Below are 254003 nucleotides of genomic sequence, written 5' to 3' on the forward strand. Positions count from 1 at the left end.
TGGCCTCATACACAGGACCGCATTACCGAAGGTCAGGCTAGGGACCATCACCCCTTTCCAGATCCCTCTTACCACTTCATACCTATTGTAATTCCACAGTGCCCTATTTTTGATGACAGCTGCATTCCTACTAGCTTTATTCATTACATATTTTTCATGCTCTGTCAGATACTCAGCACTAGCTTTATTTATCCACACCCCAAGATACTTGTACTCATTCACTACTTTTAGCACGAACTCCTGTATTCTATGCTCGCCGCCCTCTTCATTAAACATCATGACTGCAGATTTTTCCTTACTATACTTGAAGCCTAATCTATCTCCCTCTGTACTGCATATGTCTAACAACTTCTGCAAGTCTTCCTTGTTGTCAGCCACTATAACTATATCGTCCGCGTATATTAGTCCCGGTAATGTCTGTTTAATCCATTCCCCTTGCTTGAAAAAAGAGAGGTTGCTTGGTCTCCAACCATTGCAGGTACAACATGAACAACGAAGGGGACAGAGGACATCCTTGCCTAAGCCCCCGCTGTATCTCTACAGGCCCTGATACATTTTTTTCCCCATTTTATGAGCACTCTGTTACCTCTATATATATCTTTTAAAAGATTAATTACTCCATTTTCCACATCCAATGTGCCTAGTATGTCCCACAAATGCTCCTGAGTAACGTTATCATAGGCTCCCCTAATATCCAGAAATGCTAGCCATAGGGGCCTGTGTTCCTTTTCCGCAATTTCTATACACTGCGTCAATGAAAATAGATTGTTCTCCAATCTCCTTTGTTTCCGGAAACCATTTTGTAGGTCCCCTAACACCCCCTCGTTCTCCACCCGGCTTGCAGTCTATCCTTTATAATCTGCATCACCACCCTGTAAACCACAGATGTCACTGTTATGGGACGATAGTTACTTACGTCTGCTTTGTCCCCCTTTCCCTTATACATCATGTTCATTCTACTTGATCGCCATTCATCGGGGACTTTCCCCGATGAATTTGCCAAAGGTAGCTAGCGCCACCTCCTGGTAGCAGCCTGCAACTGACGGGAGGGCGCTCAAACGGGAGCGCTCTTGTAAGGGCGGGGCGCGTTGTTTTGATGCTGGTTGTGCAGGTGCTGTTGACGCGCTTAAGCCACGTTGTTTTACCCGGTGTTGTGCCCGAGTGACATATACCCTGTAATGACTACCGCAATTCTGCTCGAAGACGTCCATGAAGGCCTCGAGTTGCCTTCACAAGCAGAGCGCGTCGCGTGCGTGAAAGGGAAGTACGCGTACTACCACTACGGCTGTGACTGCGTTGACGACAGGGTACGTCGCGAATGTGACGGTCGAATCGGGTTGAATCGGAGCGGGGTTGAGTCAGTGGTGACTGGTTGAGCGTTGCTTTGAATGTGGATATTTTGCGACAGCATGATCAACACAATGGCTGGTCGCTGTGTAGCTGCGAAAAAGGGCCCGAATTCTGCGATGACTTTTGCGAACAGACATACGCGAACTACACTGAGCTTATTTTATTTTGTGCTTCAGTCTATCATTAAACTCCACAGATTGCTCGGGCGCCTATAGTCATATTTCACTCGCAAATCGGATGCACATTCTAACTTCTTGACGTGAGGTTTCGGTTGTACAACGACCCTCCCATTACATTTTCACGGCGCTTGCCACTTTTCTAGATGGTCGTTTTCAGCTGTGAACGGCCATGTATCAAATGCGACTAGTGCGTAGAAAACGACCCGGAAATGGGTTCACACAGCTAGGACAATCCCTGCCGCTTCGGTTCAAGCGCTTGTCTTTGAGTCATAAACACCACTTTGAGACTGCGATCGCTTTTATTGTTGTTGCTGCAAGCGTAAATAGTATAGAATACTGCACAGTTCTACAAAGTATACCATGAATACGGAATTCAGTGCAGTCCTGTTGTATTTCCTAAGAGCCCCCTTTTCAGGGGATTTTACAGCAAGGATGCAACCGGAACAATTGTCTTACAGTTAAAATTTTGATACCGATTTTCATATCTGACATCTTCCCGTAAGCGGTCCTTGTAGTGTGAAATCCCCCTGCAGTGAGTGCTTGGAGGCCGTTATTGTGCACAAGTGAGCTGCGTTTCACATGTTTTTTGTTGCCGCCAACAGCCTTGTTCTGCACACTTCCGGTTCCTGGCTATGGACGGTTGATATGATCCACTCTGCCTGTGGGCTGGCTATGCAGGGTTGGGGCTGCGGCTACAGGACCCTGCAGACCCTGTGTTCCTGGGTGGTGAACCAGAGGCACGGGAAAGGGGTGAGCATGGACACTGACCCACTTGACACTCTCATGACATCATTAGCAGCAGCAGCACAGCTGCGCCCATAGCAGCACAAAGCACAATCTCTCCAATTAACCCAGTGCGGTGCCAACTGCAGCCACTTTATCCCCACAGACTTCCTAATAATCTCATCTCCCCACCTTACTTCCTGCCGCCCCTGCAGTTCTTGAAGCAATTTGTAGTTTCAGTGTAAATTTTTTTTTATATGTTGAAAGGACGACGGTGCAAATGTGTACCACATTTGAGGTCTTATTATGAAGTCAAGTGGTGCTAATGTGTACCACTTTGTTTTAAAGAACAAGTGGTCAAAATGCTGACAATAAAATTTCATGCCTCACTTAGGGCATGCCATTTATTATTTTGTGATTGCATTTTATTCTAAACACACACCTGTCTTACATGAACTTGAACCACTGTGATTGGACTTCACTCTCATGATAGCCATTGAGACTGGCATACAGTTAAGGGTTATGCTTTCTTTTAGATCGCATGCCCATATTTACTGATGATATCATATCCTGGAGTAATACTGACATATGAGCTAGTTGGTACAGCATCTTGAAAAAAAAAAAACAGCGCAAAATGACATATAAAGCACGAACACCCCAAGTGTTTGTGGTGTCTGTTCTTTTATGTCTGTTGTCTTTTTGCACAATTTTTTACAAGGTGACATCATATCCCTACTTCAAGAAGGTTTTGCTACCTTGTTTTTGCACAAAGCTGGTCACAAAGGAAGAATTTTCAGCATTCCTAATTCCTCCTGTAACAAAAAATGGCCTCGTCACTCAACCAACGCTTTCAACGGATAGATGGAGAGCATCACTCGCATGGACAGTATTTCTGCCCCAGTGTCAGGTGCACTGCTAGTGCATTGCTTGGAAGGGGAGAGAGGCAAAACCAGGCATCCAATAGATGTAGTTTGTTGCCTTCGTGCCTCAATCTGAAAGTGTTGAGCAGATGCTGACGGCCAATTGTTAGTATAAATGTTTATGCTGTCATGTTGGCTTTGCAATGTTCCTACGGTCTGCGCTGGTATGAGAACAGCAATGATGGCCTACAAACCATGTGACTGCTGAGTGCCCCTCGTGTGACACTCGACATTCCCCTAAGCAGTGGCAGAGGAGATTATCTGCGCACTGGGTGTGTTTGTACAGGGGCAATGGAAAGAAATGCAAACAGCAGCGCCTACGCGCACCGCCATTCGCATTTCTTTTCATCACGCTTTACTTCAGTGTTAGCTAAAAGACACTAGGCTCGTCCTTAATACATTCCAGGATGACTCTGGAGTCTTTTTTTGCCAAACATGTAAAAGCGCGATGAAAAGAAATTAGAACGATGGAGCGCATAGGCGCCACTCTGTTCACACTTCTTTAAATCGCGATAGTGTAGATGGGATGGCTCCTGAAAGGGGGACGCGGGATTCAAAGGTGAAATTTTTAAATTGTGGCTTAGAGCAATGAAATTTGGCATGGTTATTGGGAATTGCACGAAATGAATACAAATTTTTCACTCTTACATCTTCAGTAGTTTTGATGTTATTAATTTTTTCGTGCTTCATTGTTACACCAAGCTTGCAGAAAGCCTGGCATGACAACAAAACAAGATAGGAGCCTGCAGTCACATTTAAGTTTTGCCCAAAGGAATGGTTAATGCAGTGGCATTTTCCAAGTATATTTAGCAGCCTGATTATTAATGCGAAAGCATTAGATGGCCATGTCACTTAAGCGAAAGCTTCTCCGCATGATTGTGTCCTTGTACAACGATAAATGTGAAAAAGTTTGATTGTGTTAGATAGTGCGCTATGAGATCTTGCTGCGGGGAAGATTTGGTTGATGAATCTTAAATAGTTAATTCATTAAGCACAAAAATTACGCTTGGATGACACAATAGCCATGCACGTCGACATAGTACCTGACTATCAAAACTACAATAAGTAAAATAAAATACAAAATTGAAAAATAAAAATTAATAGAACATGTACTTATGTCATGGGAAAAACCTGCGTTCTAGAAAGTTCCATGATGTCGCATGCACTGACGCCACTGCGTGTCTATACATAGAAGCAACGCAACGCTTTTTCAGTTCTCCAAGGCGGGTTGCCGCAGTGATCTCAAAGTTCTCTTTTTACATAGAATGTTATATGCATGCTTGCATCATGCACTCATTATTGTCTTGTCTAGTTAGTGCCAGTGTGAAAAAATGAGGAAGTAATTCAGAAATATAGGAACTTCACTGCATGAAGAATTTATCAAGGAACAGAATGCAACAAACCGCATGAAAATCAGAAAAGCCATCGTCATGCTGTGGTTTCTGCGGGCAGGGCAGTCGGGTTAAAAAAAAAACGCTTTTGAGAAAACTGGCATTTTTACGAAGGCTTCAGCCAGCTTTTTGTGACTTTAGGTAGCGCATAGCTTATAGCCGGCCTTGAATATTCTTTGCAGGAAGAGGCGAGGGCCGTGCCAACTATAGCCGAGGTCCAGGCTGCCCTGGTGGCAATGGAGGACAAGGAGGCCCGGTTCCAGGGCTCTCGTGACTGGATCGGTAGCACCGAAGTGTTCCTCTGCCTCGATCACTTCTACCAGGTCAGCAGAGGAAAGCCTCGGCTATTCCATTCTTTTGGGGTAAATGTTCAAGCAGTTTGTGCATCGGATTGGGAAAGAATCATAGCTAAGTACTGCCAACAAAATTACGATGGCCCGTAGCTGGGATATTACTGGAAATACCCACTAATGCCATTGCAGTTGATGACTTGGCATCCCAGAACATAGCATATGGACAAAAGTGTGTGTTCTAAAGTTCTCTTGCCACTGTCTTCGGCTGTGGTGCTGCTTAACTGTGGATTAGCACCAGGTCACCTAGTCTGCCATTTTCGTTTGCTAGGAAATGGAAAGCTCTGCAAGCATCCTTTGCTTATTTGTTTTTAAGGAAAACCACACCAGCCTGGTTGTAAAAAAACAAAGGCAGACACAAAGAGGTGAATAGATGGATGATGCACTTGCTCACAGCTGATTTTATTGCTCAAAAAAGGGGTCTTTTTTGTACAGAAGCTGAGGCATGGTGACTATTTGTTAAATATAGAGTGATGAGGAGCACTAAAAAAACTCAAGAAAAGTTGTCTTTTCGATGTAACATTACATTTCTGTGTCTACTAAAAGTCAGCACGGCTGCTGATTCAGAGTACCTGGGTTCGAACCCGAACCGCGGCGGCTGCGTTTCGATGAAGGTGAAACACTAAGGCGCCCCTGTGCTGTGGGATGTCAGCGCATGTTAAGATCCCCAGGTGGTCGAAATTGTTCCGAAGATGTTCACTACCCTTTTTTCTTAGCCCCTCCTTTATCACTAGGTGCCTGCCAATATGTGAGACAGATACTACGCCATTTCCTGTCCCCAAAAAAAACAATTTACTTAAGCTTCAGTGCAACAAGATCATTTCCCACAAAATAAAATGAGCTGCGAGTACATGTATCATCCTTATTCTTTTCTGCCTGCCCTCATTTTCGCACAGCCAGTTTTGGGCGGTGTTCCTCAAAAGTAAACAACCAACTCTCCTCCAGCTTTTGCCATGTTGGTTAATCATTTAAACTCTTGTACCCTAACAGCACTATGATGATGCGTGTATTAAAAAAAAAAGCACCGAGTGCAAATGGAATGAAGAAAGCCTGAAGGCAAGCTAATTGGCATGATGAAGGAACAGCAGGGTTTTGCCCAGGCTTTGTTCTTGAGGGCGCTCTTCAGTGAAATGCACACACTGCAAGAGCAGATTGGCTCAGAACAATAATACAAGCAACAAGGAGGAAGGTTTATTATCTCGCTTAGAAATGTGTTACAGGAAAACTGCTTCTCCAAAAGGCGGTTGCATGGAGAGCAGAAATAGTCTTCCTATCTCATTCCACAGCTTAGAAGGCACTTCTCCACAGTGACAGGAGAGCACATGTAGATGTGCACCTCGGTGTTTGGCCTTCTCTCTTGCCTTGCGTTGAAGGGAGGGGAGGTGGTCGCCATGTATTGGTTTGAAGGTGCAGACTGCTGCTGCTGATGATGACAAGAGGGAGGAATGCACACCTCCGGTGCTTAGGTGGCAATGACTGATGTTCATTTTGAGGCGTCAGGTATGTCAAACAGTGTCGTACATGTGCAGTCCAACTGCGTATAGCAGAGTAAGTGTGTAACTAATACTTCATATAGCCACTGATATGCAGTCCAAAGGCATAATGCAGCAGCTGAAAGAAAGTGCATAATCAAACACACTGCTAAGTCACGAATGCAATAAAATGGAAATAAGCAAAAGTATAACTTAGCTTTCCAAACCTGTTACTGGCGTCAACTTTCCTTACCACACCTAGGTATTCAAATTGTTCAGTTTGAATGGTGGTACAAAATGGCCCGTCCTGGGCAGTCCGACGGCTTCTGGACAGGTTGCAAAGGAACTGTACTTCAGGTTTTGATATGGGTTTTTTTGTCAGCCATATGAGGGAGTATTTTTAAGCTTCCAGCAAAACCTGTTAGCGCAGAGCAATCACTGCGAGCATGGCATCCAAGGTGGTGTAGTCACCTTGCACTGATGCTGCTCAGCAATGGCAGTGTTCCCTTGAATCTGCAGCATCAACACTTAACCCATCATGGCATCGCATCATACTCTTAAGGCAGAGATAAGCGTCCCCCCCCCCCCCCCCCCGCCCACCTCCAATTTTTTATCTCATATCAAATAAAATAAGTATTTGTTGGGTGCATGAGGGGTGAGTACATCAGCTTTGCACATTATCTTGCACTAGACGAGACCATGCTGGAACCAGTATCAATTGGCCTTTGTCTATGTTGTTGTACGTACAGTTTTACCATAACAAACCATGGTTGACATCTTGTGGTTGCTTAACCGCAGAAAGCTGGCAACTAGAGCTGCACAAGACTTTCAAAAAGGGCCCTGAATTCTCAATCGCTTCACACACTGCTGTGAACATCTGTAATAAGACAGTAATTACCAATTAGCATCAACTCAAGTGTAGCCAAATGGCTACAAAGCTGCACAGCTTTCAGGTAACTTGGTAGCTTAAGAGAAATTTGACCTGTTTTACGGATATAACCGGGGACCACTGCCCCTCTGGGGTAGTCGCTCTAACTGTACTGCATCACACTTTGTTGCAACACACTGCATACATGCAGGACACTACAGCTGCTGCTTTGCTTGCCCAGGCTTCTGTGTAATCCGCCAGAATGTTTGCTTCTTGGCAACTTGTACGTGGGTGGTTTTCAATGACACGTCTCCCACAATTTCAAAAATAACCCAGAAGTGGCTCCTCATGTGAGGCTCGGGTAATGGCTCCTATTATTTTCGTTTCATTAAAACGCATCCCAAGACCTTTGGGGAGCAGATCTGTGCTTTAAGCAAGCGGAGCTCATTCCTGTGGTTTAATGAATTCACCTATCTTCCAGCAGAAGCCATGAAGCATTGTTCTATCGGGGACAAAAGTCTACAGGACGCATGGGAAAAGGTCTATGCACATGGGTACCATGTTATCAGATGGCTACGTCATATTGGACCCGGTGGGGCCATGCCTTATCCTATCGCTTCTTTCCCACATCCCTGTTTCTTTGCGCATTTAAAATATGCATTCCAATTAGAGCCACCACCTAGCCTGCCTGTCTGTGATAGCTGTGATTACTTCATTTAACTGCAGCACACATTGTCACATGACTCCGTCTGTCACATTCCCAGTGTACTCTTGAACCACCTGCTGATGACAGGGCTATTGCATTCGTGACAGAGTGTCTTGGAGTCAGTTGTCCTCTGCAGTACATGTGGAACTGTGGCAGGCACATGCAATGCCACCCAGTTCCCAACAGACAATGCACAAGCAGTTTTAGAAGGTTGGAGCATGTTCTGTGCACTCACATCTGCACCTCTGTGTGGTAACTGCTTGCATGCTCTTTCAACCTAAGAGGAAGGGCTGCAGAACAAGCTTTTTCTGACCAGCTCTGTTGGCTCAGTGGCTTTGACTTTCAGCTGCTGATCCCAAGGTCAGGGGATTGAATCCTGGCTGCTGTGGTTGCATTTGATGGAGGTGAAACACATAAGGCGTCCATGTTCTGTGCGGTGTCAGGTGGTCTGAAATTAATCTGAAGCCCCTCACTGCAGCGTTCCCCTATGTTGGTTTGGGTGGTTTGGGACGTTGAATTTCATACATTGTACCTGTGATAGCGTCAAGTGCATGACGCGTCACTTTGCCATGACGCGCACTGATAGCAGCAGCGGATAAGCAACCGCTGCGTATAAAAGAAGCGTCAGACAAATAAACGCTGATTCCTTGTCCTGCACCGGTCTTCGCTGGTTCTTTGGTGCGGCCGCTCGGCAGCCGCACGCTACAACATTACACTGGCGACGAGGATGGGATCGAGGCGGCTGGCTGCTTTCTTCGGTTGCTGCTGAAGACTACTGCCTGGCGGATGCTGCAATGGCGAAGGTGGGAAAAATTGATACTTTTGACGAAAGGAGCGACAGCTTCGAGTCCTACTTGGAAAGATTTGAGCTTTACGTCTTGGCAAATGATGTGGCTGAAGGCAAGAAGCTAGCCGTATTCCTGACTGTAGTAGGACCTCGAGTGTATGAAGTATTGAAGAACCTGCTAGTTACGAATTCCCCTGCCAGCAAAACGTATGACGAGGTCACGGCGCTACTGAAAACACACTACAGTCCCCGAAAGGCCGTGATTGCGGAAAGGTGCCGATTTAACCGAAGATTGCAACTTGAGCAAGAGACTGTAGCCGAATTCATTGTGCAGCTGAAGCACCTGGCCAGAACTTGCGAGTTTGGCAAGTTTCTCGACGAAGCGCTTAGAGACAGGCTAGTCGCCGGGCTACGCTGCGTCGACACTCAGCGTGAGCTGGTTGCCGCTGAAAAGCTGACGTTCGAAGAGGCGTGCAAAATTGCGTTAAATCGTGAACTAGCCACCACCCAGACTCAACAAGTAAAGCTAGAAGAGCTGAAAAGTATACCACAAAGGCGCTCAGGACTAGAAGTTGATGTTCTGAGTCAAGGCTACCGTGCTAATGACAATTATCGAAGCAAGACTGAGCCCGTAGAGTGCTTCCGTTGCGGTAAACGCCATGCGGCCAATAATTGCCGATATCGCAAGTACAAGTGTCATAACTGCGGAGAGCAAGGTCACTTGAAATCAAAGTGCAGGCAGCGCACAGGCAAACCGAACGCGCTGAATGCGATCGATAACTCGGCCGATGAGTCTGACGAAGAGCAAGAAATATACAGTATGACAACAAATAAGTCTGCATAATATGTCACAGTTCTGGTGGAAGGACAGGCCTTAAGGATGCAAATCGACACAGGGGCGTCCGTCACCGTCATGCCGAAGTCAGTTTTTCTTCGTAAGTTTCCCCATCTGACAGTAACGACGGCTACGGTTCCTTTACGAACGTACACAGGAGAACTAGTGCCGGTCGTAGGGTCGGCTGATGTGCGTGTTGAGCACGCTAATCAAACTGACGTTCTACCTGTTCTGATAGTAGATGACGGTGGGAAAGTGTTGCCGTGTCTGCTCGGCCGCAACTGGCTGAGGAAGCTGAAATTAAACTGGCAGGAAGTCCATGCTATACAGCAAGACGACGCCGTGGAGGAACTTAAGAAGAAGTTTCAGGCTTTGTTTTCACCGCAGATGGGGCTGATAACGGGCTACAAAGCACAGGTCCTCTTGAAGCCAGACAGCAAGCCAGTATTTTGCAAGGCCCGTCCCGTGCCTTTTGCATTGAAGCAAGCTGTGTCCGAAGAGCTAGACGCCTTGGAACGGGCGGGGGTACTGAAAAGGGTCACCAGAAGCGATTGGGCGACTCCGCTGGTAGTGGTACCGAAAGACGGAGGAGCAAAAGTGCGGTTGTGCGGTGACTACAAGGTCACGGTGAACCCTGTGCTGCTGACTGAGCACTACCCTCTTCCCTTGCCAGAAGATTTGTTCACAACATTGGCAGGCTCAAAAGTATTCTGCGTCCTAGACCTTGCTGCCGCTTACCAGCAAGTAGAACTTGCCGACGATGCAAAGGCGATTTTAACTATAAACACCCACCAAGGCCTTTACCAGTACCAGCGGCTCCCTTACGGCATTGCCAGTGCTCCTGCCATATTCCAGTCGCTCATGGACGGGCTTCTCAAGGGTATCCCTCAAGTAGGGTGTTATATTGATGATGTCATCATAGGAGGTTCAAGTGAGAATGAATGTCGGAAAAGGCTGGAAGAAGTTTTGACACGATTGCAGGAGCACAATGTGACGCTGCGCATGGAAAAATGCAAGCTCTTTTGCAGTGAAGTCCGCTATCTGGGCCACATAATTTCAGCGGATGGAATAAAACCACTGGAATCGAAAACAAGGGCAATAGAGCGTGCACCGGAGCCTACAAATGGTACTGAACCGAAGTCTTTCCTGGGAATGGTAACATTCTACTCCAAGTTCCTGTCGAACTTGGCGACTGTGGCTGCGCCGCTCTACGAGCTCCTGAAGAAGGGCACGCGTTGGAAATGGACAAGCGAGTGTTCTCGCGCGTTTCGAAAAACAAAGAACTTGCTCACGACCAGTTCGGTACTTGCTTACTACAATCCGAAGCAACCCTTGGCTCTAAGCTGTGATGCGTCGCAGTATGGGCTCGGCGCGGTTCTTTTTCACATACTTCCCAGTGGGCAAGAAAAGCCTGTCGCTTTTGCTTCCAGGACGTTACCGCAAGCTGAGCGCGGCTATGCCCAGATCGAGCGAGAAGCGCTGGCAATAATCTTTGCTCTCAAGAAGTTTCATCGTTACCTATATGGAAGGGCATTCACGTTGTTCATGGATCATCAACCATTACTAGGCATCTTAGGGCCACGGAAGCAGGTCCCATCTTTGGCGGCTGCTCGAATGCAACGGTGGGCGTTAATCCTGGCTTCTTATCGCTACGACTTGAGATATCGGAAAGGATCTCAAATGGAAGTGGCGGACGCGCTGTCCAGACTGCCTGTTGCAACCGAAAACAGCGTTGATGAGACACATACGCTCGCTGTTTTTGAAACTACGCCACTGACGGCTAAAGATGTTGCCAAAGCTAGCAAGTATGACGGCATTCTCAGCAAAGTCTACAGATATACGCTTGAAGGATGGCCAGCACAAATCAAAGATGCTCAACTTGTACCGTACTATAACAGACGTGCGGAGCTGTCGCTGGAAGCGGGATGCGTCACATGGGGCAGTCGTGTTGTTGTGCCAACAAAGATGAGAAATGCAGTGTTGAGTCTGTTGCACACGGAACACCCCGGTGCATCACGCATGAAGATGCTTGCACGTAGCTTGCTCTGGTGGCCAGGGCTAGACGCAGAGATAGAAAACACGGTAAAAACGTGTAGCATTTGCCAACAAATGCAAAATAGCGCTCCCCGTTCTCCACTCGAGCCATGGCCGGTTCCCGCCCGCTGCTGGCAGCGAGTGCATGTGGACTTTTTGACTTTGAAAAAACGACATTTCTTTTGTGCGTGGACTCGTTTTCAAAGTGGATCGAAGTGTTTCCTATGCGCTCTACTACAGCCGCGAAAACTATTGAGCGCTTGCGAAGTTTGTTTGCTGCTTACGGATACCCTGAACAACTGGTTTCTGATAACGGCCCCCAGTTTTCAGCACAGGAGTTCCAGGACTTCCTCGATGCCTGTGGCATCCGACGCACGTACAGCCCGCCATACCATCCGCAGTCCAACGGGGCTGCCGAAAGGTCGGTGCAAACTGTAAAAAGGAGTCTTCGTAAGCAGCTTCTGCACGACAACAAGGGAGGTAACAACAGATCGATGCGGGAGAGACTGGACGACTTCCTGCTGGCGTATAGGACAACCCCTAACACGGCAACTGGCAAGTGTCCGGCTGAACTGTTTCTGAAACGAACTCCACGCACTAAACTGTCATCACTAAGACCATCATTTCGGGATGACATGCAGAGTAGGCAAGAAGGGCTAAAGCAGCAGCATGACCAACGGAGATCAACTTTCCGTTCGTTTAAGGAAGGAGACTGGGTGTACGTGAAGACTGTCCGGCAAGAGAAGGTGTCATGGACGGAAGGGCGTATAGTGCGGCTAGTCAGCCCTGTGACCTATCTCGTAGAGACTCAGAACACAGTTCGGTACGTTCATGTTGATCATTTGCGATCGCGCAGCTCTTTCCAGTATGCAGGACTGGACACCGGGGCGGAAGTCCCGAGACGACCCGACACCGACGACCTTGAGCGTCATCAGGAGACGCTCCCCTCCCCACCACAAGAGGCGCAGCATGACGCGGACGCGGCAGTACCCCCTCTTCGCGATGATGCACCAACCCCGACCCCGCCACCACAAGACGGGCAAGAATTGCAGCTGCCAGCTGCTCACAACGCACATCCTGAGGTGCAAGCTGAAGCGCCTTCCGACTCTCCACCAACAACACTGCGCAGAAGCCAGCGCGCCCGGAAACCACCAGACCGATATACCTCCCACGATTTCCGCCACTGCAGCTAATGAGTGGAGGCGAAGATCTTGGAGGGAAGGAATGTGATAGCGTCAAGTGCATGACGCGTCACTTTGCCATGACGCGCACTGATAGCAGCAGCGGATAAGCAACCGCTGCGTATAAAAGAAGCGTCAGACAAATAAACGCTGATTCCTTGTCCTGCACCGGTCTTCGCTGGTTTTTTGGTGCGGCCGCTTGGCTGCCGCACGCTACAACATTACAGTACCGTACCGTACCGTAACATAAACTGTTCCTTAGAAGCATGGTGCATATGGAGATGAGGAGACATACGAGCTTGCGCAAGGCAGACATTTTCTGCAGCTAGTTGAACGATACAGCCCAAGGTTGGCTGCACATTTTTTCCTGGATTGTGTTGGCTTCAAGCAAGAAGTGCACGAGGCACTTTGTTTTCACCTCCAGTGGCTGGCAGTTCCTTCACTCTGTCTTCATTCATTGCGGCCCTGGAGCATTTTGCATCATAATGCAACATACACAGTGCCGTGCCTGTTTGCATGTGCACAGCTGGCCAGTTTTTTAACAGTATCACGCAAGTGTCATACAAATGGTATTGCAGTGCTGTAGGACACAATAGAGCAGCAAAACAGATGAGAATATGTGAGTGCACACAAAATGGATGCTGTTTCCAACCTATACTTGCCACCCAGCCTTGCCACATGGTGCTGTACAGTCATCCTTTGGAGGCTTGTTTAGTACTGTTGAATATAGTAGACCGGATGTACTTCATCCATTCTTGCTGTGATCGCTAGCAAGTGGCTTGCAGCATTGTACGTTAAATGAATAAAATAAACGTTTGTCCTCCTTTCATGGCCATCCCAGGTGCCCTGCCGCATCCTGCACGCCAGCAGTGGTGGGGAAGTGGCCGGCCACGTGGACACCCTGCTCACACATTTCGAACAGCAGGGCTCACCTGTCATGATGGGTGAGTGCAACGTGGCTGCTCCACAGAATGACATGGATAGGTGTGCCAGCTCTGTAGAAAAGGGGAGGTGGTCGGTGAATCGTCATCCTGGCCTCCAAGCTGCACTGCACTCGGCAGATAAGCATCGCGAGGGAAGGAAGCCTATTCTCTCATCATGGCAGCTGCTCTTGTGCTTGTGATGTGTGTACTGGAACATGCTAAAGCACTAAAGGATATTACATCTGTACCTGGAGTAGATCACTGTTGAGCAGAATGGCTATTCCGACTGTAAAAGCATATTGGGTCAGAAGGAGCTTTGCTGTGATTCTTCCAGTCTTCTAAGGCTATTCTGCTGCCTGGAATGTGTACACTTGGAAACTTGAGGCATTAGTAACATGGCTGGTTTATCTCTTTCAAAGGTCCCAGAAGTGCCGCCACGTCTTCTTTCATTTTCAAGCTTTCCCTCTCCTCTTAGTGTGGCTGTAAGCTATGCGGCCCATCCAGTACAGAGTATGCACTGCCATCTAGCTTGGTAGGTGAGCCACAGCCCTGACACTGAGCCAGTCACCCGGCAAACACCGCATCCTTCATTTGCGCCATCTGCGCATATACCCTATGCATGGTGTTCTCCTTTGCCCTCCAGCAGTGATGCTGGCCTGTGCTGTGTATCATAGATTGCCCGTGAAAAAAGTGTGCTACCTAGGTAATAAAAAAATGGTGAGGGTTTGTGTATAACGATAAAGCAATTGCAACGAGCATGGGGACCCTTTGTCACCATTTTGATTTGACGCCTTTTATTCATTGCAATTCTCACGCATATTTTTGTTTCCGCCAGTTTCCTTCCTCCTCCAATTTTTGCCTTGCGTTGAATTGGTTAGGAGAAGTGGCCACATGAGGTTCTGTATTCAGCACATTAAAGGAAGTGCAAACACCAAATTTCGATTCTATGTTTTAATCCTCACTGTTACTTGTAGTCAATCAGGGAACAAACTTCTTGACCCAGTTGCTATTAAAATAATCGTTTTTAATTATAATTTTTGCTTTTGCCTGCCTGTTACCACCGATGTATTGTTTGCACCGATTGGCCTTTTTGAATGTTTCTTGATGGTTTTCTTACATTTCTTACATTTGCGGGCTAAAACCCATGTGACATTGAGTGATGCTCATGCGCCATCTCCTGTTATATAATGCCCTTTGAGCCTTTAAACGTACAATGAATGATGACAATTATAAATGTGTACTATACATAGATGATCGCACGTAATTCAGCTAAGCCCTATGAATAATTTATAACTGAGTTTCTTTTCTCATGTGCTGTTTCAGGTTTTTTTTGAACAGCTCATTGGTGACTAGACCGCTTCATGAGGCACAAGAAAGACTGCAAAATAATGACTGCTTTGTCAATTTAGTAACTCCAACTTATTCGCCAGCGTGCTCCAAGAGCTGGAATGGTGAGAACAGAACAAGCAGTTATAACAGTACACTTTACTTATGCCTCACATGATCTGAAGTCCAAATTGTCATCACAGCCGCCGTTTGGCTGTTGAAACCAAAGCTGAAGCCGCATGATAGAAGGAATTCAAAGATAAATTATTTTCCAGGCCTATGCAAATTCTGTGCGAAGGGCTGTATATACAGTCAACTCCCGTTAATACGAAGTTCGCGGGGACTGCAAAAAACTTCGAATTAAACGAACTTCCAATTAAGCAAAAAACACAAAAACAGCACTTTATTAGCAGCGAAATCGAGTATTTTCTCTAAGAAAAATAGTCAGTCATCTTCTTCTGCTTCTTCTTGCCGAATCGCGCTGCTGAAAGCAAGTTCTGCAGGCTGTAGATGTGGCGGAACGCTTCTTCCGCGTCGCCTTCAGCGGCAAAGAAGTGCTCCGCGAGAGCAAGGCCCGCAGCTGCATCGGCAGCCTTAGGTTGCGGCTCGTCTTCAACGTCATCGTCGCTTTCCTGGGTCGCTTCCAGGGGCCGAATAATCTCCACAATCTCGTTATCTGTCAGTGCACCGCACGTTTCGACCGCCTTGTCTACGGCGACGTAATCTTCAAAATTGACGTCCCCGAGAGCATCACCAAAATCAGTGCCGTCAAGCTCGCTTGTTGACGCTTCCTCCGATGAGATTGCACAGGCATCCTCCGCAAAAGCTGCCACAAAACCGCAAGTCCTGAAGCAGTTTGCGATCGTTTCTTGCTTCACACGATCCCATGCTCGCGCTAACATGTGGATGGCACTGCGCAGGCTCACCTCGTATTTTGTGGAGTTGTCCATACAAAAAATCATGCGCTCTAGGAGGTGCCGCCTGTACAGGACCTTAACATTTTTGATAATACCTTGGTCCATTGGCTGCAAAACAGGTGTGGTGTTTGCAGGCAAAAATGCGAGGCGTATTGCACTCAAGGCTGGCATATCCACGTGAGCACTGCAGTGATCCACAAGGAACAACACCTTGCGGTTCGAGGAAGCAAACTTGCAGTCCAATTTGGTTATCCAGCTCTTGAAGATTTCGGTCGTCATCCACGCTTTCTTGTTCAACTCATAGTCCACAGGCAGCGTCTTTACACCTTTAAAGCATCTCGGCTTGGCTACTTTCCCGATGACAAGTAAGCGACATCGTTCCGTGCCAGTCATGTTAGCCGCGATCAGCACCGACACCCTCTCCTTGCTGCGTTTGCCCCCAGCACAGTCGTCATCCTTGAATGTCAGGGTCTTCTCTGGTAGAAGCTGATAGAAGAGTGCAGTCTCATCTGCATTGAAGATGTCTTCTGGCTTGTATTCACTGAGATATTCACACTGCTTTTCGTCCTTCCACGTGGCGCATGTTTCTTGGTTAACAGACGCTTTTTCACCACACACGCTCTTAAAAACGAGGTCATGGCGATGTTTGAAGCGCGTCAGCCATCCATCTTACGAAACGAAGTCATCGATCCCCAACATTGCTGCAAGCGTTCGGGCTTTCATCGCAACGATGTCTCCGCTGAGAGGAAGTTTGCTGCTCCGGGCCTCCCTAATCCAAACCAGCAGAGCCTTCTCCAACTCTGGGTAAGCGCCGGTGCGCATTCGCTTCCGCGACGTCTTGAACTTGTCGTTCTCAAATGCATCCATTATTGTGCGCTTGTTCTTGATGAAGTTTGAGAGCGTGTTCGGCTTGATTCCGTACTTCCGCACAATGTCTTGTTTGGCGGCACCTCCCTTCTCAACTTCCTTCAAAACCTCGACTTTTGTTGCCATGTCGAGCGTGCGATAAGAGCCACGGTTTGTCATGGCTATCAACGGTGTGACTACGTACAATCAATTCGGAAGCGCAGGATGACCCGCGGAACAACCTACCGTAAAAACCGGACTATAGGTCGGACCGGAATATAGGTCGACCCCCTAACTAACCAATTCTAAAAATGAAAAATCTTTTTCAATGGGAAAATTACCGAAAGACATCCTTACTTTGAAACAAATGCGACTCGAGAGGTTGCACAATGGTGACAGTGTTTAATTTCATTTAAATGCTGCTTGTATGTACACCCGACAAATTTTTTAACAATATCGCGCACCAATCGGCCCGCGTGTTTGTTTCTGGCACAGGCAAGTACGGCGCCGTAGAGCAAAGCCCTCCTCTTCATGAATCGCCGCAACCAGGATGGCGAGCCTTTGAATTGCGCCCTCGTGAGTTTAGAGGCACGCGCGATCTCTGCCGCTTTCACGCGGATGCATTCGGCAGTCACAGGCAGCGATCTTGCTCGCAGCGCAACGTTTCCTTCCTATTCTTGATACACTACGGTCTGCCCACGAAATGATGTTTTCTTCTGGTTGCTGCAAGTTGTAATACGCAGCTTCTGCCTCCGCCAGTACTGAATGCTCTTTTAGGATACTCCAAATTCGCGCTGTTCCACCAGGTTACTGTGAGCTTCCTCGTACTCAATCGTGTTTTTCTTGAAGGCGACGGTAAATTGCCGTTAGCTTCCGCTTTGCATCTACTGAAACGCAAAATGGCCGCACTGCTGCTGATGGCGATGGTGATGGAGGCTGTTGACTTCAGCCACCCATTGTTGCAAGACTTCCGTATTTTTTCCGCCAATGGCCGGTATATAAGACGGGGGTCGACTTTTCACCATGGTTTTTTGAAAAAAAGTTCGACCTATATTCCGGTTTTTACGGTAGCCAACAAGCTGCCCGCACAATGCAACAAAGGTGCTCGACTAACACACGCCTAGACATACGCTGCGCACGCTGCAAGCCTAATCTCACACAATCTCGCCACTGCCAGTATTCAGTGCTGCGTGCACCTATGACTCCCGCGTGCCCTCTGCGATCAGCTCCGGTCACGCGCGGCAGCCGCTTCGCCTCCTGCCGGAGCTGATCACGGAGACCATGGCAGCCGTAACATGAATAATCGCGCCGCTCCAAGAATAGCGGTGCTGCGGACGGCTGCGATGCCGATGACACCAACGCGGAGCACGAAGCTATTGTAGCACTTGAAGAATTGCACATTCTACCAAAGAATGACGGCCATCTCGAGGATCCCGGCTGAAAATTAACTTCCAATTAACAATAATACTGGATGAGGACTTCGAATTATCGAGCGATTTCTTCCATAGGATTACATGCAAAACTGACAGGACCAGCTCTTCACTTCTAATTAACCGAAATTTCCAATTAAGCGGCTTCGAATTATCGGGAGGCAACTGTACTAGTAATGTATTCGAGTTGTTTAGAACACAAGAACACACCACTGAAATTTGCTGCCTGTAGCCCCATAGCATTGGGCAAGCAGTATAATATTAATGTCTGACTCTCACAGAGGAGTGTATAGGTGGCCTGGTACCAGCTTGCTCACACTGAAATTACGTAATAAGCGCTGCTATCGAGTGAGGGTGCACTCTTCACACAGCAGATGTTCGTCTTAGCTGGCGTTCCCTGGAGGAAGCATCCTGCATTCAGCCAACTCTTGTCTTGAGGCATTGTGCCTAGCTTCCCTTTCTTGGTGCATCGCCGTCCCTGTTCCCAGGTGGAGACACGGATGCTTCGTCAAAGGGCATTCTGGGAGCATGCCGAACGGCGGCTGGAAGATCCTACCTGCTGGTGCTGGTGAGTGATGGCTGCACTCTGGTGGGGGAAGCTTTGTTCAGCCTTAGGAGTGGGTAGTAATGTGCTGGTGAACTCTATGAGACTGTATTGCCCAACAGCATGACAAATGGGGACGTCGCTGCCTTTTATAAAATTTAAACTAGCACTGTTGCCTGAACATGTGACATTTGCAGTTCACCTTCCTCTTTGCCAGAGCTCTTTGATCTGACTAACCGATTTCAGAAACTTGGGCTATAAAACGTGGCTGTTGCGTCAGCACATTGATGAGAGCTAGGAGGTGGTTGCACTAGGTCCAGAAGCTGTGCACAGTGTTGACGTGGTTGCTTTGTTCAAAGTGCCGTCTTTTGGGCACAGCCGTGGCGCAAAGGCTTCACGGTAAACATTGTCCGCAGAAATCTGCCTGGCTAGCGAGAACTCAATGGGAGTGAAGGAAACCGTTGCTGGTCTTTTATATTGAGGGAGCCCCAGTGTTCTCAGACAGGTTCAGTCGCTTCTTTAGGAGTGACTGTTGTGGACTGCAGCAGCAGCCTTCATGCACATCGGTCGGTTGGTCGAGTGGCACAGCCCACGGATGAACACAGGTGGTGGGACCCCATGCTAGGACTTTCTGGGAGCGGTCAGCTAGACTCACTTCCACCTCTATTGAGTATTATCTAGCCAAGCAGATTTGTGCTGAAAATGTTTTTAACGCATTAGCATTAGAGGTCTCCACAATTTATTCACAATACCACCTGCCTGTGGCTCCCCCTGGGCCATGTATGTATATATACACCTACTGAATAAAGAGGCAGGGAATTGTTTGCTTGGGAATCCCACTCCTGTCCTCGCGACACGGGCCGTTCCCCTGCCTCATGACAGTTGTCGGCCTTGCCCCCTCCCCCATCTTCAGAGCATCGGCCACATCTTGGTTGCTAGGTAAGCCCATCGTAAGCCGATTGCAGGGGCCATAAGCTCTAGTTTGCGGCAACGTCGTTCGCTCACGTGGCAAACATAGCTCCCGTCTCAAGATTGACCGTGTCTCACCGACATGAAGGTGTGTGGGAGCATGCTGTTCCACAATGAGGTAACCAAGCAGCTTGCAGTTGTGCTCGCTCTATGCTGTCCTCCTCATGATGAGCGCCCTTGCTGTAATGTTCTGTCAATTGCTAGTCCATAATATGCGGTCATCCTGCCTTTTTCTCTGTGCTGCACGGCGAAATTCTGGCCCACTGGGTCTGGTACGTTATAGTGTCGAAAGAGTTGCTAGCTACCACTCATGCTGTTCATTTCTCTTCCCAGGTCCTGTTCCTGTCGTGGTTCTTTTTACCCTTTAACATCTTCTCTGTGTTTTGTGTTTTGAGCGCAATGAAATATGGCTGTGCCATTCTTCCCAGCTTTCAACATTGCAACTGTAGGTAACAGTTGGGAACTGTCAGTTTGTTTTTTCTCGCATTTGGAATAGCGGCCCAAGACAAATAATGCACTGTGAATCATCGTGGCAAGAGCTGGTGGAAGTCAACAGTGTAGTTCCGTCTCTCCCATACAGGATCCACACTGGCACAGGAATGACGCGAAGCAGGGTCTGCTGGAAGGAGCCAAGCAGCGACTGCAGGAGAACGGGTGGGTTGCGTGGCGCCCCCTGGATTCCCTCATGGAGAGCTCCTTTTACAACCTTTGCCTGCCCCTGCTGCACACTCGACCATCCAGGGGGAGCTCATGACCATCGTAAGCCTAGCTGGAAAATAATCAGCAGCAGCCACATGCACTCTGCTGCACAGCACCTACAGGCCGCTGCTAGTGGAAGCTTCTGGCATATAATGCTGCTTGCTGTGCCAGCGCTTGACTTTCTTCATGGAAAAGCATCAGTAGTGTGACTGTTGGCAGCTGATGGCTGCTTTGTGTTCGTGATACATAACTTGCTGCAGTGCCACCCACTGAACTGCCAAGCTGAACTGCCAAGTGTTGCACCTACAGCGGATGTAAAGTGACAGAACACTTTCCCTGTCTTTTGGAAGTGAACCGAGTTACTTCTCCCATGCATCACCTCCGAGATCACTTGTGCAGTGTGCGATGTGTTGGCACTCTCAGAGGTCCTGTTTGATCTGTTTGACTTGTTTCCACTCCCACAGGTGGCACCAGTAGTCCATGAGGAAAGTGTGTTTCTCTTATTGCATCAGCCATTATAGCCAGACTGGTGGCTAGCAGGGAAGGTGGGAGCATCGCTCGCTGCAGAGTGTAGCAACAGATCATGCAGGCAGCGGCGGCGCTGTTGTCACTTTTTAGATCGGTCGGCCACAGCGGGCGCCCTGCGGCCATGCCGCCCAGGCACGTCGCGGCAGTTCCAAACAGTTTGCAGAGCTTCCAAACAGCTTGTTATAAGAGGAACCCAGCAGTGCGTCTAGCTAGCTATGGGGTGCTGTACACGGAGATATAAGCACAGAATGTAGCGTGGCCATTGACCTATCTCTAGTGTCATGCAAACCATAAATTGTCTATCTGACACTTAGGTCCTTTTTCGAAAACCCATGCTGGTATCTGCTGTGACCTCATCACAGTCTACCATTTCACCAAGCGGTCGAAGCCAAGGCCTCCCCCAATGCTTCAGCAAGCTACGCAGTTCCATTTCTTGGACAATGCTTGCTTTTGCACCATGACGTTGCCTCAGGTGGCACACGTCATCCTCCCAGATTCTTTTCTATTATACATCTAGGTATGTTATTTTCACATGGCAGTTCTGTGAAAAGTGACAAACTATACCTCACACTTTTTGTGTGCACATGAAAACTGTGAGATATAGCTGTCGCTTGTTGCACATGTGGTTCCAAAAAAAATGCTTGAGCATTTTGTGCAACAAATGTTTTTTTTTATTTGAAATATACAGTTCTGCCTCCTTACAATGTGCTTACTCTAGACCACCGGGAACATGACGCCTGTGGTGACGCAAGGCATCTCGAGACACACCAAGAGCACCTTGCATTGTCTTTACTCCACCAGCAAGTTGATAATTCGTCGAGGATATGCGTTGGGACTCCTTCAGAATTTCTCTCTACCGGTCACACGGCTGCAATCGTGCAGTGCTGCTGAACGACTCAGCCGCTGAGGCTGTCCAGCACCCGTGACGCTGGGAAGACTCCTTTCTCAGTGATGATGCCTCCGGTGATGAGCTCGGTTGGGGTGACATCAAAGGCCGGGTTCCAACACTCAATGCCTGCAAGTGCGACAAACACACCAGTGCTGTGTTTCGTCCTGGCGGAGTTTACGTTCTACAGTCATCTATAACAAAGCGTTTTTTGTTACTGTTAGCCATTTTGCATAATGGTATACTGTCAAAAACAATAAAATAATATACATGCTACAACTGGCAAATACAAAACGATGCTTCTAGAATCGGCACTAGTAATGGCATAGATCTGGGTGTATCGCAAATGGTGCAATGACGGCATCGAAGCTGCTGCAGTGTTTTGGAACTAGCAAATGCCTGACATAAGATGTCTAATCCTGTTACCAGTACACTATAAATAGAATAATCGCTCGTTAAAATTAAGGTACAATTGAGTCTGATCTTATTTCCGAATTTAGACAATATACACAATTCTCTCTGGACAGGGCTAAAAGATGACACACGAGGTCACCTGACTATGCCCTAGTGCCGGTGCTTGGTCACTGCAGCACCTGCTGAGCATTGCCAATGGGCACACGAAAAGGAACACTGGAGAGGTTTCTGCAATGCCTTTGGCAGCGATGTAATATAATAATAATAATAAGTTTACTTCCCTCAGATCAAATACAATTTGATGGAGGAGGGGAGAAAAAAAGTGGCATTCCGCTTGACAGAGTTCTCACCTCCTGTTCAGGCGGCAGTGACAGGGATGAGAAACAATTTTTTTAGCATAACAGTCAGCTGCAATGTACAATAGTATACAGTCAAGAAAATAAACACCATAGTGTGCGCATTCAAACAGAAATACAAGGAATTATAAGGAACGAAATAGAATAGGCGGCTAAGCATCAAACAAAAAATAAAAGTAGAAGGTCTATCATACAAAACGGTTGAGGTAATAGTGGTAACTGAGATGAACTAGAATATTTCGCAGAGAGGAGAGAGTAATATCAGGAAAGCTAACGTTAGCTTCAATTAGATTGTTTAGTGCGAGCGGTAACTGATAATTAACCATTTGACGGCCATAGTTGGTTCATGTAAATGGTAAAACTTGCTGTTGTTTATGGCGGTGCGGATAGGGCGAATCAGACTGATGCAAACGGGCCAGAGATAAATTGGTGTCGATAGGTCGTTTTTGCTCAACTTTATATAGGCGCAACAGTCTATAAGCATAAGGATTTAGTATTGTAATGATACCGAGGGTAGTTATGAGATTCTGGGTTGTGTGTCTGCTGGGTAAGTCAGACTATACGAACGATTTTTTTTTTGAAGCACCAATATCCTTTGTAAATTAGAATATGTTGTTTTTGCCCAAACTAATGTACTGTAATTTAGGTGGGAGCAGAATAAAGAATTATATAAGGCAAGTTTGACTTTTTCCGGTAAAATGTTTGTGGCGCAATAGAAAGCCTACAACCTTAGATGCCTTCAGCAGGACGTAATTAACATGGTCATCCCTTGCATGTTTTTTTGAAGATAAACACCCAACGATTTAACTGATTTTACTGTTTCAATTAATTGATTTGTAAAACAAGGGTTTTTCTGTACTGCAAGTTTTATTCTTTGGACGGAAAGCTACAGCTTTAGATTTTGTCATGTTTACTGAAAGGGAATTCATGTCTGACCATTCTGCTAGTTTGTCGAGAATGTGATTAGCATGCATGCTTAGATCAATGGAAGTATCACCAGGTATACACAAACACACAGTGCAGAGAGTCGAAAGATTGCATGTTTACTTTTGTACATCACAAATCCCGTACAACAAGCAGTTCTAAATCACAATCAGAGGAAAGCATAAGTCCAGGCATATTCATGTAACGTGACCAAGCTTCAAATAGCGCATTCGTTGCCGCTTACCCTCCCGTGCCTTGTTTTCAGCTTTTACTATGAAATGCAGCCTTGTCATCACATAAAACTTGATGAGGCTGTTGGTTACATCTGTCGAGTGTTGTTTGCAGCCAACATGATTCAGTCGATTTCTTGCCAGTGCAGAAATCAGGTCCATTATGCTATTTGCTTGCAGTTTGCTGAAACTGAAGCAGTATGTGAACGAGTCTTTCATCTTTGCTATGAAGGTCTGCAGTTCATAAGATGGGTAAAGCAGTCTTCCCGTGTCTATTTCTTTGACTAAACAGGCATCTGCAGGCATTTCAGAATCACGTGGATGAATGAGCGCTTTTGCACATTCATCACATTTAGTTTTTTTTATCATCCATTTTGCAACATATCCTGTGATGTAATAAATTACTCGGGAGTCACTTTTGGCTGAAACCATTGCGCTGTGATCCAATGAAATTCCAGATGACGTACTTCATGCATTTCGTTGAGACAGCCAATGTCCATGAGCTCGGCAAGCTTCTTCTGGACCTCTCCTTGGTCCTTGCATGTCCCATGTATGAGGCTCTTCATCATTGATGGCGACACATTTCTATTTGCAGGTGCCTTTACCAAACTGCAGAACGTGAGACAGCTTGCTGAAAGTAGAAACTGTGTCGGCGTCGGATGATCATTGCTTCCTGACATTTGCCTCAAGATTTCGAACACATTCTTTAGAGGATCCTGGCTTAGTCATGAAGTTAACAAGTACCTATAGCCAAATTTCCCTGTTAGATATTCGAGAATGGACACGGTGCTTACCAGATCGCGAATCCCTTCTGTGGTACCCTGGCTGAGGAAACCTAGCTTTCCAACTTCTTCCTCCCAGGCATCTAAATATGCAATAAAGTCTTTCACTTCACCCAAGACTTGTGAGCTTGGGCGCATAGCATCACAGCTACAGCGAGAAGTCATGGCTGCAAGCAGCTTAGCCATTCTTCTGATAAAGCATGTAGTTACTTTGCTGGAGCTTGTGCCACATATTGTCTATCTCTTCTCTATATGCATACAAGCCTCTGATTATCTCGTCACTGAAAAAAGTGAAAGCATAGTTTACTTTGCTTTTTTTCAAACCCATTCGGTTCGATGACAGCTCTTGTTACACGAGGCATTGCTTTGAGTCGCACAATATCCCTATTGTCACACTTCCACGCCTCTTTCATGATGTTTATCCTGACCCTTCCTTCAGGCACACTTCACGAGATGCGGAAAATGTGATAAGAAGCGCAGGCATCTGCTTTGATCTGCAAAGTGGTTTACTTTGCAGACAATTAATTTTGAAGTTCCTTGGATGCCGAACTGTCGCCACATACTTCTATTCCAGGATGCGCAATCTGTGGTCACAAAATCCACATAAAGGCCAGACTTCTCAGCAGCTAGTGTCACATTGACTATGATCTTCGCAATCACATCTGCCTTAACGTTTCCATCGGACCCATAGACTCCCAGGATCTGCTGAAAGTTGCCTGAAAATGGCTGGTACAGCACTACAAGACCGTGATCACATGTTTGCGTGCTTTGGTCCAGAGAAGTGTATTTGCCCAAATCAACAAAGCCTTCAATAAATCCACTGCTTGTCACTTGAAGGCCCTCTGAAAGCTTCATCTCATCAATCAAGAGACCTCCGTGCCTCTGAAACTCATCCATAGTTTTGGATTTTTCTGTGATGGCAGCAAGGGCATTTTCATTGAACCCAAAGTTGCTCTTGTAGTTACATATTTGTTCAAACAGCTCTTGATGGGCAGAACCATTAGTTTGTGCTTTCGGATATGCTGGACTTTTCATCCTCATTTTAATGCAGCCTAGAAGCTACTCACCACTGTACTTCATTCCCTGTGTACCTTTCCTTTTTGATGCTTCAAAGCATGTTTGTACTTGCTGCCACTGCTTCTCGGGCAGCTCAGACAGACATTTCTGTAGGTTTGACTCGGGGAGGGTAGAATTAACATCCTTCATCTTCGCAAGCAATGTTTCTGGTTGATCAACTTTTGCCTTTTCCCGTCTCAGCTGTCTTCCCTGCTTAATCAGTTTCTTCGTAGTACGCAAACCAGTGGCCACTCCCGCTTTTCTCTTCCTGTAGGACGCTCGGTTCAAAAGCTGCGTCCTTGGATATCTCCAGTGGATACAGGGCCTTTGATCCTAAGAAATTCCTGAGCAGTTTTTGCTGTGCAATTTATTTCCGTGCACTCTGTGCTTTGATTAAGTGGAGCTCTGGCGTTGCTCCGGAGGAATAGTGCTTTGCTCAAACCCGGAGCACACATTTATCTCATTGACAGAATGGAGCAGGAGCAGGCTCTCTACAGATTTCGCATCAAATATGTCTACTTTCTTCAGTAACCAGTAACTCCTTGTACAAACACAGCACAGTGGTAACAAGTAACATCTGCCGAACAGAACACAAGTTTCTTAAAGCACAAACTTTCATCGCCTAGCGCACAAACAGTAAATACGATAGCCTCCGGGGCGTCCGCAAGTAAGCGCCTAGACCAGTATTTGCTAGCAAGCTTCTCGCCTTTCAAGTGATCCAGCCTTTCCACGCTACACGCGCCGGGAACAGATGCACCGTCCGCTGTCACATCCAAAGGGCTGTCGTTCTCCATCAAAGATGGTTCATTCTCATCGTTGGTTTTTCTTTTCTTGCCAAGCACTTCTCCTCGCGATGTTCTGGGCTGCCGCTTCTGAGGAAGTTTTTTCTAGAGATAACACGGCGGGTTCGGGAAGATCGTCGGTATTGCGTCCTCGGTAAGGCATGGGCGGCCACGAGGAATCTTCACTTCTCATTCACGATGTGTGTGTAATCTCTCACAATGAACCGTTGTTCGAAGTGCAATTCACACAGAACTGAAGTCCGATCGAGAAGCTTGTCTTTACGTGGAACGGCCCGCTGCCATGCTTTCAGCCGGTCCTCGTGATTCGGCACTGCAAAAACAGACTTTTTGACATCTGTCTTTCTGGCTGAAACGTACTCGGTCGAGCATCCGGGTGCGAAACAGTATGTCTGACGCTTCACAGGTTTATCCATCATTATTTACGCCATGAGAACACTTCACAATTTTACCGAGGACAACACGATTGCAGCAGTGGAGGCGTACGTGCTGCGCTTCTGCTCGAAGAGAGATTTAAAAAACGACGCGCGCGCCACCTCTCTTTGGCATGAACAAGTGCTACACGCTCCGCTGTTCGCTGCAGGCTGCGAAGTGCTCACCTCCCCTTCTAGCCACCACAGGCAGACCTTACACCCCCACAAGACCTGATGGATGGTTACCTGAATCCATGATTAGTAGCAAAATAACGGGCACAAACAGGAGACACAAAATAAGTTGACAGGACAACTAGCTGTTGCACTGCTGTTTTGTGTCCTGTCTGCATGTTTTTTTGCTAGTAATCGTAAATTCAGGAAGCCAGTACCAGCTAGTCTTCTAAGCTCTAATGATTACTCATGGGTGTTGTCCACATGAAGTGCCATCACCATGACTAGTGGGTGACCTATCAGGCATCCTTACACATACATGAGTCCCTTAAAATGCGATGCTGAAGCTGGGGTCACATTGTGTGTGTGAAAGCCTCCAACTTTTTTCCCACTGCAGAAGAAGGCCACTTTCCATCCCCTGTGGTGTCCTGAAGTGAGAGGTTAGTACTTCAAATTGGGGCTGAAATTTGACCAAGTGGAGTAGATGGCAGCATACATGATGTCCAGGGCAGTAAAGCAGCATTGAGCAGCACTGAACAGTTCATGGGCGGGGGCAGGGCATGTAATGTAAAGCCAAGATAATCGATGGTTCTTAAGGGTAGCAGGATAGATTCCAAGGGAAGGGGAAGCATAGCAGGGGCCGGCAGAAAGTTACGTGGGCGGACAAGATTAAGAAGTTTTTTGCAGGGATGTGGTGGCCGCAGCTGGTACACGATAAGGTTATTTGGGCGAAATGGGGAGTCGGCCCACTGCACGGCAAAGGCCCTGCAGTGATGATGATGATAATTAACACAGTTCATGTGCATGCCACCTGTGGCACAAAAGTCTGCTGGCCTCACAGTTTTGGAATAGTCCGAGCAACAGTTTTCAATGCAACAGCGCTGCGGAGAGTTTTGCAACCATGAAGATCCAACAACTCTGAGCTGACAAAATGTCACGGCAGGATTACTGTTCCATCATTTCCTGGTGTTTGCTTTAATGGTGCAGATTGCCAGTGCTGACATTTCTTGGTGTCTTGAGAAAAAAAAGCCCCCGAGAGAAGAAAGGTTGGCTGAAGGAATGGGCCTCTGACCTGCTGCCTCTCATCAGGGCAAATTGAAGGAAAGGAGGAGGCAGGGAGTACATGGCAAGTGATAGTGTCATAATAAGATGAGTAGCATTTAGGGCTAACTTGCGATAGGTATTATTTTTGATGATTGTGGGCTCACAGTGCACTGTAATTTTTCATACATTGTACCGGATTGTGTCAACATGTTCTACAACTCTTTGTGGAAAAGAACTTCGGAGCAGCCACACCTCTCTGAGTGTTGGATCTGACTGTAGCGATGTTTTGTCCTATGGCTGCATAACAGATGGCACGAGCTGCCAAAGCTACTGACAACTTTACATGAGCAGCCTGTTTCCTGGACACTGTTCACTTGGATCAGATTGAATTGGACAAAAATGATCATACCATACTCCTCCCCAATGACTTTTTCTGGCAATGGAGCAGAGGCTACGGAGCACAAACATGCCTTCTTTTCCTACACAGCAGTATGTAGTCCCTACTTGAAGTTATCAGTTCTCTCTTAAAATGCAGTGTACTATTCATTATTTAAGCCACAACTGCCAACTTTCAACTCGAACTTTCTTTGATTACGACGACGCCTTGTTATCAGAAGCTTCCATAGATGGCGCCAGGCAGCCAGGAATGCCATCGTGCGCTATTTTGTGTAACGACGTTTTGTTATAAGAAGCTTCTATAGATGGCACCAGGCAGCCAGTAATGCCATCGTGCACTATATTGTGTAACGACGTCTTGTTAGAAGCTTCCATAGATGGCGCCAGGCAGCCAGGAATGCCATCGTGCACTATTTTGTGTAACGACGTTTTGTTATAAGCTTCTATAGATGGCACCAGGCAGCCAGGAATGCCATCGTGCACTATTTTGTGTAACGACGTTTTGTTATAAGAAGCTTCTATAGATGGCACCAGGCAGCCAGGAATGCCATCGTGCACTATTTTGTGTAACGATGTCTTGTTATAAGAAGCTTCCATAGATGGCGCCAGGCAGCCAGGAATGCTAGGGTGCCTCGATGCCAGCGCTGCGCCGTACAGGGTGGAGACACGACCTTCGTGGGCGCCAACTTGAGGCAAGCGCTGAAATGCGGGGCTACGGAGCGTCGGCCGGTATCCTTCTTTAGAACGCGCTTTCGCTAGCAGGCTGAGCTGTATAAGGTTTCTGCATATATGCTCACAGTTCTGAGCACTTTTTGCTTAGTGATATAAATGAAAAAAGAGCTAGCGTTTGCTTGCAAGCGCAGCTTTTAGAGCAAATGACCACTGTGCAGCTAGGACAGCACTTACTTTTTGGCCGTCTCAGATGCTCAAAGCGGTTATTTTAACTGAAGTGACTGTTTTATAGAGCAATGCCTTTTGTACTGCCAGAACATGACGGAGTTTATAAGTTGCATGACATGCAAAAGGCTTTAACTGCGTCTGTTGATGCAGATGAACAACTAGTTGATGTTTTAGTCAGCCGCGCATATCAAAAATATTTTGCATCGCAGTCGTCTATTGTAGACAGTAAAATAGACACAGCAGAAAAAGATTATCCGTGATGAGTAGACCAAACTTTGACTCCTGCCACACGATGATGTACACAGCATTTTATTTCAAAATAATCATCAACCGCTCGAAGCTGCCTCTGGCTGCATGCCTAGGAGGAGACATCTCTTAAACAGTTTATTCAAGGTTTGTGCCAGCGACAGTTTTGCTGCCGTACCCATCATCCGATTCTTCTGGCTGGCTTAGCCAACGCAAGTACCGTAAAAACCGGACTATAGGTTGGACCGGAATATAGGTCGACCCCCTAACTAACCAGATCTAAAAATGAAAAATATCTTTTTCAATGGGAAAAGTACCGAAAGACATCCTTACTTTGAAACAAATACGACTCGAGAGGTTGCACAATGGTGACAGTATTTAATTTCATTTAAATGCTGCTTGTATGTACACCCGGCAAATTTTTTAACAATATCGCGCACCAATCGGCCCGCGTGTTTGTTTCTGGCACAGGCAAGTACGGCGCCGTAGAGCAAAGCCCTCCTCTTCATGAATCGCCGCAACCAGGATGGCGAGCCTTTGAATTGCGCCCTCGTGAGTCTAGAGGCACGCGCGATCTCAGCCGCTTTCACGCGGATGCATTCGGCAGTCACAGGCAGCGATCTTGCTCGCAGCGCAACGTTTCCTTCCTATTCTCGACACACTACGGTCTGCCCACGAAATGATGTTTTCTTCTGGTTGCTACAAGTTGTAATACGCAGCTTCTGCCTCCGCCAGTACTGAATGCTCTTTTCGGAAACTCCAAATTCGCGCTGTGCCGCCAGGTTCCCGTGAGCTTCCTCGTACTCAATCGTGTTTTTCTTGAAGGCGACGGTAAATTGCCGTTAGCTTCCGCTTTGCATCTACTGAAACGCAAAATGGCGGCACTGCTGCTGATGGCGATGGTGATGGAGGCTGCTGACTTCATCCACCCATTGTTGCAAGACTTCCATATTTTTTCCGCCAATGACCGGTATATAAGACGGGGGTCGACTTTTCACCATGGTTTTTTGAAAAAAAGTTCGACCTACATTCCGGTTTTTACGGTAAATGCGCAGGCGCATCGTCACAAACCGCTCTAACAGTCTGTTCATAAGATTTGGGTGTTCCGCGCAATCAACCGCCGGAATGGGAACGGTTTGTTCGATAAGGCGTTTAATGGTCTTCATTGGACTCTTCAAACGACAGATGTCTTTTTGTTCCGATAGGTTTTTAAAGGGACTTTTGCACGAAGAAACAAAGTCAAGAACTTGCTCGCTCACATATACAAGGTTACGGGCTCCAGCATTATATTCTTTCAACTGCACTAGGGTATGCTCCTCTCGTACCTCTTCAGAAAGAAGCATTCGTGTGCACGGGGCGCAGGACCTTGCGGAAAGCGCAAGGGGCCTTACCAAGAACCCGGCCAGGTGAGCGACGATGTCGATTTCAGCTCTTGTCAATGACTCTATTGCTTCAATTTCATCACATGCTGAAAGTCCTTCGTGCACTTCAGCTTCGTGCTGAACTTCTTTGATTTCGGCCGAAAAAAAATCAACCAGGTAAGTGTTGTCATCGATGTCGTAGCCTGAAGTTTTCGGAACTTTGAGGAACTGGCTGACAGTTACAATCTTGAGTGCATTTTTTAGGTCGTATGAGCTCGGCACAGGTGAAATCATTCTGATGACCGAAAAAAGGTTTTCCAAACAATCTTGGACCATCCTCCCAGTCAAAACAAAACTGTACCGGCGTTCTTTCAGCAGAAAGATGTGCAGCTGCAGGACTACTGTTGTTGACATGAGCACCCCTGCCTGGCTTGGCTTCCACACTTTTCTTACTCCTATTCCCAAGCCTTCGATGACTTCCATTGTGAGTTTGAGATGTGCAATGGCTTCCTCATATTTACTCTCATTCTTCAAACTGAGAGCGACAGAGGCATGGCGAGCAGTCATTATTGTGAACCATTTAAAAATTACTCCAAAAAACCACGCAGTTGTTTCTGCTTCAGGTGACAGCTTCCCGATTTCGATGTAATATCTAATCGCTGCTGGGGCTTCACGAAACAGCTGAACCGCTAGCCCTACCTTCATTTTTGTAAAATGACCGTTAGATATGTGGATGTTGCTCAAGTTCGATGCGACCTGCAACTGGTCTGTGTCGAGTTTTAGAACAGCCTCCACATGCGCGATCGACACTTCATTGCTGGGCAACTTGAACCTTGCGACGATGGCATCGTTAAGATGCATCACATCTTTTCGCACCAAATGCCCTCTCAAATTTTTTAGCACATGCGCAGGGTCTGGCATGAAATACAAAACATTTTCGCTGTCACATGGATGTGGCACAGAACAAACAGTTACAGAACTGCGAGAACTCGACAGGTTCAGTGACCTCCACATGGAACGATTTGAACTACCCATGTCGCAAGTGACACATACCACGCGCAGTGATATCTGGGTGCACAACTGTATTAAATGAAAGACAAAGTCTTTGAGCTTATCTCCACTGACAAACGCACCTGTGTAGTGGTAGGCTATTACTTGCTTCCATCTGGTATTCAAACCACCTACCATGAAAACAAGGGCATGGTTGGCAGGCTGGTCACTTTCGGGGAGCGTGATCTTGCCAAGAAAGCAGTCACTGCTACGGTCCAGCTCCACACCTCTCCGAATTTCCAGCTCATCTAGGAAAAGGACGCAGTCCCTTTCAATCTCGGACATTGCAGCCACTTTGGTTTCCATTAAAGTTAGAATTTCTGTTAGCACACCAGGTAGGAAGGTTAAGTGTTGCAGTCTCCGGCACAGAGTCCTTCTAGATGGAAGCGGCTGCCCTTGTTCCAATAAAAGGTCGTAGCCGGCCGAACCACATGCAAACTTAAGCTGTAGCGCCTTCTTGATCGTGTTGGCACCCCAGGAGCAATTCTTCCGGTTTTTCTTTTCCAAGGCAGCCTTTTGGTCCTGGTTTAGGAAGCTCAAATTTGCCGTCATCGTTGTAAGGTTTTCTTCGAGCTGCTTTGTTCTTTTTGCAGCTTTTTTCAGCTTTTTGTTTGCCTGCAACAAACTTTCTTCTAACTGGCTGCGTTTTCTTTTTTCGTCTTGCAGCTCTTTTCGCAGCTCACTTGTGGACAGCGAGAAAATGTCGATTTGTTCTCCTGAATCTTCACGTGTGTTTTCAGGCATCGCTAGGGTCTCTTCCTGGTCAGGTGTCGTCTCAGGGGTTGGCGAAGAGCCTTTTGTAGCGTCAGGTGTAGAACTACCAGGAAAAAGCCGCGGTGCAGGCGGCTTTCTTCACTTCGGCTCAGCTGTTCGCGCAAGAAAGAAATTAATTCATCAGTACCTAACATATGCGAGGCTCTAGTGCTCCTCAGATTATCTGATGCGGATACTAGGCTAGCAAACCGAATGGGGGCAAACACTTACGTATAAAATCAAACAACGTCGGGACAGCCGTTGACTTGAGGAGCCGCCGTCCATCCATTCTGTTGCCCTCAAACTGATCTTCCTCGAAGTGGCGCTAAAATGAGAGAGACGATGAAACTGTCATTTCGCGCCTCTGGTCGTGTGCACGCAAACAAATGAGATAATAAAAAAGCGTTAAGGAAGCGGTGCGATATTACAAGCACAGGATCACGAAGTATTTCTGTGGACGCCAACCAAGCGACAGCACTAATTCGGGTGTTGGACGGGGAAATTTAACTTCACTTAAATTTGGCTTAACCTCGGACCTGTATTTGCGCGTTTGACAATGGTGCACTTCGCCTCGCGATGTGTCATTACATGGAGAAGAAAGAGCTGTATTCGGGATGAACTTCTGTACTGCGCAGGCACCTTGCTTCCTCGCGACCGCTTTCTTAAAGCGACGGACAGTTCACAATAGAAGTTTCTTCGCGACTAGTCGAATTGCCAGCCATATACTGTAAACGACTTAATTTTCGCGAGGGCCTAACTTTGGGTTCGTTGCGAATCGCAAATACCTCGAAAAATTATTCCCGTGAATAATTTGAGAAAAGGAAGGTGAAGGGGCCTATTATTTGTGCTGCGCAGAATTTAGCACTTGCGAAAAGACCACTTGCAAAATTCCAGAACGGCTGACTCGTAGGTAGGTTTTTGCAACCGAAACTGCCTGTTCATAGACTGCATTTTCACTTCCTACTCTGGCCACAAAAGTGGGTAGGTAGCACGTGGGAGGTTCACCCGTCAGCCTCTATTATATTCTTTTTTTAAAAGGAGAGAAGGGAATGCTCCTTAATCTGCGTGAACCGGAAGCCTCGACGGGTGCTACCAGCTTTCAAGATCGAGTGTAAAGGGCAGCTGTTGAAAAAGTACAATGGCGCATTCCTTTGACAAATACCGGGGTCCACCTGCTTCACGTGTTTTCACCGCGGCTCTGAACAAAAAAAAATGTGCGATCGCGAGAGAGTAAAGATCATCGTGAGACACTCCGTGAATGATACGGAAGTTCAGTGTAGCTCACTGAAAGTGAAAAGACGCAATGATTCATATATTTAGCTTGTAAGCCTTCACATAACTGGTAATTCAAAATGCTCGGCCTCAAGAACAAAGCGCGCTACTTCCAATGCCAGGCAATGCGATGCAACACGTGCTGTACTCACGTTTCTAACTAGGCTTCGAGCTGCAGCTTTGAAGGCACACAAAAATTCCTGTTGCGCACAGTGCGAGATTGGTGAACAAGGCAAAAACATATATTCAAACCGCACAAAGTCAGTGCTTACGAGCGGATGGGCGAAGCGGTGTGGTATAATGTTATTCCTACTGAAAGCACATAACTGTGAGCGACATTTAGACAAAGATCTAAAAGCTTTAGCGCAGACAACGACCACGAGAAAGACGGCACACAAACACAAGCGCTTGTGTGTGTGTGTGTGTGTGTGTGTCTCATCTTCCTCGTGGTCTGTGTCTGTTCGCGCTAAATTTTTTTACATTATCTATATGAACAAACTAGCCAAAAAAAGAAGTTTTAATGATGCATAAAAAGAGCACAGACATTGTGGCTTACCTCGCAGATCTTCGCGTTGTCATTCGCCTTCCAGTTCTCACGCTTCACTTTCGCCTCCCATATATTTCTCCGTCCCTCATCCCGTGGAAAACGAAAACATCGCGCTCCTTTCTTCGCCGAGCCGGCACACAATGGAACACAACACCCTGGCATGCTATTTTTCATGAATTAAAGCAGTTCATCAGCTCAGAATCCAGCGCAAAACACGGCTTCGAACCCTCCACAGCAGTGGCACGAAAAGCGACTTGCCCCAAGATGGCGAGCGCGGAGAAGACGGCGGCGCGGCGCATGCCAAAGCGTGTCACCACCCTGGACAGCGGCGCTGGCATCGAGGCACCCTAAGGAATGCCATCGTGCACTATTTTGTGTAGCGACGTTTTGTTATAAGAAGCTTCTATAGATGGCACCAGGCAGCCAAGAATGCCATCGTGCACTATTTTGTGTAACGATGTCTTGTTATAAGAAGCTTCCATAGATGGCACCAGGCAGCCAGGAATGCCATCGTGCACTATTTTGTGTAACGACGTTTTGTTATAAGAAGCTTCTATAGATGGCACCAGGCAGCCAGGAATGCCATCGTGCACTATTTTGTGTAACGATGTCTTGTTATAAGAAGCTTCCATAGATGGCGCCAGGCAGCCAGGAATGCCATCGTGCACTATTTTGTGTAACGACGTCTTGTTATAAGAAGCTTCTATAGATGGCACCAGGCAGCCAAGAATGCCATCGTGCACTATTTCGTGTAATGACATCTTGTTATAAGAAGCTTCCATAGATGGCGCCAGGCAGCCAGGAATGCCATCGTGCACTATTTTGTGTAACGACGTTTTGTTATAAGAAGCTTCTATAGATGGCACCAGGCAGCCAGGAATGCCATCGTGCACTATTTTGTGTAACGATGTTTCGTTATAAGAAAGTTCTATAGATGGCACCAGGCAGCCAGGAATGCCATCGTGCACTATTATGTGTAACGACGTCTTCCATAGATGGCGCCAGGAATGCCATCGTGCAATATTTTGTGTAACGACGTTTTGTTATAAGAAGCTTCTATAGATGGCACCAGGCAGCCAGGAATGCCATCGTGCACTATTTTGTGTAACGATGTCTTGTTATAAGAAGCTTCCATAGATGGCGCCAGGCAGCCAGGAATGCCATCGTGCACTATTTTGTGTAACGACGTTTTGTTATAAGAAGCTTCTACAGATGGCACCAGGCAGCCAAGAATGCCATCGTGCACTATTTTGTGTAACGATGTCTTGTTATAAGAAGCTTCCATAGATGGCGCCAGGCAGCCAGGAATGCCATCGTGCACTATTTTGTGTAACGACGTTTTGTTATAAGAAGCTTCTATAGATGGCACAAGGCAGCCAGTAATGCCATCGTGCACTATTTTGTGTAACGATGTCTTGTTATCAGAAGCTTCCATAGATGGCGCCAGGCAGCCAGGAATGCCATCGTGCACTATTTTGTGTAACGACGTCTTGTTATAAGAAGCTTCTATAGATGGCACCAGGCAGCCAAGAATGCCATCGTGCACTATTTCGTGTAATGACATCTTGTTATAAGAAGCTTCCATAGATGGCGCCAGGCAGCCAGGAATGCCATCGTGCACTATTTTGTGTAACGACGTTTTGTTATAAGAAGCTTCTATAGATGGCACCAGGCAGCCAGGAATGCCATCGTGCACTATTTTGTGTAACGATGTTTCGTTATAAGAAAGTTCTATAGATGGCACCAGGCAGCCAGGAATGCCATCGTGCACTATTATGTGTAACGACGTCTTCCATAGATGGCGCCAGGCAGCCAGGAATGCCATCGTGCAATATTTTGTGTAACGACGTTTTGTTATAAGAAGCTTCTATAGATGGCACCAGGCAGCCAGGAATGCCATCGTGCACTATTTTGTGTAACGACGTCTTGTTATAAGAAGCTTCCATAGATGGCACCAGGCAGCCAGGAATGCCATCGTGCACTATTTTGTGGAATGACGCACTTATGGACACTCCTCTCCTGTAGCCTACCCTTCATTGCCAAGAAAAGCTGTCACCAAGTGTATTGCGGGTGCAGGCGATATGTGATATGCTACCTGCATTACAATGGCGTTAATGAATATAGTGTGCATTTTCATATTGATACATTTCATACATACTGCTTGTTACTGTTTTGAATATAGCGTCCGGTGCTGTTCACTACGTCATAGCAGGTGTGATATTTTGTTGATGAAGTGGGATTGGTCAAACTGCAGCAGAATGCACTGCTTTGTGGTAGTTGTTGAACTTTGTTTTCTCTGAGATTAAATGTGGTTAACGCACTTTATGTTGCTGCTTTAAGTCTCCAGTCTGTATTCAAAGGTTGAGGAATTTTCAAGCTGCTTGCTGTTTACAGGACATGAAATAAACATGCTTATCAAATTAAGATTTGATTCTGTGCAATGCTTAAAGGGACACTGAGGAGAAATTGAAGTTGGCTTGTATCGTTAGAATACCAGCTCCTGATCACAAAAACGCCGCTCTTACTGAAAACAAAGCTCTTGTAAGGTAGAAAATAGCAAGAACCAAAATACAGGTATCGCCGCCACAGGCCAATCTCGCAAGTACAAGCGTGGTGACGCCATAGGACAAGAGACGCCACCTTGTAGGAATTTTCCATCCTACTTGGTTTCGCGAATCTCTGAGGCTGACAGAGGTAGGTTGCGCAGATCAATATTGAACTAAGTTTTGTTTTAAAACCAATAGTGCACCTTTATCACACAAGGAAGGAAGGCAAAAGACAACCTGAATGTTGGAAGCAAAGAAAACGGATGCTTGGCGGCGCCACAGGCGGCCAGGAGAGAGTCGATTTGTTATGGCGCTTCGCGTCTATGAGCTTTGCGTCCCCCTTGGTTTTGTTTTTGACGCGCTTCGATTTGCAAGCGCTGAACAGCAGAGGAACTCAAGTGCCGCTTCAAGTGCTAGTTAACCTTTGAAGGAGCCTGTTAAGGCTTGTCAGATGATCGCCACTGTCGATGAAAAGCTATGATGGCACGATGGTCGGTGATCGTACAAGGCAGCACTTGTGTATTCGCACGCTTGCCCGGCGAAACATTCCCGGCTGTGCCAGTCAACTTCAAGCTACTTAACGAAAATCGTTTATTAGGGACGGGAGACAAGGTACAAGGCAGTTCAGAAAAATTGCTGATGGCCTAGCTCTGTTAGGCCAGAATATACCTAGCGAAAGCGCGGAGATTTCTGCATCAGAAGAGTGCATTCACTAGATGCGCCTTTATTGACAACTGTAACTTGAGCCGTCATGGCGGAGCGGTAGCGCTTCTGCCTCAAACGCCGAAGGCCCTGGTTCGATTCCGAACCTCGGTACAGGAGTTCTTTTTATTCAGTGAGTGGGCGGGGGGTTTCAGTGGCTCCCATAGATGCCGCCCCCGAATACGTTGGTCAGCGTTTAAGCGCAGGCAATGTTAAGGCGCGTTTATGCTGCGGCGAGGCGCGCGCGCGCGCTGCACGGCGAAGTTACGTCGGTTAAAGCGAGACCCTTTATACTCTAATTGCGCTTGACCACCGACGCGTTCGGCGGCTTCGGCGCACTCTGACCGCACTGGCTTGGAGCATGTCTCTATTTCGCGCCGAGTGCGCCAGCCGCCGGCAGCCCGGCCAGACTGATTTGGCTCCGCGGCGGGGTGCACGTTTTGACGTAATTCAATAGCTTCGGCATTTGGGCGGAGCTGTTCTGTTCGAGCTCGTCTAATTTAATCCATTCACAGTACATATCTGAAGGTACATGCAAGTGGGCGAGAGAGCCCGATCCAGTGGACCCGTTGGATCTAGCGGAAGCCGTTGAAGCACCGTGCACCAGCTTTAGTTTCAAGCCGCCAACTTTAAACCCGACCGCCCTTGAGCACCCATCCGTTTTTTGTGGCAAAAAAAAATAAATAAATAACTTGGCCCTTGCAACCGTGGGAGACCTCGACGCCGCCTGCTGCGCCGTGCAACCGCACCGTTCAAGGAATCACAATCCGTTGGCCCCAAAGCCCCGGCCAGCCTCCGATGGGCGCAAGGTGCCAACCTTGTCCTGGCCCCTCGCGACTCCCCGCACTGGGGTTAAGACATTTAGTCTGCAACGGCTGCTCAATGAGGAAGGGGGAAATGACCCGCCGGCGCCTAACCTAACCGTGCTCCCTCAAAAACATCGCACGCTCTGTGGGGCGGAGGTCGCTGAAATGCAGGCAGTAGTCTTTGCGAAACTACGTCGTCGGGTTCGGGAACGGGATCCATCATAACGCTGGCAAGACGCCGGTGCAAATCTAAACGAAGCGACGGTAGCGACCCCCGATAGATGCATTCAAAGTGCGGCGGCGGTACCTTTCATTTCGGCAGCTGCTAGACCGCATCGCTAGCCGCCAGAAATCACGGAGTCTCCGTTTACGTCACGTTTCACGTCTCTCCGTCCTGTGGCGTCATAAGAGTCCTCCGTGTCGTCATAAGAGTTCTCGAGTTTGAATCGGAGCGGCGGGAAAAACTTTTTCAACTTCGAATCCAAATTTTTTTTAAATAAATGCATCTTTCGCTCCCGGACAAGCGGCAACAAAGCCATGAAATGCCGAACTATCAGATTTTGCTAACAAAAAAAATTTGATAGGGTTCTCCTCAGTGTCCCTTTTTAAGGCCTTGAGGTTCGGTACAATATAAATTGTTTCAATGCAACTTCACGCTGAATTTTGCAAAAACAGGTTCAGTAACATTAGCTTTAATTGCATAAAGAACTGCAGAATCGTAATGACATCATTACAAGCTGTAGGTGTATGTGTCACAAGTCAGAGTGATGGAAATAGGGAAGAAGAATGGGACACAAACCTTAGTGGTCCAACAGCCAAGCCACCGGTGCAGCCCTTTGAGTCGCCTCCATCTCCACTTGAAACTGTCGGTCTCAACGACGTTGGTCCTTTTCCGAAAACCCTGGCTGGCATCTGCTGTGACCTCATCACAGTCTACCTTTTCACCAAGCGGGTTGAAGCCATGCAGTTGCATTCCATGCACACTGCCTGCTTTCACACCATGACGCTCCCTCAGGTACATCCACTTCCCATCACTTTGTTCAAATTCCATTACTAAACACAAGAGCTGCCACATACCAAAATTTTAATCTACCTCCATGTCAGAAGATGTATGGGAAAAGGCTCTTAGAATTTAATGGCGTGCTGCATTTATTTTGTATCCTATGTTGATTCATCTGCTGAGGCTGTCCAGCACCCGTGATGCTGGGAACACTCCGTTTTCAGTGACGATGCCTCCGGTGATGAGCTCGGCCGGGGTGACGTCAAAGGCCGGGTTCCAACACTTGATGTCTGCAAGTGCGACAAACACACCAGTGCTGTTTTGTCCTGGTGGAATTTACGTTCTACGGTCATGTATAACAAAGCATTTTTTGTTAGCCATTTTGGACAATAGTATACTGTTAAAGACTACAATAAATAATATACGCACTACAACTGGCAAACAAATACAAAACGATGCTTCTAGAATCGGCACTAGTAATGGCATAGATCTGGGTGTATCGCAAATGGTGCAATGACGGCATCCAAGCTGCTGCAGACAGTGTTTCTGATCTAGCAAATGCCTGACATAAGATGTCTAATCCTGTTACCAGTACACTATAAATAGAATAATCGCTCGTTAAAATTAAGGCACAATTGAGTCTGATCTTATTTCAGAATTTAGACAGTATACACAATTCTCTCTGGACAGGGCTAAAACATGACACACGAGGTCACCTGACTATGCCCTAGTGCCGGTGCTTGGTCACTGCAGCACCTGCTGAGCATTGCCAATGGGCACACGAAAAGGAACACTGGAGAGGTTTCTGCAATGCCTTTGGCAGCGATGTACTATTCTAGGCAAAAGTAAGAGACCCCCCCCCCCCACTCTCCAGGTTCCGACCTCTGCCTCTGTGTGTGTGGCCGCCACCTGACAATGCACTTCTGGTTTTGAGAAGAGCCCACTGCGCTGGTCTCGACCCCAGAAGTGCTTTGCAGGTGGCGCCCACACACACAGAGGCAGAGGTTGGAACCTGGAGAGAGGGGGGGGGGTCTGTTACTTTTGACTATGGTAGTATGCTCTACCTGCCACTAGGCTTTAGTTAGTTGGGTTGGCTTCTCCGCATGATGGCGATGTGGTGTGGAAAATCGGTACGAGAGACCGGAGGTCACCCTCAAGCATACCCCAAGTTCACCTCGTCACACAATTCCACAGCGCAAGCACTGCCAGCATGCAGATGCTAAGGCTGCGCAGCTGACCTGTCTCTGCATGCGGAAAGTGATCGAAGAGTGCCATTGGGAAAAGCGCCACTTGCAGGTGCACGGCACACAGTTCAACATATCAAACAACCGGCGAAATTGCAGTTCGATATATAGCGCAACTTCTGTCTACATTCACGAGTTTTCAAGGGGATAATCTGTGCGTGTGATATACAGTTAAACCTCGATTTAGCGAAGTCGGTAACAACGCACTCGTCTCGAGTTTTGGTTTTTCGGTCATGATCCTCTTGTAAGTGCCCCAAGCACACTGCAGATACGTCGCGTTCCGCCGCTGTCAGCACTGCCATGCCATCGGCCCCCTCCCTCCCTCGCATTTCCCTTAATCTTGTGTCATTCTTCGTGTCGGCGAGAATGAGGAGAGTGTCCTCCAATCACCAACCAATGAAATGAAATCAGGCCAACCCCGCTCCTTATTTTCTGCCGTAAGCGTGAGTGTGTGTCTTTTTGCACATACGCGCATCGTCTGAGTTGGAAGCGAGGGACGGGATTCACAGCTGACGGGATGGCACTGACCTTCCAGTCCTTTTACCAAGTTTTGCGCATCCGTAAACGTGATCAACACGCTGTGCTGACTTCGAGCACAGGCAGCGCGTCATGTTGCATGAGGCAACTAAACTGCTCCACCGACCTTTGGGAGCCAGCTCGACGCCTTGTATGGCGGTCATCTCCCTTGCGGGCCTCTCCTCGATGGGGATCTCCTTGCCGGTGGGCAGGCTGGCGTCCACAGTGGTGGTGGGTGATGCCACGTAGAATGGCACGCCATGGTGCTTGGCGCAGATGGCCAGCTGGTAGGTGCCTGCAAAGAGGGGAGCAGTGTCACTTAGCACGGCCAGCTTGCAGAATGAGTGTGAAAGGCACAGGTGACACAATACAAGTGGCACCCATAAATACACACTCGCTTTAGCAGTAAAAGAGGCTTCTGAAGCAGCCCAACCCTACAGGATGTATCGTCCATGGAGGTACTGGACTTGGTACTCCTCTCCAATCCCATCTCTCCGCCTGACTTTCAGCCAGCACCCAAATATCTTTTCCTTCCTTTTGAATTGCACAAAGAAACAAGCAAAACAAAAAACCCACCTAAACAACCCTAGCATTGAATAAGCCCGTGTGTCACTCCACTGTATGCAGTCAAGCTGTCAAGAGCCTGTTTTCCCAATTGCAATGGGCACGTAAGGAGCAATTTACACACATCTGCCCTGATTTCTCAATGTTAAAGGCTTCCAAATCTTCACAGCAACGTTGTCTTTGCCCTGAAGAATTGGGGAACCACACTTAATTATTTCAATTTGTGCACTAGCATATCGTACTTCCAAATTGGCACTAGTTCTTGATGCCAGTAAAATTATGCCCAGGCTGTGTATGTCCACTGGTCGCTTAATCCCTGGAACAATGAGATCTCTCCATTAAACTTATTTCTTACAGAAACTACTAATGCACAATGATTTTATGTATTTTGTTGTGTTTACAGTACATTGCTCCCATTTCTTCATGTTACTACAACCTTCACATATACACTATGTTACCATTTTACATTCATTCTTGTGCTCTGCCATAATTCATGTCAATTCCGTTTTTACTTTTTGTTGTTTCGGCATTAAGTTTACTGATGATCTGCTTACCCATTCCTGGAATAGCCCCACATAGGGGCTGTAGTATGAGTAAATAAATAAAATCACTGCCTTTGTGCACATTGTTTAAGGGGTCATCACCATCAGCCTAACCATGTACACTGCAGCACAAAGGCCTCTCCCATATCCCTCTAATTAACCCTGTCCAGTGCCAGCTGTGGCCACCGTATCCCTGCAAACTTTTCTATCTCATCGGCCCACCTGTCTCTCTGACACCCCCTGCTGTGCTTGCCCGCTCTCGGAATCCAGTCCGTTGTCCTAATGGTATCTTGACTAGTCGCTTTCGAGTGCTCTAGAGCGCTATGAAAAGAGATGTTGCACTCGGCTGGTCGATGCCAAGCGCCCTTCTGTGTTCGGCCGGTTCCTTCGAAGTGTCGGCCTCCAGCGTGGCGCTCTCATGCGCCCGAAGAATTCCAAGCGACCAGATGCTACGGATCACGTGGATACTTCTCACTAATCCGAGCATAGTGTCAGCTAGCCGGCAATGCATGATGCCATGGTCACAAGTTGCGGGCAGTGAAGTGGCTTTGTGAGAGCATTTCAATGTTGTAGTACCCAAGTCCTGCACTAGCTTTAAGCCAGCAAAGTTCATCAGTATGTGCCAGAATTTTCTAATGTTTCTACATTGTGCGTAGCAGCAGTGGTCACTGCGATGTCAATGACTGCGCCAGTGGTATTTGCAAGTACAGAAAAGGCTTAGCATGAGGTACCCTGTGCGGCGCATTTACACCTGCATTTTACGCGACAGCATATGCAGCTCATTCGGTTGAAAAGCTGTCGGCATCGTAGTAGTTGAAGTAGTAGTTGTATTTGTCGGCACTGCGCATTGGAAATATTGGGGGCTGCGTAAAAGTCAGAGGGCATGCACACTCAATGAATAAAAAAACCGTGACCTAGGCCAGGAATCGCAAAAAAATTGAGCAATCTTTTCACAAAAAAATCGAGCAACTACTGTCTCCTGCAGCTACCGAGCCCACAGTGCTGCCTTTCCATTGTCCTTAGTGTGCTGGTGTCATGCGTACCCTGTTGCTCTTGGCTGGCGATGTTGAATCAAACCCAGGCCCCGAAAAGGTACTAGAGGAACTGAAGAAACTGTCTGATGGCCAGTCACAATTAATCGTCGAGGTCCAAAGTCTTCGAAATCAACTTACGACTACAGTACAAGCTATTTCTGATATTAGTAGCAGGTTATCCGCCCTGGAAAATCATTATCAAGATGTTGTAACCCTATGCACCAACATGGATACAATCTGCACTAACACTACCCAAACAGCCAATTGGATTGGATTGGAGCAAACTTTATTTGTGCCTGCAGTTGGGCGGTCGCGCGCCCCGACGAGGGCCTATGTCGTCTACGAGGTCCAAAGAAACCCGAGGTATAGAAGCTTGTTTGGATGACGCCGAAAATCGCTCGCGACTTAACAATTTAATTTTTTACAACATTAAAGATCAGAATGCATCCGAAACATACCCCCAATTTGAAGAAACAGCCCTCCGCCTCTGCCGTGATCACTTAGACATATCCATTGACCCAAAAGAAATTGAAAGGGCTCACCGTCTCGGGCACCATTCTCCTGACCGCATTCGACCCATAGTAGTCAAATTTACATTTTTTAAAACCAAGGAGCTGATTCTTTCAGACGGCCGTACGTTAAAAGGCACGGATTACAGCATAGGGGAGGAATTTTCACGCCCTGTCCGAGAAGCGCGAATGCACCTTGTGAAATTTGCCAAGGCTACTACCACTAAATTTTCCTTGCGCTACAAAACCTTGTGCATCAGTTCTAAACGCTATGCCTTCGACGAGTCATCACAATCAGTACATGAAATCTCGTAGCATACGACTTATCGTCGCGCTACTAATCTTCCTTGTTAAAGCCTTCGCGGTAAACTGCCAAATCTTTCTTTTTCTATTATCTTTACCAACATACGTAGTTTCCTCCGAAAGCGTGAACACATTTGTAATATTGTGTCATCATCTGCCAGCAATATACTACTCGTACTAACAGAACGTGGCTATCAGACGATGTCACTGATTCGGAAGTTTTAGCTGATTTACCGAATTTTAACGTTTTTCACAAGGATTGCAAGGGCTCACGAGGAGGAGGTGTTCTTATTGCCACTAACCAGCTGTTGCCTTGTTCTGTTATTAACATCCAATCGGAGCTTGAATTACTGTGGGTAATCTGTCGTTCTGTACCACAAATCGTCATACTAGACGTCTGCTACAGACCCCCTCCAGTAGTCCAATCTTTTCTTCACAGTTAAACGATAGTCTAAATCAAATAACTGGCAAATATCCCAATGCGCGCATTCTTCTTTTTGGTGATTTTAATTACCCATCAATCGACTGGCTGAACCTAACATGAACAGGCAACACCGAAATGACGAACTTTGTTGACGTTTGAATTTCAATCTCACCCAGTTAGTAACTGAACCCACACACGTCACACATGAATCCTTCAACATCCTGGACCTTATTCTAACTAATCATCCAAAAAGTTTATCATCGCTTACTTACCTCCGCGAAATTAGTGACCACAAAGTTTTACACGCTACTTTCACTGTCATCCCGGAATCGGGCCAAAAATTTCATAAAACAATTTGCCTTTATGACAGAGGGAATTACGAAGTAATTAATAATCATTTGATGGCGTTCTTTCCCAACTTTGATACGTGTTTCGATGATCGATCACTTGAGGAAAGCTGGCTTACTTTCAAAACTTTTCAAAACTAAAATTGCTGAACTCACCACGAAGTTCATTCCCACCATCACATTTCGTGCCAGTCACAACAAACCATGGTTTTCAAAGCTCTTGAAAACACTCGAAAACAAAAAAAGAGACTTTTTCGTGCAGCAAAACGCAACCCGAGCGCATGCGCCTGGAACAAATATTACACAGCCGAATCCACATACCTGCAATCTATCCGTAATGCCAAACGCGATTTTTTAAAAATTGACCTGCCCAAGATCCTAACAAATAATCCGAGGAAGTTCTGGAAAGTTCTAAATCCTCAACAGGGTCTGGTCATCACATTAGCTAACCCACTTGGCGAGATGACCAGTGGCATGGAATGTGCAAATATTTTTAACACCGCTTTCTCATCCGTCTTCACACACGAAACTGATATGCCACCTTCTACCGCAACTGCAACTGCCAACCCGAGTTTGCATATGCCTTCAATCATGTTTTCTGTGCACGGCATTATATGTATTATTGAAAATATCAAGATGTCATCTTCTGCGGGTGCTGATAAAATCACCCCCAAGTTTCTCAAAAATACTCGCCATGCTTCCACAGCGTATCTATCCAAACTTTTTGCACAATCACTTTCCTCAGGTAGCATACCCAGCGATTGGAAGGTGGGGAAGGTTGTTCCGGTCTTCAAATCAGGTAACAAAGAATTGCCCCTTAACTACTGCCCCATCTCTTTAACAAGTGTGCCATGTAAAATCACGGAACCTGTCATTTATTCCCACATAATGATTTTTCTTGACTCTATTAATTTCTTTCATCCTGCCCAACATGGCTTCCGTAACGACCCATCCTGCGATACACAATTGCCTATTTTCATCCATGACTTGCATGTGAACCTTGACTAACCTACAAATTGAGGCAATATTCCTGGACTTCGCGAAAGCTTTTGACAAAGTACCTCACAAACGCTTGCTATTAAAACTTTCATGGTTGAACCTTCATCCTAACATATTAAAGTGGATAAGCGAATTCCTGGCTAACCGCACCCAGTATGTTTAGGTTAATAACCAAGCTTCTAGTTCTCTTCCCGTAACATCAGGTGTCCCGCAAGGATCAGTCCTTGGCCTGCTATTATTTTCAATATACATTAATGACCTACCAACGCATGTCTCTTGGAACATCCGTATTTTTGCCGATGACTGCGTCATCTATCGCACAATAACACCTCTGATCAGTTCGCCCTCCAGAATGACTTAATCAGCATACAGGACTGGTGTAACCAATGGCTCACAGAACTAAACCCCAATAAATGTAAACTCGTGTCATTTAACCGAAAGCGTAATCCTCTCCTCTTCTCGTATAAAATCTCGCATGTCACGGTAGAATTAACTCAGACTTATAAATACCTCAGCGTAACATTGTCCAACGATCTAACCTGGAACGCGCATGTTACAAAAGTCATATCATCCGCTAACAGAAGCCTTGGATTCTTAAAACGTCATCTACGCCATGCGCCACAAAACGTAAGTTACTTGCACACAAATCACTTGTCCGTTCTAAATTAGAATATGCCTCTGCTCTTTGCAGCCCTAACCACAATTATCTAACAAATTCCCTAGAATCAGTGCAAAGTCGAGCCACAAGATTCATATATTTGTGCTATTCATATAATGTTAGTATATCGTCATTAAAAGCAGAGGCAGGCTTAACATCTCTAGCTTGTAGATGTCGTATCACTAGTATGTGCTTGTTTCATAGATTTTATTACAGCTCACTTCGTTACCCGCCCTACATCAATCCGCCGGCACGCATTTCCCCCCGCATTGGTCATCCCCTTCAAGTTGCCCGGCCTCGTATGTGCACTACTACATTTGCATCGTAATTCTTTCCACATTCAGCCACGGACTGGAACAGCCTTCCACACGACATCACCGCAATCACCTGTCCATCAACATTTGTGAATTGTTTAGAGACCATATTTAATAGCAAATAATTTATGTACCTTACGTGTTTTCTTTGTTTATTAAATCTGATTTATACATGTAACCCACCCCTTCTGTAACACCCCCAATCCCAGGGGCCTTTAAGGTAATAAAGTGAAGTGAAGTGAACAAGGGCCTTTGGCGTTTCGAGACGGGGACGCTTCCACTTCACCATGACGGCTCGACATTTGAACATGAATAAAGGCGCACCTAGTGAATGCACGGGTTTCTTAGAACCGTATCTTCGAGATCTGTACTGAGGCGTAAATGAGTAATTATGAGCATGTAAACTACAGATGTCGGAATTAAGGAAGTACCATGCGTTTCTGATACATTTCCTCCATGCTTGGCGTGCAGTCGTAGCGCCATCGTGTGGCAACCACTGCAAACCCCTTCGCCATGCATGGCGCTGGCCCGGCAGATGGTATGCATGTAGGTGACCTTTCTGCGTCAGAGTAGCATCATTCATTTCCGACAGATATGATGGAACCGCAGCCATCTACGAGCACTAGTGTGGAGCAGCATCTGTATTTTGAGACTCCGAGCGTTTTGTTCAATGGGCAAGGCCTCACGCCGAATGGGCAATAGTGTTCCGTGGACTCCTTGGCAATGCTGCAACGCACTGTTGTGCCTCACTCTTAAAGATGAAGCATAAGGGTCCTCCAATTTTTTAGACAACACATCTTCACAGCTCTATTTTCTGTTGTACAAATGTAGTGGAGGTCTTCATTAGTGTCATCATCAGTGTACACACTGCAGAAAATCTGTGTGTGCATGGCGGAAGCAGTAGTATGTTTTTGTGGCTCATGGCAGCAGTGTCAGCTGGTGCAATTATTGGGTAATGATTGCGCTAACCAAGCTCAAAAGTCATGTTGTGGTGCTGACCAGGGGACGAAATATGGATGCGCTCTGACATAAAGGTATGATGGGCAGTCTTTTGGCTGGCACCAAGTGAAGCAAAGCAAACGTTTTCAGGTCTAGTTTCCATAATGTGACCACTCCGACAGCGCCTCACACATTGGCTAGACGGTGAATCCTCAGACTCGGACTCAGCTTCTGATTTGTGTGCTCTGGGTCAGAGGATTAAGGTGACCGACCAGTTGAAGACATCATAAAGAATGCTTTATTTTAAATTGTTTTTTAATAAGTCCCACCATAATAAAACACCATTAAGGGACCATCGGTTGTGCTCTGTTTGCATTGCATGCCCTGTTCATTTCTTAAGAAGCACAAGTTCAGAGAGGCACAAATATGACCCAGTTGTTGGTGGCTCGCAAAATTGCCTTCCAGTGCTATTTGTGCACTAGTGCAAATATCAAAATCTATTCAAAGCGCGGCACCTGGCTCAAGTCAATACTGGACGGAAGAGGAGGGTACACACCAATCTTGTTGGCCGTGTCGCCATTGGCGGTGACTCGGTCAGCCCCGACCACGACTGCGTGCACTCGTCCCGTGGCCAGCAGGGCAGCGACCATGCTGTCACAGATAAGTGTGGCTGGAATGCGGTCGTGGAGCAGCTCGTAGGCCGTCAGCCGCGAGCCCTGGTTGTAGGGGCGCGTCTCAGTGCAGTAGGCGCGCTCCAGCCGGCCACTTTCATGCAGATGCCGCACCACACCTGTGCACGTGCATATATGTCATTGTCACCTCGCGTGTCATTGTTTATGATACCGCACAGGCAGTACACATGCAGTACATGTGCAGTGTGAACTGCCTTCAATCGTATTAAATGAAACACTCAAAGAATTTGCGTTACGAACTGGCGCACAACGAAAAGCTAAGGATGTTTTCATATTGCATGGCATTTGGCAGGGCTATAGAGGTTGCACGGTATTCTCCAATATCACCCAGGCAAATATCATCACTATCATCATCATCAGCCTAGCTGTGTCCATCACAGCAAATGAAGAAAAAAACTGGTTTTTGGGGAAAGGAAATGGCTCAGTATCTGTCCCACATCTCGGTGGACACCCTTGTGACGTTCCTTGTGTGTGCTAGGAGGGTCCCCGTTCGACGGCGCGGCGTAGACGGAGCCCCCAGTGGCGGCGAAAGCACAACCGGACCCCCTTTCATGTTTCTACTGTATATGGCTGCAAGCAACTTGAGTGAGATTGCTTTTGGGCCTGCCGCCGTGGACCGCACGGAGACGACCCAGATGACAGCGGCATCATCAATTACCGAGCCATACTCGTTGAGAGTGACGACCAGAACGAAGGGATTTAAGCCCAACCGGACCCCCTTTCCATAGTGTCGGCACGAGACGAACACCGCCGCCGCCGCCGCCGCCGCGGGGAGACGGGCGTTATCTTCCCCAATTGCCGTGGCGGTTCCAGGGGGGGCCTCGTTTCGGCGGGCCTGGCCCCGTGGCAAGACGGTGGGCATCATCAATCAACCCTCCCGAGCACATCCCAGGACAAGGGACCACTTTCCCGGCCTTTTAGTGACCTCGCGTTCCGGCCTTGAGGGGCGAGTGTCATTTGATGGAGAACGGAGGCCGGTGACCCGCGAGAACCGACAGCGGGCCAGAGTGCGCCTTACCACAGCCGACGCTATGCGCTACCTCGAAGACAACCTTCTTTCCCTCGGACTCAACACGTGAGGGGGGCGAGACCATAAGTGCGGTGGTGTGGTTGTGCGCCCAAGTGAAAGCCCTAGGCCCCCCCCCCCTCCGGCGTGGGCGTCCTCACCCTAGGGAGTGTGGGGATAAGAGGATATAAAAATCGACAAGGAGTACGGAAGAAAGAACGCTCAGGACGACATCGTTCGCCAAGGGGGCCTTCAGCGCCGAAGCCCGACGGCGTGCAGCTTCTGCCAGCAACCGTTCGAGCTCAACTCCGGAGCCCCTCCATCGTCCCCATGAAGTCGTCGGCACGTAAGCTCGGACGCCCCAGCCTCTGATGTATAATCTTAATCATGTGTAATTATTGAATATATCTGTTTGTTTAAACTGAGCCATACGGTGTCTCTTTGCCTCTCCGTCCCGTGTGGACCTGCGCATTATGGGGGTTCATCACACCCTAACTGCAGGGTAAGAGAAGGGATAAAGGCAGGAGTGAAAGAATAAAGGTAGAAATTGATACATACTGTTAACGCCATTTGGGATTGTTGCAGGAGGGCAAAATAGGGTTGGTAATACAGTAAAATCTCGTTACTACGAACATCAGATTAACGAAATTTTCAGATTTACGAATTTTTTTTAAATCCCCGCCAAAATGCCTATACTTTCAATGTAAAAAACTTTCAGTACTAAGAATTTCAAATTACCAAATATTTCAGAATAACGTATGTAATTTAATCTCGCATTCGTCGCAAGGCGTTTCGTTATTACGAAGTTCCGTACCAAATCCCTGAAGCTGACGCCTGTCATCATCATCCGAAGCATCAGCTATGCGCTGGGGAACCCGTTGCAACGAATACAGCCCCAGCGGCATCGGCATCAACGCTAGTGTCGCACTGAATGAATATAGGCTAGGCGGTGCAGGCTGCCGCCCGATACAAAGGGTAAGGCCATTATCATCCATCCAGCGTGTGGTCGCATACTGCGCCGTAGTCTTAAGCCTATTCAGCGCATTGTCACCACGCCGACAGCGAACGGTAGGATCTGCAAAGTTATCGGCGCTGTGATTGTGTTGTGCATTAGCTTTGCTGACAATGAGTTCTCCTGGCCCCCGCGTTAAAAAGAAGCGACGCCAGTTTTCGCTTAAAGAAAAAGCGGACATTCTGTTGAAGCTGAATGCTGGAAAAAAGCAAGTGGACTTCTGCAGGGAGCTTGACATCACACAGTCAACAAATGCAACAATGCTCAAATATCGGGACAAGATCATAAAACTACATCGAGAGTCGCAGCTGGCTCCCTCAAGAAAACGTCTCATATTGGTAAGCTTCTCCCATTCAGTTGGTGTAGTACGTGATGCAATATCCCCCTCCTCATCACCATCATCATCATCCTGACTACAACCGCTGCTGAGCAAAGGCCTCTCCCATGTCTCGCCCATTCACCCTGTCCTTTTCCAGCTGTGGCCACCCTATGCCTGCAAACTTCTTAATCTCATCTGCCCGCCCAACCTCCTGCCGCCCCTTGCTACAATTGCCTTCTCTTGGAATCCACTCTGTTACCCAGCGATTATCTTGACTTCGCAGTACATACCCTGCCAAAGCCCATTTCTTCCTCTTCATTTCGACTAGGATGTCATTAACCCGCGTATGTTTCCTCACCCACTCTGCCCGCTCCCGGTCTCTTAACGTTACACCTATCATTTTTCTTTCCATAGCTCGCTGCGTTGTCCTTAGCTTAAAATCAGATATTATTATCAAGCGAGATCCTGAGCTGCTGCAATTTTCCCCTCACCGGTAACTTGTTTAACTGCTTCCTCCTCGCAACTGTTCCCACTTTCTAAATCAAGGCTAATTTGAGACCTTACCATCCTATGAACTCTACATCTCCTCTTGCCTAAGACTTCTGCATCGCAGATACTGCCAGGATAGACACAGTTTATTAAGCAAGTTTAATTTCCGGTCACCACATTCGGGCACTTTTACATTCACTTCCTGTTCTAGTGTTCATGGAAGACAGTATTCTGACTCTTCGATTACAATTATGTCAACAGTTCACTCCTACTACAAGCTCCCACGGCGGCTCAGTGGTTATGGCGCTCGGCTGCTGACCCGAAAGACACGGGTTCGATCCTGGCCACAGAGGTCGAATTTCGGTGAAGGCAAAATTCTAGTGGCTCGTGTGCTGCGCAATGCCAGTGCAGGTTAAAGAACCCCAGGTGGTCGAAATTTCCGGAGCCCTCCACTACGGCATCACTCATAGCGTGAGTCGCTTTGGGACGGTAAACTCCCATAAACCATAAACCAATCTCCCCTATTACTATAGAAGCTGTCGCTTTGGGACGGTAAACTCCCATAAACCATAAACCAATCTCCCCTATTACTATAGAGGCTATGCCGTTACTTCCTAAAGTCAACTCACCTGCCTTCCCTGCCTTCGCACTGAAGGAGACCATATGTACTAACTTCTGCATTTTCATGTTACCCACTGCCTACTCAAAATCTTCATTCATGGAACCTTTTAAACATCTCACCATCGTGGCTGGTTGCCAAGGCGCACCATGGCACAAGTTACCGTAAAAACCGGACTATAGGTCGGACCGGAATAAAGGTCGACCCCCTAACTAACCAATTCTAAAAATGAAAAAGATCTTTTTCAATGGGAAAATTACCGAAAGACATCCTTACTTTGAAACAAATGCGACTCGAGAGGTTGCACAATGGTGACAGTATTTAATTTCATTTAAATGCTGCTTGTATGTACACCCGGCAAATTTTTTAACAATATCGCGCACCAATCGGCCCGCGTGTTTGTTTCTGGCACAGGCAAGTACGGCGCCGTAGAGCAAAGCCCTCCTCTTCATGAATCGCCGCAACCAGGATGGCGAGCCTTTGAATTGCGCCCTCGTGAGTCTAGAGGCACGTGCGATCTCTGCCGCTTTCATGCGGATGCATTCGGCAGTCACAGGCAGCGATCTTGCTCGCAGCGCAACGTTTCCTTCCTATTCTCGATACACTACGGTCTGCCCACGAAATGATGTTTTCTTCTGGTTGCTGCAAGTTGTAATACGCAGCTTCTGCCTCCGCCAGTACTGAATGCTCATTTCGGATACTCCAAATTCGCGCTGTGCCGCCAGGTTCCCGTGAGCTTCCTCGTACTCAATCGTGTTTTTCTTGAAGGCGACGGTAAATTGCCGTTAGCTTCCGCTTTGCATCTACTGAAACGCAAAATGGCGGCACTGCTGCTGATGGCGATGGTGATGGAGGCTGCTGACTTCAGCCACCCATTGTTGCAAGACTTCCGTATTTTTTCCGCCAATGACCGGTATATAAGACGGGGGTCGACTTTTCACCATGGTTTTTTGAAAAAAAGTTCGACCTATATTCCGGTTTTTACGGTATTTCATCATCCACACAAGATGGGGTCAAAGACCACTTTTCCAAGACTTTTTTCGCCGTTAAGCCAAGCTCCAGGCCAGGAAAAAGCTTGTACCCATCACCAATGGGTATCCGGTGGCATGGGGGATCAAAAGCTGCACCTCCCGCATGAGAGACGAATGCCCAAACCACTGGGCCAGCACTGCGGTCAACCTTGCACTATATTACGGCGGTTGCCACTCCCTCAATAACGCCAATGTGTTTGCTGATGTTGCCTGCTGTGCTTTTACTGGTAAGGAACCCTGCATCATACCTGTGGTGGTGGATATTTGCAGTGACATGGCGATTTGAATTGTATACTTTGCGTACATGAAACTGCGAATGCCGTGCAACCATGCTATTGCGCTCCTCCAAATGGAGCAACCATGTTTCAAATTGCTTTCCGCTATGTAAATAAAGCGTCTAAAGACTGGCACTTCCTCTAGCAGCAACGCCTTGGCCTGCTCACCGAGTGCAGTGCCGTAACCCGCCGTGGCCAAGCTGCCCGTGTTGCAGTGGGTGAGCACGCCCAGTTTGCCGTCGCCAGTCGCTGCCCGACAGTTGGCCACCATGTGCTCAGCTCCGTACCGGCCAATGGCTTGGTTGGCGGCCACGTCTGCGGCTAGCATGCCTTCTGCCTCAGCACAGATGCTGCGTGGACGTCAGCAGATCAACACTCATTCAGCCTCATCTGAGAACAAAACAAAGCCTGGATGAAAGACAAAACGTGTGATTCATGGTTCACCTCATTCCTTTTCACATCAAGGGCGTGCAAGTGAGGACAAAGATTATTTTGAATAATAATAGTTCAAATCCACCATCCTCGACAGGAAGATAAACACACTTCTGGAAGATGCATGAGCAACTGAACAGCAGGCACTGAGTCAATGCTGCCTGTATTAGTGGTTTCTGACGAAAAGGAAATGGTGCAGTATCTGTCTCACATATCGGCGAACACTTCCCCACACCTGAACCATGCCGTAAGGGAAGGGATAAAGGAGGGAGTGAAAGAAGAAAGAGAGAGAGGTGCCGTAGTGGAGGTCTCCAGAATAATTTTGGCCACCTGGGAATCTTCAATGTGCACTGATATGGCCTCTACTTTAATGCCAGCCACACCATTCGCATTACAATGGGAGTCATTTGGGCACCCCTGTTCGCTCTCTTGTTGCAATATAGCACCACTGGCAGGGAGACGCGGCTTATGTTATGGGGCCAGCTGCTGGCATGGCTGGCTAATGCTCCTCTCTAAAACACAACCTCATGAAGAAAAGGAGAACATTCGTTCATTTCCCACAGTGTGGATCGCTAATGATGTTCTGCCCTCCCCTTTCCCAGTTAATGCAGGACCGTAAAGAAAGGGGTGGTTTGAGAGGACTTGATTTGTTGCAACCGGGGCTATCTAGCTAGCACCAAAGTGGAGATGGGAAATGGCTGAGTACAAGCTGTGACGACCAATCACAAAGGCTGCTATGCAAGGAGTACTACACATGCTGTGAGCTGCATTATTTACTTTACTTGACTCTGCATTCAAAATTAGCCATCGCACAATGCCCACTATGCAAGCTTCCATGTCCCGTCAGTTGGAAACGCTTTCTGAACATGCTTCATGCCTCACAGGCTTCATCTGCTGCCACATATAATTCAGCAATGCTGCCTCATGAATAATAACAGCCAAAAGTCCTTCTCTGCACGGAAAAATGCCTGACAAGTCAGCAGCTCCAGCAATTTAAGCCGGGAAAACACCATTTAACAATCTAGCCCTAACTTAGAAAAGGTTTTTTTTCCTCTGCTGCTGGTGAAAGAATGGAATGGGTCAGCAGTATATGAGCTTCGTGGAAACAATTACAGCAAACGGTTTCCAATGTAAATGAAAAGTGTGTTATATCAAACAGTTTTTTTTTTCTTTGCTGCTGCTGGCATTTAACTATTGTCAATATTTCATGGAACTGAGAATTCTTGTGAATATCCTTCCTTCTGCTGCCCAACTTGTAAAGAAGACTGTGTTCTTGAGTTTCCAATCGAGTTGTTTATTTCTCAAGCTGTTTTAACGTGTAGTGTCCTCCACTAACTGATAGATATTATTATTAATGTCAAATGTAACTTCACTATTTAAACACAAATGTAAATAAAAAAGAGCAAGCAAGGATTTCTGATGTCAGCTCCAAAGGGACAGAGACAGCAGCTCCATTCAGCTGCTGTTCTCAGTAACTATAGACTCTATGGCTCTTTTCCGGCTAGGCTCAAGAGATGCATTTATGGCTGAGAAAACTGGATTTAAAAATTTTCCCACCCCTCAATTGAAACTTGCGATGTCTAAACCAATGATGACGCCATGACCACTGTTAGAAAGTGAATGGTGGTGTAGTGTAGTCTCTGGGGTCCACTCGCAAAAAACTGTCTTGATGCCACCGCAATTTGCTTCTGAAATTGGAGCAGTGATGGTGATGCCTGTGTTCAATTTTCTGGCCTTTTCTATAGCTTGCCAAAGCTCCGTTTGAAGTGAATGTAGTCTTCTTGTGATTAGAACACGTTAATTCACCGGTACAGGACAGCTTGAATTTATCGTCAGTGTCATTTTACACTGGCTTCTACTGAGTGTTGCAGTTGGCAAAGGCAGGAGGAATTTCAATCATGACTAGAGCTGGGATTTTTGGTACATGTGCCAATTTTGAAGTGCCCCAATAATTGTGCTCGCTACCACTGGACATCTAGCAAGCTACTTGCACCAAATTCTTCTCAAGTTTCTTGTCCCGAATTTACACTGAGTGCCCTGGAAAATTACAGTCAGTCAGTCTTTTTTCTTCACGCACACATGACTCAGCCATTAACTTTGAACTGGACACAACTGATTCCTTTCTCTGTTCTGTAGTCAACATGCTTCTGTCTCGCACTGAATGAATCCTTTCGTTGCCTTGCGACTCTCAGTGCCAGCTTTGCAAAAGAAACTACCGGTGGGACAATTCGGCATCGATTTATGAATTCTTGCCAAGAATTTTGATCCAGTAGACGCGACTATGATAGACTGATACTCATAATGACAGCCCAAGCTTCAGATATGGAAGTTGTTCAGCCAAATCTCAAACCTTAGGGTTCCCTAGCCTGAAGCATGTTACTTCCATTGCCCACACACACTGCATCGCGTGCCAGAAGAGTTTCGTGACGTGCACTCTACAGTTAACACATTTGTGTCTGAAATGCTTTCGAATTATATGCAGTGACACCTGCTTTTCATTTCCACTACATGCCTTCCCTTGTCTCCTGGATCAGTAGTGGCTCATTGAGATACATTTCTAAGAGCAGCAAAGTATTAAGCAGGGAATCGCAACAAGGCAGCAGCCCTAGTGAAGGAATTAAAGGTGACATCTGCTGCCACAGAGCTACTGCAAGAATGCAAACCATAAAACTGCGCAGAGGAAAAGACACAGGATAGAAGCAAACAGGATGAGCTCAGACTAACAACTGATTTATTGGAGCGAAACCGCTTTCCTTCAAAAGCAAAGCGCATGTGCCACAAACACTCAAAGCACCACACCCAACAAAATCATCTTATCAAACCAAGAAAGTGAAACTCTTTCTTATACAGGTGTCCCGATGACTCACTAACACACTTATCAGGCCCAGAACATACAATGTGCAAGGCTTCAATGATTTCACGAGCCTTTTTGTCCCCTGCACGGCCTATAATCTTTGTATGCATGAGAAGTGGCGTGCACTGTTCTTTTCCTTTTTTCTTCTTTTCACAAGACTGGCAGTGTCTTGGCAGGTGCTGCCCACAATGCGAAGACAACGAGTTCTTGTGCTCTTGAAGACGCTTATTCATACAACGTCCCGTACACCCTACATATACGGAACCGCAGCTGAGAGGAATCTCATAAGCAACTTTTGTTCTGCAGGGCACATACTTGGATCTGTGGTCGATTCCACATCCTGCTTTCTTCTGGTTATTTTCAAGGGACAAAAGGGACATGTGCGAGGGGCAAAAAGGCACATGAAATCATTGAAGCCTTGCACACTGTATGTTCTGGGCCTGATAAGTGTGTTAGTGAGGCATCGGTACACCTGTATAAGAAAGAGCTTCGATTTCTTGGTGTAATAAGATGATTTCGTTGGGTGTGGTGCTTTCAGTGTTTGTGGCACATGCATTTTGCTTTTGAAGGAAAGCGATTTCGCTCCAATAAATTGGTTGTTAGCTCGAGCTCGTCCTGTTTGCTTCTATCCCATGTCTTGTCCCCTGCTCAGTTTTAAAGCGAAAGCTTTACTGGCCGCGAACTTGCGATTTCGCCATGGCGGTGCTCAGAGGAGGCACATGACAGATATCTGCCACCCTGGGAGGTGGCATGCAGTTAATGGTTGATCGCGAGAGATTGATCACCAAATGAATGCTGCGGCCTAGCTATTGCTGCAGTGCCTTATGTCAGCCACAACGCTGCCAGCTCTAATGCATTCAGGCCACATCTCTCTCTCACCACCGCCACATGTATCAAAGCACGAATGAGGTGTCCACATATCCAGGGAGCCAGTTATTCGCCCTTCCTTTGCTCAAAACCATTGCCGTATAGAACATTGTCAATGCCAATGCCAATGAACACAGTGAACGCCGACATCTTTCGCTGGGTATATATATCCTGGATTAGCCGTGTTAAACCACATTAATTTTTGTTTTGTAATCATGTCATAACAACTAGCCCCTCATCGCTCACTCTTGCTACAAGAAACTGCAACAAGCACTGTCCTAACCATAGAGGTGTACAGCATCGGGAAGTAAGCTTGTTTGTTTGTTTGTTTGCTTATGGAGTTTGACATCCCAAGCAGACTCGGGCTATGAGGGACACCGTAGTGGAAGGCTCCAGGCAATTTCAACCACCTGGTGTTATTTAACGTGCACCGACATCGCACAGCACACGGGCCTCTAGAATGTCGCCTCCATCGAAATTCGACTGCTGTGGCTGGGATCGAACCACTGTCTTTCAAGTCAGTAGCCAAGCACCATACCACTGAGCGACTATGGCAGCTTTGGGAAGCATGGAACTAAAACAGACCCTATGGCTTGGGCAAGAAACAAGCACTCCAAATTCTGCCTATCACCTCCACACAAGTCAAATGGTCCTTCCGCCTCCAAGACTACAACATTGGACAAAAAGGCACAACCTTAGCAAAGAGGCCCTGGAGATGTTCCTAATCATTTTCTTCCACTGAAGAAAGTAACAGATGCATGCGCTTCGATGTGAAGAATACCACCAAGATTCCATGTTGCTCTATCTAAGGATATCTGAAGGCAAAAAAAAAAACTTTGAAAGCACTCACACACAAGGACTGTCCCAAAATATGTCCAGACTTTTTCTAGTTCTCTGCTTCACAATTTCAGTCAAATCCTTGTCCAGTGCTTATTATGACAAGCTTTAGCGACGAACAAAGGAAAGCAGAGTCTGAAACAGAGCTACAGCTTCTTACGCATCGCGCATCGCCTCCACGGAGAGCCCTTCTTTTTTGGCAAGTGTGTCAGCCATGCTGCCCAGGTGAGCAGCCATGTTGGCCAGGTTGACAGCCGTCGGGCGAGATGTCTTCAAGTAGTCCAGCCGCTTGCGTACGAGGGCAGCCAGGTCCTCTCGACTTGAGGGCAGCTGGGCTCGCGTGAGCTCTGCAGCCAGGCCAAGGGCAGCCACCATGGCAATGGCTGGCGCACCCCGCACCTGCACTCCAGTGTTTTGCACCTTGCTATTTCGCGGTGCTTTCTTCGATGTACCGCTACCAGCACTACCCCCGTGCAGATGCCTGATGCACTGAAAGAGCAAGCTGGCGCTAAACAGTGCCACAGAAAATTCGTACTGCAAGGCCTTACCTAATGCAGTAAGCGCTCAGTTGTGTATTCTTGTGCTTATCTTTAAGAGATGAATAATCCAGACACCTGCTTGACTAAATATTTATACTGTAAACAAAATTAATGCAATCACTGACCATGTAAAAGAAGGCGGAGAGTGGTTTTAAAGCCCTTACTGGTTCCTCGTTCACTGAACCCTTATGGGCTCCGAAAGGCCAATTCTATCTTCTTTTACCTAGTCAGTGACTTTATTTATTCTATTCCAATTATGATGTGTGACGACACAAAATTCTTCCCAACACTTGACGCGGATTTTGACTAAATAGCTAGGTTATTTTTAGGTATTTCAGCTGTACAACGCCTCCAGCAACTTCGTTCCACATAAATATAGAGGCACCTAATGGATATATCTTAACCACCAGTTTTCCAGAAGACCATGATTGCTGAACACATGACTGCTCTAGCCTAAAAGAGCCAATATCTCATCTTTCTGTGCAGAATTTGAAGACAGCCATGTGTCTAGGGTCTCCTCTGCAAAAATCTTGCAACAATATTGGTGAGACAGTGGTTGCTTGCAAGGATTGTTGCACAGCCAACAGTATTTTAAATCAATTAAGTAAACCAAACAAATGTTTTTGAGTTTATATATATATATAGCTTAAAAGTTGACAGTAGCGAGTGATCTGCTGACAATGCTAACAGTTGTTACTGAAACGCTAACAGCGAAGCAACTGTGGGAATGAAAAGAACAGGAGACAATTCCTTGCATGACCTGTTCACATTCATGAAGTCACATTCATGAATGCAAAAAATACAGCACAAAAGCGCAATGCGCCACTTGTGTTCATTGCCTTTTCTATAAGACAGGAACTGTTCGCTAGAATATTTGTACTCTGCAGTAAAATAAAGACAAGTCATCTCCATACTGCTATAGGCTTTCCATGAAGGAATCCTTATACTGTATAATGGACATAACCGTGCTTTGTATACAGTAGATCTCTGTGATACCAATCTCACAGGGTTGCAAAAAAAATTCGTATCATCTGTATATTCGTATCATTCGAAATGAACAAAGTATGCATGCAGAAGCATTGTAAATGCATTCACACAGATCTGTTTATGGCTGACGAGATTTATTTCGGGCCGCGAGACTACAGCTCACTGCTCTCTGTGCATACAGCGCGACTAGCGCTTGCGGAGTCAACGATGTGCAGGCCACGCGCTGCCACTGATGCTTGTAGTGCGCACCGCATGACTAGCGATTGTGGTGCTGGTGATGTACAGAAAGCGCTTAGTGCTCGAGGGTGCAGTCGCAGCTTGCACGTTCCCATCATCCGTAATTAAGGGCACGGGAGTGTTCGGAACATCCGAAGTACCACACTATACACAAAGCATTCCAGCCAAAGAATTTATTTTGTATCATCCTGAAATTCGTATCACCGAAATTATACTATAATCTAGCATTCCGGCAAGAACGCTGTCAGGGAACAAAAACCATCACTATCCTTGACAGCTGTCTGAACGCATCAGGCATGTTGTACTTAGACACCAAAACAAAACGGGGATGAAACAGAGACGAACAGATAGCATGCATAACCCTGCATGTCATAACGCCGAGGTACAGCGCTCCTGACACATTCAAGATGCACAACCAACTAGCCACCTTAGTAGCTTTGCTCTAACTGCTGTTTGTCATTTGTCACCAAGGGTGTGCAAATCGCAAGCAAAGGTATAACCTACGCACAATGGGAGAAATATCACTTTTCATCGTTCACTGGACGGCCACTGGGGCTCTCAAGAAATGCGCTCTGCAAGTTGCTCAGCAGGCCTACAAACAATGGCAAGCAGCAGTGGTAAAGATCCACCTGGGCACAACCTTAATGCTACAAGGAGAAATCAATGCAGTTTCCTGAAATCATGATAATTTTAAAAAATATTTACCTTGGTGTGAAGCGAGGTTTCTTTTTTGGACAAAGCTCTGAGAGTGTACAGATGAACGGCATCAGTAATTATTTTGCCTCATTTAAAGCCTACTCCACTTTGGAGAGTTGCCCTAAACACGTCACGCTGAGTGGTGCAACAGTTTTGGTAACCTCTAAATTGCAGACCAAGCACTTTAAGACCAACAGTTGCGTGTACCTTCTTTACTTTTAATTTCTGCGTACGTATTTCGTTACATTTTTCGTAGTTGCTGTTTCGGTCCCTGTGTCCCAATCTGAGTTACTATGTGTATGTCGCTATTAGATTCAGGCATTGTGTTTACTACTATGGCAAACTCGGTGCAATTCAAGTGTTTTGCATTTTCCTTTGCCCCAACCTACTCTAATGCTCAGCAGAGAAATATACAGATACTTGAATAAATAAATAAAGCGAAGGGCCCAAAAGTAGCTTTGCTCAGGTGGTGTCAGAATGGGCTTTGAAAGGCGTGGGCAGACGACATGCGGTGCCGACCTTCATGGAGTGGATGGCCTCCCATACGGCCCCCGCATCGGCCAGCGTCAGGTAGTGGCTCTCGTGGGGCAGCCGCAGCTGGTCCAGGATTTCCAGGGTGCCCGCCTGGTACCGGATGGCCTGAAGCATGGCTGGTCACTCGCACTCCGATCCCGCTGCTGCAAGGATGGTTGCCACGGCAACATCTCTATTTGGTCCAACACAAAGGCCCTGCAGTGACCCTTTCAACTAATAGCCCACTTGGCTAGTTCCAGCTCAATAGGTTCAGTGGTGTACAAAACGTCTGTACCTCAGTAATACCGCCATCCTGACCTCTAGTGCCCCCTGGAATCACACCGTCTTTTGCCACTGGATGAACAAGATGCTTTCAACTGCGACTTAATGCAAATTCTGTTAATTTTATAGCCTCTATCATGCTGAAAAGTCACAGACTTTCAGAATGCCTACCTCCACTTTAAACAATCTGGACCTAAGGAAACTCCCATACTAAGTTTTAGCCGCCGTGGTAGCTCAGTAGTTATGATGCCTGGCTGCTGACCCAAAAGGCACAGGTTCAATCCCGGCCATGGAGGTCAAGTTTCGATGGAGGCGAGATTCTAGAGGCCTGTGTAATGTGCACTGTCAGTGCACATTAATGAACTCCAGGTGGTCGAAATCTCCCGAGCCCTTCACTACGGCATCATACATAGCCTGAGTTGCTTTCAGATGTTTAACCCCCATAAACTTAAGCACTGAAATATGGAGTGGTACTGGTATATTGGGTTCGAATATTTCAAAGCTGCATGCAAGCCATTTGGGGCACTATAGCAGAGGGCTCAAGTTTAATCTAGGCCACATAGGGCTTGTCAACGTGCACCTACATCACATCAGTGCCTTCAGGATGAGGCTTCACGCTTTTCCATTAGCACTGCAGGTAGAATGAAGCCTGTATGGCTTAGCAGGCGCAGTTCTTAACCAACCATGCAACATAACTGGCTTGCCTTTTCACCTTGCTTTTTGACAGTGCCGCCATAGATGCACCATCCTCATATGCAAGAGAGCTTACCAATGGAACTCTAACCGACAAACTCTACGCACAAAAACACATTAATGCCAGGAAGGGTGATCATAAATGGCCAAAAAGCTAATGATGACAAACTCAGGACCATTGAATTACATTATGCGGTACCCATTTGAAAGGCAGGAAAGGCACTGATATGAGGAAAAGATAGAAATAGTGGCACATGCAATGATGTGCATTGACCTTGTTGTTCATGCATTCCTTGATCATGAATTACCACCAACCCAGCCATATTTCTGTACTTGTGAACTTGTGCTCTCTTGCTGGGCTCTGTTACACTCGGGTCTAAACAAGCATGTATGCCAGTGTAGAAGGGTAAGTAATGGACTCAGGTACCGCATGCAGCTCCACACACCTCATTTTACCGCTCTGCATCGAAACCCTTCCTCAAGACCGACCCTATAGTCTGTTGTCTGCGCTTCCCAGAATTCTAGGCAGACGACAGCGGCACACAACCGCACGCTTGGCAGTGAGCATGCTAATATAGCTTTACAGACTATTCACGAATGCCATAGCTAAAGAATAGTTAGTGGCCTCCGCGTACAGATGCAACCAGCCGAACACTACTCAGTCAAGATCATACATAACCTCCCTGTAATGTGCCCACAAAAGCAACTCAGCTTACCCGCACTGCATATAACACGAGCGCCAACACTTACCGAGCAGACGAGAGAGATTTCAAAACGAGCTTGCCGGCACACACGCCACGCTGTTTCCGAGTACGAACGCCTGCATACACCGCTCTTAGTACTACGAGGAGACAGCGCTATCTTCCGATGGAGAACAGGCTCGCGATTGGACGCTCCCGATAAGTCAGTCGGCCGCTCTGCATGCACGCAAGATCAGCGAAGAACCGAATCACCCGTGTCCACAACTAGCGTCTGGCGTTTCCCACAAGCTTCACCGCAATGTGCTGCTATGTTTTCCTATGAGCGCAACGACACTCAAAACAGGCTTGGTTCTTTGAGCAAGCTACGCCGCAGTTCCAGATTCCACAGGTGTCATGAAGCAGTAGTTCGCTGCCGTGCAAGCACGATAACCTCTCACCTGTGACAGTGGCGCGCAAGATTATGTAAAAATCTTCACCCCAACTAAACCAGCCAAACGGCAGAGCATGCCAGTAGCAGACCGCTGGCAAAGTACGGTACTACTATACGTTCTGACACATGTAGTGTTTTTTACACAAAAATTACCCATTTAAATTTAAATTCAAGATCAAAAATATAAAAATTTATTAGTCATTTTTTTATCTAGTTTTGCAATAAAAAGCTGCAAATTTTACATTCCTGGTAGCGAATATGTTTGTGAGTTATTTATTCTTGCATTTTGGTATTTTTGCGCCGGTAGAACCGTGGACTGTCGAAACCAGGACCTACTGAACTAGGGACCTGCACATTTGGCGGGGTTATAGTGAAGTAGAATACTATTCTATGCATAGAGTTTCTTACTATTAACTAGAGGAAAAGCTAGCAGCACTGCACCTGTACCTCCATGGGCGCGCAAAGCATAATGGAGCGATGAGCTACTTGGTGCGAGACAGTAGGTTTTTCGCAGGAACACAGAGTGGCATTACTAGAGGTGTCTTCGACTGGTCGCTCCCGCGATCCTTCTGTGGTTCCTTCTGTTTTCGGCAGTGGAAAGCGTCACGACAGCCGAGACGAGCGTTGCAAACAATATTCTTTGAAAAGTAAAGCCTCGTTAAATCAGTTGTGGTATTTTTTTCCGCTAAATTGGCCGAAAATGTAAGCGCTTCAGTTGAAGCAGACGAAACGGCCGGAACGGCATATTCAAAGGGCCCGCGCTTCTTGCAACGCTCGCCTTGGCGGCGTTGTCGTGACGCTTTGGACTGCAGAAAACAGATGGCGCCACTGCCGCCCTTCAGCGAAAAAACGTCGTCTGCGGGTTCTGGTTATCCGATCTCTACGTAGACGATTACGTTTCCGCATCATGCACGGCTTAACGCAGTAAGTACCGTTGCCAAACTTGCTACCATACAAAAGATACCATAAAACGCAAGCTCTGTGTGCAGTTTCATCGCAAATAAGCCAGCGGTTGAGGCGGGGAAACATGTGAGTTTTCACGATAAAAACGCACAATACTGTGTGTGTATATATATATATATATACAGTATTGTGCGTTTTTATCGCTGACACATTCAAAAATTTCCCCGCCTCAATTGCTGGCTCATTTGCGGTGAAACTGCACACAGAGCTTGCGTATTATGGTAACTTTTGTATCGTAGCAAGTTTGACAATGGCACTTACTTAGTTCAGGCGCACATGATGCGAAAACGTAAGCGTCTACGAGAGATCGGCGAGCCAAAACCCGCAGACGACGCTTTTTCGGTGAGAACCGGCAGTGGCGCCATCTCTTTTCGGCAGCGGAAAGCGTCACGACTAGGCCGCCGAGGCGAGCATTGCAAACAATATTCTTTAAAAGGTAAAGCCTCGTTAAATCATTTGTTCTGATATTTTTCCGCTTAATTAGTCGAAAATGTTGTAAGCGCTTCAGTAGAAGCAGACGAAACGACAGGAACGGTATATTCGAACGGCCCGCGCTCCTTGCAACGCTCTCCTCGACGGCCTTGTCGTGACGCTCTGCGCTACCGCAAACAGATGGCGCCACTGCCGCCCTTCAGCGAAAAAGCGTCGTCTGTGGGTTTTGGTTGCCGATCTCTACGTAGACGATTGTGTTTTCGCATCATGCACGGCTCAACTAAGTAAGTGCCGTTGTCAAACTTCCTACGATACAAAAGTTACCATAATACGCAAGCTCTGTGTGCAGTTTCACCGCAAACGAGCCAGCGGTTGAGGCGGGGAAATTTTTGAGTGTCAGCGATAAAAACGCACAATACTGTGTGTGTATATATATATATATATATATATATATATATATATATATATATATATATATATATAGTCACGGAAACCAAGGGGCATAGGGGAATGTTTTTAATCTTTCTTTTTTTATTTGTAGTGCCAATCAATCGGTTTAAAGGAAATTACTTATAAAGCAGCAGAAAAAACAACCATGCCGCCGGTGGGATCCGAACCCACGACCTCCGAATATCGCGTCCGGTGCTCTTACCAACTGAGCTACGGCGACGGCTGTCCAATCTGCTGCTTTCGTGGGTATTTATGTTTACTGCGTCTAAGCGAACCTTGAGAGTGTTCACCAGCGCCACCCTCGACCTTAGCGGTGGACGTAGCACGTCCTGTTATACCGCGAGTGTGACGTAAAACGTCATCTAACAGCGAGGGCGGAAACTGTGCGAGAGCCCTCTTATACTACCTATGGCAACAAGACTGCCAGAACCGAGACCCCCGTTAAGCTATTAGCAGACAAGGTAAAGGAAATGAGGGGCTCGTTTGACAAACATATTAAGGAAGCTAACAGTCACGGAAACCATGGGGCATAGGGGAATGTTTTTAATTTTAAGAAAGTATAAAAACATTCCCCTATGCCCCTTGGTTTCCGTGACTGTTAGCTTCCTTAATATGTTTGTCAAACGAGCCCCTCATTTCCTTTACCTTGTCTGCTAATATATATATAACGCTACAACTGGTTCTGTAGTTCCGCTGTTTGACCGTCTAATTGGAAACTTGCTGGCAAAAAAATTGACGGCACCTCGCTGTCCACGGGGATTTTCGACTCAAGCCTCTTGTATCAAGCTTGAGACGGCCATACTGCTGCCGCGCTTCGCATCATCGTTAGTAACATTGCCCTGTATTACAAAATGCCGAGCTGCTGTGCGTACGGTTGTAATAACCGCCACACATCCGGCAGAAGGTCCTTCGCCCTTCCTAGTGGTGCTAATGATAAAGCTCGCAGAGCTGAGTGGATTCGCAAAGTGCACAACTCTAATCTCTCTTCCTCTTGACAGTGGTTCCATGCCCGAAAATAACAATATCCGCGTACTTGGGCTCTACATTGGCCAAACTCCATAAGGTGGGGGACCACGTTGGCCGCATGGTCCGCCGCGTTTCCAACAAACGCGGGTGGTTACGAAGTAAGGCTGCCTTGCGCCTAGCAAACGCCTTCGTGTCCAGTCGAATTCTCTATTCGACTCCTAATCTCCATCTACGAAAACAAGAGGAGAATGCCCTTGAGGTCATCCTTCGCAGAATTATTACTAAGCCTGCCCTGTACCTCCCCATCACTACTTCAAGAACAGGAGCGTCGACTGCCTCAACAGAGCGTAACCTGGCTTAGCCGAGCTAAGCCTCAGGTATTTTAGTAGCCACGTTGTAAGCATTTCATAATTTCTGAGCGATTGCACAGCGATGTGTGTGATATAAAGAGTTTAACATAACAACCCACTAGCGATTAGGAAGCCAGCTAAAGCCACATCTGTTACACGTTTTGGCAAGCAGCGCACAAATTTTACTGCTTCAGTTGAAATGCGTGCATAAAATATTTAGAGAGACAGCAACACATCCACCAGGCTTCCAACAGCACCATGCCCCTTCAAAGCCAGCAAAAACTTCTTAATCAGGATTTAAGTCAGCCTAAGGGCAGCATGAATTATTTAACACTTTTTTAGTGTTTTGCTTAACAATTTGAAACACCGCAGCTGCGTGCACCCCACGATGCCAAGCGTGATCAAGAAAACAACAGAGTACATCAAAATGGAAAGCTTGAATAACTACCTCACTTTACACGAAAAGAAATTGATTTTAAGGAAAGAAGAAGCCGCAGAAAAATAATAATAATAATAATAATTGGTTTTGGGGGGGAAAGGAAATGGCGCAGTATCTGTCTTATATATCGTTGGACACCTGAACCGCGCCGTAAGGGAAGGGATAAAGGAGGGAGTCTGAAAGAAGAAAGGAGAGAAGAGGTGCCGTAGTGGAGGGCTCCATAGTAATTTCGACCACCTGGGGATCTTTAACGTGCGCTGACATCGCACAGCACACGGGCGCCTTAGCGTTTTTAGAAAAAAGAAACACTTCTCGGTGGACACCTCAACCGGCGGTGTCAGTTAAAAGATGAGAGTGGAGTGAAAGGAAAAGAAAGAAAGAGGATGCCTGGTTGGAGAGCTCCGAAAATTCCTGTGTCAATAAAAGATTTTAGTACAACCATTCAGCCCCCCGCGGTGGCTCAGTGGTTTTTCGGAGAAACCGTGTTCGAAGCCGGCCGCGGCGGCCGCGTTTTGCTCTCGGCGATACGCTAATGCGACCGAGTGCAGTGCGATGCCAGTGTATGTTAAAGATCCCCAGGTGGTCGACATTATTCCGGAGCCCTCCACTACAGCAACCCTTTCTTCTCTCAGTCCCTACTTTATTTCTTCTCTTGCGTTCCGGTTCAGCTGTCTACCGATATGTGAGACAGATACTGCGCCATTTCCTTTCCACAAAACACAATTTTAAAGCGAAAGCTTTACTGGCCGTGAACTTGCGATATCGCAGTGGCGGTGCTCCGAGGAGGCACCGCCCTCAGGGTGATGTACTGCCTCCTATGCTCTTTAATATAGCCCTTCTCAAACTCCCCCAACTCGCCCAAATACCCGACATACATTTCAGCCTCTATGCTGACGACATCATTATCTGGGCTAATCGAGGCAGTTATGCCGACATGGACCATAACCTACAGTTGGCCCTCAACATCATCGACTCATACACTCGCGTGCGAGGCATAGCCTGCTCCTCTTCTAAATCAGATCTCTTCCTCTACCGCCCCAGGCCGCATGACCCCGCCAACCCTCCCATCTCACTCACTCAAGGAAACCACCCCATTCCCCTGGTCTCCAAGATTCGCATCCTGGGCCTCGTCCTTAACTCCCACGGCGCGCATGGCAACGCCATCCAAACTCTCCAGTCCCAATTGCCCAGCAAGCCACCCGTCTCACTCGGCGCGTGGAGAACCGGCGCGTGAGTCTGCGAGAGCGGAACGCTCTCCGCCTCACCCAAGCCTACATCACGAGCCGCACGGCGTACTCATTCCCGTACCTCCCTCTAAAGCAGAAGGAGCGGGACCGCATCAACGCGCTCCTTAGGAGCTGCACGAAGGTTGGCCTCCGCCTACCCCCCAGCACCTCTACTACCCGGCTGCTCAACCTCGGTACCCCCAACACGTTTGAGAACCCACCCTAACAGCACAGCTGACTCGCCTGTCGAATACCGCGGCAGGCCGCACTCTACTCTGTCAGCTAGGCGTCACCGCGATCACCCGTCCTACCGAGGGGGTTCCCCTGCCTCCAGACCTACGCTCCCATCTCATCATCCTTCCAATCCCTAAGAACATGCAACCCAAGCACGACAGAGAACGCACGGCAGCCCGCGACAAAGCCCTGCACAAACTCTACGGCAATAGTTCCGAGGTAGCCTACGTGGACACGGCAGCGTACTAGTCGGGCTCCCACGTGGTTCTCGGCACGGCTAATTCTCAGGCCCGACTAATCGAATCAGGATCCGTCACCACAGGCTCATCGGAAATTGCAGAGGAAGCGGCCATTGCTCTAGCTCTCACCTCCACCTTTTGGTTGGTAACAACTTTATTTAAAAGCCCTGCAGAGCTTTCGCCGACGGGGCCTTAGGTCTCCCACGTGGAGACGTCGAGGTGTTGCCTCGCCGTCGCCTCGCGGGCCTGCTGGACTGCCCAGAGTTGGTCACCGAGGCTGGGGCTGCGCAAGGCAGCGGCCCACCGCGGCGGGAGGGTTCCGGAGTTAGCACCGTCAGGGTTTTTGCTACAGTCCCAGAGCATGTAGTGTAAAGTTGCTATAGCAGTGTGGCAGACCTTGCATATATTTGTCGGGTATGTTCCGGGGTAGAGTCTGTGGCATTGTGCCGGGTTGGGGTACGTGAGCGTCTGCAGTTGTCCGAGGGCCACCGCGTGCGCCCTGTCCAGCTTGTCGTTGGGCGGAGGGAAGGTTCGGTGGGCCTTGGTAATTTCGTTGTAGCTGGCCAAACAGTCTTTGGTGCTGTCCCATGGACGACGGTCGCCGGAACGGTTCGCGAGCTCGCGCGCCTTGGCCTGAGGCGTCTCGTTTCGGTTGCGATATGTGCTCGATACTTTTCCCATGTGCGCCGGGAACCACTGGATTCTGGTTTGAAAAGCTTCCTCCCACTGGACTTTTCGATTGCTCAGGATTCGGGCAATCTCAGGGCTCAGGATTCGGGCAACCTCCACCTCTGCCACGAAAATGATCTCCGACTCAAAATCCGCCCTATCTAAATTCGCCAAACGCCTGATATCCCGCACCGTGGCTCGGCTTCTGCGCTTCTGGTACCCTACCCACCCCGTAGCCGTTATTTTGACCCCCGCACACGCAGGCCTCCCGAGTAACGATGTGGTCCACTCCCTCGCCCGACGTCTCACCTTACGGGCCGGAGTTGGACCTCCTCCACCATCCCAGGAACGTCTGCTTACGTTCAATGATAATATTAACTACTACCGAGATATCCAGCGCGTTTACACACCGCCGGCTTCCTCCCTAACCTTAACCCAGGCCTCTTCCTGGGGCCGACTCCATACCCGAACTGCTTCCTACCCTATTCTCCTTTATGCCCGCAACCCCTTTCAATTCCTTTCTTCTTGTAAGCTCTGCAAAAAACCGGGAGACTTCCTTCATGTCCTCACGTGTCGTACCTTCCCACACCCTCCATTCCCAACCACGGCAGAGCCACAGTGGGAGGCTCTCCTGACCAGCTCCACTGCTGCTGACCAGCGCCGGATATTACCGACGCCCTGAAGCGGATAGCCCTCCAAGGGCTGTCCTTTACCCTGTTAGGGCAGCCCCCTAAGAATTGCCTCGTGCTTTGTTAGAGGGTTTGCCCCCCTTTGTATTTGGCAATAAATGTTTCCACCACCAATACCGAGAAGGCACGTGACGTCACAACGCGCGCCTCGCCGCGGAGCCGAACCGGTCTGGCCGGGCGCACTCGGCGCGAAATATAGACGCGCTCCAAGTCCCCGCCAATGCGGTCAGAGTGCGCCGAAGCCGCCGAACGCTTCGTGGTCAAGCGCACTTGGAGTATAGAGGGTCTCGCTTTGGCCGACGTGACGTCGCCGTGCAGCGCGCGGCGCGTTACGCTGGAGTATAAACACGTCTTAACAGAGCCTGCGCTTAACCGCTAAGCGAAGTATTCGGTGACGGCATCTATGGGAGCCACTGAAACTCCGCGCACACGCGCTGAATAAAAAAAAACCAGGGCCGTCGGCGTTTGAAGCAGAAACGCTTCCACTCCGCCACGACGGCTCAATCTTTAACTATGAATAAAGGCGCACCTACTGAATGCACTCTTCCGATGCAGAAGTCTCCGCGCTTTCGCTACGTATACGCTGGCCTAACATAGCTAGGCCATCAGCAATTATTTTTTAAACTTCTAATTTGAAGGAAAGAAATGGCGCGGCAATTTTCTCAATTCTTAGTTGACAATTCAACCTGCACCGTGAGGTGTGAAATGGGAGTGGAGTGAAGGGAACAAAGACAAAGGGGATGCGTAGTTGGAGAGCTATAAAAATTCATTTGTGTCTATAAAATGTTTTACTACAACCACTACTTTGAGGGAAAAGAAAAGGCCCAGTAACTTTCCGTCTTCTTGGTGGACACCTCAACCGGCGCCTTGAGGTGAGAGATGGAAGTGGACCGACAGGAACAGAGAGAAAGAAGATGCTTAGTTGGAGAGGTCCGAAAATTTCTCTGCCAATAAATGTTTTTACCACAGAGAGAGCATCCGTCATGGCTGCCGAGTGGTGCGGACGTGTGTCGCATCGGCTCCACAGTTTTTCACCATTCCGAACCATACCAATCCACAGCGCCACAAAATTTTATTTGGATCTAAAATAACTCAGAAGCTGGACCGCCTGGGCACCAGATTCCGAAAGTTAGGACCAAATTTTGGCTTCTTATCGGACTTGAAAGCTGCGATTCGGGCGGCGTCCCGCCAAGCCTATCGGTAGGCCTAGCTTCAACTACGGGAGCACATGGGCCGTTCGGCCTAACACGGCAGCTGTGGTGCGGTCTGGAATTGACCCCGCTCTGCGAACTACACATTCGATCAGACCATGGAAGGATTGCGTTAAAACTTCCCAGACGCCCAGGATTTGGATGAGGACGACCTCGACACCACTGACTCCGAGAGCTCGGTGAATAGCGATGACGCAGCGTCCGCCATGCAGGGGCCGCCCAACCCTTGAAACAATGATGCCAGCTGGAAATTGGCTTTGTCCAAACCCGCCGCGGTGGCTCAGCTACTGATCCGGATTACCCGGGCTCGAACCCGACCGCGGCGGTTGCGTTTTTATGGAGGCAAAAACGCTAAGGCGCCCGTGTGCTGTGCGAAGTCAGTGCATGTTAAAGGTCCCCTGGTGGTCGAAATTATTCCGGAGCCCTCCACTAAGGCACATCTTTCTTCCTTTCTTCTTTCACTCCCTCCTTTATCCCTTCCCTTATGGCACGGTTCAGGTGTCCAACGATAAGACAGTTACGATGCCATTTCATTTCCTTAAAAACCAATTAATATTATGATTATTATTAACCAAACGCCAGAAGAAACTCCAAAGAAAAGGGGGTTGGCCTTGAGCTGCGGTGCAGTGCGGACGTGCGTCGCATGGGCTCCGCAGATTTTTACTTCCCCGGACCTTCTCAAGCCACAAGGCCCCCAGATTTTGGCAGGAGCTTAGAGGAAACACAAGCTGGACCACCGGGACACTGAATTCAAGACGATGGGACCAATTTTTGGTTTTTTACCGGAGTTGGAAGATTCCAGGTGGCGAGCGGGCGCTAGGCCTAACGAGGCTTAGCTCGACTACTGGCGCTCGCGGGCACCCCGGCTCGCCCCGAGGCGACGATGCAGACCGGTACGGGTCCCCGCCCCATGAATTACCCTAGTTTTGAACCGACAACGAGCAGACCAGTCCAGAAGTTATTGGAAGCCCAGGAAATGGACGAGGACTACCTCGACGCCACCGACTCCGATAACTCGGCAGACGGGGAAATCGAGGATGCCGCCATGCGAGAACAGCAACAAGGCGCCCCATGGCAGGACGAAGCAAATTGGGAATTGCCCCTGTCCAAACGCCAACGGAAGAACGAACAGAACACTCCCGGAAATTTTCCACTGACCGCTCAAGGTGACCTCGGCGGAAAAACCCCGGCCAATGCTCCGTCGGCAGCTGGAGCGATAGCTGACGCTACTTCGAACAGCGACGGGAAGGGAGCGCCGCGGCGGCCTAGGCCGAGGCTGCCACCACTCCCCAAAGACGATTTCAAGATCATTCTGCGACCGAAGGGACTTGCAGTCAAGTCGCTCCAGACTCATCAAGTAGCCCGTGCCGTAGCGGTAGCATGCAACCACCAATGTAAACGAGATCTGATCATCAGGCTTCGCACCGGTTCCAACATCATAATAGTGAGCACGGCAAGCGAGATGGCCGCACAACACGTGAGACGCATTTCCAGTCTCACTTTGGGGGAAAGCTCATACGAAGTAAATGCTTACGTGGCAGCCCCGAAAGACACTCGCCGCGGTGTGATACACGGAGTGGACCCCGGGACATCGCCGGAAGAATCCGCTTTTTTTTTTTCACGACGCGACTGCGCATGCGCCCATCCCCTGGCGGCGGTGTCGCGAAACATATTGGAAGGGTCGCGCGCTCCACTCGAGACCGGCCGTGGAAGTGTAAACAAACCGGCTTCCTACTCGGGGTGCGTTGCTGCAGCCGTCGGGCGTTCAGCGCGACGCATTTGGCGATACCTACGAAATATGTTGCATACGGCTGCAATGCCCAATATGTAAAGGGAAGCAAACTCGGATTTTTTCGCTTTCCGAGCACTTCCCGGGACAGCCTTCGACGCGAAGCGTGGATAAAAGCAGTTCGCCGGCTCGACGATCGTGGCCGCCCTTGGGCACCGTCAAGCACGTCAAGACTGTGCGGGAATCACTTTGTGACAGATACCGGCGAGGTACTGTGTTTAAATGCGTGTGCAATCTATCACGAAGTGTTTTATTTATAGGCAGGAAGGCCTCGAATGTCACCGCAAACACCCAGACTTCGTTCCGACGTTTTTTGCTTTCTCAAGCAAGAAGGCCAAATGGGCAAGTGCTGTGAGCCGCTTTCAACGCGCGATGGAGCGGGCAACGAAAAAGAAGCTACGAGAGCATTCACGCATGGTGCTAAAATTTTGTCATCTGCTATGGAAATTTCCTTGTTAATGCCACTACACCTTGGCCAATCCCCACATGTGGGTATGTGCCATGTATTAAGAGGCAGAAGAAGGTGTGTTATGCGCGTGTTCGAATCATATCCATGATGAAGAGCTCTGCGTGGTATCACCGGAATGGATCAATGTGCGCCTCTCGCGCTCGTCTTTCTGGACGCGCATGCTTGTCTAACCTATGCAGCGGTGTGCTGTGGGAAAATACAGTGAAATGCTAGCAGAGCTGCTTTGTTGCGAGTACGCTTGTGCTTTTATAGCTCGTGTAGCTATTCTGCAGCGCTTGAGCACAACGATTGCTTGTGAAAACTGTTGTCCTTAGTCGTTTTCTGTACTACGGCGTGCACGATGTAGTATCCACCTTTCATGAATGGCAGGCATATACAGCGGAAAACGCCAACCTCACCGATCGGGGATATTTCATTGAACATTATGTTCCGAATGTAGCCTTCATCTCTGAAGCGGCGGCCCTTGCTCAGCTGGTGTTCGCATCGCATGCCGCATGATCGGAGATACTGAAGAATTTGCTCTTCGGTGGGCACTGCAGCCTGCCTCGGACTTCGCACCCAGCCGTCAGTCAATCCTAGAATTTCTCCAGGTACCAGGTGCTGCCCAGGACACGCCATCGTCGACAGGTTCCAATAAAACGTGCTCTGGAGCGGCACTCAGTCCGGCCGGGTTGGGTGCGCAGTACCCTACCAGTGAGCTTCCTGCGTTTTACGCGAGGTGGCAGCTCAGGAAAATGAAAAAGGCGGATTGAAAGCCAACCTACGAGTGCGCACTCAAGGAGTTAAAATCCACAGCGCTAGGATGCGGACAATCCAAGTCGAGCGTCATCACCTTCGATGGTCCCATAGTCCCGAAGCAAGTCATCTATTACGGAGGCGAGATGTGGTGCTATCCGTATCGCCCCACGCGGCAGGTATGCTACATCTGCGGTCAACAAGGCCATCGGTCAGACGTGTGCCCGAATCCGGAAGCCAAGGCGTGCAAGCAATGCGGCACGCAACATCCGCCGGAGGGCCACCAATGCATACCCGAATGCTTGATCTGTGGCGGCAGCCACGTCGCCGGAGCCAAGGAGTGCAAGGACAAACTGAAGAAGACTAGAGAACTGCGCAGCAACCACGGCGGCAGCGGAGGCGGCGGCGGCAGCCACGACAGCAGACGACGCAGTCGGGACGACCGCGGAAAGAATCCGCGGTGGTTCAGCTCTGAGGGGGAGACCTCGCGGAGCCGTTCGAGATCCCGGGCGTCACGGAGCCGCTCGAGGAGCCGTTCACGGTCCTTCCCGCCCCTGGTGCCCCTGGTTGGCCAGCAGCAAAAGCAGAAGAAACCCGCATGGAACACCGCAGTCAAGGTGAGCTGGGGAGCAGGAAATCCTTGGTTTGCTCCTCACTCGGGTGGGGAAGCTAAACAGAACACAAATACAAACAATAACGCGCCCAAGCAGCAGGAGGACGCGAACAAAGTTATCACAGCCCTAAGACGCGAACTAGAGCTCGCCCGTGTCAGACAGAGCGAGCTAGAACGCCAGGTAGCCGAGCTCACGAAGGCAGTTAGGGAACAGAGACCAAACAGCCCTCGGCAGCCACAACCCGAGCAAACCCAACCGCCACCCTCGCCGCAAGCAGGCAATGAGCATTTCAACAACTTCAAAGCTGAAATGCAGCAGATGATGCAACAGATGCAACTACAAATTATAGAGATACGGAGCTCAATCCGCAAGCAAAAATTCACTGGGAATATTAGAGAGAAGGCGTATCACCATCCTGCGCTGGCGGCCCTCGCCAACACGACAACCACCAACGCTTAAACATGGCCAACAAAACCTTAAGCAAACAAGAAATCCTAGAAATTTGGCAATGGAACTGTAGAGGCTATAGGAGGAAGCAAGACCTACTTCAACAGTACATTCACACACAGCAAACGCCACCCGACATTATAGTGCTTCAGGAAACGGGCATCACCCCAACCCTAGGAAGATACACGTGCTGCGAAACCCAGGAAAAAATTGGCTGAAGGCTTATTAGCTTGGTTAAGCCTGGAAGATTTCGAAAGCAATACCCTTGGCTGCGCCTTGGTTCGGCTGATGGTGTGAACATGGTTGCCCTTTGTTAAACTTATGGCTATGCATTGTTTTGCTTGGTTTCTGCTATTTATATCCTTGGTTCACTTATGACTTAACCAAAGGGATTGTTCGTAAAGCGTTTGTGGAATTCACGAGTAGCAGACTCGAACTCTCAGACTCTTCTCTCATGTTCTTCACGTCGCTGGACCAAAATGTCGCCGTCTGGTTCGGCCGTGATGAGAGACTTCTCCCAATTCTTATTCAAGCGCTCCTCCTTCTCTTGGGCTCTCTGCTTTCGCCTCGCCTCGTTGCGTTCGCCCTTCTTGGCTGCATACTGCACTCTTTCTTCTGTTCAAGTTGTAGCGTTCCATGCTATTCATAGATGCAGCATCGTCACCATTTGAAGCATCCATGATAGTCTCTTCGGCATTAAGAGCGTTCATGAAACTTATCTCCGAACTACTGTCTCCATAGTTTCGCTACCGTTAACACCACTCATTAAACTTGGCCCTGAACTTGTAGATGCACCCGCATCGAGCGATGTTGATCGGCGGGCTCGCCACGCTGCTGCATACGCACGTTGTTTAGCTCGCCGTTCTTCTCGTTCTTCTGGGGATCTTTAACGTGCACTGACATCGCACAGCACACGGGCGCGTTAGCGTTTTTCCTCCAGAAAAACGCAGCCGCCGCGGGAACTCCGGATCAGTAGTCGAGCGCCCTGACCACTGAGCCACCGCGGCAGGTCCAGTGCGGAACGCAAAACCCACCTACTGGACAATCCTGCACTCCCATGTGCGTGGTCTGTGGTGAAAACCACGCTGCCGCGAACGACTAAAGAAACCCAGAAGCCAGCGAACCAAAACCGCCCTCAGCAACGAAAAAGGTGGAAACAGCAGCAACAGCGGCGGACGCGACAACAGACGCCGCAGACGGCCGCGGTGGTTCAGCTCGGAGGGGGAGACACCACGGAGCCGCTCGGGATCCCGCTCATCATGGAACCGCTTGCGGTACCAGTCGTTACACCCCCCCCCCCCCCCCTGCCTTACCTGCGGGGACGAATGGCGGGAACCAGCAACGGAAGAACGAAGAAATCAGATCCGCCCAGAAAAGCAGCAGCAAGGCGAGCTGCTGGACAACCGGCGCTCACGGGGTTGCTCCGCACTCGGGTGGTACAGGTAACAAAAATAACATTAATACAAACAACGGACGTAGCCGTGACTGACTGAGAGGAAGAAGGAAAAGGAAAGAGCACAGGCCTGCCTTCTAGGCTCAAGCCGAGCCCCGCTCGCTGCCGCGTGCTGAACGTAGGAGGGGTAAAGGATAGGAGAGCAAAGAGTGAAAGAAAAAGCGCGCCGCGCTAATAGTCCCCGTGCCGATCCCGGAGCCAATGCAATACTGGGCCGACCCATGCCAGAGTGCTGCAAGCCAAGCACTCCGCCTTAATCGAAAAATAAGTTTAATCTCTTAGGTCCAAGGACCCACTGCAAATATTAAATCAGGTATCTTCAGCATCGAGACGCGGAGAAAGCAGCACTTAAGCGCGAACAAGAACTTATTCGCGTTAAACAGAACGAGCTGGAACGCCAAATTCGGAAACTCACAAAGATAGTTCACGACTAAAAATCGAATTGCATCCCCGCTGTCGAGCGCTACACAAAAGCACTCCTCGATGCAAATGAGTGACGAGGAACGCTCAAACTTCAAAGTGGAAATACTTCAACAGATGATGCAGAAAATGATGCAGCAAATGATGCAACCGATGATGCATCAGGTACAAGGCCTACTAGCAGAGCTGAGAAGTGCCTTCCGCAAACAAAAACACACTGAGAACCTGAAGGAAAAGGCCTACAACGACAGGCCTGGTAAGAGTCGAGTCAGCTGATAGCATGGAACAAGATGAGGCCAGACCCCCGCGGCTAAACAGGAAAGGGGGAAACTTGGACCCATTAGAAAAACAAGTCAAGGATCAGGCAAAGAACATTGAGAAACACGAGTGTTATTTTAAGTTCTTTCAGGTACAGACGAAAGACATGACGGAAAAAAAGCATTATCGGCTGCGCTCAACAGCATCGGGAGAACCCTAGGGTCCAAAATTGCCCGGATAGAGAAATTTTTAAACGAACACAATGCTAGAGAAACTCAATAACATCCCTACCAAGGGAAGCCCGGAGGCAGTGGCAGTGGAACTCTGTGGCAGTGGAACTGCAGAGGCTTTGTCAGGAAACGAGCGCTACTGCAGCAGTACGCAAGGATTTGCGGTGTTGGACCCATAGCCATGGGTCATACAGAAAACATTCAAAACACGGGCGACGATAGCGGGCTATAAATTATACGGGAACGGGAAGACAGGCTCCAGGTTGGCAACCTTGGTTAAGAAGAATCTGGCCGTCATAAAACACGACATAGTGTCCGAAGGAACAGACTCCGTCCTGGTAGAAATAATCACCAGAAGGAGGGATTTTAAAAGCATTTTTCTTCTCAACGTTTACAGCAGCCCAAGGTAAAATTCAACTTAGAAGCCACCTTTAAGGAGGCTAACAAAATCGTATTAAAACACCCCTTAGTTATTATGGCGGATTTCAACGTGGCGCATCCGGAGTGGGGCTACAAGCAGGCAAATCCCAAGGGTAGGAAATTGCTCGAGCGTATTCTAGACCTTGGAGTCACACTGCATAACGATCCCTCCGCGCCAACGAGAGAAGGAAAAGGTGGTAAGGCGGATACTTCTCCGGACATCACCCTCAGCACAAACATTAGCAATGCAACCTGGGCCACCACAGGGCAGAACCTAGGTAGTAACCACAGCACAGCATCATAACCCTCTCATTAGGGAAGGGCATCACGGTGAGTAGACCACCCAGCTGAAAAAACATGTAGAGGGCACTGCAGTTCAGGTAGAGCACAAGGACGCCCCACAAAACGTGGACAGCAGGCTCCTCAATATTTTTAGCCAGAAAGCGACCCTCGAGGAATGGAAAAAGAAAAATAGGAGACAGGAGGATATGCAGGGATGCAAACAGACTTAACATGGAAATAGAAAAGCATGCCTTTCAGGCATTTGAGCAAAATTGGCAAAGCGCTTGCGACCAGATGGAAAATAGAATGAGTCTGGCAAAGACATGGGATATAATTAGGCACTTGTTAAACCGAGACAAAACAAAATCAGAAGTAAGAGTTAGACAAACGAAAGTCAGACACAGTTTCAACGGAACAGATGAGCAACTGTGCGAGCGTCTGGCAGAAGTTTATATCAACCAGGAACCGGCTGGGCCTCTACCAGGATATGGTGATGAGGACAACCCTGAGCTGGATGCACCAATTATGGAAACGGAGGTGCGTCCTGCTTTATGTAATCTAAAAACTAAGTCGGCACCCGGCTCAAAAGGGATTGGTAACAAGGTATTTAAAAACCTTAATGATGCATCCGTCACCAACCTAACGGCTTACATTGGGAAAGCAGAAGAAACCAAGCCAGAAGACGTCCAGGCTTGGTTTGGTACCGTTCCTCCATCTATCCACCACGCGAACCGGGTATGCAAGATCTTACGATCAGAGTGGCAAAGGCAAGGCAGACTTCATAGAGAAGCTCTCCACGCTCAAGTTATCCAGCAGCACACAAAGCCTTGGGACAGACGTCGACAGTGGAGAGAGTACTGCAACCTCATAGATTGGACAGCCGAGAAACTTTGGACAAACAGCTTGCGGAACCTGCGTGCAGTTAAAAAGAGCAGGCAACCGGTCCAGGGTGCAAAGGTCCACATGTTCGGGAACGTCGAGGTCTCGGAATTTGTGCGACGAGCCCTCAAGCTCGGACCCAAGTACGCAGTGAAACCGAAGAAGAGTGCGCCAGAGCTCCTGTCATTCGTGAAACATGTGTCCAGCCATGCACCCTCGTCAGAGAAAGAATGGTGTAATGTCGAGGGTTTGGAGGTGCTCACCAAGTGGAGGCCCACAAGTACCCCCGTTCCGGTGAGAATAGTCATCCCGTTTCTAAAAGACAACAGTCTTTGCGCCCTTCCTACTGACAAAGAAGGTGGCTTTGCGGTTTTTCCATGAGATTTCTACCGTAAGAAGGCGCATGAGGCAGTTGATTCAGTTTTTAATCAGCAGCAAAGCGTGTCTTTGAGAAAGGTAAAAGCACAAGCAAAAAGGTTATGTTTACAGCTTGAATTGTCTAGGCTTGCGCTTGCAGTCCAAAAGGCGGAAAAACTCGGTCTCGAGATGTTTTTTTTTTCAGTGAAGACGCACAAGCCTGAAGCACCGTTCCCTGCCATCATATCTGAACGGGGGACGTGGCAGAAGGAGGTAGGGCTATTTCTGCAACGACATCTCAAACTTTTGAGCGTTGATGATCCTTTTCTGATTAGAAGCTCAGAACAAGTGGTTTTGTTTCTAAAAGAACTTGAAGAGCAACATGTGGAAATTTTTTCAATAGATGTGAAAGATCTATAATACTTCCTGCCACATCAGCAGCTATTAGAATGTATCGAAGACTGCATCCATCGCTTTGGTGCTGTTGCTTTTCAGAATGAATCAGGTGTGTCTGTTGACGGGTTCTTGAGTTTATTGCCTCTGTATCTGAAGTCGACCTTTGTTAGCTGGAATCAGGAAATATTTCTGCAAAAGCATGGAGTATGCATCGGCTCGTGCATTGCTCCAGCGCTCAGTGACCTCTACCTTGCTAGTCTAGACAGGCGACTGCAAAATAAACTGGATGTTGCTGTTGTCATTCGGACGTTTAGGTTTGTTGATGACTACCTAGTGGTCCTTCTTAAGAGCCATATAGATGTTTCTGTACCAGCCGCAACTGTGATTTCTACCTTCTCTGAGTGTCTGCACCCTCTGAAGATCACCCGTGAGCTTCCGGTTGAGGGCACTATTGGGTTTCGTGACCTAAAACTGGTTACTGGACAGAAGGTTTGTTGGATGTATGAACCCAGAGCTGAGAAGCCCCCATTACCCTTTTCGTCTGCGCATACGAGGCTGGTCAAGCGAGGGGTCGTGAAGACGTGCTTTTCAAATGCAGTTAGCAAGTCCTGCGCATGCTTGATGAAAAGTAGTTTTTATAAGCAGGTGGACCGCCTCCGAGCAGCAGGATTCCCGAGACACTTATTAGTTTCGGTCGCTGAGAGCTTGCATCAGCAGGAAAAGGCCAAGAAGACTGGAACTGATGGCGAAGGGGGCAGCAAGTTAGTGGTGGTGCCATATATCCACAAGCTGTCACACTCCCTCAAGAAGGTAGCACAAAAAGCGGGAGTGAAGGTGTATATGTCTGCACCAGAAAAATTGTCCCGCATTTGCAAGGCCACCTGTCCCAACAGCAGGCTTCAGAATAGTTGCACGATTCGGTATATAAACCCTTTCGTGCAGTGTTCTGAAGAAATAGTCTACAGTATCCCGCTTTCATGTGGCAAGGCGTACATTGGGCAGTCAGGCAGATGCCTTAATGAGCGCTTAAGCGAGCACCATAGGGAAGTTAGGAATGGCGGTTCCAGCAATTTGGCACGGCACTGTCGTGCTCATAAATGCAAGCCGGGTTTTAAAGAATGCGAGGTGATTGGCAGAAATGCGGATAGATTAACAAGGGAAATTATTGAGGCTGCCGCAATCGATAGAGCTGGACCAGAAAGCTGCGTCAGCAGTCCGTCATTGTCGCTGACAAAGAAAGATATGGCATTTTTAGACTCGGAGCAGTATGCCAACCGGTGAAATGTATTGCATGTGATTTTTAAGGTTTGTTCACAAAGTATCTTGTCTAATCTGACTGGTATCGTTCTTTACCTCATGTATAAATTCTGTGTGCACCAAATAAAGCCGTAGTGGAAGTTTAGCGCTTGTGTTTATCCCCTTTTTTGTTGCTGCTCTATGGATCATATAGCAGAGTTAATTATACGAATAGCCACCAAAGGAAAGGGGGTTGAAGTAGCGGAACCTGCTCAAGCTCATGCAGGCCTTCATCACAAGCAGGATCTGCTACGCCACCCCCTTCATGGAAGTTCACAAAGGGGAGGTAGACAGACTGAATATAATCATTAGGAAAAGTGCAAAAAGAGCCCTCAGTCTACCTGCAAATGCCTGCACTGAAGAACTGCAAAAAAGAGGGGTTCATAACACATGGGCGGAGCTTAAGGAAGCAGTTACAATTTCACAGCTTGAACCACTTAGCAAAACTCGGACAGGTAAAGAAATTATGGAATGGGTGGGTGTAGAGCCCGACAGCAAAATAGAAGGCAAGGTAGAGATACCTCTCGATGTCGGGTCCAATATCAAAATTCCCATCATGCCGAAAAACATGCACCCTCAGATCAACAAAGATAGAAGACAACATAGGGCCAAGGCTATGGCTAAAAAATTCAGAGAGCTGCCTGCTGAGAAGGTAGAATACGTAGATGCCGCTGGGGGTCTGGAGGGGGCTGCGGTTTCAATTAGTGTAGACGGTCAGGGAAAGCCCCTTATCACAGCCTCAGTCAGAACCCAGAACACAGAAACTGCTGAAGAAGTGGCGGTGGCGCTCGCCCTGGCAATGTCTAATGCAGGGTACATTCGTAGGGACAGTAAGTCTACTGTCAAATTTTAGTAACGACTTGGCCTCTTGGGAAGCCAAACGCATAATGGAAACATGCCAAAACATAGGTTTGCTGCACTAATCTGGATACCAGCACATGAAGAAATAGCTGGTAACGAGGCCGCTCACCTGCTAGCCCGAGTAACCTACATCCGGACAGCAGCGGAGGAGCCGGTCTGCAAAAATCTTGGCCCCATCACATACAAGGAAATTAGGGATAATTACAAATTAGGAAGAAGAGTATACCCTCCTCCGGACGTATCCTTCAGTCACAAAGATGCTTACATCAGGAGGAGGATCCATGCAGGGGTATACATATCGCCAGCCAAAATTTCTAAAAACCCAGGTGACAAAAAATGCATCGACTGTGGGTGAAAGGGTAGGCTCAACCACATTACTTTGGAATGTCCTAGCTCACGAGGGGCTAATGAAGAAATAAATAGTTTTGAAGCCTTGGGAGGCACTGCTGCTTAGCGAGGATCTCAACGCGCAGCACAAAGCAACCCGCACTGCGGCTGAGGCCGTAATGCATCAGCCTCTCCTCTTGATCGGGCATAGGCTTAGGCCGAGCCTTAGAGCGAGGTAAGGAGACCACCATCTGCCGGAAAAGTTTTGCTGGACTGGGCTCGACTGAAAATTGGTATTTTGGGGAAAGGAATTGGCGCACTATCTGTCTCACATATCCGCCGACACCTGAACCGTGCCATAAGGTAAGGAATAATGGAGGGAGTGAAAGAAGAAAGGAAGAGAGATGTGCCGTAATGGGGGCTCCGGAATAATTTCGACCACCTAGGTATCTTTAACGTGCATTGACATCGCACAGAACACGGGCGCCTTAGCGTTTCGCCTTCATCGAAACGCGTCCTAATGAACAAAATGGCAGAGTGAATTAAAATGGCTCTCTTGAATAACCATCTCAACTAGCAGGAAATATAATAATTGGTTTTGGGGAAAAGGAAATGGCGCAGTATCTGTCTCATTTGTCTTTGGACACCTGAACCGCGTCGTCATAAGGTAAGGGATAAAGGAGGGGGTGAAAGAAGAAAGGAAGAGAGAGGTGCCGTAGTGGAGGGCTACGGAATAATTTCGACCACCTCGGGATCTTTTAACATGCACTGACATCGCACAGCACACGATACACAATACACAACAACTTTAACACTCCCACGAGAATTGGCAACAGTGTCAGCGCGGACACCAGCCCGGACTTGACACTGAGCCGCAACCTTGCGGGTATTACGTGGAACACAACACATCACACATTAGGGAGCAATCATTACATCACCTCCGTTACAGTACCGTACAAACAAAGAACGACCCTTCACCTAACACACAAACTCACCAAATGGGATGCGGTCCGCGCCGCACGGGCGGCCCTTCCTGACGCCCCCATTACAGACATCGACCAGTGGGTGGCATCACTCATGAACGATGTCTCCGCACATACTCGAACGCTTGACACCACACCAGAAACGCCCACCCTCGACACTCGCCTGGCCCACCTATGGGAGGCCCACCATAGCATCCTAGAGCGCTGGAAGGGGCAAAAGCTCAATCGTACCCTTAAAAAGCGGCTAGCCGCACTGCAAACACAAATTACTGAGCACTCTGAGGAGCTCTGCCGATCCAGCTGGGGACAGATTTGCGACAGTATGGCTGGCAATCTGTCCTCCAAACGCAGTTGGCAACTCCTCTGTCACTTAACTGACCCCACGCAATACAAAACAGCCACACAACACCACGTCACACGCCTTATACACAGGACCGACCTTTCTCCCGACGCACTCATCGACATACTTAGGAACACACATACAACTCCCGGTACCTCAATCCCCCTGCCGCCCTATGCCGGCACCCCGAATGTCAATCTCGACGCGGAGATTACGGAAGCAGAAGTCAGAGCGGCCCTCCTGACTCTCCACTCTAACTCCACTCCAGGAGTTGACCGTATCTCAAAAAGCATGCTCCGCAATTTGGGCGATCAGTCGATTGCTCAGCTCACGGGGTACTTCAACACACGCTGGCAGGAGGGCACCCTTCCGAAATCCTGGCGTCACGCCAAAATCTTATTCATACCCAAGCCCCACAATCCCCTTACACCGCAAACCTTCGTCCCATCTCACTAACATCATGCCTGGGCAAGCTTTTGGAACATGTCGCACTCGCCCGACTCACCCAACACATGACGGAGCAAGACCTCTATCCGCATAGCATGGTGGGCTTCTGTCCCCACCTGTCGGCCCAGGACGCCATGCTCCAACTCACACGGGATATTTTTGACCCCCTCATAACGAGCCACACTAAACCTGTCTTCGCCTTGGATCTCTCCAAGGCCCTTGATCGCCTAGACCATAAAGCGATCATGGCGGCGCTCTCCCCTTTGAACATAGGTGAACGTATGTACACCTATATTCAAACATTCCTTACTAACCGCACGGCCGAAATTCACTTCGGTCCCCACACATCCCATCCATACACTCTTAGTGGGGTTGGCACCCCCCAGTGATCTGTCCTCTCCCCTTTCCTCTTTAATGTCACACTCATCCCCCCTGCCCGCAAACTACAAACTATCCCCCACCTTCGGCACACTCTATGCTGATGATATCACTCTATGGATCGCCCATGGCAGTGATGGAGACAGACAATACTCTGCAGTCGGCAGCTACTCACCCAAACACATGCGCGGAGTATCGGACTATCATGCTCTCCGGAGAAGTCGGAGCTCCTCATACTCCGCCACACGAAACTCCCACAACCCGAAACTGCCCCACAGCCCCCATAACCGTGAAACTCCACCCTGGATGCCATGATCCGAACAGCATTTAAACAGCACTACACCTACCCCTAAATACCTCAACCAAAAACTCCTCCAGCTAGGCCTACACAACACGATAAGTGAGCTTATCGAGGCCCACCGACAGACACAATACTTAAGTCTCTCGAGAACCACCACCAGCAGACACATCCTACACACACTCGGCATCAGGATACCAGCCACGGATCCCACACAGCTCCCGGTCCCCCGCCACATTCACCGCGAACTATACTTATTAAACCTCTTCATAAAAATATGCACCCTACCTACCACAAACCCCGCCGCAGAGCTCGCGCACGGGCGCTCCACAAACACTATGGCATGGAACCGAATGTCGTTTGGGTGGATGCCGCTTGCACGGGCGAGGACGCGGTTGTAGCCATCACGAACCCCTCCCTACAACTGATTGCCACCCTTCACATATCCCCCACTGCCACTTCGGAGGAGGCTGAAGAGGCCTCTATTGCCCTAGCATCACGCGCACGGAGGCCCGGTATATACTCTCGGACTCTAAAACTGCCATACTAAATTTCGCCCAGCGGAGAGTTCGCGTCCCTGCATTTTGCATATTGAGCTGCCTCGCCTCACACCCGCCCCGCCACATGGAGCTCACATATGGGTGCCTGCCCACTCCGGGAATCCCGGAAACGAGGCTGCCAACGCTTTAGAAGGAGGTTCTCTCAACCGGGCAACGGCGGCCTCCGATCTGGGGTTCTCACGGGAGCGCATGCATTCCTTCAGTGAACTGACGCAGGCCTGCAAAGCCGAGCGTTGGCTGTACCCCCCACCCCATCCCTCCCTCGACAATTATCATCAGACACTTTGGAGGCGGCTCCAAACACGCACCTTACCCTGCCCATATACACGCTCGCGCTATCACCAAGTCCGCACAAACCCCTCCTGTACCCTCTGCCACCACCCCAAAGCCACTCTCGATCATATCCTTTTCCTCTGCCCGGCGGATCCTCCTCCGCGGGGCCTGGAGCACCTTACCACTTGGGAGGCTTCGGAGACCCTACGGCGCTCCGAGGACCCGGCCAAGCAAGCCATCGCCACAGGCCGGGCTGCCAGCGTTATGAGCCTCCAGGACATGAACGTTTGAGTGCAGTGGGGCCGTGCGGGGGCCCAAGGACCTGCGCGTCCTAAACTCCCCTGTATGTTTCCACCACCACCACAGCACACGGCGCCTTAGCGTTTTGCCTTCATAAAAACGCAGCAGCCGCGGTAGAGTTCGAACCCGGAAAAAATTGATTTTCAGGAAAGAAGACGCCGCAGAAACAAAGAGTTCTAGGTGGACACCTAAACCAGCGGTGTCAGGTAAGTGATGAGAATTTAAAAAATGTACAGCAGTTTATCTTCCGTGAAACCGAGGGAGAAGCGGTAGTTTTGCGATAGTTTATCCTGGCAAAGTCTTGTTATGCTATGCTTTGGTCGTTTCTTTGGTGTTTGCCAGGTTAAACAATCGCGAAGCTATCACATCTCCCTCTATCTAACCAAAGCTAAACCACCGTCAATTTTTTATTGTAATGTTGAAATAGTTGAACTAATAAAGGCACCCGTATTGTGAAATAATGTGTTTTATTGTTGTTCACTCCCGACTCCATGGCTCTGACTGCTAGGCATCTCCGCCGCTCCTATTATGTTCTGAAGGCGGGATGTCTCGGTCTAGCACGTGAACACCGCATGTCGACTTCGTTCGTAGGCACGCCGGCGCTCCTCCCTTTATGTACTCGGTTAACGAGGGCTCGTTTAGTTTAATTAAACTAACTAAACTAAACGAGGGCGTGACATCGCGCCTTATCACGTAAACGCCGCGTTTCCGCTCCTCGGCAAGCCAGGAGTCAATCATGTGACTCGATTTTGGTTGACCTTCACTCGACCTTCACTTCGCCTTGATGAGACTTTGATGACCTCGACATTCAACGTGTTGGTGGTGGTGCAAAACATTTAGTTTAACCCGCCCTAGTGGCTCAGTGATCAGGGCGCTCGGCTACTGATCCGGAGTTGCCGGGTTCGAGCCCGACCGTGGCGGCTGCGCTATTTCCTTTCCCCCAAAACCAATTTTCATTTTCAAGTTAGGACCTAAAATAAATTACGCAGCAACATTGCGGTTGGCCTTCCGGCCGCCTGCTGAGGCGTCCAGGAAGTGCCTAGCCGCGACGTCCTCTGCTCAGGTCACCAGCCGAAGTTGGAGATCCTGCTGAATGCTGGACAAGGCATCCTCCCACTGCTGCGGACTGGTTAGGTGCCAAGAGAGAGGGGGCAAGTGTGCGTGCTGGGGAAGAGAATAATATATGAGCGCAGTCGGCTCTTCGGGTGTCACATAAGCGGCAGGCCGGCGAGTACGGTCTGGGGTGGGAGAGGGCAAGACGTGCGGGAGTAAGAAATGTGTGGGCTTGAATTTGGCGCCACAAGTGTTGTTGGTGTTAGGAAAGGTGTTTGTGCGGAGGGGGAAAGTGAGCTGAGAGAGGCGGCATTGGAATGTAATATCATGATACTTGAGGATTGCGTCGCGCGTATCAATTCCCGGCGGGGGCGGGCTTTCTCGGTGAGCCGATTCGCGAGCGACGGAATTAGCCGCCTCGTTTCCAGGTTGGGCCGCTTGAACGGGCATCCAGGTGATTTTGATGGGGCGAAAGGGGACAGTGCCAGAACGTAAGTCGCCGACGGCCGGGGGTGCCACCCGTCCAGCCGCGCGTGCAGTTGTAGACCGCAGAGTCACTGCTGGCTTGCGTGATGGCAAGTGCAGCAGCTGCCTCATCGCCGTCTACAGAGGTCGAAGAGTGGATTGAGGCAGTGAGTCGGAGAGAGTTGTCAGGGACTGCAAGGGTTGGGCTGGGTAGCAGCGGTACTGGACAGCATTCACGTAAGCCACGGCATGTTTCCGCCCGCACTCACGCCAAAGTGCAGAGGCTCGTGCTGCTCTGTTGGAGGGCTACTGTTGAGGATGCATATTCTTACGGAGGGGATAAAGGAGGGAGCGAAAGAAGAAAGGGAGAGGTGCCTTTGTAGTGGCCTCCGGAATAACTGCGACCACCTAGCGATCGCACAGCACACAGCGCCTTAGCGTTTCGCCTCCATCGAAATGCGGTTGCCGCGGTCGGATTCGAACTCTAGTTCTCCGGATCAGTACCTGAGCGCCCTAACCACTGAGCCACAGCGGCGGGTTTCGCGCGGAACGAGCGATGGCGTTCCGTGGAGTGTTGGCAACGCTGCATTATGGTGTCGCGTCCAACACTAAAAGAGGAAGCTTAAATTTTTATTTATTTTTGTTTCAATTACGTGTTTTTTACTTTTGCTTTTTATTCTTGTTTACCTTTTCTTTTAATTTCTGGATTGTTTCATTACTTATACGTTGCTTTAAACTGTTGCGTAATTAAATTTTACATTTTTGTTTCATTTACCACTCAACTAATAACTGACAGTTCGTGCGGACAACTTCCTTCTACAACTTCCGTCCACGCCACTCCCGAGCGAAGGTGGAAGTTACAAGTTCAGAGCCACAAAATGGAAGGGATTAGTCGGGGCTGGGGCGAGCCCAGGGTGGCCTCCAGTCGTGGGCGACCTCTTGAGCTCGCGTGATGAGGGCCAGTTGCGTTGTTCTTCTTGAACTGTCCAAGTACTTGTCCCATTCCTCCGCCGAGAGAGCTGGGAAGAGTGTCGTCGGAGGCGGTTTGCTAGCGCATTCCCATAAAATATGGTCTTGGGTGGCGTGCGTCCCGTCACCGCAGTTGGGGCCTGCAGAGTCATGTTCACCGTTTCTGATTAAGCGTAATTGTTAGGGGCTAATAGTTGCCTTTGTTTGTAGGCGTCTGAGCGTCGTGGCTTGCGCCCTGTCCAGGTCGGGGTGAGGGGCGTGGTACGTGCATTTTAGCTAGCGATAAAAGTTCGTGATCATCGCGAGCGAGCGAGGCGCCTCGGCGGGGGCGTCCTTTCGCGAGAGATCTCCCGTCCCCACCCAGAGGTGATGACATCACAAGGATCCTATGGATTTCCGGTGATGTCATCGGCGTAGAAGCCATGAGACAGAGATGGGATAGTGTGCAGAGGACGTGCCAGCAAGAAGAGGGCTATGCTGAAAAGAAGAGGGGACAAGACAGAACCTTAGCGGGTACCCTTGTTGGCAAGGGAGAACGAAGTTGAAAGTGGGCCACTTGGGAATTTCCGGTGCGCGGTGGCGAGGAAAGCAGTTACGTAAGCATAGACGCGGGGTCTGACATAAAGGGAGGTGACAGCGTCCAGAATGGTGGTGTGATGAGCATTGTCCAATGCTTTAGTGAGGTCCAGCGACAGGATAGCTCGAGTGCGTTTGCGGTGTGAGGGGTGTAACACATCGTCAGAAAGATTAGCGTGACATCCTGGGTAGACAATTGGGACGATAGCTGAACATGGATTCCGGATACTATCGTGGTCATCCAGATAAGTCTGCATGTGGGCCAGGGTGACGCGCTTGGACAGTTTGCCGAGACAGGAGGTGAGGTGATCGTGTTTCTGAGCCTGCCAGCGGCGTTGGACAGCGCGATAAGCCTCCCAAAGGTGCAGCAGAAGGCCATCTGCCGTAGGTGAATGTGGTGCCGGAGGGAGTGTAAATGTGGCAGTGCGGACATCCGCCGATAGCGTCTCAGTGCACTGACAATGGACAGCACACGGGCGCCTTTTGTGTGTCGCCTCCAGCGAAATGCGTCTTCGAGGGTCGGTTTCGAACCTGGTATACGGCTCCGTAGACAAGCGCCTTAAACGGACACTGAGGAGAAATTGAAGTTGGCTTGTATCGATAGCATACCAGCTCCTGATCACAAAAACGCCACTCATACTGAAAACAAAGCTCTTGTAAGGTAGAAAATAGCAAGAACTAAAATACAGTATCGCCGCCACAGGCCAATCTCGCAAATACAACCGTGATGACATCGAACAAAAGACGCCAGATTGGAGGAATTTTCCTTCCTACATGAAGCCACGAATCTCTGAGGCTGACAAAAGAAGGTTGCGCGGTTCAATATTGAAGTAAGTTTTGTTTTAAAACCGATAGTGCACTTTTATCACACAAGGAAGACAGACAAAAGACAGCCTGAATATTGGAAGCAAGGAAAATCGATGCTTGGCGGCGCCACAGGACGCCATTAGAGGGGCAAATCAGCAATTATCGGTTAAGAAAAAGGTTAAAGAAACAGAGAAAGCTTTGTGGAAAACAGGGATGCTGACGAAATCGGCGCTGGAAACATACCGGACCTTTAAACAGGAAATTGTCAAAGAAAATATCTATGATAATTGTAGGGGAAGTTCTTTGTTGTTTGAGGCCAGGACTGGAGTTTTGCGGACTAAGACGTATAGAGTCAGGTACCAGGAGATAGACACTTTGTGCATTGCGTGCGGAGAGGAGAAGGAAACGGCTGAACACTTGATACTTTTCTGTAAAGGGCTTCACCCTACAGTGGAAAGCAGCAGGGCTGACTTACCCAAGGCATTGGGGTTTAGGGATAGTGAACGGAAAGTGGATTTTAAGAGGTTAGAATTAACCACGCGAAGGTTTTCTGATTGGTGGCTAAAAGCAAGACAGGAGTAAAATTTCACAAGACATGGCTAGGTGGCTTGAGCCACCGCCCGATGTAAAGGGTTCAGCCGTATCCATCCATCCATCCATCCATCCATCCATCCATCCAACCATCCAGAGTCTCGATTTTTTATGGCGCTTCGCGTCTATGAGCTTTGCTTGCCCCGTGATTTTGTTTTTCACGCGCCTCAATTTACAAGCGCCGAAAAGCAGATTAACTCCGAGTGCCGCTTCAAGTGCAAGTTAACCTTTGAAGGAACCTGTTAAGACTGGTCAGATGATCGCCACGGTTGATGAAAAACAATGATGGCACGATGGTCGGTGATCGTATACAAGGCAAGCAAAAAAAAATGGCTGTGGTTTAGCTCTGGTTAACCTTAATTGAATTGCGAAAGCTTCGTTTTCTCGGCACGTCGTCTACGCAGCGTCTCATACCGACGCTTTCGAGAACTCAAACCAGTTTCTTCCGCTATAAGAAGTCGTACCACGTCCCGGGGTGACTTTTCAACTGCGAATAATAATAATAATAATAATAATTGGTTTTTGGGGAAAGGAAATGGCGCAGTATCTGTCTGATATATCGGCGGACACCTAAACCGCGCCATAAGGGAAGGGATAAAGGAGGTGTGGTGAACACAAATATGCCGCGGATAAGCCGCGGTGCTGCCAGCGCGGAACATAGCCGACCGCAGTCGACCGTAGCCAGCCGGCTGCCGAGAAAGGGCCGGCGCACAAAGAATAAAACGAGTTGGCACCGAGACTCCAAGCCCCACGCCTTGTCTCTGCTTTCCTCGCGCGTGCCATAATTGGTGTCCCGGACGTGATAGCCATGAACCAGCGAAGCGACGCCGGCAGCCCCACGGTAGCTGTACTTGATGTCAAGCTACCTCCGAATTGGACCGGCGACCCGGAACTTTGGTTCGTGCAAGTGGAGTCACAGTTCGCTGCACGCCGCATCACTGCTGACAGCACCAAATACCACCACGTGGTGGGCAGCCTCCCGCCCGCGACGGCCAGCGAGGTGCGGGACCTACTGCTAACACCACCCGCACAGAACGCCTACCAGACGCCAAAGGAGACACTGATTCGCTGTGTCACACCTACAGAGCCCGAGCATCTCCAGCAGCTACTGCGGGAGGCCGAACTAGTTGCTACGCCACATGCAGCAGCTGGCCGGCGGCGCGATAGCAAGCGACGGCCGTTTAGTGCGGGAACTGTTATTGTTATTATTATTATTTGAAAATACTGCAGCCCCATTCCAGGGGCTATAGCAGGAGTGGTTACATATTTCATGCGGTACAGTTGCGCGCATAAAGGGGTACATGGCAAAATGTGAAACAAACGCTGCATACAACATCATATAATGCTACGTCTCAATTTCGGACGCAAAATCAGACACAGAAAAGGCACGTATATTTCCATTTAAAGAGTTCCAACTCTCCACGGTACGCGGAAAAAAACTGTATTTGAAAGCGTTAGTACGGGCAAAAAAGGGTTGGATATTAAGATCGTGATGGCTCCTGGTTAGAGATGGTTTCGAAAACGTGATATGCTTACTCTCTGAGAGGCAATTAGCAGAATGCACTATTGAGTGAAGAAGTTTTAAGGACTCAGTTTTCCGGTGGGATGCGAGCGGACTTAAGTGTAAGGAAGATATCGCAGATGAGGGTGAAAAATGAAAGTCGTAGCGGCGAAAAATAAATCTTACAGCTTTTCGTTGTACAGATTCTATTTGATCAATTTCACATTGCTTATATGGATTCCAAACATTGGAAGCATATTCAATAATAGGGCGAATTAGAGTTTTATACACGACCAATTTCGTCTCTTTAGGAGCATCCCGTACTGTGCGCCTCAAGTAACCGACCTTTTTAAGAGCTTTAGCTGTGATATGATCGATGTGTTTTGACCATGACATATTGTGTGAAAAAACAACGCCAAGATATTTATATTTATGTACCCTTTGCAGGGATGAATAATCGTAATTAGAAGGGCATGAATAATTGTAATTATAAGGGCATAGGCGGTTGGTGAAAGACATGACAACTGTTTTGCTGAAGTTGATTTTCATCTGCCACGTATTGCACCAATCACAGAATATACCAAAAGACTCATTCAGAAGGAAGTGATCACTGACAGAGTTAATAGTGTGGTACAATACACAATCATCGGCGTATAGACGGATCTTTGCGGTTATACTGTCAGGCAAATCATTAATATAAAGTAAAAACAACAAAGGGCCAAGGACAGAGCCTTGGGGAACACCTGAGGTTACGTCAGCTTTCGAAGAATCGACGGAATTGAAGCGAACAAACTGGGAGCGGTGCGAGAGGAAATGGCAATCCAGTCAACGAGTTGAGAGTTATTGAGAATGACTTTTAGTTTGCATAACAGTTTAGAGTGAAGAACCGTGTCAAAAGCTTTTGAGAAATCGATGAATATGGCATCGATTTGGTTACCGGCATCTATGCTGAGAAAAATGTCATGCGCAAATTCTGTTAACTGAGTCACTGTACTAAATCTCTTGCGAAACCCGTGTTGAGCCTGCAAAGGCTTCCCACAAACGTACGGATAGGCCTCACGGCGTCGGGCGAGACAGACCTTGCCAAGATGGCCGAGCTCGCCGACAAACTCATGGCTGTCGCCGTGCCTACAGTCGCGTCGGTGCACGCCGACGCACCGTCCGCCAATTCCCTGCAAGAGATGCGAGAGGAAATTTCTCGCCTCGCAGACACCGTCGCAGCGCTGCACTCGAGCGGCAACCAGCGAACACGACAGCGTACCGCATCACAACCACAACAACGCAGGGTGTGCTGGTACCACCGCAAATTCGGCAACGCTGCACGGAACTGTGTTTCGCCCTGTGAAAATGCGGGAAGCGCCCCGGGCCAGCACTGTGGGTGACCAGTGCCCCCGCCCCACCGGACAGTCGCCCATCGGTTTTCTTCCTGACCGATCGCGAAAGAGGTGCTCGTTTCCTAGTGGACACAGGTGCGGAAGTTAGTGTCGTGCCGGCGTCGCCAGTCGATCGCAAACGACCGTGCGCGGCACCGTTGCAAGCTGTCAACAATACGAAGATATCGACGTACGGGCAACGCTCTCTCTCGCTGAACCTGAGTCTGAAGAGGACATTTCGGTGGATTTTCGTCGCGGCTGACGTAAAATTTGCCATCCTAGGTGCAGACATTGCGCAACTTCGGACTGCTTGTCGATATTCGCAACCGGCGTTTACAGGACCCCGTCACAAGCAGAAGTAAGCGGGAAACCATCCGGGCATCCACCTCTCAGCCCCACGCTCGTAGCACCGCCGGGCGCTACACGATTCACCGGCATCTTCGGCGATTTCCCCGAACTGACGCGGCCACCACAGGCTAGTGTGGCCGTCAAACACAATGTATGCCACCACATTGTCACCACAGGCCCACCACTTTACGCACGCCCACGTCGCCTGTCCCCGCAAAAGCTGCAAGCAGCTCGACAGGAATTCGACCACATGCTCGAGCTCGGCATAATCCGCCCGTCCGCTAGTCCGTGGGTGTCTCCACTGCACATGGTGCTGAAGTCTACACCAGACGACTGGCGACCCTGCGGCGACTATCGAGCCCTCAATCGAGCAACCATGCCCGACCGCTATCTAGTACCTCACAGAGGGAGTGAAAGAAAGGAAGAGTTTCAATAGTGGAGGGCTCCGGAAAAATTTCCACCACCTGGGGATCATTAACGTGCATTGACGGCGCCCGTGTGCTGTGCGATGTCAGTGCATGTTAAAGATCCCCAGGTGGTCGAAATTATTCCTGAGCCCTCCACTACGACAGCTCTTTCTTCCTTTCTTCTTTCACTCCCTCCTTTATCCCTTGCTTTATGGCGCGGTTCAGGCGTCCGCCGATATATGAGACAGATACTGCGCCATTTCCTTTCCCAGAAAACCAGTTATTATTATTATGCGCAGTTGAAGAGTCACTCCGGGACGTGGCACGACTTCTTCTAGCCCCATCTTCGTTACGACGCCTCTCGAGCCGTGCGGCGCGTTCTTCTGGCGTCTCTTAAGGGCGTTGTCTCTTGCTCGCTTCGTTCTGTCGTTGTTGCGTCTTTTTCGCGCTCTCCATAACGACTACAATACACTGAGGCGAAGCGCATATATATGTACACCCCCCCCCCCCGAGACTACACCTCCTCTCCCTTTACCCCAGTCCTCCTCTCCCTCTACGCTCGTCTGTCGTCTTGTGTGTTTCTTCTCGGTCTCTGGCTAAGTTTTGCGCTAACTTCTTCCATATCATGCAAAGCCAACTTGCTCGACAATAAGCTCTTTTGGAGCACATCTAGTGGAGCGAGCGGCGACGGCGGCGCCATCTGTTGGAGCGCGGCTGCGGTGTTCCTAGGCAACGGCGGCTCAAGGTCGTTCGTCGGTCATGGCATACGACTGAAGTGCGCGACGAGCCGAAATGGCTCGCTGGCTGGGGTAGTAAAGCTTTCGCTTTAAAAACTATCCGTCAACACTGCCGGTGTAAGACTTAAGAGCGTTAGCTACGGTAGCTTAGCTACCACACTCCACATCCTGAGTACTCTCGGCGTTCACACCTCGGCAAACGACCCCACACTTCTCTCCATCCCAAGCCAACTTCCTCGTCAAACCCGTTCCGAGAAACACCCGTGATCAACACCACGGGCCATGCCGCCGAGCCAGGGCGAAGGCTTTCCACAAATATTACGGCTCCTAGGAGTATGCCGTGTGAGTGGACGCCGCATGCTGGAGGAACCGACGGCAGCCGTGGTGGGCATTACACTTTAATCCCTTGCTGCTCTCCATCTCCCTTCGGTTTCCTCCTCAGAAGTGACTGAGGAGGCAGCCATCACACTTGCGATTGCCCACACGGAAGCGCGCTATATTCTCAGATTCGAAAAGTGCACTACTACGCGCGCAAGCGAGTTCATGTCCCTGCTACTTGCATACTGACCTCGCCCACTGTCAACCCGACCCGCCACGTGGAGCTGCTCTGCGTGCCTGCGCACTTGGGTAACCGCGCCAACGCGCCGCCGATAGCTGAGCCCGATGTCTGATACACCGGCCACAGGCGGGCCCCCGTCGGAGTTCTTCCGGAAGCGCATGCACACATTAAGCGAGCTTGTTCAGGCTCATTAAGTCGAGAGACAGCTCTGCCTGCCACCATACCACCCACTAGATAATTACCACTAAACCGCATGGCGCCGCCTCCAGACGCGAACCCTCCCATCCCCTTATACTAGATCCCGCTCCTAACGAACGCACACCAGCCACTCCTGCACTCTGTGACGACCCCCCATAATGCGCAGGTCCACACGGGACGGAGAGGCAAAAAGACACCGTATGGCTCAGTTTAAACAAACAGATATATTCAATAATTATACATGATTATGATTATACATCAGAGGCTGGGGTGTCCGAGCTTACGTGCCGACGACTTCATGGGGACGATGGAGGGGCTCCGGAGTTGAGCTCGAACGGTTGCTGGCAGAAGCTGCACGCCGTCGGGCTTCGGCGCTGAAGGCCCCCTTGGCGAACGATGTCGTCCTGAGCGTTCTTTCTTCCGTACTCCTTGTCGATTTTTATATCCTCTTATCCCCACATTCCCTAGGGTGAGGACGCCCACGCCGGAGTGGGAGGGGCCTAGGGCATTCACTTGGGCGCACAAACACACCACCGCACTTATGGTCTCGCCCCCGTCACGTGTTGAGTCCGAGGGAAAGAAGGTTGTCGTCGAGGTAGCATCGGCTGTGGTAGACGGTCTCTGGCCCGCTGACGGTTCCCGCGGGTCACCGACCTCCGTTCTCCATCAAATGACACTCGCCACTCAAGGCCGGAACGCGAGGTCACTAAAAGGCCGGGAAAGTGGTCCCTTGTCCTGGGATGTGCTCGGGAGGGTTGTTGATGATGCCCGCCGTCTTGTCACGGGGCCTGGCCCGCCGAAACGAGGCCCTTTGTCCCCGGCACGGTCACGACAATTGGGGAAGATAACGCCCGTCTCCCCGCGGCGGCGGCGGCGGCGTTCGACACGTGCCGACACTATGGAAAGGGGGTCTGGTTGTGCTAAAACCCCTTCGTTTTGGTCGTTCACTCTCAACGAGTATGGCTCGGTAATTGGACGCAGCTGTCACCTGGGTCTTTTCCGTGCGGTCCATGGCGGCAGGCCCGAAAGCAATCCCACTCAAGTTGCTTGCAGCCATATACAGTAGAAACATGTGCGCTGGCTGCTTCCAAAACGAGACCGGCTGTCGCCGATCTCCTCTCTTCCAGCTGAATTGCTTTCCTTTGAGTGCTTTTGCCGCCACTGGGGGCTCCGTCTACGCCGCGCCGTCGAACGCGGACGCTCGTAGCACACACAAGGAACGTCACACTCGCTCACCCTCCAGAAGAATGTTCTCCGAACATTTGAGTCCATGCAGCTCCCCTTCTCGTTCTGAATCGCCTCGCACAGTGCGTCCGACAAAACACTTTTCGCTGCACTCAACACCACTGCACAACACCATATGCCTCAGCTGTCATAACTGGCGTCTCCAGGGGCAGCACTGATCTTCTTTTACAGATAAACATGAAACTCAGCACCCAAGCCTCTCCTTTCTAGTCAAAACTGGACGAAATAAATTTACCACAGTTACAAAGGAGCTCCCATTTCTAGCACGATCACGGCACAGACAAAAATATAGATAACGAAAGGAAGTAGGGCAGGTTCTGCATGCGCTCCGCATGCTCTCCTGTGAAGGTGTTACTTAATGACAGAAAGGTTTAACTACCAACTCCGATATCTTAACACATAAGCACATAGCATTGTTATGAGCTGCGGCATTACACAATTCTAACCAGTTCACAACTCCGCTCTGTTTACGCCATTAGTCCGACTTAGCTTTCCGATTTCGCAGCGAATATCGGCCTTCATGAGTCATACCAAGTAAGTCTGTGACCCTTTGTCTGCTTTGAGACTCGCGAGGGCTCGTGGCAGGAGCCTCTCCTGGCGTTATCTGCGCGGCAACCTCGCGCGCTTCTTCTTCTTCTAGCAATGCATGAAGTAAATCCGGTGGCATTCCGGCCGTCACCTCTGGCGCCTGCCGAACAAATGCAGGAGAGGGCGTTTCTTGCGAACTATCTGCGCGTTCCGCTTCACTTCTGTCCCCATCAAAATCCGCGCTTTCCCTTTCCTCATTTCGTGAATACTGAACCGGTGCCGACTTGAGGCGATTTGCGTGTATCCTTATCAAGCGCCGGTTCACGTCTCGGACTCCGAAGTTTACCGGAGAAAGCTTCTCGACAACCTCGCACGGTCCTCTCCACTTCGTCTGGAACTTACGAGCTAGCCCAATCTGCCTTTGGCAGTTTTCAATGTACACGCTGTCCCCCACATCAAACGGCGCGTCTCTAGCACTGCGATCGTGCACCTCCTTCCTGCGCTTCGCCGCTTTCTTTAAGGCCTCATTTGCGATGTCCCTCGCCACTTGCAAGCGCGATTCTAGCTCAACCATATAGTCGTCCAGTAAAGCGTATGGGACACGACGAGGGCCCTCTGGCACTTCACTAGGCTGGTCCGGGTCTCGGCCGTAGAGAAGAAAGAATGGCGATTCGTCCGTGCTCTCGTGTGCTGCGGAATTGTAGGCAAACATTGCATACGGGAGCCACAAGTCCCAGTCCCGCTGGTCGCGCGAAACAAAATGCGACAAGAACCCGGCCACGGTTTGGTTCAGTCGCTCCACCGCGCCGTTGCAAGCCGGATGGTACGGTGTTGTCTGCTTCTTAGCGATCTTAAGCAGCTCGCAAACTCTCCTCATTAGCTGCGACACGAAGTTCGTTCCCCGATCTGTCAAGAGTTGCCTCGGGGGTCCATGTCGGAGCACGATCTGTTCGACAAATGCTCTTGCAACCGTGTCTGCCTTCTGATCTGGGAGTGCTACCACTTCCGCGTATTTTGAAAGATGATCGACAAATACTAAAATGTACCTGTTTCCGGAAGTGGTCGTGGGCAATGGGCCCATTATGTCCATACCTGTCCGCTCGAAGGGAGCCGAAACCTCAGGGAACGGCTGAATTGGAGCTGGTCTTCGTCCCTTGGGTGTTTTTCTTTCGAGACAGGAATGACACTTCGCACAGTAGTCTCTAACATCCTGTCGCATGCCACTCCAAAAGTACAAACGCTCCACACGCCTGCGTGTCTTCGCTACGCCAAAATGACCGGCGCATGGCGCATCGTGAAACGCGCGAAGAACCCTTTCTGTCCACGACCGAGGTATGACGACTCTCTCCCAAGCGGTTTTCTCTGGTCTCCGTTTCCTGGTTGGCCTCGTGCGCCGACACAGGGTGCCGTCTTTGCCAATGAAATAACCTAGCTGTTCGGGGTGAGACGGTGTGCCCTCTAAGCTTTCGATTATTCGCTTCAGGTCAGGATCTTTGCGCTGCTCTGTGCGTAATTCGGCGGGGTCGACTACGGGGACAAACTCATCTATAGCTGCCACGGCAGCTGTGCGGCTGAGTGCATCAGCATTCAGATGTGTCTTTCCTGACTTGTGCTCCACTTCAAAGCAGTATTCCTGCAGGTGTAGATTCCATCTAGCGAGTCGCGAGCTAGGGTCCCTGACACTCATCACCCATTTCAGAGGATGGCAGTCTGTGACTAGCTTGAATTTGCGGCCGTAAAGGTAGCACCTGAAGTGCTTTACTGCCCAGACAACGGCGAGGCACTCCCTTTCCGTAGCTCCGTACTTTTTCTCTGTGGGGCTCAGCTGTCCGCTAGCAAAAGCAACGGGATGTTCTTTGCCCTCAATAACCTCAGATAGCACGGCACCAACTGCGAACTTTGACGCATCTGTGGCCATAACGAAGGGCAAATTAAAATCCGGGTGGCGCAACAGCGGTGCACTCATTAGCTTCCTTTTCAGGGCCCCAAAAGCGTCCTCCGCGTTTTCGTCCCAGCGAAAGGCGACATTTTTGGCTGTTAAGGCGATGAGCGGCTTAGCGAGCTTGGCGAACTCCTCTATGTGCCTTCGGTAGTAACCGATCAGGCCGAGAAACTGCCGGACCTGGCGGACGCTAGTCGGGGATGGAAAATCCGAGACACACCTTAGTTTCTCAGGGTCCGGTCGCACGCCGTCAGCTGAAACAACGTGCCCGAGGTATTTCACCTCGTTTTTGAGGAATTGGCACTTAGAGGGCTTCAGCTTGAGACCCGCTCCTCTTAGTCGCACCAAAACCTGCTCAATATCGCGCAAATGGTTCTCAAAACTGTCACTGTATATGATTATGTCATCCATATACACAAAGCACAGCCTCCCCAGAAGACCTGCCAGGATAACATCAGCGATTCTCTGCCAGACAGCAGGGCTGTTGGCCAGACCCATCGGCATTCTTTTCCATTCATAGTGCCCTGAGGGCGTGTTGAATGCCGTTTTCTCGGCATCTGCCGGATCCATTGCTATCTGCCAGAATCCCGCCGCCATGTCCACTACCGTGAAGTACCTGGCAGAGCCCAGCTGAGAAAGCGTCTCCTGTATATTGGGGATGGGGTATGGATCGATGCGAGTTACGGCATTTAGTTTGCGGTAGTCCACTACCAATCGATACGAGCCATCTGGCTTTTCCACCAATAGTGCTGGTGCTCCCCAGGGTGACTTTGAGTGTTCGACAATGCCGCGATCAATGAGGTCTTGCACCTGCCGCTCCATCTCCTCACGTTGGGAGTAAGGAATCCTGTACGCACGCTGGTAAACGGGCGATGAAGTGCCGGTTTCTATCCTGTGCTTTATAACGCCACACCAGCCCAAATCCAGGTTGGACGCGGCGAATACCTCCGAGTAGTCGTTCAGCAAACCAGCCAGAGCCTCCCTCTCCCTGGATTTCACGTGCGAAAGATCGAACGACGCCTTTGGAGCAGCCGAAGGACTAGCATGCTCTACAGTTTCGAGTACCTTATCGGTGGGCTCACGTTTCTCTATCGCAGAGGTGAAGAAAGCCAATGTTTTGTTCTTGGGAAGGCTCAGTGGCTGCTGGCTACAGTTAGCCACCCGTAGGGGCACTCTGTGGGTGACATTAACTGTCACGAGGCACGCGGCTGCCTTCAGGCCATTGCTGAGAGAGTCGACCGGCTCAAGCACTCCCACGGAGCCGCTCTCTACATCTGAAAGCACACACGCGTACAAAATGTGCTCCGACCAAGGAAGGACGACCGCCTCATCGACCAGCCTGACGGCAACCCGCGAATATACCTTCTCCAATGATCCCACTGTTTGACGGGTGTCAATATCGGTAATGCGAATCTCAGCCCCTCTCCTGTTCAAAAACGGAACTTTTGAGCCGCCCGCATTAACCTCTTCCTCAGAGAATGAGACTACTACCTTCCCTTTTCTCAAAAAATCCTGCCCTAATATACCTGACACTCCGTTTGGCAGAGACACCGTGTCCGGGCATACGTAGCAGGGGTGCTCCAATGCAATTCCGCCGAGAGAGAAGTGTAACCGGTAGAGTCCACTTATGCCAAGAGGATCCCCCGTTATGCCTACAAATTTGGTTGCCATACCACCAGACGCTTCCAACACCTCGCGGTCCCCCTTCCTTCGAAGCGTGTTAAAACTGCTCTCCTTAAGCAATGTCACCTTTGACCCCGTATCTATCAACAATTCCATGCAACAACCATTTAACTTGCAACGCACAACAGGGCATGCCTCGTCGGCCACACAAACCACCACCACCTCATCATCCACTGCTCCCTCCCCACGCTCCTCAGGATGGGGAGGACTATCTAGTTTTTTGTCTCGGTATCTGGAGCCCAGCTGTAGGCTTGCTTAGGGCGTGTCTCTCCTACTTCTCTTTGTGGCTCCCCACGGCGCACGTTTTGGCAGAACCTGGCGATGTGTCCACGACCCTGGCAAGCGAAGCGTATACGATTTCTTCAAAATCTCGCATACCGCGCCTGTAGCTTTGTGATAATAATAATAATAATTGGTTTTTGGGGAAAGGAAATGGCGCAGTATCTGTCTCATATATCTTTGGACACCTGAACCGCGCCGTAAGGGAAGGGATAAAGGAGGGAGTGAAAGAAGAAAGGAAGAATAGGTGCCGTAGTGGAGGGCTCCGGAATAATTACGACCACCTGGGGATCTTTAACGTGCACTGACATCGCACAGCACACGGGCGCCTTAGCGTTTTTCCTCCATAAAAACGCAGCCGCCGCGGTCGGGTTCGAACCCGGGAACTCCGGATCAGTAGTGGCTGTCTCCGGCTTCCAGCGAATGGGCGCTGTTGAGCGCGCGCTTCAACCTGGCGTTCCACCTGCTGAGATAGCAGCTGTTCTAAGCGATTTAACCGCTCTGTCAAGAGAGCAACCTCAGGGTTGAGCACCGCTCTCTCTATGACGCGTACTCTCGCTGCGGCTGTCGTTAACGCCTCATTTCGTTCCTCATCCAATGCGGCCGCCACGGCTTGGTCGAAATTGCTCGGCTTGCGCGAGAGCACGAACCGGCGCACGGGGTCTTGCAGACCAGCCACGAACAAAGCGGTCATTTCCTCTTTAAGTAGATCCTCCGCGTATTTCTTCTTTAGCTGCATGGTCTCCTTCCTCCTCCCTGCTTAACGTATCGCGTGCTAGGCGCTGAAGCCGCGACGCAAACGTTCGCACGTCCTCCCCTACCATATGTCCGGCGTCACGGAACCTCTGTACCCGCACGTGACGTGGTTCAGTGTCGAAATGCTCAAACGCGAGCTTCTTAAATTCCGCAAATGATTTTGTGGATTTTACTTTTTCGTCTCGCCATGCAAAATCATGAGCAGCTCCTGCCATCTTACACCTCGCCATTCCCAGCATTTGAGCATCGGACCATCCCCCCATTTTCCCAATCTCTTCTAGCATGGAAAAGAAATCGCAGATTGGAACCCCTGTCTTATCTCCCGTAAACGTCGGAATGACGCTTCCTAATGCCAGCATGCTTGCTCCGAGCGACGGCTGTGGAGTGGGAGCTCCCTCAGATACAGACATTTTTTTTTCGCTCAAGCCCTCCGGTGCCTCAAGCCTCTCAAATGGGGGTAAAAGTCCCACAATCAGTCCCGTGATTCCCTTTTGATTACAATTTTGAAGTCATGAATGTCGCAGCATTCAGAGGACATTTGCTTTTGAGACCCCATTTCTGACACCAGTGTGACGACCCCCCATAATGCGCAGGTCCACACGGGACGGAGAGGCAAAAAGACACCGTATGGCTCAGTTTAAACAAACAGATATATTCAATAATTATACATGATTATGATTATACATCAGAGGCTGGGGTGTCCGAGCTTACGTGCCGACGACTTCATGGGGACGATGGAGGGGCTCCGGAGTTGAGCTCGAACGGTTGCTGGCAGAAGCTGCACGCCGTCGGGCTTCGGCGCTGAAGGCCCCCTTGGCGAACGATGTCGTCCTGAGCGTTCTCGCTTCCGTACTCCTTGTCGATTTTTATATCCTCTTATCCCCACATTCCCTAGGGTGAGGACGCCCACGCCGGAGTGGGAGGGGCCTAGGGCTTTCACTTGGGCGCACAAACACACCACCGCACTTATGGTCTCGCCCCCGTCAGGTGTTGAGTCCGAGGGAAAGAAGGTTGTCGTCGAGGTAGCGTCGGCTATGGTAGACGGTCTATAGCCCGCTGACGGTTCCCGCGGGTCACCGACCTCCGTTCTCCATCAAATGACACTCGCCACTCAAGGCCGGAACGCGAGGTCACTAAAAGGCCGGGAAAGTGGTCCCTTGTCCTGGGATGTGCTCGGGAGGGTTGTTGATGATGCCCGCCGTCTTGTCACGGGGCCTGGCCCGCCGAAACGAGGCCCTTTGTCCCCGGCACGGTCACGACAATTGGGGAAGATAACGCCCGTCTCCCCGCGGCGGCGGCGGCGGCGTTCGACACGTGCCGACACTATGGAAAGGGGGTCCGGTTGTGCTTAAACCCCTTCGTTTTGGTCGTTCACTCTCAACGAGTATGGTTCGGTAATTGAACGCAGCTGTCATTTGGGTCTTTTCCGTGCGGTCCATGGCGACAGGCCCGAAAGCAATCCCACTCAAGTTGCTTGCAGCCATATACAGTAGAAACGTGTGCTGGCTGCTTCCAAAACGAGACCGGCTGTCGCCGATCTCCTCTCTTCCAGCTGAATTGCTTTCCTTTGAGTGCTTTTGCCGCCACTGGGGGCTCCGTCTACGCCGCGCCGTCGAATGTGGACCCTCGTAGCACACACAAGGAACGTCACAACCCTGTGAAACCACCCCACCGCCACCCTCGACCGTATTCTATTCCAATGCGCGGCGGATCTGCTCCTGCGGGGCCTGGAGCACCTCACCAGCTGGGAGGACTGGGGCTACGCTCTGAAGATCCGGTCCGGCAGAAGACCGCCGCTGACCGGACTGCTCACGTCATGGACTTAGGAACACGAACATTGGAGTATAATGGGGTCGTACTGGGGCGCAGGAGTCTGTGTGCCCAAAACGCCTCTGTCAAAATGAAAGTATTTACCAGCAACAACAAACATGGAGAAGACTAGATCCTAACAACCGCGGATGCTTCCACTTCGGAAACATTCCTTGTACGACACAAGAAACGCCATCTACCTATTATATTTTGCACTGCTATTGTGATTTACAGCCACCTTTGATAAATTCGGTATATTTCCACGTTAAATCTGTTAATAAATTTCATACACGTGTTCCCGACAAACGGCGAATCGTTTGACACCAACCGGAACCATTTGCAACAAACGGTTCGGCCGTAATGGCCGTTTGAAAGTCCTCAGAATGCGCGTTTTTGGGGAGGAAAGCTCTCAGAAGAACCGGCGCAAAGGGGACAACGGACAAGAAAGGAGGAGGAAGACACGGACAGAGGCGCAGAACTTTCAACTTTATTTCGAAAAAACCGTTGCAATGTACTTATATTTTCTTGTCAGGGACAATGACGCAGAAGCAGAGCAAGACCAGTTTTGACAGGACAGTGACTCAGGATCTAAAAGGAGTGGCAGCAAGCAAGCAATAATCTACACAGGTCCTTACTAAAGTACAAAAAGGAAAGAATTTAAAAAATGCAAAGATGAACGGCCAACAAGGAACACGCCACAAACCAACAGTGACAAAAACATGATATTGAGAGCTAAAAACGATAATAGGTATAAATAGTATAAAAAGTTGAAAGGCCAAAAGGTAACACGGCAAAAAATAAAAGTATAAAAGGAGTAATGAGGATTAAGGCCAAGTTTTACATACCGATCACCTAGAGGATGTGCTCAGAAGTGATGAAAGCGCTAAATAACAGTAGACAGGGTGGGAAGGTTGCACGGTTAATGCCTCGAATTTCGTGTCGGTTAGGCAAGTTCTTTTTTTGATAATGAAACAGAAGGCTTGCTTATGCATTGTTCTTTAACAATACTATGTTGACTGCCTCAATGATTTCACGGGGCATATTGTTTCTATTCCTCGCTATTTGTAGAATTTCCTCAAATTGGGCCAAACAACCTGTGTTTACAACTTTATAATCACGACAATAGATACCAATTAATGTGTCCGAAACGAACTTTTGAACACTTGCATTGTAGTCATGCTCTTTTAGTTTTTGGCCTGAACAACGTCCTGTCTGACCAATGTATTGCTTACCACAAGACAAAAGAAATAGAACAGACAACTGATTCAGTCCACTGCACGAAACTCTGTTGGTGCCTAATGTCGCATTTACTGTTTTTTTTCGTGGTTCACTGACCCGTTTGCACAGCTGTAAAAGTCTCTCAGGAGCACTGAAGGCATAAACGCCAACTCGTTTCCAAATTCTCTTCATACTGTGCGAAATGCGATGCGAGTAGGGCATAATGGCTACCTTCTTTTTGGTGGCCTTAATTATGTGTGGGATAAGGCTGTTTTGATTTCTAGAGCATTGCTTCTTAAACTGAGGCCAAAAGCTTTTCAGGGTAACCTGCCTTTTTCAATGTTATTGTTTGCTCTAAAAAACTGGTTTCAATCTCGTGATCACGAAATTTCGTTAACGCGTTTCTAAAAATTCCCTGGATTGCATGTCTTCGTATTAACAGAGTGGGCTGGGTCAAATAATGTGGTTTTGAGATTCTTGGAATTGGGTTTTCAAGATGGATCACCTGTGATGGTCTTATGCGCCTAGGGGCGAAAAACCAATTCTGCAGTTTGACTAAGCTATAAGTTGGGAAGATCCGTGTGATGTGTCTCGCATAGCGCGTATACACCTACTTATTCGCCCTTTAACTGCTGTTCTTTTTCTAACCACTTCGCTCTCTTTCTACCCCCTTGCATGTTTGTGTACGTGATCCTGGAGTGAAATTTCTTTTTAGTAGCTTTCTTCGTGTACCTACTAGTGGCCATATTGTTGGGTTCAGTTGCCATTGTTACACTACCTACTTCGCTTCTACCTACCGCAACGCCCTGAGCCGCCGTTGAACCATTAAAAAGGCTACTGCCCGGCCTGCCCGGCGCCAGCCGATCTCTGTGTGGTGTCCGGCTTATCACCGCAGTCGTAATGCGCAGGCACGCGAAATGAATAAAAGGCGTGCGCCGTAACCAGCCACGCACCGACGAATATGTTGGAATAAACGTCGCTTCGCCCCTGGAAACTTGTCTGCTCCTTCGCTTGGACCACGCAACACGACACCCTGATCCTACCCTTCCACTAAACTGGATGCCATCTCTTGTAATGAATCTGTCAAAGCCGCCCATGTATTGTCAACTCCCTAGGCTAATCTTTCCACTACTTGGCGGCGTCACCATTCAGGACATCATTTAGCCCCGCCGCTACCACTACCAAACTGCGCCCTTCAACATTCTCAGAAAGTTCGCTTTTTGTTTCTCTCAGTACTGGGTCCATTGTCTTCCCCGAGAATACCCCGAGCGATACACGCTCCATTATAGCTATTTTGCACCTCCTCATGTTTGAGTCACCAGCGATAAGCGCTATGCTACTCTCTTCCTTCCTCCTAACTGCCAGATTATGCTGCCTCTTATCAGTGTCTGTGACCTCATTCCTTGGGGTTAGCTTGTTCCCTTTCTCCCCATCGCCTCCACACTTCCTAGCTTCCACCTGTGCGTAGCAGTTCCTAGCTGTCTGGAGCTGCCTGACTTACTTTCTAATCGCTGTCCATGCCCGCGCAGGACCCATACACGTGGCTGGCGCTGAAATGTCCGCCAATGTGGCTTCGTATGGCGGTGCCAGCCATTTTTGCTTCCACTTGACCAAGCTGTTCTTCAAGTTTGCGCTCCTCCGCCCTCTCTACCTGTAGCTCTCTTTCTACGAGCGGCGTTTCCTTCAAAATCACCAACGCCTCATAGTCGTTGCATTTAACCTTCGGTTGCTTGACCATCTTAGCAGCACTCGATTATTGCTACCACAGAATGCTAGAATATCTATAGGCTAAGAAAATCACTTGCCAAAGGCTCGTTGGATGGATGGATGGATGGATGGATGGATGGATGGATGGATGGATGGATGGATGGATGGATGGATGGATGGATGGATGGATGGATGGATGGATGGATGGATGGATGGATGGATGGATGGATGGATGGATGGATGGATGGATGGATGGAAGGATGGATGGAAGGAAGGAAGGAAGGAAGGAAGGAAGGAAGGAAGGAAGGAAGGAAGGAAGGAAGGAAGGAAGGAAGGAAGGAAGGAAGGAAGGAAGGAAGGAAGGAAGGAAGGAAGGAAGGAAGGAAGGGTGGATGGTGCATGGATGAATGAATGGCGGACGGATGCACGGACGGACGGACGGAGGGATGGATGGATGGATGGATGGATGGATGGATGGATGGATGGATGGACGGACGGACGGACGGACGGACGGACGGACGGACGGACGGACGGACGGACGGACGGATGGATGGATGGATGGATGGATGGATGGATGGATGGATGAATGGATGGATGGATGGATGGATGGATGGATGGATGGATGGATATACGCACACACCTTTCCTGAATATTGCAGAAGTCGTTTTATTTTCTATTTTTTTGCTGAAACCCAAACAGTGCCGTACATATGAGTTATTCCAAGCTTGTTCTCCGATATCTGCATCCCTTACAAGAAGAGATGATAAGCGCTAGCTACTTCACGTTGTACTTCTCCTATTGTTGCGTTTGCTTTGAATACCGCGGCTATGTATTAGTGGGTGGTGATCGCAGTTTGCTGTTGGCTGAATTACAGGCTCTGTTGACAAAGTCGCAAAGTGATCGCGGATTCTTTAGTTGATATCTACTACTATGCAGTGGCCGGGAGCCTTCCGCTCAGGTTGTGAAAGCATTTCTGTCCGTTTTTTGGAGCGAACGCAATAATTCAAAGACTACTACCCCGAGCAAAATATTTTCTTGCTTACTTGTAAAGCAGCTGCATAGCAACAGTTCCATAGGAACACTATAGCATTTAGCCAAGCATAGTCATGACACTTTGCCTATTCATGATAGAAACAACCAGGGTCAGTCATGACCCGACCACAACCTGAACTTGGACTATGGTCGCCCGGACCACCCCGGAAATTCGGCAAGGTTCACCCAAAAATTGACCTTGGCCAAATTGTACCAAAATTGATATACACGTATAATAAAACACGCCCAGTTGGATGGTTGCACCAAAATTAGAACCTGGCCATCCCCAGAATTTCGCACTAGGCACCCGAAAATTGACTTAGGCATAATTTGACCAAAATTGATATCGAAGTATAATGGACCACGCCCGGTTCGATGGTTGCTCCCAAATTTGGGCCGGGCCACTCCTAAAATTTAGTCATCAGTGCACACAGTGACCTGCAGTTCAATTCCGCACATTCATTAATTGCTTTTCGCTTATCAGGGATCGATAATTAAGTGCCACTATTTAGTAATTTACTACCTCCATTTCAAGTACTATGAATTTGATTACATTTGGACAATTTTGGTTATTTAAGTCACTAATTACTATTCACTATTTAATGGTCACTAATTAGGCACTACTATTTGGTCATTTATGATGTCGAGCTCAAGTACTGTTAATTTGACATTTGAAGCATTCTTGGTAATTTTATTCACTAATTACTCCTCACTTATTAGAGGTCGGTATTTAGGTATCACTATTTAGTCATTTACTACCTCCAGTTCAGGTATGGAACATTTGATTACATTCGGAGCATTTTGGCTGTTACATTCACTAATTACTTCTAAATAATTAGGGTTTGGTGATTAGGTGTTACTACTTGGTCCTTTACCCCGTCCAGTTAAGGTGTTTTTTTATTTTAATACATTCAGACCATTTTGAACATTTAATGCACAAATTACTTTTCACTAATTATGGGTCAGTGATTAAATACTACCATTTGGTTCTTTAATACGGACCATTTTAGCCGTTTTATTCACTAATTAGGTGGCACAACTTTGACTTCTTCAACTCAAGTACAAATAATTTCATTTACATTCAGTGCATTGGCGTTCTCGTCGGTTTTATTCATCAATTACACTTAAGAAATTAACAGCCATCTAATTAGCAGTCCCTACCCATTCACTTATTACCTATGCACTGTTAATCAGTACTGCTCTTATGATTTTCTCCTACCAATGATGAGGTTTGGTGGGTTTGAGACACCCACGCTGTTCTTCATCCTCCTATGCATCACATCATACTCTCCATGGTACCACCGCACTGAACCAACGTCATTAAACGCACGGCGCCGGTTTTTCCGCTCGATGGTTCATAAAACGAATTCGATTAAAGTTCAGCACGTCCTGTGTGTCAGCTCCTATTATTGCGGTCGATGGCTGGTCGCCGGCGTCGCTGACACTGTCCCGTACCACACTCTGTCATATGGTTCAGATGCAATTCCGTAGAGCCGCGTTCACATTAGGAAGCCGTACACTTGGCCTTGCTCTGCACTCGCGACTATTGTACCATAAGTCCTGCCAAATATAATATAATCGCTTTATATGCCCGCACGGACTCAACAAACCCTAAAACAGATAGCTATTGCCAACAGCAATACTTAGTTCGATACACACACTTCAACACCTTATTTCGTGGCATAGAAAGTTTATGAAGCATCAAATTCACAAAGAAATTTGTTTCCCATAAGAACGCCCTATTCAGACGGCATAAACACAAACCAAAACTATCCACAAAGTAACTGGCAGCATTACCAACACTTTTGCCACCATCTATGAAGACTTGCTAGCTCAGTCAGGCCCCCAGCCAGCCCTAAAACACGCGCCAACATTCAATGCTGCGGATGGCCTACGGCTCAGCTTTTTTTCCCCTTTATTTTGGTTTAAATCCGTAGTAAGTTATTAAAATACGCAATTTCCTTTAAATACGTCTTCCTACACTTTTAACCTTATGTCACCTCTCTGCTTTCGGGCCACCAATCTTCCGATCACTTTTTGCTAATTTCCACTGCAGATTGTTTACATGACTATTGTTATCTCTAAACCCTACGGCCTCAGGAAGAGTTACTGCGCCTGCATCGACATCGGGATGGATACCTTCACATTTTAGCTTGAGGTGTTCTATTGTTTCGACAGATTTGCCACACACCGCACATATGTCATATTATTTGTTAAATTTCTTTTTGTAGCTGCACGTTCTAAGACATCCTGACCTAGCTTCAAAGAGTGGACACTGCCTCTTGAGTTATCATAAAACGCGTCCCTCCTGATCTGATTTTCCAGTATCGACATAGTTCTACACTGTGCTTCTTTTCCATTGAATCTATCCAATTTTTACCTTCCGCGTTTTTAACCTGTCGTTTAATGCTCTGTTTTTCTCCTTCCTCGTCTTTGGCATACTTACTGGTCAGCTTCCTAGTTTTTTTTTCTGCCATTGTGAGTCAACGCTCTTTCTGTGTAAGTATTTAAATACCATCGCTGCCCACCGGTTATCGCGCAGTTTCCACACGCGTTCTTCGTATAGTATTTTACTCTGAGCTTCCCGTGCTTCGAACGATGCTCAGCTTATATCACACTGTACTGCCTCGTTGTGGTTTCCCCATGGGCACCTAGTGCTAATCTTCCAACAGCTCTCTGATTTACTTCTAATCCCGACCGAACTTCTGCCCCTAAGCACAGAACCGCATTCCAGAATGGGCTCCGGCACCATTAATCCTTTCCAAATACCTCTCAGTACTTTATACCCATTGTACCCCCACAGTGCCCTATGTTTCATTATCCCGGCATCTCTTCGCCCTTTTGCTATGAGAGACTGTTCGTGCTTTTCCGTATACATCTGCCCTTCGTTTACCCATACCTCGAGATATTTGCATTCGGCCACTCGGGGTATTTCATGGCCTTGTATTGTAAGCTCCTGGTCAGTTCTATCGTTGAAATTGATCACACCTGACATAGTTGCGCTAATACTGAAACGTAGACTGTCTCCTTCGTCTCCACAGCAATTAACAAAGTTTGTAAATCTTCCTGACTATCTGCTAGCAGTACAATATCGTCCGCATACATTAAACCCGGTAGTCGTTGCTCAACAACCTTTCCGCTTAATCTGTGCTACAGATTATAGCCGAGTTTGCTTGCTTGTGGCCTTCTTTCCATACTTATAAAGCATGAACAGCAGCGGTGATATAGGACCTTGCCTTAATCCTTTGTGTACCTCGACAGCTGTCGTACTCCTAATTCCTTCCCATGTTATTTCATCTTTATTTTCTCGATATATTCCCTGTAGGAAATCAATTACCTCATGACCGATACTGTCATCTTTTAATATGTCCCAAAAGAGTTCCCTGTTCACGTTGTCAAATGCACCGCTTATGTCCAGGAAGGCTTAATACAGAGGTCTGTTTTCCGACTTGGTAAGCGCCTACCACTTCTGAACCTGTTCTGAAGCTCTCCGCGTATTCTATTACTTTTTACCCATGACTGCATTTTAAATTTACCGCCTGCATCGCCAGCCTGTATACAAGTGATGTTATCGTAATCGCAGTCGGAAGGATTTTATGTTCGTCTTATCGCCTTTTCCTTTCGCTTAGCTGGTTAGCTGGCTGGCTGGCCGGCTGGCTGGCTGGCTGGCTGGCTGGATGGATGGATGGATGGATGGATGGATGGATGGATGGATGGATGGATGGATGGATGGATGGACGGACGGACGGACGGACGGACGGACGGACGGACGGACGGACGGACGGACGGTCGGATGGATGGGTGGATGGAGGCTTAACCCTTTAAATCGGGCGGTGGTTCAAGCCACCTAGCCATGACTTGTGAAATTTTACTCTTGTCCTGATTTTAGCCACCAATGAGATAGCAGTCGCTTGGTTACCCGCTTAAAATCTACTTTTCTTTTACTGTCCTTAAACTCCAATGCTTTGGATAAATCAGCCCCGCTGCTTTCCACTGTAGGGTGAAGCCCTTTGCAGAAAAGTATTAAGTGTTCAGCCGTTTCCTCCTCCTCCTCTCCGCACGCAACGCACACCTGTCTATCTCGTGATACCTGACTCTAGATGTCTTAGTCCGCAAAACTCCCGTCCTGGCCCCAAACAACAAAGAGCTTCCGTTACAATTATCATAGATATTTTCTTTGGCAATTTCCTGCTTAAACATCATGTATGCTCCCAGCGCCGATTTCGTCAGCATCCCTGTTTTCCACAGAGCTCTCTCTGTTTCTTAAACCTTTTTCTTAACCGATAATTGCTGATTTGCCCCCTTACTGCTGTCAAGATATTTTCTTGACAATTTTCTAGTTCGCTTTCTTTATTTCGTGTCAATATCCTTTATATGCAGGTATCTGAAAACTTTCCTAGCCCACTGCTTTTCCCTCTTTTTCTAAATCGCTCCTCAAATGCTCTTACTGCTAGCCTCTCTGCTCTCGAAAGACGCCCATCCCATATCACCCTGTACCCCCTGATTTGGTGTATTGTCATGTGATCCCAAGGCTAACCTCCCTACGCCACGTTGTTTAATTTCGAACCTTGCTTGAACATATGGTCTCATGCATAGGACCGCATTACCGAAAGTCAGGCTAAGAGCCATCACCCCTTTCCATAACCCTTTTACCACTTCATACCTATTGTAATTCCACAGTGCCCCATTCTTCATGACAGCTACATTCCTACTAGCTTTATTGATTACATACTTCTCATGCTCTGTCAGATACTCAGCACTGTTATTTATCCACACCCTAAGATACTTGTACTCATCCACTACTTCTAGCATGAACTCTTGTATTCTATGCTCGCCGCCCCCATCATTAATTATCATGACTGCAGATTTTTCCGTACTAAATTTGAAACCTAATCTACTTCCCTCTGCACCACAAATGTCTATCAACTTCTGCAAATCTTCCTTGTTGTCAGTCATTAGCACTACATCATCTGCGTATATTAATTCTGGGAATGACTGTTTAATCGATTCCCCTTGCTTGAAAAAAGAGAGGTTGCAGCCTAGTCCGCTCCTCTCTAGCATGGTCTTCAACCCTTGCAGGTACAACATTAACAACAAAAGAGACAGAGGGCATCCTTGCCTAAGCTCCCGCTGTATGTCTGTGGGCCCTGATACCTTTTTCCGCATTTTATAAGCACTCTGTTACCTTTATATATGTACTTTAAAAGATTTATTACTTCATCTTCTACATCCAATGTGTCCAGTACGCCCCACAAATACTCTTTCGGGACATACTGGATGGATGGAAGGTAGGAGCGTCCCCTTTGAAATGGGGTTTTTGGCAGTAGCCACCATGCTTAGCTTTTTCCCCTTTATTTTCGTTTAACTGCGTTGTAAGTTATCAAATTGCGCCCTTTGCTTCAAACTCTTCTTCCTACACTTTTAACCGTATGCCACCTGCTTTTGAGCCACCAATCCTCCAATCGCTTTTCGCTAATTTCCACTGCATATTTATTTAGATGACTGTTGTTATCTCTAAACTCTAGGGCCTCAGGAAGAGTGAGTGTGCCTGCATCGACATCAGGATGGATATCATCACATTTTAGTATGAGGTGCTCTATTGTTTCTGTAGATTTACCACGCACAGCAAATGTGTCATCTTCTTCGTTAAATTTCTTAATAGCTGCATGTCCTAAGACATCCTGACCTCGCATCAAAGAGTAGGGCACTGCCTCTTGAGTTATCATAAAACGCTCCCTTCCTGACCTGCTGTTTTCAGTATCGATATGGTTCTACACTATTCTTCTTTGCCATTGAATTTATCCAATGTTTACCTTCCGCGTTTTAACCTGTCGTTTAATGCTCGGTTTTTCTCCGCCCTGGCGTCTGGCATACTTACTGGTTAGCTTCCTCGTTCTTTTCTGCCAATTTGAGTCAATGCTCTTTCTGTATAGGTATTTAAATACCTTCGCTGCCCACCTGCTATCATCCAATTTCCTCAGGCGTTCTTTGTATAGTATTTTACGCTGAGCTTCCCGTGCTTCAAACGATGCCCAGCCCATATCCCCTTGTACTGCCTCGTCTGTGGTCTTCCCGTGGGCACCTAATGCTAATCTTCCAACAGCTCTCTGATTTACTTCTAATTTCGACTGAACTTCTGCCCTTAAGCACAGAACCGCATTCCCGAATGTAAGCCCCGGCACCATTATCCCTTTGTAAATACCTCTCAGTACCTATAATACCTGTTGTACCCCCTTAATGCCCTATGTTTAATTATCCTTGCATCTCTTCGCCCTTTTGCTATGAGAAACTGTTCGTGCTTTTCCGTGTACATCTGCCCTTCGTTTACCCATTTGGTTGGTTGGTAACAACTTTATTTAAAAGTCCGGCACAGCTTTCGCCGACGGGGCCTTAGGTCTCCCACGTGGGGACGTCGAGGTGTTGCCTCGCCATCGCCTCGCGGGCCTGCTGGACGGCCCAGAGTTGGTCACAGAGGCTGGGGCAGCGCAAGTCAGCGGCCCACCGTGGCGGTAGGGTTCCGGAGTTAGCACCGTCAGGGTTTTTGCTACAGTCCCAGAGCATGTGGGGTAAAGTTGCTATAGCAGTGTGGCAGACCTTGCATATATTTGTCGGGTATGTTCCGGAGTAGAGTCTGTGGCATTGTGCCGGGTTGGGGTACGTGAGCGTCTGCAGTTGTCTGAGGGCCACCGCGTGCGCCCTGTCCAGCTTGTCGTTGGGCGGAGGGAAGGTTCGGTGGGCCAGGCATACGGTCTTGGTAATTTCGTTGTAGCTGGTCAGGCAGTCTTTGGTGCTGCCCATTGGACGACGGTCGCCGGCGCGGTTCGCGAGCTCGTGCGCCTCGGCGTGTGCAGTCTCGTTTCGGTTGCGACATGTGTTCGATACTTCTCCCATGTGCGCCGGGAACCACTGGATTCTGGTTTGAAAAGCTTCCTTTCACTGGACTTTGCGATTGCTCAGTGTTCGGGCCGCTGTCTGTGAGATCCATCCTTTGGCGAAGTTTTTGACCGTTTGTCGCAAGTCGCAGAGAACTGTGGTGCACGTCGGATCCGTGAGGGCGAGGGCCACCGTCGCTTCCTCCGCTTCTTCTGCGCGCTCGCACGCTACACTTGCCGTTATGTGCGTTTCGCCACTCGAATCGACGACCGCCACTGCGAATCGCGAGCGTTCTGCGTATTCCGCGGCGTCAACGAACCTTGTCCTCGTTTAGTCTCCGTGGCTGTGTAGGAGAGCTCTGGCCCTGACCACTCTTCCCCGATTGTGTTCTGGGTGGACGTTCCGTGGAATCGGGCCGACTCTTAGTTTTGTCTGATCGCGTCCGGAACAGCGACTTTCTGGCCTTGTTGTGCATGGTAAGGGATGCCGACGCTTTCCATGATCTGGCGTCCTGCTCTCGTGCCCGCTAATCTTTCTAGTTATGAAGTGCTCTGCGCCTCGGCGATTTCGGTAAGCGTGTTGTGAAGCCCGAGCTGGAGCAAGTGTTGCGTGCTGGTGGACTCTGGTAGACCCAGTGCTATCTTGTACACCCTGCGGATGAGGACGTTGATCTTGGCTTCTTCTCCCTTGTACCAGTTGTGGAATGCCGCGACGTACGCAATATGGCTCATGACGAAAGAGTGTGCGAGTCGTGTAAGACTCGCTCCCTCATTCCGTTTCTTCTGCTGGTGACCCCCTTGAGGATTCGCATGGCGTTAGCCGTCTTGTGCTGTAATTTAGTGATTGTTTCGCCGTTGACGCCATTAGCTTCGATTATCATGCCAAGGACCCTAATTCTGTGCACTATCGGGATGGTTGCTCCGTTGATCGTGCCTAGTCTGATCTCTTCGTTTTCTCGTCTAGTCGTTGCCGCATTCCGACCACACCCGGGTGGTCTGCCCCTCTGCGTAGGGCGGTAGAGTAGGAGTTCCGACTTTGTAGGCGAACATCGTAATCCCGTACCCACAAGGTATTGCTCTATTGTCTCGATTGCTAGTTGCAGTACCGTTTCGATGTGACCGTCGCTGCCTTCGTGCAACCAGAGTGTTACGTCGTCGGCGTATATGGTGTGCCGGACGTCTTCGAGTTCTTGTAGCTTTTCTGCTAGCCCGATCATGACGAGGTTGAAGAGCATGGGCGAGATGACGGAGCCCTGCGGGTGCCGGTGCTTCCCAGCGTTTGCTCTTCTAGCTGGATATCCCCTGCCACTAAAAAAGCTCGCCTGTCTGTCAAAAAATCTTTAACGTAGTTGTACGAGCGTACACCTAGGTTTTGCCGCGATATCTGGTGTAAGATCGCCGAGTGCGCGATTCTATCGAACAAGCTTTCACGTTCATTCTTGAGTCACGTTCGTCGGCTTGTGTCGCTTCGTTGGAGAGTGTCCGTATACGTGGCGCCGCGTCTGTCAGCGGCGCGCAGCGGTTGCGCCGGCTAGGCCTAGCGTCTGGCGTACGCGCACCTAGACCTAGCGAGGCTATCGCGGGGTCGGAGCGCAGAAAGTGCAATATCTCTGCGAAGAATGGTGGCCCACCTCAAAACTGGGTATCCGTCGATGCTTCTCGACTTCACGGATCCGTTGGTGAAAGGTTGGCGATGAAATCTCTGCGAAATCATTTGTAGAAGACAGAGGCGATGTGAACGCGTCCGCTCACCTCGGTGATCGCAGCGCCCTCTTTCGTTTACCCATACCCTGAGACATTTGCATTAGGCTACTCGGGGTATTTCATAGCCTTGTACTGTAAGCTCCTGATCAGTTGTATCGTTGAAAATGATCATACCTGACTTAGCTGCGCTAAAACTGAAACCTAGACTGTCTCCCTCGTCTCCGCAGCAATTAGCCAAAGTTTGCAAATCTTCCTGGCTATCTTCTAAGAGTACAATATAGTCCGCATACATTAAACCCGGTAGTCGTTGCTCAGCAAACTCTCCGCCTGATCTGTACGACAGATTAAAACATAGATTGCTTCCTTGTGGCCTTTTTTTCCATACTTATCATGAACAGCGGTACGTGGTGATAGAGGACAACCTTGCCTTATTCCTTTGTGTACCTCGACAGTTGTACTCTTAATTCCTTCCCATGATATTTCACCTTTATTTTCTCGATATATTTCCTGTCGGAAATCAATTACCTCATGACCGATACCTTCATCTTTTAATATGTTCCACAGGAGTTCCCTGTTCACGTTGTCATATGCACCGCTTATGTCCAGGAATGCTAAATACAGAGGTCTGTTTTCCGGCTTAGCTATTTCTATGTACTGGGTAAGCACCAACAGGCTATCATCTAAGCGCCTACCACTTCTGAATCCGTTCTGAAGTTCTTCGAGTATTCTATTACTTTTTCTACCCATGACTGCATTTTTAATTTCGCCGCCTGCATCGCCAGCCTGTATATAACTGATGTCATTGTAATCGGTCAGAATGATTTTATGTTCGTCTTATCGCCTTTCCCTTTATAAATCAAATTCATTTTACTCTGTTTCCAGCTCAGCGGAATTTGCTTATTTGTTATGACTGCCTCCAATAATTTTATCAGCGTTTCCTTGCCTCTTGGGCCAAGTTCATTATTTAACTTGATTGGAATTTCCTCTGTCCCTGCGGACGTGCATTTTGGAACCTTTGCTTCCCCCTTTTTTCCACTTAAGATTGGTCAGTTCCAAGTTATTTTCTTTTGTGCTCTCTTGTGTTGCTCCCTCGTTTGGATGGATGGATGGATGGATGGATACGGCTGAACCCTTTACATCGGGCGGTGGCTCAAGCCACCTAGCCAGTGCTGTGGCATGTTGCAAGTTGCGCGTCCGCGCCGTAAGTGTCGCCACGGTCGGAACGATTGCAGCGATCCTGGTATCTGGCAGCAAACGCGGCTGGAGTCAATGACACAACGCGTCTGCGCCGCCAGTGCCGCCGCGGGCAACGCTGCAGCGCAGTGGCAGCAGACGACAGCGACCGGCGCAAGCATAGCGAGCAAAGTTTTGAGCAATTTATGTTTTTACCGCCAACTCCCAGGCACCGCCACCGTCGCATTTCAAAATCGTCCCCATTGGCTCTACGGGAATGTCACACCCTTGACCTAGCCATGTCTTGTGAAATTTTACTCCTGTCTTGCTTTTAGCCACCAATCAGATAACCTTCGCTTGGTTACTTCTAACCTCTTGTTAAAGGTAGCTAGCGCCACCGCCTGGTAGCAGCCTGCAACTGACGGGAGGGCGCTCCAAAAGGGGCGCACTTGTGAGGGCGCGTTATTTTGATGCTGGTTGTGCAGGTGCTGTTGACGCGCTTTAGCCACGTTGTTTTACCCGGTGTGGTGCCCGAGTGACATATACCCTGTAATGACTACCGCAATTTCGCTCGAAGACGTCCACGAAGTCCTGGAGTTGCCTTCACAAGCAGAGTGCGTCGCTTGCGTGAAAGGGAAGTACGCGTACTACCACTACGGCTGTGACTGCGTTGACGACAGGGTACGTCGCGAATGTGACGGTCGAATCGGGTTGAATCGGAGAGAGTTGAGCCAGTGGCGACTGGTTGAGCGTTGCTTTGAATGTGAATAATCTGCGACAGCATGGTTAACGCAATGGCTGGCCGCTATGTAGCTGCGAAAAGGAGCACGAATTCTGCGATGACTTTAGCAAACGGACATACGCGAACTACATTGAGCTTATTTTATTTTGTGCTTCAGTCTATCATTAAACTCCACAGATAGCTCGGGCGCCTATAGTCATATTTCACTCGCAAATCGGATGTACATTCTAACTACTTGACGTGAGGTTCCGGTTGTACTACGTCCCTCCCATTGCATTTTCACGATGCCTGCCACTTTTCTCGGCGGTCGTTTTCAGCGGTGAACGGACATGTGTCAAATGCGGCTAGTGCGTGGAAAACGACCCGGAAATGGGTTCACACAGCTAGGACAATCCCTGCCGCTTCGGTTCAAGCGCTTGTCTTTGAGTCATAAACACCACTTTGAGACTGCGATCGCTTTTATTGTTGTTGCTGCAAGCGTAAACAGTACATAATACTGCACAGTTCTACAAAGTATACCATGAATACGGAATTCAGTGCAGTCCTGTTTTATTTCCTAGGCGCCCCCTTTTCAGGGGATTTTACAGCAAGGATGCAACCGGAACTTGTCTTACAGTTCAAATTTCGATACCGATTTTCATATCTGGCATCTTCCTGTAAGCGGGCCTTGTAGTGTGAAATCCCCCTGCAATGAGTGCTTGGAGGCTGTTATTGTGCACAAGTGAGTTGCGTTTCAAATGTTTTGTGTTGCCCCCAACAGCCTTGTCCTGCACACTTCTGGTTCCTGGCTATGGAGGGTTGATATGATCCACTCTGCCTGTGGGCTGGCTATGCAGGGTTGGGGCTGTGGCTACAGGACCCTGCAGACCCTGTTTTCCTGAATGGTGAACCAGAGGCACGGGAAAGGGGTGAGCATGGACACTGACCCACTTGACACTCTCATGACATCATTAGGAGCAGCAGCACAGCTGCGCCCATAGCAGCACAAAGGACAATCTCTCCAATTAACCCAGTGCTGTGCCAACTGCAGGCACTTTATCCCCGCAGACTTCCTAGTAAACTAATCTCCCCACCTCACTACCTGCTACCCCTGCAGTTCTTGAAGCAATTTTTAGTATCAGTGTAAATTTTTTTTTATAAGTTGAAAGGACGACGGTGCAAATGTGTACCGCATTTGAGGTCTTATTATAAAGTCAAGTGGTGCTTATGTGTACCACTTTGTTTTAAAAAACAAGTGGTCAAAATGCTGACAATAAAATTTCATGCCTCACTAAGGGCATGCCATTTATTATTTTGTGATTGCATTTTATTCTAAACACACACCTGTCTTACATGAACTTGAACCACTGTGATTGGACTTCACTCTCATGATAGCCATTGAGACTGGCATACAGTTAAGGGTTATGCTTTCTTTTAGATCGCATGCCCATATTTACTGATGATATCATATCCTGGAGTAATACTGACATATGAGCTAGTTGGTACAGCATCTTGAAAAAAAAAACAGCGCAAAATGACATATAAAGCACGAACACCCCAAGTGTTTGTGGTGTCTGTTCTTTTATGTGTGTTGTCTTTTTGCACAATTTTTTACAAGGTGACATCATATCCCTACTTCAAGAAGGTTTTGCTACCTTGTTTTTGCACAAAGCTGGTCACAAAGGAAGAATTTTCAGCATTCCTAATTCCTCCTGTGTCAAAAAATGGCCTTGTCACTCTACACTCGCACGGACAGTATTTCTGCCCCAGTGTCAGGTGCACTGCTAGTGCATTGCTTGGAAGGGGAGAGAGGCAAAGGCAGGCATCCAATAGATGTAGTTTGTTGCCTTCGTGCCTCAATCTGAAAGTGTTGAGCAGATGCTGACGGCCAATTGTTAGTATAAATGTTTATGCTGTCATGTTGGCTTTGCAATGTTCCTACGGTCAGGGCTGGTATGACAACAGCAGTGATGGCCTACAAACCACATGACTGTTCGCTGAGTGCCCCTGGTGTGACACTCGACATTCCCCTAAGCAGTGGCAGTGGAGATTAGCTGCGCATTGGGTGTGTTTGTACAGGGGCGATGGAAAGAAATGCGAACAGAGCAGCAGCCTACGCGCACTGCCGTTCGCATTTCTTTTCATCACGTTTTACTTCAGTGTTAGTGAAAAGACACTTGGCTCGTCCTTAATACACTCTAGGATGACTCTGAAGTCTTTTTTTGCCAAACATGTAAAAGCGTGATGAAAAGAAATTAGAACAGTGGAGCGCATAGGCGCCACTCTGTTCACACTTCTTTACATCGCGATAGTGTAGATGGGATGGCTCCTGAAAGGGGGACGCGGGATTCAGAGGTGAAATTTTTAAATTTTGGCTTAGAGCAATGAAATTTGGCATGGTTATTGGGAATTGCATGAAATGAATACAAATTTTCACTCTTACATGTTCAGTATTGATATTATAAATTTTTTCGTGCTTCATTGTTACACCAAGCTTGCAGAAAGCCTGGCATGACAACAAAACAAGATAGGAGCCTGCAGTCACTTTTAAGTTTTGCCCAAAGGGATGGTTAATGCAGTGGCGTTTTCCAAGTATATTTAGCAGCCTGATTATTAATGCGAAAGCATTAGATGGCCATGTCACTTAAGCGAAAGCTTCTCCGCATGATTGTGTCCTTGTACAACGATAAATGTGAAAAAGTTTGATTGTGTTAGATAGTGCGCTATGAGATCTTGCTGCGGGGAAGATTTGGTTGATGAATCTTAAATAGTTAATTCATTAAGCACAAAAATTACGCTTGGATGACACAATAGCCACGCACGTCGACATAGTACCTGGATATCAAAACTACAATAAGTAAAATAAAATACAAAATTGAAAAATAAAAATTAATAGAACATGTACTTATGTTATGGGAAAAACCTGCGTTCTAGAAAGTTCCATGATGTCGCATGCACTGACGCCACTGCGTGTCTATACATAGAAGCAACGCAACGCTTTTTCAATTCTCCAAGGCGGGTTGCCGCAGTGATCTCAAAGTTCTCTTTTTACATAGAATGTTATATGCATGCTTGCATCATGCACTCATTATTGTCTTGTCTAGTTAGTGCCAGTGTGAAAAAATGAGGAAGTAATTCAGAAATATAGGAACTTCACTGCATGAAGAATTTATCAAGGAACAGAATGCAACAAACCGCATGAAAATCAGAAAAGCCATCGTCATGCTGTGGTTTCTGCGGGCAGGGCAGTCGGGTTTAAAAAAAAAACGCTTTTGAGAAAACTGGCATTTTTACGAAGGCTTCAGCCAGCTTTTTGTGACTTTAGGTAGCGCATAGTTTATAGCCGGCCTTGAATATTCTTTGCAGGAAGAGGCGAGGGCCGTGCCAACTATAGCCGAGGTCCAGGCTGCCCTGGTGGCAATGGAGGACAAGGAGGCCCGGTTCCAGGGCTCTCGTGACTGGATCGGTAGCACCGAAGTGTTCCTCTGCCTCGATCACTTCTACCAGGTAAGCAGAGGAAAGCCTCGGCTATTCCATTCTTTTGGGGTAAATGTTCAAGCAGTTTGTGCATGGGATTGGGAAAGAATCATAGCTAAGCACTGCCAACAAAATTACGATGGCCCGTAGCTGGGATATTACTGCAAAAATACCCACTAAATGCCATTGCAGTTGATGACTTGGCATCCCAGAACATAGCATATGGACAAAAGTGTGTCTTCCAAAAGTTCTCTTGCCACTGTCTTCGGCTGTGGTGCTGTTTAACTGTGGATTAGCACCAGGTCACCTAGTCTGCCATTTTTGTTAGCTCGGAAATGGAAAGCTCTGCAAGCATCCTTTGCTTATTTGTTTTTAAGGAAAACCACACCAGCCTGGTTGTAAAAAAACAAAGGCAGACACAAAGGGGTGAATAGATGGATGACGCACTTGCTCACAGCTGATTTTATTGCCCAAAAAAGTGGTCTTTTTTGTACAGAAGCTGAGGCATGGTGACTATTTGTTAAATATAGAGCGATGAGGAGCACTAAAAAAACTCGAGAAAAGTTGTCTTTTTCGATGTAACATTACATTTCTGTGTCTACTAAAAGTCAGCACGGTTGCTGATTCAGAGTACCTGGGTTCGAACCCGAACCGCGACAGCTGCGTTTCGATGAAGGTGAAGCACTAAGGCGCCCCTGTGCTGTGGGATATCAGCGCATGTTAAGATCCCCAGGTGGTCGAAATTGTTCAGAAGACCTTCACTATCCTTTCTTCTTAGCCCCTCCTTTATCACTAGGTGTCTGCCAGTATGTGAGACAGATACTACGCCAATTCCTTTCCCCAAAAAACCAATTTATTTAAGCTTCAGTGCAACAAGACCGTTTCCCACAAAATAAAATCAGATGTGAGTACATGTATCATCCGTTTCCTTATTCCTTTCTGCCTGCCCTCATTTTTTCACCGCCAGTTTTGGGCGGTGTTCCTCAAAAGTAAACAACCAACTCTCCTCCAGCTTTTGCCATGTTAGTTAGTAGTTGGTTAATCATTTAAACTCTTGTACCCTAACAGCACTATGATGATGCGTGTATTCAAAGAAAAAGCACCGAGTGCAAATGGAATGAAGAAAGCCTAAAGGCAAGCTAATTGGCATGATGAAGGAACAGCAGGGTTTTGCCCAGGCTTTGTTCATGAGGGCGCTCTTCAGTGAAATGCACACACTGCAAGAGCAGATTGGGTCAGAACAATAATATAAGCAACAAGGAGGAAGGTTTATTTTCTCGCTTAGAAATGTGTTACAGGAAAACTGCTTCTCCAAAAGGCGGTTGCACGGAGAGCAGAAATAGTCTTCCTATCTCATACCACAGCTTAGAAGGCACTTCTCCACAGTGACAGGAGAGCACATGTAGATGTGCACCTCGGTGTTTGGCCTTCTCTCTTGCCTTGCGTTGAAGGGAGGGGAGGTGGTCGCCATGTATTGGTTTGAAGGTGCAGACTGCTGCTGCTGATGATGACAAGAGAGAGGAATGCACACCTCTGGTGCTTAGGTGGCAATGACTGATGTTCATTTTGAGGCGTCAGGTATGTCAAACAGTGTCGTACATGTGCAGTCCAACTGCGCATAGCAGAGTAAGTGTAGTGTAACTAATACTTCATACAGCCACTGATATGCAGTCCAAAGGCGTAATGCAGCAGCTGAAATAAAGTGCATAATCAAACAAACTGCTAAGTCACGAATGCAATAAAATGGAAGTAAACAAAAGTATAAATTAGTAGTCCAAACCTGTTACTGGCGTTAACTCTTTCCTTACCACACCTAGGTATTCAAATTGTTCAGTTTCAATGGTGGCACAAAATGGCCCATCCTGGGCAATCCAAGGGCTCCTGGGCAAGTAACCCCATCCAAGATGTCGCAAAGGAACTGTGCTTCAGGTTTGAATACGGTTTTTTTCGTCAGCCATATGAGGGAGTATTTTTAAGTTTTCACCAAAACCTGCTAATGCAGAGCAATCATGCGAGCATGGCGTCCAAGGTGGTGTAGTCCCCTTGCGCGGATGCTGCTCAGCAACGGCAGTGTTCTCTTGATTCTGCAGCATCAACACTTAACCCATCAGTGCCATCGCATCATACCCTTAAGTGCCATCGCATCATACCCATGTAGAGCGATGAATACAATGCATCAAGTGCTATCACATCTTTGACCGCCCCATACCGCTGTCCCTTGGCCCGCTTATTAACCAGATATGGTCAGTCTGTGCAGTGCTCAGCAGCATGCAAAGCCCTTTAATTCTAGAATCCGAATACAGTAGAACCCCGCTGTTACGTTCCTCACTGCTGCGTTTTCCCGGCTGCTAGGTCGTTTTCATCCGGTCCCGGCATAGCTTCCGTAGGATCCGATGTATGAGGAACCCCGCTGTTACGTAGTAGTAGCTGTGAAAACGTTCCCACATGATACGTCGCAATTTAGCACCCCGAACACGCCTGGGCTGAAGTAGGCAATGCACTCCAACCACCATTTTGACTTTTGGCGAGTTTTGGCCGGGCTTGGCCAGGCTTGGCTATGGAACTGGCTTCATGAAGCCGCACGCCAGTTCGAGAGGCCGCCACTAGGTGGCCATTCGTAAAAAATGCTCACCATAAATTTTCCTTTCTCCATGGCTCTCACTTTTACGGTCGCCGCATGGTTGTTGGACGGGTCGACTCCTCTTCGTCATTGTGCATTAAGCCTTGTGAACGCCGAACTGGTGCTTAGATGGCGTCACGCAAGTGGAAGGCGTTTTCCCTTGAGGAAAAGCTGGATGCATTAAACGCTGTCGACGGACAGCCAGCGCGGAAGAGAGTCGACATTGCCAAGGACCTTGGTCTCCCACCCTCGACGCTTAACAGCATCGTCTCGAAGCGTGCCGAGATAGAGGGGAATGCCGCGCTCTTCGGCCCGAAAGCAAAGCAGGCTCGTGGTGCCAAGTATGGAAACCTCGACGAGGCTCTTCTTACCTGGTTCAAGCAAGCTCGCGCTGCCGGTGTCAACTTCGACGGCAGCATTTTGCGCGAGAAGGCGATGGACATAGCCGACAAACTGGGCATCACCGACTTTGCGGCGTCCAATGGCTGGATCGACCGTTTGCGGAAGAGGCACGGCATTGCTTATAAGACGGTAAGCGGAGAAGTAGCGAGTGTCAACATGGAAATAGTGGATGATTGGAAGGCCACCCTGTCTGGAATAATTGAGGGGTATGAGCCTCGTGACATTTACAACGCCGACGAAATGGGCCTCTTTTTTCGGGTGCAGCCATCTAAGTCATTAAGCCTGAAGGGCGAAGCATGCCACGGAGGAAAATGTAGCAAAGAACGGCTAACCGTGCTCCTTTGCTGCAACATGGATGGCTCAGACAAGCTCAAGCCATGGGTAATTGGCAAGTATCGAAACCCACGGTGCTTGAAAAACACTCGACTGCTGCCATGTCACTACCGAAGCAACAGTCGTGCATGAATGACATGTTCTTTGTTTGAAGAATTTCTTCGGTATTTTGACAACAAGATAGGTGCCCAGTGCAGGAATGTCATCCTATTTCTGGACAATTGTGCTGCCCACCCGAGAGACCTGCCGTTTCTTTGGAAATTAAAACTTGGTGTTTTTACCACCAAATACGACAAGCCATTTGCAGCCGTTGGATGCCGGCGTCATAAAAAACGTGAAGCATTCGTACAGAAAGTGCATTGTCAAGCGCTGGCTCGCGCATATTGATCTCGGACAGCAGCCTGCGACCATTTCGGTACTTGACGCTATGCACTACGTCGCTTCAGCATGGACTGCAGTGAGTGCGTCAACTGCGCAGCACTGCTCCGCGTGGTGTGGCTTTCGCGTGGACGGTGAGATGGAAGCTGCCATGGAAGCTGAAGAGTTGCCAACTGCCTCTTGTGAAGAATAGCTAGCTGAGGCAGTGAATGCGCTGGGTGCCGTGGGAGTCTCATACAACGACTACGTCGCCGTAAATGCTGCCGTCGTGACGTCAGAGTGTCAGAGCATCGCCGAGATTGTTGAGAACTCGGTCGCGAGTGAAGCCACGGACTGCGATGACGACGAGGAGCACGAGCCGCATGATACTGGGGAGTTGCCAAATCCTAGCTTTGGAGAAGCCGTCACGGCTCTGGACCTCCTCCGCAGGTCGCACCTCACAGCGACGCTGACAGCAATGCGGCTTTCCAGGCTATTGAGAAATGTGTGGTGATTTCTAGCGAGCGAAAGAAACGGCAAGCCACCATTCTGGACTTTTTTAAGTCCTAAGCGCACTCTTTGGAAATAAATTGTCTATAGTTGAAACTGCACTTTTTTCATTAATTTTGGGAGCTTTGCTCACTGTTGCGTTTTCCCGGCTATTACGTTTTTTTTCTCCGGTCCGGTGAAAAACGTATGAATGGTGTTCCACTGTAGAAACATTTTTCAACTTTTGTGGTCTGCTGAATCAAGCCTTACATTTCATTCAGTCCTTGAGCTGCTGCACCATAAAAGGCAACAGTGTGTTGAAATAGAAGCTGTTCAATACGCCTTCCATGTTGCTCCATTCTTCTTCACAGAAACGCAACCTCTGGACAATGAGGAAGTGCGGCCCGAACACTACAAAGTCTGCCCACTGCGCCTGGGTAACACCCATCTGGCCGAGCACCTGCATATAGTGTTCAAACTCGACGAAAAAGTCTTGAGACAGAAGGTCTTCTTTTGTAGCATCCTTCAGAGAATAGGGGCACTTCACTTCCACGGTACCCGACGGGAAGGGCTCACAGGGGTCAAAGGCATCTGGTGATGCGCCTAGCCATGATTTTGTGGTGTTCACGAAGATTCCACAGTTAATGATTTCAACAGGATGGCCTGCAGCAATCATGGGGTCCTTATATCGCAGGACTGCATCACTTTCATTCGCAATTCCGTATCTGAAAATAAAAATGGGTGTCATGTTAGGCATGTGCTCTTTTTCCGAAATGCATCTGTGTAAGTAGCAAATACACATACCTGATAGCTCTCACACGCGAAAGGTCCTTCATAGCTGTTAGGTTTGCTAGCCCTTTCTCCGTCCATTTTTTGCGGCTCATGACTACACCAAAGTGGGACGCCGTCAATCGATGGCTGTGGGCGTGAAACCAAGCTGTACTGTTCCTTTGTTTTCTGGAGGCCCTCTCCAGTTGCTGGGCTTCAGCAGGTGTAACAACTATCCCCTAAAAGGTGCATAAAAACAATGACTTAGCTTGTGTTGCACGTATACTGCGTGCCACAAACAACGTTATAAGCCACATGTCTTAAACAGTTCACGGCTTGTAACAGACATGTCTTTACTGAAATGAACTAAACATATGAGTGATGCAAATACCTTAAGCACTGCCGCAGTAGCTCCATCCACTGGGCAAGGAACCTGCCAAGGTGTCAGGCCACTGAAGAACACAAAGGGTTCAGCTGTCTCCTGCAGCTGTGGCTGCCTGCTTCTTAGGTTGTCTGACATAAGCACAGAAAACCCATGTGGCACAAGCGACTGCTGGTAGCTCAGCAGACAACCTTTTATCCGCTTGCCGTATCTGGTTTCGACCACTTCACTGCAGTCGGCAGCTTGAAGCACACTAGCAAAATGTTGCATTCCACTCGATGTGTTCAAGGCATCAGCAAATGCTTTTATGCAATCTTCTTGCTGCTCCAGTGGCTCACTTGCAGCATGACCGCTGTATAGCTTTGAGCTGCGGGGAACAGCTTGCCCGCCTTCTGCAACTTTTCGCCAGTCAATTTTTTGGGCACTGGTTCCTCGTAATGGATTTGTTCTTGGCACTCGCCACCGCTGAGGCAAGTCAGTGGATGACAAATGAGCTGGTGCCTCAAGGAATCCTTTTTCCTGAAGCAGCGTGACAATCCTTAGCACTGCTTGTAAGTGGTTGCACACACACTTTCCAGCAGCACATTCACATTGTCCGCCAAGCACGTCACCTTGCAGAGACAAGGCCAATGAAACTGCATATGGTGGCTTCGTCTTCCTCTGGCTTTTGTGGCAGCTGGCTTTCCCAAATACCATGTTGTCGCTGAAATAAAGACAAAAGTACTGGCATCAGCATTTGTGGCATGACTACTGTAGTCTCCTCCCCAAGAGTCTTTAAGGGGAAAGAACAGCATAGCAGGATGAAAACGAAGAATCGACACTGCACTTCGTAACACTCTCACTTCGCCCTCATCTTGTGGGTTGCTTTATCCCGTGTACTGCAATGTATGCAAACCTGAAATAGTACCGCCGTCTTACTTAATAATGAATGACTATCTCGGTGTTGCAACGCTCTGCAGTAGTAGGTCTTGTCTACGTAGTTAAAGGAATACTGCGAAGCCACTGCGCGAGACGCGAACACATGCACAAAACAGGATAGCACGAATACGAGCGCGCACGAGACGTCAACACCAGATTCTAACGTGCGTTCTTTATTGCACGTGTCTTTAATTCGATCTTTCGAAGCAGCGCATACGAATAAAAATAAGCAAATCAGTTTAATGGGGCAGACCTACGCGTCAACCCGGCAGTGTAAAACAAAGCGAGCACATCACATCGGGCGCCGACAGGCGCAGCATTTCTTCGTCGCTCCGCTTGCGCTTAATCAGTTCAGTTTAACAACATTTAAACGCCCAAACGAAGTCTGGTTACTTACGTTGCGCAGGAATAATTCGCTGACACAGATGACGTGACGACGTAGCTTTCGGTGACGAGCTTGTATACTTTCCGCTGACATTTCTTGGTCGCTGTGAACCGCGACACATATGCATCGATATGTGCCCTCCGAAGCGGCGGCAACTTGGTCAAGTCGCTCTCCCATAAATGCACCGTATACATGATATCACTCATTTCCGTTCAAACAATGCCTCTGTACCAATGGTGGCTCAGCACTATAGCAGCAAAATCGCAATTTAGCAAGTGTTGTGTGCCCATGCTAACGGAACGGCGTAGAGGCGGGGAGCCGGCTTTCCCTAAGATGGCGAATGTCTTCCCTGCGTGCTTTTCGAACCGAAACCGGAACCGAAATTCACCGGCAGGTGACGTATTTTTGCAAGGGGTCTATTGAATTCACCTATCTTTTAGCAGAAGCCATGAAGCATTGTTCTATCAGGGACAAAAGTCTACAGGACGCGCGGGAAAAGGTCTATGCACATGGGTGCCATTTTATCAGATGGCTACGTCATATTGGACTCGGTGGGGCCATGCCTTGTCCTATCGCTTCTTTCTCACATCCCTGTTTCTTTGCGCAGTTAAAATATGCATTCTAATTAGCCACCACCTAGCCTGCCTGTCTGTGTTGGCTGTGATTACTTCATTTAACTGCCGCACACATTATCACATGACTCCGTCTGTCACATCCCCCAGTGTTCTCTTGAACCACCTGCTGATGACAGGGCTACTGGATTTGTGACAGAGTGTCTTGGAGTCAGTTGTCCTCTGCAGTACATGTGGAACTGTGGCAGGCACATGCCATGCCACCCAGTTCCCAACAGACAATGCGCAAGCAGTTTTAGAAGGTCGGAACATGTTTTGTGCACTCACATCTGCACCTCTGTGTGGTAACGCTTGCATGCTCTTTCAAGCTAAGAGGAAGGGCTGCAGAACAAGCTTTTTCTGACCCGCTATGTTGGCTCAGTAGCTTTGACTTTCAGCTGCTGATCCCAAGGTCAGGGGATTGAATTCTGGCTGCAGTGGTTGCATTTAATGCAGGCGAAACACAAAAGGCATCAGCAGCAAAATAATCATCAGCAGCCACATGCACTCTACTGCACAGCACCTACAGGCCGCTGCTAGTGGAAGCTTCTGGCATATAATGCTGCTTGCTGTGCCAGCGCTTGACTTTCTTCATGGAAAAGCATCAGTAGTGTGACTGTTGGCAGCTGATGGCTGCTTTGTGTTCGTGATACATAACTTGCTGCAGTGCCACCCACTGAACTGCCAAGCTGAACTGCCAAGTGTTGCACCTACAGCGGATGTGAAGTGACAGAACACTTCCCCTGTCTGTTGGAAGTGAACCGAGTTACTTCTCCCGATGCATCACCTCCGAGATCACTTGTGCAGTGTGCGATGTGTTGGCACTCTCAGATGTCCCGTTTGATCTGTAACGCACTTGTTTCCCCTCCCACAGGTGGCACCAGTAGTCCATGAGGAAAGTGTGTTTCTCTTATTGCATCAGCCATTATAGCCAGACTGTGGTGGCTAGCAGGGAAGGTGGGAGCATCGCTCGCTGCGGAGTGTAACAACAGATCGTGCAGGCAGCGGCGGCGCTGTTGTCGCTTTTTAGATCGGTCGGCCACAGCGGGCGCCCTGCGGCCATGCCGCCCAGGCGCGCCGCGGCAGTTCCAAACAGTCTGCAGAGCTTCCAAACAGCTTGTTATAAGACGAACCCAGCACTGTGTCTAGCTAGCTACGGGGTGCTGTACACGGAGATATAAGCACAGAATGTAGAGTGGCCATTGACCTATCTCTAGTGGCATGCAAACCATAAATTGTCTATCTGACACTTAGGTCCTTTTCCGAAAACCCGTGCTGGTATCTGCTGCGACCTCATCACAGTCTACCATTTCACCAAGCGGGTCGAAGCCGAGGCCTCCCCCAATGCTTCAGCAAGCCACGCAGTTCCATTTCTTGGACAATTCTTGCTTTTGCACCATGACGTTCCCTCAGGTGGCACACGTCATCCTCCCAGATTCTGTTCCATTATACATCTAGGTATATTATTTTCACATCGCAGTTCTGTGAAAAGTGACAAACTATACCTCACACTTTTTGTGTGCACATGAAAAGTGTGAGCTTTAGCTGTCGCTGGTTGCACATGTGGTTCCAAAAAAAATGCTTGCGCATGTTGTGCAACAAAAGCTTTTTTTATTAGAAATATACAGTTCTGCCTCCTTACAATGTGCTTACTCTAGACCGCCGGGAACATGATGCCTGTGGTGACAGAAGGCATCTCCAGACACACCAAGAGCACCTTGCATTGTCTTTACTCCACCAGCAAGTTGATAATTCGTCGAGGATGTTCGTTGGGATGGACTACTTCAGAATGTCTCTCTACCGGTCACACGGCTGCAGTTGTGCAGTGCTGCTGAACGATTCACCCGTGACGCTGTGAAGACTCCTTTCTCAGTGATGATGCCTCGGGTGATGAGCTCAGTTGGGGTGACATCAAAGGCCGGGTTCCAACACTCAATGCCTGCAAGTGCGACAAACACATCAGTGCTGTGTTTCGTCCTGGCAGAGTTTACGTTCTGCAGTCTTGTATAACAGAGCATTTTTTGTTACTGTTAGGCATTTTGCATAATTGTATACTGTCAAAAACAATAAAATAATATACGCACTACAACTGGCAAACAAATACAAAACGATGCTTCTAGAATCGGCACTAGTAATGGCATAGATCTGGGTGTACCGCAAATGGTGCAATGACGGCTTCGAAGCTGCTGAAGACTGTGTTTCGGAACTAGCAAATTGAAATTGAAATTGAACTTCATTCCGTCGAGGCAGAAAGGGACTCGAACAAAAGTGAAAACATGTCACTTGACGTGGTTCGAGCCCCCATTTACAAGGCATACAGCAGTTGCACATTTACATGTATAGCAGCATAGTCACGAGGACATACACACATAGAAAGTGAGTCAAGACCTACTTGTCTGAAAAGAAAAAATTGCATTTTACACAACAATAAGATATCCCCTGATATAAGATGTCTAATCCTGTTACCAGTACACTATAAATAGAATAATCGCTCGTTAAAATTAAGGCACAATTTAGTCTGATTTTTATTTCGGAATTTAGACAATATACACACTTCTGTCTGGACAGGGCTAAAAAATCACTCACGAGGTCACCTGACTAGGCCCTAGTGCCGGTGCTTGGTCACTGCAGCACCTGCTGCATTGCCAATGGGCACACGAAAAGGAACACTGGAGAGGTTTCTGCTATGCCTTTGGCAGCGATGTACTATAATAATAATAAGTTTATTTTCATCAGATCAAATACAATTTGATGTAGAAGGTGAGAAAAAAAGCAGCATTCCGCTTGACAGAGTTCTCACTTCCTGTTCAGACAGCAGTGACAGGGACGAGAAACAATTTTTTTAGCATAACAGTCAGCTTCAATGTACAATAGTATACAGTGGAGAAAATAAACACCATGGTGTGCGCATTCAGACAGAAATACAATTATAAGGAACGAAATAAAATAGGCGGCTAAGCATCAAACAAAAAATAAGAGTAGATGGTGCATCATACAAAACGATTGATGTATTAGTGGTGACTGATATGACTAGAATATTTCGCAGAGAGGAAAGAGTAATATCAGGAAAGCTAACTTTAGCTTCAATTAGCTTGTTTAGTGCGAGCGGTAACTGATAATTAACCATTTGACGGCCATAGTTGGTTCTTGTAAATGGTAAAACCCAGTGTTGTTTATGGCGGTGCGAATAGGGCGAATCAGACTGATGCAAACTGGCCAGAGATAAAATGGTGTCGATACGTCATTTTTGCTCAACTTTATATAGGCGCATGTCTATAAGCATAAAGATTGAGAATTGTAATGATTTTTGACCACTTTTAGCGGTTTTTTGCCGCTTTTTGCGGTTTTGGCCTCGGCCGGGTGCCCTGGTGCGGGAGCCGTTGCCGTTCCTGTTGCCGGGCCCTTTCCGGAGTTCTGGTCCTGGACGTGGTGGTCTCCGGTGGGGTTCTGGACCGGCTGCCGGAGGCCTTTCTGACCGCTTTATTGTGGTTTTCTGGTTGCCTGTCTTTTGCGGGCCTAGCCTTGGGCGCGGCTGCTTTTCGTTGCGGCCTGGCAGGGAAGAGGAGGAAGAAGACGGAGCTGGTTTTCTCGGCCCCTGCAAAATTACCTCAGTGTTCTTGACAACTGGTTAGGAAGAATTCATCTGTCCCTTAATGCGCATTGTTAGTATTTCCAGTTTCTGTTCCTGTAAATACCTGCCTGGTCTATAGAAATAACATAATACCTCAAGTTCAGACGGTGAAGTATCTCGGAGTAATATACGACTCTACTCTTTCCTGGCGGCCACACATTGAGCAACTTTCTGCAAAAGGAGTTCGGGCCATTGGCATCCTGCGTAGGCATTGTAGTGCTAGCTCAGGCATGAGAAGGCATGCACTTCTGATGATTTATAAAATGTACGTCCGCCCAATATTGGAGTTCGGGTGCGTTTTATTCTCAGGAGCTCCTGCCTATAAATTTCGCCCTCTTGTGCTGTTGGAGCGTAAGGCGTTGCGCCTTTGTCTTGGGCTTCCAAAATATGTCGCCAATGCTGTTCTGCACCTTGAGGCGCAAATGCCATCGTTATCAGCTAGGTTTCGCCTTTTAACAGTTCAGACATTTTTAAAATTGTGCGACTCACCTCTTCACGCTTCCAGTATATTTCGTAGTCAACCTCCCGTCTTTTTTAGTGCTGCCTGGTCTCGTTTTCATACCCCGCAGATATGTTACGTGCAGTCCCTCCTTGATCCCATAAATATTTATTTCACAGATGTCCGCCAATTGTATAACAACTCATCATCTGCCCAGATTGAATTCGATGACATTTTCCCATCGAATGCAAAGCTGCAGCCCTTCCCGTTTCTTCAGGGTCTGTTGCAGGACCACCTAAGGTCCTTTCCCTCTCATGTTCTTATTGCTACCGATGCCTCGCAGGATCGCGAGAAGGCAGGTGTGGGAATTTTTTCGCCTTCACTGGATTGGTCTTTTTCTCTCCGTCTTCCTGACTTCACTCCCATTTTTCTGACTGAATTATTAGCAGTAATTTTAGCCTTACGAAAATTAGAAACTACCGTTTCCCAGGTCGTGGTTATGACAGACTCTCTGTCCATTTGCTCTTCCTTATCCTCACCCACTGAGTCTCTGGTTTTACGCCTCTTTAAGTTCCTGATTCCGCTCCATCTAAATTCGGTTAGGTTGCTTTGGGTACCAGGTCACATGGGTTTTCACTTAAATGAGGTTGCAAATTCCTTAGCAAGAGTCTCTCTCTGCGGCCCAATTGTTGCTGTCCTGCCAACGTGTGCATATAGACTGCGGACCGCGGCCGGCTCGGGGCTCTCTAGGCGGTCCCCGCCGCCGTCGGACGGTGTTGTTCCCGGTGGGACCTCGGGAGTGCCGGGTCCCTCGGACGTGCAGGGGTCGGTGTCCGGTTGCGAATGGTCGGATGAGCTGTCTCGGTTTTTGGAGACACCGGCTGATGCGGAGTCGCCGTTGGGGTTGGCGTCTGGACTGGTCCGGTTGGTGCCAGGGATGGGCTTGGCCTTCGAACCGGTGCCGTCGCTGGACGCCGCTGTGGCATCGCAGGAAAAGATCTTGGCCGAGTTAAATGACAAAGACAACAAGCTGTCGTTTGCCTTTGCGCACTGCGCTCGCTACCCAAGTGGCGGGCGTTGTGCGGCAGGCGGCAGATTCCCGCGCCCTGGTCTTGGACGTCCGGGGCCGTGCGGAGGTGCTTCGAGACGTGGGCGGCCCCCCAGGCGGAACTCGTGGCGGCCAGACGGGAGGCCGAGGCCATGTGGCGGGAGGTGGTCGTGTTGAGGGAGCGGCTCGCCTTCTCCGAGGACCGTTTGCGTCCCGGCCTCGTGGAGCCTCCGCGCAGGACGGTTGCGGAGGTTTTGAGGTCCGGGACGGCGTCGTCTGCGGGAGGCAGGACGGCGGGAGACTCTGTGCCGCCGCCGGTTCCGGGTACTTCGGCTGAGGTGCCGGTGAGCCACGAGCAGCACGCGCACGTCGCGTTTCTAACACCTGCGGCACCCTCTCGGACGCCCGCTCGCGACGTGGCAGCGGTGCTGAAATCGAATATCGATCCGGAGGCGGCGGGTATCGGGCCAGTAGTCCGTCACACGAGCTTGGGAGTTACCGTGTTGGCGGACGACCGCCGGTCGTTGGACAGACTTGCGGAAGCGGTTAGGGGTAGTGCGCCCGCGAGCACGGCGATGACGGTGAGGATGGCGGAAAGGAGGCGGCCACATGTAAAGTTGATTGGCGTGGACCTGAACGTTTCGCCAGACGATTTAGTTCGAGTTCTAAACGCGCGTAATCAGGGTCTGGACCTGGACGCGGCGTCCACGGAGGTGAAATTTTCTTTCCCAGAGCGTTCGGGCAATCGTACCCACGTGCTAGTCGTAGCGCCGGGAGCTTTTGCGCGGCTTGTGTCGAGGGGCCGGGTTACGATAGGGTGGACGAGGGCGCGTGGTGAAAAGGACTTGCGCATCCCCGTGTGCACGTTTTGCGCCTCGTACAGTCATACGTTTAGGGGGTGTCGTGCGCGTTCTGACCCCTCGAAGGCCGTATGCATGAAGTGCGGAGGGGCGCACTTGGCCGAGTCGTGCTAAAGCCCCTCAATAGACTAAAAGTAACGACATCTACTCTCTCCTCCTCCTATGCCGGCGCTCCTCCTCTCGGCTCCTCCCGGGTGCCGACAGTGGCGGCACCTAGGCGGGGGATGCTAGCAGACGCTCCCAACGCTCGCCTTTTGGCGCAGCAGACCGCACTCCTACGCGCGCCCGAATGAATTTTGTGTTGCGTTTTTTGCTTTGGCTTCGGTCGAAACGGCATGATAACATGGAAGAATGAAAAATAAGTTACTGAAATAACTGCCGCGACCTACGCTGTGCTGCTTTATCGAAACTTTTTGTCCTGCGATCGCTTTGATTGCGGAGCATACGTTGGAAGTGGCGTGCGCGAGCGAGTTCGCGGCACTGTTGTGAATATACTCAGCGCGTTGTGTTCCCAACGCTCGCGCTTTGGCGTGCAGTGGACAGCGCGCCTGAATGAACTTTTCATTTTCTGCCGCTGATTCAGCCGCATGGCATGGGGAGATAAAAAAGTACTTACCCAAATAACTGCCCCGACCCAAGTAGCACTACTTTATATGAACTTTTTGTACTGCGATCGCTTTGATCACGGTGCACACGGTGGAAGTGGAGTGAGCAAGCGAGCTCGCGGCACTATAGTGAATATCTCGGAGTCGTGTTTTTCAACCGGCATCTTTTGCCCAATCTTATTAAAAATATAACTCCGCCAAGAGGAAGTGGACCGACATGTGACTAGATGTGTGGCCTAGGCTTTATTTGAACGGATGGCGGTTTAATGCTCCTAAATATATTCTCTCAAAGGCGCGTTCGCTCGTGCAACGGGCTGTGCTATTCAGTGTGTAGGTGATTACTCGTTGCAATTTTAATTATTTTAGTGCAGGAAAGGTTGGAGATTATTTCGGAGTTAATATGCCTCGGACACCTCGCAGGCTACCGTTAAAAATATCCGACTGATGGTAGCCACGTAATGTTTGCTTGTAAATAGGCAAATACGATGCCCTATGGTTGCGCACTGTAACACGATTGCGATCAGAATTTTGATATAGGGTTAATAGTTTAGGTTGATTAACAGCAACCAAAAAAAAAGGCATTTAAACGTGGTTTCGTGAGCAACTACAGCACCACATGAGTCATTCGAATGCTGCTTGTTTAGGTGATTATCATCTCGGGCCAGCATATGCAATAATGGCTTGTAAGAGAACATTGCCTTCCCTCTTGTAACCTCCATGCCTAACGCGCAGTCACCTGGACTGCCGCAGTTAATTAATCGCTTTCGGTCGAAGTATCGTGCAAAAGGAAAAAAAAACTCATATGCTGAAAAATCTAGACTCGAATTTACTCAGTTCTCTCTGCGGCAAACACGTTGGTTCGTATAGTAAGTTGCTTGAAGTGAAAATGTAAAAACAAGGAGAAAATAGGAGAAAATAGAATGGGGTAAGTGTCCCATATTTCTGCTGAAACATTGGCAATGCCTCGACTCCAAACTTTTATAAGCTCACCTGCTTTAAGCAACTATAACTTTCGGTCAATTTTGAGAAACATGTTCTTGCAATGTTTGTTATGGTAATAAGCAAACATGTGATTACAAAGCAGTACATCGCGTGTTGCTAGGTTCCAACCTTCGCATTCCCATATACGCGAAATAATTTATCACTGCTATATGTTTCTGAAGAAAAGAATGATCAGCATCGCGTTATTTAAATCATATATGGTCCGTGACCAAAACCTGGGTGCACACTTCTGCTTTGATGTTTGTTCACGGGGTTTAACGTGCCAGAGCGACTCAGGCTATGAAGGACACCCTAGTGGAAGACTCAAGATAATTTCGACTACCTGGGGTACCTTTACGTGCACTGACATCGCACAGTGCACCACAGTGCACGGGCCTTTGCCATTTTGCCTCGATCGAAACGCGACCGCCGCGGCCAGGATCGAGCCCCGTCTTTTAAGTCAGCAGCCGAGCGCCATAACCACTCGGCCACCGCGGCGGTGCTACTGCTTTGAATTCACTTTCATGCGAATATCATTCTGCGCGCGTTGAAAGATGCGTGAGCTCCCTATATCTCGAAACCGCAGACAGTGCTGTACAAGCGTAACCAATGTGTTAAGTCTGAAAATATTGTCACGGAGTTCTCACGGAGAGACGCTTCAACAGCTGGAGTCGGCAAGAGGAGACGGTAATGGCAGCCGATCCGCGATAGCACGATCGCAACCTCATCGTCTTCGCGGACAGCTTGCGCCACCTGGCAACACCAGGTGGCATTATTCCCCCCTCCGAAAAAGAAGGGCATCGCAGTGGGGCCGCCAGCAGCGTAGGCGCGCTAAGGTTCAGAAGGGAAACAGAGAAAAACGCGAGGAAAACGGAGCACACACAGAGTCACAACGGAGGGCCGCTAAGCCGTTATCGGGCATAGTACGGCTTAAGCCGCACAACGTGCACAATGTCAGAGCTGTTGGGCTGTCGACGTCTCGGTTGCGCGGCACCGTCGGGAACCACTTCATAGGTAACATCACTGATACGCCGTAGCACTTTATAGGGGCCAAAGTACCGGCAGAGTAGTTTCTCGGACAAGCCCTGGCGGCGGACAGGTGTCCACACCCAAACTTGTTCACCGGGATTGTAGTCGACCTGTCGGTGTCGAAGGTTGTAACGGCGCGCATCAGTGCCCTGCTGCTGGCCGATGTGTACGCGGGCAAGCTGACGGGCTTCTTCAGCGCGTTGGGCAATTTCATGAACATCGGGTGCGAGTTGGTCGTCATCGAGGCATGGTAGCATCGCGTCAAGCATGCTCTGGACTTCACGTCCATATACAAGACGAAAGGGAGTAAAGCGTGTAGTCTCCTGGAGGGCCGTGTTGTACGCAAATGTGACGTACGGTAGCACCTCATCCCAAGTTTTGTGCTGAACGTCTACGTACATTGACAGCATGTCCGCAATGGTCTTGTTTAAGCGTTCGGTTAGCCCATTGCTCTGCGGATGATAAGCTGTGGTCTTGCGATGGCTAGTGCAGCTCAACGTAAATATATGGTCGATTAGCTGCGCTGTAAACGCTGTGCCTCTGTCGGTAATAACGCACGAAGGGGCTCCGTGCCGCAAGACGATGTTTTGCATGAAAAAGTCGGCGACCTCTGAAGCTGTGGCACAGGGTATCGCCTTGGTCTCGGCGTAGCGAGTCAAATAGTCAGTAGCGACTATGATCCACTTGTTTCCTGAGAGTGACAACGGAAAAGGACCGAGAAGGTCCATTCCTATTTGATCGAACGGAGAGCGGGGTGTAGTAACGGGCTTGAGAAAACCCGCCGGCTTAAGCGGTGGCGTCTTCCGGCGCTGGCATTCACGGCAGCTTTTTACGTACCTTTGGACATCGTCCGAGAGTCCGGGCCAGTAGTACATGTTGCGTATCCTGGCGAGCGTCCGGGAAAAACCCAGATGGCCTGAAGTGGGCTCGTCGTGGCATGCCAATAAAATGTCGGCGCGAAGATCGGCCGGAAGTACCAGAAGGTAAGCTCTTTCTTGGCCTCTCGAGTTCTTCTTGTATAAGATACCTTCGCGCAAACAGAAAGAGCCGAGACGTCGAGCGAAGTGTCGTGGTAGAGGCATGGCGTGACCTTCAAGGTTGTCAATCAGCGGTCGGAGGTCCGTGTCAGCCCGCTGCCGGGCTATTATGTCCGATGCATTAAGTATACCGAGGAAACCGCTGTCGTCGTCAATTTCGGGACCGGAAGAGTCGAGTGGTGCACGCGACAGCGTGTCGGCGTCTTCGTGTTTACGGCCCGACTTATATACGATGGTAATGTCGAATTCTTGGAGCCGTAAACTCCAGCGGGCCAATCGTCCAGACGGGTCTCGCAAATTAGCCAGCCAGCATAGGCAGTGGTGGTCGGTTACGACTTTGAATGCGCGGCCGTAAAGGTAAGGGCGAAATTTCATGGTGGCCCATACGACAGCAAGGCATTCCTTCTCTGACGTAGAGTAATTGCGTTCGGCGCGGGAGAGAGTACGGCTAGCATAGGCTATAACTCTCTCAATGCCCTCTTGGTGTTGGACAAGGACAGCTCCAAGACCGATATTGCTGGCGTCGGTGTGGATCTCGGTGTCGGCCTCTTCGTCGAAGTGTGCAAGAACGGGAGATGTCTGAAGGCGTTGGCGGAGCGAAGAGAAAGCCGTCTCTTGGTCTATTGTCCAAACGAAGGAGGTGTTGCTCCTGGTGAGGCGCGTCAACGGCTCTGCAATCTTTGCGAAGTCCGCAATAAACCATCGGTAATATGCACAGAGACCCAGAAAACGCTGGACAGCTTTCTTGTCAGTCGGAGTAGGAAAATTGGCGACGGCGGCTGTCTTGTCGGGGTCGGGTCGAACTCCGTCGGCGCTCACAACGTGACCGAGGAACCTGAGCTCTGTGTAACCGAAGTGGCACTTCTGGGGCTTCAGCGTAAGGTCAGCGGAATGGAGGGCTCTGAGGACAGTTCGCAGGCGCACGAGATGCTGTTCAAAAGTTTCTGAAAAAACGACAACGTCGTCCAGGTATACAAGACAACTTTGCCACTTGAGGCCGGTAAGGACAGTGTCCATCATCTGTTGAAACGTCGCTGGCGCAGAGCACAAGCCAAAAGGCAGCACTTTGAATTCATAGAGGCCATCTGGTGTAACGAAGGCAGTTTTTTCGCGGTCCCGTTCATCCACTTCAATTTGCCAATAACCGCTCTTCAGGTCAATGGATGAAAAGTACTTAGCACGCCGTAATCTGTCCAGGGAGTCATCAATGCGGGGCAACGGGTAGACGTCCTTTTTAGTCACATTGTTTAATTTACGGTAGTCCACGCAGAATCGAAGTGTTCCATCCTTCTTTTTAACAAGGACAACAGGCAAAGACCACGGGCTTTGGGAAGGTTGAACTACACCGTCGTCAATCATCTCCTGAACTTGCTTTTGGATTACTTCCCGTTCTTTGGCGGAAACACGATAAGGCTGCTGGCGGATAGGGCGAGCGTCGTCATACGTAATGATCCGGTGTTGCGTTAGGGGCGTTTGACGAACTTTCGACGAAGAAGCGAAACACTGTTTATACTCCAATAGCAAGTGCTCTAAGGCCAGGCGCTTTCCTTCGGGGAGGTTGCAGTTGATGTCGACATTCGGAACAGATTGGTCGTCAGTGGCGCGCGATGATTGGTCGTCAGGGGCCGCTGCCGCGAACGCAAAGCAGACCGGAACATCCACAACCGCTTCAGCGGTAGCGATCGCAGTTCCAGAGAAAAGGTGCCGGTGCTCTGGAGAAAAATTTGTAACAAGGATCGCAGACCGGCCAGCGCGAATTGTTAGTAAGCTTCGAGCGGCGCAGATGCCTTGAGTCAGGAGGAGCGAATGATTAGCCTCGGCGACTGCTTCAGCGTCGTGCAACTCAGCACAGGCGACTTCAATCAAAACACTGCTACGGGGCGGAAGTGTGACGCTGTCGGCGAAAACGCGAAGTGCGGCACTGCGTTGGCAGGAGTTGTCGAGTTCGGCGGCTTGCTCTGTGGAAAACATGACGATTCGGTTGCGCAGATCGATAATTGCTCCATACTCCCGCAGAAAGTCGATGCCGAGGATTAGGTCCCGAGAACACTCGCCCAGGACGATGCAGCTGACGACGAATGTGGACTTGCTGATCTGAACGCGAGCAGTGCACATACCCTTGGGCGTAACCAGATGACCGCCGGCAGTTCGAAGGTGCGCGCCAGGCCAAGGGGTAATCACTTTTTTCAGAATGGTCGCCAGTTGTCCACTTAAGATCGAATAATCGGCCCCGGTATCAACTAATGCGCTTACTCTGCGACCATCGATAAGAACGGGTATTTCTAAAGAAACGCGGTTTTTTAACTCTGGTGATGGCGTCGGCGGGTTTTTGTCGGATTGTAGCGGCGACGACGGGAGGTCTTCAGCACAGCGCCCCCCAGCGACCTCGCCCCCGAAGGTCGCGGGTTTCAGTTTTCCCGACGAGGACTTGGCGATCGGCCCGGTGCCGCTCGCGAGAAGCCGGGAGGTGTCGGGGAAGAGCGCCTCGGTGAGGGTGAGCGCGACTGCTGCTGCGCTCGGGATGGATTGCGCTGGTCCGCAAGGAATTCTTCAATTTCAGGGGGTCGTTCACCTTGACGGGGTCTCGGTGAGTCGGTGCGGAAGCCTTGGATGCCGATGCGTCGGTAATAACAATTTCGATAAAGATGACCTGGCTCTCCGCAGTGAAAACAGAGCGGTCGTCGGTTAGGTGTACGCCAAACGTCGGCCTTTCGGAGGGGTGCTCGACGATCCTCGAAGTACTGCACCGGTTGCACAGAGGGCCGCGGGGCTTGAGGCGTGGCGTGAATTGGTGGCGGCGAAGCGGGAGCCGGACGCCTTGCAACTTCGGCGTACGTCGGACGGTGGTAGTCCCCAGGCAGAGGTGGTACGTCGACCACAGGAACAGGGCCCCGGAACGCCTGTTGCACCTCCTCTCGTACAAGAGCGGAGATGGAACCGAGCGCAGGCTGCGACGGGCTACAAAATTTGTGAAGCTCCTCACGCACGATTGTGCGAATAAGTTCCCGCAAATCATCAGGATGCTGTCCGATGGTGGCAAACGATGATGTGACTGCAGCAGCATGCACGGGCCGGTCGTAACTGGCGCAACGCTGTTGCAGGACCTTCTCCATCGTTGTGGCTTCTGAAAGAAATGCAGCAACTGTAGATGGTGGGCTGCGCACGAGGCCTGCGAACAGCTGCTCTTTGACGCCTCTCATTAAGTGCCGAAGTTTCTTCTCTTCAGGCATGGCAGGATCAGCTCTCCTGAAGAGCCGCGTCATGTCCTCGACGTACATTTGTACGCTTTCGTTCGGTAGCTGGACGCGGGACTGGATTGCCCGCTCCGCTCTTTCGCGGCGATCCGCGCTGGTGTAGGCCTCCAGCAGGCGACGGCGAAACTCTCGCCAGGAAGTTAGAACTTCCTCACGGTTCTCAAACCACGTGCGGGCGCCATCCTCTAGGCTAAAGTAGACGTTTCTTAGTTTCGCGGCGTCGTCCCACTGGTTATAAGCAGCCACACGCTCGAAGTGAAGGAACCAGTCCTCCACGTCTTCGAAAAGGTCCCCGTGGAAGGCCTTGGGAACCCGCGGGGTCTGCAAGGTATAGTGGGCAGGTGTAGCACCGGCAGCTTGCGTGAGAATACCGGTGGCTGGTATCATGACTGTCGCGAGTGGTCCAAGCTCCGGTGAAAGTCCCTGCAGCCTCTGGCTGAAGCGGTGTACCGGGGTGTCAATCGGCGCAGGGCTGGCGGCACGGCTCCCTGGAGGGGTTTCTTGCATGGGATACTCGTACCCCGCACCTCCACCAAATTGTCACGGAGTTCTCACGGAGAGACGCTTCAACAGCTGGAGTCGGCAAGAGGAGACGGTAATGGCGGCCGATCCGCGATAGCACGATCGCAACCTCATCGTCTTCGTGGACAGCTTGCGCCACCTGGCAACACTAGGTGGCAATATGCTGTTGCTGAGTGAATGAGCATCTGTCATAATAAACCACGCACGTAGTTCCGTCCCATATTTTTACTGGCAATTTCCTCGACGATTTTTCAACCGGCAGCTGTTCAAACACACAAAAAAGTGTGCGTCAATTTACAATAAAATTCTTTAAGTCTTATATGCGGCTTTGAAAAAAAATTTACTGCCAGCCTAACGCCAACAGGTGCTTTATGCTTGCTCTGATAAGGATGCAGGCCATGTCATGGCTAGGTGCATGAGCTTACTGCCTGTTTAGAGCTCGGTCCGAGCCACAAAGAACCTCTCTTGCAGAATATTTTGTACAAAATAAAAGTTTATTTTCTTTAATACACTGCAATAACAACACCGAGAAAATGGACAAAAGTACACAAGAAGAAACTAAGCATGGTAGCGGCGAATAATTACAAGCCATTCAGCTCGTTACAAGAATATTTTGTCGCTCAGAAAACAGAACAAGCATCACAATGAAGTCACTTTCAGATGCAATGGCCACGCAATATGTAAGAAAATTTTCAAAAATGCACGACGAAGTATTTAGCTGCTCAGTGCAACAGGCATTGCATCACTCCTTTCCGACAAACATAAAACAACGAAAAGGCAATTAATCGCTCATAACGTCGACAGTGTGCTCATATTGAAGAAGAAGAAATGTTCTCATACAGTTTACTCTAACTGGAACAACTTGCTCATCTTACGTTGCTAGTAGCAACTTTTTTTCCGACACTTCGGCTGCCACACTTTATTGAGGTTGCATTTTCATCTGCATGCTGATTTTCCTTCCTTAGAAGTATATGCATCCTTGTTCGTAAAAACACTCGCAGTATTCTGCTAGCAACCTTGTGACAATCTGGAAAGCAGTTAGCAGTCATTACACTTTCTGAAACAGAAGCTTCTAGTTGCGAAATAGTGATGTGATTCTGAATAAGAGCGTTACTGTTTGCTCGAAAAAGGCCCTCTACTGTTTCTTAGAATTGCACAACAGCTGTTGATGGTAAGGCCAGCCGCATCATATCTGAATAAGATTTCAGCTGCGTCAGCTTGCTAGCTTTGTGGCATGTTATCGCTTCCATGCACGCTGAACAGGTAGATACATTCTTCTGCACGTTCTTGACTACGTATCCAGCTAAGTATCGCAATGATTCTTGCTCTGGCATGCTTAGTAATAAGATGTCGTCAGGAAGGGTGACTTCAGCTTCTCCAGTAGAGGTAGGGTCCTCATTTTCTTTACTTAAACCAACAAGACAAAATCCTGTGTCGGGAGCATAGCTACCATTCTTGCTTGGTTTCAGGAACTGCGCCATTGTTGCCGCTCTAAGTGCAGAGCGAAGCTCAAGGGGCCTCGGAACTGGGTTTTTTGACCTCAATGTAGAAAAAAGGTTTTCTAGCGCGTCTTGGCTAAAACGGCTTAAAAGAACACAAATAAATCCTTTTGTGTTCAGGTAGTAGTGCTGAAGTTCTAGAAGTTCTAGTGCAACTGTTGTTGATAAGATGATGCCAGTCTGGACTGGCTTCCAGACATGTTTCTTCGGATCACCTATGAGGATACGCTCGAAGAGAACAGTTACTTCTTGTAGGAACACAACTATGTCATCATACTTTTGCTTATCAAACTTGCTTATGGCAAGTTTTGTAGTTCTAGATGTCATCACTTTAAACCATTTGAACACCAATTCAAAAACCAAGCAGTTGTGAGTGCATCCCTTGGCAAGTCACCTCGATCCACTAAAAAGCGCAAAGCAGCTGCAGTGTCATGGTTAAATAACGAAAACACCAATTTTTTTGGAATGGCCTGGGTCCAAACAAGCTGGCTTAAGGTGTGGGGCGATGTTTGGCTGAAGTTTTGAGTCAAGCTCTACTAGTTTCTTTACATGCTCAAGGTGCACTTCATTGGATGGCAACTGGTTCTTTTGGACAATATTTTCTGGCAACAAAAAGGACTGCCCACGAGTCAGATGATTCCGCAAATTCTTAAGCAAATGTGCAGTGTCTGCCATGAAATAGAAACTCCGTTTGGGGTCACAAGGGTGTTCACAAGACACTCTGCGTCTAGAATGCTTGCCAACAACAATCCCGAACTGCTTCCACAAGCCTTTGTTGCCGCCTCCCATATCACTAACAACCCCATCGACAATTATTTCAATTTGCTCACAAGCAGGAACGATATCAAAAATAATACTTTTGACACTAGCACTGCAAAAGGAATTTCCCGAAAAGTGGTACGCTACTGTTTGCTTCCACCGGGTGGTCACGCCTTCCAGCATGAAAGCAAGTGCGTGCGTAGCCATCGTGTCCGGTGGAAGCGACCCATCACTCAAAGGAACATTGGGCTTTCCGATCACAGTGCCTGTCGTCTGGTCAAAAGCAAGGCCAGGTGTGATCTGTATTTCATCGATAATCAGGAATGCGTGGCGCTCATGATTCTGCATGCTGTCCACCTGAAAGAAATTATGAGGCACACCGGAAATAATTTTGGTTATTCGTGATTGAAAACCGTCAAAAATAAGCCGCTGCGGAGGTGTTTGTGGGAAAAGCGTATAAATTTTAGCATGCGCCCCCGAGCATTTGACGCTTGGTCTCAATACACACTTCCTACCACTGAAAACAGCCTGAGATTTTAAATTTACCTTCCACATGACAACCTACTAATTTTCGAAAACATCATTATTAGCAATATGCTTCCACTGTCATCACCAAAAGCACATGGAAAAAAACTAGTCAGTCGTGGTTTGTGAACATACCTTGGCTGAAAGTGCACGGAGGACGTCATGAAGTATTCCGGGCGAGAGCTTGAACCCCTCAAGATGTCTCTGAAGGGTTCTCTCTGCCGGCAGTGGTGCACCTATTTCCCTGACAACATTGTAGCCTCTTGACCCGCTGGAAAGCCGCATTTCTAGGCCTTTTACAATAGTTGCCTCTGTCCACCGTGTTCCCTTTATGGTCTTCTGTTCCATAGACCTCAGCTGGTCAGGGGCAAGGAACCGCTTCAATCGATTCTTCAGTGCGGCCTTCTCCTTCAACATTTTGTTTTTTTGTCGTCGTGAGAGGAACATCTGTCGTTTTGTGCTTTGTAGCCTTGCTTTCAGGTCCCTGATCTCGGTCTGAAGACCGATGATGGTTTGTTCATTAACGAGACAGTTAGAGCATCGCCCTGGTGGAGAAATGGGGAACAGCAGTATTTAGAAAAAATGTCCTGGGGAACGTGAATACAAACAGATTACCTTCAGTTTGATAGCTCGTATCTTGGTCATTGGAAGATGGGATACTACACAAGGAAGAAATATCTTGAGCGTACAGAGTACAGCCGCCACCTATGAAAGACGAACATTGAAAGTGATGGCAATTTAAAACAACTGTTGCTTAAAAGTAAAATCTTTAGTACCGCCGTCCTTTACCTGGCTGACAGCTGGTTTGTACGACTACGTTGGCTGCTGCAAAGAATAGAAACGCAACAATTGAATGCATTAATTCGAAGAAAGTAGGTGACACAGAAATAGAACTCACGACTTGAGCTCCATACGGTTCCTGGTTGGAAATGGTCCACCTGAGGTCCACGGAATGCACTGTGCAACAGCACACAATCTGTGGGCCACATGCAGGGCATTCGCCATGAAACAAGGCACAGCCCGCACATAGAAGTGTGGCGAACTCACCATCGGCGTGTTCAGCTTGTGAGCAATGCACTGCGAAACCAGAAAAGGCTCCATTTAGTTCAGGGTCTTCGCTTAGTCCACCTGTCGTAGAGAGCGAGTAAGGGTAAGGAAAAAAAAGTTCTGCTTCGAAACTGAAATATGTGGTTCATTTGACCCTTACAATCCTGACAGCAGTTCTGTGTGTATACAGTAGCAGCTGCAAGAAATTGAGACGCGAGATTGCGGACTGACGTCGTCTTATGGTGCCAGGGGCAGTACTCACATGAGTTAGATGGAAAGTTAGACGGCTCCTGGCCAAGCTGAGGTTCACAGGGCACGCTTGACAAAATCTGCGGCGGCATTCCATCTGCATGCCCGACAAAAGTTGCGCGTCAATGAGCGAGGAAGTATGTAGTAATTAGAGCGGAGCGAAAGTCACCTTCAGAGTATTCCGCAGCTGCTAGAAGCATTGCGAAGCCGGAGGATATAGCGCTTGAATCGGGGCTTGTGTAGAGAGCACCTGTCGATGGTGGTCAGTAACAGTAAGGCATAGCGCTAAACCATAAACGGCGCTTCAAATATAAATGTGTGCTTTCGCGGCGTCCTACCCTGCTGAGAGCCCGACTGCGTGCCATGAGTGGCACCTGCAAAAAATAAGGCGAGACATTAAGCTATGGCGTTCGTTCACACGAGGTATTTACCTGCATGCAAGTATAATACAGCTGGAGCTCTGTGGAGCTGCCGACAGGTCCTGGTCCAGGCGAGGTGCGCACGGTGGGCTTAGTGATGGAATTTCATCTGAAAACCAGAGCGAAATGTGCTTGCCATGATACGACGCATATCTAGCATTTCAGAGTGCCAGAGCATAGCAGAACTCACCATCAGCATGTTCTCCCGGTGCAAGACCTGCTGTGGGGCCGGACTTAATTGGAGCTTGTTCGGTACTTTTGCTCATGACTCCACCTGGCAAAGATGGACAGTCGCAGAGAAGAGAACAGATGTCTGCTACTCCGAACTGAAGTTCTTTGCCTTTTGTGCTAAGGTTCCCTAACGAGAACAGTAGTGCTGAGAGTAGAGTTCAAGATTTACACACGAGTTACCACGGTATTACATACACCATTTTGCAATAATGACCATATGACACGAAAGCTAACAATGCTGGGGCACACAACTTTTTTTTTCTGCTGGCGATTCTGCTCCAAAGCACATTGTTAGCATTATATATTTTTAGATGAGGAATAAATAACTAAACCACGATCATCTTACGCTTAGCTAGAGGCTTCTGGCTGTGGGTTGCTTTCGATGCACAAAAAGGCTTGGTACTGCATCTGGCCTTAATTTCTTAATACCGTAATTCCGAAGGACTTGGCTCTCAAACTGGTCTTCGGTGAAGTGATCCTAAGATGTATAAAGTAAGATTTTGTATGACACAACCTTGCGAGGAACAATACAAAGCACGAAAAATATATAGAGAGCGTGACCTTTCATAACTTAAACATGCACAAGTGTTAACACGTCAGCAGACCCCACAGAAGGCCACAAGAGCTTTGCCGAAGTCGGGCGTTGGAAATCATCAATATCAGTGTGCACCCCTGCGTTGGTGATTCATTTGACACCACCTATCCCATTACAAAGTCCCACGCAGCGTGATTTTTGCACGAATTCGCGGCAGCGACGATGGCCTTGAACCCAAAATGTCTACAATTATGTTTAACGGAGGTCCTCGCTTGCATTCTCAATTATTATCCACGCAGATATTGAGTATTCGAGTGATAGCTGCGTTACTGTGCCTAGGCATAGTAATGCCCGATTTTGGTATCAACCCTGCCTGACAAATACGTTCAGCAATGCACGCAACATGGAAGCTAGACCTGAATAGCGAGCAGCATGAACAGCGGGGGCTTCAACAGCGATAACTACCTCTTTGGCGTCGAGTTTGTGAGCGACGGAGCCCAACTGCAACAAAACAAATACGCCCAGTGATGCGCCCAACATGATAGACCTGCACCGCAAGCAGTATGAACAGCGTAGGCTCAAACAGCGAGAACCGCCCTCTTACTATCGAATTTGGGAGCGAAGGATTCCACCTGTAATGACACAAATACGGCAAGCAATGCGCGCAACATCAAAGCTAGACCTATATTGCGAGCAGCATGTACAGCGGGTATCAAACAGCTAGAACCGGCTCTTTAGTATGGGGTTCGTAAGCGAAGGAGTTCAACTGCGACAAAAATTCCTGCAGCAGTGCGCAAGATGGAAGCTAGACCTCCAACGCGAGCCATGTAAACATGGGGGCTCAAACAATATGAAGCGTAACTTTCGAGTCGAGCCTGCGAACAAGTCTGACTGCAACCATGTCGACACGCCATGAAATGCGCGCAACATCAAAGCTGCAGCAGCAGAATCTAGCAGAACTGGCACGGTGGGCATAAGACAACAAGAAGCACAGCTTTTGTGGCCTACGAGCGAACGAATCCAAATACAACTATGCCAAACCACATTTACTGCGAAGAAAGGCTGCAGTCGCTCGCGCTTCGCACCAAGTCACCCGAAAAAAAAAAAAAAAAACATGACTGACAACTGAAGAACGGCCACTCACCTCACAAAGTCGCGGATCCAGCACATTGTCGAAGTGTGCCCGGCCGATCCTGTGCAGCCAAACGTTTCGGCGAGCCGCGTTGCGTTTTCCGGACGGAATTGCAAAAAATTTTTTTCAACTGCTTCCTCGGTTGTTGCATCCATATGCGCAACAGAAGCTCGGCATCGCCGCAACGCGAAAAAAAGATAAAACACTTCCCGCCAAAACTGCTACACACAAAGAAAACGAAGCGCAGCTCCTGCCCCGGGAATGGCGCCGGCATCTGCTGCGGAGCAAAAAAGCGCGCGCTAACACGTGACCACAGCGCCTCGGCCAATGGGAGGCTCGATTATCCGGCGGCGCTCTAGGAGAGGAGGGAAGCCGGAAAGTTCAAAGCTTTGCGCTACTTTTGTTTCATTGAGAGGCTTTAAGTCGTGCGGGGTTAGGGCCGGGGACGCGGGGGTTTGTTGCGCGGAGTGTAGGAGGGCGGGGAAGCCCTCGGAATCTCACTGCGCGGGTGCCCAAGCGTGTCCGGTTCTGCGCGCTCGGGTGGAGAGGTTGAGATCGCGCACCGAATATGGATGATGCGGGTTTTCTTTTGCCGTGTGCCGTTGGGGGGACCGTAGCATTTTTTCTTTATTTTTTGGTTGTGGGGCGAGGCGCCTTTGTTGGGCGTCGTTTAATTGGTAATTGGGTATATTTTGTTGTTCTTTTTAGTGCGGCAGGCGAGTATAGTTTTTTGATAGGTTTTTTTCAATTCGGTGTTGTGTCTTTGATTGGGAGCGGGTTTTTTCTTTTTTGCCTGCCGGCATCGGTTTTTGGTTTGTGGGGGTTCTGTGTTTTTTCGCTGCGGTCCCCTCTGGCAGTACGTTGTCAAAAGTTATTTAATCAAAATTTGTGGGATCGTGGTTTGGTTTATTTTTTTTTATTTTCTTTGTACTGCATTTGAGTCGCACTATCCTGGCCGTGTCGAGCCCGTTGGCGGCATGTCCTGAGGAGATGGAGTTCTTTGACTGCTGGGGTTTTTTTTTTGGTGGTTGCGTATTGCATTCGGTGTCGTTTGGCGCGTGGTGCGTTTATTTGTTTTTTCTTTGGTATCGCACCGATCGATGGACGGCGTGCCGTGCCGTGTTTTTGTTTTCTTTGCGGTGCAACGTTTGTGGATGGATTGTGGGTTTTGGTTTGCGTGTGCCATTTCTGGGAAGTGCGTATTGGTCGGACCCGCCGCGGTGGCTCAGTGGTTAGGGCGCTCGATTACTGATCTGGAGTTCCCGGGTTCAAACCCGACCGCGGCGGCTGCGTTTTTATGGAGGAAAAATGCTAAGGCGCCCGTGTGCTGTGCGATGTCAGTGCACGTTAAAGATCCGCAGGTGGTGGAAATTATTCCGGAGCCCTCCACTACGGCACCTCATTCTTCCTTTCTTTCATTCCCTCCTTTATCCCTTCTTTTACGGCGTGGTTCAGGTGTTGGCCGATATGTGAGACAGATACTGCGCCATTTCCTTTCACCAAAAACCAATTATTGGTCGGCACGTGTTTTCTTCGGGGCGGTGGTGGTCGTCCCTCTCTTGGTCGTCCCTCTCTTCCGGGGGGTGTGCATGTTAGGGGGTTTCAGACTGTTACCTGGTGCTTGGGCTCTAGCCTTTTGCAGTGTGTGTTCGGGGTTTCTTTGGTATTTTTGTTTTATTTTCATTTTTTCTTTCTGTGTTTTTCAATTCTCTTTGTTTTTTGTGCGATTGGGCTTGGTTTTTTCTTCTTCAATGTGTGATTCTTTTGTTTGCTTTTCCAATCGTTTTTTTTCTTCTGGCAATGTTGGTTTTGCTGTTTTTTGTTGTCTGTTTTTGTTGTTTTCGGTGTGTTCTTTTATATTGGCGGATTTTTCTTTCTCTTCCCCTTTTTTGTTTTGTGGGGCTGTTTTTTGGGTTATTTTTTCTTTGTTTTAGATGGCTAATTCGTTTTCTTTTTCGTTTACTCAGGTGAATTTAGATCACTGTAAAAAGGCGACGGGGGTGCTTGTGGACCGCTTGGGAGAGGGGGATTTTGATTTTGCTCTGATCTCGGATCCGTACGTTAAGGGAGGAGGGATTCCGGTTCTGCCTCCGGAGTGGCCTTGCATTGCGGCCGAGAGTGGGCCGAGGGTGGCCATTGTGGTTCGCAGGTTCATGTGGGATGTGTTTCCGGTTTTGGTAACTCCCCGTGTCGTGGCCGTTTCTTGTACAGGAGGAGATGGTACATTTGTCTTAGTCTCTGCTACGGTGGCTAGAGGGGGAGGTGAGAGTTTCGCAGTGGGCCCTGCACGGAAGCGCGTGTCGTAGTCATTCATGCTATTGACAGGTGGCGCCCGCGTCGCGTCTTAGATGCCTTTCGGCCTCTCTCTGGCTGGCAAACGTTTGTCAGGTGCATGCGCCTCTCTGCTGCTGTACGTTTTCTCGCTTCGTTGCTAGCAATCAGTATTTTTTTTCTGATTACGCTTACCCATTGTAACCTTAACGTGTCGTGAGCACACAGGTAAGAATGGAGAGACGTGTCAACCGTCAAACGCATTGCTTTGCGCCCGGGTGCACGTCAGGATACGTCTCCGCCAGAAACAAGGGCAAGAAAGTCTCCACTTTTGCTGCCCCGAGCAATGAAGAAAGGCTAAAAGTGTGGCAACGGGCGGTACCACGTACAGACAGGCCCCTGGAGAAAACATCTGTGCTCTGTGAATTGCACTTCGAGCAAAGGTTCATCGTGCAAGACTACATCCACGTTGTGAATGGGGAGACCGTAAGGATTCCCCGCGGCCGGCCATGCCTGTCTGAGGACGCCGTTTCCACGCTGTTTCGTAACACTTCATCGTATCTTTCGAAGAGGCTGCCTGTGAAGAGGAAGTCAAGAACTTCGAGAGGCGAGGTGCTCAGGAAACGAAGAAAAGGGATCGACAGCTCGCAATGCGAGTTTGCTTCATTCGTGGCTGACAGCACCCGGGACTCCGTGGCAACTGATGACGACGCAGCAGCGGATGGCACAGGGATTCATTACGCCTGCAGCCGGGAAAAATTGGACAAGTTAGCGGGTGAAAATCTTCCAAGTGAATTCTGGTCGAGGAACGTTGTCGCAGAAGCGCCCAAATCACTTGCATTCAGTGTTTTTTCTCAGCCAGGTGTTAGCGTGTGCTTTAAAAAGCTAGTGTTGTGCTCGGCGGAAAATACACACTATCAGTGTGCCGTGTTCGTCCAAGGCGCGGCGTTGAAACAAGTCGACATGTTTAACCCCCGAGGTGTGGAAAACCTGCTTCAGTTGGTTGATCAAATGAGTGTGTGTCCTGGATTTGAGCAGAGCTTGGTGCCGAGTGAACTGCATCGAAGCCGCAGCCGAGTAAATTACAGACTGCACGGAAATAAGCTGCACAGCAAAGACTGCCAAGGAGTCTCCCAAGGTGAGAAGCCATGCATTCAGTGCAAGTACCTGCGGAAGCTTTTAGTAAATCAAGCTTGCTATAAGAAGAGGAAGGCGAGGGCGGTTCCTGTTTCCAACACATCAAAGAAACTTGTGAAGTGCAACCTACAGCTGCGTCGCGAAAAGGAGAAGGTTGCTAAGCTGAAAACAATGATGACAGCAGTGAAAGAAGAAAATGCCGCTATTTCAGAGGGGAAGCTGGAGAAGAGCCTCTCTGGACTGCCTGAAAAGCAGCGGCAGCAAGTTCAAGCTTGCTTTCAAGCATCAAAAAGAAAAGGCACGCAGGGAATGACGTATAGCCAAGAATAGGTATTGGAGGGCATCTTAATGAAAATAAGGAGCCCCAAGCTATACAAGTACATACGTTAGCAAAAGGTGATGGTACTCCCTAGCAAGAGTTGCCTGCACAAGTATATGAAGGGCTATAAGAGCTCTTTTGGCCTCAATGAGAATATGTTTTCCGCAATCGCCGAAAAAAACAAGGGCATGAATCAGTTTGAGAGGCATGGAGGCATTCTGATCGACGAAATGAAGCTTTCAGAAAGCCTGAAAGTGACAAACAGTGGTTTTATTGAGGGCTTCGTTGATCTGGGTGCTTACACTTCCTCAGACCAAAGCAAAGAGACCTGTGACCATGGTCTAGTGGTATTATTTCAGCCATTTTCTGGCAACTTCCAGCAGATCCTTGCCATCTTTGGTTCACGTAGCAATGTGAAAGCAGGTGTTCTTTCAAAGATTGTGGTTGACATCACATTAGCAGCTGAAAAGTCCGGCCTTTTCGTGGATTTTGTTACAACAGACGCTGCATCATGGAACAGGAGCATGTGGCTTGCTTTCGGCATCGAAGGGACCGCCAAGAAGATAGTCTGCAAGGTCAAGCACCCTGCAGACGACAAAAGAAGTCTGCACATTTTGTCGGACTTTTCTCATCTGGTTAAATGTGTACGTAATTCTGTTGTGTCCAAAGGCTTTCACACACCTGAAAGATACGTTAGAATGGATGTGGTAAGAGAAGCCTGGAAATGTGACAACAGGGATATTGTAAGGCTAAAAGCAATGCCACATGTAACTAGCGCAGTCATTGAGCCGAATGGATTCGAGAAAATGAAGGTCAACTTTGCTTTTTCACTATTTAGCGACGAAGTACTGAGAGGGCTCTATGCGTACCAAGATGACATTGAACGGGTGTGCGGTGCTGGCTCGAGTGCAGCAACAGCATCATTTGTAAGGCGGATGTCTAAGCTGATAGCAGCTATGACATTCAGGTGCAGTCGTGGTGCTATGCGTATTGGTTCAAAAAGTCGCACCGAGGTGAACGATTTCTTAGCCTACATAGACGCCTGGGAAGCACAATTAGGGAAAGTAGGCTTTCTTACGCAAGGCACAGCTGAAGGGCTTCGTGTTACGCTGACAAGCACAATGTCCCTTCTTGATTACCTCACAGAAGAGCTTGACTACAAGTACCTAATGACCTCTCGTTTGAGTCAGGATCGCCTAGAAAATTTATTCTGTATCCTTAGGCAAATGTCAGGCAATAATGATCACCCTACAGTGTCACAGTTTTTGATGTCAGTGAATTGCTTGTCATTTTGTAGCTTAGCGAAGGCCCCGCCAAATGGAAATGTGTCGCCCTCATTGATGAAGAGCCATCTCTCGGCAACCAGTGAAAAGCCAGGAAGCATTCAAGGAAAGCTTGATCAGCTGATGGATATTGGGTGCTTGAACGAAGTTCATGAGGTGCTTGCATCTTGCGATCTACTTGCTGATCATGATGCTACTGTAGCAATAAGGAGTGACTCGCGGATTTCCTACTATGTCGCAGGATATGTTGCTCGGAAAGTGCTCAGCAAAACAAAGTGCCATGACTGCTCTAGAGCACTGCTCCTTCCAGCTGGCTCTCAACTTCCAAAGGAAGCTTGCCTGACACAAGAGGTTGATAATGGAGGCTTGCTATATCCATCTCAGGAGCTTCAGAAATTGATTGTGAAGCTAGAGGATTCGTTCACACATTGTTTCAGTGTCAATAGGCTAAATGCCAACAGTGTGATGGATTTGATTTCCTCTTTGGCGAGGAACTGGCTAAGTACAGTTTGCTGCGACAAACACAGCACAGAAGTAACAAATCATGTTGTGAAGTTTTATGCACTAACAAGGCTACATTTTCTAGTACAAGCACAGAACAAGGCTAGAGAGGGAAAGAGGCAAAGAACGCAGCACCTTAAGCTGAGGCATGTTACCTGAGGGTGTGTTGTCCCTTGCATGGTGCGTTAATTTTTTGTGTTCTGTTTTAGGCTGCATCACTTGTTTGCCCTTACTGGCTGGCTTTGCCCAAATACTAGTCCATCCCTGCAATAAAATTTTGTGGTGTACTGCAAGGGCCGTTGCTTTTTATGGCTTGAGAAAAACACTGGCTCACAGCCGAGAGAAATCCAGCGCTTTTTTCGGCAACAACTTGTTGCGTTTTTTCACGGGTAAAAATAGCTAAAAAATAGCTAAAGAAAATTTTTGGCGAGAGCCTCGTACCCGTCGGCTTTACTCGCGCGTCTAGTACGTTTGCATGTAATGCTATGCTTGTTAAATTCCTGTTTAGAATAACTGGCCACGTCGGCCGATTAGCATTTATGTTCCAGTGGTGGGAAAGCGTCACATAGTCAACACATGCTCCTCGACGCTAAAACAACGCAACACTACCTTGCTCATGGAGCACGCGAGCAGAGGTAGCGAGCCACCGGCGCGATCTGAGTCGACAGCAGCGCCGCCGCTGCAAGCATGATACCTTGCTACACTCCGCGCCGGCCGATGCTCTCACCTCCCCTTCTAGCCACCGTATCTCTGCATATGCTGCACTGCACCAGTCGATGGCGCCGGTTTTCGATGATCTACGGGCCTGTCTTTCCCTTGCCCGTGGTGCTCGGGGGAGATTTTAACGCCAAGCACGTTACGTGGGGCCCTGATCCCTGTGATGCAGGAGGGGGGGGGGGGAGGGGGGGGGGGGCGAGCTCCTTCGATTTGCCGTGGGATCGGAGCTTCTCGTGCTCAACGATTCGGCGTCTCCCCCCTACTTATTCCACTGCGTATGTCGACAGCTGGATCGACGTCACCCTTGCGACCCCGTCTTTGGTGCTGATGGGGTAGCGATGGAGGGTGGCGGAGACGATCAGTCTGTCGGTGGTGGTGGTGGTGAAAAGCATTTATTAGGCTATATGTACAGAGGGTTGCTCGGGGAGAGGCCCCTAGTGGGCATCGCCCCTTACAATAGAAGGCGGAGTCCCTAGGTCTGTTCGATTTACCTTGCACTGCATGAACTAGTTCCAGGCAGTTCAGAGAAAGTGCTGCACTCATGCAGCGCCAGTTCAGCCGTGCAGGCATAGCGCGACACTAGCGCCAAACTAAAACGAATGCCAAAGTGCAGGCCTTCTGCTAGTCTTGGCGCTTCGCCTCGCCATTCCCCCTGTTCCCTGCCTGCGCTTGAGCTGACGAGGTGTCTGTAGTGTGCAAGCGTGCTAATTTGTTGCGGAGAGCTATGGATTGCGCAGCATCAACTGTAGCCATCGTTCAAACAGCTGTCGAACTGATGGACTCCGACAGTGAAGACGAAGAGTTCTATGATGTCGCAATTCTAGCCCTGAAGCTAACTAGGTTACGACGCAACAGAATTCCAAAGTACTATGAAGAAGCTGTAAGTCGTTATTTTGATTTTGAATTTAAAAAGCTTTTCCGCCTATCGCGTGAGACGTTTAACAGACTTGCCGCATGGTACATGGCGTCACCGTTTTTCCCGAACGCGACAAGAGGGCGTCCAAGAGTTAGTGCCGAAAAGACATGCTTGGTGGTTTTGTGCTACTTGGGTGGACAGTGCAGCATGTACTCCCTGGCCGACCGCTTCGACCTTGCCGTGTCGACCATACACAGTTGTGTCGAGCGAATCTTGGACTTCCTAAACAGCGTGAGCGCGGAAGTGATTGCCTGGCCAGATAGACTGGAGCAGGAACGCAGCAAGGCCAGCTTCCTGGCAAAAAGCGCCGGCAAGGGGCCTAAAAAGACCATAGGCTGTATTGATGGCTGCCACATCGAAATCAACAAGCCGACGGAGTCTCCACACTCCTACTACAATTGTAAGAAATGGCCGTCCATTGTCCTACAAGCTATTGCCGATGATAGGAACAAATTTCTAGACATATTCATTGGCTTCCCTGGCTCGGCGCACGATGCAAGAATTCTGCGTGAAAGCACAATTTTTGAAGAGGCCCTGACCAAGTGCAGTAATGGCTATCTTCTTGGAGATTCAGCTTACCCTCTTCTTCCGTGGCTTTTGACACCATACCGGGATAACGAGCAAACTTTCCCGTCGTGGAAAAAGAAATACAACAAAGTGCACTCGCAACAAAGAGTTGCAGTTGAAAATGCTTTTGGATTGTTGAAGCAGCGCTTCAGGCGGCTATATCTTGTCGATGCTGCCAGCATAAAGCGGTGCGTCCTAATTGTCATGGGTGCGTGTGTTCTACACAATCTGTGCAATGAAGAGAGAGACTTTGATGAACTGCAGCACCTGCCTCAGCAAGAAGAAGTTGGCAATGATGAGGACACTGGCACCTTCATTGACCGTCATGTGGCAGGTTTCAGCGAGAGCCTGCGAAAAGATATTGCACAGAAGCAGTGCTGACGTGAAAATTTTTGAGTGCTCACATTAAGCACTTTTTGTTGAAGTGTTTAATTAAACAGCACATCTGTTTTTGATACCTCCAGAGCTTATACAGTGCTGTCACATCACTTGAGTGAATTTTTCTTTTACGACTATTCCAACTATTCTCAGCATTAGTCCCTGTGCCTATGCTTGATATGGACAGCTACATCACATGTGGAAGGAGCTAAGTTCTCAATGAAATCGCAATCATGCAATTAGCCAGCAATGCAATGAACGAAGTGCAAGAACATGCACTAGCTATAAGGCAGAAACCTGCATGGATTAACTTGAAGTCTGTTACAAGTCATATTGATTATGATTGTGCCTTTATTAAGTGCATGTTCAATGTGTTCAGAGGCTTGAGCACTGCTGTAAACAACTGCGCTATCATAAGCATGCTGGCTGTAACCATGTGATCTTGGTGGCTTGTGAGATAGTAATACGAAATTCAGTGTTTTCAAAGCTTTATTCCGCCTGCGTTGACTTTCCTTCAACTGCAACCACAAGCCGCTCCAGCAGAGCCATCTTTTTGTTGAACCGTTCAGCCCTGCCTGTCCTTCTTGGCCTCCTGAAGAACATTCAGGAGGCTGTCGATAGAGGTGTCCTTGCGACGCCTCTTGTGGTGTGGGGTCTCCTGGCGCTCTTGTGAGGGTTCTTCCTCCTGGCAGCTGGCTTCTGTGTCAGAAGGTGTGCTGAAACAATCACTTAATGTTGAAAGCACTGTTTTCTGAAATTTGTCAACATTTAAACTCGAGCAGTCTTACCTTGAATTTTCACCCTGCAATACCTTTCCAGGGGCTACGAGAAATGGCGGTGTGATATGGTGCTCGCATTCCAGCACTTCACCTAGCTCCCCAAAAGAAATGTTGGGAAGCTTTATGAATGGCAGATCAAGTAAATGCACAGTAGCGTGATATGCACATGGGATAATGCAGCATAAACGTTTCGAGAAGTAGATGCCTTCAATTGGGCAACTGCAAGTCCACTTGTCAGAACGTTGGCAATTGGCAAGACCCCTTGTTCCATTTGCTATGGTTTAGATCTAAAAAAAAAAGTACTTACTCTTCGTGGTTGCAAAAAACTCTGGAATGGCCAGATGAGTTATTTTTTGTTTTAGCTCTTTTAGAAGCCCTTTCTAGGCTTTTCTATTTATTTTCTGCCTGTATGGCGCTAATGCTGCATTGAAATTCCCCATTCACTGCCTCGGTAACGGCTTGCCACAGTGCCCTCTTCGTCCTACAGAGACAGGGATCATGAAAATGTGATCAATTTTCATTTAAAGAAAAAACTGCTCTGTGTCAAGGGCTCTCAAAATGTCTGTAGACGTACAGGGCACGTCAAAAGTTCCGAGGCAACAGGGTCTGCTTTTGAGCAGTATAGTAAGGCATTTGCAACACCCCTGCAGCTCAAAGTATTTGTAGAGGATAGAAGTATTGTTCCAACATTTCATAACCTTGACGGCTTTATCGGCATCTTGACTGCCAGGATATACCGGCGAAAAGCAGACCGTGTGCATACAAAGACCACTGAGGGCATTTAGGGGCTCCTGCACACGTTTGATGGCCTCTAGTAAGGACTCGCAAGCGGCATAAAAAATTGTCTTGCTCGACACAGTTTCTCACATGATCGAACCCAAACACCACTGTTTGCTTACAAGAAATAAAGCTTACCGGAAGCCACCTTTTTTCCCCAGAAGTTCTTTTTTTTCTTTGTATTGACTTATTAGGAACCGTGTCCTCCTCTCAGGCCACAGTTCGCAGGATCCACCGTATGTCATTCCCGGCACTTCCTCTGCGAAACCCTGCTGACCAGCAGAATCTGCCCGCTGAGCGTGTGCCGCACCAGATTCTGCTGGCAGCGATGAGGTGCTGGTATGCGGCTCGTCATCCGCGAAAACAACAGTCATAACTGTCCCGTCTGCGTGAAGAGTACAAAATTGCTCAGTGCAACATCGCAATCTAGTCTGTGCGCTCCACCAAAAAAATACTGGATGTACATTTGATTTTTTTGTTTTGGTCAAATGCAGTACATCCCGCCAACGTAAACACGAATGACGCTGAATTGTTTAGATGCATGTCTAAATGATTACAAATGTGGGATCAATAAAAACTCACAAAGACGCTTAATTGTTTAGATGCATGTCTAAAGACTTACAAATTTGGGATCAATAACAGTAGAAAACGTGACCTCTAAACAACTCGTACATGCACGGACCGCCTTTGTCTACTCGGGATTATCGTGCGCCAAATAGTTTGGGGAAGCGGCTAAGATGACATAATCGCAGCTAAGAACACAATCAGCACGCTCAGTTAAGCGCATATGCGCAGCGAAATATTTCTTGCGGGTTTGGCGTTCCGAACGAAATGCCTCATGCAACCACGTGTTGCATGCAATGATCTACGTCCAAACGGCCAAAACATACCTGAATTCTCGTAGGCATAGCCATTCTCCTGGCGAAGCCGACTCCCATCTTCATTGACGATCGGCATCAATCTAGTCAACACGCCGCTGATCGCGACACATATGCTCCCATCGTCTGCTGCCATGGCTCCGCAAATAACTCGGTACTACTGGCACCAGCTCTCAACGCAGTGCAGGATCTGCCTGAACTAGGCCTGCACGATGCCTGCACATGTTTAAAACGAACGCCTCAGTTCAGAGGGCGCCACGCTGCAATGCCAAAACGAATGGCCGAGTGCGGCACCACATGAACTAGTTCCAGTAGTGCAGGTAAATCGAACAGACCACCTCATTCCGGGACCCCGTTGGTCCTGACCGCTGCGCAGGTCCGTCGAACCAGGGCCTGTTGGGCCGATAGTTCCTTGCAGCTGAGCAGAGCCGCCTCCCAGTCCTCTCGGGTAGGGGAAGGGGGGATGGGGGCAGAGGATTTTGCCTGCATGCCGAAACCGTGTGAAAGGTGTCTGCCACCTCCTCACAGAATGAGCAGCGACTCAAAAGAAGAGTCAAAATGCTTGAGAACCGCCGGGCACAGCAGGGTGTTTGTAAAGAGCCTAAGGAGAGTTCGCCAGCTTTACCCAGTCCCTTCATAGGAACTGGGTAGCGCCGGTGTTCGGCACGATAGTGCTCTGTGATATCTTTAAAAGAAAGAAGAGGGATTTGATCCGGGTTAAGGTCCTCCCAAAGAACGCCTGGTGCCCGGTAAGTGAGTGCGCGGGCTGCCTCATGGGCGGCTTCGTTACCTGGCATGCCTTGGTGGCCGAGGACCCATATGATTGAGCGGTGAGTTGGATCGCAGTCGCGAGTACTGTGATGAAGAATTTGGTGAGCAAGTGGAGTGACCGAACCGAACTCAAAGTTACAACAGGCTCCGCGAGAGTCTGTGAGGATGAATTTAGAGTCGGGATGGGAGGCTGCGAGGGCGATCGCTACCTCCTCCTCATGAGTTGAGCTGGGCGCCCTGAGCGAGAGGCCGTCCACCTGCCTTCCCTCGTGTACGACTGCAGCCGTGTACCATTCCCCCCTGGAGTGGTGGTAGGGGCCTGCAATGTCGACGTAGAAGACGTGTTTCTTTGAGCCATAGTGGCGGTGCAGGGCATCCGCCCGCGCCTGGCGCCGGCCATTATGGTCCTCCTTGTTCATCTTAGTCGGAAGGGGTCGAACGTAGAGGGCACGTCTCCATAGTTCGGGCACTCGAACCCGTTCCATTGTATGATGGTCATGTTTGATGTGTAACCGGTCCAAGAGGCGGCGACCGGACACGGTCTGAGCGAGACGCGTGTATTGGTTAACGAGATGCGCCTCGCGAAGTTCCCTATAGGTGTTCACCATCCCCAACGCGAGCAGTCGCGCGTTGGAAGTGGAGATCGGGAGGTCGAGGGCTCTCTTGAAAATTTTGCGGAGGACAACCTTCAATCTTCGTCATGTTTCCGTAAGCGGAGGTAAGAAGTCGAGTACAGTACTCGACTAGTTATGAAGGCATGGGCGAGCCGCACCGCATCCTTACTTCGCAACCCTCCTCGCTTGTTGGAAACGCGGCGAACCATTCGGCCCACCTGGTCGCCGACTCTGCGGAGTTTGGCAAGGGTCGTGTCTACCTTGCGATGCTGATTAATGAAGAGACCGAGTATTCGCAGCTCCTGCGCTTCACAGATGGGGCCGCTGGCGAGAGAGAGCTGAACGGAGATTTTGCATTTCTGAGAATGTCGAATGTGCACAAATTCAGACTTGGACGGGGAGCACTGGAGGCCGCAGTACGTAGCATAGTGGTCTACTGTGTGCGCCGCTGCTTGCAGGCATTCCTCCATCTCTCCTATGTTTCCCGTAGTAGGCCAGATGGTGATGTCATCGGCGTACAGTGCATGCTGAACACCGCCGACACCCGCCAGCTGCGCTGGGAGGTGCATCATGGCAATATTAAAGAGAAGCGGGAACAACACAGCGCCTTGTGGTGTGCCCCACGTTCCCATCTGAAACGGGCTGTACTCGGTCTCTTGTATGCGTATATAGGCCAAGCGGTCTGTTAAGAAATGTTTGATGTAGTTGAATGTACGAGGACCGCAGTTGGTCTCGCTAAGATGTTTTAATATGACGCTGTGTTTAACGTTATCAAACGCACCCTTCAGATCGAGTGCTAGGACTATCTTGTCATTGTGTGGGTGTTCTATGGGTTCGAGAACCTCGCGATGAAGTTGTAAAAATATGTCTTGTGCGGACTTATGAGGTCGGAAGCCGAACATGGTGTCGGCGAAGGTGTTCTTGTTCTCGAGATATTCCAAGAGGCGGTCACGGACCATCGTTTCCATAAGTTCCCCTACGAAGTGTCCCCGGTCCAAATGGTGTTGATATATTCAAGTAGGATTCGTATGCCCGATCGGGGAGGTTTGCCAACAGTTTGACTGTGACCTTATCCCTCCCGGGCGCCGCCCCCCTGCGCATTTTGGCAAGAGCCGCGCGAAGGTCGCGAAGCTGGAAAAGCTGATCCAGTTCCGGATTATTGTTGCCTGCATACGAATAATCCTGCCCGCGCGGATCTTGATCCTGACTGAGGTATTTTGAGCGTAAGACATTCGCTAGCTGCTCTGTGTTTCCTTGGAAATTGTGTATTGCGCGAGTGAGGTGTTTTTGGGTTTCCGAGCGTGTTTGTGTGGGGTATATGAGACTCCTAAAGAGCCGCCAAGTGTTGCGGCTTGACATCTGTCTTGCTGCGCTGTTGCATCTATCTACCCAGTTATTGTCAGCGAGCTGGGCAGCATACTCGGCAGCTTGCTTGGTGAGGTCAGAGATGCGAGCGCGGAGCTTACAATTGTGTTTTTGCCGCCGCCATCGTTTAGTGAGGCTGCGGCGAGCTTCCCAGAGGTGTATCAGGTGGTTATCCACGTCAGATGCACGTTCCGTAAGCTGGATCTGCTTTTCGGGAGAACGGAGTGTTTGCATGGGTCCGTGTGCCCAAGTTGAGTAGTCTTGGTCCAAGAGAGAAGTTACTGGGAGGGCCTGGCGGAAAGCATTCTAGTCGGGAAGTTTGGCTGTTGCAAGGGGGCGATGTAAGGGTCGAGTGTAAATTGCAGTGTTCAGTATGCAGTGGTCGCTTTCAAGGGTGTCCTCAGTGTTGATCCACTCTGCGTGTCGGATGTGTTTCGTGAGGGTAAGGTCGGGGCAGGTGTCCCGAGTGACGGAGTTCCCTACACGTGTCAGGTGAGCAGGGTCGGTTAGAAGAGTGATGCCCAGCGTAGATATAAGTTCCGCCAACTTACGACCACGCGGCTCTTCCTTGCGATAGCCCCACATTGGACAGGGGGCGTTAAAATCTCCCACTATTATGAGGGGGTCGCGACCCGCGATCCTTAGCGCTGCGCTAAAGATGTTAGAAAAGCTGATATTTTTGAGTTTCGGGGGGCAGTAGATATTAAGGATGTGTGCGGGACTATCTGTTCGCCGTAGAGGGAGGACAGAGACCATCATGTACGAATATTCCAGATTTAGGTCGAGATTAACCTCCTGCGCTGTGTAGGCGTTATGGACTAGGACACAGGTGAACGGGTCTCGTTGGAAAGTACTATAGCCCGAGAGCTTGACCGCATCCCCGGTTTCTTGCAACGCAAGGACTGCGGCGGGGTGTTCAAGGTTGTCAATGTACGTCCTTAAGTTGGCGCGTTTGGTCCTGTCTTTGAAACCCCGGCAGTTCCACTGTACAAGGGAAAGAGCTTGTTGTCTTTGCGGGGGGCGGCACCCTCTAGGGGGTTGGTTGGGAGGGGACGCAGCCATGCCGATTTGAAGAGAGACTGCCTTGGAGAACCGGAACATGTTCCGCCACCTGCAGCGGAAGCGGTTCCGGCTCCTCCGAGAGTTCGGTTAGATCAATAGGTCGATTGAATTTTGACGAGCGGTTCGCGTCTTTGAGGGGTCCCATTCGGCGGAGAAGCCGAGGGTTTGACTCTAACCATGTCTTAATGTTTGCTGTCACGGCGGCCGTAACTGTTGCCGTGACTGCCTTGAGCAGGTTGTCTTGGATTTGGCCAAAATTGGACATCTGAGTCGTTAATTGGGCGAGGGCATTTTCGAGGGCGGTGAAAAGCACGTCAGAGCTAGAGAGTGTCAGATCCGCCGGCACTTCTTGCATCGGTTCCGGAGCTACCTGGGCAGTGGGCGGGGACGACCGAGCCATTTCTAGCGCGTGAATTTTGGCGTGGAGTTGAGCATTCTGTGCCCGGAGGGTCTCGAGCTCGCGGCGGAGGTCCGCGACATCAGAGTTAATGGAGGGAGGAGGAGGAAGATTTGGTGGAGGAGAAGGTAGGGGAGTATGGGGAGGCGGAGGAGGCCCGTCTCGGCTGCCTACCTTGCCCTTACAAAAATGCATGTTGACTTTGTGTTGAAATTCCAGCAACCCGTGTCAACACACACTGTTGAAATTGTGTTGAAAAGGTGGAGAGTTTTGGGTGATTCAGTGTTGACAGCATGTTGAGCACATGTTGAAAATTGGCACATGAGTTTTTGTTGAGCATGTGTTAAATAATTCAACACTAACTGCTGTTGATTTTCTGTTGAAGTGATGTTGAAAAGCTAAAAGTTGATTATCTGTTGAATTTCGACCAATAAACAACAAAAAATGTGTACGATCATAAGTTAGCCAGCAGCTAACTTGGCACGTGGCGGCCAGCCAAAGAATGAGGCGCGATGAGCAACGGCAGAGATATGATTTAATGGCAGTCAGGCATGAGCACCATGCCACTGCCAGCCTCGTCGTCTTTGTAACACTATCTGGGGCCATGAACGATCGTCCCGGATCATTGAAGAGTACAAAATGGTGATGAGCTTGAGGGGTGAAAGTAGTGCCACAATGAATAAGCTGGGTGAATGATTCCTGGTCCAGAAAACTTCCAAGCCGCAGTACAGTGCATACTGTACAGCGATCACTACCACCTCGTGCCTTTCTAGCTATCGGCAGCCAGGACCTACAGTCAGAGCTGGTGGCAGGCAGGTACACCTCCCCAATGCAATGCTTCATCTCCTACTATGCACCATAGAAATCAACTTGTCCTTCTAAATTTACTACCACCTGGCATATAAGCACAACCTTGCCTGACTCATCCCCATTTCCATGAGTTTTGTACAGCTTAAAGCTGTAGTATGTACGTCATGTTAATTTAGCTGCGTCATATCACAATTCACCTCCAGACAGGCTAGTGCACTTTCTAGGTGATGAAGCCAGTGTGTACCTTGGATAAAGTGGGCATGCATTAGTAATTTTTTCGTGCACAGCTGGTTTGAACTATTTTGGATGAAGCAACCATTTTACTTTATCACACTCATTCAACTCGCAAATTTTTCAAGAAGTGATATTTCAGATATCTGCTTAGCTTAGAGACGAGTAGTTCTGTCAGCTGTAGATTATGAGCATATTCTGCGCGTTGTTACTGACCAACAACAAATATAGTTGGATATTCATTTTTTAACAGAAGGCAGGAAATAATAGTTGAACTCATTTCAGTTTATTATTTTAGTTCCCGTGCAAGGAGTGCTGCCAGGCTGTTTTTTAAATACGCAACATTGACTCCAGGAAAATGGTCACACGTGTACCCTGCAAAGATATAAAACAAATCACAGTTACAGTGTGCTACATATCAACTGAAACACAAAGTCAATATTATTTGTGTGCACTGCCCTTGATCACCTCGTCATACTGGTATGGTATATAGGGTTTACCATCCCAGAACAACACAAGGCTATAAGGGGCGCCGCAGTGGAAGGCTCCAGATTTGGACCACATGGCGTTCTGTGCACTTAAATATGGCCGCCGAGTGCATAACCACTGAGCCACTGCACTGGGGCATGCATGAAATTACATGTGCCGTCAAGAATGAGTCAATATGCCTGTCACTGCTTGCATGATATCAACTGAAACTATTGCCACAACTAGCTGCCTCAACTCGGTGAACATTACCATACTATGCTTACTTTCTCCTTGTACATGAAACAGAAGAGAGTATACTAAAGCATCGGGTTACACACAGAATGTGCACTTCAATACTGTCCGTCTTGAACAGTTTCAGCAATATTAATTGTTCAGGAAAAGTCAAAGAAAATTCGACATCCACAACCACTGAGAAACAGTAACTGCAAAAAAATAAACTACAATGTTGGGCAGGCTGGATTATACTAAGATAAAAGCTAAGTACACAAAAGCAGCAAAAGCAATTAAACTGCACAAGCAGATAAAACTACCTTCCTAAAGAACCACTGCCATGCTACTTGTGCATTAATTACAGTTGTGTATAGAACATTCAATTTTATAGCTCTGATTTCCATGGCACTCCACAAAGAAAGCATGTCAGCACAGATGTTTTACTCTGCTTCAAACAAAACAGTCTGCTAAAGAGTCCTATTATTCATACAGTAGCCTGTTTTGGCCTGTGGTAACCTTCATAGTGGTAAGGCAGATCTCGCATACCTCACCCAACTGAATGTGCCCATGCTTGCTTCAGCTATTTGCACCAGAAATGAGTCATGAGGACCGAGCTTACAGAACGCTAAATTTCATGAACGCACAGTTTATCTTGTGCCTCCTTAGCAAGTATTAAAGTGCAGTAACCGACGAGTAATTCGGAGTTCGATGAGGCACTGTCAGTTACCCCATAGAAGCGCATACATATTCGCGACGGATATTTTGGACTTTCAAAGTCCGAAAGTTTGATTTTTCAGACTAATTTCAGTCGCCTGCGGGCCAAAACCGGCCATCTTATTGGCTTTTTGCTGGCGCAAAAGGCACCATCTTGGATTGAGGTGGATTTACTCTGCAGTTGGATTGGCTTGAAATACTTTTGGTACCTCTTTTTTGCCAGTAGAGGTCCCTGCGATCTCTGACACTTCGAGGTGGCAGTCGGATAGTCATCGCCGTCAACTTGCTTTTGTTGCCAAAATTGTCGGGGGGCAGTTATCGCTTGTCTCATACGTTAAAAAGTAAAAACTGGTTGTTGGGGGAAGGAAGTGGTGCAATATCTGTCTCACACCTCGGTGGACACCTGAACCGTGCATTAAGAGAAGGGATAAAGAAGGGACTAAGAGAACAATGAGGTGCCATAGTGGAGGGCTCCGGAGTAATTTCGACTACCTGGGGATCTTTAACGTGCACTGACATCGCACAGCACAGGGGCGCCTGTGCATTTCGCCTCCATTGAAATGCGGCCGCTGCGGTCGAATACGAACCCAAGGAATCCGGATTAGTAGCTGAGCTTCTTAACCACTGAGCCACCACAGCGGGTCTCATACAGTCATTCGCCGTTTCGTCAATTGGATTTCTCCGACCGTGTTGACCGAGTGACGCTCCGTCTTCACGAAGTTACATTCATTCGCCATTTTGTGATTGCTTTGAACGAAAAGTGCCTTGTCTTTGAGTGTGTTTGACAAGCGGTGTGGTGCACACTTGGGTTGTGGATAACATGGCCCCGCCAGGTTCATCAAGGAAGCGCGGGAAGTATTAAGCTAAACGCCGTGACCTTGCTGTCTAGCATAGACAGTGAAAGCACAACTTTGGCACATATCGTCGGCAGCAAGAGAAATTTTCCGCTTAACTTCTCTTTCGCTGCGAAACACTGCCACCGAGTCGCACTCATGACGCCAAAACAAAGCAGGGAAATAGTCCAAACTGGGGTGCAGTACATGAAAGAGTGCCCGACACTAGGCTCAACAACACTGGCTGAAGAAAACGTGGTCAATGGCGGGGGGAAGAATAAACAGACTATGAATGTGGATTCCGCTACACGTTTCGTTGGCCCCTCGTCGACTTGACAAGCGTTGACGACAATGAGAATGGCAGACTACACGTGGAAGGCCGCCATTGCGCACTGCTGTGAAGCTGATCCCCCCAAAAGAAAAAATTAGCAGGTAACTCGCACCCTCACTTATTAAAGGCGTTTTTTCAAATTTCAGTGCAGGTTATACACGAGCAAATGCGGCACGTGCCAGCGCTTTCTCATGGTGCAGCGTCTGTTTTTAAGGTATGCATTGGGTGACTGATAAAATATGTCAGCCTATTTGCCCACACACTTCTGCCAGCCACGCAAACATCCCCACTCATGTGGTCCCTCCACCTTCGCACGACTGCACATGCCAGGTTTGGTGTTTTCAGCATACCATGTGGGCTAAGATATCTGCCAGCACACATTTCTGGTAGAAATAATATAATAAACATTGAGAAATGTGAGCACAAAGCAGTTTGCGGTCTGTGGACCTTGTAGTCTTCAACTATGGAAAAGTTTATGTAGACATAGAAAAGGGGGGTGCCAAGTGCCATAATATGGCACAAAAGCACAGTGCTGTCGCCATGGGCGCAACCAATGCACACACACTTGCAAGTGCTGTCGTGCTGTGGAATGTTATGTTAATCTGGTGCTAGAAAAATTAGCCTTCTAGGCTGAAGCCATGACAGTACAGCCCATAAAAGAAGTGCACCAAATTTCTGAGCAGCGAGGCAGTGGAGTGTTGGAAGGAACTGCTCTGAAGTCTTGCAAGCAGCCGGGTCTCTCTCATAACTTAAAACTCAAACTTAACTACATGGCCTATACTTTTCCTTCTTCAATGCTTTGCTATATTTTGGCCCTTAATTTTTAAGCAATCAAGCAGAGAAGAGATGGAACACTCACCTATCACAGCAGACAGCCGAACAGGGTCTAGGGCCTCCTTCACAGGAAGGCCCTTTTGCACATTATTTTTCATCCCATAGAGGGACTTTCCCCTCATCTCCTCCTCCGTAAACACATTCTGAAGGAGCGCCCTGGCGAATTTCCCAGGGCTGCTCTGACACTGCCGCTCCAACATTTGAAGAATGGTGCGGTCAACAAGTACACCACTCCCAATGTCAACCTGCAAACAGCACAGCAATCAAAGATAAAGGCAAGCAAGCGAATTCAGCTGTCTCAATGGAAATGCTAGATTGCCCGTTATCCTCTGTGCAGCTGGGATGTCAGCAGTTTAATGCGAGGAAATTACTTAACTGTACTGCAACTGCAAAAATTTTTCGAAAGAGATCCTGCATTAATGGGTTCAATGCGAATTGTAGTGCTGTAATAGCCTAGCGACTAGATGAAGTGCCTGCAAGGAAAGCATGGGCTCTTTCACGTTACCTGAGCATATTTCACTATATGACCATCTACTTCAGGGGTCCTCAAATTGGATCTATGGTACACCGAGGTATGATGGAGGGTTTTTGGGGTTTCCTGAGCATCTATTTACATGCATGCCTCTACAATAACCTTTTCAATTGCCAATTTTCTTAGGACTGATCACACTGCAACTGTTTAGTGCACAGCCAGTCATAACTGAATTTGGTCATTTCTTCGATACGTGTTTCATAACCTGTTCGTGCTCAGCACTTCGCGGCAAAGATTTGAGGAATTTATGGTTGTAAACGGCTCAGTTGGTATACTAAGGCACCAATGCGTGTCTGATTTAGCATTTCGTCTCCATGCCTTGAGGAACCAACAAGGATGATTACACGTGGCTGGCTAAGTGAAAAACATGCATGTGCTGCCGATCACCCGCAGTGCCCTCTTTCTGGCGATTCTCCTTTTCACTGTCCGGTGGGGCGACGGTCTGCAGACATTCAGATATACATTTTAGGACATGCCTCTAATGTGCTCCTGCATGAATTCAAGAAGCCGTGATAACTTCTCTATCGAATGCCAGAGAAAATTTCAAATGCAGAAGAGTACCTCACTTGTATCATATTTTAGCTCACAAACCTTTGCACATGGCACAACAGGCTGATCTGGCTCCTTTTTGGACTCCAGCATTCTCTCCAGCCGTTTCACCATTTTGGCTGGCACTGCAATGGACAGGGAAAGAAAATTGTTAGCATTCTATTAAAACAGAAAGAATGTGAGCACACCACTCGAAGCCCAGGCAGCAACCCACAAGTAAGTAGTCTATTTTCCAGTTGTAAACAAAACACACCTATAAACATCTACCATTATAAAAAAGTATGGAATTAGTTAAAAGGGCCCTGAAATGAATTCGATGAGCTTATTCTAGTGCAACATATCTGCAGAGGCGGTCTTTGTAAGTATTCAATTCATATTTGAAAGCTGTGCATGAACCCTATAATTTGAAATAATTTTTAAATCTCTGCTCGCAGTACCTCGCAATCGATTAAGGAGACACCTCATCGTGCGTCCCCCACCCCAATGACATCAGTGGGCAGAGGCGGTGAGGCGTGTCTCCGTAACCGGTTGCAAGCTACTGCGAGCAGAGATTTTTTAAAAATTATTTCCAAATGATAGGGTCCATGCAGAGCTTCCAAATATGACTGGAATGCCCACAAAGACCACCTCTACAAATCTGGTCCACTAGAATGAGCCCATCAAAATGATATCAGGGGCCCTTTAAAACAAAAACACCGGTTTCTGGGCATGTTAAGGGTAGCCAATGCCTGTTTCGCAGAGCAGGCTTCGTACATTTTCCTTTCCAAAATACACAAATATTCAAGAGGCATTCCTATCGCTGGCCTATATTTTAAATTTACATGAATAAAAATACTGCCACAAGGTTTCGTTTCGTCCTTCAAAAAGCGCAAGGGGCCTAGCAACTAAGCTGTAGCAGCCGCATAGATTCTAGGAAAGTTTACTATCATTAGTAGTGAATATTGCTCGGCAAAGTGTGGAACCAAAGGTTTATAGCTACTTAGAATAAAGCTGGAATTCAACCTAGTTCATGTACAAAATGATGAGCCATCTCAGTGGAGTGTACTGTATCAAGGCTCTCTCAAAGATTTTCCAGAAACTGGGTGTTAGGTTGAACACTATCTGTCATCTATACAACTGGCTGACAAACACATTTTTTAAAAATGAAGAAACATCTCCAAGTGCAAAGCCTATCCACAAGCTATCAACTGAAGAACTTTTTGCAAACATTTTCACACAGTTCATATGATGGGCCTTGCTTTAGTCCATGAGATGCCCTAGAGTATATTGCGCATAAATAAAATCTCAAATTGCAAGATATGTCCGAGATGTCACTCTGCTTAAAAACAAACACAGACGTCTTACATTAAAAATTAATATTGCATTGTTAACCAGCCTGATTAAAACACTCATATCTGAAATGAACACCAAGAAAAAGATTGTTATGACTTGTGCTTACCAGCAAAGAGAAGGAAAAGGAAAGACATAGAAGGTTAATCAGAACAAACCATTTTGCTGTGCTGCACTGTGAGAAAGGAGTGTTGGGGCAATGGTGAAGCAGAAAAAGAAGCAAGAGGAAAATGAAATCAGTAAACAATGTCAGCACAGACATAAGTTTGAAAACTCAAGCAGGCAAATATTTTCGTTAAGCAATAGATATGGCAATACTAATAATGCCCAACGGTGCGTGCTTATAAAGAGACCATCTTGATCTGAAAGTGTTGACAGTTAAAGGCAAAGAATAAACAGTGCTGTAGAAGAGTAAACATTACACCCGCTGAGCACGAACACAGTACAAATGATGCTTCGGGCATAGAACAGTTGTATCTGTGAAGTGGTGATCAAGAACCAGCAGACTGCACACAGTTATGCTAAATATTCAGACATGTATGACGTAATGCCTCCAAGCACAAAACGCACGCATCTTAATGATTTATTGCAAGAACAGGTTTCATGCCAAAACTAAAATTTCAAGTGCAAGGAATGTGAAGCCATCCCAGAATTCTCACCAGCTATTTTCTCGGCTGCTTCCAGCTGCCTCTTCAAACTTTGATTTTCATTTTTCAGGCAGGAAATCTCATCCTGCTGCTCCTTAAGCTGCTGTGCAGCTGATCTACAGCATGGGTGTTCCTGAAGAAGTGGCATGACAATTATTGAAATGTAAAATATTTTAAAAATTGAAGCATATCCTTGTGCAGTTTCAACCACTTCTGGCTGTAGTATACATGCCAGATGTCTTCAGTATTAAAAAAAAAGGTTTGGTTTTCGTAATGATTGCAGTAGTTTACTGCATGACCACTTAAAACTGAATAGCACTCACTTCAGCTGTTCTAATGTCCACATGATATGCGCTACTAGCAAGGGCTACCCATTTCTACCATAATGAAACATCCAGCACTGAAAAGTATGAGTATTTCAGATTGCATTTCATTACTGAGGTAGAAAAACTGAATCCACAAGAAAAAAACAACCACTATCAAGGACACAGGCGAATATGAACAATCTGCTTACGTGTGCACTTGTCACAAATAAACAAGCACCATGTGCAAAAAAACTACCTTTATAGTTTAGAAGCCACTTTACTGCTGTTGCATATTCTCATCAAGTACCACATGCATTAAATGAAGAACACTAACTTCAACCAAGACACCAATGGATTAACATAATGCACCATCCGTTCATAATATGAACAGCCACAAGTAATTAGCGCTTCAGTTTTGCCCCTGATTTGGTTTGAGAAGAAAAGAGGAGCACACACTGTGCAATTTGTAGGCAAAGGCATGCTTTGGCAGTGGGAAACCTAAAGTTCAGCCATGTTTGTGCACACATATGGAACCACCCCTTGACTTCACCAAAACAAAGGGCAAATATACCAACCAAAATGTAAGGACTATTTCAGCCATTTGACTGGCACTCTTAGAGGCTGTGACCCCTGGCAGCACCCATTACCAGTTAATAGAATGGCAGCAAATAACTTGCAAGTCCATGCTTAGTAACAGTTTTCTTGTTGATTATTAAGCAATTCAGTCATATGTAATGTGAAACTAAAAAAGAAGAAATTGATTTGGTTTACTTTGGAGGTACTGCGTACCCAGCCCTTATTTTTCTATCAAATGGGAGTTTAAGGATGAAGCGAAAACCTGCTAGTGGTTTTATGCCATTATACAATACAACTGCCATCTACTCTGCCAGGGTGGCTCGGTAGTTATGGTTCTCGGCTCCTAACCCTAAAGACTAGATATACCGTATGACCTCTCCCACTGCGATTCTACGCTGTTTGTCACCAGTGGCTCAGAGTGGCATTTACAAATGCCTATTCGGACCTCATCACAATGGCAGACTCTCCTGCACGTGAGAACTACGGGTTTGATGAGCGGATCGGGCACCTACTTAGCGACTGCCTACGGTTTGAGTGTGAGTGCACCCTCCCGACCACTTGGACCCTTGTCCTCCACCCCCATAAGCAAGGTTTGTAGTGCACTGCACCTAACATTAATATAAGAGGAAAGCAGTGAAGGCGGTTTTGAAATTTTTAAAGCTCTCACAGTTGAGTTTCTGGCTATAAACTATGCATCTACTACAGTCAGATACAGCTCAAGAAAGAAGTGGCAAAATGCCCCAAAGGAGGACCTTCATCCATTGGCATCAACCGATCTTTATGCCATTATGGTTAATCCATGGCTAATTGCAGTCAATCAACCTCTAGCTCTCAATCCCCAGCAGCCGCAGAGCAACTAACCAAGGCGGCACTCTAAACAACAATGCAGTGGAGAATCCTAACAATCGCTTGATCCAGACAGGCTGCCATTGGAAACTAAACCTGGCAACATGTAACGCAAAAACCTTAAGAGTGAGGCTAGCCTGGCAGTGTTAGAAGAATTTCCAGGTATTGGATGTCTAGGGTTTAGTGATGTTAGGAGGGCAGATGAAGCATATAAAATGTTAACGGGTGACACCGTACTATGTTGCTGATTAATGTCAAGGCGAGAGCTAGATGTGACATCCCTGGAAACAAAAAGGAATTCTGCAGCCTTAATGAGATGTTGGCAACTATTGTAATTGAGCTTAACGAGAAGGTTGTACCGCCATCAGCATGCTTAACATGAACGCTCGGCAGCATGGCTTGGGCTGGCTTGGACTGATGTCAGCGCTGCGACGCGTCACAATTTTGGTATGACTGTCAGGTCATGAATGACGCCACATGGAGGGCGGCCAGTGGCAGGTTTGTATAGAGGAACAACATGTATACGACTGTCTGAAGTGGCAGTGCTCGACTTGCTGTACTATAAGGACGCTTGATGACATCACCCTTTTCACTTGCTATCTGTGATTTTCGATACCACCTGCGAGTACACATACAACCCATAAGCTTTTAGTGGAAAAGCACTGTTTTGCTCACTAACATCAACCAGGAATTTTGTGATCATTGGATCTTGTGCAGTTTCCTAGCAATAGCGATGATACGTTAGGTAAGTTAAAAAGAAATCAAGATAACATCCACCACTGGGAGTCGAACCCGCGGCAAGGTGAACTGATCAGATTTGCAGGCCGCTGCGCGAGAGCTTTAGGCTATCACCGCAGCCAAACGCCTCGTGTTAAACTGCAGAACACAGTTATGCCATGAATTGCACATCTGCAGTGCAAATAGGCTTATAGGGGTTTAACATCCCAAAGCAACTCAGGCTATGAGAGACGCCGTAGTGAAGGGCTCCGGAAATTTTGACCACCTGGGGTTCTTTAACGTGCACTGACATCGCACAGTACACGGGCCTTTAGAATTTCGCCTCCACCGAAATTTGACCGCCGCGGTCGAGATCGAACCCGCGTCTTTCAGGCCGGCAGCCGAGCGCCATAACCACTAAGCCACCGCAGCGGCTGTTGCAGTGCAAACAGATCAGACAAGCTTAAGAGGAGTGTAATATTGTCCCCAGATGTGTCGACGGCCCAGCAAAGCAAAATCATGACCTCTACTCAGTTTTACTGCGTTAAAGAGACTATGGGACTATGCAATGAATAATAAGTCACCTGTAAATGTTTTCAATGCTTAGAAATGATGCTAAGAAGCATTCACACCAAGTATGAGTCTTCGAAACTGAACCGGCAATTTATTATAAATTTTTAAAAACCGTGTTTTTTTAAATTTGTGGGCTGATTGGTGTCCTCGTAGTGACAGATTTTTAAACATATCGTGAAAAAAGACGTCACTGTACCCATGACGTCGCCAGGCCACCACACGCTCTCATTCGCTGGAGCCACGGCAGCCACGACGTCACAGGCACACTTCCGGTAGCCGTGAAAATCGTCTGCTCGTGCCACCGCACGACTCTCTCGGGCAAGCGCGAGCCAGGGCATTGCCTTCGCGCATATGGTTTCAATTTTCCTCTGCCGCCTCCTTCTGTATGGAGTTCCGGAGCCACTCGCAGTGGCTCGCCGAGTCGCTACTGCCGTCACTGGCGTTCAGTCGGTATGGCGTGAACGCATAGGGCTCGATGCCCATCGCGGCCGTAAGAGCGAGCAGTCGTGCCTTGAGGTTCCGGTCTATTACTGCTAACTACAACAGACAACAAGCAAAGAAACCCGACGCGCGCCGCAATCACGCCGCCGACGCTGCTGCTGGGGTGCTAGGAGCGACAACCGGAAGTTGCAAAAGGAACGTCAGCGGATGACGTATTCATGGGCGGGGCCCAGTCCCAGAGCTGTTTTCTTTATTTTTGTCTGGTGCCCCGCGTGTACGAGTTGAGGGGGGAGTGGAGGAGCGTAATTTTAAATCGTCTATATCCTGTGTTATTGATGCTAGCTTAAAAATTCTTCCATAGGGGTGACGAGTGATGAAATGCCTATCTCTCGTCTGCTTTATGTAATCTCAATTAATATATTGCATAGTCCCTTGAAAACCCTACAAATTTTATTGCCATATGCCCTGAAATTATTTATTTTCCTGCTGTCTTGCAGGCTAGAAAATGGCAGGCTTTGCACATTGCTAGGCTAGGGGAATCACACCCTTTACAGAAAATTGATTTCTTGGGGAAAGGAAATGGCCCAGTGTCTGTCTCACATATCAGCAGACACCTGAACAGGACACCTGAACCCTGCCATAAGGGAAAGGATAAAGGAGGGACTAAAAGAAGAAAGGAAGAAACAGGTACCGTAGTGGAGCCTTTAGTCCATTGCAGGTTTTTGTTCAATAATATGATACTTATACAAGTGGTAATGCTAGGGATGAGGTCCATCATATTTTGCACTTTCTACATGCTGAATGGAAAGAATGGTACCCAAATATTAAGGAACCGCGCTGAGTGCGAAAAGGAAACTGCGGATAACCTAGAACATCGCGGAAACGACACTGCAGATTTGGAGACTCCAGACGAGACGTCATTGATGAGTGTTGCCCTGTACAGCAGTCTGTGTTGAAAGGGACACAGGACGAGCGCTCGTCCTGTGTCCCTCTCTTGTCCTTGTTTGTCTCATGCTAAGGCAACCTGGAAATCATGAATCACCAACTGGCCTAAAACTCCACTTTATAAAAGCTTAGTTTGAATCGCATCGACGAGTCTTTCTAGCTCAAGACATGTACGTGCAGTTCCTATGCCCCGACACTAGATCTCCAGAGCAGCATGGACTATGCAGGAAGCTGCCCTGCAAAGAACCCTTCGATGCACACTTTGAGGCCAAACTCGAAAGGCATGCAAGACATCGCACACCATGTTGCTTTGCTGAGATAAGCAAACCGCAACATTTTTCGGGTGCACATGAGACTGCAGCCACGACCAAAAAGTGGCAAAACAAGCCTGTCAAGTGGGTGCTCTTCCCCCGCCGGTCAGACACAGGAGAAAGACAAGTCGACCAGTCAAATCGAGCTGAACTCTGGCTGTGGTTAGCTGCCGTAAACATACTGAGATATTATCTCAGCAACAGTGGCCAACGCTCAATGGAACTGGCGTCAGTCCAAGCCATGCTGTCAAGCATTCGTGTTAAGTGTGCCGACAGCAGTGCAGTCAATGAACTTATGGTCGTGAACACAGAAACCTATGGCAGATAGCTACAAACCCTAGTTGTGGCAATGTGCGATGGCTACTTTTCACAATGTGGCAAAAAGGGTTCTGCTGCCTTGCCTGCTTCTGGCAAACGGAGAAACGCACCTCCCTTTCTACGGTTTTTTAAAGCAATCGCCGTGCATCACCACAAGTAGAGTTCGAGGCTGCTCGGCACGCACTTCAGTGCTCATGCTCATAAATTTCATGACTGCACAGGTTTACACAGCTATACCTAGACATTATGAGATGTCTGAAAGATTCTAAGGAGACATTGTTAACTATGCCTGGAACCCGACAGGGTCAGTTTAAGCGAAGCAGGAGAGGCCTTTGTTTTGCAGTGGACGTAGCATAGTTAGTCTGATGATAATTTGATCAATGCACACCCCCACACACAAAAGCCCTACCATCAGCAGCAAAATGCAGCATTGTAGATCATGCTATTACAAATGATTAGCAACTCATCGTCGTAGCAGCAAGCGCAGGGGCACCTATGCGTCAGCTAGGTTTGGGCTGCTAAGCACATGCAACGAACTACCATCTGCGCCAATGAAATAATTGGCAACAGACCTTAACAAAGTCCTGAGCAGTTCGTTACTTTATAGCCCTTGCATGCAGTTGTGTGACCGTTCTTGTGGTCTCTACTTTTTCTCAGGCGTGTACAAACAGTCCAGGCCTGGATGTCCTCTAAAGTATTTGGTTTCCCGCCTTTCCGTCTTTTGCGGCAAAAATTTATATGTCACACTATTTAAACACCACACAGAGAAAATAAGCGATGGCCTAGGCAGTAAAGGGTTTACATATGCAACTTCTGCGTGCAGGTTGCGAATGCACGCGGAACACATTTTTGTTTCCTTGCTCGTCAAGAGGCACAGGAACAAAGTTATTAGTAAACCTGATACAGTAAATTGCCCCGCATTAAAAGCATGTTACAATAACAGCATCTGTGGTGAAATGCCCACAGTTATCCTTGATATTGCGTTCGCCACCGCGCACGCACAAATATTCAAACGGCCCCCCTTGAACTGAAATCGCTTTGAAATGAACGACAGTGCAAAGAACACATCTAACAGCATCATTGATACGCACATTGCACGTGGCCATCCCGACTGACGGTTGGCTGTCCTCCCTCCGCCTGTCCACGCATTCTGGCGCTTCCGCGGCAAGTTTCGCCCTTTTTTTTTTTCTAGTGAGGCTTGTTTACCTGACAGAAACAATGCAAATGAACTCCACTACCTGAAAAGGCGTAAAATTGACTAAACACGCAAAAGAAATACAAGTACTCACCTAGGTACAGCAATTCAGCTTTCGCCGGCTGCTCGCCCTCCTTCCAGAAAACGCTTACAACTGAGCCTTTCAATTTTTTTATGGCGCCTTCTTCAGTTAAAAGTCGGATGCCGATGGCAGGGTCCGCGAGGGATTTAATAGGATAAACATCCCACTTAGATTCCTCCACCCATTTTATCAAAATGTGGCTCATTTTCACGGACTGAGTAGAAACACGAGGCCTTCCTGTAGCACCTGCTGAACCGACTGGACCGCAAACAGGGCCTGGTGGCTTGGCTTGGATGGTTGGAATTACAGGTGCGGTATTTGGCTGCACTCATGCCTTTTGCCGCTTGGGAAGGGCACCTACGGTTGGCGTGGCGCTACAGTCAACCTGTTGGGTAAGATTGCATTTGCCATTACTTTACTTCAAGCACCCTTCATTACTCGATTTCAAAATAATAAGACAGGAAAAATGCACCGGTAGGCAGTGAGAGGAGAGTAATCATTTATCCTAGCACATGCACTTCAAACCGCGTTTGAAAATTGCATACGCGAATGCCAGTAGCGCCGTCATAAATAGCAGATGATGACAACATCTGAGCGCCCATGCGAGCGCCCTTCCTTTTTTACTGGTAGAAGCGACCGACGATCCTTTGAAAGCTTCTTGGAAAGCACGGGTGACCATAACACGGAAGATATATATAGCTTCCTGTCCCATATAATCTCCAGTTAACCTGGTACTGTGCCTCCTGCCACCATGCCTCCGAAAAGGCAGTACAGTAAATACTTATGGGACTCGTCGGCCGAGGTTCCGCATCGTTCAGAGTGCAGGTTCAAGCAGCGGGAGTTACTTGGCACGCCATCAGCTTCTCGAGCTGATAGTGACTCGGATGAATCGGGTGATGAAAGCTCCTATGCAAGTAATGAAGAACAGAACACAGCCGGCGTTACAGATTCCAGCTCTGGTGCCTGTGCTGGGGAGACTGCGCACAGCCATTCACGTTCTTGTGAATCTTCTGAAGGCGCTTTTCCCGAAGATGTCTCATCGGACGAAGTTGACGACATCTCGTCCGAAGAAAGCAAACCTGAACCGCATGAACCCGAAAGTCACGAGGCCTCACCGGATGAGCGGACTGGTGAATTGGTAACAGCCCTTGCCATTTGTTTCTGCATGTGTGGTGAACTGCTGAATTAAGGGAACACGCGATCGCGTGGCCTCCGAGTTTCGCGAAGCGCTGCCGCGAAAGCTGGCGAGAAAAGACTTCATGATAAGAAGCATGCGCCGTTAGTATGCTTGGTTGCTTTTTCCGGGCATGCACCTGGTGCTGCTTTCGTCGTCAGTCGGTTGTAGAGTTTCACGAAGTGTGGAGGCCACGCAGTCGTGTGTATTCTTCAGCCGCCATGGTGGCTCAATGGTTGTGACGCTCGGCTCCTGACCCGAAATACGCGAGTTAGATCCCTGCCGCGGTGGTCGAATTTCGATGGAGGCGAAGTTCTAGAGGCCCATGTACTGCGCGATGCAAGTGCACGTTAAAGAACCGCAGGTGGTCGAAATTTCCGGAGCCCTTCACTATGGCGTCCCTCATAGCCAGAGTCATTTTGGGATGTTATACCCCCATAGACTATAGACCAGATCATTTATCAGTAGACCGTACTGTACTGCAGTATGAAAAGGGATAATGGATTATATGTTGTTTGACAGGAGCTTATAGCAGAACCTTATAGTTAGGTTATTTTCAGTTTAAGTGCTGTTTCTTTTTAAGAGCTGCCATGCAATGTTGACAGGAGAATATAGTATTTTTCAATTTAAATGCTGTTCCTTGTTTAAGATATGAAGAGCCCACAGAGTTCTTATCCCTTTGTAAGAGAGCTTAACATGTGTTGCACTTGCTTCAAGTGTCAGCAAATGGACAACTGTGCACCTATGTACTGTCAGGAAGAAAAGTCTGCAGGACCAGCGAGTGACAACAGAAATGGAAAAATTATTATTGTCCGGTTGCTTGAGGCCGCACTTCTAGATGTTGAAGTCTGGCTTACATGCTCTTATATGCAGTATTTAAATGATGTGGCAGTCATAAGAGGCTCCTGTGTGACTAGATTGCTTGTTGCACATAAAGTTGCGTCTCGATAGTACCACATTTTTGCATGCTGAAAGCTACCAAACAACAAAACATCACTTAGCATGTTTCTATCTGTCACTAATAGGCACCCTTCGTTATCTGCATTTACAAGTGCAGGTGCACCGTTCATCATATCCCATTAAGACGGAGAAAAAATTCAAAAGCTTTTGAGCCTCTTCCATCAGTAAGCTGCCTTACAATACTTTCTGAAATAATTTGCAGTCCTAATGCAGGTGTTTTTTATGTCGAGAGGACTGCGGTATGGCCGCACAGCACACTTGACGAGCACACTTGAGGTCGCTTCACATAGTCATTGCCACAAATGTGTACCACTTTTTTTTCTACAAACTAGTAGTTGAAATGCTTGAAAGTGATGTCATTTAATTTCTAGTCATTCTGAGTGCAATTTTATCTTTTGTTCCCTAAGACGCATACAGTCTAGCAACGAGATGCATTGTAATGTCATGAAGACGATTGGTAATGCAGTAATGTACAGTTATAAGAGCATCTTCCATGCACAGCGTTTTTCATGAAACCTTGCTCGTTTGCTCAGAACACGCTCGCATTGCACTTCAAATGTTGGTTACTGTTCTTTTCTTTTTTTTAGGATGACTTGCTGTTTCCAGAAGCAAATATAACGCAAGCAGAAAGCTTGCTCATGGTGATGGCTCACAGTTTGCGACATGGCTGCTAAAAGGAGGCGACAGAGAGCCTAGTACGACTTATTGGTGCCCACTTGCCCTCAGGGGTGACATACCCAGAATCGAAATATGCCTTATTTAGGCATTTTATTGCCTGTGAAAAGCAATACAAAAAACACTTTTACTGTACTGCTTGCACTGAGTACATAGGTGAGGCGATGGAAGGAGAAGATATTTCATGTTCTAAATGTAATTTAGTGCACACACATGAGAGTCTTATCAAATCTTCTTCCTTTTTTCTTGTCATGGACCTCAAAAGCCAGCTCCGAGAGGTGCTAGAGTCTACAGTGGCTAAAAGAGAGGGAACCTCGGTTCAATACGAAGTGGCAGACATTACACAAAGCATTCATTATCATAAATTGCCTTTGTCTGCCGATGATGTCACACTCACCTTCAACACTGATGGTGTGCCTCTCTTTGAGAGTTCAAATCTGAGTATGTGGCCACTGCTGGTAATGGTGAATGAACTGCCTTACAAGCACCGGAGAAAGAAGCTGCTTTTGGCAAGCTTGTGGGTAGGGTCTGGGAAGCCAGTAATGAATACATTTTTTATTCCATTTGTGAAGGCAATGAGTTGTCTGCTGAGGGAGTCACGTGGCAGGACAGAGATGGAAATACACACTTGTCGAAGGCATTTCCTGGACCCTGTTCAGTGGACAGCGTCGCAAGGTGCGATGTAATGAATATGACCAAATTTAATGGGGCAAATGGTTGTGCTTGGTGTGAGCACCCTGGCTAAGTTGTAGCTAAAGGTAATGGCTTTTGCCGTGTGTATCCACCAGCCACACCATTGCCCAAGCCGAGGACACAAGATTCTTTTGCTGAGCATGCCAGTAAGGCAAGGGTCAGTCAGCAGGCAAGCTGTGGCATTAAGGGCGCAAGTGTTTTGACAATGCTTGCATTTTTTACATTTGGATGAGGGTTTGCAGTTGACCATATGCACGCGGTGTGCTTAGTCTTCGTTCAAAGCACCTTGTTCATGTGGCTCAAATCACATCGCTGTCGGAAGTTCAGACTGCGCAAGCACCTTGAAGATGCAAACAAGTTGCTACTAAGCCTGACTCCTATATGGGAGATATCGAGACTCCCAAGGTCACTATCACAGATCAAAGAATGGAAGGCATCAGAATGGAAGAACTGGATGTTGTTCTATTCGCCTGTTGTGCTCAAGGACTTTGTTCCAGAAAAGCACTACAAGCACTGGTTAAGGTTTGTTGCCATGATGCACTATCTGCTTGGTCCATCAGTACACATAGAACTTCTCCGAATTTAGAAAGAAATGGTAAATTTTCTTATGGATTATGAAACCTTATACGGCATAGAGTATATGACATATAACTCCCATCTCCTGCTTCACCTCGTGGAAAGTGTGAAAAACTGGGGGCCATTGTGGGGTTATTCCCTTTTTCCTTTTGAGGCAATGAACGGGACACTATGTAGATTTGTGAAAGGAACCCGATACCCTCATTTCCAAATTGTTCAGAAGTTCTGTATTCTGCAGGCACTTTCAACACTATGGTCAGCACACTCACTAAGCCGAAAAGGGCGCCACATTCTAGAATCCGACTTCAGATGCCTGATGAAAGGGTATACTCTGAGAACTTCACTAAAGTGGGGTGCGTTCTGCTTTTGGGCAAAGGTGAACGTGTGGAGGGTGGTACAGTGTTCCGAAAAATGGTGCTTGGGCCTTTCAAATTCTGCACTGCAGGCCTCGACAAATCTCGCAGAAGAAATTCCTATGTATTCACGAACGGGCTTTTTGGTCGCATTGTCAAAATCCTTTTACCTTGCAGTCATTCTTCAAGCAGAAGTGATCATGTTGATGTGCATGTTGATGTCCTGAGTGTAAAGCAAGCAGTGTTCAGTAATGTCCCCCTGGATAAGAATTTGCAGTTTGTGAAGACAGAGTGTACATCACAAAGTTGCATCGTTGACGCAGAGTCTTTAAAAAAGTGCATATGTCTGAATGACACAGAATCTCTCTACTTGTGTGTAGTGAATGAAAATGAAATGCTAGAGTCTGTATGAGTCCATATGTACCTTTTCTGTCATAAGTAGCAGCTGTTGTAGAGGTGCCACACCACTGACACCTCTCCTTGATAGACATAAGACCTTGTCCATTATCTTGATGCCGAAATTTTTATATGTTTGAGAGCCTTGGTGAAGGGGCCCAGAGTATTAGTTGGCTACCAGGCATGTCACGTCAAGTCACAGTTTGCAATGTATGTAATAAGCACTGCCCATTTTATGTGATAGCATAAGGATCCCATTGAGGTGTCTTATTGGCGGTGTTGTGTTGCTGTCACGCTCAGTGAGACGGCAGTTTCTGGAGAAAAGACTGTGGGCCCCCATATGTTGCACCAGTGCAGGACTGACCGTGTTAAAATTTGTGTGACATCTAGCACAGAACTGCTAATCATAGCTTGCACCAGCCATCGGTCGGCCGTCGAACTGTCAACCAAACACATGCAAGGACATCTGTAGTACAAGTGTCCATGGGGAATTGCTATGCTATCATTTTTTCACATGTAATTAGCAATTATGTATCCCCTTTGGGGGTAATTTTCATATGAAAACCTGTGAGACCATTGGTTGTGGCACAAGCTGCTCTGTTTTTGAAACATTTAGGACGTTAAATTCATTCTTCAAGGCTGCTGGTTTCTCTTCACGTGATGCAGATAGTGGTTCATGCACTTCTTCAGGATCTTTCCAACTTTGCTTCGCTATGCGATAGCCATTATATTCCTTTGACTTTGAATGTGCATACTTGTTTACCAGCCTCACTGGGTACCCAGTACCAAAGTGCTGTCTGTCTGAGGCGATGCCTGTTGTTGGAGCCTATCATCTCCATTTGTAGATGAGTCAACTTCTTCAAAGTTGCGATCATCATCACTACAGTCTGGTCAGTCCATATTCATCAAGTCGCCTGAGCGGTCCTTCGCTTCAGCACTTTGCACGTTGACACTTGGGTCATGTGCAGTAAACAGTAAAAGAACACGGGCGTTTTTCTCCAGCTGCCATTATGTGCACGTGCATTGAGGCTGGTTTATGGCAAAATTCATATGGTTCAAGATATTGCCAGCCGTTTACGTGGGTGTCACGCACCTGGCTGCAGTTTATTGTTGACCTGGCCTGCACTTGACCATTCTTTTTTTGAACAGCCAGTGCCAAGGTGCATTTCAACTACCAGAAGTTGCACTGAAGTCTAGGGTTCGACGGAATCCCGTCTGGCGAGGAAAATTCATACTGATGAAGAAAACATACACTCGCCAAGGTTCAAAGAAAATAAGAATGAATTCATTCTTATTTTCTTTGAACCTTGGCGAGTGTATGTTTTCTTCATCAGCAGAAGTTGCACTGCGCGCTTATAGCTCTGCTGAAGAAATTTAAGGAACTGGTGCAGCGAGTGTACTTGAATGAAACAGACCTAGTGTTAGCAGAATGTGAAATATACATGTGGAAATTGCCATTTAAATGCTGCCCTAAGAGTGTAAATATATTAAGAGCACTTGGCAGAAAAGTGTCATGTGAGCATTTATTACAAATGTGAGGTATAAATATAAGGGAAAGGGGAGGGGGTTACACATTGTGCATGCACTTTTATTTTGCAAGTGTTCTGCTGTGCTTGTAAATAGCTCATTGATATTGCCTGTACAGTTGTGTAAATAGTGACTAAAGGCATAGTGTTGTGCAGACGTTATGTGTTGAAGTAAGTCTGGCCTTGAATGTTGTTGAGAAATGTGTTCAGATCTGAATATTGTATTTGAAAAATTAGCTTGTGTGCAATAAACTGCTCGCTTTTCAACCTTGTACTTTGGTACCATTTTTTGTCGGAATGCCATCTTCACTCTGCTGAACTGAATTCCTGCCTCTAAATATCAATACAAAGGCACAACACTGCTGCACATTACAATCATTATTGTGTTCTGCCTACTCTGCAGCAATATTGTTATTAATGACTATTGTGTAAAGCATGCATAAATTACTACAGTGTGATGCAACAAAAGAATGATGTAACAAGTACTCTTTAAAGCAGGCCCTACAGCCAATAGTGTCAACCAATTGTTATGACATCACGATATTAATCCCCTTGCATGACATATCACAGGCAAATGGCAGGTTCACAGGCATTAATCCTGGATAAACCAGGACATGACGATCGGTAGGGGCCATGCCTCGTATGAAGGGCATTTGCTGCTTTGATCATGAGTTTTATCCGTCTATAGCTACTGATAACACCACAGTATTATTAAAAAAACCAGCTTCTGCTTTTCATAGTCCTTACCTTGACAGTTTGAGAAAGCAGAAGTATAGGAATGTTACAGGCAATGAATAAGCATTTCATACATTTCAGTTTTTATGTCATTTTCTATCATATCTCTTAGAGCATTTGATGAATGCCATCTTGTCGATCCACTGCAATTGCTCGTAAGGCAACTGTGGTTGGGTATAAGATAACTTTACCAAAACAAGAAAGAGTGCCATTACCTGCCAGCATGCAGACACTGTGCATACTTTCAAGTGGTTCTTGTGAAGTTCATTAGTGCTAATGATGTGGGAGATTTTTCTTTTACTCAACGCATTTGGGAGGTGCCAGGTTGGATCCCCAGTGCCCCCGGGTACCCACCGGTTTTTAATGGGTACAAGATTTCACCTGCCTTGGTCCTTGGGTCTTCTAAGGTGTGATGCTTGAGAAAAGGGTCTCGGACCAAATAGTCGCCTTGATGGATCAGAGATAAATTCCGCCATCAATAAGCAACCCTAAGTCCACTGTAGAAGTCCATTTGTAGCCAACGGATCAACGTTCAGCGAGAGGTGTGTGCGTTAATTCTTTTGAAAGAACTGCAGGCGACGGTGTGTGCTCGCGAGAGGGGAGGCGTCGTCGCGGAGACACCGTGGCTCTGGTCTGTCGTGTATGTTTCTCTTTTGTCCCCGCATTTCGCGCCGTTTTGTTTGTGCAGGAATCAAAAGTAGCAGCCGATTTCTAACATAGCAGTAGATTCTCCTGTCAGAACAGCTCATGACGTCGCACACAGTGCTACGGATGGTTGCAAAGCACTTACTGTTGAACATTTTTCTGGTGGGTGCTCAAAGAAAAAAACAACAGAAATTCAACAGAAATTATGCACCATATTTGTGTTGAGGTTTTGGGCACAGAAATTCTGTTGGGTGAGTGTTGTGTAAACTCAACACGAGTTGAATTTCCATTGAATTTCTGTTGGCTCAACACATGCTCAACATTGCGTCAACATAAATTCAAGGCTCATTTTTATAAGGGCAGTTCTTTTGTTATGCTAGTTTATTACTACTTACGGCGTAGACTGCAGGACAGAATTAAGATACGGCAGTTTCATACGCCCAATACGTTCTGCATTACACACCTCTCCACCTCATGTGTCTGCTCAAGGCACTCGCTTGCATTGTCCACTGAGAGCTGCCTCACTCTTTTTCGACCGTGCGTTCAAGCCACTCTTCGCACTTTGGACTCATTCATTCCCGCCGCTCGGTTCGCAGTCTTTCGCACGAACGTTGCCTTCTCTGCTGGTGTTGGTTTTGGATGTCTGATTCGGTGCCGGGAAAGCGCTGCACACGCAAGTCGTTTCCCGTGCGCATGTTGGCCGATCGTATCTCTTGCGCTCACGGCGGTCGATCGATCGCACACAAGAATCTGGACTCTGGACCCGTCGGCAGCGTTCAGAGCGACACCCGAAACTACCATAGCAGCCGGCCGGACGAGTAAGTCCGCCTTCGCTCAAAAGCGTAAGAACACAGATAACAAACAATATAATACAGAGAACAAAACCGTCCGATTATACACGCTCGCCTGTCAGTTGCTCAGTAGATGCCGTAAGCACGCAGCGCGCTGTGGCTCCGCGCGTCGCGATTGTCTCGCTCGTGTACAGAGTTTCCGCAGAATGCCGCCATCGTGCTTCATGTGTGAGTACTGTTCTTCTCTGAAAAATTCATAACGGCACTGTCGCGTGTTTTTTTTTAGATTTTCCGCTGCAGTGATGAGCAAGGGCACAAAAACGTTGACCGCTTGGCCATACAGTCCTTCCAGCAGTTCTGCCAACGACATGACCAGAGCTTGAATGAAGTAGAACTTTACAAACAGAGCCCAGCACATGTAATTGGAGTGATCAAGTTCGTTTTGAAGAAATATGTGACACTCAGACTGAGAGAGGAGGCTAGGAGGATAACAGAAGGCAAGAGGGGCATATGTTAGAGCACTGCTTACAAAGCAATCTTGTTTCAGCATCAATAACAACCATTTCCAATTGCACTAATCAACTTAACGACATATACATGAAGGAATCCAAAGTTAGTGAACTGTCAGTGTGTGTCATAATGAGCCCCTCGATTATCTCCCTTTGTCTGCACCGCAACTTAATGACAATTATCTAGTGCAAAGCAAGGAATGAAGGAAACAGGAATAAACTAATAATAAATTTTTACAAGCCAAAGTCGCACTTGGGTTATGCAGCACGCTGCAGAAGAGGATTCTTCAATAATTTTGATACCTGGGGGTCTTACACACGCCGAAAATTTATTACAACATACAGAGTACCAGCTGTTCCAACTAACCGCATTGCATATTCTCTTAAATACTCCTGATTTTATATTATCAAAATTTGGCGTTCAACAATTGTTGATACAGCGACAGTAGTGGGGTAGCTTCACCAGTGCATTGTAGGAATGAACCTGGCCAATGTGCATGTTTATAAAGTAGTATCGCAGTGTAAAATTCAGGACTGCATTCTATTACCTTGCTAAGATCTCTTGTCGTGCCTTCTGTCAGATAAATGGCAATGATGCATGACACGCAAGGTAAATATGTTGATTGTAGTAGAAGAAATAAGAATCCTTTTGTCGAAGTTCCTTAAAACACACCTTATATGTGTAAGGCAACAACTCTTCACCAGTGCAATGTTCGGTGCAGAAAATGTTTCCGAAGCTAAGATCACTGAAGTGCTCAGCAGGTACTCAAACATTTATTCGCGTTAAAAAAATCTAAATGCAAAGCAGTTGCACATTTCAGCTTTTACACAGATGCTCATGTGCATTTCTGAAGGCTCTATTTTTTTGGTTTTGTGGGGTTTAACATCCCAGAGTGGCACAGGCTATGAGGGATGCTATTTCTGAAGGGATCTGCACCAGATGCACAGTCGTGCTATAGATAACAAGTATGGTGAAGAGTGACATCGAACATTTATTCCAACATTGTTCATGCAAAATCACTGTATTGATACTACGTCGAACATGTTTTTTTTTCCAAGTTCCCCCTAGTACTGCATCAAGGCTGCCCAATTAGGTGTTCAGCAAATAAGAGCAGAGATCTTGGTACTGTTTATTTTTTTCATGTGCATTCTTTGAGTGTGTGAAAAGATGTGCAAAGTATTCAATGCTATATTGTGTATGACAGACATTATTTACAAGCTATGATACTTTCATTTGTCTAGTGTGTACAACAGTAACATCAGTGAATTTATGGCAGAAATAAAAAGCAGGCATTCACAAACATAACTGCTGAAGTTAAATGACTGTCAACTATGAAACCAGCTGTAACTTTGCAGTGGCAGGTTGCATAATAATCTCACATACTTGTAACTGTGCAGATACACTGATTGTCAATTTTTTGTTTTACAGAATATGGCCTGAATTTTTAATATTTCCAAAGCTGTACGCAAGCAAACTGCATTCCAACGTTTCTCTTTACTATCATCACCTTGCACAATGCTCTGTTAGTGCTCTCCGAGTGCGACTTATCCCACATGTCTCTTGCATAAAGTTCTTCCATGTATGTACGCTTTGGTGCTTCGTTGCGAGCAGATTAAACCTTTCGGAACGGAGTCTGTTACAGATCTTCCGTTGTATTCAAACAGAATTCGCATCTTAACAGGCAGCGGTAGAGAAGGCATGCGCTGCACTCCGCGCGGGTGTCGTTTTCCTTCTGCCTCGTCTCTTGTATGGAACACCGAGATCTGACCGCCGGAGAAGACAGGAGGTAGCAATGGTGCACAATTTACTAAAGGAACTCCAGGTTATGCTAAAAGGCATGGGGCATGCATGTTTTACAATACCCCGTACATCAAAACAAACCTTGCTGAACCTCGCCAACTTGAAAATATACCTGCGCTCAAAAGACACGGACTGAAAGATAAAGACACACACACACAGCGCTGGACTTACAACTGAATTTTTTATTCGGGAAACACTGCTCTTTATACACATCAGCAGCTGATAAAAATGGAAGATGGTAGCACCCGGATGATAAAAAATCGACAAACTGTCTCGTCACATGTCCAGTCCTACCTTCCCTTTTGCAAAAATGCCTTTTCCTTTGATAGTAGTGAAAGGGACGTGCTACTCACGCATGCAACCCCACTGTCCGCTATGCTCATGGCTTCAATTATTTCACGCGTCGTTTGGTCACGGTTCCTGCTTACTATCTTCGTCTCGTTATAGGAAGGTACACATTTACACTCTTGACAATGAACCACCAAATTCCCATCGCCTTTCCGTTCCATGTTCCTCCGATGTTCACGGAGCCGCTCGTTCAAACACCGCCCCGTTTGGCCTACATATGCTTTTCCACATGTCAGCGGCATCCTGTAAACCACTCCTTCTGCGCATGCGACCATGGGGACTTGGTGTTTCTTTTTACACCCCTTAGCTTTTCTTTCTGGGTACGTTACTATTTTGCATAAGTTTTCCAATTTGTCCGGGGCTGAAAAAACGACCCTAGTTTTTACTTTCGATGCAATTCTTTTAAGATTATGGGACACCCCATGAATGTACGGAATCACCACCGTTTTCTCCCTTTGTTTTGCTCCCTCCTTGCTAGGCACCTATCCTCCTTGCTAGGCACCGCCAACTATCCTCGTTGATCTCGGCTCACACAAACACAAATCATACATAATGAGTGGCACAAGATTCGCCACCACCTGGAAGCATCTTCGTGCGCGCACCATCGCGAACATTTTGCGCATGAACTAGAAAGGAATTCAACACAGTACGTAAGCAAGGCGCAGCACCATTCCTCGTACAACTTTTTGAAGCGCACTACGAAGCGTGCGGCCATGCTGGGGGAAGTTGTGAGGTTGCCAGGTTAGTACGCTGCAAACTGCCGTTAAACCTGGTCTAGGTCGCCTGGACCATGCAGGTAACCATGAGCGGAGTAACAAGATGGCTGTCGTCCACGGTTATAAAAAAAGTGGAGAGGGTTTACATGGGAGTGCTGCCGCCGCTTTCGCTCTAGTGTTGGTAGTAGTAGCTCTATGCTCCTTGGTCCATACCGATGGCTCATTCCTGTCGTTCGCGGCCGAGGCGGCTTTTGTTGTATTTGGCCCCACGGGCCGGTTGAGGGAGGTTGCATACTGAAGAAGTTGGCGCGGAAAAACGAGGACAAGCGAGACAAACTTGTCCTCGTTTTTTCGCGCCAACTTCTTCAGTATGCATTTCAACCAACTAGCCCAACTTTCTGCTCTCCTGAGGGAGTTTGGTCATTTCCGCGTGGAGGGTGCCACGGACTCTTATGCGGCAGAGGTGGTGGCCTTTGCGGAGGCGGTCGATTGGGCGACGAGGTTGTTGGAGGCGAGGTCTGTGTGTTTTTACACAGATTTTTTGTCCCTGCTGTCCGCTTTCGCCTCCCTGTCGACGGGCGGATCGCGTCTCTGAAGGAGGCGTTGTGCGAGGTGGCGGCGTGGCGGACCGTTCGCCTGTTTCACGTCCCGGGTCACCGGGGCGTGCTTGCAAACGAGTTGGCGGACGTTGTCGCGTCTCTAGCGTCGCGCTTCCCGCGGGTTCGGCGCGTGAAGCGTGCCATGGCGTCGGTGCGCTCCGCGTTCGGGGCGGTGGTGCGCTCCCGGTGGGCTGAATGGTGGCAGGAACATGCCGACGGCACGGGGATAGCCGACTGGGTGCCAGACGTGAGGAACATACCGGAGGCTTTCCCGCCGCCCCGTGCTTTGACCACCTTGTTGACGGGCCACGGTCGGTTTCCGGCATATTTTTGTACGCTTGCTATAGCGTCGTCTGCGACGTGTCCTTGCGGGGACCCCGTGGGCGACGTAAGACACTATTTGTCATCGTGTTCACTTACGCGGGAGATCGTGGCCCGATTGCCGCGGGGTGGTGGCGGTCAGGACGGCGCGCTCTTGTGGAGGTCTTGGCTGGACAGTGCGCGGTGCCGCTTTTGGCGCGCGTCGTTGCTGTAGCGTCGGCAGCGTTGCCAGAACGCAGAAGAGGCGTGTAGGTTTTTTTTTCTGCGGGAATGTGTCTTTGGTCGGGGGGCTTTTCTAGCCGGTCGAGGTGGGTGCGTTGTGCCCGCCCCCTGACCTAGTGCATCCCGTGGCTCGTTTTATTTATTTTTTTTTCTACGTATGCGTGTGTTTGTGTGCGATGTGAGTGTGGTTTAATCTTGTTTTGCGTGTTTTTTTATGTATGTGGTTTTGAAGGTTTAGATTTATGTTTCATGTTTCTTTTTATTTTGTTTTGGGCAATTTCGTTTGAGGGTTTGTGAAGTTCTTTTGTAGAGTTCTTTGGATTGGGTTTGATTTTTTCTCGGCGAAGTTGGTACTTTTTTTTGCTGTGATTGTTTATTTTCACAGGGCTCTCGATGTGGATCTGGTGTTCTGTGAAGGTTCTTGAACTTTCGCACCTTTCACCTTCACACCTTTAACTCCTGAAGGCATGAAAAACTTCAGGCTACCATGCCGTGGTTTTCTGCTTTATTCTTCCCCGGACTTTTTTGCTAAAGTTCGGAGTTTTTACCGGGGGTTTCTGTGTCAATAAAATGTGGTTGCTTGTAAATAAACCCAACTTGCGGGCGGGGTGGGTTCATTTTTCTCGCTGGGGCGGTTGTGGTTCTTTTTAGTTCTGGCTTCTTTTTCTCTGTTTTTCTCTTTTTATTTCTTGTTCTTTAATTATTCTCTTACTTCGGGCACTTTTTTGGATTCTTTTTGTGAATTAATAAACCAGCTCGCGCGCAGGGTTATACTCTGCTCGCTGTACCAGGCGTTCCCTGTGTACCTTTCCTTGTTGATGCTTCAAAGCATGTTTGTACTTGCTGCCGCTGCTTCTCGGGCAGCTCAGACAGACATTTCTGTAGGTTTGACTCAGGGAGGGTAGAATTAGCTTCCTTCATCTTTGCAAGCAATGTTTCTAGTTGATTAACTTTGCCTTTTGCCGTCTCAACTGTCTGCCCCGCTTAATCAGTTTCTTCGTAGTACGCAAACCAGTGGCCACTCGCTTTTCTCTTCCTGTGGGACGCTCGGTTCAATAGCTGCCTCCTTAGATATCTACAGTGGATACATGGCCTTTGATCCTGAGAAATCCCTGAGCAGTTTTTGCTGTGCAATTTATTTCCGTGCACTCTGTGCTTTGATTAAGTGGAGCTCTGGCGTTGCTCCGGAGGAATAGTGCTTTGCTCAAACCCGGAGCACACATTTATCTCATTGACAGAATGGAGCAGGCTCTCTACAGATTTCGCATCAAATATGTCTACTTTCTTCAGTAACCAGTAAATCCTTGTACAAACACAGCACAGTGGTAACAAGTAACATCTGCCGAACAGAACACAAGTTTCTTAAAGCACAAACTTTCATCGCCTAGCGCACAAACAGTAAACACGATAGCCTTCGGGGCGTCCGCAAGTAAGCACCTAGACCAGTATTTGGTAGCAAGCTTCTCGCCTTTCAAGTGATCCACCCTTTCCACGCTACACGCGCCGGGAACAGATGCACCGTCCGCTGTCACATCCAAAGGGCTGTCGTTCTCCATCAAAGGTGGTTCATCCTCATCGTTGGTTTTTCTTTTCTTGCCGAGCACTTCTCCTCGCGATGTTCTGGGCTGCCGCTTCTGAGGAAGTTTTTTCTAGAGATAACACGGCGGGTTCGGGAAGATCGTCGGTATTGCGTCCTCGGTAAGGCATGGGCGGCCACGAGGAATCTTCACTTCTCATTCACGATGTGTGTGTAATCTCTCACAATGAACCGTTGTTCGAAGTGCAATTCACACAGAACTGAAGTCCGATCGAGAAGCTTGTCTTTACGTGGAACGGCCCGCTGCCATGCTTTCAGCCGGTCCTCGTGATTCGGCACTGCAAAAACAGACTTTTTGACATCTTTCTGGCTGAAACGTACCCGGTCGAGCATCCGGGTGCGGAACAGTATGTCTGACGCTTCACAGGTTTATCCATCATTATTTACGCCATGAGAACACTTCACAATTTTGCCGAGGACAACACAATCGCAGCAGCGGAGGCGTACGCGCTGCGCTTCTGCTCGTAGAGAGAGATCTAAAAAGCGACGCGTGCGCCACCTCTCGTTGGCATGAACAAGTGCTACACGCTCTGCTGTTCGCTGCAGGCTGCGAAGTGCCCATCTCCCCTTCTAGCCGCCATAGCCAGACCTTACACGCCCACAAGACCTGATGGATGGTTATCTGAATCCATGATTATTAGCAAAATAACGGGCACAAACAGGAGACACAAAATAAGTTGACAGGACAACTAGCTGTTGCCCTGCTGTTTTGTGTCCTGTCTACAGGTTTTTTTGCTAGTAATCGTAAAATCAGGAAGGCAGTACCAGCTAGTCTTCTAAACTCTTTAATGATTACTCATGGGTGTTGTCCGCATGAAGTGCCATCACCATGACCAGTGTGTGTGACCCATCAGGCATCCTTACACATGCATGAGTCCCTTAAAACGCAATGCTGAACCTAGTGTCACACTGTGTATGTGAAAGCCTCCAACATTTTTCGCACTGCAGAGGAAGGCCACTTTTCATCCCCTGTGGTGTCCTGAAGTTAGAGGTTATTACTTCACATTGGGGCTGTAATTTGACCAAGTGGAGTAGATGGCAGCATACATGATGTCCGGGGCAGTAAAGCAGCATTGAGCAGCACTGAACAGTTCATGGGCGGGGGCAGGGCATGTAATGTAAAGCCAAGGTAATCGATGGTTCTTAAGGGTAGCAGGATAGATTCCAAGCGAAGGGGAGGCATAGCAGGGGCCGGCAGAAAGTTAAGTGGGCAGACGAGATTAAGAATTTTTGCAGGGATGTGGTTGCCGCAGCTGGTACAGGATAGGGTTAGTTGGGCGAAATGGGGAATCTAAGCCCACTGCAGGGCAAAGGCCCTGCAGTGATGATGATGAACAGTTCATGTGCATGCCAAGTGTGGCACAAAAACCTGCTGGTTCACAGTTTTGGAACAGTCCGAGCAATAGATTTCAATGCATCAGCGCTGCTGAGAGTTTTGCAACCATGGTGATCCAACAACTCTGAGCTGACAAAATCTCACAGCAGGATTACTGTTCTATCATTTCCTGGTGTTTGCTTTAATGGTGCAGATTGCCAGTGCTGACATTTCTTGGTGTGTTGAGAAAAAAATCTCGCGGAGAGAGGAATGGTTGGCTGAAGGAATGGGTCTCTGACCTGCTGCTTCTCATCAGGGCAAAGGGAAGGAAAGGAAGAGGCAGGGAGTACATGGCAAGTGGTAGTGTCATAATAAGATGAGCAGCATTTAGTGCTAACTTGCGATAGGCATTATTTTTCATGATTGTGGGCTGACAGTGCACTGTAATTTTTCATACGTTGTACAGGATTGTGTCAGCATGTTCTACAACTTTTTGTTGAAAAGAATTTCAGAGCAGCCATGCCTTTCTGAGTGTTGGATAGGATTGTAGCGATGTTTTGTCCTATGGCTGCATAACAGATGACACGAGCTGCCAAAGCTACTGACAACTTTACGTGAGCAGCCTGTTGCCTGGACACTGTTCACTTGGATCAGATTGTATTGGACAAAAATGGTCATACCATACTCCTCCTCAATGACTTTTTCTGGCAATGGAGCAGAGGCTACGGAGCACAAGCATGCCTTCTTTTCCTACAAAGCAGTATGTAGTCCCTACTTGAAGTTATCAGTTCTCTATTAAAATGCAGTGTACTATTGCCAGTATTCATTATTTAAGCCACAACTTTCAACTTTCAAGTCGAGCTTTCTTTGATTACGACGTCTTGTTATAAGAAGCTTCCATAGATGGCGCCAGGCAGCCAGGAATGCCATCGTGCACTATTTTGTGGAATGGCGTCTTGTTCTAAGAAGCTTCCATAGATGGCACCAGGCAGCCAGGAATGCCATCGTGCACAATTTTGTGGAATGGCGTCTTGTTATAAGAAGCTTCAATAGATGGCGCCAGGCAGCCAGGAATGCCATCATGCTCTATTTTGTGGAATGACGCACTTATCGACACTCCATCTCTGTAGCCTACCCTTCATTGCCAAGAAAAGCTGTCACCAAGTGTAGTGGGGATGCAGGCAATATGTGATAGCCAGGCAATGCAACAATGTTAATGGGTAGTGTATATTTTCATACTACGTGTCATACATATTGCACATTACTGTTCTGGATATAGCATCCGGTGCTGTTCACTACATCATAGTGGATGTGATGCTTTGCTGATGAAGTGGAATTGGTCATACGAATATACTGGTTTATGGTAGTTGTCGAGCTTTGTTTTTTTTGATTTTAAATGTGGTTAACGCACTTTATGTTGCTGCTATAAGTCTCCAGTCTGTATTGAAAGGTTGAATTTTCAAGCTGCTTGTTGTTGTTTACAGGGCATTAAATAAACATGCTTAATGAAATGAAATTAAGATTTGATTATGTGCAACACTCAAGGCCTTGAGGTTCGGTACAATTTGCATTGTTTCAGAGTAACTGCACGCTGAATTTGCAAAAACATGTTCAGCAATATAAGCCTTAATTGCATTAGGAACTTCAGAATCATAATGGCATCATCACAAACTTTGGGTGTATGTGTCACGACTCGCGAGTCAGTGATGGAAATAGGAAAGAAGATGAGGACATGAATCTTGGTGGTACAACAACCAAACCGCCTATGCAGTCCTTGAGTTGGCTCAGTCTCCATATGAAGTTGTCTATCTCACACTTGGGTCCTTTTCCGAAAACCTGTTCTGTCATCTGCTGTGACCTCATCACCGTCTACCATTTCACCAAGCGGGTTGAAGCCGAGGCCTCCCCCAATACTTCAGCAAGCCACGCAGTTCCATTTCTTGGACAATTCTTGCTTTTGCACCATGACGTTCCCTCAGGTGGCACACGTCATCCTCCCAGATTCTGTTCCATTATACATCTAGGTATAATATTTTCACATCGCAGTTCTGTGAAAAGTGACAAACTATGCCTCACACTTATTGTGTGCACATAAAAAGTGTGAGCTATAGCTGTCGCTTGCTGCACATGTGGTTCCAAAAGAAAATGCTTGAGCATTTTGTGCAACAAAAATTTTTTTATTTGAAATATGCAGTTCTCCCTCCTTACAATGTGCTTACTCTAGACAACCGGGAACATGGCGCCTGTGGTAACAGAAGGCATCTGCAGACACACCAAGAGCACCTTGCATTGTCTTTACTCTACCAGCAAGTTGATAATTCGTCGAGGATGTTCGTTGGGACTACTTCAGAATGTCTCTCTACCGGTCACACGGCTGCAGTTGTGCAGTGCTGCTGAACGATTCAGCCGCTGAGGCTGTGCAGCACCCGTGACGCTGGGAAGACTTTTCTCACTGATGATGCCTCCGGTGATGAGCTCGGTTGGGGTGACATGAAAGGCCGGGTTCCAACACTCAATGCCTGCAAGTGCGACAAACACACCAGTGCTGTGTTTCGTCCTGGCGGAGTTTACGTTCTACAGTCATCTATAACAAAGTGTTTTTTGTTACTGTTAGCTATTTTGCATAATAGTACACTGTCAAAAACAATAAAATAATAGGCACACTATAACTGGCAAAACAAATACAAAGCGATGGTTCTAGAATCGGCATTAGTAATGGCATAGATCTGGGTGTATCGCAAATGGTGCAATGACGGCATCGAAGCTGCTGCAGACAGTGTTTTGGAACTAGCAAATGCCTGACAGATGTCTAGTCCTGTTACCAGTACTCTATAAATAGAAGAATCGCTCGTAAAAATCAAGGCACAATTGAGTCTGGTCTTATTTCAGAATTTAGACAATATACACAATTCTCTCTGGACAGGGCTAAAAGATGACGCACGAGGTCACGTGACTAGGCCCTAGTGCCGGTGCTTGGTCACTGCAGCACCTGCTGAACATTGCCAATGGGCACACGAAAAGGAACACTGGAGAGGTTTCTGCAATGCCTTTGGGAGCGATGTACTATGTATAATAATAATTATAAGTTTATTTTCATCAGATCAAATACAATTTGATGGAGGAGGGGAGGAAAAAAGCAGCATTCCGCTTGACAGAGTTCTCACCTCCTGTTCAGGCAGCAATGACAGGGACGAGAAACAAATTTTTTAGCATAACAGTCAGCTTCAATATACAATAGTATACAGGCAAGAAAATAAACACCATAGTGTGCGCATTCCAACAGAAGTACAAGGAATTATAGGGAACGAAATAAAATAGGCGGCTAAGCATCAAACAAAAAAAAGTAGAAGGTCCATCATACAACACGGTTGATGTATTAGTGGTAACTGGGGTGAACTAGAATATTTCACAGAGAGGAGAGAGTAATATCAGGAAAGCTAACGTTAGCTTCAATTAGCTTGTTTAGTGCGAGCGGTAACTGATAAATAACGATTTGACAGCCTTAGTTGGTTCTTGTAAATGGTAAAACCCACTGTTGTTTATGGCGGTGAAGATAGGGCAAATCAGACTGATGCAAACGGGCCAGAGATAAAATGGTGTCGATACGTCGTTTTTGCTCGACTTTATATAGGCACAACAATCTATAAGCTTAAAGATTTAGTATTGTAATTATGCCGACGGTAGTTATCAGATTCTTGGTTGTGTGTTTGCTGGGTAAGTCAGACTATACGAAGGATTTTTTTTTTTGAAGCACCAAAATCCTTTGTAAATTAGAATATGTTGTTGTTGCCCAAATTATTGTACTATAATTTAGGTGGGAACAGAATAAAGAATTATATAAGGCAGGTTTGACTTTTTCCGGTGAAATGTTTCTGTGAAGCGATAGAAAGCCTACAACCTTAGATGCCTTCAGCATGACGTAATTAACATGGTCATCCCATTGCATATTTTCTTGAAGATAAACACCGAGCGATTTAAATGACTTTACTGTTTCAATTAATTGTGATTTGTAAAACAAAGCTATTTCTGTACTATAAGTTTTATTCTTCGGACGGAAAGCTACAGCTTTAGATTTTGTCAAGTTTACTGATAGGGAATTCATGTCTGACTATTCTGCTAGTTTGTCCAGAATGCGATTAGCATGCATGCTTAGATCAATGGAAGTATCATTAGGTATGATGTATCACCAGGTATACACAAACACGGAGTGCACAGAGTTGAAAGATTGCATGTTTATTTTTGTACATCACAAATCTCTTACGACAAGCAGTTCTAAATCACAATCAGAGGAAAGCATAAGTCCAGCCATATTCATGTAACGTGATGAAGCTTCAAATACGACATTCATTGCCGCTTACCCTCCCGTGCCTTGTTTTCTGCTTTTACTATGAAATGCAGCCTTGTCATCACATAAAACTTGATGAGGCTGTTGGTTACATCTGTCGAGTGTTGTTCGCAGCCAAATTGATTTCGTCGATTTCTTGCCAGTGCAGAAATCAGGTCTATTATGCTATCTGCTTTTCAGTTTGCTGAAACTGAAGCAGTATGTGAACGAGTTTTCCATCTTTGCGATAAAGGTCTGCAGTTCATAAGATGGGTAAAGCAGTCTTCGCCTGTCTTCTTCTTTGACAAAACAGGCATCCACATGCATTTCAGAATCAGGTGGATGAATGAGCGCTTTTGCACAGTCATCACATTTAGTTTTTTTTTATCATCCTTCTTGCAACATATCCTGTGACGTAATAAATTACTCGGGAGTTACTTTTGGCTGAAACCATTGTGCTGTGATCGAATGGGATGCCAGATGACATGAGTATATCATGAACTTCGTTGAGACTGCCAATGTCCATGAGCTCGACAAGCTTCTTCTGGACCTCTCCTTGGTCCTTGCATTTCCCATGTATGAGGGTCTTCATGATTGATGGCAACACATTTCTATTTGCAGGTGCCTTTACCAAACTGCAGAACGTGAGACAGCTTGCTGAAAGTAGAAACTGTGTCGGCGTCGGATGATCATTGCTTCCTGACATTTGCCTCAAGATTTCGAACACATTCTTTAGAGGATCCTGACTTAGTCGTGAAGTTAACAAGTACCTATAGCCAAATTTCACTGTTAGATATTCGAGAATGGACACCGTGCTTGCCAGAGTAACGCAAAGCCCTTCTGTGGTACCCTGGCTAAGGAAACCTAGCTTTCCAACTTCTTAGCATAGCATCTGTTATATTGCTATGATGGGTGCTGAACTGCCTAGTAACTACTGAAATTTTGTTTTCCCGAATTTGCCAAATTATCAGGAGAATGGTCTGCCTAGTATGGGACAGCTGTGTGACTAACACACAACACTAGCTCTCTCCTGCTCCTTTGTTATTGAAACAAAAAGTTTCAGATTGCTACGTAAACCAGTCTTTGGGTAGGCAGCAGGACGAACTGGGACCGCCTTCAGCCCAACCAAGGATTCCTTAAGGCCCACTTCAGGTGTTCACCCAGATGTGAGACAGATACTGTAGCCATTTCCTTTCCACAAAAACCAATTTTCAATTTCCTCTGTCTTCCTTTCTTCTTTCAATCCCTCCTTTATCCCTTCCCTTATGCATGTGTCCATGGAGATATATGTGAGGCAGCAACTGTGTTATTTCCTCTCCTCGAAAACAGAACAAATTAAGTAAAGCACCCCTGTTAGTTGGCACAACTTGTAGAGGCCTTTATTTTAACTTTCACGTAAGGAAAGGTACACAAATGGCTCCCTGGGTCAGTGTACACCTCAATCTCCCTTTCATGTACCTGTGGTGTTGGTGTCCAACTGCAAAAACCTGCTTTGATTTCGTTCCACATACTAGATAGGGAGCTGGATTAGCTGCCCTAATCCACATTTATCAGGAGCGTGTAGCAGAGCAGCCATGGACAGACCTCAGAGCCTTAGCAAGCGTTCTTGTTTTTGGCCGAATTCCAAGGTTAGGGAAGTTAAGCCACTGCCAATTTTTGGAAATGTTTACTTAATTATTTATCATAATACTCACAGCTCCAATATCTGGCATTACAGTAGGAAGGGGGGAAGAAAAGATACACATGCAGGTGGTGAAAAAAAATAATAGCAGTGTGATAAAAACAACATAGAGTCATTACACATAAAATAATGTCAAAGCAAGGAAAAAATGAATCATCTGATGATATGGACAGGCATACTAGACGTGATGATTCGTGACGATTTAGGTCTCCTCGCATTGTGAAAATGAATGCCTTTTCTTTTTTGTTTGCTTGTTAAGCATGTGATCCGCTAACATCAAATACTGCGCAATGTACTAGGAGACTAGGTCTTACTGGGCATTCACTAGCACCTTTTGCCTCGTCGGCCATCGTAGTACGGCCTGGATTCCCTCTGACTGTGTCTCTTGTTGCACACGGCTCTGTCAAAATGCAGTAAACAAACAGTTATAAATAGAAATGCAGAGGCTTGTAGACACCACTTCGTGTGGGCCATTTCTCAACACTCCTTGTAACTTCCCAAATATATGACTATTAACTTTGCTGTTAATATAGGGCTCACTATGCGAATCAGTCACATTTGATGAATGGAGAGAAAGCAACTAAACATATTACACCGCTCTAGTGTCTCTTCAGTCACTTGGCAAAGAGCAACAGCTGCATGTGTTGCAGCGTTTTGAAAGCTGTCCCTCATGCCTTGGTGCCATGCTCTAATCATGTTCCTATAACCGGTCATTAATGCAGCGCCATCCTTGCTGGGGGTATTCACAAGAAAGATGCTCAATGTGCGTCTTTTTCCATACTATTCAGTGTTCTTGCACTGCCCATCTAAATTTTCCCTGCACTCTGCAAAAGTTAGCGCAGTGTCTGCATGTGTCTCCCCAACTGTACACTGGCAAAAGTTGCAAAGTGATAAAGCACATGGCATATGCCTAAAAATGCCACATCCCAAACCATTTCATTGCAGTATTCTGGAACTATATGGTGCTTCATAAAAAAAGGATGACGATGAAGATTGATGGTGTTTATTGGCGCAAAGGCAACTAAGACAAAAGGGCACCAGAAACTGACAGGGGATGAGCTCAAGATGATGCAGAATTTTATGGTAAACATTGGGAATTACGCAATCATAAGTGACAGTGATAAAATGTTAAAAGCAGATGTACAATGCCTGCAAAACGCATTGCATAAAAATGTGTGTTGCTCTTTTTTTTAAGCTGTGCTTAGGCATGTCAATGTAATCAGTGAACGGGTGCAATAAATTTTAGGGCAAAGTGGAATGCACTGCTTACAAACTACAGATGCTCTCCAATCACTCTCATCTCCACCACACTCAAAAAAGTATGCTTAAGGGTGTTGTTACATCCACGCTTATCATATGCAGGGCGGGGTTCTGAAGTGAGTAGACATGACGAGTGCGTCCAGTATATATGGCCTATCCTCAATCCTGTCAAGCACACTTCAACACAGCGATTTTTAAACTCTTCATTCCAGGAGCCTACATGAGGCCTAACAGCATGCAATTTATCCCCTGTTTATTCATTCCATTTACTTTTTTGACAGATCTGAGTTATTCCATGTTTAATGTGGTGCTTGTAGTGTTGGCAGGGAATGTGGCTAACATGTATAAGTCCCTTATCTTTGGATGCAGATGCTGCTGCCTTGTCAGATTCTTTATGTCCATAAAAAGCCACAGTGGCTATGAAGACAACAGAATGTTATCAGGTGACCCCTGTTAAAAGATTATGTGATATGCTGCAACTGTGCGTTGAAATTGACATTCATATTTCTCTGTACACTAAAAAACTGAGCGACACTAAATGAGTCCATATATACAACAGATTTAGTTATAGTCTGTTTTCTACCATCTATTTTACAGTCATGAGAGCTGCAAGTGCTTCATTAGAGGAGATGATGGTGATAGATTTTTATGGCGCAAGGGCGTCTATGGCCAAAGAGCGCCATGGCACAAGGTATCTATGATTATTCAAGGTGGGGTCAAAGACCCTTTTACCAAGCACTTCAGCCCTGATGAGCCAAGCACCACGCCAGGAGTAAGCTTGTACCGTTTCATCGGTGGGCACCTGGCGGCACTGGGGATCGAACCCCGCAGCTCCCACATGCGAGGCTGATGCCCAACCACTTGGCCACCAGAGCGGTGCTAGCAGCGGAGATAGCTCTGCCCTGGTTCATGATTTGCTAGCAGCAAACACGTTTACAACGATTACATGTGTAACAGCGTCTTTACACTGTATTTGGACAGAACGGACAGAAACTACTATTGAATAGCCTGCAGTGAGCTGTTCTTCTTGCAAATAATCAGAAATGACTTCACATTCAACAAGTTGTGTTAACCACAAAGCTAGTGTGTCAGTCATGTAGCTTGTTAGGCAGTCGCACATAAAGAGGCAAATTAATTTCATCTATTACTGTACTCCAGTTGATGAGGAAATAAGGTTACTGGCATGATAACTTGCTGGCATACAGCCTCAATGATGAGATACCCATCACTGATGGGTATGTTCACTGCTTGGTGAACTCCACAGTGGAACCTATCAGCTCTGAATTGAACTAGTTCTGAAGGTGCCAGCAAACAAACAAAGGCCCACATGATAAGCCAGACCACATGCATATTCTATTTTTGATTCTTGACATGTTGGAGTTTCAGCAGGTATTCTATAGCAGTGCAACAGGGTTTTTTAAATGCTCATGGTTCATTTTAATGCTAGCTCATCGAGAAAAATTGTGTCGTCAGAGCTATATTCACTGATTGCCTGGAGGGAGGCAATGTCACGAGACCGTATCATTCCCATTGGCTGGAGAGAAATGACATCACCAGACCAAGAGTGGCATCACTCCCAGTAAAGGCATCAACAGCTTCTAAAGCTGTCTTATTGCCAACACGTAATGGTGTCCCTGTGATTTTTCCTTCGTGTATTTGATGTGGGATAAAAAAATAAGCTCCTTATCTAAAAAATGCCCGAGAATTTTTGTTCGCTCGTTACCACTGATTCTCGCCTCTCAAGACAAGGCCAAAGTACAACGCCTTGTTTCCAAGAGAAATGTATGCAGGCTGTCTTTGCAGCATTAAATTGAAAACCATTTTCATCAGCCCACTTTGCAAGCAGTCCAACTGACACTTGTCTTTCACATGTGGCTAAACTACAAGACTGAAACCTGACCTGAAAATCATCCACCTATACAAGACTAAAATGATGTCGCATGAAGAACTCATCATTAAGATAAATAACGTAGAGCTGAGTAGGGCACCCAAGGGGGATGCTGTTCTCGCAGAAAAACAGAGCATGGAAATGTCCAGTGAGACAGATGACTTTACGAAACAATGTATTTCCACCTAAGCCATAGGAGAACAGGTCTCTCGGGTACCATAGTGCCAAGGTGTATAATACACTTTCTCAAGATAAAAAGACAATGAAAAGCAGAATAGCTTAATTTAAGTAGAAAAGAACCTCTGAACATGTGCAACACTGAGAGAAAGCCGTCCTGTATTAGTTCTTTGGTAGTGATGCTATCCACCCATTTTCTGGACACACTAAGGAACGCAGCATGAAATAAGTGTTCTTATACTAGCCATATGCCACCACAACCAAATATGGAGTAACCAAGCTTGGTTACCTCACATAAGGTTAACCATTAGCCACCAGGAGGGAAGAAAAAACAAGTAGAGGACGAGACAGAAACAATGTGAAATAGAGAGAATAGGATAGTAAACGAGTGAAAAGGAGTATAGAAAAGGGTGACAAAGAAAACAAGGCGCCTTGAAACAATGTTTGCTCATCTACACCACAACAATGATGCCACTGATACCAAGTGGACGAATGATTACCAAAGGAAGGAAAGAAGGTTGAGAGCAGCAGAGGGTCAGGTGGAGGAATGATCGACGTAACGAAATTTCTTGAGATACAGGCAGCTGCAGATATGACATGACGGGTAATTGAAGACCACCATGAGACTGATGATGATGGCCACGAAAATGACAGAACCATGATCTCGGGTTTACAGTTCTCAAGCGCGGAGTACTGGGCAGCGTAAAATGCAAACAGTTTTAGGGCCCTAATCTTTGTGTGGAAACACACAAGCGTGTCATTACTCCTCCGTCCTGATTTTTTTCTTTTTAATTTTTAGCGCTCCTCAGTTTCAAGCTGCCAAGCACTCATGCACTGCCCCAGCTGAGTCCAAAACTCACTTCCCCAACAAGTATATTATGTTTGCGGGGAGGGCAGTGACAAACTCACATTTTCCTCTTTTCCCTTCAAACTCTCCTCACTCCAACACATTTCAGCTTTAAAAATGTTTTGCATAATCATTGACATTTTAGTGCTAAGTTGTTTTCTTTAATTTTGCAATCAGCATTTTATCCTGCTTGCGATACCTCGATGGTGTAGACAGACACCTCCTATCTCACTTAGATCCCATTCTACGTGTCTGTCTGTCCCGACTTTCCGTATGGAGCTTCAAGTCCACCTTTGTCCTTGCTGAAACAGGCATTTGTCTCCAATTCTGCCGAAATTAAGAAGCACTCACACTCCACTCCATATGCACACAATGCAGGCATCAAACGGCAATGCCTACAGCGGGAAAGGTGTTTCTCCAGCACGAGACGCTTCCGGAGGGAATAAAGAAGTGGGATCCGCACGGGATTTGTTACGGTATAAATGCAAGTCAAGCTAAACTCGTGCACTAACAATGGGATAAATGTAAATGGGTGCAGTCTCCAGCAATAAAATGTTTCACAAGCAGGAAGAAGCCAAGCAAAGATGGATTTAGGAGCCCACAGGAATGAACAAGTGATATGCATAAAGATAGTCGCAAAACAAACCAGTTTAAACAGGCAAGTAGAAAGCAAGGCAATTTTTGAAACAGCATAAATGAAATAAATTCATAGTCTAGTTAATCTTATTATTTTAATTATTTCGTTGTAAACATGCCATATTGCTGCCTCCCGCTCCCCCCTCTGTCGCAACATTTAGCATTAGAAAGTTGGCAGTGTACACCAAGATCTGGGCTTCCTTTTACACATGCCTTTGCTTGCACCCCAATACAGTAGAATCTCGTGACAACGAACTTCACGGGACCGCGGAATTCGTTATTTTGAAATATCGTAGTACTGAAAAACCTTTATTTTCATGTCAGTAATGCATCCCAAGAACTAAAATTACGTACCTTTGCAGGAGATTTATGTATTGGTAAGTAAATAATAAACGATAACTCTGGGCACAGTTTAACTACAATTTATTGCTTGAAGAAGTCTGTTTTCTTCTGGCGAGTAGACGACAAGCGCTGCAGGACGAATGCCTCCACATCCTCGACCTTCCTGTGCACGTCATCGGGGACATCTTTTTCAGCGCCCGAGGAATGATCGGGTCTTTTCTAGAAAGACTAGGACATCCGAGCCGGAAACAATCTCTTCCTCTTCGTGCGCTGATCCAGTGTCGGCATCGTCTTCGTCGCTACTACATTCTTGCTCACGCACTTGATTCACGATGTCTTCGGTGGTGAGCTCCGCGGATGTAGCCGCCACACTGTCGCTGTCCATATAATTCGAAAGTCGCTGTCCACGGTAGTTGCCCAGCCGCAGACGTTTTCTGAGGGAGCGACTCTCGATGTAGTTTTATGATCTTGTCCCGATCTTTGAGCATTGTTGCATTTGTTGACTGTGTGATGTCAAGCTCCCTGCAGAAGTCCACTTGCTTTTTTCCAGCATTCAGCTTCAACAGAATGTCCGCTTTTTCTTTAAGCGAAAACTGGCATCGCTTCTTTTTAACGCGGGGGCCAGGGGAACTCATTGTCAGCAAAGCTAATGCACAACACAATCACAGCGCCGATAACTTTGCAGATCCTACCGTTCGCTGTCGGCGTGGTGACAATGCGCTGAATAGGCTTAAGACTACAGCGCAGTACAACGTTACTAGACTAGGTTCAGTTGTCGAACTCTCCGTAGGCGCCATGTATTGCGGGCGCCTCCATTCCTTGACTGGCCGCCAGATGGCGGGAGCGCCGCAAGTTGCTCTACGCGTGTGCAGCTCTGCGTTGGCAGTGCTCGGTTCCTTTCACTCAGCAGCTTACTAACGTGACTACCGATGCCCTTTTTTAAATGCTTGTATAGCCTTGTGTTTAGCAGATTGAATGAACATCCTTGCCGAGCTCTGAAAATGCTGCTACGCTCCCCCAGAGTCCGCAGTTAGAGTCTTTCCTCAGAGCCCTAGCAGCCTTGGCTGTCCGCTGCGGCCTACAAATCAGCTGTTGCTGGTCGTCGCACGTTTCGCAAAGCAGCATAATCAAGGTTCCCGTAACAGTTCGTCATTGACTACTGAGACGCCAAAGTCGTTTTTCAGATCTCGTTTGTTTATATTAATCTCGGCTTGAGTGTATGTCACGCTTTCGTAGTAGTAATGGGCTTGAACACGCCAACACGTTCGTCGGCCGCAGTTAACTGTAGGCTGCAGAAAAATGCAAGTCATTCCTTTCAAGCCTATTCTTAATAGCGGACGAAGTCGTGAAATAGCCGTCAGCATGCCAATCGCTGCACTCTTTAAAATAGTAGGAATGAATCCACGGCACCATCTCTTCAGGTAAATACACACTTTCAGCACTTTATTTCGGATGAAAAAAAATGCACCTGGCACTACTTAATTTCCTCAGAGCACCAAATACAGAGGTGCAATATTTACACCTACATGAGCTTGGCTCTCTTGCGAGCAGACTCCACTTGCACATTCAAGGCACGTTCTCTCTGAAGGAATCGTGCATAAAAATGCATTCGTGTCACTAAATAAAATTTGATAATACGGGCAGTGAAATCTTCAAAATGCACACGGCAACCAACTGGTACAACAATGTCTTGGCCAAGCTCTTCTACAATGGTCCAAAATAGGTCCCCGAACACCTCATTCGATCGAGTCTTCGACGACCCACTCAATGCCTGCAAGCAATGCGTTCAGGGCACTTGACGGTTGCTGCAGGGCACCAGGTACATACGACCGCATTTCAGTCAGGATCGCTGCTTGTGGAACATGGCAGGTACCCACGAGAGTATTCAGACAATCAGTACAGCTAGTGAATTTCCTTGCTTTTTTCACAACGTACCCTGCAAGGTAATACAGGACTGCATCTCTTGTGACAGGCCGATTGTAGTTGTGCTGGAATTCATCATCAGGTGCATGCTCCTGCAGTTGAATTTTTTGAAGAATCTCAGCCAGCCTTTCTTGCCGAGCCTGCTTCTGAGCAAGAGCTGCCAACTTGCCTGTGTTAAGGCTCTCCTCAACAGAAACAAGCACAGGGTTGGCATCACCGGAGCAATTACCCTTTGTTGCCATCTTTAGCGGCGTGTAGAGACTCAGAAGCCTAAATATTTGACTAAAATGCGTAATTGTGGGGTGATCTTCATCGCCGCCAAAGCTCCTCACGACTCCAAAGAAACGCTGCAATTAGAATACATAGTTTTGAGATTTGATCAAAAGAATTTGAGATACATGAAAAAAAAAAACTCTGCTGCCACTCACCTCCAGAGGGTCCTGATTCAGCTTTGCTGTGAGTACATACAGCACTTCCTTCTGATGCAGCAGAGCGATGATGTCCAAAACAGACAGAAGGGTCACACGAAGTGACTCGGTTGTTTGCTGTGATGCGAACAATTTTGTGTTTTCTCGAATGGTGTTTCGCTCTGTTGTGTTCAGAAGGTCAAGGAAGTCTCTAATGACCTACAAAGAAAGTAAAAAAAAATGTGTGGCACTTATTGACAGTGATGGTAATGTATTCGAGTGAAATCACATCTCTGTATTTTACGCGAGAAACGTATGGAAAAGGATAGAAAAGAATGCCACAAGTCAGCTTGACAGCCTGCCTGTACAGTTTAAAGATTTCAGGCACAATAACCATAAAAGAACTCACTTTTATCTTCGGAGAGTTCCTCCGAATGCCTTCAATGGGACACTTAGCATTCAGAGCATCAAACAACTCGTTCATCAGTAGCGTAAACTTCTCTGTGCCCTCTGTCCCTTCAAACCCTGGTTCACGTTCTCTGTAGAACTTCAGTCCAATGGCAACGCTCCTACTGAAGAGCTGAAATAAAATTCAACACAGGAAATTGTCTTAAGGCATTTGATGAGTAAATATGAAGGAAGATTCGCCTCTACTAAAGAAATAAGGCATGCAAAGAAATGTTGAGAGGCAAAAGTAACATACCTGTGTTGCGAGCCGTACATTCATTTTTTCCAATTTTCCCGGATTGACATGGGATGCGGTGAGCTTAGGGACAACTTTCAACTGCACCTTTTTCTCAGTTTCATAAAGTTGCTGATAATGTTTGTAATTGATGCAGTCAGGGCCCGCCTACAAACAATTAAACAAAAATTAAAAATGCACAGTACATTTATGCAGTTCCAAATTCTCAGCAAGTTTTGTGACTATTACCTTTGCATATGTATGCGACAGGAGATGGTTTCTCACACACTTGATGATATGCGGGACATCACAGAGAAAGTGGAGAAAACGTCCATCTTCGAGGGTAGGGTGTGGAATTTTGTTAACTGTACTGGCCAGCTTGCCTGAAACTCCAACATGGGTCCACATTGATCTATTGTTCCCTGCACCATCACTAACGACAGCAATAATTGAGGCACTGTGCCGTTCAAGCTGCAAGACACATTCTATAACTAGCTTAGCAAGCACAAAACCAGGAGCTGCACCTATTGTGGCAAAACTTGCCACTGGTTGCACCCATTTGTGAAAAAGAGGGACAAACATAATAACTAATGCATGGTCCGCAGATATGGCCCTGTTTTGTCCTGCTGCAGTCGAAAAATCGACGAATCCATCAAACTTATAAGTTGACCTGTTGAAGTCAATTGACTCTTTTAGTTTGATTTCATCTAGCACAAGTGTTCCACATCTCTGCACAGCAGGCTTGTCCTTAAAGAAGCCGCGAATTGTTTCAAGGGCAACTGCATTGTAGCCATACTCGCGAGGTATGCCTGAAACTATCTGATTGAGTCGACTGCCGGTGGGAAGTGGGAGAAGCTTCATGCTGCGCAGCAAGCCATATGCTTTCGGACTTGCAATTCGAAGTAGCAGCCAGTTCGTCACCCACATCCTTGTGTACCGCATCCCTTGTGGGCTCTTAGCTTGCACTTGTTTCAGTGATGTCTCGAAAGCCAGTTGCTGTACTGGTCGAAGTGATCCAAGTGCTTCTTTCAACTGCACTGAATCCTTAGCTGACAACTGCTCTTTCAAGTTCTTGATATTGTTACGTGGTCCAGGCGGGAACGACGCGAGAACGCCCGGGCACAGCACACAGGTCAAGAGCACAAGGCGGCCCGCACAGAGCACCAGGCACAGAGCACCGAATCCCAGAGCACGCGCGCCTCCAAGAGTCTTCATTCATCTCTTCTTCTATCCGTTGCATGGCCCCCGGTCGCAAAAAAACACCGGCTCGGTGGAAATTAGGGCGGGGCAAGGGATTGCGACATGTAGGGCTTGAGGCGAGAGACGTGGACAACGTCACTCTGAGATGCACCGGAGGTGGTCTCCGGAAAGGCCGGGGCAATCTCGTAGGTGACGGCAGTGACCTGGCGGAGCACACGGTATGGGCCAACATAGCGGGACATTAGTTTTTCGCAAAGCCCGACACGGCGTGTGGGCGACCAAAGCAAGACGAGGGCTCCAGGGGAAAAAGTTACCATGTGGTGGCGGCGGTCGTAGTAGTCCTGCTGTGAAACCTGCGAGGCTTGTAGGCGGGAGCGAGCCAGCTGGCGGGCGTGGTCGGCGCGGGCAATAGCGTCATGGGCATATTCAGAAGGCGGGGAAGGAGATGTCGGAAGCAGCGTGTCCAAAGGTAATTGGGGTTCACGACCGTACAACAGATAGAACGGGGAGTAACCGGCAGTGTCATGGCGAGAAAAATTGTAAGCGAAGGTCACGTATGGAAGGGCAATGTTACGGGTCAGGAGGAGGTCAAGATTGGGAGTGATGAGATAGTCGCCATCGGGAACTGGGTGAGATGGGGTCAATGGAACAAAAGAGGCGGTTCGGGATGACAGGCGAGCAGATGCGGTACTAAATAGTCGCAGTGATACATCAAGTGGGTCTGAATCCAGCATTGGAAGGGCGAGGTGTAGAACACCCTCCGAGCAGTCAATGAGGGCGGAATGGTCAGTCAAAAAATCTAAGCCGAGGATAAGGTCATGGGCACAGGTGTTCAGCACGGTGAACTGAACTGGCATACTCTGGCCGGCAATAGTAACGCGCGCGGTACACATACCGTCCACAGCAGGCGTGCCACCATCCGCGACACACACACGGGACGTTGCAGGCGTTAGGACTTTGCGGAGGCGACGGCGGAGGGCAGCACTCATCACTGATACATGAGCACCGGTGTCAATCAGGGCGCGCACAGGAACACGGTCGATAGTGACGTTCAGAAGATTAGGTCGAGTGGTCGAGAGAGGATTTGTAGTCCGGGTCGTTGATGCAGCGTCACCTCCGGGAGCTGCATCACTTAGTTTTCCAATTGGGAGCGGCTGCGAGAAGGCGACTGGGGGGAACGAGAGCGGCGGCCCTGCGGGGACAGAGAGCGGGAGAATCGGCGTGGAGGGGGTACGGCTGGTGCAGACGGTTCGGACGGGGCACGGGTCGAGAAGTTGTGGGATGAGGCGGGACTGTAGAAGGAGGGGAAGACGTTGCGGGGCGTTGAAGACCATGGACTACGGCAATGACGGGCGATGTGGCCAATGCGAGAGCACCGGAAGCAAATGGGACGGTCGTCCGCCGTGCGCCAGTCATTAGGATTGCGGGAACGGGGCAGAGAATAATAGGTGCGACGAAAAGCACAGGGAGGGGGCTGGGGGGTGTCCGGGCTTCTGATGGCGCACACTGCTGGAGCGAGGTTCAGATGAGCGAGTTCCTGCCGCACGACGGCCTGAATCAGCGACACAGCGGGCAGGGTTGTATCAGGGACGGAGGGCGGGGATATCACAGGTGCGAGGGCCTCCAGTTCACGTCGGACGATCCGGGTGACTGAATCGGTGACGGCAGGGGCGTCCGAGGGCGTGCGGGATGGTGATCGGTGGTTCTCACAGGAAGATGTCGCGGCCGTGTTGGGAAGGCGAGAAAACGACGGCGAAATGCGGCGGCCTTTGACTTGCTCAAATCGACGGCACTCGTTTATGATGGAGTCAATTGAGGTACAGTCTTTGCAAACAAGCAAGTGAAACGCATCGTCGGCAATGCCTTTAAGCACGTGGCCCACTTTATCGGTCTCACTCATTGCGGCGTCGACCTTGTGACAAAGCGCCAAGATGTCCTGAATGTAGGCCACGTAGCTCTCGGTAGAAGACTGTGCTCGAGTAGCCAGCTGTTTCTTGGCGGCGAGCTGGCGGTCATCAGGTCTACCGAATAGCGTCTTCAACTTTTCCTTAAAGGTGTCCCAACTTGTTAGCTCTTCCTCGTGGGTCTCGTACCATACGCGCGCCGTGCCATTGAGGTAAAAGATGACGTTCGCGAGCATTAGCGTAGGGTCCCACCTGTTGTAGTTGCTGACACGCTCGTAAAGGTTAATACAGTCTTCGACGTCGGAGCCATCTGTGCCGGAAAACGTGCCGGGGTCGCGAGGTGGAGCCATGATGACGAAAGGAGGGGTAGGGGGGGTAGTGGGGCTCCTTGACCGGCCGGGTGGAGCCATGGTGGTAGTCCCGGCCTGACGAGTACTACGAAGCTGCGTGTTGTGCGCAGCGTAAAATCCGCACCTCCACCAAAGATGTTACGTGGTCCAGGCGGGAACGACGCGAGAACGCCCGGGCACAGCACACAGGTCAAGAGCACAAGGCGGCCCGCACAGAGCACCAGGCACAGAGCACCGAATCCCAGAGCACGCGCGTCCAAGAGTCTTCATTCATCTCTTCTTCTATCCGTTGCAATATTGTCCAAAAATGCAATTCTTGCTGCTGCTGCCCTCATTGCCTTCCTCTTGAGATTTTTCATGTTTTTTTGTATCCGCGCTTGTCGTTCCTTCTTTCTAGACATGTCTCCTTGCATACGTTTCTTCTGAGTGCGGCAGAACGCGCAAGTTGCCTGCAACGAAAGGACCTTGCACTTGGGAGACGTGCTGCAGCTGCTTCCATGTGCACCTTGTCCTTGACAAACATGATGTCTGTCAACGGTGCTCAGTAGGTTTTGCAGGTCGTCAATAGTGGTGATGCTGACACGCGAGTACGCCTTTGCGGCGCGCCCGCGTGCGCTTGCTGTGGCCAGTTTCTCGTCTCCGATGCAAACACATTTTTCTATTTGTAAAATCCTGCTAGTCGAGCTGAGCGTGAAAAATGCAATGAAGGCACCACTACTGTCTCCAAGCGTAATTTTCTGCCACGAAGGCAGCAGCTCAACACGCTCTATGTCACTCAATAAGATCTCCTGAGTAGCTGCAGAACCGATGCCCAAGTCGAGCTCAACGTCTTCACTATTCGACCCATTGTGCTCTCCGATACCACGCACAGTACTTTGAAAGGTAGTCTTCCGAATCTCTCTCTTTTTTCGCTTTCTCTGGGGAGGCTTGGAGAGGTAAGAAGGTAGGTTTGGAAAAACCTTTGGGATGGCACCTTCAACGAGGCTCCATTTTCCACGGGGCGATTCAACATTTCCATTGATGACATGCACGTAGTTTTTCAGAATATCTTGGTCGTGAAAATGAATGTCACAAACCTTAGACTTTGCCGAGAGCTCTTTGTCGGCTCGCGGAATGGCCATATTCCAAGCAGAACGAAGTGTCTCGTTGCTGGGAGCAGAGAAGAAATGCCGGGCTGATTTGTTGTTATCGGTCGCATAGCCGCTCGTGCAGCCAGGCACACAGCACGTCGGCATTGTTCACTTGCTGACCACAGTAAGCACTACGCACCTAGGCTACGACAATCGCAGAAAACAGTGACACTACAGCAAAATATACCCCCAAGCCACACGTACAACAACCGCTTAGAGTCACTGGAAAAAACTGGAAAAATTTTCCAGTGACTCTACAACCGCTGAGAGCAAAGCGCGACAGCAGCGCCACGAGATGCGAAAATCGGTGGCGGGTCCGCGCAGCCACAGGAGTTTGAAAACTGAACCTAGTCTAGTAACGTTGGGCGCAGTATGCGACAAGGAGGTTATATTAAAACTTCTGGAGTGGAGGCCCCCTATGCATGCATGCAGGAACAGGTGAAGCCAGCCAGACCGACCGGCGGCCATCTTGCCAGGGGCGGAAACAGGCCGTGGTGAAATGCGCGCCAGCAGAGAACGCCAGCAGAGAACGACTAATTTTGCGATTTTTTTTCGCCTCAGCCGCAAGAATAAGTGAGAAACATCTTCTAGTAGGGATGTTGCTTCTAAGGGCACTAAATTCGCTTGTATATTCTCCCTGATTTTCGCGTGAATTTGCCTGAAAGGCTCCGGTAGGCGATTTCTCCTGTTAACTGTCGCTGCCTTGGAAAGCTGATAATTTTCTCAACAAAGCGCGTAAAGCGTGTCGTTTCAGCTAATCATGCAATGAAACATTAGCAGTGATTGGACGGAAAGGTAACTGACGAACATACTCTTTACTGGGAATGGGAAGGACAATTAAGCGTTTACAGTTCTGTAATACATGGTAGGGTTCTCGAATATCTAAAACATGCGGAAAGAAACGAAAGCAACTGCAATGGTCGAGCATACTGTCATTGCTACCTGGATTAAGATCTGCCGCACATGACCAGATCACCAGTAATACTGACACCATTTGGCCCTGCAGTTTAATTTATGAATATTAGAAGTGCTTCATGGTGGCATAAAGCTGTGTATGCAGTCTGTGTTTCAATTTAAGCCCAAAGGTTGTTTAAACATGAACAAGAAAACCGTGCTTTACTTTCATTTAATCAGGGTTTATTCACTCTATTACAGGGTTACATGGCAAATTAAGGTAGAAAGGCAAACATGAAAAGCAGCAAGTTGCGGAAACAAAAACTGACACATACAGAGCACTCTAAAGAATAACAATGCCGACTATCTGAACCTGGCATATCTATACTGCATTGAGTAATGCATATATACACAAGAGTCACTAATTCTTAAAGATAGATTAATTAGTCTGGACAAGAGAGTGCGCACCTTCTCTTCGCAATTTCCTCGGTTCATCTCCTTGGCAATGTGATGAATTCTGACCTTCAGATAGAGCTGTGCAATTTTCTTGGACAAGTTGTAAATATGGTTATCTAATGGGTCGCAGTCCAACAGATGAGTTTCAAGTTGTGCAAACCAGGCCCTCTCAATAACTGAGATCAGAATCTCCACTACAAGGTGTTCGCATTGCGCATGCAGCAGCCTTAAATCTTTGTATTGAACTTGCAGCACTCTGAGTCCCTTTTCAGCAGCCTCGCAGATCTGCAAGACGTCCTTGGATGGTGCTATAAGCCCACCACGGCTTTTTGCACGAATGAGGCCGGTCAGCTCATTGGAATGCAGCGCTGCCACACAGTCCTCACATTGTGTTCTAGCAGCAACTTTTGCAGCTACAAATCCTGCAATGTAGGGAACAACAGAGTTCGCTACTGCTGACAGGCACTTGGGAAAGTCCACACGGTCAGTATAATCGTGCTCGTCGTCCAAAGGCTCCAATATTGCAGACCTTCTCTGCGATGTTACTGCCACTGGAGATTCGGCCATATCAGTGGCAGCAGACAGACTGAAAACAGTAACAACATCTTGGGAGCAATTCCCTGCGTTAGATGACTTGACTTCGGTCTGAACAAGAAGACGCTTATATGCAGCTTTAAACTGGCAGGCAGTGGGGTTGTTGTTGAAGCCACCCCTTCCCCGTACACAACCAAAAAAAGTCTCTAAGTGATCTTGAGACATCTTGTGTGTCAGGAGGTATTTGAGCTTGCCTGTCGAAACAAGTCCTTCAAACAAAGCTGCAACGCTCTGCATGCAAATGAGCAGGCCTACAAACCCAGTTTTCTTCTGTCCGTCAGTCATTAGTCTTCCATTGGCATCTTTCAAGTTCCTAATATACTGTTCAGCCTCCTGGAGAAATTACTTCCAAGATGCTGCATTCTCCTTGCGTATTGCAGCCTTATATGAGCGTGCCAGGGGATTTCTTGAGTTCAGTAGGTCAAAGAGGCGATCAAAGATCCGTATGAATTTTGCTGTGGCATGCGCACCTCGAAATTGCGGCAATTTCAGTGTGGACTCACAAAAGTCAAGTGCGTCAGCGACCGATGAACTCAGCGTTTGAACCGCAAGCCGAACCTTCATCTTCTGTTTTTCCCACAAGAGATGAACTCTCGTGAGCTTGTTCCCCAAGTGGAGCCCCTCTTTGCGCTGCAATGCTTCCAAAGCTTCAATATAGCACCATTTGACATTTGAACCTTCAAGATCAATGAGGTGACTCAGACCCCAGGCAGTTTCGGATCAGTTTGATCATGTAACATGCATCAAGCATCACGAAAACTTTCTTGGAAGGCTCTGTTGGGTGCTCGAAACTGGTGCTGAACATAGATGAATGGTAGCTGAGGTCCGCGCCGAGGCACCTTGCCATGGTGAAGTTTGAAGTGGCTCCATCAAATGTCAGCGAAACAACTTCTACTCCTGCTGATGCGACTCTTGACAGACACTCTTTCACTAAGTCTGCCCTTTCTGATCCAGAAAGGGACTCAATGAGAAAATAGCCAAGAGGGACTTAACCTCATATTCAATGCAACAGCCATAAACACGCAAGCATTGGTTGCCTCTGGGAGGCTGTCGTCAGACAGTTCTGTGCCAAGGTCGACGTAGCCAACTACCTTGTTGCCGACCAGCTGGACGTGTTTCTTGATGGACATGTCGTCTATCATAAGAGCAGCAAACAATGGCTCGTCCCGGCCTTGCGTCACATTTTTTAACAACGCAAACGCTTCAGATGTGAACCCAGGCTCACCATTCACTGCCTTGTACCACTCGCGCAGCGTGCGCTGAGCAGGCAAAGCTATATTAAACTTAGCTCTTACATATTCATATGCAGCAGGAGAGTAAAAGTGAAGCGTTAATGCGAATGCGCGCAGTTCAGGAGGATATTTGTTGCTTGTCTTGTCGATGGCTCTGCCAAGGAGCTGTTGCATGTCAGGAGAAAAGGAGGCTTCAAAAACCTCAAGGCCTCTCTCTGACAAGAGCTTCATCTCTCTCAGCTCCTTGACCAATTCGCGGGAAGTATTGCACCGCGCCGCTAGTCTTCGTTTTGTCTGGTGCAATGTCTTGACCTTTTTTTTCAGTTGGTTGACCTGTCCCTCTGCATCTCTGGCTTTTTGCCGATACCAATCCTTGCTTGGTGAGCTCACTTCATCTGTAGCTTGATCTGTAGGTCCTTCGGGCTCCACCGGCTTCTCGCTGATCTCGGGACTTATCGCGGGCACCGTCCGACACTTGGGGGGGGTCACGCTTTCTCTTTCGCTGTAAGAAGGAAAGCGTATGAGTCAGTGAAAGCTTGTGTATTTCAAGCACCTGTTACATATAGTGCCGTAAAGTTATGGCAAAGTGAACGTGAAATACGACTGTCGAGAGACCAAAACTGAGAAAAAAGAAAAAAGAAAAACACAGAGACAAGAGAGCATTTGCGTTCTTTCCTAATTACTCGTGACCCGCTTTGCATTGCGATACTCACGTAGTCATGCAGTGCTGGAGAGCCAGCATCAACAACTTTAGAAATGCTGATACTGTACCAGCGCGTTTTTAAAATAGCTTAAGAGCAAGTCATCTCCACTAACCATCGCGAACGTACTACATGAGGCCGCGTTTGTACTTACAGGCTTTTGGAGATGCGGTGGGAATGCCGGAAAGATGCTAGGAACGCTGCCAGGTCGCAGTCTGGTTGTTTGCCCGGTCCTGTCGAAGCACTGACGCTCAAAATGCGTTGAACAAAGACGGTCACCATCCTTCGGCGCCCAGCCATCCCGGCGTACCGCACGCTCCCACGCACCACGCAAACCAGGATCTTTAGGAAACCTATTACAGGGAAACATGATAACATGGCTCGGTATACGCTCCATTCTGGCAAAATAAAGTGCTTAAAAAGCGCTATGTAATCTGCACAGTTGTATTCGCGCATGGTCGGGGGCGGTCAGGTGCGATCGACCAAGCCTAGTACACTGCTATGCAAATACTTACAAATGAAACGTTATTCCCGGCGCCTTGACGCGATTCGTACATCCAAATGCGACGCACGACCCCACCATTGACGATGCAGTCGCTTGCTGTCCGTTGAAGAAACAGTGCACTAGCACAACCGCAACAAAACACCACGGAGCCACTAAGCTATACGGCGGACGCTACGCGTTCCGGCTGTTTTCTGCCCCTGGCAACATGGCGCCGCGTCAGTGAGCGCCGGCTTCACTTTTCGAGCGTCCCCTCCACTCCAGAAGTTTTAATATATAACCTCCTTGGTATGCGACCACACGCTGGATGGATGATAATGGCCTTACCCTTTGTATCGGGCGGCAGCCTGCGCCGCCTAGCCTATAGATGCCTTGCACGTGTCGTCACTTCCGGCCACATCAACAGCTAGCGGCCATGCTGCCGAACCATTCGCTTCGTCCGCGCGAGTGCGTCCGCTCCGTAGACCCGTGACACCGGACCGCTCCCGAGACGCTTTGAATTGTTCTTACATATTCGGACGCGATGCCTCCTCCTCAGAGGAATGAGCCGTTCAGTGCGAGTTATTTCTCTGAACTTGTTGGATCTGCGCGCGTACGCTATGAAGGAAAAGTGCAAATGTGCGACGGTAGGGACCCGTACACGCTGAGACTGGGTGTTGATACAACGATGGACGCTGATGTGTTACCTGCAGTGACTCACGGGAATATCGCGAACTATTTAGTGTACTCCTCTAGTTTTGTTACAATAGAAGAAATGAAAGCATGTAAATCATTAGAGGCGCATAACTATTTCACCAGCGGGTAGGTGAGAAGCCTATCTGCGGTGCGCCTACAAGACGAGAAGGTGCTTCTGCTCGCAGAGGTAAGCTCAAGGAACCATTGGAATTTATGCAAATGAAAAATAAACCGTGCTTCTGCCTGTGGCGGGAGCGCTTAGTGACAGAAAAATTTCAGACGTCTGCGTAGGGAAATTTGCGGAGCATGGCGATTAGTAGAAGTTTCACTGGAAAAAATGCAGTGATGAAGAAGATAAACTATGCCTCTCCGCTTACAATGCTGGAGCACTGAAAATTTGTTGTCCGAGACCACTTTGTCTGGTGTGCATATGCCCATTTTGTGCAAACAAAAAATGTGCACTGTTATGTACAACTTCACAACATTTTCGCAGGTCAACCATTCCCAACGGCTCAGCGACCACCCACTTAAAGCCTGGATCTTATGCAAGACAAATGGCACTGTGCTTGTTGCCCATTGCGCCTGCATGGCAGGTACAGGCGAGACTTGCTCGCATGTTGGAGCTTGTCTCTTTGCTGCGGAAACTGCAGTGCGTATCAGGAACTCAGTTCCATGCACCCAGAAAGAAAACATCTGGCTGCCAGCCTATGTTGAAAAGGTGCAGTTTAAACGGCTGAGAGGTATCAGCTTCACCTCGTCGAGAGAGCGTAAAGAGCAGATTGATGGCACACGTGCTGAATGTCAGCAGAAGAGGAGGAGGTTGGAAATCCCAGGACCTTCTCCAGAAGAGTTGAACGCACTTTATGATGACATTGGAAAAGATGGTGCAGTGCCAGCGCTTTTTTCTGTGCTTGATGATTGATGTGATGTGTTCCAGGAACCAGTTAAAAAGCCAGCAGCACGCCTAAGAAATCTGTTCACTGACGATGCGTTAGGCGACAGCTACGACGTGCTCGTGAACAAAGCAAGAGAGCTCATGTCTTCTTTAACCATTTCAGAGGGCACTGTAAAGGAAGTAGAGTCATTAACGAAGCAGCAGAGTGACTCTCCACATTGGTTCCTTTACAGAGCGGGAAGAATAACTGCTTCTTTAATGAAGAAAGCATGCCACACTAAAGTAGCAAATCCTAGTGTGTCCCTAATCAAAGAGATTTGCTATCCAGAAGCCCAAACTATGAAAGTGCCAGCTATCATGTGGGGTAGGAATCATGAGAAGGATGCCTTAGCAGCTTATGCAAATAGTGAAGGCACAAAACATGACAATTTCAAATTGTCAAAGTCAGGCCTGCACATCAGCACTAGGTACCCTTTTGCTGGGGCTACACCAGATGCTCTGGTCTCGTGTAGCTGCTGCGGAAAAGGTGTGGCAGAGTTTAAATGCCCATACGTGCTTAGGAATGCAACTGCATTCATTGATGAAAACACGTGCCTGACTGAAGTTAATGGGATCATGCAGCTTCAGAAAAGCCATGCATATTATTGTAAAGTGCAGAGACAGATGGCTGTGTGCCAAGTGAAGTATTGTGACTGTAGTTTGGGCACGGAGTTTTCACATAGAACGCATCAAGTGGGATGAAGATTTCTGTGAAAACATCTCAATTTCAGAAAGGTTCTTTGTGAATGCAGTGCTCCCTGAACTGTATGCCAAGTATTTCACCAGGCAGAAGGACAGCGTTGGCACAACTGCGTTGTGTAAACAGGCGTATTGTTATTGTAATGGACCAGAGACTGGCAAAATGGTTGCTTGTGACAGTGAAGCCTGCGTGTACAAATGGTTCCATTTTTCTTGCGTCGGACTGACCTGAGCACCTAAAACTAAGCAGTGGTACTGCCCACAGTGCAGAGGAGGTGAAGAGAAACAGCGTGCTTAATTTTGGTTTTATTGCATAGGGTAGTGGTGGTAGCAGATGCTTCAGTGTGCTTCAAACTGCGTCCAACTTCTATGCATCTCTACAGCGGATGTTTAGTTCTCCTTTCCTCTGTAATACATATGTGTACTGTTATCATAAAAGCTCAGTGCATTATAACCTGTGCCCAGTTGCACTTCCCATGTGTTGCTTTGTTTGGGAAATACTGTCTGTCTGGGTTTATGGAGCTGTTGATAGCAGATCAGTGCAAGCCTAACCATACCAGTACCGTACAACAGTTGCTGTCTATAAGTGTTTTGAAACTGCAGCCAAAACAAGCAAATATGTAGCTTCGTAGCCTTTCACTTCCTTGCATCAAAGAGCTACCCACTGATCCCGCAACTCCATGTACGGTACGAAAAGGGCAGGTATGATACATCAACACATGATGTTTGCTTTGAACTTTGAGCATTGTTCTTGACAGTATAACTTGTCATATCCTAAGCATCCTTTAACATGCACCGAACAGCAAACAGGGTTTTTAGTGCATTAGCCCACTCAACATTCTTGACAGTACAACTCGTCATACCCGAGGTTTTCTTTAACGTGCACTGAACAGCACACGGGCATTTTTTGTGTGTTATCCATGCCAACTACTGGCATCCAACTGTTCAGTTGACCCAAAGTCTGCGTAATAAAAAGCTTTGAAGTCTTGCACGAGCTTGGCTACCACTCAGAGCAGAACCTATTGAACTCATTGAAGCTTTCACATATGAACTGTACACACATGACAATGTTTGACGATTGAAGGGTTTATTACAAATACACAAATGCAAATACGAAAAGAAAGGAATGTTTGAGGATGAAGTAGTTTATCACAAATACAAAAATGTAAATACAGAAGGAAAGAGTACTTGGTCATGGCAACTGCTAAAATTAATTCTAAACACCTGATCTGCAGCTGACAAAAATATAAGGGCAGGGAAGAACCACATATACCACCAGAAATCAGTATACACATGCATTCCTCGTACAAAATGCAAACCATACCAAACCAGAGCATTATAGTGTGCTGTACTTGCTTACGCCCATACCTCTAAAAGTAGGCACAGTGATAACAAAAGTTTGTAGGATGCCAAATTCAAGAAAAATTTAGTTTTGTGTATTGAGGCAAAAAGCATGAGGAAATATGTATGCTCCATACCATGAGAAAATATTATTTGATTGGCTAGTGGGAGAAGGCACAAATAAATTATTTTCTGCTAATCTGCATCCCACAAACTTCTCTGTCCATGACCACATTCTTGCACTCGTGCATAAATCCCCAGTTATGGTGGGCACCCATCAACAGATTCGGGCACATTCTCTTTGCTCGGTTCCTTCAATGCTGCGACAATCGAAGGGCATAAATTGGACAGTGCGCAGCACACAGTCACAATTTTGTCGAGTGGAGTGATGCTGTCACCTTGTCGACATGTCACATAGTCAATCGGAAGGACAGACTTCAGCAGCAGAAACTTGTTCCTTATGAGTCCAATTACTCTTTCCACGTGAATACGTACATTAGCAAGCTTCCTTGTGCTTTCCACTTCTGCAGCCGACAGCTGTTTCTTGCCTTTTGTGTATGCTGGCAGATGTAGCCGGGCACGGTAGAAACCAACACTGTCTGCGACGTTAAACCCTCGATCTGCTAGAACAACGTCTCCAGGAAGCAAGTTGTCTAGGAGCCCGCAGTGTTCCGTGATATGTTTGTGACTTACTCGGCCTCCCCAGCCCTCCGAGATGAACGTGACAATACCCTGTGGGGCAATCCCTATCAAGTACTTTGCAGTGTTGCTGCCCTTGTAAGTCGACCACGTTTCACTCCTCGGCAAGTATGAGGGCGGTCTCTCAATCTTGATTTCAAAACAGTCTATGATGACGGCCACAGCGCTGCAGCGCACTTCGTTCGGGCCACATAACTTGAGACTTCAAGCGGCAGTGAGTTACATGAAGCCATTTGCCAAAAATGCGTGAGACAGTAGATTCAGACACATTGAATCTGAAGGCCAGGTCAGCATTCTGAAGATTTAGCTTGATCTTCATCAGGAAGAGCACAAATTCTTGAAACTTTGCCAGGCTGTTGTTCACACTGTGTGAAGCAAATTGCTCTAGCATTTTGAAAATTGCAAGCATTGTGAAGCTTGCAATCCCTGTGTAGAATACTACCTTGGGCTCTGAACTTCTCAATGATTCTTCGGTCATCTCAAGCTGCACCTTTTCGGAACGTGTAGTGTACACGCAGTCGTTGAGTCTGACGCATTCTTGTTCTAATACCCCAATGTCGCTCATGCCCATGTCTGTCTGCACATAAACACCTGGAAGAGAACGTTCGTCGTTTAGCGGTCGTGTGAAAGAAAGAGCCAGACTGCAGAACGACCGCGTAATTATTTCTTAAGTTAAGGCTATGACTGCATGGTGCAAGGCCGACTCACCTGTTTCTTCTCCGGCGGCGTCGACCTCCTCGGCCTGATGCGGCGATGGGGGAACATTGGTCACGGGTGCGGCGACGCCGCACGGCTCTTCCGACCCGGTCATCTCGGTCTCGGCACATCGTTTTCGCTGCCGTCGTTGCTGGCTGCGATCGTGGCGATCCGAGCCGACTGGCCTAGTGCTGTAACCGAGATGCAATGACGGGGCCCAGTCTGGGTTCGTGTTGTCAAACAAATCGGCTGGCGCCCCTGCAAATCAAAATCAGGTTTCAGTCCTTGCTTCCCACGTTTTCACTAACATTTACTTCACGGCACAAGCCTCTTACCTGTGGTGTCGTAAACACTGGAATCATGGTTTTTACCAGGTGATCCCACAATCGTATGCATAAACTTGTATGCGTGGTCAACAAGTGCCAGCAAGATTATACTATACCACCCCTTATAGTTAAAGTAATCTTGGGCATTTTCTTTGGGCGGTGAAACTTTGATGTGGCACCCGTCGAGGGCACCGAACCCTTGTGGGAACCCAGTCACGGCTGTGAATTGTCTGACGTGGTCTTCTATCTCGTTTCTTGTGGGCATCTTCATCACCAAAGGCTTTAGTTCGTCCACAGCAACGTCACAAAATTCCCTAAAGATTACATTCACGGGAGGGCGGCTCACTCCGAAAAGATTTGCCATGGTTCTTTCTTCACCCGAAGTAGCGAGCCTATACAGGGACAGAGCAACGCGTTTCTCCAAGGGGATAGCCCTCCTCATGTTAGTGTCTACTCGCTGAAGCCGCCTGCAGTAGCTTACAATATAGGCGAACGTTTGCCTCGTTACTCTAAAGTTCGCCTTAAAATCTTGGTCCGAGAGCGTTGGCACTGTAGTGTCATACCAGGACGGGGGTCGATGAAGCGACCACAGTCGTGGCTCCGCGCACATATCTAATGCGCATGCCATGAGGAAGCGGCACCGCTTCTCCGCCGCTTGCCTCTTCCTTTTTATGGTGAACTTCTTCAGTAGCTGTGCGTGCAACTCACATCTTTTGGAAGCAAGAAAAGCCTGCTGCTGCACCAGCAGAAGGCACAGCTCATCGTGGCGATTACGATCGCGCTGATATTCCAACATAGCCGGTTGGCGTGCGTCACAGAGCCGAAGCGAGCAAGCGCACCGCAGCAATAAAATGCTTCGATGTAGACACGATATAAAAAGGCAGCTTTCGACGATGGATGGGCCGGCACACGATGGATTGCAAGAAGCGTCACAAAGAAAACGACGACCAACAAACCGGCCCACACATCGGATAGTCTTGGCTACCAACCAACATCGTCGCGCAAATTTCTACACCAAACCAAAAAATACGCAAAAATAATTGTAACTATAAAAGAATATATACACTGCGGTCATTTACAACAATAAAAAATGCATGCACTGCTTTTTTTCATATTTTTAGTTGGCTCTAGTTGCGAGGTCACGTGGTTAGAGGGCTAACTGAACTGAACGCGAAGTGCTCGTGTAACAGCAGGCGATTCCAGTTGAGTTCAACGGCAGTTGAGATCCTCAACTGAGGCTCAACTGAACTGCCGTTGAAAACGCCCGTGTAACACGGGTATTAGATGGTTTGAACAAAATGCTCCATGTTAAAAACAAGGTCGCGGTGCGTTTCAAGAATTAAGCATCAACGTGACACCAGTGGGCATTAAAAGCTTTAGATAGGGCGTACAACATTTGTGTTGAATGCTTTTAGCATGACTTCACGGTAACAGTAACCGCATGAACTTCGAAACATTTGTTCTGCGGTGAATGCGTAATCTCTCTACCCCGGCTATGTTACGCGTTGTGGTCACAATGAAAGAAGTTGTAAACTCTGTGAGACCTTCGTTTTTTATTAACCCTTGTAGTAGTTCTAGCATGCGTGGTTTTCTTTTTTGAATGAAATGAATTAATATGTTTTCATGCTGCTTTATTGCGGTTTTGTTTCGCCTCTGAAAGCCGCCGCGGTGGCTCTATGGTTTAGATGCTCGGCTGCTGACTCGGAAGACCTGGGTTCGATCCTAGCCGCGAAAGAAATGCTTAGGTGCCCGTTTTCTATGCGATGTTAGTGCACGTTAAAGAACCCCAAATGGTTGAAATTATCCAGAGTGTTTCACTGCGGAGTCGCTCACAGCCTGAGTTTTTTGTGACGTTAAACTCGATAAACCATCTCTACTTTGAAAAAAAAAATTCAATTTAACATGTGATTTACCAGTAATATTTATTGCCTGGCTTTGCATTTGATTTCACTCTGTTAATATTGTGTCATGTGCCCTTTCAACTAATTGCTTAGTTCATGCACCTTTCTGTTATCTAATGGATCTTGTAGAGAGGATGGCAGCCCATGGGAGCCTACGAAAAACACCAGGATCTGCAGCAAACATTTTCTACACGGCGAGAGGTCAAATCATCCGAGAAGTCCTGCATACATTCCCAGCATATTCCCAAGTGTGTACAGATGCCCAAAGCCTGGAAGTTCAAAGAGGTATCAAAGGTAAAAATAAACTTTACAATAGATATTTTCTGCTCTCTTATGGGAGACAACTCGGGTAGAGCTGCAGCGTCATAAATGTGCTTGTTTCTGGTATTTCCACAAAGGCATGGTATGCAGGAGTAAGTGTATGAAAATGAGACTAACTAAACCACCACTGTCATTTGATGGCACTGGTAGCTTACAATTGCTTGTTGCTTAATTTAAGACAAGTATTTTAATGACAAGATTATTCAGACTTTCTGGCACATTCCACGAAATTGTGTTAAAGAACATAGGTGGTTAAAAATAACTGCTGGATCTCAAAGAACCTATACATACAATCCCTGTCTAGGAGGCAGTACCCGCCAAGATTGTAAATTATTTTACATTCATTTCATCCTCTGCTTTACGTTACTATCAAAGAAATTTCTTGGCAATGTGATGAGGGAATAGGAACTTAATTGCACTTTGTGGTCTGTGTTCAGCTCACAGGTCTATTTTATCATGCAGGCAGAGGCACAAGGTAAGAAAGGCACAATTTGTGCATACAGAAGAGTGTCCCATGTACTGTGCATAGCTATATATATCAGAACTGCTGTTCCTTGGGGAAAGGCCATTACTATATAAGAGTGGACTTTATGTTTTGTTATGGTTGCAGGTTGTGTGCACGTGAGCAAAAGGAGGACAGCGTTCCTTCGGATAGCCCACCACTTGAGGATGCCATGGATGACTGCAGTATGGAGGTGGAAAAGAGAAGTGTAAATACAATTTCTTTCATAGCTGCAAATGGATGTTTATCTTTAAATGTCAAGAAACGGCAAGAGTCTGTATATGAATTGCCCTTTGTCATTAGTGAGAAAAGCAATTATTACTGCTACACCACAGCTGTCACTTACTCATGCACCTGAGAGACTAATTTTTTAACCGGTTTCACTGCCGGGCTGCTTTACTGATGCACCTTTGTAGCAGTAATTTCTTGCTGCATCAGAAAACTTTATGCATGAAACAAATGACAATTTTGATGCTGCGTCACTGAATGCTAAATATGAGAAATTGACAGCTGGCGTTCAAGCATTAAGTAATAAGTCTTGCCAAGAACTGATCAAAGTGACGACAAGTATAGCAGGCCTGTAGTCTTCTGTGCTGATTACTTGACTCCATGTTTATTCACATTATGGGATAAACATAAAATCATTTGATTCTTATTTTTGCTGCTGTCACACTGCACCATGGCTGGGGTGCCACACGATGGCATAGGGAACTGCGTTGCTGTGATTTGGTTGACTTGCATTTAAATGGCTCATTACAGAGGTTTTAGAATAACAAGGGTTCCACATTTTATACATTGTACAGGTCGGATTGCAAACAGACCCTTGTGCATGGAAAACAGAACTTGACATGCCAAGCCTGTTTTTTTGCTGCATGCAAGACTGCAATGCTGAGACGCAAGTAAGTGACTGGTTGTTTATTATTGTTGCACACTGCATGATTCTATTTCTGTGCGCGAAAGGTGTGGATTGAAGAGATTTAATTTCAGGCAAAAACAAGTTGCCACATGCACAGAAATTTAAAATTAAGGGCGGCCATATCCCATGGTTTTGATATCTTACTCACCATTTTCTTGACCCGAATTTATATTCTTTTTTTCTGTTTGTATTCCTTCTGTTTCAATTTCCTAATTTCATGGACATATCTACCGTATGTCTCTTGATTCTGCATGCTAGAGGCACACAATTTATTTTTCTTGTTTTTGAAGAATTGTGAAAATTAACAAATGAATTGAATTTCCATTAGGCCGTCCTTCCTATGAAGAAGAGCACCAAGGATGCTTCCTGGGGCACAACAACAGAGCTGAAAGACACTGCATGTGACCCGATGAATGTAGTGGTGTCGAACTCAAACACTCCAAATTTTCAAGGCTATGAGACACTTTCAGCTTGTAGCGAAGACAAGGCTGCAGACATACTCAAATCGATTGGAGGCATTTCAGTCCCAGTCTTTGAAAAGCTACGAGGAATAGTTATTGAATCTTTTACAGCACGCAGATCTGAGGAGATAGTTAGTGCTTCAAACAAACTTCTCCTGTTTTTAATGAAGCTAAAACTAAATCTATCATACTGTTCTCTGGCAGTATTATTTGGTGTTCACAGGACCACCTGTTCTAGGTATTTCTTTTCCGTGCTGAGTGTTTTGCACGAAAAGTTGAGGCCCCTTATATATTGGCCCTCACGATCGACTAATCAGATGATGATGCCAGAAAGCTTTAAGCCGCATTTTGCAGACTGTCAGGTCATTATTGACTGCACAGAGGTTGCTTGTGCGGCACCAAACACTGTGCATGAACGCGTTCTAATGTATTCAAATTATAAAGGGTGCTTTACTGTCAAGTTTTTAGTAGGCATCACACCAAGCGGCATCATAAGCTTCCTTTCAAGGCCTTATGGTGGTCGTGCCACAGATTCATTTATCACCTCAGACTGTGGAATTTTGCACCTTTTAAAACCTGGGGATCTTGTGCTGGCTGATAAAGGGTTTCCTCAGATAAGAAGCATGCTGGCAGAGCATGGTGTAAAATTCCAAATGCCAGTTTTTGCCCACCCTAATCAGCCATTTACCCGAGAAGAGGTGAATACCACATACACTGTTGCAAGTGGTCGGATTCATGTAGAGAGGTCCATCCAATGGATAAAAATATACAGAATTTTGTCTGATAAGCTTTCCTCAGACCTTGTTCCTCATGTCGGAAAAATAATAGACATGTGCGGGGTGCTTGCGAATCTGCAAAAGCCAATTCTGAAAGCAAAGGACCATGCCTGAAAGTAAATGCATTTTGGATCTTGTAATGTCTATAATAATAATAATAATAATTGGTTTTTGGTGGAAAGGAAATGGCGCAGTATCTGTCTCATATATCGATGGACACCTGAACCGCGCCCTAAGGGAAGGGATAAAGGAGGGAGTGAAAGAAGAGAGGAACAAATAGGTCCGTAGTGGAGGGCTCCGGAATAATTTCGACCACCTGGGGATCTTTAACGTGCACTGACATCGCACAGCACACGGGCGCTTTAGCGTTTTTCCTCCATAAAAACGCAGCCGCCGCGGTCGGGTTCGAACCCGGGAACTCCGGATCAGTAGTCGAGCGCCCTAACCACTGAGCCACCGCGGCGGGGCGTAATGTCTATTGCTGGTTCACAAAATCATGCAGCATTAAGAGAGATTTTTTTAGTCATACCATGTAACAGTTGTGTTGAAAGTGAGACAAAATGCATGCTTATGTCGGTTTGACCTTGAGAAATAAAGTTTATTGTTCTTATTTCTCAGTTTGATGTGATGATTTAGTAATTGCTGGGAGGAAATGCTTGAAGTAGAATGCCTGCAACCGTGGGACAGATGTGACAATAAAATTCTCATCCACATGAACTTCAATGAGAATTTGCTGCTTCTTCGAGTAAACATAAAAGAAGCACTTCTGCATGCCAAGAACATACAGGGAAATCTGAATCTGCGTGTAATACTGGTGCGTCCTTTTCACTTCCAGCCTGCAGTCTTTAAATACTAAGTAAGGTACGTTACAGGATTGTTCGCTGAACTCGACAATATTTTTGTCCTTACATGTGTAAGGACATTTCACTTCAAGTAGGGCCTGCACCGGTTCTTGAGGTACAATGCTATCAGGTGTGCAGCACAGCCACGGCTGTTCAAGCATCACTACAAGCCCACAAGTACGGACTTGAATGCACATGTCTTCTTCAAATGATCTCACAGCTTCAGCTTCCAAGACACTTCCATATGCTGTGGCAGGGGACCAGAATCTTGTGGCTTTTAGAAACCCTTCGGCTACTGCGATGGGATCCCGTCTCGATTTTAGTATTGTGTGCGGCCGGCTACTTGCAGATATGCGAATGGCTCGCATACTTCTCCAATGAGCAAGATCTCTGCGTGGTTCCCTTGTTATTGCTTCAGTATGAAGTATGTCATGAGGAGTAGCCACAACCTTTGACATATAAAATTCCATTTCAGAGTCTGTGTCCAGGTCTCAACTGACCGGTAAAGTGCTGAAGTGCGCATGTTTCCCTCTACAACTGGTGTAGGGTGCTGGGCCACTTCATCTCCTTCTGCTAAAATCTGAGGTGAGAGCTCGTTGCTGACTGCCGTGAGAAGTGAGCAATTTTCACCCCAAAGGCCGTCAAGCAGAGCAGCCACTGTTGTCGCATCTTGAACAGGGGGGGCTGCTGGTGGTAGTGCAACCACCTCTTCCACTTGCTTCCATAGAAGCTTTCCAGGCATGCTCCCTTTTGGTAAATTCCGAGGCTTTTTACAGAAGGTTTTCCCCACTTCCTCGGGTCATTTGTTTGAGAACTGTGCTCTTTTGAGTTCACATATTGCACCACAGCTGCAATATGTTTACAGCGTCCTCCCTGTCCCGCCTTGCAAGTACATTTTGCATCTTCTAGCAAGAAATCAGGCACCTGTGGGAAAAAATAAAATGCCACTTGTAAAGCTGCCCTGTAGCAAGCTTGAATCGACTACTTTGTTTCACCAGCCCTCACAGCCTGAACAAACTTTTTTTGCAAATTCTATATTTTGGATACTTTCTGTGCAGGTAATTTGAAGGGTAGAGAAACTGTTCCAGTAATCTGGCTGGAATGTGAAAAAGCAATGACAAGACGGTGCTACACAGATTAAGCAATGAAGTGATTAAGCAATTGCAGACTGTGCACTTTAGACTAAGGGCGCTAGGGCAGGTGATAAATCTTTCGCCTCAACTATGCATTCGGGAGTGAGGGTGATATGAATAACAATGAGAGCGACACTAAAAATAAAATATTTATCAAATTTAAAAACTTTTTGCTACTGGCGGTGCAACTTTCCAGCTATTTGCTCGACTGATATCTCACTCGCGTGCTGTCTTGCAATCATCGAAACGCTCTTTTTTAAAGACGGAACACGTGAAATTCGAGCTGTACGGGCAGTGGTAAAGTGCAAGAATAAAAACGTTCAGCCCTTACTGCCGGAGTCTAACCCGAGATTTTTTTTTCACGCCCATCGTGCTGCTTTGCACACGCTGGCTTTTCGCGCGACCGCACCCTGCACGAGTCTCTGGCAGGTTGGACGGCACTCCCTCAAATTACTGTAACAATACGCGTCATGCAAGCGGAAAAAGAGAGTGCATTAATCAAAGAAAAAAACATTGGCTGAAGCGGCAAGGAATGAATGCATTAGAGGGCATACAATGAGCTCCACTTCGTAGGCAAGCTTGTTGATGCTCGTCTGCGGCAGACATTTGGCGCGTATGTAGACGATGACGTCCCAGACAGCCGTGAGGTCGGACACATGTCCACTATTATAAAGTGCTGTCCCCTTGCGCACACTCTCACCGGAGAAATAACCGTCCGGAACACGCAGAAACGGCAAATCGCACGCACGCACCTCAGCCATGCTTGCCGCGTGAGGCCCACTGCTCGCCCGCCGTCCCGCCTGCAGTTCCAACGGCCGCCGCTACGCGGCTTTCAGTGGCGCCCCTATTAGAGTCACTGGAAAGTTTTTCCAGTGACTCTAGGCGCTGCACAGGGCGTATATTCATTCAACGCGACACTAGTGTTGCTGCCGATGCCGCTGGGGCTGTATTCGTTGCAACGGGTTCCCCAGCGCATAGTAGAGTGTACTAGAAAGATCTGAGTGAGACGAACGAGGCGCTCAAAGCGAGGCGCTGGCTGTCGAGAGAATAGAGGGCGCTGTGATCGAAGTGGATTGGCTGGGCGCGCCGGCAGACGCGGCTTGCGCTGTGCGCTGCGGCCCCTTCTGCGGCGTCTTGGCTGTACGGGTTGATTCTTTTTATTCAAACAGGGGTCATTGGCGCAGTACGGCACAAGATAGGCCCCGAGGTGTTTCGGAATGCTTGTAGTCGCATGACCGTCCCCTCCGTGTGCGCGTCAGGCGAGTTGCAACTGCCGCGCACTCCGCAAGTTTGCGTGTATGTCTGGCCTGGCAGCTTACACGGAGTCTACCATAACTTTTGTTCTTCGAATACTGATGAAATATCCGTCGTCATGCAAAGGTAATAAAAAAAAGTCCTTAACCAGACGATGTGTATTAGGCAGTGGAATCGCGAAAGCATGCTGTCAGCGCGAGAACGAAATAGATTTACGCGGAATGCATGGACGCGCACAAAAATAAAGCACAGGAATGCGTTCGGGCGCGATTCCAAATGGAAGTCTGGAATCGCAGAGTCGAGAAATGTTACAAAGTCAGAGCGCTCAAGGGCCCCCGCGTACGCAAATCGCAACAGCTGAGTGCAAGACTGGGATTCGAACACCACTCAGCGCTCAGTTTACTTCTCTCTGAACCTTTTCGTTGTGAGCAGGCAGGCTATCACTGACCAAATTTCTGTTGTACAAGCAAAATATTTTCTTGGTGTTGCACAAGGATGAATACATTTTTGGTTATGGCAATAAAAGGCCGTGAAACATGCCAATAATTGGACAGGAATGATGTATATTATAAACCACTGATGGCAAGTGCAACTCAAATGCAAAATATGTCATTTATTTCGCGAAAGCAACCAGCAGTACTGCTTGTCAGTGTCACAGACACTTGCGCACATTTAGGTGCTTCATCCTTTGACGCCTTTCATCATTTGATTTGTTTAGGCCCTTAATCGGGAAGTGGAGCCGTGTTACAATATAAAACTTCACAACCTTGCACTTTACTTCGCCTTCATGGACTGTGCATCCAATTGTTTTTGTTCTGGTCCTGAGCAGTGACAGCACATCCAGAATGCTGTCAGCATGTAATTGATTCATGCTGAAGCAGCCCGTAAAGGCACTTTCTAAGTAGTTAATGAACTCAAAGAGCTCTTTAGATGGATACAGCAGTCCACCTGTGTCAGCGAAGCTGGTAAAACCAGAGTGCAGGTCTGACCTCCCCTCTGCATTGCTCACAAGCAAAAGAGTGCGACATGCATCACATCCAGTTTTTTTTCACAAATTTCCTGGCGACATATCCTGCCATGTGGTAGATAAGGCGCGAGTCACTTCTTTTTTGAACTAGACTTTTGTGCTCACTGGGAACACCGTTGCCTTTCTGGCTGGCAGCATCCTCTAGGGAATCAACATCCCCCCCCTTGAAATATAGCTGTCAATTGTGTCTTCCAAGGTTGTGGAATTTGACAGGTCTGTGTTTCTTGTGTCAAGTAGCGCTGTGAGGACTAGTGGCTCAACACTGGCACCATCAACAGGTCTGGCCAGGCTGTAAAAGCTGAGGCAGTTAACAGTTATCAAGAACTGCTCAGGTGTAGGATGGTCACTACACCCTGATGACTGCCGTACAACCCCGAACAAGTTTTCAACTGGATCCTGGCTTAACTTGGCCGTCATTAAGTACTTAAATCCAACTTCTTTGGTTAAATACTCCAAAAGTCGCAACACTCCAGACATTGTCACTCGAAAGTCAACAGCCGTTGTCTTGCTGATGAAGCCAACCCCGTTGTCGGTGCACTCCTCCCGCTTAGTGATGTATTCCAGGAAAGTCGACAACGCAGCAGCACCTCTTGAGTTTGGCCAGAGAGCTTCAGACTTGTAGCGCGATGTCATTGTTTTGATCAGTTCGTTGATCATTCTGAAAAAAATAAAGATCTGCTGTCACTACAGGTTAGAGCAATACTATTTTCACAACTGAAGACAAATTTTTTCGCACATGCTGCCTTATCACATGCACAGATTGAGAGTACAAAACACGTTACCTGAAGAATTTTTCCGTAGCATCTATGGCCCCTTTTCCATAACTTGATTCAAGTCTGTCCTTATAATGATGCAAGCCACGCAACACGCGGTCACCGAAGAGCTGGAACGCGAAGGTGACCCGCATTTTTTCAAAATTGTTTGGGTCCAGATGGCTTAAAGTCAGCCCTGACATCGCCTTCAGCGTCACATTATCTTTGTCATAGTTGAACGCTTCTTTAACAAAATATGTTGAAACCTGCATCATAAAAAAGAAGCACATTGTTAGTCACTTTGCAGGATAACTATGCTGGAACACTCAAAACAGATAAAATCTTACTCGTCCGTCTGGTGTATTAAAGCCACCTTTCAGCAGTGAGTTTCGAAGGCATTTCAGTAGATGCGGGAAGTCTGAAAGGAAATACAGGTTCCTTTTTGCGTCAACAGGATGTTTCACTCCGCACGTAATCTTGCTGGCAGATGCCTTAATGCCCATTAGTGTCCACATTTTCCGATTCCATGAGGCACCGTCACAGGTCACGAAATCTACAAAGAGTCCCGCTTGCTCAGCCAAAATCACGGCTTCAGTAAGTATTTTGCATAGCAGGTTTCCCTTGACATTTTCATTCGCTGCAAATGTTCCTATTATCGGCGAAAACCGCCCAGTGAACGGGACAAACATGACAACCATTCCATGGTCGCATGGAAGCCCTGCATCTTCGGGAGGTGTGAATGGGCCGAGATCAACAAATCCATGCAACTTTGCACACTTTTCCATTGATAGGTGCTCTGACAACTTCATTTCATCAATCAGAAGGCCCCCATGACGACTGAAGCTGTCCATTTTGCTTGTTTTTTGTTTGAGGATTTCCATCACCTTCTTGTTGAATCCAAAGCCACTTTTGTATGCTGCAGTGTACTTCTTCAAAGTGGTGTTACTTGGAAGTACAAGAATGTTGTGCTTCCTGATGTGCCTATAGAGTTTCGGGCTCCTCATTTTCATTAAAATGCACTCAAGCACCCATTCTTTAGTAAAGTTCATGCCCCTTGTACTCTTTCTTTTGCAGGCATCAAAGCAGTGCCGCACGCTTTCCTGTTGTTTTTTGGGCAACATAGCAATGCTTTCCGCCAAAGTCTCTTCTTTTATTGCAGAATTTCGTGCCTTCATGCTCTCGATTTGTCCCTTCAGGCTTATTAGTCTCTTGGACAGGCGCCTGTGCTTCTGCAACATAGACCTGAGCTTTTGGCCCACTGTCGTGATTTGCTTGTGACGACGGTTTCTGAGCCGAGACATCCGTGTCAGCAGGGTCTTGCGCAGATAATGGCATGAAAGGCATGGGACTCCTGAAAAGAAATTAGGTATTTTGTTAAGCCCTCATGTCACACACCAGTTAGTCACAATTATGTAAGGAGAGGAATATTGTTTTAAATAAGAATGAATGTCAAATGTAGTGAAGCTACTACCAAAGCTCATTGCAAAATACTTGAGAAATTTGTCATCACTTATCATTCTACTTATGCATGTGCACTATAGCGTGAAAGGGCTTTATGAACAATAAAAGGTTTTGTTCGCATGCTTGAGCAAACACACCTGGGTAATTTGATATATTTTAGTAATATTAACAAAACTCCTATTCCAATTCTTATCACAGCACTTTTGCATTGCACATGCCTCGGTCAGCGATACAAAGCAACACAAATTGCAAAATACGCTTGTTGCTTAATTTCTGGACTGTTGCTACCACATGTAGCGCGCATCTTAATCATCGTGATTAGGCTTTTAACCTAATCTTGCCCTCAGTAGCACAGGGCGTGACCTTCACAGTTTACTGCACATGAAATAGTGTACTACTCTGCATCTGTCACTTCGCTTCACAAATTTACCTTTGGTTGTTGTCATCCCTGTGCATCTCTTGCTGTGGAAGGCCCCATGAATGGCTGTTGTTTTTTAGTAAGGCAGAAACTTGGGCTAGTTGGGTATTGTTTGAACTCATATTTTTGCAGTGAGATCTTTCTCTAAAATAGCAGAGGTAGAGTGCGCACCAGGACATGCAAGAAAATCGGAGGCTTCAGAAATGACTCGCTCTGCTTCGAGCACAGTCTTCGCAGCACCTTCAGCAACGAGTTTTCGCTTGAGGAATGTTCTGTACGTAATCTCGGTCGCACTCAGGCTGAACAGAACAGCCCTTTCAGAGGTCACCGTGCCAGAACTTGCTTCCAAGCTTGACAGTGCCTTCGTAGTCGGAAAAATTATGCACTGACCAGTACGCTGAAGGGGTCTTCAGGTCCCTGAGATTGTTCGAGTCAAGAGCTGGCCATTGCGTGCACTCCACTGCCGACTCGTCGTCGCAGTTTCCACTGTCGTGCACGGCCGTAGGTACACTCGTGCAGGCTTTCTTCCTTTTGCAGCCCGGGCTTTCGAGCACGGTAGACGTGCCACGCTTGCGTGGTGCACGTTTCGGGGGTGCCTTTGAGCTCAAATACTTCGGTGTATTGGCCAAAAGCGTGGGCACTGCTTCCGGTGTGAGCGCGGGCACTCCGCGCGCGATTCTCACTTTGCCGGCCACTACGTGCACGTAGTCACGAAGTATGTACCGTTCTTCAAAGTGCAGCTCACAAACTGTGCAGTTCTCATCCAGAGGCTTGTCAGCGCGATGGAGGTTCCGCTCCCAGGCTTTCCTTCGAACCGCATCTTTCGGGACGCTGAACAATGACAGCTTCTTCTCGGCTGGGACGCCCGCGTAGCCGGTGCGTAGCAGTGACGATGCCTTCGATTAGGCATGCCACACACTTTGATGGTAACTGCAGGATAAAACAGTGATCACAAAAGAACGAGCTACGCAAAGAAAACCGCCGCCGCTAGCTGCTCGAGAACTTTCCTGACGCTTCGTCTGCTCCGGCGCAACCCAATCCACTTTGACCGCAGCGCCACCGCAGCATTTTCAACGCGGAGCGCCTCACCTCCTAGCAAGCGCGGAGCCGGTTATTCGGCCCTCTCGAAACCTTTCTAGGGCTGTGTTCCAATACTCCCAAGTAGACGGCTACTTAGACGTCTAGCCGGACAGCCGCCATCTTGGGACGCATTCCAATTCTCACGAAGCCGTCCAAGAAGACTGCTTCGCCGAAGTCCACATCGATGCAGGCTAACTTGCAGTCTAAAGATGGCGGAGCAGGTGGACCAGTCGCGTCTGGAGCTGAGCGAGCCGTGTTCTTCGCGGGCACCAGAGCACGGAGACGCATCATCCTTCAAGTGTGGGTTTTTCAGTTATGCTAATTTTTATAACTAGCGGCCAATGAAGCAGTCTTAGTGGACCTACGATCGCACGTGTGTGAATCGCGCTGGAGGAAATCGTGCCGGTGAGATCTCTGCTCAAGCGGTAGCAATGAACGCTGTTGGTGCGTTTATAATATGAAGATCCAAGCTGTTTTGCACGTTTTGTTCCGCACTTGATCAAAAAGTTGGTTTCTGTGGTTTGCCCCTCCCCATCCCTCAGGGGTCCACAACGGACGCCTTTTACGGCACGCAACTGTGTTTTTCCTGCTGCTGTATGGTAGCCTTATCGAACTCTTTTTGCTTACAGTCTCAGAAGAACAAACAAAGCGGCTCATCGCGAAGCGGTTTGAATTGGAGACCCTGTTCACGGGGAAGCGGAATTCTTCTAAACAAGCCTGGCTGTAAGTGGTGTGACAAAAAGCAAGCGTGTGCGCGTCGCATGAGTGCAGTCATGTTAGTAGGTAAAAATACTTTGCTCCGAGCAATGAATCGTGATGTATGCATGTACATTCTTTGTACATCGCACCTTTGTCTCGGGCGTTTTCTGTTGTTCAGGTAGTTATTCTTGCCTTTTCGTTTGCTGCAAAACCCCCCTGCGTGCGCCAAAGCTGCGGCTCGCAGTGTGTAGTAAGTAAATACACGCCTTCCTCCAGCAGCACAGTGCATAAGGTCTACCGCTCACTTGCGATAGCATATACATACGAGTTCACTTTGTGAGGGTGATGTGGCCACATATCATAGGTGCTTGACAGAGGAATATCCTGTTCCATTATTTATTTAAGAAAGACTCAGGAGCAAAAAAAAAAAAAACGAACACGCTCGTAGTGAAGGAACGGAATAGCGCTCGTCCTCCTCCCTCACTTCGTCCGTCTTGGTATTTTTACGCTCCTTTGTCTTTCCTGAGTATGCACTAACACACCTAGCAACAAGTACTGGTCATTATTAAGTCCATGGGGCAGCAAAGCCTGAGCCTCAAGTTTTGTCGGAATTGCCGTGTTTTGTGTTAGCAACATCTACCTGTGAACATTTACTGTTTCTTAGTCAAATCATTCAGGAGCTGGAGCTTTGGGGAGCCACACCAGAGCAGTGCAGAAAAAAGTGGCTCAATTTGCTGAGAAAATACAAGGCAAGTTGGACCACAACCTGCTGTATCACATGATATGCGTATGCAAACTGTGCATGTACCTTTCTCATGGCACAATAATCCAGATTTTAAGGACTATTGTCATCATTAATAAGCTTAATGTTCAAGGCTTTTCGCTTCCAGGAGCTCAAGAATCCCCCGACTGGGGCGGGCAGTGAGGATGGGGAGCTCGACTGGCCATACTTCCGGCTGCTTGACGATGGCATGAGCGGCCGGCCGATTATAAGTCCACCGCGCCTCATTGCATCAGCTTAAAGCGGCAATGTTGCTGGTGGCAGTGCTGCTGAATGGCCGGCTGGAGGGGAGGTTTGTAGCTAACAGCAGTATTTGCATGGTCAAGCTGTCCTCTTTTTTTTTCTCCATTGCACTGCATTCTTACTTAGCCTACCTCTCCAATCCTTGAGAATTTCTGCACACCACATCAAAGCCTGCAACCTGGGAATATCTCCAGTGCTCATCCAAGCTCTGTGGAACGCCTGCACTGGCCATCACCAGTCTGGCTGCCTCTTCTGTACTTTCTTAAAGTTTGTGGCTTCGTTTCTTTTGTTATGTCAAGGACCCTGAGCCACAACATGAGGAGCGACCAAAAAAAAGGCGCCGTCAATCTGCTGATGTTGCAGAACGTCTGCTGGAAAACATGGAGCGGCAGACAGATATAATGTCAAAAATGTTCGACTTCTTCATGTCGAAACATTCTTGATATGTTTATATAATGTAATACTCTGTCACATGGAGAACCTCTGTGCTCACTGCTGCTCACTGACTCAGTGAGCACGGAGGCTCTCCTTGTGACAGAGTAATACATTATATAAACATATCACTGAGTCAGTGGCTGTCTAATTTTTTAGGGCCATCCACAGGAACCGTTAACATACGGCGAATTCCAATAATCATTGAGTGATGAGCCATGTGGCAGCAGTGCATCTGGATGGGCATTGAAAATTTCGATGGCCTTTGCTTTGACTCAGTTGGCATTGAGAGTGCCTCATGTGACAGGTATATGACTTTATTTGGCTTTATTTCCTCATTATGGGTTTATGTTTAACGTCCCAAGCGTAGAGGGCTGGGCTAATTGGTTCTCGGTATCATTATGACACATCATTCCAGCATACAGAAACACACAGGCAAAGAGAGTAGACACCACGGATGCCAGCGTCCGTGGTGTCTACTCTCTTTGTGTGTTTCTGTACACTGGAATGTCTCATAATTAAAATCACAAAGTGATTCAGGCTATGAGGCACGCCGTAGTCAAGGGCTCCAGAAATTTCGACCACTGGGGGCTCTTTAACATTCATTGACATAGCGCAGTACACGGGCCTCTACAATTTTGCCTCCATTGAAATCCGACCGCCACAGTCAGGGTCGAACCTGCGTCTTCCGGGTCAGCAGCTGAGCGCCATAACCACTGAGCCACCACGGCGGCTCCCTATTATTTCGTTATTAATGCAGGACTACAAACGCCTCTAGTGCACTACAGCACAAATTATCGAAGGCTTGAGACAGGGACAGTACACACAGTGCTAACTTTCAACTGAATTTTTTAATCTATCATGGAGGCAAGTGAGCACACATATGCAAGTGAGCACACAAAAAAGTAAGAAACCTAACACATCTGTATTCTAATGATATGACCTCTGAAACAGTTTGGCAAACAGGCATAGTTTTGCTTGAGGTGGATCACAATTGGATAATGTGCAGAAAGAAAGGGTGAAGCATAACAAAAAAAATGCAGCAACACTTAAATCAGAGCCATAAGATAAACAGTAGAAACAACTAAGAAAAGCAAATACACATGTACATTGCAGCAAAAAAAAGCAGTATCATAACATGCTGTTTATTAAGAATGGTGGTCTGTTGTGGTCCTAATCTTGTGTTTACCAGCTGTAGATTTGAAGACAGTACCAAACTGTTGCCCAGGGACAGTGTGAGGCGTCAGGTTTATTTTTTATATATACTGAAAGGGGGTTGAAGTACAAAGTTGGGCTCTTTTAAAGATTATTTGAATACTTAAGGTGATAGGTGTTTGTGAGCAAATGTGATAACTGAAATTTTTGCGTACCCTGTTCTGTTTTATACTGCTGTAAATCGTGTAGAGGTTTCTAACTTGAGCTGTTCTGAAAATGATTTGAATACTGAAATGGGTGTTTGCAAATTGTGTGAGCAAATGTGATAATTCCCTAATTTTTGTGGTACCCTGTTCTGTGATATATTGTTGTAAACCTTGTAAAGGCTCCTAGGTTGAGCTGATTTAAAGATTGTTTCAATACTTAAAGGAGTATAGACACTAATTTTGGTGGCATGTTTTCTTCTTTACAATGGTGAAGACATTACTACGCATGAGTCACGATGTGGTATTCACCTACAAGCACTAAATAATTTATAATATAGTATTTTTCCCGTCATGCTGTTCCTGTTTCAACATCCGAACGATGGCTGTGACATCAAAGAGTGGTTTTATGTCAAGTGAGGCATGGAAAAACGTCGATCTAATCAGTGCTTCATCATTGTAATTTACTGCAGTGTTGAAGTCAGCCTTCCTCATTAGCCAGAATGACAAAGAATGTGGAAGCAGTGATTATATAACAAAAAAGACACGCACCCAAAAGTTAGGTGTCTATACTCCTTTAAGGTAGGTAATGGGTGGTTGTGTGTCAATTGCGTGAGCGAATGTGATAATTCTCAAATATTTATGGCACCCTGTTCTGTGATATATTGTTGTGAATCTTGTAGAGGTTCCTAAGACCATAGTGCAATAGCTGAGTGTAATAGCTGAGCCGAGAAAACAAACCACATGCTCAATACTTGCATTTTTACCAAGGAGAACATTGCGTCATTACAGAATTGGGCTTTCATAGGTTAGCACTGACATGCTGTTTATGGTATACACTCAATACTTTACAGTCAGTATAGCTATCGTTGATTTATACCTTTTAAAATGCATATTGAATGTCGCCGATAACTATGCTGGTAAAAAAAAAACAACTAAATGTGCATGTCACTCCAGTACTATCCTATGATCCAGTTTGTTGCTGATAATGTCCCAGTATTATTTTTATGGACAGCTACCACTTGTTCCTCAATATATTGCACAAGGAGTGGTTGTGTTTGTAATACTGTTATTTTTTGCTGTTTTCAAATTGCAAGAATTTCATTTCTGAATATTGGAAAAAATAAATAAAACATTTGAATGGTTTCTTTGTGTGCAGTGTGAATCATCACCATCCTTATATGCCCACTACAGGGCAAAGGCTTCTCCCATGCCTCTCCAATTAACCCTGTCCTTTGCCAGCTGCGCTCACCCTATGCCTGCAAACTTCCTAATCTCATCCGCCCACCTAACCTTCTGCTGCCCCCTGCTATTCTTGCCTTCTCTTGGAATCCACTCTGTTACCCTCAAGGACCAGCGGTTATCTTGCCTTTGCATTACGTGCCCTGCCCAAGCCCACTTCTTCCTCTTGATTTCAACTAGGATGTCATTAACCCGCGTCTGTTCCTTCACCCGCTATGCCTGCTTCCAGTCTGTTAACGTTGCACCTATCATCTTTTTTTTTTCCATAGCTCGTTGTGTTGTCCTTAAGTTGAACCCTTTTCGTTAGCCTCCACGTTTCTGCCCCGTAGGTGAGCACCAGTAAGATACAGTTGTATACTTTTCTCTTGAGGGATACTGGTAAATTTGATCTAAGAGAACCTGCCATATGCACTTCACCTCATTCTTATTCCAATTATTTCCCTCTCATGATCATGAGCGGCCACTACCTGCCAAAAGTAGACTTGTTCCTTTACCACTGCCTGCACCTCACTACCAATTGTGAACTGCTGTTCCCTTGCTACACTGGTGAACATTACTTTGGTTATCTCCATGTTAGTTTTAAGAGGTACCAGTCTGCTGTAATTGAACAAACCATTTTGTTTATTTTCAATGCCCTCAAGCGCCGAGGCATTACAGAGTGGAGTGGGGGAACAACAAAAATGTTCAAAAGCGGCAAAACTAAGTAGGTAAAATAAATGTAAGATAGTACAACATTCTAAGAAAGCAAGGAAGTAAACCACATAAACAACAGCAAAAAAGTACAACATTCCAAGAAAGCACAGAAACAACAACAAAAAGTATACATTACAAGAAAGCAAATAAAGCTTAGAAACAGCAAAAAAGTAACACACAAAACTGAAGGACAACAGCACTGGAAAAAAAATGAGAAGAAATGATGAAGCGAAAATAACTAGTGGTGACACGCATCAGACTCATCTGAGACTGAAGATAAACATCATAGTCATTTATGCTAGCCACGGCTGAGGGAAGGTGGTTCCACTCTTTTGATGTATGAGTTAGTGTGAACAGCCCGATTTAAATCACAACATGATAGTCATGATCACCAGCTGCTGTTGGACAGGAAAGCCTGGCAGCTAGATCATTCCTGAATTGTGAGGAATTCTGTTCATTGGACGTTTCGTCTACATCATCATCTGGGGTGTCTGGCTCCGTATCATCATCTGAGAGCTCCTCTGGAGCTTCATCATGCATTCTCATGCACACATTGTGCATTGCAGCGCAGGCAGCCACAACGTCTGGCGCCTTTCGCACCGAGACTTCCAGTGCCTTGGTGAATACAGATCTCCAGCGACCCTTCATTAAACCAAAAGCCCGCTCAACAATGCAGCGTGCTTTTGCATGAGCCTTGTTGAAGCGGATCTCAACAGGGCTGCGTGTGTCTTTGAAGGGTGTTGTAATGGTGATGGGTGCAGTTAAATTCGGATAACCAGAGTCTCCCAAGATGGCATATCCCACAGGTGGATAAAGGCTGCCAACGTATATCGGACTGTTTCTGAGTACTCTGGCGTCATGGACACTGCCAGGGTACCCAGTGAAAATATCTAAGAATATGCCACGATGGTCACACACTGCCTGTAGCTGAATTGAATAAAACTGTTTCCGGCAGAAATAATCTTGGGGCAATGACTCGGGTGCTTGGATTCTCACGTGACATCCGTCAATTGCTCCCACAAAGCCGTCAAAGCGGTCATTCCCGGAGAGGGCTTTAAATCCTGCCTCAATTTGTGGGAGTTCATTTTGTTTTGGAAAGTAGACCATTTTGTCCAGCTGCCTGGTCATTAAGTTCAGTGCAGAGGTGACCATTCGGAAAGTGGGGGTCCTTGGTACGTTAAAACAGGCCCCCACCACACGGTACGAAGTTCCACACGCGAGCCAGAACAAGAAGACCAGGGGGTGCACCCTTCTACTCCATCCGTGGGTCCTTGTAGGTAGGTCGGCCCAAAGCTGATTCATCAGTTCCCGGAAGGACCCTCTTGTGATCCTAAAGTGATGCTTGAAATCAAGCTCCTGATTGTGAAGGTACTCGAGGAGTATTGAACGCTGTGTCAGGCAGCAGTAGGGACCTCTGCCCTGTAAAATAAAGAAAGCTGTCACAATGCTAAATTACAAAGACAATTTTCACAACAACATTGACAAGCAAAGTTTCAAACCAAGTGCACAATTGCATTTTAGTAATTCAGTGAGATGTGTTGCTCGTGATTATCAGTCTCGCCAGTATTACTGGACAAACCTTTATATTTTGAGCCTTTTTTTAGACAAAATACGTGCACTTCATTCAAGCCGTCCTCTGCATAATTATGAAATAGCTATCTGTACGGCAGAAACAACTGCTGCTAGTCTCTCCATGTCGACTACGGCTAAGCGAGCAGCCGAAAATACTGTACTTGCACAAGTTTCGATCCCTCGTAATGTCTGTACAGCAATACCTCCATATGTGCCCCTGCGCCGAAACTCAAATTCCTCTTTTCCTCACCAGTATTGCATCTAACTTCCCCAACGGCGGAAGGAACAGTTAACTGGAGCGCGGAAAAGCGCGCGCACGTCGAACGAATACCATTAGCCACTTAACGCAGGAAAAGAAGTACTTACCCCTCGGTTGCTTCGAGATAGGACCATCTGGACGAGCATGTTCGAGGAGTACGATACATTTAGCATCAATAATAGAAGCAGAATCGCGTCGTCTTCCGATAGCGGGAACATTGCGCGGGAAAAGCAGACTGCAGCGATGTGCGCGCGAAACGGTCTGCAGCGTCTACAGAGGCACTGCCACCTATCATGTAATTTGCACAATTGAAATAAAACGCACACATTTAATGCAGTAAAAATAACCAAACTGCTAAAACGCGTTTTTAACTTGTTCTGTTGACAAACCTTATAAATATAACAGTGAAACTATTCGTAAGTTTTAGTTTAATTTGTATGCCGCAACGCGGCGCAAAAAGTAGCCTTGTTCCAATATGTAGACATGTAGACGGCTTCCTAGACGTCACACTAGACGTCTTGTTACACGTCTAGAGTATTGGAACGCAGCCTAGGGCTGCGTTCCAATACTCCCAAGTAGACGGCTACTTTAGACGTCTAGCCGGACAGCCGCCATCTTGGCACGCGTTCCATTTCTCGGCGAAGCAGTCTCATAAGACTGCTTCGCCGAAGTCCACATCGATGCAGGCTAACTTGCTGTCTAAAGATGGCGGAGCTGATGTACGCGGATGAGCGAGTCGGGCTCTTGCGGGCGTCGGACTGTACACGGAGTATAGGAAAGGAAAAACGTGAGTCATTACATTATGTTATTTGGTACGCAAACTAGTGGCTAATTAATCTTCGTGGACGTGCGATTCCTAGCAGTGAATACGCAGGAGAAAATCGCGCAGTTGAGAGTTTTGCTACAGCAGCGGACGCTGTAGGCCTGTTTACGTGATCCGGCATCTTCGGATGATGATGATAGGCGTGAGCTTCAGGGATTTGGTACGAAACTTTGACGGAACTTCGCAATAACGAAGCGTCTTGCGATGACTGCGAGATTAAATTACGTACGTTATTCTGAAATATTCGGTAATTTGAAATTCGTAGTACTGAAAGTTTTTTTACATTTAAAATATAGGCATTTTGGCGGGGATTTTAAAAAATTCGTAAATCTGAAAATTTCGTTAATCTCATGTTCGTAGTAACGAGGTTTTACTGTAAAAGTTTATTCACTCACACATATGCTACGGAATGCTACAGCAGGATACAGCTTATAAAAACAGCAGTTTGTAACATTTGCCACAGTTCGCGGCGCCCTGTATTACTCTGCTGGCCAGTTACCACAGTGAACAAAATCAGATTTTTAGTTTGACTATATCAAACAGGCCAGAGGCATCAAAATTCTTGAGCTTATAATTTTGTCTCGTGCTTAACTTCTTGCCAGAGCATGTAGTTTTGCAGAATTAAGAAAAAGCATTTGTGAACTTTTTAAGAGTTGCTTGGTTATTTTTCACTGCTTTCTAATTTGTGGCGGAACAGCGCAGAACAATAGGACAAGAGACAGGCGCCGACTTACAGCTCAGTTTATTTTGAAGAAATGTGGCTACTTATAGCATCTTCACATCCTCAAAACACTTGCGTCACATCGTTCAAGCAGTCTAAAATGACAACCAAGGACTTGTAATCACTGAGATTTTTAACATGTCCAATTCTTCTTTTGTTAACGAAACAGATGGCATGCTGATACATGGTCGCACAGCCTCGCTATCGAAGCTGCCTCAATTATTTCGCAGACTAACTGCTTTTTGATTAGCCAGTGCTTTAGCTTTGCACTAGCTAGCTTCTTTTTGCCTCTGCTGGCTGCTAATCAGCTGGTTCAGGTTTTAAGTTATGTATTGCATTTACGTCTTGAATTCTGCATTCTCCTCCTATTAATGTTTTTAGCAAAAAATATGAATGCGCTGAATATGCACTATTTGTAGTTTTGCTCGTGACCAGCGACATTTGCAAAAATTGAATAAGCAATGGTCACTGAATTCATTGTCACTTGCCCTTCCTGCTTTGTCTACGCATCTTGTCTCTGTAGCACCTTGTAGTAATAAATACCAAAATAATTTTCCCGCAACTCTACGAGTAAATTTGTACATTGCAGGGTTTAACACATCAAAGCGGCACATGGGTGATACAGGAGGGCTCTGGATTAATTTAGAACACCCAAGGGTTTTGACTTGCACTGACATAGCACAGCCCGTCGGGCTTTTTGTGTTTCTTCTCCACTGAAATATGGCCACTGTGGCTGGGACTGAGCCCGCGACCTTCGATGACTCTCAGTGAAAGGGGATAGCAAAATTCTGTTAATTTTATAGCCTCTATCATGCTGAAAAGTCACAGACTTTCAGAATGCCTACCTCCACTTTAAACAATCTGGACCTAAGGAAACTCCCATACTAAGTTTTAGCCGCCGTAGTGGCTCAGTGGTTATGATGCCTGGCTGCTGACCCGAAAGGCGCAGGTTCAATCCCGGCCAAGGCGGTCGAGTTTCGACGGAGGCGAGATTCTAGAGGCCTGTGTAATGTGCACTGTCAGTGCACATTAAAGAACTCCAGGTGGTCGAAATCTCCTGAGCCCTTCACTACGGCATCATACATAGCCTGAGTTGCTTTGGGATGTTAAACCCACATAAACTTAAGCACTGAAATATGGAGTGGTACTGGTATATTTGGTTAGAATATTTCAAAGCTGCATGCAAGCCATTTGGCGCACTATAGCAGAGGGCTCAAGTTTAATCTAGGCCACAGAGGGCTCGTGAACATGCAGCTACATCACATCAGTACCTTCAAGATGAGGCTTCTTGCTTTTCCATTAGCACTGCAGGCAGGATAAAACCTGTATAGCTTAGCAGGCGCAGTTCTTAACCAACCACGCAACATAACCGGCTTGCCTTTTCGCCTTGCTTTTTGACAGTGCAGCCATAGATGCACCCTCTTCATATGCAAGAGAGCCAGCCAATGGAACTCTAACCAACAGACTCTATGCACAAAAACACGTTAATGCCAGGAAGGGTGATCAAAAATGGTCAAAAAGCTGATGATGATTACTCAGGACCATTGAATTACATTATGCGGTACCCATTTGAAAGGCAGGAAAGGCACTGATAAGAGGAAAAGATAGAAATAGTGGCACATGCAATGATGTGCATTGACCTTGTTGTTCATGCATTCCTTGGTCATGAATTACCACCAACCCAGCCATATTTCTGTACTTGTGCTCTCTTGCTGGGCTCTGTTATACTCGGGGCTAAAGAAGCATGTATACCAATGTAGAAGGATAAGGAATGGACTCAGGTACCACATTCAGCGCCACACACCTCATTTTACCGCTCTGCATTCAATTCATTTTATTTTATTAGAAGTTTGGAAGGATATCTGAGCTAAAAGCTGTGAATCACAGCTTGACATGGGCCAGACAACCTCTACAAGACAGTGCCGACATAGTTATTAACAATAGTTAAGAGAAACAATGGATACATCTAGAATAGCAGATACTATACAATATTAACTTTGAGTAGTATTCAAAACACAAAGAAGCTTAGTTTCCATATATTATCAGATATAACCCAAGAATACATCATACATACATATTTGAATAAAACTAGATTTGTACAATCATAAGTGAAATCAAGATAACATACAGGTACGAGAAACAATAGTCAGTGAGGCAAACATATATCAGAAACGCGACTACTTATAGTTTGGAAAACCATTCTTGAAGCTGTTTAAATGAAATTATCTTGGCATATTGATGTTGATTGAGTATTTGTGGGAGGTTGTGCTGCAATGACAGAAATTTGTAGATTGTGCAGAAATGCGCAGTATGCCATAATTCAGTACTACGAGTAGGTATAACTGTTTTTTTGGGTGTAAGATTTGCAGTTTGTACCAAAAAATTCTTCTGCTCAGTAGTTGAGAAGAAAAAAGAACGCAAAATACGGAAATCATATATGTTATTAGCTCTGACAATTTTGTATGAGGGAAATAGCATTTGGGTCGAGTGTAGGAACGAAACATTGGCAATATAGCGAATGGCTTTTTTGTAGTGCAAGTATTTTTTGAATGTTTGTTTTTGTTGTGGTAAGCCAAATAAGGCTACAGTAATTTAAATGAGATGAATATAGAGCGTAATATATTTGCAGCTTTATTTTCGTAGGGAGAAGTGTTCAGCAACGAGAGAGTGCTCCAGTTGTTGCAGAGAGTTTTCTACAGAGGCTATGGACTTGCGAATCCCAGCTGAGGTGAAAAAATAACTCCTAGGATCTTATCTTCATGTAACATGTCAATTTGTTGTCCAGCATATTTAACAATATGATTAAATTTAAGTGGCTTCTTTCTTGTCCTGAAAATAACTGCTTTAGTTTTTTTTCGTTAACATTTAGTTTATTCGACTGTAACCAAATACAGAGTTGTTCAAGTATTTCATTTGTATTGTTAATCAATTCATCTTCAATGTGACTAGAGATTAGAATGCTGCAGTCATCCGCATAAATGACAAATTTCGCTGTTTCATTAATTGTAACAATATTATTTATGTAAGCATTAAAAAGAAGAGGTCCCAAAACACTGCCTTGTGGGACACCGCATGTAATAGGCAGAAAGGATGACCGTGTAATGCCTATGCATACACATTGGCTTCTTCCAGTTAAATATGATGTTATCAGTTCTAACAGCTTCCCGCGTATACCATATGACGATAGTTTGGATAATAATATCTTGTGATCTAAGGAATCAAAAGCATTCGTGAAATCAATAGAGTGCTAACGTGTAAGTATTGTTTTCAATGTTTTCCACAATTGTCCCTTTTATTATCAATAATGCTTTTTCGGATGATCTGTTTTTCCTGAATCCAAACTGGGCTTCAGTCATGATGTTGTGTTTGTCTAAACACCGCGTATAACTGATATCGGAGTATAACTGATATCGGCCTATAGTTTGATGTTAAAGGGACACTGAGGAGAAATTGAAGTTGGCTTGTATCGATAGAATACCAGCTCCTCATCACAAAAACGCCAATCTTAATGAAAACAAAGCTCTTGTAAGGTAGAAAATAGCAAGAACCAAAATACAGGTATTGCCGCCACAGGCCAGTCTTGCAAGTACAAGCATGATGATGCCATAGGACAAGAGATGCCGCCTTTGAGGAATTTTCCTTCCTACATGCATGCTACGAATCTCTGAGGCTGACAAAGGAAGGTTGCGCGGTTCAATATTGAAGTAAGTTTTGTTTTAAAAATGATAGTGCACTTTTATCACACAAGGAAGGCAGACGAAAGACAACCTGAATGTTGGAAGCAAAGAAAACCGATGCTTGGCGGCGCCACAGGCGGCCAGGAGAGTTTCGATTTTTTATGGTGCTTCGCGTCTATGAGCTTTGCGTGCCCCGTGGTTTTGTTTTTGACGCACCTCGATTTACAAGCGCCGAACAGCAGAGGAACTCCAACTGCCGCTCCAAGTGCTGGTTAACCTTTGAAGGAGCCTTTTAAGGCTTGTCAGATGATCGCCACGGTCGATGAAAAATTATGGTGGCACGATGGTCGGTGATCGTACAAGGCAGTTCTTGTGTCTTCGCACGCTCGCCCGGCGAAACATTCCCGGCTGTGCCAGTCAACTTCAAACTACTTAACAGAAATCGTTTATTAAGGAGGGGAGAAAAGGTACAAGGCAGTTAAGAAAAATTGCTGATGACAGCTCTGTTAGGCCAGGAAAGTATGTCACGAAAGTACCATTTCAACAAGAAACTCTGAAATTTGGTTCGTCTCGCGCTTCCGCACTAATTATAAAAACCAGTCACTAAGACATAATCTCCCGTCACTACTAAACAGTTACACTTATGATACTAAGCCCACACTAAACCAGTTGAGGAAACAATTTCTTAAGATCTCAGAATAAAAATCGCATGAATCAGTGCTCTGATTACTAGACTTACGCAACATATCTGTTCAATAAGTTGTGCTTTTCACATGACCTAGTGCACCTTTTTGTTGTACTTTGTTGCCATTTTTTCTTAGTTGACATATGTGCTGTGGTGTTTTAATTAATGTATAACTGGCGAATGTCTGCCATTTCGAGCAGTTTTCCGGCTGTTATGTATGGGAAATATGATACCTCTCAGAACTTAATGCCTTGATTACAATGTTTTATTACATGATTTATTTATTGGAGCTAGAATATTTTATGTACTATATATCTTGATCTCTGAGCACTTCTGTAGCACACGTGTGAACACGTCAGTTTTCATTGTTTCTGCGCTGTTTATCTTAAGGTGTCTACATTGTAGTGTTTTCACGTTTCACCACGCCCTATCTTGTAATGGTCACCTGGGCCTCGTCAAGCTGCCTCGAGCAGCTTTTAGCCCATGTGCTCCAACCAGTGAATATCTGGTGAATAAAAACGATTTGATTTGATTGATTGATATACGTTGCGAAAGCGCGGAGATTTCTGCATCAGAAGAGTGCATTCACTAGATGTGCCTTTATTGATGGTTGCACCTTGAGCCGACGTGGCGGAGTGGTAGCGTCTCTGCCTCACACGCCCAAGGGCCTAGTTCGATTCCGAGCCTCGGCACAGATATTTCTTTTATTCAGTGAGTGGGCGGGGGGTTTCAGTGGCTCCAGTAGATGCCACCACCGAATACGTTGGTTAGCGGTTAAGCGCAGGCTCTGTTAAGGCGCGCTTATGCTCCGGCGTAACGCGCGCTGCACGGCGACGTCACGTCGGCCGAACTGCACTTGACGGCCGACGTGGTTGGCGGCTTCGGCGCACTTTGACCGCACTGGCGGAGACTTGGAGAATGTCTATATTTCGCGCCGAGTGCGCCAGCCGCCGCCGGCCCGGCCAGACTGGTTCGGCTCCGTGGCGAGGTGCGCGTTGTGACGTAATTCAATAGCTTCGGCAGTTGGGCAGAGCTGTTCTTTTCAAGTTCTCAGCTAATTTAATGCATTCACAGCACACATCTGAAGGTACATGCAAGTGGGTGAGACAGCCCGATCCAATGGACCCGTTGGATATAGCAGAAGCCGTTGAAGCGTCGTGCGCTGGCTTTAGTTTCAAGCCGCCAACTTTAAACGCGACCACCTTTGAGCACCGATCCGTTTTTTGTGGCAAAATAAATAACTATTGGCCCTTGCAACCGTGAGGGAAATAGCATTGGAAATAAATAACTTGGCTCTCGACGCCGCCCCCTGCACCATGCAACCGTGCCGTTCAAGGAATCACAATCCGTTGGCCCCAAAGCCCCGGCCAGCCTCCAATGGGCGCAATGCGCCAACAATGCGCCGACCTTGTCCTGGCCTCTCGCAACTCCCCGCACTGGGGTTATGATATTTAGTTTGCAGCGGCTGCTCACTTAGGAAGGGGGAAACGACCCGCCGGCACTTAACCTAACCGTGCTCCCTCGAAAGCATCGCACGCTCTGTGGGGCTGAGGTTGCTGAAATGCAGAACTACGTCGTCGGGTTTGGGTACGGGATCTATCGTAACGCTGGCAAGACGCCGGTGCAAACGTAAACCAAGCGATGGTAGCGACCTCCGATAGATGCCTTCAACATGCGGCGGCGGTAGCTTTCATTTCGGCAGCTGCTAGACCGCACCGCTAGCAACCAGAAATCACGGAGTCTCCGTTTACGTCACGTTTCATGTCACTCCGTCCTGTGACATCATAAGAGTTCTCCGTGACGTCATAAGAGTTCCCGAGACGACACCCAAAACAGGCTGGTTCTTTGAGCAAGCTACGCCCGCAGTTCCAGATTCCACAGGTGTCATGAAGCTGTAGTTTGCTGCCGTGCAAGCACGATAACCTCTCACCTGTGACAGTAGCGCACAAGATTATGTAAAAATCTTCATCCCAACTAATCCAGCCAAATGGCAGAACATGCCAGTAGCAGACTGCTCGGTGATCAAGGAAACATTGCAGTGTTCTGACAAAGTATGGTACTACCATATGTTCTTACACAGGTAATGTTTTTTACACAAAAATACCAATTTAATTTTAATGCAAAGATTGTCGCGTCACCTAGTAGCAAAAATGAAAAAATTATTGGTCATTTTTGTAATTATTTTTACATTAAAAGCTGCAAATTTTACATTGCAGGTGACGAAAATGTTTGTGAGTTATTTATTATTAATGCATATTGGTATTTTTGCGCTGGTAGAACCGTGGACTGTCTAAACTATGCGCATCTCAACGTTGTTGTGCGCGTGGTTGTTGCGGCCGCAGTGGCCTCTTGCTTGAAGACTTCAGTTGCAATGACTTGCTGCACAATTGGATGCAATAATAGATCTCGAAAAGGCAAGAAGCTTTTCTCCATACCTAGCGGCGAACGAAATGAAGCTCGGCGGAAGGAATGGCTGCGGCGTATCAGGCGAGCACACTTCAACCCGACGTCGACGGCTCGTCTGTGCGAGGTAAGTGGTACGTGTAAATTGCTTTAGTCTTCATGACACCCTTTGACGGCTTGCGATACTCTATGAAGTTAGGCGAGTGTGCGTCCTTGCGATGCAGCGTTATCGCGCTGGTGCTGCAGACAATTACGTTAGTACATGGACCTTGTTGCACATCCGATCGTACCACCGGCAGAGCCAGTTCTAGGGTTTAGGCGCGCAGCCTTCCTAGGTAGCCAAGTCAGCGTATATAATTGTCGTTTAGAAAATCAGGTTATAGTTTGTGGTGCATGAGAGTCAATTGATCAAATGAAAAGCTAGTAACAATCACCTAGTTACTCGTACGAGAGCGAGCATTTGTGCTCTCGCGTGCTTTGAAAAACTCACCTGTTTCAGCAATGTGATAGCCGAGCCGCAGGACCGCACTTATTTCCGCTCTGAAGCTCCGCTACTGTGCTGCAGAAATTTCTGATTCCGTTGCCCATTTGCATCATACGGTTTTACGATGCGAAAAGATATATATATATATATATATATATATATATATATATATATATATATATATATATATATATACACACAACTGGTTCTGCGGTTCCGCTGTTTGACAGTCTTAATGGAAACTTGCAGGCAAAGAAATTGACAGCCCCTCGCTGTCCACAGGGATTTTAGACACCAGCGCCAAAGCATTTCTTGTATAAAGCTTGAGACGGCCATACTGCTGCCGCGCTTCGCATCAATGTTAGTGACATTGCTCTGTATTACAAAATGCCGAGCTGCTGTGCGTGCGGTTGTAACAACCGCCCCACATCCGGCAGAAGGTCCTTCGCCCTTCCTAGTGGTGCTAATTAATGATAAAGCTCGCAGAGCTGAGTGGATTTGCAGGATCAACAGAGCCAACTTCAAACCTACGCGCCATTCATGGATGGATGGAGGGTAGGAGCGTCCCCTTTGAAACGGGGCAGTGGTTGTTGCCACTATGCTCAGTTTTTTCCTTTATTTGTGTTTACTCTGCTGTAAGTTGTTATTACAATTTGCCATTTCCTTCAAAAAAACGTCTTCCTACACTTCAAAACTTATGTCACCTCTCTGCTTTTGTGTCACCAATCCTCCAATCGCTTTTTGCTAATTTCCACCGCAGATTTATTTACATGACTATTGTTATCTCTAAACCCTAAGGCCTCAGGAAGAGTGACTGTGCCTGCATCGACATCGGGATGGATACCATCGCATTTTAGGATGAGGTGTTCTGTTGTTTCTTCAGATTTACCACACAGCACATGTGTCATCTTCGTTAAATTTTATTCTGTAGCTGCGCGTTCTAAGACACCCTGACCTAACTTCAAAGAGGAGGGCACTGCCTCTTGAGTTATCATAAAACGTTTCCTTCCTGATCTGACTTTTCCAGCATCGATATAGTTCTACACTATGCTTCATTTCCATTGAATCTATCCAATTTTTACCTTCGACGTTTTTAACCTGTCGTTTAATGCTCTTTCTTTCTCCTTCCTTGCCTCTGGCAAACTTACTGGCCAGCTTTCTAGCTCGTTTCCGCCACTGTGTGTCAAAACTCTTTCTGTACAGGTATTTAAATACCTTAGCTACCCACCAGTTATCATCCAATTTCCTCAGGCGTTCTTCGTATAGTACTTTACTTTGAGCTTCTCGTGCTTCGAACGTTGCCCAGCCCATGTCCCCCTGTACTGCCTCGTTTGTGCTTTTCCCGTGGGCACCTAGTGCTAATCTTCCGACAGTTCTCTGATTTACTTCTAATCGCGACTGAACTGCAGCCCTTAAGCATAGAACCGCATTCCCGAAAATAAGCCCCGGCACCATTATTCCTTTCCAAATATCCCTGAGGACTTCATACCTGTTGTCCCCCCACAATGCCCTGTTTCATTATGCCGGCATCTCTTCGCCCTTTTGCTATGAGAGACTGTTCGTGCTTTTCTGTGTACATATGCCCGTTGTTTACCCATACCCAGAGATATTTGTATTCGGCCACTCGGGGTATTTCGTGGCCTTGTATTGTAAGCTCCTGATCAGTTGTGCCATTGAAAACCATCACACCTGACTTAGTTGCGCTAAAACTGAAACCTAGACTGTCTCCTTCGTATCCACAGCAATTCACCAAAGTTTGCAAATCTTCCTGGCTATCTGCTAACAGTACAATATCGTCCGCATACATTAAACCCGGTAGTCGTTGCTCAACAACCTTTCCACCTAATGTGTATGACAGATCATAACCTAGATTGCTTCCTTGTAGCCTTCTTTTCATACTTATCATATAAAGCATGAACAGCAGCGGTGATAGAGGACTACCTTGCCTTAATCCTTTGTGTATCTGGATAGTTGTTGTACTCTTAATTTCTTCCCATGTTATTTCAACTTCATTTTCTCAATATATTTCCTGTAGAAATTTACCTCATGACTGACACCTTCACCTTTTAATATGTTCCACAGGAGTTCCCTGTTCACGTCGTCGTATGCACCGCTTATGTCCAAGAAGGCTAAATACAGAGGTCTGTTTTCCGCCTTAGCTATTTCCATGCACTGGGTAAGCACGAACAGGCAATCATCTAAGCGCCTACCACTTCTGAACCCGTTCTGAAGTTGTCTGAGTATTCTATTACTTTCTACCCATGACTGCATTTTTATTTTCACTGGCTGCATCGCCAACCTGTATGTAACTGATGTTATCGTAATCGGTAGGAAGGATTTTATGTTCGTCTTATTGCCGTTTCCTTTATAAATCAAAATCATTTTACTCTGTTTCCAGCTGTGCGGAATTTGCTGATTCGTTATGACTGCCTCTAATTCTTTTATCAGCGTTTCCTTGCCTCTTGGGCCAAGTTCATTAATTAGCTTGATCGGAATTTCGTCAATCCCTGCTGACGTACATCTTAGAATATTTGCTTCCGCCTTTTTCCAGTTAAGATTCGTCAGTTCCACGCTGTTTTCTATTGTGCGTTCCTGTGTTGCTCCCTCATTTGGGGTGATTACTCTATCGTCTTTCTTAAATGACTCAGCTATAACTGATGAAATGTAGTTCACAGCGTCATCTCCCTCTAAACATTTTCCTTCGGCATCGTGAATCTGTTCCTGCTTTCTGTGATTCGCTTTGCCCAGCCAGCTTATATGGTTCCAGAATTTTCTTGGCCCCCCTTTAGTTGCATCGCGAACTACAGCCAGCCAGCGATCAGAGGACTGCTTTATTTTAGCCTGGACGAGGACCTGCACGTGCTCTTTCTTTTGTCGATAAGATTCCCATTTTCGGCCTATTTCCTCTTCAGATAACTGCGCCCTCTTTGCTTCTCTGTGTTCCCGTGATGCCAACCGTCGTTGTTCGATGGCCTCCCTAATTCCCTTATTCTACCAACTTCGTGGCTTCCTCTTTCCTCTCCAGCGGTTTACTCCTTTTACTTGTTTTCTTTTTGTACTAATGAGGAGTT

The 254003-nt window shown here is 47.5% G+C and overlaps 8 protein-coding genes, 1 long non-coding RNA gene and 1 pseudogene across 19 annotated transcripts; 5 read left to right on the forward strand and 5 right to left on the reverse strand.

Moving 5' to 3' along the window:
* Nucleotides 1-1037: 1037 nt before the first annotated feature.
* Nucleotides 1038-36992, forward strand: LOC144104535 (ufm1-specific protease 1-like). 3 transcript variants are annotated; one of them, XR_013308563.1, is made up of 9 exons: nucleotides 1071-1307; nucleotides 2208-2279; nucleotides 4746-4886; nucleotides 13638-13740; nucleotides 18727-18806; nucleotides 20332-20979; nucleotides 27047-29059; nucleotides 34999-35841; nucleotides 36519-36992. XR_013308563.1 is itself a non-coding variant. In XM_077637615.1 (6 exons), the coding sequence occupies exons 1-6, from the start codon at nucleotides 1179-1181 to the stop codon at nucleotides 20503-20505; spliced, it is 699 nt and encodes a 232-aa protein (XP_077493741.1). In that variant the 5' UTR covers nucleotides 1038-1178; the 3' UTR covers nucleotides 20506-21874. The 3 variants fall into 3 exon arrangements, 1 of the variants encoding a protein (XP_077493741.1); XM_077637615.1 differs by lacking the exons at nucleotides 27047-29059; nucleotides 34999-35841; nucleotides 36519-36992 and having other exon boundaries at nucleotides 1038-1307; nucleotides 20332-21874; XR_013308564.1 differs by lacking the exons at nucleotides 27047-29059; nucleotides 34999-35841; nucleotides 36519-36992 and having other exon boundaries at nucleotides 1057-1307; nucleotides 13638-15356; nucleotides 18413-18806; nucleotides 20332-22792.
* A 2772-nt stretch (nucleotides 36993-39764) lies between these two features.
* Nucleotides 39765-63675, reverse strand: LOC144104534 (methylthioribose-1-phosphate isomerase). 2 transcript variants are annotated; one of them, XM_077637614.1, is made up of 7 exons: nucleotides 63545-63675; nucleotides 61438-61595; nucleotides 58620-58858; nucleotides 53638-53819; nucleotides 48583-48816; nucleotides 41521-41688; nucleotides 39765-39923 (listed from the first exon to the last, which is right to left on the reverse strand). In XM_077637614.1, exons 2-7 carry the CDS (start codon nucleotides 61564-61566, stop codon nucleotides 39805-39807), a joined length of 1071 nt encoding a protein of 356 aa, XP_077493740.1. In that variant the 5' UTR covers nucleotides 61567-61595; nucleotides 63545-63675; the 3' UTR covers nucleotides 39765-39804. The 2 variants fall into 2 exon arrangements, with proteins under 2 accessions (XP_077493740.1, XP_077493739.1); XM_077637613.1 differs by having other exon boundaries at nucleotides 63157-63658.
* A 27811-nt stretch (nucleotides 63676-91486) lies between these two features.
* LOC144103365 (uncharacterized) lies at nucleotides 91487-93561 on the forward strand. The gene is made up of 2 exons (XM_077636104.1): nucleotides 91487-91862; nucleotides 93233-93561. Exons 1-2 carry the CDS (start codon nucleotides 91487-91489, stop codon nucleotides 93559-93561), a joined length of 705 nt encoding a protein of 234 aa, XP_077492230.1.
* A 24617-nt stretch (nucleotides 93562-118178) lies between these two features.
* LOC144104540 (ufm1-specific protease 1-like) lies at nucleotides 118179-227503 on the forward strand. 8 transcript variants are annotated; one of them, XM_077637620.1, is made up of 7 exons: nucleotides 118179-118430; nucleotides 119328-119399; nucleotides 121837-121977; nucleotides 224047-224211; nucleotides 224849-224948; nucleotides 225544-225639; nucleotides 225985-227503. In XM_077637620.1, the coding sequence occupies exons 2-5, from the start codon at nucleotides 119373-119375 to the stop codon at nucleotides 224861-224863; spliced, it is 348 nt and encodes a 115-aa protein (XP_077493746.1). In that variant the 5' UTR covers nucleotides 118179-118430; nucleotides 119328-119372; the 3' UTR covers nucleotides 224864-224948; nucleotides 225544-225639; nucleotides 225985-227503. The 8 variants fall into 8 exon arrangements, with proteins under 8 accessions (XP_077493746.1, XP_077493751.1, XP_077493745.1 ...); XM_077637625.1 differs by lacking the exons at nucleotides 224047-224211; nucleotides 224849-224948; nucleotides 225544-225639; nucleotides 225985-227503 and adding exons at nucleotides 180286-183571; nucleotides 183729-184189; XM_077637619.1 differs by lacking the exons at nucleotides 224047-224211; nucleotides 224849-224948; nucleotides 225544-225639; nucleotides 225985-227503 and adding an exon at nucleotides 217815-220972.
* Nucleotides 143161-149692, reverse strand: LOC144104536 (uncharacterized). The gene is made up of 5 exons (XM_077637616.1): nucleotides 146300-149692; nucleotides 146191-146226; nucleotides 146017-146106; nucleotides 145537-145946; nucleotides 143161-145233 (listed from the first exon to the last, which is right to left on the reverse strand). Exons 1-5 carry the CDS (start codon nucleotides 146427-146429, stop codon nucleotides 144553-144555), a joined length of 1347 nt encoding a protein of 448 aa, XP_077493742.1. The 5' UTR covers nucleotides 146430-149692; the 3' UTR covers nucleotides 143161-144552.
* LOC144104537 (uncharacterized) lies at nucleotides 149699-152946 on the forward strand. The gene has a single exon (XM_077637617.1). It carries the CDS (start codon nucleotides 151520-151522, stop codon nucleotides 152750-152752), a length of 1233 nt encoding a protein of 410 aa, XP_077493743.1. The 5' UTR covers nucleotides 149699-151519; the 3' UTR covers nucleotides 152753-152946.
* On the reverse strand, nucleotides 166908-169591 carry LOC144104541 (uncharacterized). The gene is made up of 2 exons (XM_077637628.1): nucleotides 169322-169591; nucleotides 166908-168443 (listed from the first exon to the last, which is right to left on the reverse strand). The coding sequence occupies exons 1-2, from the start codon at nucleotides 169391-169393 to the stop codon at nucleotides 168156-168158; spliced, it is 360 nt and encodes a 119-aa protein (XP_077493754.1). The 5' UTR covers nucleotides 169394-169591; the 3' UTR covers nucleotides 166908-168155.
* LOC144104538 (uncharacterized) lies at nucleotides 209605-214910 on the reverse strand. Its single transcript, XM_077637618.1, has one exon. The coding sequence runs from the start codon at nucleotides 211195-211197 to the stop codon at nucleotides 210016-210018; it is 1182 nt and encodes a 393-aa protein (XP_077493744.1). The 5' UTR covers nucleotides 211198-214910; the 3' UTR covers nucleotides 209605-210015.
* Nucleotides 227504-231153: 3650 nt separating the features above from the next.
* On the reverse strand, nucleotides 231154-234690 carry LOC144103366 (uncharacterized; annotated as a pseudogene).
* Nucleotides 234691-234768: 78 nt separating this feature from the next.
* On the forward strand, nucleotides 234769-236577 carry LOC144104542 (uncharacterized). Its single transcript, XR_013308565.1, has 3 exons — nucleotides 234769-235160; nucleotides 235490-235583; nucleotides 236450-236577. It is a non-coding gene; the product is annotated as an uncharacterized LOC144104542 (long non-coding RNA).
* The last annotated feature ends 17426 nt before the right edge of the window (nucleotides 236578-254003 follow it).

This window comes from Amblyomma americanum, chromosome 9, assembly GCF_052857255.1.
Source record: "Amblyomma americanum isolate KBUSLIRL-KWMA chromosome 9, ASM5285725v1, whole genome shotgun sequence".
NCBI lineage: Eukaryota > Metazoa > Arthropoda > Arachnida > Ixodida > Ixodidae > Amblyomma > Amblyomma americanum.

Excerpts from the sequence above, each read along its gene's own strand:
- LOC144104535 (XM_077637615.1), top strand. The coding sequence starts at position 1,179 with ATGACTACCGCAATTCTGCTCGAAGACGTCCATGAAGGCCTCGAGTTG. Across the intron at positions 2,280-4,745 it reads ACCAGAGGCACGGGAAAGGG|GAAGAGGCGAGGGCCGTGCC; the intron begins GTGAGCATGGAC and ends TATTCTTTGCAG. Across the intron at positions 18,807-20,331 it reads GATCCTACCTGCTGGTGCTG|GATCCACACTGGCACAGGAA; the intron begins GTGAGTGATGGC and ends TCTCCCATACAG.
- LOC144104534 (XM_077637614.1), bottom strand. The coding sequence starts at position 61,566 with ATGCTTCAGGCCATCCGGTACCAGGCGGGCACCCTGGAAATCCTGGAC. Across the intron at positions 58,859-61,437 it reads AGGCCATCCACTCCATGAAG|GTGCGGGGTGCGCCAGCCAT; the intron begins GTCGGCACCGCA and ends ACTGGAGTGCAG. Across the intron at positions 48,817-53,637 it reads GGGTTACGGCACTGCACTCG|GTGTGGTGCGGCATCTGCAT; the intron begins GTGAGCAGGCCA and ends GCACGTGCACAG.
- LOC144103365 (XM_077636104.1), top strand. The coding sequence starts at position 91,487 with ATGAACCAGCGAAGCGACGCCGGCAGCCCCACGGTAGCTGTACTTGAT. Across the intron at positions 91,863-93,232 it reads TAGCAAGCGACGGCCGTTTA|GCCTCACGGCGTCGGGCGAG; the intron begins GTGCGGGAACTG and ends ACGTACGGATAG.
- LOC144104540 (XM_077637619.1), top strand. The coding sequence starts at position 119,373 with ATGGTGAACCAGAGGCACGGGAAAGGG. Across the intron at positions 119,400-121,836 it reads ACCAGAGGCACGGGAAAGGG|GAAGAGGCGAGGGCCGTGCC; the intron begins GTGAGCATGGAC and ends TATTCTTTGCAG. Across the intron at positions 121,978-217,814 it reads GCCTCGATCACTTCTACCAG|GTCAACCATTCCCAACGGCT; the intron begins GTAAGCAGAGGA and ends ACATTTTCGCAG.
- LOC144104536 (XM_077637616.1), bottom strand. The coding sequence starts at position 146,429 with ATGTGCGGGCTGTGCCTTGTTTCATGGCGAATGCCCTGCATGTGGCCC. Across the intron at positions 146,107-146,190 it reads ACAAACCAGCTGTCAGCCAG|GTGGCGGCTGTACTCTGTAC; the intron begins GTAAAGGACGGC and ends CGTCTTTCATAG. Across the intron at positions 145,234-145,536 it reads TCCGTGCACTTTCAGCCAAG|GTGGACAGCATGCAGAATCA; the intron begins GTATGTTCACAA and ends AATTTCTTTCAG.
- LOC144104537 (XM_077637617.1), top strand. The coding sequence starts at position 151,520 with ATGGAGAGACGTGTCAACCGTCAAACGCATTGCTTTGCGCCCGGGTGC.
- LOC144104541 (XM_077637628.1), bottom strand. The coding sequence starts at position 169,393 with ATGGTGAAACGGCTGGAGAGAATGCTGGAGTCCAAAAAGGAGCCAGAT. Across the intron at positions 168,444-169,321 it reads CTGTTGTGCCATGTGCAAAG|GTTGACATTGGGAGTGGTGT; the intron begins GTTTGTGAGCTA and ends TGCTGTTTGCAG.
- LOC144104538 (XM_077637618.1), bottom strand. The coding sequence starts at position 211,197 with ATGGCTCCACCCGGCCGGTCAAGGAGCCCCACTACCCCCCCTACCCCT.